General features: G+C 45.3%; 1 protein-coding gene across 1 annotated transcript; it reads right to left on the reverse strand.

The window, feature by feature from the left end:
- Positions 1-2,097: 2,097 nt before the first annotated feature.
- On the reverse strand, positions 2,098-142,812 carry TMEM116 (transmembrane protein 116). The gene is made up of 12 exons (XM_086943075.1): positions 141,908-142,812; positions 141,473-141,824; positions 93,676-93,722; positions 89,927-89,990; positions 59,166-59,297; positions 39,888-39,971; positions 24,198-24,247; positions 23,476-23,559; positions 11,269-11,413; positions 9,575-9,719; positions 5,020-5,096; positions 2,098-4,015 (listed from the first exon to the last, which is right to left on the reverse strand). Exons 2-12 carry the CDS (start codon positions 141,542-141,544, stop codon positions 3,818-3,820), a joined length of 1,098 nt encoding a protein of 365 aa, XP_086799201.1. The 5' UTR covers positions 141,545-141,824; positions 141,908-142,812; the 3' UTR covers positions 2,098-3,817.
- Positions 142,813-288,358: the final 145,546 nt, after the last annotated feature.

Below are 288,358 nucleotides of genomic sequence, written 5' to 3' on the forward strand. Positions count from 1 at the left end.
ACGCTTTACGCTCTTACCGGTGAGTGCAGCAGCTATTCAGACAAAGTATTGAAGAAAAAAATATAGAGGAGCAGAAATATTGTGTTTGAAATATCGTGATGCATAAATATTGTGTGCTAAAATATCATGTACAAGATTATTGATTTTAAAGTAAGTAATATCGATGTTTAAAAAATCAGGAGCCCCATTTCTGATATTTGCAGGTTGCCCATATCCCTCGACTGCTGTATTACCTGTCTCGGTGCAGTCTGTTTATTTTATGGAACTTACAAAGTTTAAGTTTCTGTATAAAATGTTATTTTAATAACTTTTTTATCAAACAGTTGCTCAGATCACTTTTGCGTTTACCATACAAGGGATAAACATATGTCAACACTTTTTCCCACCCTTTCCTGATTACCCTCATTTCTGATTGTACAAAGAACCCAATGGCCACTAATCTGACATGTATATACACTGTCCTCTCCCTATTTCCTCCCTCCTCTCCCTTTCAGTGACTTCTATACTCACTCTACTTACCTCAAACTTTGCTCCATTCCTGTGGACATCCTCTACCTTTATAGATTACTTTTTCTGCCCCGGAACACCAGTCAAAGTCAGACTCCCATTCCCTTAAATCCGGTATCTGGTGCACCCCATTTTTAGCTATGCTACTTTTTGCCACCATTGCTGCTACCTTCAACCATATTAATGTATACTTGGGCCAGTTTACTTCACCGGTGACACATAATATAAGCTATCTCGGTCTGTTGGAACCTCTAAATCGGTCAATTCAGTCATGACTCGTCACCTCTCTCCAGATTACTTTAATACATTTGCATTCCCAAAGGTTGTGAAAGAAGGAACCTATTAACCTGCATCCTCTCACACAGTACCTAGACCCTTCTCGCCCCATTCGGTGCAACAGTGGTCTGGATGCGTAGGATCTGTGAAGTATACGCAATTGTACCAGACAAAACCGGGCCTTATAGCTACCTCGTCTGGGCTCTGTACTGACTCTTCCCAGTCATCGTTCTTCAATAAATGAATGTCTGAAAAATTCATGATATGAGTCCCACTATTGCTGATGATTTCTTGTTCTGTTTGCTGGTTTGCTTGCCACGTTTTAATTCGGAATCTCCTATTCTTCCTTTGCCTCTGTCTCCTCTGGGATTTTTGTCTCGATTTAGGAGTGGCTTGAGTTAGAGAGTACGGTCTCACCATAATAAACACAGCTTGTCTTCCACTGAAGGAAGGAAAACCGGGTCATTCTGACCCGGTTTTCCTTCCTCTGTGTCCGTTTCAACTTCAGAGATGAATTCAGAGCCTGTGTCCTTGTACCTCGCTTGTGCCCCACTCTGTGATCTCGCGGGCATCTTCTGTCTATGGAGATTACCAAATCTCTTAGAAACAGTAAAGATCTGACCCCGCTGATAGTCAAGCTTGTTCCACTTGAACTTAGTAGCTTTTTTATCTTTAATTCATTGTTTATTTTTCGTCAGATGGGTTTTGGTTTCAACTTCTGTCTATTGTTGTTCAGTCAAATTGTTTGCTCAATTCGTAACTGACAGCTTCTACCTCTTTTACTATATATATGTGTATAATATATAGTAAAATTGTGTGTATCCATATATAAATATATATATATACATATATATATATATATACAGATAGATAGATAGATAGATAGATAGATAGATAGATAGATAGATAGATAGATAGATAGATATCCAATAGCAGTCACCAGTTAGGAGAGAATGAAGACACTGTTCCTAAAGTATTTTCAGGTATGTCTCGTAAATAGGTTACAGAAAATAAGTATATAGAATAGTGTAAGAACAGCTGCAAGAGTTATTTACAGATATACATTTACAGATGGATTGTGACTCTATATTTTATAAGATTAAAGTGGTAAGGCAGGGCATTTGTTCCAGGTTACTTACTAATCATCATCCAATTATATTTGACCTTCGCATCGGCATGTGTACAGGTAGACTGATTCCGCACAGACACGAAAGATTCAGTCTACAAACTAAAGGTTAATGAGCAAAAGTGGTGAACTTTCTGTAGAAGATTCTTTGGCATTTAGAGAGATTTTCATAAACAACAAACATATTATTTAATCCGCAAGTATTTTAATTATGTAAAAAGTACACCTTTTACAGGTTGGGGGGCGAACTATTTAACAGTGGCACAAAAAATAGTGTGAACAATGTCCCATTGCAATCCCTTTGCCCTTCTGAAATACGTTCAGTCATGTCCATTAATACCTGCTGTGTGTTGTACTAACACAAAGCTGCCGGTTCAAAAGTTAACAACCAGTTGTCTGCTATCATTCCTGTTCAGCTTTTCATGAAGATGCTTCTCTGGCTTCTGGATACTAATATGAAGGAAGCTGGCAGAAGTTTCCAACCAGTGTCTTGGTGGAATTGCAACATGAAAACATCAGACAGAACCATAAAGTTTACATGTAGCAGCAATATTTAAGTATAGTGCAAACATCTTTTCAAACCCATTGTTGGATAATTATTATAAGACCGGATTCACTGCACTGATAATTAGTATAAATACATCAGAGAAGAAAAAGAAAAACATTTAACAATGTGAGACAAAAAAATAAAACGGTTGAAGCTTTTAGCTCTCAATTTTTCATGATAGAAAGAATTCTGAATATTCAAACTCTGATATATCAATACGCAAGACCATGATGTACTTCCTTTCAATTCATCACCTATGGAAACCAATGCAGGAGTCCTTGATACCAAGTAGAGGGCAGTATCTCTGAACACACTTAAGAGGTTATGAGAACTGCTAGAACATGAAGTAAAGTCGAATGAACATTCACCTCCTTAAAAATGATAACAATTTTACTTTGTAGATTAACTCATGGGGGAACCTTGTGACTGTCATAGGAAAAACATCACAGCTAGTTTATCTCGGGGTAGAAGCACAAGTGCCCTTGGATTCGTTAGGCCGCATTAAGCAAGCAATGCAGACTTAAATTTGATTTCAAGGACTGGAAACAATGCATCCACGGCTATCAACACAGTAATGACCGTGAATGATACAAGCATGACATGAAAAAGCAACAAGACGTGAGGGAATGCTGCATCCGAAAATATAATAATAGGTAGATTCCTCGAAAAACTACCTGAAACGAGCAAGCCTTGTTCTCTGCCCCTCTCAGTAACAGGAACACATGTGCTGCTCTATGGACAACCATGGTGTCCCTTTCTCGTGGTACCTTTGCCTATAAGCGTGCCATCTAACCTTCCTACTAGAGTTGCTTCTATATGTGCTATAAAGATTGCCTTACAGAGGTATCACCAATCACAGAACAAGCCAAAACAAGTTGAGTGCCGACTCATGTGCAGGCAAGCAAGTTCTCACATTTCGGAAGCACATATTCTGTTTTTTGTTGCATTTATGAAAGAACAATTCATACTGCTTCCTTTCTTCATAGTCTTTTTTTGTTTGTTATTCAGAATGAACATTTAAAGTGCTAACCAACAAAGTGGAGTAAAAAACATACGTATTGTACTGCATGGCGTAGAATCAATATGATCCTCTGCAGTAAAGCATTGCACACTTCACCCTTATGACACCAAACTCATCAATGCCGATTACACTGTTCATGTAATACCATCAAATAAATAGTAATTCAAAATACTTTTTCCAACAAGAACTCTACTTCTTTGAGACTTGTCTCAACTTTTCAACTTTCTGTTCAGAAGGTCCTTCTCCTTTCAAAGTAATTAGGTATGAAATTCTTCTTCTAGGAAATCCTTAGTCTTCAGCAGTCCAAAAAACAGTCTTTGCCTTCTGTCATAAGGGATTTTCAAGCAAGTGTGTTTGTTGATCCATCCACTTTGTGTCCTGCAGCTTGCAAACTCTCGTATTTTTTTTTTTGCACACGCAGTAATGGTGTCTGTGTGCTTGCATCTTGGCACATGCTACGCTTTAAAAAGCGGTATAAATTCTGGGTCCACCCATACACCAGACAGTTCAGTAGCCCTTGCGATGTTGCTGTGAATGCCTAGGAGGAAGAAACAAGCATTGAAATAAAGCACAAAACGCCACGCAGAAGCCCTGCAAACTCTCAGAAGATGGAACTGCCACATGTGAATACCACACCCTGCTAACTGGCAACCAAGCTAACAATAAAAGTCAAAATCAAGTACAACAGTCCTAACCAATTTTTAGGTCGAGCCTGGGCAGTGCATGCGCTGCTCTGTGAGACATGCAGTGTTCGGTATCTGGGCTAGCGGGGACTTTAAACATGCCCACTGCTTTTGGTTGGTGAGTTAGTCTGCTTTTTAAAATTTCTTTTCTTTCGTTGGTTAATACTGTGCATCTGTTCCACCTTTCGGTGCTTGGTTTCCTCCCAGCGGACAGCATCAATTGATTCTTTTGGTTGGTCTGCTCTGGCCATCTCTTGACTTCTCGCTTGCACACCCTCCCATCCTCCCTTCACGCAAATCCAGAGTCCATCCATGTCGTTATCTGGGGGGAACATGGAGACCCTTTTCTACAGGCCACTGGCCTGCTGTTGAAAAATGTATCCTGGAAGTAAGATCAAGATTAAACAAGCAAGTGCAATGCACACGTTCTCGCATTACTGAAGGTTTGACCTATTGGCGTTGCAAATAATAATGCAGCGCCAATAGCTCACACTTTCAGTAATGCAAGACCTATTGCATTGCAAATGCTTATTTTAAAAAGGCATCAAAGTATAATATATCATATACAGAGATGAACAATTTTGGTGGGAATTGCTGTGAGCTCTACTTAATGCGAGGGATTATGCCATGGATAAACCACGTTACATCACTGATGACAATATGCTCAAGTATCATACATGACATGACAAACAGTGATAATTAAATCATTGGAAATACATACCAAAACATAAAAGGAACTTATGAGGGCCTGAAAGTATCTTTATACTGTCTATTCTATAAAGAAATTAGCACACAACTTGGATAAACAGGTAATGCAACACAGGGTTAACGGTAACTATTAAAATTAAGAGGAGGTTACCTGCAAAACATAAAGAATAATATAGAGCATCCCATGCTCATCGTAGTAAAACAGCTTCACAAGCCCGAGGATGAAGGCTGTAAGAAAAAAAGTAAGTCTTGTTATTTAAAATGGCACAGTTCCTTTTGTAGGTGGTTCTCTCCCCTGGCAGAATGACACACTTTAGGCCCGATTACGATATTGGTCGGAGTTACCTCCGACGGACATCATTGCGGATTTGGGACTGACAGACCTCCAGTTGGTAGTCCCGGTGCGATCGCATACTCCCATTTCTCTATGGGAGCTTGTGCTGCGGCCGTAAACTGGCCATAGCACAAGCTTCCATAAAGAAATGGGCGTTTGTGAAAATCCCTGCACCGAGTGGCAGGCAACTCCCGGCAAATCCCTGCACCATGAGGTGCCTGCCACATGGTGCAGGGATTTACAGGCCGCTATACCAAGCAGACTCTGGCCACAAGGTCAGGCCCTTGGGTCTTTCACTGATCCCAAAGTAACTTTAGTCATATCATCAATGATGTTAATAGAGACTTTATATATTGTATCATTGAGGATTTATTTGTGTTGTAATGTGTCAGATCATGAGGCATGCATTTCAGGGGTGGGAGGTAAAATAGTGTGGGTTCCTTTAAAGGAGAATTCCAAACGTTTTTGATTTTGTGCCATATATGCTAAGTCAAGACAAGCTGATTGCTTATGTTCTTGGTCTACATTCAACACATCCTTAACCTTAACAATGTTTTTACTTTTTACCGAATGTCTATGGTTTTTGCAGGATATACTCTTTTATGAGCCCACGTAATCCACTGGGCAGGACCTTTGTTCTGAACCTACTGTGTGTATGGCCTTTGGACATGCGCAGCAGGCCCTGGATGTCAGATGTTGCCTTGTTTGAGTGCAGAGGCCATTGCAAAGAGGGCATGATCTACGGCCCCCTTTATTGGTTCACAAAAAAGGAGCTCAGCAAATATACACAAAAGGCATAAAAAATAACTTTCTTTTTTATTTGTTTTTTTACACTGATCAGAGCAAATGTAGGCAGAAGCTAAGTAGGGTAGTTGGGAGAAACTGTAGGAAATAGGTGGACATTTGTTTGGGTGTCTATGTGTACATGTCTGTGTTTATCACAGGACCACCTGTGCAGGCCTACAGCCCTTACACTACATTTGCAAACAGCTCAGATGCGCATTCTCCTACAGCTTTTCAGATTTTGAAGTAACACTCAACACATTTTCGACATTTACAGAGCAGGTGTATAAAAGGGTTACTCTGAAATAGCTGTATGAACTGTCAATATATTTTACAGCTTTACTATGATTAAAGACACTTTGCATGCTGGGCCTCGAGAACTCATATGTAGAAAACTAAAGCTGCAGGACCGATAATTCGTCTGTAACGGGCTTAAAGCTAGGAAAGGCTATGGTGACCCTCATGACAAGGGGATAGGCAGCTACGGCTACCCACGCACTGTGCTGCAACAGTATGCACTGCCAGAAAGAAATAAAAATGGCGTCTTCCTTTTCAGGTAAAAAGACGCTGAAACCTAGATTAAGAGAGAGAATTTTACCGTCTCACCCACAGGAAAGCAAACCCGTGCATGCATTTAGATTGGAGACTAATATTTGTGGGCATGATGGTTTGACATAACAACATAGGATGCTTTCGTAAAGTTTTTTTTGTTCAAAATATTTTATTAAATTTTACAGCAGAGATATACAGTGGTAAACGAAATAAATATACAGCTCTCGTAAAGTTTTGGGTTTTGATTATTCGTAACCGTCTTTGCTCTCATAGATTCCCAATTTAATATTTAAAGTAATAGTTGTCTCTGCACCACAGTCATTCCACTAGGTCCAAGATTGGGTAGAATTTGTTTCAAGCAGTGAGATTCTGAGAATGTTTTTAAAGAATACTGTCGATTTGGAAGGCAGATTAACAGACGGATTATATCTAAATAAGCTTGCCCCCTCAAATTGTGAGATGAGTATTCCTCAGTGATATCTGTACAAACTACAATCGAGAAATTCGTACATGAACATTTCAGCTTCCTAACCTGCAAAGTTACTAGGACTGCTATCTGAAGGATCAGAATGGAAGAGTACGTAACATCTGTAGAAATTGGGTTGAGTCAGTGTAAAGTGTTGAAAGTCTATTCTGCTGGATTACTCTGGCTTGTTAAGCATTAAAAAAGGATATAAAAAAGGATAGCTGTGGGGACTTCATTACTTGGTAGGCTCTTTGCCAGGATGTGGAGAGGGTTCAATAGTTTTTAATGCAGAGCGTTTGCAAGTCATTAGTGTGTAACATGCATAAATGTGCATATGTAGTTTGAGCCCAATCCACATCCCTAGCCATATGCTTGCCGTTTCCCTTTAATTTAAAAAAGAGCCAATCAGTGTTTCTGACAGATGGAACAGGGGATGGCGGGATGTCGTTAATAATGGGAACAAGCCTATGGACTAAGGGGCAGACTCTAAAAGAACCAAACTCCAACTAATCAGCAGAATGCATTGATAACCTTGGTCGTATTTGTAGGACTTCCAATAGACGGAGGAGGTCTGTGAACCAAAACTGCCGCAGAGTTAGAGTTTGGTTCTTTTCAAATGATGGGAACAGGTAACATAAGTGGAAACGTGTGCAGCCTAAGGGCTATGTTTAACATTAGACTTTATTGTAATGATACTGTGGGACTCTAAGCTCGACGATGGGGAAGGTTCAAACATGTGAATCCATGAACGATCCATTACTGGAGAACTGTCTACACAGAAGCATCTGCATCTGGGACCAAAGGCAGAGATGGTACCTGGAATCAGGACAGTTATGCCAATTGAGTCCGCTGCCCTGGGACCAAAGGATGATCTCAGGAGCTGCATGGGTGATTGTGAGAGTTGCACCAGGGAAAGTGGGAGTTACCAGGTGCTGTGACAGTTTATTGTGCCAAGGGGTGTCTCCCAGCCTTTCAAATTTGCATACATAGCATCCAGGAAGAAATCTGTGAAGGATGACGGCATACAGGCAAATCCTACAGCTGGATCAAGGAGAAACAGGGAGTGTTGAAGCAGCAGCTACTTGCGGTCAGAGGGTTAAGATGAATCTGGTTGGTCTGCCATGGAGTCCACTGCCCTTGAAGAAGGGATTGCTGCTGGTGACTGTGTCCTGATGCAACAGGCTGCAAATTCCAGATCAGACTCCTGAGAGGCAAATTATTGTGCAGTGTTGGTGTCTGCTCCTCAAGGAAGTGGAACAATGAAGTAGTTTGTGCGGTCACGTGCACTTTAATGCATTGAGCAGGACTGCAACTGAGTTTTCAGACATGGCAGTGCCTCCAAGGGCTTAGGCGTTGTGCCTTCTGTACCTTGGTTGGGTACTGGGTGTGTCTGAGCACTGCAAGAGGCCTGCCTTCTGCACTGATTGCTGGCTTCGTGGGATGAAGTCTTCTCAACAATCATTTGCCCAGGACAGAAGTTGGGTTAAACCACAGGGCAGAGGAGGCTCAAGAGAAGGGATTATGCTAGACTAGGATTGCAAGAGAGCCTGCATTTATGAGGAGCCAGGCTCAACTGCCCGGCCTTCGGACCATGGAGCACCAGGTCAGTGTGGTCCCAAATACACACTCAGGGAGTGAGAGGGACTCAGTGAGGGATATGGAGTCAGTAACTCAGTGCAGTGTGCCTGGGCAGTGCTCTTGGGAGGGACTGGCTCTATCTTTTAGTGCAGCACTTGCCTATTGCTGAAAGCATAAGAGGCATAGAAAGAGAACATGAGTCTGCAAGGCGCAAGTGAGAGCCACAAGGAAAAGCTAGAAAGGATAGTGATTGTGCCCCTAACCTCCAGTAGAGTAGAGTTGGTGGCCCCCACTGTTTTAGCTTCTAAGCTGGAATGAAGGGGGGCAATGGGAGAAAAGTAAAAAGAGGAGCAGCAGAAATGTATCTATACAGGTTTGTGATGTTGGAGAGAAATATCAGCAAGTGATATTTTGTGTGTGTGGGAATGAATCCATTTGGTTCCCTAATCCAATTGCCAACATTCCGCCTATTTAGAGACCTGGTGTTGCTCTCTCTCTCTCTCTTCTCCCCCCTCTCGCTCTCTCACCCTCTCTTTCTCTCTCTCTCTCTCTCTCTCTCTCTCTCTCTCTCTCTCTCTCTCACTTCCCTCCCTCTCCCCCCCCCCACCTCCCTGCCAGATACCTGGACGTGCATTAAATTGATTTAGTGCATTGAAGCCACGTGGATGCTCCAGTACAGATACCAGTGTGCACTGCGACATGTGCACGCAGACATAACTCCACTGCCATCGCAGCCTGTAATTCGTTCCTGCGAAGTCCCTATGCTGACACATTGACACCCGAATACAACCTCTTCTTAACACAAACATTCATTTCCAAGCCTAATACCGCACCCATGTCTATTTTCAACATACACAACAATGACATCACTACTGCTCAGCCACAGACCTCATTAGTCGTGTCGGCTTAAGCAGCACACCTCAGTGGAGCGTCAACTCTTTGCCCCTGGCCTTCGGGCTATGCTTAAAGTATGTCTCCATTGCATCCACTAACCTGGGCCCCAGCAGCAGAGGAAGGCAGCTGGGTAAAGCACAACCCGCCGCTCGGCCACTCTAATCAGTATCGATTGATGGTTGTCCAATGGTCCTGCTATCTGCACATACCTCCTTTGCACAGCGCAGACTTTAAATATAGGCACCTATGGGAAGAGAAGAGGCACACTCTTGTTACAAATGCACAGTTTAGCGAGGCACTTATCGGGTTAGAGATGACAAACTGCAAGGGTTAGTTCTCTGCAAATGCGAGCACTGTCACCTTTTGAAAGCTGTGGAGAGTGGAGACTGCTCGTGCAACATACTACGACGGAAGTCCTCAAAAAGTGGAATTTAGAAACTTGGAGGCATATTTATAAGCCCTTATCACCACAGGGACGTCACTTAACGTGGCTTAATGCTGCCTTGTAAATAAAGCACCCGTATACACTACACTTAGTGTGAAAGGGTAGGGCAAAAGGTGCTGCAGTGGGCGTTCCACTGCAACACCCATTGAGTTTGATGCTGGCCCTTATTTACAAAGGCAGCGTAAATAGGATGCACGACAAAATTAAGGCCAGGAAAAAGATGGTCTTTAACAGGTGAAACAAGGAGAAATGTCTTATTTCTCCTAGTTTTTGCAAATTTGATGTGTGCTGCACACATAGAAACAGCAAAAGGCCATTGCTTGTTTATGCGCACGAAGGTGACCCTTCCTGCGCATAAACAATCTTTAAAGAAAAATATTTTCTAACTTCTATGTGTGCTACATTAAGTACACCTTCCTGCATAGAAACAATCTTCCCCCTCAACGCAGACACCCTTGCACAATGGTGCGGGGGGGACTGCGTTGCCGCTAGGCTGCTAAATTTAGCGCAAGCACCGGGGGAAACGCAGGGCTGCACCATATTGTTGTAAATGGGGTGCTGCCCTGTGTTTCAGAAGTGGCGGAGCATAGTGTTAAGACAAGGAGGCTAGCGCCATGCACTGCCACTTCATTGTTAATATGCCCCTTGGTTCTTTGGTTTCATAGGCAAAAGGGGGTTTCAGCTCACCACGTTCTTTCAAAGGCAGTCACATACACACTCAAAAAACACATCAACTCAGCATCCAATGTGCAATCCTTCTCAAAAACAGTAGATTTTGTCTCCAAAGTTGGTATTGTATGCACATTTATTATAGGTACACGCAACATGTGCTGCAAGAGACGAAATATTCCAGACCTTAAACTTCTGGAATAATAAATGACTTTCTCGACAGAATTGCATGTACACCATGTAAATATAATTTTCAATAAAAATCTTACTGAAATTAAACAAAAAGAACTAGAAAACTTGGGATTTATAGCCAGGATAACTGAAAAATTATGCTAATGAATATTTTGGCCTCATTTTAAATCTAAAATACATCCTTGTTGGTGTGAGAACCAACTTGAACCTCCTGGTGAGGCTCAATATGGTTACTAATGAAATTTGGGGCTAGTAGTAGGGCTACATCTACTTCCATCTCTGTCACCCACCCCTCAACAATGGGCATGAAAAAGTTCCATCTGAAGCCGGCACTCAAAGTAGCACGTCCTTACTCGCACTTCACCATAACTAATTTTAGAGGCATGCAAAGCGTCCTCATGCTACAGAAAGGAGGCTCCTTCATTCTATCATAATCAAACCACACGCTTATTTTTATGTCTGTACTTATTTGATAAATGCAACGTACTAGAATAATGATGCAGGCGATAATGAACGTGACCAGGAAGGCTACAAGTCCATAAAAATACACTTCGGTGCAGGCAGCGGTTTTGAAGCCCAGATATGCAGTACTGTTAACAGGAGCAGCATTATGCATTAGAAGACACCTATGGCTGTAAAGAGAGGGAGATAATGTTATATATCATAAATTATCCATCTCCTATTCCCCTAATGACCTACCCAAGATCCAATAGAACCTCAGCTCGGCGTACATGAAAAAAATCTACATTTATGATGAAGTAACCACAATGGAGATATCACAATAGAAGAAGTAGGAAAGGCAGTCTGAGTACTACAGGTTTCAGAAAAATCACTGGACTTCTTGAGAGTAGGTGGGTGAGGCCATTGACATGAGAGTGTTTTATACCAGAACCTGAGCTTTCTACTTACACATCGTCCGCTATCGTGTCCCTTTGTTTTTTGATGAGGATACCAGGGAATATTAGTGAAGATGTCTCAAATCTTGTAATGGAAGAGCATGGGTGATCAGATGTCCCAGTGCAAGCTCTCCAACTTTCCAATATGTCACGATTAGAACTAGGGAGACCTCCTAACCTCAACACCTCCTAAGCTCATCAAGTTGAGAAAGGAAGTAAAACATGTTTTGATTCACTGATTGTTCCACCGCTTTCTGTCAGATCTCCTGATGTTTGGTGGTGCTTTGAAACAATGTGCTTTTCTATATATAGGCTACAAAATATTTGCATACATAAAGGGCCTGTATAGCCTTCTAAATAACAAAGTCTTCTTTAAATTCAAGGCAGAGCTCGATCAGCTCACTGGCCAGTAACTGAGAGCAGACGCAATATTTGAGCAATGTTTTATTTGAAGAGGGCCGACTGCTGGTCATCTCAATCTCATTATTACACCCCAAAGCTGATGCCTTATGAGAAAGAAAGAGAAGTTACTTGTCTGTAATCCGAGTTTTTTTTTCCAGGGAAACTCTCATCATAGTCATAAGCACTGAATTGTCCCACCCATGCGTTGGTTTCCCCAGGATCATGTTCAACTTTTGGAAGAGCAGAAAATTCTTAGTTCCATTTCTGAATGCTGCATGTATACTCAACAGGAACAATAAAAAAAAACAGGTAGCAGTATGTTATATACCATGCAGAATTAGTTTGTTTTCTGTACCGGAGGTTAGACTGCAGACACAACGAAAGAACCGCTGAGCCTTTGTTATGACACATAAAAAGTATTCTCTTCCAGAGGATCCTCATCAAAAGTCATAAGCACTGAAAAATCCTACCCATGCATTGGACTCCCAGAGCACTTTAAAAACATATACATTTGTGTATACAACTTTGTACACTTGTACATTCACATATGATTGCAGCATACAAAAAAGGCTAAACATGACCAAATATAATGTAATAATTTTTTTTTCAAGAAGCCAATTGCATATAAACAGTCACCGACCTGAAAAAGTGACCACAGAAAGTCTTTCACAATCCTTATTACGAAACGGAAAAGGAAAGGGAATGAAGGGCAGTGTTAGACAAAAGACTGCAATGCAAAGCATAGGAAACGAAAATGGACACAGTGCCTTCAAGAGCTTCACGATACACCCTCTATCCCATCATGCCCCACAGCTAACAGTTAAATCAGGTAATTATTATGGAAGATCAGAGTATCCTGGGTGAAGTTTGATAATAGCTGTAATCTATTTTGTCTTGGGTGGTGAGAGGGTTGACTGTGGCTACAATGAGGATTCCCCTGGAAGAGAACTAGGATTACAGGTAACATTTCCTTCTCTTCCCGGAGAAACTCATCAATAGTCATAATCACTAAACAGAATAGCAAGCCCATCCTCTAAATGATATGGACACGAAAAAGAAAAGAGATCCAAAATCACCCCAAGATGTTCCACAACGAAGGGTGATCTACTTGAGTATCCACTCTGGAGTCTGAATCTAGATAGTGAGGTCTAGCGAAAGAGTGAACAGACTTCCAGGAGGCAGCTTTACAAACCTATGAAATGGGAAACTTTTAAGAATGGCTATTGTAGCAGCTTTTCCTCAGGTAGAATGCGCTTTATGTCTACCAGGTAGGGGCTTCTTAGTTAACTGGTATGAAAGTAATATACATGATACAATCCATCTAGAAATGGTCTGTTTTGTTAAATATAAGCTTGTTTTTTTCTAGGCTGTAATTTATGAAAAGACCACATCTGAATCTGATTGCCTTTTTTGTTTTATCTAATGGAATTTAAAAACTCTTCACACCTATAACAAATGCAGAGCTCTCTCAGCTGGATTTGTAAAGAAAGTAGGTAAGGAGATTGTCTAGTTAATATGAAAGAAAACTAGGGTGGGTTCTCGTCAGCAGTCTATTACTATGGAATACTTTGTAGGGTTCTGTTATGCATAAAACTTGAATTTCAAAAATTCTGTGCACAGAGGAGATTGCCACTAAGAAGACAGTCTTTCAAGTTATAGGTTGTAAAGAAGTATTGTGAATGGGTTTGAAGGTGGATCCCATTAATTTAGACAGCACAGTGCGAAGTTCCAAAGGAAGTGAAGAAGATTTAATAGGAGAGATACCTTCTTAATATCTTCTAAGAAGTCCTTTATCACAGGCATTCTAAAGAAAGGGGGCTGTGAAGATTTCTCATAGGCAGTTATAGCCTCAACGAGCACTTTAATAGTTGAAAACTGAAGACCAGACCATGCAAATGGAAGTAAGTAAGGGATCGCCACGTTTTCCAGACACATGGAATGGTTGTAGCTGATTTGAATGCACCAAATGCACAACCTTTGCCACTTGAAGGCATAAGATGTTCTTGTGGAAGGACGTTTGGCTTCTACCAAAACGTTCATGTAGTGTTGTTATAGACTTAGCTGAACATATTGTAGGAATTCAGGAGACAGGCCACTATGTTCAAAATAGGAAGACTGAGGTACAGAACATGGCCCCCAATCTTGTACAGTACATCCTGCTGGCAAGAAAGTCTCTTGTGTGGATGCTCGGATAATTGAAGGAGATCCGTGAACCACTGTTGGCAAGGCAATCAGAAAGCTATCAGTATCATTCTTGTTTTAGAGCGGTACAATTTTATCAAAATTGTTGGCATAGAAGGAAATGTGCATAGGAATTTCTTTGGCCTAACTATGAAGCAGCATTACCTTTCAACCCTGACAGGTAAAATGTGAAGGAGTAATCTTGGCATTTGTTGTTTTTTGCATCTCCGAAGAAGTCTATTTGTAGATAAGCCCAATTGTGAAAAATGTATTCCAAAACTTAATCGTGTAGAATCCAGTCGTGGTTTTTTTGAAATGCTTGACTAAGGGATTCTGCTTCTATATTTTGAATGCCTGGAAGGTGGACAACTCTGATTGCCAAATTTATCGCTATGAGCCATTTCCATATGGGTTGAGATTCGAGAGACAGTGGTCTTGAATTAGCTCCTCCATGCTTGTTCAGATAATACATTGTTATTGTATTGTCTGTCTGAACAAGAAGGGAGTTCGTTTTGATGGATGGTAGGAAGGATTTAAAAGCCAGTTCTTAATTCAAGTAGGTCGTTAAGGTAGGTTTTCTCTTTGTCTTACCATATCCCAGAGTCCTTAAGTGGCTCACATGTCCTTGGATAGAACCATTTGTGACTAGAATTTGAACTGGGAGATCCTGATCGAATAATGTCCCTTTTATTATGCTTATTACATGGAAGTGACTGAATTGAAAATGGTAAAACTGTCAATCTTTTCTCCTAGCTGTCTGAGAATTGGTTCCACTGGTCTTCTAGGCATTCTTCTAAAAGACTAATCTCAAGACTAGCATGTGAAACCAGGAAAATACAGGATGCCATCAACCCTCGTAAGGATGATTTCTGTTGTGCTGTTGGGTTAGGCGTTAGCAAGAGATCATGACACTTCAGGCAGATAGGTGACACAGTCTCTCTGCCAAAGGATATACTTTTGTGTATCCAATATGGCACCTCTGTAGTATATTTTCTGTACTGGGTGGCTAGTAGACCATTTGAGATTTACCTGAAGACCCAAACTGGCCAGAGTGTTGAGGCATATTTGAAAATGTTTCAAAGTCTCGTCTGATGATGTATTAGCCAGTTGTCTAGGATAAGTCAGGTGAAAATATTCTGTTTCCTTAGATGTGCTGCAACAGCTATACATTTCACACATTTTCAAGGAGCTCACTTTAGTTGGAATGGTAGAACTTTGTATTGAAAATGCCTTTTATGAATCAAAGAAATATTTGAGGTTTGTTTACAATTGGTATGTGAACATAAGCATCTTGATGGTCAATTGCACACATCCAGTCTCCTTGGTCTAGGATATATCTGGTGTAATTCAAGCATTTTGAAATGTTCTTTTCCTATGTATTTATTCAGTATTGTGAGATAGAGAATAAAATCTTCTTTTTGGCGTCTTTTTTCAAACTAGAAAATTTCGGGAATACATTCCCAATCCTTTTTTGCTGAAAAAGCACACCCTCACTGCATTTTTCTGTAAAAAGATGTGGACCTCGTTCTGCAGCACAAATTGTTGATAAACCAATGTGTTAGCTGGCAGTAAAAAAGGAGAATGGTACTTGAAACAGGTTGCCATCATGTGGCAACAGATCTTCGAGAAGTGCCAATGACCTCTTATTGAAACCACAAAGATACAACAAGAAGAAAACTTACAACCGAGCCTTCTCGGGGGTGGCGCCCAGGATCTGGAATACTTTGCCCCCAGAAACTAGACTTAATCCCTCTACTGCAATTGTTTTTTAAAATTGCGTTTTAAAGGCTTTATTCATGTATTTTTCTCTTTCTTGTTCTTATTGCCTAAATTGCAAAGATTTTAATTAATCATGCAATAAAGATTATTATTATTATTATTATTATTATCCCTCTACTGCATCCTTCAAAAAAGAAGCGAAATTCCTTCACATGGCTAAGTTCACTTGAACACGGGTTACTGTGATTATACGATTCTATTTTTGATCTGTATGGAACTATATATTATATTATTTACTACTCTATGTATCTTCGTTACTGTGATTATACTATGCTTGATTTGTATGGAACTACATATCATTTACCATATGCCTATGTATCTTTGATATGTCGATTCTATTACCCCTGATTTTTATGGAACTATATGTTAGTTAACATATGCCTATGTATCTGCGATATTTACCTTGTAAAGTGCTCTGATACCCGCAAGGGTCTTGTTCGTGCGATATAAAACCTTCAAAATAAAACAAATAAATAAATAGTAATGATGCTGATGTGACCAGTGAGGGAATTTTAACCTCTTAAGGGAAGTGACGCCAATCATAGGGACTGTAGTCTTTTCTTTTCTCCTAGACTACGGCTTTTAAAGTCTTCATCCTTCTTCAAGTAATACATTTTTTCGTCTACATGAGCGCCAATGAGAGTATGTCCTGAAAAAGGCTAGTTCCGAATTCTCTGCTGCGCTTCTGGTTTAAGTCCAGTTAGCCTCAGGCAAGAACTTTACCTAATGCAGATACCATGGTAGATCATATATACCCACTGCTGCACCAATGATTTGGTTGAAGGCAAGAAAGCCTTCCGTAAGGACCTCTTGGAAATCCTGTCTATCTTCCTTAGATAGTTTGTCACAATATTTTTGGTGAGAGTCCCAGAGAGATCTGTCATATCTCCCCAAATGAGCAGTGTCACTGGCAGCTTTCATGTTGAATGCTGGTGTTCCACATATCTTTCTGCCCCCAGAGACCATTCATTTGCTTTCCTTATCAGGTGGAATGAAAAAAGAAGGAGCTATTGCATAAGACGTTTTGCTGCAGCTTCAAAAACTGAGTCTGGAGTAGAGTCTGGTGTAAGAAACAAAGGATCATGTCCACTGGCTTGTATTTTTTTTTAAAGTCGAGATGGTGCTGACTTTACTGATGCAAGTGAAGCAAGTGTCAGGAAGCAGACCAGGAACCAGAAGCGGAAGAGGCTTTGAAGATGTTTTCTGATGCATGGTCTTGAAAATTATGGTAGTAGAACTGGCAATTGCTAACTGCTTACTAACATGTCATTAAGGATTGTGACGTTATCAACTGGAGAGACTCTTGTTGGATGTGTGTCAGTCAGAGTAAGTGAGTCGAATTTCTGATAGATGAACGGTAGGTGGCTATCTAGGATGGAGACAGCCTCTGTCAAGAGGGTGACTCCCAACTAGATCTTTTTATTGGATCACCTGGATAGCGTATGGGACGAAGACTACCCTTCTAGATGTTCTCTGAGATCTAGCTCCTGACTTAGATCATGAACAATGGTGCCTACCTGAACTTCTGGAACATTGCAGTGACCTAGGTGGAGAGGTGGGCAAAGGTGGACTTCTGTCTCTCTGTTATCTTATAGGAGCAGAATGAGCTTGTGTCAGTGACGTCTGAGGGTTGAGCAGCGGAGATGACATGGGATCTGTATTGGGTGGTGTGCCTGGAGAAAAATGGAGAGATGTTGAACCCGTTGGGGATAGAGTACTTGACATGCGCATTTCAGGAGTAACCCCAAAAGGTAAATAATTTCAGGAGTACTCTGACTCTGAAGGTACACTTTCTCTTCTTAGGCCTGGAAGTCATTGTTGTGAACTTCTTTCAATTGATGGTGGAGATCTAGCTCTTGATGCCAAGGGAGGCCTCGACAGAGCGGGGCTACCTTTTAAAATCAACAGTAGTCATGGATGTGTCTTTGACATTGATGGTGACTTCGACGCCAAGGGCTGTTTTGACATTCGCTGTCAGGAACCCTCCAAGGTCAGATGGTGTCTCGAAGGTGTCTTTAATGGTGTACCAAGTGGGGTAAGTCACCAGTCTTTGACATCATGCTCCTCGACTTTGATTGGGTGTATCACCCCTTTCTCTGATGTCTTTTCTCTTTTGATATAGCCCTAGGAAAGTCCATGGAGTTGGAGGTGGGAGCTCTTGTGAAAGAATAACCCAGCAGCTGCTTCCTGTTCTTTTCATTCCTGCATCCCAATCCAGCCTGATATTTACTCTGTCTTTAAGCGCCCTTCTGGAGAACTTCTGACAGTGGCTGCAGTGTTGTGTATCGATTTAAATTCCGTATGAATTCCGTATAAATTTCCCGATTCATGCCCTTATATAGGTACAATTCACATTGCCCTTATTTAGGCATAGAAATCCAGTCCTTATTTAGGCATTGCCCATGCTAACCAAATACAGGCATGGCTACTTACATCTGTTCACAACAAATTCTTGGAAAACCAGACTCTTAAGCCTTTAAGACTTCCCCTTGCCTGGATATTGATTTCTCCAATAACTCATTTACTATGTATGAACACCTATTCCTTAGGGGTTCATTCATGACGTTCTAGGGGTTCATTCATGACGTTCTTATGCCTGACTTTTACGCCAATACCGCCATTCCTAAACACCTTCAAGGTATAAATATGCCTTCACTTGCTATGGCGAGGCACGGTGCGGTTCGACTACCTACTTGCACGACGCGGCTCGCCACAGCAAGTCCCGAAGGAAGTCAAGTCCCCAACTAATGCACTGACCAGACGCTGTCATCCTCCTTGCCGAGAATCAGTCCCGGGAAAGAGATACCAACCTCTCTCATTCTAAGGTATGGAGCTGATTAGAACCTAGAGAAACTTTTGGCAACTCTTGACAGAACTAAACCACACTAAGACAGCACCTACTTCTTCCCTTGTACTAGACTTAGGTTAGGTACACTGGGGTAGGACTATTTTAGAAGCACCAGTTGAGTATTTTAGCCTCTGTTATGTATGTATGTATTTTAATGTCATAGCTACACAACATGCTATTACACAAGTAATTACGTTTAATATACTCAATAGAGACATACTGACCTCAGTAATATGTCAAAACTATAGTGTATATTATTCCAATGCATAGAGCCTATCAGGGATATAGGAACTACACTACATGGCGCCAAACAGTTTGGTAAGGCACTAATTTAACGCTAGATACTGAAGTAACTCAGTCGTGTTTTATCAGAGAGCCCTACTCATAAAACTCCTGGAGTGGGTAGGGATAATATCCGCCATAGCTGAATAGGATGGAAATCCTATGTATTAGCTTTTTGGTTTGTTTAATGTGGAAGGATACAGTGTTCCAAAATATTGTGCACCTTATCTTTGTTCCCTTGAATCTTTCCATGCCCCCTTTCTCCCCTTTTATTTGCTCTTACACTGGAACCTTTCTTATCTGCCCTTAACTCCCAAATATTGATTGCTCCTTTTAGCTCCAGTTCACAGGAACTGAAAATGACAGCTTATGCTGACGACATTGCAGTATACACCACAGATGTAGCCAAGGCATTGAAGGGGATATATATTGAGGCTGAGAAATTTGGGAAGGTGTCAGGCTATAAGCTTAACCAGCAGAAGACGCAAGTTATAGCCAATTACTCTCCTATCGCACCTATTCCTGAGATATGTAAAGAGGCCACTTATTTAGGGGTGAAACTAACAGCTAGAATACAAGACATCAATAAGATAAACTATAATGACCTGACTAAAAAGACTACTCTCATATTGAAAAAATGGAACAAACTGCCTCTGAATATGATTAGCAGGATAAACCTTATAAAAATGAAAATACTCCCTAAATATGTTTATTTATTCCGATCGATTCCACTGGCATTAAATAATAAATTCTTCCAACACTTAGATGGGATTTTTAGTAGCTTTATTTGGGGTTACAAAAAAATCAGAAGGTCACTAAAAATGCTGAAAAACAATATAAATAAGGGAGGGTTGAATGCCCCAGACTTCAAACTATATTTTTGGTCTTCATTTATTACACGCATACGCTCTTTACTGCATGGGGGTAGTACACTTTTCTTTCATTATTTTATGTTAAAACAAGACTCATTATCCTTTTTGTTCAGAATCAACGACCCAAATTATTACAAAAGGGTAAGATTTAAGACTGCTAGAGATATCATTAAAATATGGGAAAACATATTAAAATTCTGTAAAACAACTTTTTTCCACTCAAAATTACCATTGTGGGGCAACCCAGGTCTCCCGGCTATATTTACAGATTCCACCATCAACAGCTGGGCTTCTTCAGGGATTAATATTTTAATGGACTTATATGGCGGCAAGGGTTTCTAGATTTTAACACGCTTAAACAAATATATGATTTACCTGAAACTTCAAGATTTAAATATATGCAAATCCACGATTATTTGATTAATAAAAAAAAGATACTAACTTTGTCTGAATGCGATATATGGGCATGCCTTTATACAAATAGGAACAAATCCACTATCAGTGAAGCTTATCGAATATTCAACACATTCAAAACAAATGATAATGACAAACTGGCTTTGAAATGGAGCATACAATTAAATCTAAATGTTACGCCCAAGCAGATAGAGAATTCTCTTACTAACATTAATAAACTGGTACGCTCATCTAGCCTTAGGCTCCAACAATATCGAACGACTTGTATGCTCTACTACACACCTGAAAGGATCGCTAGATGGTCTCCGAACCCTACGTTTAGTAGCCGTACCAAATGTCCCAAATGTTCGGCTGTAGCAGCTAATCTAGTTCATATCTTGTACTCATGCCCCAAACTTAAGAGCTTTTGGGATGATATACTGAGGGTTTTAAGAATAAAAAATATCCCACTGCCCACCATCACGGCCGCTTCGGTTCTGATAGATTTTAATTTATCTACATCTCCACTATCTCCTTTAACGACTATATTGTTTTCATGTGCTAAATTAACTTTAGCTAGGGCTTGGATAGATCTAGATACTCCGACGGTTTGGAAATGGTGGACATTGGTAACAGAGGTACATGCTATGGAACTGGCTCTAGCTAATCTCAGGGGAGCACGATCTTTAAAAAAATTCGATAGAATCTGGGGTAGCTTCATAGATTAAAATCAGGAATTTGTTTTCATACTGTTGAAATGTGAAACTCTCATGTATTAAAAATGTAACTGCAACTTTAATTAAGATGACCACACACCATAACTAATCTGTTTTTTTTTTTTTTTAAATTATTTAATTTCGCTAGTTTCCTTTCTGTAAACAACTTACGATTGTCTTATGAATGTTTGCTGATTTTTGCTCTCTTGTTTTTTTTTTTTTTCTGTCATCCTGTCAACATCAATAAAAAAAAGTTAAAAAAAAAAAAAAAGAATCTTTCCATGCAATTTTCAGTAAACAAAATGTTCCTAAACGAGGAAAATAACACCGAAACCGGTGGAGCTACAGGCGACAACGCCATACCAGCGACAATACAACGGCAGGTTTCTGGAATAACGTCTTCTGGAAGGCAGACAATGCAGACTCTGTAAGGGTCTGAAAGGGCTTTTTTTTCTACATGAGGGGCACATCACAAAAAGCGAAGGCAGCATTTTCACAGGAAAATAAAGACTTTTGTGTCAGAAAAAGGTTTAAATGCACTCTACGTCTGAAAAGAAGTTGAGTACATCTGAAAATTCAAGATTTTGGAATGATTTCCAATGGTTTTAGTGCCGAAAGGCAGATCTTTGTTCCCCAGAATCCTGTTTCCAGGAGCTAGGAAAGGGAAGAGACCATTCGCCTGTCGGGCATGATGAAATAGAGGGTGTATTGTGAGGCCCTTAAAGGCACAGTGGCAGTTTTTCATTTCTGAGTGCTGGATTGCAGCCTATTGGCAAACACTGCCCTTCACTCCCTTTTACTTTAAAAAAAGGTTTGTGAATGATTTTGGTTTGTGAAAAGGCCACTGTTTCTATTCAGTGACAGTTTTTTTGTAATTGTCTTCTTTTTTTAAATGTAATTTGGTCAATTGTAGCCTTTTTATATGCTGCAAACACTGTACTGTTGTAGATAGCCGTATACACATATGTATTGGTTTTTAAAGTGCTTTGGGATCACCACACGTGGGCATGACTATTCAGTGCTTATGGATATTGATGAGGAGCTCCAAGGAAGAGAAGGCCAGTTGTACTTGTCATCCTCTGCCACTTTTTATGTGTCATAATAGATGTTCTTTCATCGCTTCTGCAGTCTACTCCGAGTATCAGAAAACTCACACTGCTTGGTATATAACAAACTGATACCTGTTTTTATTGTCCCTATTGAGTGTACATTTACATTCTGAAGTGGAACTGAAAGTTTGGCGCTCTGTCAAAAGTTGGATCTGACTGGTTTACTAACCAATCAACAGAGACATTCATGTGTTTTCACTCCCTCTGGATTCTTTTGTACCCTTCGATCACCTTGATGCTAGATGAATGATGTTGCCATAAATGTATATATAATGAACAACTGAGGTCAACTGTTGCTTGTGAAAAGTCGTATATGCTGTCTGAGAGCACAAATGGTGGGTTCTGAATACCTACTGAGTCAGCCAAACAGTTAAGGGACTGTGTCCTCTGTGGTTGGGCTCATGGGTGATATAGTGACAGACATCTGGTTCAGTGCTTTAAATTGGCTAATCAGAGCGGTGCAGTTCTAAGAAGACAAAGGCATCATTTCCCTTGAAGCATGAGGCTGTCCCTGACATTCAGTGAAGATAGCAAAAAGTGGTCAAGCCAAGAAGCTGGTGACCTGAAGACAGTTGTCCAGTCTTGTACTTAACCTTGTGGCACCCAACCTGGAGAGTCAATAGGCACGTTTTGAGACAATGTCACTTACACTCAATTAGGTGTAGTGACCCCAAAATCTGAAAGAGGAGAGATATCCAATAACCCTACAGGGAGGCTGCTGGACATTTTGCAAGTCAGTAAACTGAAACAGGTGAGTAAACTGAAACAGTAGCAAAGACAAGTCCTGTGCACATTTTCCTGACCAGGTAGGATCCAGGTAACACAAGTCAGTGTTACGTTCAATGATGGTAAGTACTGCCAGAGGCAGAGTATTATAAAAGAATGAATGAGTCATGAGTTGTAAAGGAAATTCCAAAGGCAGTTAGTGAAAAATATTAGTAAGAGTCACAGATACCCCTTTAGTGCAATTCATAGAGTTCATAACATTCCCCAAATTGTGTATGGGCTTCTGACATTTCGTACCAAGAGTAAGTTATGAGGATCTGCAGGTGAACCAAGTTTAGAAGATGGCCCAGGTACTGGGTGTGACCTAGGCACCATGCTAATATGAGTTCATGGAATAGTACTAACTTTTGTCAGAAATAAATTTGCTTACACTTAGAAATATATTTTGTAAATGAGACAGAGTGTTGAAGTTCATGCAATGGCAGAATACCTGTGAGGTTGACTGTAGTTCTGGTAGCATTTGTTGGCATTTCCAAAGGAAAAAACAGGAATCATTAAAATCAATGGAAAAAAACTGCAAAGAAATAAAGAAATTTATATTTATGACACTTCTATAGATAAGATATTTCAATATATTTTACATGTAAAATAACGCCATGGTACCAGCATGTTTTTTATTGACCTAATTTTTGTTTTGTGTAAAGTATTTTCTTCAACCTGATTATATAGAATGCACTGGTACTTTGACCAATTGCTCATTCCCTTCAGCTAAACTGTGTTGCACCATCAAATAAAATACTCTATGGGTTATGGCATCCATAGAGTTAAACCAATAAATCCCCCAGTGCGTTCACATGTAACCTACCAAAATGGAGCTATGTGGTTTCCACCGTATCAGTATCAAACATCCCACTGGGGGAAATGTCTCTCTTGCAATATTCACAAGAGTGGTTATCCCAATGAAACTCAACAAAAAGGATGTACAAGACAGCAAGAGCAGTAGAAAACATACACTTTCGCCATACTGTAGGGTAATTCTAAACACCTATCTCCACAAAGGCTGGATACATGCAGAATTTCCGGAGTTCCACTCCCTAAATTATTCTGATTTAAATTACTTGAATGGAAATAGATCATCCTGCGTGGACCAACTTGGCCTACCCCTTACCACAATGATGATGAAGCATATTACTGATTAAAACAAACCCTTACCTTGATAAGATTATTGCCATTCGCCTAAGAAGACTTGATCGTGCTGATGCCTGCATAAATGTAAGTGTTGGTAGTATCAACATTCGCTCTTTTATACAACATGATATTATGAGATTAACTATCAATGTGGCAAATCTGCAAATCAATGTACACGTTAAAAACATACTGTACCCACTTGAGATTCAAACGTTTTTTTTTTTCAATCCCATTCAAATACAATACTGTGTCAGGTCAGCAACGTGACCATTATTCACAAAACGTACAAAGGGAGAGAATCTTTGATAATCTGGACCCCAAGATTTTTCAAGGGGGATTTTTACAGTAAAGTACCCAAACACCTTTACAGGATAACTAGTTACCAACGGGATGAATTGTTAATTAATATTTGACAATGAACCGGTAGACCTAGACTGGATAATGAATGATTCTTAGAAAATGTGTGTAAAATATTACATGAAATTAATAAATACTAATCGGAAACCAGATCTCAAGGAAACAGTCAATTTCGTTTACTAGCAGCTACTTAAAAAAAGAATATGAATTAAATAAATCCCACCCACTCAACGCATTAAAAACAAAGGTATGTTTGCATTAAAAAGGTTCCAACAATTCCTTATTGCATTATGTTAATTATTATAATAAAAACATATTGGAGCATACCTACATTTTCATTCTATGGGTAAGCTAGAAAGTCTCCCTACAAATATTGTCATTCTCATTTATAAACATTTTAATTTAAAGTTATCTCTGCGAAATCTATTTGATTAGCATCTTTTTCGGTCAGTTCATCAAGTTATCCCCTCGATCACTCTTTCTAATATTTTCAGTAACTCAATGAAAGAAAAAGGTAACACAATAACATTATGATTATTTATTTTAAAAGTGACCTTATTTTTCCAAGAGGGAGATTTCCACAAGTTTACAGTTTTATGTGGTTATTTGTTGTAAAAATCTGGTTTTAGGAATATTTTTTAAAAACGTAATATCGCCACAACATATATGATGCCTGTTTATTTACATTATTGCGTTTCTGAAAGATCTTTGTGCTAAGTCTATTGTTGAGTTGGACAGCTTAACCACTAGAACTTACCTTATTTCATAAAAACTGATCAACTAAAATAAAAATTAATAATAAAATATTGTTAATGTTATTTTTAAAGAGTAACAAATATGTTCCAGAATCAAAAAGTGGCCTTCATGCAATTATTCATACTTTTGAAGCTAATTTGTTAGTATTCTCAAAGAATTCCAACAAAATACTCTTGAAAATCTGTGGCAGACGCAAATGTTCAAGAGTCATGAAATGCATAAGCATTTCCACATTTGAAAATGTAGTCAGCCCACATTTCTGTGCGTGTAAATGTAACGCTTAACTGCATTTGCAATATTAATTTTGGCACCTGCTCAGAACCACAGAGAAAGCAGAGATCAGCATTCCTAATCTCACTTCATTTAATTGGTTTAAACAGTGAACACGAATTCCATTATTAGTGTACATGGGCGGGAATTTTCATTATGTATACTGAGTGGAGTGAATTTGGTACTTCAGGAATATGCAAATATACTATATCTAAATCAATGGAACAGCCAATGACTGCTCCTTCGCTACAGAGCTAGCAAGTATGTTTCCTGGATGCATAGAAGAAAAAAAGGAACATCTACTAGAAAACGAGTGAGTTGGAAAAGTGTTGCAAGGTTTGAGCAATGGAGAATGAACAACAATGTTGGGGTATTTTTCAGTATTATTAAAATCCATACACACAATGCACTGCAAGTGTCCCTGGCTAGATCAGACACATCCTATTCTCTATTCAATAAAAATCACCATAAACACTGGAAGAAAGATTCTCTTTACCCAAATACAATGCTTGGGATTCTGCAATCCCTGTATAAAAGCCTGTCTCTAATTACTTTATAATCAGCAACTTGTGAGGCACAGAGTCGCAGATTATGAAGAAATTACATCAGAACTCAACTGTAATAACTTATTACAGCTGAGTTCTTACATCACAATGCCTGCTGCCCAAGCCATCACCTGTGGGGAAAGGCAGCTCAGGTCATGGAGGACACATGAAATGCTTTTGTGTCTTCTGCTCTGTTTTTCTAGTTATATATCGACAACCAGAAAGGATAAAAATTTTGCAACATCTTTCTTTTTTTAAACTCCTAGGTAATTATAGAAAAATTTGAATCTTTCTGCATGTTTCTACACATACCGTGCTATCTCGCCAAAAAATGGCTTGTATTAAATCGATTCTAATACCTTTTTGCAACAGATATCTAACAGCCTTTATATGTGTTTAGTGTTGCTCTACAGAGTCTTTTTATATTCTTCATGTTTGCAAACATTCTCTACATTTCATTTGAAAGATCTATTTACCAAGGATTTAGGTGATTTGTGGGAAAGGTGATGGTGTGACCGTGTATTATATGGTATAAAGTACCCCCTGCCGTAAATGATAAGGATATTGCAAGTCACCTTGGAGTTTCATAACCTTATAAAGGAACTCGGCCTTCAGCCTCGTTCCTGTATATGTCATGGGTTCTACTTGGTGACTTGTAATATCCTTATAATGTACGGAAGGGGATACCCTATCCCGTATTTAAATGACCTTAGACCACATTGATTCCATCAAGGAGAATTGCAGTATCTTAAAAGATGCCCAGACTTTGAAAGCCCTATGAGCTCAAACAAATTGTAGAAATGCTCTAGGAAACTGATGGTAGCCTAACATATTTCTCCGTGCACTAAGCACCAGCTTCAATCATACAATGCTAATTTGTTAAAGCTTCATCCAGTTCTTGTTTTCTTACAAAAAATGAAAAGTGCTGCACTCATTTGGATATTCAAGTGCCTTCTTGTGTTATTTTCATATGAAATGCCACAATTCTACAAATAAACATTAATAGCTTTTTTGTTCAGCTGAATTGCTAGTTTTCTTTTATGAAGTTTCCAATTATTTTATTTGCTTCAGCAATGTAGGAAATGTTGGACCCAGTTCACAAAACAGGCTTTGCAATGGGGACATGGGCGTTCTTAAGATGATATAGTAGGGTTACCATTGGGAATGTGGTGGCTATTCATCTTCGGGCCTTTGTTGGAATACACAACCATTCCCAAAGCATTTTACTCCATCCCAAATGCCCAGATACATTTATGCTCAAACAAATTAGGAGCAGCCATGCAAATGGGTCTGTAAATATTTCCTTTCACCCACATATTTTATAGGAGTATATACAATGGGATTTCTCTACATCTAAAATGGTTTTCTTTATGGATAAAAAGGGAAAAGATTTTACCCTCACAAGTGCACATTTCTGTCCCATTTCATCCCATCCACCGGAAAGCAATATCTTTAATAACATAATTTACAATTTATACGGATTTCAGTGTGCAGTCCTAGAGATTTTTGCAACTTCCCTGTGAAGTTAGAAATTTACGCAAACTCTAGAAGGAAAGTTACAATCTATAGACTTCCTAATGCCTGGGGCCCAATTCACAAACTCCATTAGGGTCCTATCTTTAAAAAAAAGCGCTGGTAGGTTTAGCCCACATTTCGATGCAGGTTTATGATTTTCTAAAATTAACAAAGGTTTCCAAGAGTACTTCTAAAAATCTGTAACTGTTTTGCGAATTCACAAACATGTCTATTCAAAGGTAGTTCTGCATTCATAACTGTAAGCAGGTAAATGCCTTTGCATTTGTACAAATGCACGTTTTTTCTTCAACAGACTGGAGGTATCCCTTCCCATTTTCATTGTAGAAATGGATTTTCTCCTATCTCTGACTGCTTCTAGCATGGGAAAGGATTGTGGATAGGCTTGTAAAAACAAAAAAAATCATGACTTCATGGATATGCATACATATTCCAGGGTGTTGTCACCATGGAAAGCCTGCTCTCTACCGACTAGGAGTGGACTCTCATGCATAAATCATTAAAATCAATAGATTTGTAAAGTGCGTCTTGTCACCATTAAGAGTATCCAGGCGCTAGAAGGGTCCACTTGATTTACAGAATAGTCAGGTTTTAAGGGACTTTTGGAACTCTGAAAGAGATGGGAGGTCCGTAGATGAAAGGGTAGCTCATTCCATGTCTTTGCTGCTAGGTAGCACATGTACTACATCAGATGCGGGAGTGAGGGTTGGAGAAAGAGATGTGTAACAGAGAGGTGTCTGTTGGGCTGCTGGAAGTTCAAGCAGTGGTTTAAGTAGGCGAGACCGCAGTTGTGAAGGCCCTTGTATGCATGGGCCAGGAGCTTGAACTGACATCTTTTCTGCACAGGGAGCCAGTGGAGTTCTCGAAGATAAGGGGTGATGTGAGTATGTCTATGGAGATCCAGGACAAGTCTAGTTGCAGGATTCTGTAGGTGCTTTAGTCGTCGGAGGAGCTGAGCTGCAATCCCTGTGTAGAGAGATTTGCTGAATTCCAGTTGGCTGGAGATATGGCCTTGGGTGATGGTGTGTCTTGAGCAGAGGAGGTGAGCTGGGTAGAAAGCGTTGCCGTAGTCCAGTCTGCTCCAGTTGAGGGCCTGGGTTATGGTGCGTCATAAGCTTTGGGGTAGCCATTTAAATGTCTACGAAGCATGCAAAGGTTGAAGAAGCAGGAGACAGGGTTGACCTGAGTTGTCATGGTTAGAATGTTGTCCAGAATGATGCCTAGGCTCCTAGAGTGATCGGTAGGGGTGGGAGTAGGTCCGAGGTTGAGGGATGTGTCCCATGGGAAGCTTTTGTTTCTGAAAATCAGTATCTTAGTCTTGTTGGAGTTTAGCTTTCGGCAGCAATCCTTCATCCAGTTGGCTAAGTCTTTCATCCAGCTGTCGAGGTTGGTGTTGGTGGTGTCTTCAGAAAGTTAGATGATGAGTTATGTCTCATCGAACAGGATATGATGTTGAGTCCACAGGTTTTGGTGATGCTGGCCAGAGGTGTCATATAAGTGTTAAAGAGGGTGGGACTGAGCAAGGATCCTTGGGGTACTCCACATATGATTTCCTTGGGTTCTGAGGTGAAGGGAGAAGGCAGACTGTTTACGTTCTCCCGGTGAGGAAAGAGGAGATCCATCTGAGATTGGCTCCTTGATGCCTATGTTGTGCAGCCTTGTGATGACTATGTGGTAGGAGACTGTATAAAAGGCTGCCAAGGGGTCTAAGAGGATCACAGCTGAAGTCTCTCCTTGGTCGGATAGCGCTTGGATGTCAGTGGTATCCGCGATGAAGGATGTCTCTGTGCTGTGGTTGCTGCGGAATCTGGATTGGGAGGAGTTGAGAAGGAGGTTCCATTCCATATGTGAGGAGATGTGTGGATTGATGGCTTTTTCTAATACTTTGACTGGGAACAGGAGCAGGAAGACTGGTCTGTAGTTGTTGAGTTCGCTGGGGTCAGCCAATGGTTTCTTTAGTAGGCCATTGACTTCTGCATGTTTCCAGTCGTCGGAGAAGGGGGACATGGTAACTGAGGTGTTGAACAAGGTAGTGAGCATGTGGCTGATTCTGGCTTCGCCTATGTTGAAGATGTGTTGAGTGCATGAGTTGGGTGGGGTAAGTGAGTGGACCGAGTTCACGTTGGAGGCAGCATCCTGTGGGGTGAGCTGGGCCCATTTGGTTATTCGGATGTCTATGGTGGTAGTGGGTTCGTTTTGTTGCTTGAGGAAGTTGTTGGCCTTGGGTTGGTGTTTGAAGTTTCTGTAGATGTAGGCGATCTTGTCATGGAAGAAGTTTGCAAGCTTGTCACAGAGTTCCTGTGAGAGGATAATTTTGTTTGTTGCAGCTGAGGGGTTGGAGAATTCTTTGACTATGTTGAAGAGTTCTTTGTCGCTATTGGAGCCTGATTTGATGCGTGAGGCTAAGGCCTTTTTCTTTGATTCTCTCAACTGTGTGGTAGAGGTTGAGGGCTCTCTTGAAGGCATTCTTGTTGGTCATGTTCTTGCAGGTGTGCATCTCCTGTCCAGCTATTTACAGTGTCGTTTAGCAGTTTAGAGGTCTTCCGTGTACCAGCTAGACTGCTTGGTGGGCCTTTTGAAGGTGTTGTTGCTGATGGGAGCGACGCTGGTGGCGCAGTTGGTGATCCAATTATTGAAGTTTCTGATGTTCTGGTCTAGGTTGTTGGAGGGAGGAGATGGGGTGGGTGGCGTTGAGGGCACTGGTCAATGTGTCCTTTGAGACTTTTCTCTAGCTGCAGTGGGGCGGCATTGGGCTGGCTGGGGTGGAGGTCTGTGAGCTGATGTTGTTGAAGTGGACGATGGAGTGGCTGATCCAGTTGAATTCCATGGTGTGGCTGTACGTAATGTGGTCGATGGAGAAGAAGATGGGTTCTAGCGGGCAGCCTGTGGTGTGCTAGGGATCTTGGGTGAGATGGTTGAGTCAATGTTGTTCATGCTGTCGAGGAGGTTGGTAGTGTTGGGGCGTGGCCAAGGAGCTGATGGAGATGGTCGTGTGAGCTCGGAGCTCCGCGCCGACCCCGGTGTTTCTCCTGTAAAGAAAGCCATTGTGCTGCGGCTGGGGATCCGGATCTCAGCTTTATGAGATCTGGGACCCGCTAGCAGCGAAACTCAACCAAAGTGGATAGGCGCCGAGAAGCGGGGGCAGTGAGGAGCAGGGAGACCGGACTCGATCCCTTCCACATTATGGCCAGACGTGATGCTTGAGAGATTGCACTGGAGCGAGTAGCCCCGTGAACTGGCGACCTGGCTGCCGTCTGGACTACAGGAGAGGAGCAGTGACTTGACTGTGACCCTGGGGGAGCCATCGGTGCCCCGAGAGGAGCAGCAGCTGCTGTCTTGCCCTCATCGTGCAAGGAAAAGAAGCCGGGCTGTGACGCGGGGATATTGCCGCATGAAGCAGGGGACGATCCAGCTGCAGGAGCGTTCTGGGGATCCCTCCTATGCGGTCAGGCAGCGGGTGAGTGCTGGAGTGTTGCCCGCACCGGCCAGTTGGGTGTAGCCCCTGCCTTGGGCGACTCTGGCGGCCATTGCGGGGAACCATTGACAGAGCGCTGCGGGCCGGCCTTTGATGGGAGAACGCGGACCCAGCCGCACCTGCACCTGGGGCCCCCGGAGACACACAGGGTTAGGAAAGAGCGGCAGTGGTGACCTTTGAGTGGACCGGGATCTGGCGGCTGCGGAGGTCGTTGGAGGCAGCGGGATTGACCCGAGAACCAAGATGGCGCTGAGCGAAGTGCGCTGTTGGCAGAGGGGGATCTTCTGAAGTGGCTGCCCTGGGTGCTCCCACGATCTTATGACTGTCTCCATTGCGGAGGGAGCGCAGGTCCTGCCTGGATCTCCGGGTTTGCTGCCATAAGAGGAGAGTGCAGGACTGCTCCCTGTGGGTCAGTGGATGGCGAGACCTGAAGGACAGGTGAGGTACCCTGGCCCCGGTGGGATCTCCACCCAGCGTTGGCAGACGTGGGGTGCGCGACCAGTGCGGGGGACATTGAGAGCTCTGAGGCATGCTCGCAGGGCAATTCTGATTTAGTGGTGAGGTGACCTACTGAACTGAGGTCCCTGGCGGTGCCAGGAACAAGGACTGGGACGCAGGGAAGCGACGCTGGGAGGTGTGACCCAATGAGTGGCGGAATGTAGCGGTTGCATTAACGCCTCATCTACTGGCGCAACTTAAGGAGACGAAGAGGGGTGTCACAATCCCGCCTTCGCTGTTGTAGAGGTGTATAGTTTTGAATAAGGCGCTGCGAGAGGACGCCAGGTGGCGACATATACCTAGGGGGGGCCATTTGTTGCAGGAGGACGGGCTGTGCAGAGATTTGCGGGCCCCTCGGGGCATCAGCGAAACCTGGTCCGTTCCTGGGCGCCGGGGAGTGACGTTGCTCTGATAGGGGGCCCGGACTGGCTCAGAGGGTGTCTAACGTGGTAACATGGTGCCCGTCTCAGCAGCAAAGGACTGCGACCCAATAGAGTACAGAAGTGTGAGCATTTCAGGGACCTTGGGGAACGGGACTACCTACTGCCCTGAGGATCAAGGTGAGCCCTTAGCACTTTGAATAGTACCCCTTCGGCCTCTTCACCGAGGAGGTCAGGAGGTGCTTGCTTGGCTCAAGGGAGAGACCTGTTGTTAACGGCGGCCCCCAATGGCGGCTTTGACCTGAGAAGCGGGCAGCATTATGGGAAAGCCGTGAGGGAAACAGGGGGGCCCATCCCAGGAACCTGAGGAAACAGCAGCGGAACAGGAAAAGCATGTTGTAATGGAATCCCCATCTGAGCCCCTGATGCAGCAGCAAGTTGACCAACTTTTGGCAGCCATAGCAGAAACTCGAAAGGCACTACAGCAGGATATTGCGCAGGTGGCCACGGGGCTGGGCCTCCTCCGCGCGGATCATGCCATCGGACAGAGTAAAGCAAACGGAGGCGACTCTGGGGGTGGTGGAACCGGCACAGAAGATGCTGGAAGCCACAATGTGAGATGCGCTGAGCAGAGTGCGCAGCCTTGAGAAGCGAGCTGATGATGCGGAGGGCCGCAACCGCCGTAATAATATACGAGTGGTGGGGCTGCCGTAGGGGGAGGAGTTGGCCAGCACGGTGGAATACCTGGAGGAGTGGTTGAAAACAGTGGCGGCATTGGAGGGGCTGTCCCCATATTATAAGTTGGAAAGAGCTCATAGGGTCCCGGCGTGGCCTCCAGCACCAGGGCGTCCTCCTAGACCGGTGGTGGCGAGGCTCCTTCACTATAAGGACAGAGACTTACTCTTGCACAAAGCACACTTGGAGGGTCCATACCAGGTGGGCAATGGAAAGGTAACACTGCTCCCGGACTACACTTTTGAAGTGCATCGCCGTTGTGCATCCTACCTAGTCGTCAAAAATGAGTTACGGAAGGAGGGACTGCAGTACTCACTGATATTTCCTGCGTGCCTTAAGATTATGCTGGACGAGAATACACACTTTAGCAATAGCCCTGAGAAGACCTGGAGATGGTTGGAGGATTACCGAAAGGAAAGGGGGATGCAGGTCGTTCCGATCGGATGGCTTCTGGGGAACCTCTCCCCCGCAGGTCACAGCTTACTGGGAGACGCCGTCAGGCTGTGGGGAAACGCACTGTGACGCAGACAGAGACTGCAATCTCACATGAACCACACACGCAGTCAACTGTGGATACGGACTCTGACAAGGAGAAAGACCGGAGGCTTCTGAGACGGGAAGTGCTTCACTACCTCATGTCACACCTGGGACTGCCGACGAACTGGTTGATGCCTGAGGTTTGGGGGTAGTGACCGGGTGAGGTTGCAAGGGGAATTTGTAGCGGCTCTGCCGGGACTGGTACCAGGAGGTCACATATATGACAATGAGTGAGGAGGGTGAGGGGACGGTTGCGAAGCTTTGGGACATTTCTGCAATGGAGGCTCTCAGGAAAGGAAGGGTGCCCTGGGATTCCAGGGCCCCCAATATGTTTGGGGTAGGGCATTGGAGCAGGGTAATACATAGAGTCGAGTCCTATTGGCTCCTGGTCACCTCCATTGCCCTTAAGGTACGTCCTCAGTGGCTACTGGTGGACATAGTTGGGGAGGGTGGGAGTTTTCACTTAGTTTGGATGGGAGCTAAATTCTTAGAGCCTATTCTTGAGGGGGAGGGGCATGGGGAATATTGGGTTATTTGTTGGGGAAGTGGGGCCACCGGTGTGATTGACAGGAGGGAGCGCTTGATCGAAGGGACATTCCGACAATATGGGGACATTACCTGAACTAAAGTGTATTACATGGAATGTACAAGGCTGCATTCAATAGTGCGGCGTCATAGGGTGCACGCTTACCTGGTGCGTAGGGGGGACCATATTGCGTTCCTTCACAAAACGCACATAACGCGAGCGGAAGGTCAAGCATTACAGCGCAGATGGAGGGGGCAGATATTTTACACAACATATTTTGCCTTCGCTAGGGGGGTATTGATACGGATTAAGGCAGGGATCTCCTTCCAGCCCGTGCGTCAGTTGGTGGACTCTGAGGGGAAGTTTGTGGTGGTGGAATGGCGCCTCCATGGGAGAGATATTATACTAAGTAGTGTGTATGCCCCTAATGTAGATCAGGTGGAGTTTTTCACTCAGATATCTGGTAAATTGCTGCAGTTCCTGACTGGCCCGGTCCTTATGGGGGGGGGGGGATTTTAATACAGTAGTGGATGTAGCTGAAGATAGATCGCACCCTCCGCTGCCTGACTCTCCCACTCACAGACTTGCCAAGATTAGACGAGACTGGCAAGAAAGATGGGTCTGATAGACTTGTGGCGTGTGCAACACCCAGGGGAGCGAGACTACTCCTTTTTTTCTGCATTACACGAACTGCATGTACGACTGGATGTCATCTTGTGCTCCCCGGATGTATTTGCGGCAGTAGCCCATAGTGAATATCTGACCAGAACGCTGTCGGATCATAACCTGCTGTTAATTAAGTTCAAATGGACCCCTGAGCAATTCCGACCTGGAAATTGCGGCCGGACGCCTTGGAGGACTCTGTCTTCCAGGAAGTTATCAGAGAGGGCATTGCACAGTATTTCCATGAGAATGAGGGAACGTCGTCGACAAGGGCACTCGAATGGGAGGCTTTTAAGGTTGTGATGAGGGGGCTGTTTATTTCTAAAATGACGGGTGTGCAGAAGACACTGTTGAGAGAGGTTGAATTGGCTGAGCAGCGCTTGACATCAGCCGAACGGGCGCGTCCTGAGAATCGAGCAGGGCAAGGAAGCTATGGCGGTGCAATTAGAGAGGTTGCACTGTTTTGATCACAAGAAATAACTGGCAAAGGCACATGCAGAACGGGATAAAGCGGGCACTTTGCTGGCTTGGTTGGCTAATCCGGCCCCTCGGGTACCCCCATACTAACTTTGTCACCACACACGGGGATCCCGGTTTACACTCAGCGGGGGATTAATGAGCAGTTTCTGTCCTATTATGAGGAATTGTATAGGAGCACACTGGGAGTGGCTGAGGGGGATATAGACACCTTTCTGACAGATGTAATTCTGCCACGTATAGAGGATGCACAGGTAGAACAACTTGGACATGAGATTACGCTGGGTGAGATTAGAAGTATGATCAAACACATGGCGTGCAATAAGACCCAAGGCATAGACGGGCTGCCGATAGAATTCTACTCAACCTATATTGATCTTTGGCCCCTATACTTTTAACGGTGTGTAAGGAAGCAAGAGAAACCGGGCCGTTACCAGCAACTACAAGAGAGGCGATTATACTTCTGTTGAAGCCTGGGAAAGATGATTCTGATCCTACTGCTTATCGCCCGTTATCCATGTTAACATCTGACTATAAGATCTTGAGCCGGATACTTGCGGCTCGGCTCGTCCCATATATGGTCCAGCTGGTTCATCGTGACCAAGCGGGATTTGTACCATATCGGAACACGCCACTAATATGAGACGCTTACTTCGAATAATGGGGGAGGGACAGGGTGCGAACCCATCGGCAACTATCCTATCAGTAGATATAGAGAAGGCGTTTGATAGCTTAGAATGGCCCTACCTGTTCAGAGTGCTGCAACGGTTTGGCCTGGGGGACGCATTTGTGGGGTGGACTAGTGTCTTGTATAATTCGGCTTTGGTCCGGGTGAGGACTGGAACTGTAGTTTCTTCCTCCTGAATGGTAGGGCGAGGGACGCTGCAGGGTTGCCCACTCTCGCCATTATTGTTTGCACTGGCGATTGAACCGCTGGCGATACACGCCAGATTGGGGCAGAGGTACACAGGATTAGACTTCCGCTGTGATGAACAGCATATATCCCTATATGCTGACGACTTACTCATGTTTTTGGCTAATACAGGGGAAGCATTGGAGGGAGCGACGACATTGCTTCATGATTTTGGTAGAGTGTCCCGGCTTAAAGTGAATTGGTCAAAGACTTGTTTGTTTCAGGTGACGCCCACGACGGTCGATGCTCCCCGTGTGCAAGGTATCCGCTGGGAATCTAGTTGTCTACCATACCGACCGGGTAGGAGACGGGTAGCGCTGAAAACAATGATGCCTACGAAGGAAGAGGGAGGGCTGGCGGTACCGGACTTTGAGCTCTACTACTTCGCTGCGCAATTGCAATGGCTTACGCAGGCAGTTGCAGTAGAGTTTCGGGGTCCCGCAGGGTCTGGCGGACGTTGGATACCACGTCATGTTTTATCCTTTATAGTGCTTCAGCAGAGGTTGAGGTTGGCGAGCTTACTACCAAGGAAAAGACGCTGCGGCTATGTTGGAACAGGAGCCAACATAGAATGGGAGTGACTCAAACTTATGCGCCGGAGATACCTTTGGGAATATGCACCGCACTCCCCCATGGAGGGGATTGGACAGCGCTATCGGAATGGGAGGCATTGGGAGTACATGTGCTGGGGGATTTGTATGAAGATGGGGTTTTACTACCCTATCAGGCCTTACAAGACAGGTATGATCTCCCTCGTGGCGATTACCTGTTACATTCAGCCTTGCTAATGGCAGTGCAGAAGCAGGAGGGAGGGACTTACAGAACCACATACAACTTTGGTGTGTCAATATGTGGCGATGGCAACGGGGACCTTGAGGCGGGAACGTGTTTATATCGGCGTATGATGGGGAGGCAACTGAACGGCTCGAGGAATTGCAAAGGAAATGGGAAGCAGACCTGGGGAAAGAGATCCCGGAGGCGGCCTGAGCACAGATCGTTAAGGGAGCATGGAAGAGCACTAGAAACGCTAGATTTCAGTTGGTACATTTTTTCCTGCTGCAAAGGGCATATCTTACCCCTGCTAAGATTAAGAAATATTTCAACGTTCATACTGCCCAATGTCCCAGATGTACATTAGAAGGAGCAGAGTTTGTGCACATGATGTGGAGTTGTCCGCAGCTGGGAACCTACTGGGAGGAGGTGGTTGTAATACATGAGCCACTCTTGTGATTTTGGCACCCTATGATGACCCTCACCACCACCATTTTAATTGATTTTAGTGTGTTCCTTAATGTAGGATGATCCTGCATTTTCCTGCTTCTCTTCTGTTCTGTAATCTTGCTGTCTTTCAGTGGGAGCTGTTACTGAGTGGAACAGTCTTGCCAAAGAGCAGAGCGTGTGGGATGTGCATTTGAAGGCGTGCAGTTGTGTAGGGATGTGTCTTCGGTGAGAATTATGAGTTCTTACTATTGGCTTTGACCATTCTGTTTTCTGACTTTATCTTGCTTAATGGCAGGGCTTGCCTATTGGCTTTGGCATAATCTTATGCCATCTTGCATTAGTGGCCTATGCTTAAGCAACTCCATTTTCTGAGCTGTCTCCATCTTCTGAGACTTTCGAGGTAAGAAGTTATGTTTTGCTTTCACTTATTTTCTGCACTCTGCATGCTAGTAGAAACAGGTTCTTATCAGAGGAATATACAGGCTCATTCTTGAAGTCATAGCAAAGGTCTGATCAACCGATGCTGTGTCCTTGTCATGGAGTGGTATGGAATCTGATGGGAAAAGGAGACGATGCTTGCTAGAAGCTTCGACCAACGTTTTCACTTGCATTAAAAGGGGGAGCCTCCACTGGTCTGGTGGAAGTGGAAGTTTGGGAGTTTGGATTCCGAGTGGGCAGACGTGTCTATCTCGGATTCAACCCTGATTGCTGAGCTCTTATCCCCGGCTGTGTGAAGACTTACCCCGGCCAGAAGTGGGCAGTGTATGCATCAGGTGATGTATTGAGTTTTGTGATTATTGCCATTGTGATGTGAGCCAGCGGCTGTGATCGTTTGAGGTGTTTTCTTTGTAGTGTGGGAGGTACACATCCAGAGTGATCCTCTACTCTGTATATATATCTTTCTGATCTCTTGCAAGACGTCCAGTGTATCTTACCTTATATCAGTTATTGCTTGTTTATTAAGCAGTATAGTTATTGATTCATGCCTTTAGATTATAAGTTTGCTACATATATTTGAATCTAATGCATTTGGCATCTGAGACAGCCTTTGTTTAGAGAGTGAATGAATGAATGAATGTTGGATTTATAGAGCGCGTGGTTACCCGGAAGCGTCCCAGCGCTGTACCACTGGGGAACCCGTCCTGGCTTTCCCTGTGAGATGGTCCCTTTACTGGGCATCCCCAAGGTGCAGCCAGGCATCCCAGGCGGTGATGGGACCGGACTGGAGATTAAGCAAGCTATTGCTCAGAGTTGCAGCGTGGGACCCAATGGTTAGAGTGGCACCGAGGCGAGAGTATTATGTAATAAGCCCCAAGCCTTATTCTAAAAGTGTTAGTCTTTGCATTGTTGTTAAATAAAACTCCTTTTCAAAAGCTGCTGTTTGTTTTGTGTTGCAGTCTTGCTGTGCCAGGGGTGGTAAGACATGCTTAAAAGTGTATATTATTCAAAGGTGTAATAATATATTTGCCTCTCAGGCGGGAGTGTAGTGATTGGGTGTGGCTTATTGGTGAGAAGCCACATTCAAAACAGTGGTGGATCTGCTCTGCGACATTACGGATTGCCAGATAAGAGGCCAATGCGGATGCATGGTTGCTACATTGGTTCCCTCACACTGCTAAAACGAAAGTAACAAGTAAATTCATCGATTTGGGGTTGCTATTGGCGAAGCAGGAAATAACGGCACACTGGAGATCACGGGAGGGACGCAGTTTTAGGAGATGGAAAGCAGACTTAGCTAAATGGGCAGAGAGTAAAGGTATAGTCCGACTTCAACGAACCCGACGACTTCATAAGGATAAAGCTTTGGAGACTGCACAGGCCTGGGAGGCATTGGTTCAGTCACTAAAAGAATCGGAAATTAATGTAGAGGCAACCCCACCATAGGACCGCGGTGACGGATACCAAGGGAGAAGTGGTCACTAGGAGGAAACCACTGCTTTAGCTGTCCTAGATAAATAAGATGATGCAGCACGTACACACTACAGGGATAATAATGTGAGTGTATATTTGATCAGGACCTCTGAGTTGGAGACACCTGATAGAGTGAATAGTTAGATGGAAGACAAACCGGTGGTGGGGGTGGGGGGTGGGAATGGAAGTGGGGTGGGTGCTACGAGTTTGGGATGTTTGGTGGCATTTAGGGGTTGGTTGCACCTGGCTGATTATAACATGCAGAAAATGGTTTGTAAGTTGTGAAATGCACAAGATTTGGAACCGACCAAGGTGTTGCATTGAAGAACTGTATAAGTTGCAGATTGATGGTGCTTGCATAGAACATTAGGCACCACTGTTGACTGTTATCATGGAAGTGTAGGTTTGGAAAATGCAATAAAAATACTTTTAAAAAAAGAAAGAGGAGGTTGGTAGTGTTGATGTCATTGTGGTCACCGAGATGGAAGTTGATGCAAAATGTTATATTATATTGGGCTTCTATTGTGCTTTAGCAAATCCCTTCAAAAGTGCACTTTCTAATTTTGTGAATTTAAAAAGTGCTATTGTAAGTTTCACATATGGGAGCACGTGACTTTGTGAATTACCCCTTTGTGTTTAATTCATGGCTGAGCCAATGGGTTTAAGATCAAATGGTTACATGTCTTCTACATGTGGTAAGGAAATTGTAAGAGTTGAACCTATTAGGTATGTTTACATATCTGTGAAAGAGTGCTTGCTCTGATCCCCTTCACTACCTCCACTACAGACACGAGTCACTGCAAAGTTTTAAGTGACGGTGTTAGAAGCATAGGTTATTGAGGTAAGGTAAGGTCATAAACTGGGGTACATACACTTTCCCTTAACATCCAGCACTGTAAGTAAATCTACATACTTACCACACTGTTTATCTTATCTTTCAGGTCGATATGCAACTGCCAAGTATAATGTGCAGTGTAGAAAAACGATGACATATAAAATATCTGAAACAATAAAGAAGGATTTATTATATTAACATTTTTAAAGTAAACAAACTAGGAATCTGCAATAGAGGCTTATGGTTCAGCACACTTATAGAGGAAAAGCAATTGTTATGTCTATTAACTTTAGCTCTGTTCCATAAATCTTCATGCGTTTTTTAGAGTTTGCCTAATATGGTGCATCTACTTTTGAGCAAATTGGTCAAGAGGGTGAAGGTTATACAAGGTGCCCCATCACACTGAACGCCCTATACAAATCACACAGCAAAACCAATTTTTGTGGTGTCAATCAATCAATCAATCAATCAAGGGTTTATATAGAGTGCGGCTACTCACCTGTGAGGGTCTCAAGGCACCGAGGGAGGGAAGGGGGGAAAAGGCGGGTGCTGATCCGTCGGGCGCTGGGGTTCAGTCAAAGTAAATCTGGAAACTAGTTTTTAAACAGGACAGTTTGGGTGTCGAATCCCTTTGAGAATCAAAAGTTGAATGAAAAAAATCTGAATGGCTACTGCAGGGGTTCAAGAAACACAAAAAAAGAGATTTTCGATCCTCTGTCATGTTAGTTGTCGAAAGAATGTGCTTGACTGAAGGGAGCTCTTTTGAATTAGCACAATGCCAGTTCACAATCCGCCCAAATCATAAGAAGGAGAGATGACCACGTAAACTATGTTGAAGGAAATTACAGAGGCTGGTGAGTCGCGAAACTGATTAGCAGATTAAAAATTAAATTAAAAATAGAGCAGTGGGGTTTTAAACTGTGGAAAGGGGGGTCCTACAAGTTCTTGTGTGGGCCAAGCTCTCCACCATCTGCACCATCTATGGGCATTACAAGTCAATCGCCCACTGACCTTGCTTAAAGTTCATGGGGTAAAAAATGTGCATTTGTCCCTCACCCTAGACCCTTTCAGTGACTGGGCAGCTGAAAGCTGCCACGACTGTTTTGTTTGCATCACTTATGTTAAGGTGGAGTAGACTATGCAGCTCCCAGTCAATACAGTGAAGCTGCTGAGCACCAGGAAAAATGGCAGCTGCCCTATCAGCTTCTCCTATTTGTAGGTGAAGCAAGTGAGGCAACTCCTAGATGCCCAGGCACTGCAGTGTCAGAGCAATGTATGTCAGGACAGTGAATAAATCTTGAGAAGATAGAGCCGTTCATCAAGCATTCGCTGTCCAAGAAGCATCACGCTTCTGCATGCCTCTTGGAGGATGGCTGTAACGGGCCTCTTGAGCTTCTCCAGTTCTCTGCTAGATTAGATGTAGCAGTTGCCAGTGCCTCACTATCCTTTTAACTATGACCCCCAGCTGGGATTGGGGTAGTCATACGTCTTTCTGGATACAGTTTTTGCAGGCACAGCTGGCACTGCCACGGCTTGAGTAAGCCCAAAAGGGGGAAACGAGTACATACGGCCACATGCATCAATGTTGCTGTTTGCGAATCCTTAATTGCGAAAATTAAGGAATCGCAATTAAGAATTCGCAAACGGCAATGCATCAAAATTTCGCAAATATTTTTGCGATTTCTTATTTTTCCTTAATTGCGATTCTCAATTTGCGAATCGCAATTAAGGAATCCCATTTCCATTGATTCCTATGGGCCAAGAGGCCCATAGGAATCAATGGGAAGGCATTCACAATTTGCGATTTTCCATTTGTGAATCGCAAATTGAAAATGCAATTTCAAGGGTGCAGGGGGGGTCCAAAGAACCCCTCCCTGCACCCCTGAAATTAAACATAAGTGCAATTTACACACACACATGTCCCAAGGACATGTGTGTGTGTAAAATGCAACTTTCAAAAATGCAATTTTGTGCACGTTTGTAAGTTTTCGGTAAATTAGCATGAAGTCCAACTTCATGCTAATTTACCTCTTCCAAATTGCGAATTCGCAATTCTGAAATGATCATGCATTGCAGTTAAGAAATCTCAAATTGCGATTTCTTAAATGCAATCGCAATTTTAGAAATTGCAACATAATTGCGATTTCTAAAATTGCGAAAATAGCAAAAAAGCTTAATGCATCCCAAATCAATGAATTGCATTCGCAAACGGCCGAATTTTGCGATTCGCACCGTTTGCGAATGCAATTCAGTTTGATGCATGTGGGCAATAGTTTTCTAGAAATAGCTGCTTGGCTTTCTGGCCAGAATCTAATGCAATATCTTATGTACAACCAGGACCAGACCAGCTATGGATTGTGCAGGGAAAATAGTACTATTTCAGTTTGTAGAACGCTGTCGCGTGACTTTAGAATAAGTATATATATAATAGGCGAAATACCTTCCCAAGCAATCTTAGACATGCCTGGCAGGGTTTAAATTAAAAATCTAGTGGACTAAAAACAAAGTGGGATAATAATGTCTACAATTTCAAACTTATTAAAAAAGTTGCCAACAATCTTATAAAATATGAAGTGCCACTTAATGAACTGGAATGGAGATTTTTTCTGCAATAGATATTAGAAAAAGTTCTAGTTAAATAGCATGACAATTAAACCAATATATCTAATGCTACCTATGTAGCATACTACCCTCCTCAACAAGGATATGCAGTAGGATTAATTATGCAACAGGATCTAACTGTCTATGTGCTGTGCTTGTGTTCCTGTCCAGGAGAATTAGTAAAGACACAACATTCAAATATCTTCCCGACAGATCTCAGGGGCTATTTTCGTGAGTCTTCAGCTGATATCTTCTTTCCTTATAGTTTTGTTATAATAATCTAAAAAAAAACTGAAGGCGCTGCATTCCTCACATCCTGTTAAGTAAGTACTCTATGTGGGATACTCCATCGGTGATGTAAAGGAAGTATCTTACATAACAAAAATTGGAAAAATGTCCACTAGCAAGACCTACAGAACAAAGGCTTAATTATATTGTTGTCTTATATGTGTACCAAAGAGAGAGATGCTACAGTGCTTCATCTAGTCCAGTTGCAATTGGAAGGTCTGTTTCTCTACTTTTCGAAATCTCTAGAGAAAGTAAGTAAAATAAGCACTATTTGGATAAGATGGTTGGGGTCTTGTGAATTCTTCCTTTACGATTGCAAAAGTGTCAGCTGCACGCTCTATCAGGCTTAGAGACACAAGCGTGCATGACTGGTGGGAAATGGAGGTGTGCAGTTTTTATTATGTGAGCATAATCTCTTTGACTTCTTAATTATTGGCTTATTTGTAGTTCATGAAGTGTCCTGCTTTTCCTCGGTCTACCCATTTGTGAGGGTTAGTTGGTGCCAGCAACGCTTCAGCATGTTGTATGCAAGTGCATAACTTACTTAGGTTTTCCTCAGGAGTACTGTGAAACTGTGTTGCACTGGTAGCTCATTAGTATTTTGTCTAACACCTCAGTTGGGCGTTAGAACTTTGCTTAAGTGGGTTACAACAAGTCTATTGCCCTCTTATTATTTTTTGTAGAGCGAAAGTGGAGATGTGTGGCTCAATGGTTAGAGCGGCAGACCCTGATGCAGAGGTCTAGCCCGGGACCAGGGTTCAATTCCCAGCCTCGGCGGGTCTTGGGCTCAACATTCCACGGACCTGATAATTCTCGACTCTGTGCCTATTCCAATCATGGAGTCCCACTCTGCAGCTCTGGGCAATAGCTTGCTTAATCCCCACAACGCTAAGGATGCCTGGCCTCCACCTTGGGGGTGCCCAGGAGTGGACGCCTCACAGGGAAAGCCAGGATGGGTTCCACAGTGGCATTCATACAAGCGCCTTGAGACCCATGCGGGTGAGTAGTGCGCTATACAAGTATCAATTTACATTTACATTTAAATCCAAGCCAATTTTTCCAGAACTAGAATGCATAGGTAGGCAAAAGGTCATAAGTGAGCGAGGCAGCAACAATCCACGTATAACATTCGTAACACGCAAAGACAGAATTTGGTAGAGTACACGAGGGTCGCAACACCTTGCATTAGTAGTTCGGGTAATGAGTTCATTCATCAATGTTCCCAGAAGTAAAAATCCAAAGCTGTGTTCGGTAAGAACCATCACAACTTCATTCACAAATCTACCATTTTGCCTACCTATGCATTCTAGTTCAGGAGAATGTGTCTTGGGACTTCTCTATATTAAGATTCGTGCCCTGATAATGTTTGATTGTAGGCGAAACACATTGGCTATTCTTTTTAGTGTTCATCTATAAAGAAATAATGAATAAAGAGCTTGTACAAAAGAAATTGTTTAGAACAACTTTTGAATTTGATTGCCTGACTTTAAAACGTTGTCTGTAGCCTCTCTGATATGATACAAAATGTTCTAATGTTGGGTTGTTTGGTAGCCAACCTAATGAGGCGGGTAACAAGTAGGCTTATTTAGTGGGACTCAGTCGTTGTGTGGTACAGCGGTCCTTAGCTGCCTTTCCTTTTTTTGTATGTTATTATTTTTTTCAATGGTGTACGACTGAGAGGGTGCAGTAACGTGTATGAGATTGTGTGATCTTCCTTCACACAGCCACAACTGTGACATAACTAATGGAACGTTCTGTCTGGTTTTAGTAGTTCTGAAGAGATCATAAATGGGGATCTTGTGCAAGGACCTGGATAAAGAGGTTGGGATGATATAAATGGCCATCTCAGGAGTCCCAGGAAGAGATCTTGGGATCCTGGGAACCCCCAAGGTTTAGTCTAGGAAGGTTTCTCTGCTCTATGAGTCATGCCCAATGCAAGTAAGCAACTTCCTCCTTGAAGTAGGTGTACTGCATTTACCAGAATGCAATGGGGTTAACTCTGCTGGGATGACAGCAGAGTGCTCCCTTCCGCCTTGAGCACATCATAAAAGAACTGTTCTATCTCTGTCGCCCCGAGCCAGGCCTTTCCTCTCACTTTGTTGAGCAGTGTCCTCCCTATCTCCTGTTTTCTTCAAGAAAGCGCACTGCTCTAATTTCTGTATGGGAGCCTGATGTCTCATGGGTCCATGCTGTCCCATGTTGTTAATCGAAGTGCAAGGTATACGCCACTGCCTATGTTTACTTCTTCAGGAGGAGTAACCTCGCAACAGTAGACACCCATACCCCGACAGACTCAAAAGAGAGCAAGGGAAGGGGTGGCAGTAATGTTTTAATCTAGACACTTATCTAGCTTAAAGGACTGTCGGCACTCAGTGGCACCTTGTCCCTGCCATTACACCAGATCTACTTCAGGCCTTGTGTCATAGGTGTATGTGCGTCTGTTCCCTTACGGACAAACTATTTCGTTTTGTATGTTCATGTGCATGTGTGCGCACGCGGGTATCTGGTGACCACCTCCTGGCATCTGGTTGTCACCACCCTTTCATTGTCTTAGGAAAGCTACTGTGACAAAAAGAGGCCCTCATGAAGTTCTGAACACGGGTTATGATGGCAATAGAACAAAAGACCAAGTTACTTACATTCAGTAATGCCTATTCTAGTAAAGATTCTATTTACCACAGACTTCTCACCTTGTGAATTTCTTCAGGTATCAGAAGTTTCTGAAAACTTTTGCTAGCAATTCCTTCACATATTGGCAGGTGGCATTGTGCGGCGACCCTACGTCGGACTGGTCTATTTTATTTAATTTATTTATTTGGAGTTTTATAGAGCGCGAACCAGAACTGTGAGGGTATCAGAGCGCTTTACAGGATAGATAGGAGGTAAACAAAGGACTTTGGGGCGGGGGATACAGTTAGGATAAAAACAGGAAGATACATTGTACAAAGAGGCAGGCAGTTTCAATCCCAGAATACCTGTGGGATAAAAAAACAGGTGGAAACATTTAAAACAACAGTCTCAGTGTGGGTGAGTATCATCCAGGAAGACCATGGATAATGCCGAGGTAGTGGGTGGAACAGGGACACTGAGTTGCATGTAATGCCAGCGTTAGGGGAGAAATTTGACCATTAGGAAAGTTTTGGCCTCTTTTTTGAAGCGAGCCAGAGAGGGAAGTCTTCAGATGGCGGGCAGGAGTGAGTTCCAGATTCTAGGTGCGGCCCCGAAGAAGGCCCGATTATACGTTTTTTTTTCGCAAGCGTGCCAGTTGAAACAAAAGGTCTCTGGCAGATCGGGAATTTCTAGCTCCTCCGGATATCACGAGTTTCTGGGCCAGATATGCCGGGGAATTGGAGTATAGAGCCTTGTGGGTGATGCAAGCCAGCTTAACCCCTTGGACGCTCATGACGAGCTCAGCTCGTCATGATGTACACCTCCATACACTCATGACGAGCTGAGCTCGTCATGAACAATGGGAATCAAGAAATGTCAGCATTGACGATGAATCTCCTAAGCATTGATGTGGTTAAGTTGGATCCTGGCCTCGAGGGGAAGCCATTTTAGAGCTTTCAAGTGGGGAGAGATGTGGTCGAATTTCTCTGAACCAGTTAGGAGTCTGGTGGCGGCGTTGAGGAAAGCTTTCAGTGAGGTCAACAAGCTCTTGGGTAGACCTGTGAGGGTGGAGCATCCATATTCTAGTCTGGAAATGACTAGCCCGCCCAAGAGGTGACATCAGAGCCTCATTTATGTACCAGCTCTGCGCGCTAAAGTCACTTTCTTTCTGATCTCTGTCCGAGCCAACGGACACAAAGCCATTAAACCCATAGTATGGCATTGTGCGGACTTTCAGATTTTACATCTTATTAATGCATTAAATGGGACCATTCAACAGAACGGGAGGAGGGTGGGTCAATAAGGAATCTGCAGTTAGACAGAGTTTCTACCAGAACAGCATTACCGAAGGTAAGTAACTTGTTCTTCTAATAGAAACTTCTAACTGTAGATTCCTCACCTCGTGAACACATACCAAAGCAGTATCCCCAGGTATTTTGTCTGTGGAAGGGCATCACTCAGGAAATCTTACAGGACAGGTTGGACGAAATTACCATCCTGCCAGACCTGGCTGTGCAGAAAAAACGTTTAGTGATTGCCTGGAGGGATGTTTACATGGCACCCTGGAAGATGCCCAGAACTGTTACAGTAGTAGCAGCCTCTGCTCCGATGGAATGATCATGTAAGCCTTCTAGGCGCAGCTTTTCAGCCTCAGTGAATATTGTACTGTGCTGCACCCTGACCATCCAAAATCAAACGTAATGTTGGTCAAATTTCTTCTGGAACAGCTGGCAAGATGTCCCTCCACCAAATTTTCCCACAACACGTGTGAGTACCCGCCAAGGAGGCAAAATGTATTTATGGACCCGAAGGCAAGGCTGATGGAGGAGGAGGAGAATGTTAGTTTGCTGAATGTCTCCATTTGTTTAGACTCTCTGTCGGGGAATCGTGTGAGATGAATTGGGCTTCAGATGAAAGGTGGATGCCTGTGCTGCCAAGCTTTCTGGAAAAAGAAGAATCATAGAGGAGAAAATCAGGATCTACAGGAATGGGTCTGTGCCACCTCGTCACTTGCCTATTCACTGGGGGCAAGATCATGGTTTCACCCAGGTGCCCACCAATATATCAGTCAGGGCCTTATTAAGGGGTAATAGACGTTTTTGGTTCATTTGTCCAGGATTGAGGAGTTCAATGAGTACATTGGTTTTCACCTCAGTGGTAGGTAAAGTGAGGTCCAAAAACTCTGCTGCCCTTCTGATCACTGTGATGAAGGAGGCAGATTCTTCTGTTGCCATAGCTCGAGTCTGGGATGAGGGACCAATACCCGAGAACGTATCCAGACCACTGGCATCCTGAAGGTCATCAAATATAGTGCTTTTATCATATTGGTCTCGGTCATCTTCATTGTCTCCATAATTATATTGGAGGACACGTGTCAATTTCTAATTAGACATATCATCGAGGTATGGGTGGAAGAGGGTGGGTTTATGAGTCCAATGAGATGATCGTCTCAGTTTCCGGCATACTGGTGTCAATGTCCAAACCATTGGCATCAGCCGTAATGCTGGCAGTGGAAGCGGATATGGCACCATGGCTGACATTGACCGCTGCACCGGGGCTGAAGGCGGCAGAGCTGAACTCGAGGAAGAGGACAGCCCTGAATCCAGGTCCACGGCACATTTGGCATCAGGATGAATGTGCCAGCTGTAACCCAACTGGATGCCCCGTTGGATGCTTGCCATCTGAAGGAATGCCAGGGGGGCTCGGTGGAGCACTAAAAATGGTATTTGAGGGCTCTTTCAGCGCTAATTAGCACTGAGGCAATTATACTTTAAACACAGCAGCCATGAAATCTGACAAACCTTTCCCAAGCCTGACTTATTCATGATCTCTTAGGCTTTGATAACCTGATAACGTGGTCCTGTAATAAAAACCTAAACCATAACCATAGCTCCGTCGTCCGTAACCTGTCTCTATCGTCTCGGTTCACGGAGACACCATGAGGCTTGAGCAAAACATAGAACTCCCAAACTAAATATATTGCCTCTTAGCATTCGGTTTTTGAACCAGGTCTAGGCTGCAGTTTACTTTTTTTGAAAATCCTGTCTTCAAGTCAGTATAAAGAGTGCACATCTTTAAAGTGGCCACAGCTAAACTGTAGGACCACAAATGCCTTGAAGACAAAATAATACTAGAAAGAGGCATAGGTCAGGTTTTAATTTTTTTTTATAATTTAAACTCAAACTTCAATTCCTGGAAACAATCATTTTTTGAAATAGTTCTGCTTTGGGGGGTCATATTGGTGTGTACTCTGTTTTCATGTGGAATTGTGCAGAGCAATTACATTTCGCTTTAAGTTACAGAACACAACGTGTTTGTAGCTTTAAATGTATTTCAAGCTAAATCCAAAACAGAGGAAAAACATGAAAGCGTGTCTTAGTTTTTTTATTGTTTTTCATCCGCTCTAAGCGGACATCTAAGGCCACCTAACTGTCTGCATTCTCTGAGCACATCCGCCTGGCAGCCTCCTCTCCAAAAACAGGCAACATGCACAAAATTCTTTGTGCGTTTTTTATTGTGGCTGTTTTTCATTCGAGTTTTCCCTCCGGGTGCTTCTTGCGCTCACCTCGCTGTAGGTTCAAAGTACAAAAAACAGCACCGAAAATTATCTGCGCTCTCTTTTTGTAAAGGAGGGCCGCTTGCGTTGACGCTTTTAAAGATCATGTAATGAGGCCCAGACACAAAGACCTCATTGTGTGCGACCTCTCAGTCTCATAGCCATCACTCGAGGCCAGCCGTGGGATGTACTTTTGTCGTGCAGAGAAGGCACCGCCACCCACTTTGCCCCCGTTCCAGCCGGACCTCACAACGGAGTTGTTTTGCTCCGTGCATCGAAGTATCTAAATTGCCCCGCTGAGCCGGTTCCAGCACCTGCCGTTCACATGGTCCCGCCTTTCAACACAGGCCACGCGCTGACTCAGACCCATCGCCCGTTAACAGAGTTTGACAGGATCGCGCGCTAATGATGTAACTACCGGCGACGGCACAAACGGAGCTGTCAGGGGAATGTTTCCGCTTCACTGGGGCGCAGGCGAGCCGCACGTGACCCGCAGGGCCGCACATTGTGTTCACAACAGTCACCAGCCGGACCGCCGATGTCGGCCATTGAGTGCCCCACAAGAGGGGCTCCCACCCCGTCCGGCGTCTGTGCTTTTCTTCTCGTCTTTAGATGAGCGTGGTCTGTGTCACGCGCCAGCACTGCTGAACCGCGGTGCTTATTTCAGCTCACGGCGGATTAATCTACAGGTGCTAACTAGGGAAGAAAGTAGGCCGGGCGCCAAAATAAAAGTGGCCCCTATTGAGAATTAGAAAGGTAACCGTTTGCAAATCGGAGCAGGTTTGAGCTTGCTAGAGGCAGTGTCTGTTTTAATGTCGGGGAAATGAAAAGTGAAAACCGACCCAGTAGACGACTATAAAACGGCCGCCAATGGCCCAAAAATTATAGCCCACGCAATAAATAATCTGTGAGATCACCCGTCGGGCACTGCCGGATTGCTCTGCAGGTCAGTCCAACCCTGCAAATAGTCCAATTTCACGCGACTCATTCAGCGAGGTGCTTTTAATGTATGTCTAAAGAAGGACACTGCTTGTCTTCAGGTGATGTAGTCATATAAGACAAAGTAAGGCCACTCTCGTGTTGTGGAAGAAATATCTAGACAATCTCAATTACCCTACTCGTTCCAGCAATCCAACGAGCTGTGGTGTTTGGGACAGGGGAGAATAAGTGGCTGGACCTTGCAAATGATGTATTTGAGTTAGGCCAGTGCTTTAAATGGGCCGGTACTCACTGGTACTGAGTACCGGCACTTTTTCATTTTCACCCCTTGAGTACCGGCACTTTTTTCTAAAACGAAGAGAGTACCGGTACTCATGGGACCTGACTTCTACATAGGCAGCGCTCCTTTCGCCCCTCAACCTTTAACGAGCACTGCAGGGAATTAATCAGGGGAGCACTTGTCACCCAGCGTGAGCTGCTTTGGAATTCATCAGAGCGGGGAGGGGGGGGGGTGTCTGCAGAGAGGTTACCTTTTCATAGATCTTTCACAGTGGGGCTGAGAGGGGGCTTTACAATCAAATGGGTGGCGGTGGGACGCACTATTCTGGATAGAATATTCCGTGGACAGGACAGAACAAAAGAGCCTTTGCTAATGCTTTCACTATCACCACAATTAATTGCCTACCACGCATGTGAATTGCCTACTTGCCTGCTGCTACTTTCTGTGTTTTTCTGTTGTTGTTGAAAATGTTAGTTATCACTGACCAGCAGCGTTTAATTTAAAAGTCGGTTTATTCTCCAACTGACCCACATGTTCAAGCACCGCACACCAAGCTCACTACCTGGTGCACACGTTAAAAGCGGTAACTGTCGCTTTGTATGTGGACAATGAAAGTGACGCTCTTCACAAACTCATGAATGGCGTGGGTGGGGTGAGAGCACTGATGAAAGAGCAGCATAGAAGAGTCTTAAATAGGCATTCATCCCGAGTTTGTTTTCAGCAGCAGCCATTTCAAGAAGCAGGCAATTTCAAAGATTCCCGAATATGTTGCATCATTTTTCCAGTGTTGTCCTTGCAGTGATAAACTAAAAAAATCAAATTAATTCTGTTGTGTCTGTGGTTACTAAATGGAGAGAGTTGCACTCAAAATCGATATAGTGTGGGTTTAAAGCATATTTGAGGAGTGCAGAATGAAGGCTATTTGGAGCACTGCGTTCACGTGGGCATGTTTTCTGCAGAGTGCGTCTTTTCAACAAACTATTTGACTCGAGGAGATAGCTTAGGAAGGGTACATAAATGGCTCTTCTGCGCGTCAATATGAAGCCAAGCCCTCAGATGCTTGAACAGTATCCCCTCTTTTATCTGTCCCTCACAAAGCTCCTGTCCTGCGTACAGTGACATTTAAAAAAAAAGTGTGTATTCCCTTTTCGGAGGTAAAATGTGAAAGACGATGCCACTGACCGACCCAATATTCACTTTAATCGTATCATCAAAAAGAACTTCTTTTAGTTGCCCTGTGGTTTTGTAATTTGGCCCTCGATTTCAGCAGTAATTCCAGCAGCTCAGCCCCTACGGCAATGTCTAGGGCATTTTAAAATCCCAGAGTCACGTCGCAGTGCAGCCAGTCTGTTGGCCTCATTTGACCAGTGGCCCTTGATCAGCAATGTCCGAAGGCACAGCTGCTGCTTCTCCACTCCACCACAAGCACAGCGTGAAGATAACACGGTGCCCAAGCCTCAGTTTTAAGGACGTTGTGGTTCACAAGCCTTTCTAAACCCCTCCCTCTGACTCTTCCCCTCCACATCCCTTTTTTTCATTCCAAGCTTCCTCCTACTGCTATGACCTCCCCTCCAAAAAAGTCTAAATCCTTCCCTCTTCTATCCCTCCACTATTCTTTTCGATCCAAATAATAGACTAACATGTCCACTCATATTTCACTAAACAAATCCATTATAGGTTCAAGAGTAGCGTGCTACTCGCCAAAAAAGCACTTTAACGCCCCATCAGGGGTAACAAGAGCTATATAAATACAAATCTATCTCTCCGCTATCCTTCTCAATCCAAATAACTGACTAACCTATATCTACCACTCAAATTATTTTCATATTTCAATATACTAATTTTACATTAAACCTTTAGGGGTTACGGAGGAGCGTGCTACTCGCTGATAAAGTGATTTGACGCCTCATCAGGGGTAGTATGCAATTACATTACAATACAATACTTGCAAGTGCAAATAAAAAGGATCTTGTTACCAAACTCGCTGATCCTTATTTTATCGACCTTGTCAGTCCGGTGAAAAATGTGAAATGCTCTTTAAACAGGGATGTTTGCAGCCAGTGTTAAACCACCTGGGCCTACATGCCACATGGATGTACATGGCTGCATTTTTATCAGAAGCCAGTAAATGTGTTGCATGGCTAGGTATGTGTGTGTTCTTCACACTTCAGGCTGCAATTTATTGCACACTGTGATCGAATGCCAAAAGCAGGAAAACATACATTTTTTGTACAAGTTATGTGGTACAAGCACAGAAAACATGTTTAATTTGTAATAAGCCCCGTCTCCTAACCAGGACTTCACATAATTGGCCATATTTTGATTCAGAAAGACCATATTGCCATTTATAATGTGATTTGAAAGCATGTTCCTTTTCTTTTTAATATTTGTTTCATTCACAAATGGAAGAATGCATTTGGCATTTAGTATAGTGCGTATATGAGGAATATAATATCAGTTATTAACTGAATTAACACACCTGGGATCATGGTGTGTATTTTTGTTACAAACAGTGCAGCCAGATCAGCCCAGTAGATACTTCATTCTTTCTGATATCCTATCTGTAGCATGTTTACTTCTGCCATCACTCCTTTTCAACCACATAAAATAATTTCTTATTTTAAGGATGCTAAAAAAGGCTGCTATGGGTAGTAATAAACATTTATTAGTAAGTGCCATATATATATAGTTATTAGTGAGATAACTAATGAACAGATATATCCGATATTCTAACAATGCATGTAGATTTCGTGCATACAACCTTGGCAAAGTCAAAAAGCTAACCCCGCCCCTTGTTCCACCTTAGCCCCTCCCAAAACTCCGCCCACTGCACCTTTTGGTGAGTACCTGCACTTATTTTTTTCCATTTAAAGCACTGAGTTAGGCTGAATGAAGGATGCCAAATAGAAGTCCATCAGGGCTTTATAAAGCAAAGTTTGTCTTACTAATACATCCATAAAATACATTTACATACAAAGGGAGCTTATTTCCATGGTGACATTCCTGAAATTCAGACAAGGGCATGGCTCTTGAAACCCATGTAGGACTAGTGCTGACTTTAGGACAGTCCGACGGATGCCACTGCACTGAGTGCCGAGCACGGAGAGGGGTCTGTGGGGGTGGGGGGAGGTGGGGGGGGGGGGGGGTTATTTTGCAATATCTTGTGGGCTTAAAAGCATCTGCCGCAGTGTGCCTTGGGTGCCCAGCAATGTTCAGGCAATAGTAAAAAATGTCAAGATAACTCTGGTGATTTATGTACCTGCTAGTGGACTCGCCATAAAGTAGTGTGGGGTCAAATTTAGAGAACTCACATGCCCCACATATCTACATACCCTTTGCCTCACTGAACTTCCTTAGATTTAACCAAAAGCGAAGGATGGGAGGACTTGGCACTTCACTTCGCAAAGTGACATTTGACTCTCCTTTATGAGTACTGGAGAGGGTGAGAGGAGGGGTTTCTGGGTTAGTTCTCAGTTTGTTACCTTTGTCTTTGAAACTCACATGTCGAGTGCTGTGACGCTCATCGTCTCGATTGGTACAGACGATATGAACAACTAACAAGGTCGCATATTTGATGTACTCTTATTCTCTAGACACATGTGAATAAAAGATTTAGGGGCAGATGTATCAAGCATTTTTGCGTTCGCAAACGGGCAGATTCACAGAATCTGCCTGTTTGCGTACACAAACATTGCTTTTCCGATGCAGCAAACCTAATTTTGCGATTCAGTAACCTGTTACTGAATTGCAAAATGGGTTTGCGATTCGGTATTAGAAAGGGGCGTGTTTAGGGCATCCCTTTAGAATACTGAATCGTATCGGTATGTAGAAATGTTGTGTGACCGCAATTGCCGTTGCAAATCATTCACATTTTACGACCTACTTCAAGTAGATCATAGCCATATATTAAGGGGAAGGAGTCCCCAAGGGACTCCTTCCCCTTTGCAAATGTTTGGAAAACCATTTTTAAGAGCAGGCAGTGGTCCCTGGGACCACTGTCTGCTCTTAAAAATGAAAAGAAAACTTTCTTTTTGTAAAGCATCTTGTTTTCCTTTAAGGAAAACAGGCTGCTTTACAAAAAAAATGTGCTTTATTGAAAAGCAATTACTGACAAGGTGGTCTGCTGATCTGAGCAGGCCACCATCCCCGTGATTTTTGCGATTCCTAAGGGGTCGCAAATTGCGACCTACCTCATTATTATTCATGCAGTAGGTCATTTGCGACCCCATAGGAATCGCAAAAGGTGTACTACACACCTTCATACATTGCATTTTGTGATTCCCTAATTGCAAATCCTTGTGATTCGCAATTAGGGAATCACAATATGCTACATTTATACATCTGGCCCTTAAACCCTAAGGTATTGTGGTGGGTTGATGTGCCTGCTGCAAAGCAGATGTAACGTGCAGATGACAGAATTGTATTTACATACAGATAGCTCAGTGGGTTACTGCTTTTGTCACTGAGATCCTTGCTTTAACTTTCAGTTCAATCCCTTGCATTGATAAAAGAGAATGCCTACCAGTATGGATGACGTGACTCCTACACCTTGTAGTCCTTTTTCTCTTAAGTAACATCTCCTATTCGTTGATTTACACACTTGTATGATTCATTGTCTCTCATTGTATTAAGTTTGTGATGTGGAATACGCTGACATCATACATTGATATGAATAGCACAATAAAATAAATTAAATACAAGTGAGAGAGGGGCTATGAAGAGATGAGAGGCACTGTTGGAGGGTGATAGTGAGGTAATCCGGGGAGAAGGATGTCAGGGTCGAGGGGCAACAAAGATTGTTGCACCAGGCGGCTCCTGTGCAAAAGACAGGCCTGCGCTTGACATCTATGGTTTAACCCCTTCGATGCTGATGACGAGCTCAGCTCGTCATCAGCCACGGGGGGCGTGTGCGGATGACGAGCTCAGCTCGTCATCTAATGCGGCTTTTTGAAAAAAGCCGCGTAGGGGAAAAATTACCGCCGCAGCGATGCGGTTAATGGAATACACAGTAGCAGGTCCAACCAGCGTGTTATGAAGAGGTGTGTAGTTAACCAGATTATTCTTTTCCCTATGAGTGCAAACCCTTCAAAGAGGATTGAGATCAAGGTACCAGGTACACAGTCAAAAGGGGAACCTGTGTGATGAAACTGTTTTACCTCTTTTTCGCAATAAGTATTGACTAATAACCAAAGGAAAACGTCACTTTTTGTCCAAGGTTTTCAATCAGAAACAAGACCAAAATCACAGAGTGCTTGCATAGAAAGCCATATATATTCATGGACAGCAGTCGTAACGTCGGGCATATTGGGGCAGGTTAAGATCCACTCCAGCACACAGACGGCACCCAAGGGCATTGTGTTTAGTTAAGTGGTAATTGGAAAAAATTATTTCTGAATGAAAAGCTAAATCCAAAAAAAACATCTCTTGGGCACTTTCATATTCTGCATGGAAACCCCCTTAAATATGAATATGAAAATTACACCTGTGAATATTATTTACCAATTTCTCCAAATCAAAATCCTGCAAAGTTCGAACTCATACTCCTTGGAATTCCGAATACAGGATTCCATGAAATACTCTCATTTATTGCATTTCCGCCTATCACTTGTGAGGCCCTTAAGATTCGCAGTCTGTTCCCTGCGATGAAACACCTGTTGGCCTATGCAAAGGAACAATAAACAGAAATACTACACCAAGAAAAGAACGTTTCTGTACTGATATATGTCAACTTATGTTTATTCATTCTCGAAGTCTAACATTTCATATTGGTGTGCTCAATTACTTTTACTACTTCTACTGTTACTAATATTACCAAGAATTAACTGTAATTGTATAGTGCAGGGGCTTTGCTGTCTGTTGCAAACTGCACCATGTTGTGTACTAATACATGAAAATACAGCTCAACAGGAAAGTGACAACTTAAAATAATACAGTAAACCATGGGCCTCATTTTCTGTCATCTAAGGTTTTACATTTGTTTCTGAGTGTTTTGTTTCCTTACTACATTTATATAGTGGCTTATAGAAAGTGTTCTTAAATTTAATCAGAGAAAGGTAATTATGTCAACCACTCCTAATCCCTTATATGCCAGAAACTCAGTTCTTGTTTGTTCACACACTTTAAACCTACTTTTTTTTAACATTTTGTACTAAGTATTCACCTTTTAAAATTCCTTGAAGTAAACCCCTCTCTTCCTTACCATTTTCACTTTATCATTTGTCTTCAGTGCAATTTTCTGTGTACATGTATTATCGTGAACAATTCTTTTCTTTACTAAAAAACAAATATTTTTTAATTTCTGGTCTATTTAATCCTTTATATACTCCTGCATCTGATCCTTTCTCCTGAGGATGACCCAGGTGCAATGGGAGCCATCATGAACTCATGACTTGACAGCAATTGCTCACTCTACCTTCACAGACCTACACACTCTGGCCAGGGTGCGTTGGGATCAATACGGCTAAAATGACTGTTGATGGTTACCTGGAGTCATTTCTACCATATTTCCATACCACACCATTATCTGGAGGCCACTTCCACCATATTTAGATACTGCACCGTCACCTAAAGCCTTTTCCGCCATATTTAGAGACCATACCAGCAGTCTCGAGACTAACTGGCTGAAATCCTCTTTCCGTTGGTTATTCTTGAATTTCTTTGCCAGTGGGGAAAGGCAAACAGAGATAGCTCTGTATTACTGGGACGTGAAATGGTAGTACTGAGCACTGGGCAGTATTACTGCTTCATCTCCTACACGTTTCCGGAGATGCTAATGACGTAGAGTGATTTAAAACAAAAGAGCTGGACTGTCTGCCGAAAAGAAAGACTGAGACCTCTTCCTCCCCAACTCTCTAATTACTGCACTAGCTACTTAGAACAAAGGCCTGGGTATGCAGAGATTTTGTTGTTCCCGTGTCAAGATGGCCATTGGGGTTGGTCCCAGGAACCCCGTTATCTTCAGAGAGGCCTCTCCTGTCATAGACAAATGTTAGCAGGCACAGTCCAGGGCCCTTTTATTTGTGCCCCCAGCCAGACAGGCTCCAATCTCAATGGGCCTCTTTTTGGCCTTACACTGGGAAATCATGCTGGAGTGTCAAATCATGCTCCCCCCATGCGCCTTGAGACCCTCCGGGTGAGTAGTGCGCTTTATAAATGTCTTTGATTGATTGATTGATTGATTGCTTAACAGGTCTGCTGGGGTTTACATATAACACTAGTGACACACATGAAACAAAGGGAAACAGGATGCAAAAACAATTCTTGTGTATCCACCCTCTGGTTGCTGAAAAACACTGTTTTGTTCTACCAGACTTCTGTCTCTGGGTTTATTGGGGTGCAGTGCCTGCTCAAAACTGGATTTTAGTGTTAGGAGTGGGAGGACACTAGGATTACCATAGTGCACTCCCCACACCACACACTACAGCCCTTAGATCCCAAGTGTAGTGTGGCCTAAGATTTTTGCCATTTTGAAAACATCCAACGTGGGTAGGGTTGGCCTCAGAAACTTTTACCCCTTTGGTTAGGGCGTGCCCAGGAGTCGTTCTCGCCCAATAGCACACATGCGGCATCTCCAGGCAACCATTTTAGAACACTCCTGGAACTGAGGAAGATCAGAAGAGGTCTGAAAGGACAAGACCTGCTCTCCCGTACCAAGGAAAAAGAAGTGGAAAAAGAAGTGGGCTCCAATGGTCATACTGCTGACCTCCTGTTAAAGCAACAGGGACACAACAAGCTTTTTTTTTTACAGGAGTGTTTTTCCTGTGACTTTCCTGTGACTGCCCAGCTGACCAGTGGCAAGTGGTGCTGGAGTGAACTCTGCTGTTTTTTCTCTGCCTGACAACCTGTCTAAGTGCCTCACCTGAGTTCCGTGTGGGCGGGAGGGGGGGGGGGGGGGGGGTTGCTTAGAAGTGTACTGCTCTGGTGGATTGGGACTTAAAGGACAAAAGTCAGAAGGTAAAATCTTTGACCAGGACATACTTGATTTGTGTATCCGATCCTTGCTCCTTTGAGGTCAGCGGCAAATTGCGCATAGGCCCTAACCTACCGCGATCATTGACTATCATTAGTATTTTGTGGATTTTGATGCTATTTTTCTTACAACTTTAAAAAAAATATATCTCTGGTGCCCCTTATTGGATTTTTGTTGTATTTTATTCATGAGCATTTACTGTATTTTTTTAATCCAGTTTAGGGTTTTTATTGTGTTGCATTTTGGCTTTATTACTGTTTTGGTACTGCATAAATACTTTAAACTTTGCCCTAATTCAGCCTGCCTGCTCTGTGCCATAGTTACCAGATGGTTGAGCTCAGGTTAATTTAATCACTAGAAGGGACAAGTGTTGCAGTGATTACTTGAGATGGCCTGCCCCAAATAAAAATCCAATTTTTACAAGGACGCTGCTCTACCCTGCATTTTCTCTATGCGTTGGTTCTTGTAATTTAACCTGGCCTACTGCCTATGGGAAGAGATATATATATACGTGCAGACAGGATGCTCTGATAGGCTGTCCCATCCATGCTCTTGTGCACGCTCCCAGTCTCTGTATGTGGGAGAGCTAGCATACAGAGTCTTTTAACAGTGGCCAGCAGTGTGAGGACCCCAAATCTAATATCTAAAGGTGAACAGCCCTTATAATGCTGGTAAACACTGCTTAACGTTCAGCCTGCATCTTACTTGTGAGCAAGGTGTAGTGTGTATCTGCTGTACGACTTTGAGGTTCTTATTATTCTTGTGTGAGGAAAGCCTGCTCACAGCCAAACAGGAAGATCTGTCTACCCATTGTAGAGCAATTGTAAAGCAAATCTCACCCTCCAGGGATTGGACGGATGCACAGATTTCTAAATGGGTTATATTTATCAATTGAAAAAACACATAATCTTTTTTTATTCTGATACTTTTGGCTTCATTGACAATGGTGAAAATGTCCAAAAAGTCTTCAAGTTATATCTCAAAAGGACCATCATGTAAAATAACTTTGGGAGTTGTGAGAGATCGAGCCACTACCACATAAAATGTTCAGGACACATTGATTCTATAAATCACATTATTTGAAAATTTGAAAATCTGCATCACAACAGATGCTTACCTGTCCTGTGGTTTGAAGGTTGTAGCAAGCAATGTCATGATTTCTGAATCTTTTTTCATAGAAAGAAGCTCCTATGAGCCAGCAGAAGCCCAGGAGCAGGTCTGATACGCTGAGATAGAAGAGTGGTCGCACCTGGAGGAAAGAAGGTTGGGTTACTAAAGATGTATACAGCCAATTCAACAAGATCTCCAGAGCAAGAAAGAGTCTAATGAATTACAAACGTTAAACCATTAAATTGAGCAGTAGAAACACCTGTTATCTACAGCATGTATAAATGGCAGACATGCAGTATGGAGCACAGAAACACTATAGAAACAAGTTATTGTATTGTACCATGGTGTAACATTTATATAGCATTAACTGCCCAAGGGAGGGTCTCTACAGCAATTGGTACATGGGTAGCATGATACACCAAGTAGATGTGTGGTTGGAAGGGTGTTGTCCTTGTTTCGATCCTGTGTGGTTCCATGTTGTGTGTGCTGACCAGTGGTTATTGTGTTATGGGATGCACCACTTAGCAGTGTGATTGATGAAGAAATATGAGGGCTAGGCAGGCAGTTTACAGTTTTCAGTAAGCTAGCAGCTTAGATCAGCTCCATACAGCTTTATCTCATTTCTTATGGTCACAGTCCACTAAGCTGGTTATTGCACAGGGTTGGCGTGTTTCTATTGATTTTAACCATGTTTTAGATTGTAACCCGTTCGGGAGGAAATAAATTTTATGTTTGGAATTCAAACAATTTTTGTTCAATTACTGTTATTAGTTTATATTCTCTTAGTCCACTTGTCTACTTGTTATTGCCCTGCTATAGTTACTATTAGAGTAACTCTATTGCACAAATCCTTAAGTATTGAATCTTCCTTGTCGACAGATGAGGATATTTTGATTTAGAACCACAAAGACAGGGCCCCTACTCATTTTCTAGTATTGCACAGGGTTGGTCATTCTAAGATTTTTGGTTTATATTTATTGTCCTGATCAGGCATAGGGTGGAGGGGGAGATGGTCAGCAGATCTTATAGCATGGAGTTTGTTACAACCATCCCTTATGATTGTCACAGGATACCCTTCATTTTGTTTTGTTATGCTCATTTTATTCACTACCTAGGCGAAAGTTCTTGGTGGGATTACTGAAACAAGTAAAGTTTAAACACGCCAAGGCAGCACTAATGTTTTTACAGAAGAATAATGATGCATATACCCTGTCCTGTATTATAAGTTTTATTAAGATGGCAGTGAGGCTAAGGAATTCAAGAGAGATGAGCAGAATATAATCCATACTAATATAATAAAGAGAGAGCCCAAACCTTTGATGCATGTAATTTCAGGAACCCCAGCACCAATCACAACACCCAATACAGCGTTGGAAAGGGCAGTTGCAGCAGAAGGACATAGGCTATGCAGACGCCCACCATATACATTTAAAAGGTAAAAGAACCATGCCAGCAAAGTAGTCCCTTGTGGGCGTGTCTGCGTTGTGCTGTGGGCGTGTGCTGGGGGGCGTGGCAAACGCTGGGGGCGTGTGGTACGTTCCGCCCCACATGCCATGTCTCATATCGTGTGCTAATCCCACCCTGCTCCCTTTAAATACCCCTGCACCCCATAATCAAAACCCACCCTTACTCCTTAAAATACCCCAACACCCTTAAACACTAACCCATCTTAACCCTATAAATATACCCTGTACCCCAAAACCCAAATCTATCCCTAAACCCTAAAAATACCCCTGTACCCCAAAACCCAAACCTAGCCCTATAAATACCCCTGTACCTCAAAACCCAAACCTACCCCTGAACCCTAAAAATACCCCTGTACCCCAAAACCCAAACCTAGCCCTGAACCGTAAAAATACCACTGTACCTCAAAACCCAAACCTACCCCTGAACCCTAAAATACCCCTGTACCCCAAAAACCAAACCTAGCCCTGAACCCTTAAAATACCCCTGTACCCCAAAACCAAAACCTACCCCTGATCCCTAAAAATACCCCTGTACCCCAAGACCCAAACCTAGCCCTGAACCCTAAAAATAACCCTGTATCCCAAAACCCAAACCTACCCCTGAACCCTAAAATACCCCTGTACCCCAAAAACCAAACCTAGCCCTGAACCCTTAAAATACCCCTGTACCCCAAAACCAAAACCTACCCCTGAACCCTAAAAATACCCCTGTACCCCAAGACCCAAACCTAGCCCTGAACCCTAAAAATAACCCTGTATCCCAAAACCCAAACCTACCCCTGAACCCTAAAATACCCCTGTACCCCAAAACCCAAACCTAGCCCTGAACCTTAAAAATACCCCTGTACCCCAAAACCCAAACCTAGCCCTGAACCCTTAAAATACCCCTGTTCCTCAAAACCCAAACCTACCCCTGAACCCTAAAAATACCCCTATACCCCAAAACCCAAACCTAGCCCTGAACCCTAAAAATACCCCTGTACCCCAAAACCCATACCTATCCCTAAACCCTAAAACTACCCCTGTACCCCATAACCCAAAACTATATCTGAACCCTTAAAATATCCAAACACCCCAAAACATATACCTCAGTACCCCAAAACATATACCCCGGCCTATACTCATACTTACCTTATATAAACATTAAAAAAACATGCTTTTACCATTCATGCATTTACAACGAATTTTGTTGTAAATGTATGCGTGGTAAAAGCATATAAAATGTAATGCCATTCGTTATAATGGCATTGCGGAGTTATGGTACTTTCGTAATGAAAGTATGCGGAGTGATGGTATGCGGAAAGAAAGTTGTGGAATAATGGATGTTTACCCTCCCCCGGTAAGTACATTGGTGGCACGGCGGCCCACATCTCCAGCAATATACTCATATTTTTTCACCACCCATTTGAAAAATGCACAGGTCTCTCTCATTGATGGCCAGCACCGACATACACTTTTAGACACACCTCCCGCCACAAGTTCTGGAATTGCGAACTTTAGAGCTGGGGAGCTTTGTTCGAATCTCGGCATCAGCTCAACATCCTGTGATTCCAGGCAAATCACTTTGTCTCCCCGTGCCTACCACAAATGAATGTGTTCTTCTGTTATGTAAATTGTGCTCATGCCATGTTGTCGAGTTTGCGCTATATAACATTGTAAGGAAAAATAAAGTAGGGAAACTCGAGTTCACACACTACTGAAGGGGCACTCTTAAGTGCATCAGCAGTGCACTGTGAATCAGAGCGTTTCACAGGCCTGTCACAGATAAGAAATGCTATCAAAACGAAATCCAACAAAACAATATACTACTGGCCGGCAGCAATTCATACCCGGACAACGTCGGGACGGGCTGCTAGTACCTGTATATAGAGACTCTGGACAAAATGGAATGTTAGGAATGAAATGAATTGTTTTTTGAATGTATTTTTAACTGATTTTATGTGCTTTTATGGTATCTTTTCAAGTGCTGAATAAAGATATATTTGATTTGATTTGATTTGATTTGATTGACGACATCAGATCCCTGCTCGACAACGGGGAAACAGCGGCCCTCATCCTCCTGGACCTCTCTGCAGCATTCGACACTGTCTGCCACCGCACACTAGTACAGCGCCTCAGCAACATCGGAATCCGAGAGAAGGCACTGGAGTGGATCATCTCGTTCCTCGCCGGAAGATCCCAGAGAGTCCGCCTCCCCCCGTTCAGATCCGAAGCCACCGAAGTCATCTGCGGCATACCACAAGGGTCATCACTCAGCCCAACCCTCTTCAACGTCTACATGAGCCCTCTCGCAGCCATCGCACGCAAACACAACCTCAACATCATCTCCTACGCCGACGACACCCAGCTAATCCTCTCCCTCACCAACGACCCCGCCACCGCCAGAACCAGCCTACACGAAGGGATGAAAGGCGTCGCCGAATGGATGAAGAACAGCCGCCTGAAACTGAACTCAGACAAGACGGAAGTCCTCATCCTGGGACCATCGCCCTCCGCCTGGGACGACTCCTGGTGGCCCCCTGCCCTGGGCACCACCCCCAAACCAACGGACCATGCTCGCAACCTGGGCTTCATCCTGGACTCCTCCCTATCGATGACCAGACAAGTCAACGCCGTCTCGTCATCATGCTTCAAAATCCTGCGCATGCTCCGTAAGATCTTCCGATGGATCCCCACCGAAACCAGGAAGACGGTCACCCAGGCACTCGTCACCAGCCGACTGGACTACGGAAACACCCTCTACGCCGGAACCACAGTTAAACTTCAGAAAAGACTCCAGCGCATCCAGAACGCCTCCGCACGACTCGTCCTGGACATCCCCCGACACAGCCACATCTCCGGCCATCTGAGAGACCTGCACTGGCTCCCCGTCAGCAAGAGGATCACGTTCAGGCTCCTCACCCACGCACACAAGGCCCTCCACGACCTGGGCCCCAAGTACCTCAACAACCGCCTGACCTTCTACGCACCCACCCGCCAGCTACGATCGACCAGCCTCGCCCTTGCCGCCGTACCACGCATCCTCAAAGCCACTGCCGGGGGAAGATCCTTCTCCTACCTGGCAGCCAAGACATGGAACTCCCTCCCCATCCACCTCCGGCTGACCCAGGATCATCTCTCCTTCAGGAAGCTCCTCAACACCTGGCTCTTCGAGCAGTAGCGTACCCCTCCACCCCAGCGCCTTGAGACCCTTCCGGGTGAGTAGCGCGCTATACAAATGCCCATGATTGATTGATTGATTGACAGTAAGATTTCAAGAAGTGGCCATAGCATTTAGTTTGGTGGGACCTCCAGTGGTGGACTAAACTAGAGTCTTCTGTTGGCCTACAGTATGTGGTCGATTTCTTCTGTTATTCGTATTTAGTGGGTGATGGGAGGTTTGTTGCCGAGAAATGTACAGTACTAGGTGATAGACATCACCTGTAGTGGTTCTGTCTTATGTGAGTATACGAGAGCCAGGCAGTGAAAGGGAATTATTGGCCAGCCTGTTTGGACTACAAACTACAGTACTGCCGCTGAACTTGATAGCATTAGTATTAGTGAGAGCCAGGAGGGTTATATATGATTTTACATTGCTGCATAATACCAGGATATGACCTTAATAAGTTTTATGGACACAGACTGTTGTTAGAGTGTTTGCTGATATTAGGTTAGATTGTGCGGGTCGGGATTTTTCATATCTGTGGGCTGGAGATAGTAATTTAAGGAGCAATTCTTTTTTCGTGATCTATGACAGGGTTAAAGGTTGGTGTAGTTATATCAGACAAAGCATGTTTTTACCTCTCTTGTGACCTGCAAGTGCTCGTGGATGCTCTGAATCATGGCTGGTAGCAGGTTCTAGAATTTGGCAGCTTGTACTGAGAAACTGGTGACTCTTATGAAATTCTTATAGCAAGGCGGTATGATGAATAATGGTACAAGCCTGTAGAGCAATGTCCTATTTTGTTTGTAAATAAGGCACCATGGTGAAAGTTGTTACATGGTATATATTTCCTCAAATGATAAACAAAAAAGAGCTTGAGAGCAGCATCCAAATTACTTAAATAATGTGAGATAAAGTGCAGAGTGCACACATTGTGCTCATGGGGATAACGTGCACAAGTGAAGCTCGTAAAAATGGGAAGCAAAACAGAAAAAATATTTGATGCTTGGTTATGCATATTTTTGACACAATTATGACATAAAAAGGTAATCCGTGAGTTCACTTCTCTGTGTCTTGACCTTAGTTACTTTTAGGTCATCATCAGGACAGAGAGATCACATAAACTGAGATTGCTGCCTGTAAGGATTCCAGGGGCAAGTGGAAGCCAAAGTAGGGTATGTGGATCCGTGTACGGGGAATGAATCCGGGATAATATTGGAAAGAGTACCACAAGTTAATGTGCCAGTCGGTCAGATTAGATGGCAGAAAACTAATCAGCCAGTGAGTTGAGAGGTCCTGATAGCGGGGGTATTGTACATGAATTGCCGGAGCGGCAACGGGACCCAGCATGGATAGCTATGAGAAATGGAGAGCTCGGGCAGTGCGTTTGTTGGTCGTATTCAGCTTGGAATGCCAAAGTCCATTAATGCGGGAAAAATCCAGCCAATTTGGATATGGTTTTGAGTCCACAGGGTTGTGGAGATACTCCTGATATGGCAACAGCCTGAATTAATCAGCGTTTCATTTACCCTCCTTTGGCTTCTACATTAAGATGGCATAGTTCTGGATTAGTAATATTTTGCATATGATGAAATTGGGGGCACTGAGATATAGCCTGTTGATACAGTCCAGCTTGAGGATGGATTGTAGCTTTTGTCGGTATCCAAGGAATGGTGATAAGTTGTGCAGTGTTTCCATTGTGTAGAAGGGGCTCTTTGTCTTTGCAGTGGATGTCATGATCTCTGTTTTTAGGGTATATGTAATCAAGTCTTGACAGGTAGAGGTCTTCTAGCAATTTGTTTTTAGACCAATATATTTGTTTAGTTGTAACATGGTGAGGAGGAATGATTTATTCAGGTCTGCTAAGGGAGTTTGGTTGATGCAGAATAAGAGAGAAGATATGGACCTCTGAGGGAGTCCAAAATGTTGGGTTAGAGAGTCTGATAGGGGAGGTGGTAGGACTACTAATCTTTGGATGTCTTTGAGGTATGAGGCAAACCATTTCAAAGTATTTTCATGTATTCCAAGATGATGGAGTCTTTCTAGTAGCACATGATGGACAGTGTCAGATGTCGGTGATAGGTCCAGAAGTAATAGGGCAGCCACTCCATACTCCACTACTGTGAGTTTTAGGCTCCCCAAATCAATGATTGATTGCTTATATCATACATTTATCTAGAAGTGTTAAAGTAGAGTTTTCATCGGAATGGGGCAGAGAATCAAAGTCCATAATTATCCCACTGCACTCACAGTTATGATCTAAATAATATGGAAGAAAGCGCTACACTTTTGCAAAAAGCACTTTAGCACCTCCTCAGCAGTATGAAGAGCTATATAAATTCAACTGAAAAACAAGGTTTGATGCAAATGGAGAACCGTAGCCACATTTTAAAAGTGTCTTGAAGAAATTATGTGATACAATACAAAATTATTTCAAAAGCGCACAGCTGCCTCCGAAGAGGCATCTCGGTGCTAGCAGCCTAAGTCAAACGAGAACAGAGATAGATTGCAGAGTTGAAGTGGAAGGTTTTTTTTCTTTTCTAAAATTTACTTTCGAGGGAGCATGTCTAAGGCTTAATAGGAAGGGCATTCCAGAGACCAGCAGTAAGGAAGGCGAATGATCTTCCTCCTCTCCTTGCTTTGCGCACTGGAGGAATTTGAAGTAACCTTTGGCAGCTGGATCTCAGGGATCGGGATTGGAGTAGGCTTTAATTCTTCTTAGATATGCAGGTCCTTTACGCTGTAATGCTCTAAAAGCTAAGATGAACGCCTTAAATTAAGCATGCTTCACCACTGGCAGCCAGTGAAGGTGAAGGAGATGGGGTGTTATTGATTGAAAAACGTTAATTTTCAGGATCAATCTGTCCGTCACATTTTGCACAATATGCAGGCCACACAGTAATTAAGCAGGCAAACCCAAGTAAAGACTATTCGCATAGTCCAATTCCAACGTCACTAAGTCATGAACGATGGTCTTACGCGTGTACTTCGGGACAAGGAGAATCATTCTTCTTAAAGACTAAAGGGTGGCAAAGGAATATATGATAATACAACGCTAACATTTTCCACGCATGGCATTACCACGCGAATTTTACTTCGTATGCGTCTTTACCACGCAGCATTTTCCAACGCACGATTATACACCGCAAAATTTACGTTACTTAACCTCTTACGTTCTGTACATAATGATACTGATAGGCTAAAACAAATAATTTCCAAACTGCAGAACAAAGCAAAATATCGATGTTTATAACAAACCAATACTACAGATTACCTTTCTTTTTTAATTTTTTAATTTACAATGCGCTTTAATTATATTTTTTTATGTATAAATATTGGATCCTTATCTCACCTCTCCACGCCTTTCACCAGCTGCCCTTCACGGAAATGAGCGTCAAAACACGTTTTGAAAAATAGAGATAGGACTACTATAATGACGTACACGCCACGTCGCTGGGGAGGCTCTTTTCTTGATCGTCAGAGGCACTTAATATCGGTTTTTTTCTCAGTTTTCTTCTTTTTTTTTTTCAATCCGCTTGTTTTTTTTGGGGGGGGGGGGAGACCCCCCCAGCCCCTTTTTTTTATAGTTCCTTTTTCTTACAGATGAACACGCAGGACGAAAGAACTAAGACTGGAAGGAATGAACGTTGCGTGGTAAAGACGGTTGTGGAATGCACCCGCGTTGAAAAGACGTTTGCGTGGTAAGTGAACCGTAGTAAACGTCACGCGTGGTAAAGACTTCGTAGTAAATGATGTTTCCCGTGGCGGAGCAGCTGGCTGATACACTTTTTACTTGGGGAGCAAAGGAAAGACCTAATAAAAAATGACTCCAAGATTCCTAGCAGTTAGTGCTGGGGAATGGGGAGTCCCCAGTACCGTAGGCCATCGATTGCTTGCGTCAGGAGAGCACTTAGGACCTCGATTTTAGTAGAGTTAAGCCTGAGAAAATTGTTGCTCATCCAATTGCCAACAGACTTTAGTCCCGCTTTAAAAGAGTTAAGGGCCGACATGTCTTTCTCCTGAAAGGATAGAAGTAATTGGGTGTCACCGGCATACAAAATCACCCTGAGATGCAAAATTATCTCCTGGAGCCCAACAAGGCCACTGGGATATTTCAGCTTAGTAAGGAAAGTATCATGATGTAGAGCATAAGGAGGAAGGCCGGCAATTTCCAACTGTGTACGGACTGGCAAAAGTAGCAAATTGAGTTGTTTTAGAGCAGAGGCTATGCATATGAATCTTTGATATACAGGGCATTTCTTATGGTGCATGAAGCAGTGCCCTCAGAATTAAGACAAGGTTTTAAAATCAATCAAGAAACAGTCCAGGTTTAAAACCAAAATGCATTGATTAGAGTGGAAAATACATTTATCTAGGCAGGATAAGAATAAATATTAAAGTGGATTTCATGGTGAGATGAGAATCTATATCTACAAAGGAGGGACGAAGAGCTCAATATTTAAATAGGTTCTACACCCATGCTCTTCCTAGAAAACTGTCTGCCAAACACATTAGGGGGAGTAGTTCCTTGTGAGTGGAAAAGTTCACAGGAAGGTGGAAGAACGAAGCCGACCACTGGGAGCTCAGGGGATCTGCAAGGTCAGATATTAATACCCTCACACACCTGGTAGGGTATCATGCTTCATCATTGGGCGCTCCTTGTCAAGTCGGCGCTGCAATGCCTGACGGGCCTGGGGGCTCTTTATAGGAGCTCTTTTGATCTGTCGCCGTTAAATGAATGCATGAACATGGGGCTCGTGTGAAAGACAGGGTGGTGATAAGGGTGTGTGTAAAATAGTCTAAGGTAACCACAGGAAAGTTTTATGGAGTACAGGTACCGTGACTAAGTAAAAACAGAGGAGCAAGAGTATGGTCGACATGTTTAATGCCTTAAGTTGACAGGAGGATCATATGGCATTTAATCAGAACCAAAAATGGAGTAATCCTACTCTATAAGACACCCTCTAAATATAGGGTGCTCGTTTGTGAAGTACAACACTGTACCTGAATAGATTCAGGGAGCAGATTCCACCTGGAGATATTGAAGTAATTGCTTCTTAGCTAAGACAGAGGGTCCCGGCGTTGCTGCAGGACAGGTGGAAAGCACGGGACATTACCCCTTGACCTACCCTCCTCCGTCTTCCTGTAATAGAATCATGCCATAACCTAACAGATGGGGTAATGACATTAATTTTCAACTCAGGCTTTCATCAACCAAAAGGGTAGGAAAAAATGATTAGATAAGAGAATTTGGCCATGAATACATTTGTTCTCCAGGTGTGGTTTGCCACCCATCTCATAATCTCCTGGAGGCAATGTTTCAGCACTTTGAAACATTCAGTCTGCAACACGTGCATGTGTAGCTTGGTGTCAATCGGATCATGGTGCTCATAGGCTCTAAACATTAGATTTTCAATTGGCTGCCAGTACAAGCTGAAAACGAACGGTGCCAGGTTAGAATCCTGAGTAAAACCTTACACCAACGCGAATTTCCCATCTGAAGCCATTGGGAATCATGGACAATAAGGGCCGGCTGGACTCCTCAACTCAGTTCTTCAAGTTGTGATAAAGAAAGCTATGGTTGACCTTTTCATAAAGTGCTGATAAATTCAGCATCAAAGGGAGCTGAAACATTCAGCACTCAGTCTTCTGATAGAGGTGCTTATTATCTATTACATCCGCGGCAGCTGCCAGCCTGGTGTAAAACACACTAGCTGATATCTAAACTAGTGAAGTGGTAGGGCGCCCAACAGTAAAATAAAGGAGTTCAATAGAATGGAAACAACATGCTCCACAGAATTTACCAAGAATGGGAGTTTAATCATTTACCAACCGAATGAGTTCAGTGACACCTTCTTTAAAAGGTAAGAACCACATACACATCTGGATAACCCATCATCTTCTCTCGTTATATATAACGACATGAAACACGCACCCATGAATATGTATATACTCAGTGAAACATGAAATGCAATGAAATGGTAAAGGATCCAGAGGGCACCAAATGCTACCCAGAATTTGAAAAAGTGCAAGACACCAAGTAATCATTAGAAAAATACCCTACAATGAAAAATAAAAGCTTTTTAGTTCCATATTGACGTCACCTTCCTGACAGTCAAAACCCGCTGTCTTTTCTGTCAGTCAGTCTAGTACAACAAAAACATGACTTAGGGCCTGATTTAGATTTCGTCGGACGGGTTACTTCGTCACAACGGGGACGGTTATCCCGTCCGCTGAAATATAAATCCCATTGGATATTATGGGACTTAAATTTCCGTGCACAGGATATCCGTCACTGCTCTGATGGAATAACGTGTCCACTGAAATTTAAATTAGGCCCTTAGTGTGCCCAAAGGAGGCCCCTTAAAACGAAACCATATTTTAAGGATACGTTCTGTGTTGGTTTTAAAGTTCAAATACTTATGATAAACCCCCGAATGTTTTGTAGACCCTTACCAAGGAGCAATGGGAGCAGGGCCCTTGCTTCTCCAACACCATCCATTGCCTACACACTAGAAGCTCGTGCTCTCGCTCTGCGATGTTATCTTGTGTCTAGATCTGGAACTGGCTGACTAGGGTGGAAGGGAAAAGGTGAGTGGAATGGAGAACTGTTAGGAGGGAAGTAATGGCTGACAGTGATGTGATTTCATTTTCCTCAAAAAGGTATGTGGGTGTTGCACTAAGAGGGATGGGGGTTATCTTGCATTGGTAATGTCATGCGTGAGTGCCCCCAGAATCTCAATCTCATATTTGCAGGGTACTGCACCAACTATGGGATGGCACAGGAACAAAAAGAGAAAGACATGTCCATGGAGTATTGGGAGATGGGCAGTGGCACTGCGTTTGATGCTGTGCTCGACACTGGCAAGGAAGATAAAGCCAAGTGCAAGTTTGGTTGATAGCAGAGAAAATACGTTTTTGCTTCAACACATTTTATTTGCTTTTTTACTGAGATAAGTACATTGCTTGATTAAGAACATGTGGTACAGCAAGAATACACCAACAGAGAGGACCAGGGCGGTACTGTACGGTGCCTTTACTCAGTCTCAATTAAAACCCCTTACTTTCGCTGTTTACCACTTCAGCTGCTGTTTCCAGACACACGTATCTCAGGACTGCAACAATGTACCAGTCAAAGTTCCTGTGCAAAAGCATTGCCTTCAACGCCAATTCAACCCATGTTGCTACATCCCCCTTCCAAGAGTTCAAGCGAAGCAGGCAAGTCTGCTTCCACTCCACTGAAGTTTCTTGTTTAGCTAACAGTGAGGTCAGTGAAAATGTACAAAGCACAGTAGGAAATGTACGGACAACTATGGTAAGCCTAAGTAGACTCAAGGTGTCACTGCAAGTAAACAATTGGGCACAAAAAAGCTGTGTGTCTGTCTCTTTAAGCACTCACTTCCTGAGTTTCAAGGTGACTAGCTCAGATCCCCAACACTTAAGTGGTAATAATCTTGCGATCAGTAATTACAAGACATCATGAAAGTTGACCATTTATTACAGAACCCTCCTGGTACACTTCCAGATTTGAAAATAAAAAGGCTGCCATTTCAATTGTTGTTGACAGAGACACATAACACACTACAGTATCAACTCCTGAGAAGCTCTGTGGCTCACCAACAAAGTTTATCCTGATCACTTGTTCGATCAACAATTGACCTGTCCAACCTTCATTGTGATCTTTAGGGTTTGGGCGTGAATTAGAATAAGTTCACATATAAAAACTGTAGTAGCTAAAAAAAAAAGGTTGATTGCTCATATTGCATAACAGGATAACACCAAAGGCGTGTAAGTGACCCATGTAACATATTATCCGGAAAGAGTTCAGGTGTTTATAATTTTGCCCACTCCCAGTCCTCAGAGGGCAAATTTGTAATTGAAACCATTTTTAAACTCTTTTTTGGCTATTAATTTTCCATGGATTGTTGTGAAGCAATGGCCACGGGTCTGCAAGTCATATTTGTGGCAAAATGCATCATGTGCCACCTAGCTCCATTAAACAAATAGACGAAGGTTTGCCTGTCACTATACACAGCATTATCATCGGTTCCATTGGTAACTCATTAACCAGGCCAGCTATCTGCCTCAGGGAACTGCAATGAAACAGCTAGTAAAATCTACAGTGAAACCCTCTCGCCACAAGAGTCACCCTCATAGTCTAATGCATGATGTATCAGTGTTCCTGTGATTCAGCCCCATATATTTAGAAGGACAAAATGTAATTGGATGACGAAGATTACAATTTGGTGGCACCAGGTTTAGGACTTGATTTACATCTCAGTGGAGAGGAAATTCTCTTACGAAGGAGTCCCCTCCCCACTAAGACTATGGTTCACCCTCCTGATTTAAATGCTTTGATGACAGCGGAGACTACTCTGTCTCTGCAGAGGCCAAACTTCTCCAATAGAGTAAGGGCCTTCAGAGGTTTGGCTATATGGCCGCCCCCTAATTTAGATGGGCGGACATTTAACCCCTTCAACGCTCAGCTCGTCATGAGTTACGGTTCTCGTACGCTCATGACGAGCTGAGCTCATCATGTAACGCAGGCTTTTTAAAAAGTCAGCGCGCAGCGGGAAAAGCCGCTGCCCGCATGGTGTTAACTGTTTTACAATGATCATCACTGCCAGGAAAAAACGGCAGTAAGGGGCAATGAGAAGTGCTCATTGCCCCCTCGACATAGGAGTAACCCACTTTGGGATTTTCTTTTTGAAAATAAAAAAAGTACCTGGTAGGTTTGCCGTAAACCTCCGTCATGTTGACTGAGCTGTAGGGCAACATTACAATGCATTGACAGGAACCGCTGTCACAGTGGTTCCCCGAAGTGCTTGAAATGTCCACTGGGCATTCACTCCAGCGCCCTGTTGGTGAATGGGCCGACTGCCCAAAAATAAATCAGGCCTTTAGAAATTAACCTTGTTTAAATAGCAGACATGCTTCTTGCTTAATAGAATTCAAGGATTTTCTGAAAACTCTTTATACTAAATATTAATTTTCAATCCAAGCAATGTTGTGAACATCGCGTAGACAGATTCTACATAATGCACTCTGTTAACTATGTAATTTGTTCAATCTTTCACCGGCTTTGTGAATTATAATGTTGCTCTAAATTTTGTAAGAGATTGTGTATTGTCTTATGTGTGGTGCTGTATCTCCTTTGCAGGAAAAACTGTTCTTAAAAAGGAATTCTAAATTTAAAAAATTCTTGAAAATGCAAAGGTATTTTCGATGTAAATATCTCACTTTTCTCTAATGTAGGCATTCTTTTTGTAAGAATGTTTTATAATTCAGTATTTTGGGATTTGTTTCGTTTGAACATTTTCTAGTTTTCAACTGTGTAGACACTGCAGTGCAGATCCTCGTGTTGTAAATATGTGTAATGACTGTTCTGGCCTTGAGACACACATGCTGTATTTTAATATTTGATTAATTACGTTTAAGGTTCAATGTCAATATTGTTTTAGAAATCAATAAATACATGGAAAACATGGAACATTTAAGACCTTTGTAAATGAGTCTCTCGTTTTGAAGGTCAGAAGGCTTCTGTTATTACTAATTAATGTTCAGTCCAATGTAGCTTTGAAGCTTTCAAGCGTAGCATGGATATCTATTGGGGTAGCATACATATAGTTCGCTACATGGATGGGCTTCACCTTGACTCACCCGGTCATTACCAATACTGTTGAATCCCTTATCTCGAACAATGTTCTGAAGTGGTTGCAGCAACAATTATTTCGCTCTGCAAAACATTTGCGTTTTCTCAGCTCTGCAGCACACGAGAGTGACGCCTACTGCACAGATGGCAAGCTTTGGACCTGATTCAGATAGGACCTCCACACTCCCGTAGTCATGGGGGAGTCTCAGCAGATTTCTCGTTGCTGAGATTCCGCCCGAGTGCAGAGATTCCCCCACGACTGCGGGGCCTCGGCCACGAAAGCGGAGGCCCTTTGTGGATCAGGTCCTGAATCTTTAATGATAGCCACTCCGTTTCTCTGAAGGAGTTTTGCTCAGATCACATTGAGCCTAGGGTGAAGCTAGGCTAGGCGATAGCCTTGGGTGGGCGCATGACTTCAACTCCAAGAAGCAGAAATTGGATGGGGAGGGAATGGCACATTGTCACTTGGCTCCAAAAATCCTAGCCCTGCTTGGACAAGTGTACTGTAATGATCTTATTTCTCCGCATGCACAACTCACACAACCTTAGTGAGACAAAAAAAGTTTAAGGAATGGCATGACGAGTGGTAGAGTACATGTCTGATTAAGTTGGCAATCAGCAACTCATATCAGTTCAAACTGGGAATCATGGGATAATGCATAAGAAAAAGTTACCTGTCAGTACAGTTCTATAGCATTGGTATGTTTCATAGATTCACATGCTTACATTTCCAGGACATTAGGCTGGGAGCCCTTGCAGTCAATCTTATAGCACAGTTTCAATCCAGCGACTGGCATAAAAAAAAAAGCTGGACAACCCTTCACACATATTAATTAGTACATCCCCTTCACCACTTCGGAAGTCAAGACAATCAGGTGGAGGGGCTCCGGGCTCCAACCCTCCTTGGACTCCCCAACAGCCTGAGTGTCATAGCTTGTTATATTGCATATCAGCCCATCTACCGCATTACACACGAAATGCAGACAATCAGGTGGAGGGGCTCTGGCTCCAACCCTTCTTGGAGTCTATACAGCCTGAGTTTCATAGCTTGTTATAGTGTATACCAGCCCATCTACCTCATTGCACCTGCAGTCCAGACAATCAGGATGAGGGACTCCAACCCTCCTCGGTGGGTCCACACCCAGAGTTTCACAGCTTAAAATAGAGTACTTATAAACACGGAGGAGGGTAGGCACAGGTGAGTCTAAGAAAGATACCAATGCTGTAGAACTGTAGTTACAGGTAACTAGCTTTTTCTTCTGCAACACTGGATCTTTCATAGATTTACATGCTACTCTGTGTAGTTGTAGTTAGGGCCAGGTTTCCATAGGAAACTGTAGCCAGGCATTTCTTGAATAATCTGGGAGCCAATTTGAGGCTGAATGGAAGTTCTCTGAAATGTTGGTATAGTCCATCAACCGCAAAACTGAGGTATTTGCTATCACTGTGATGTATTGGCAAATGTGTTGTGTAGTTCCTAAAAGTACATAGGATCGGCGTGTTTAGACAATTTAGACTGAGGGATTGGTGTCCAGACTGATTCCGGACACTCCCAAAGGATATGTTATCCTTTAGACCAGCTAGCTCAGAGTGCCACCATAAGCCCCCTAACCTTACCAAGGAGAGAATAGTTTCTGGCAACTATCGAACATGATAACCCTTGATCCTTCATGGATCGTGGAAACAGTACAGTACTTTTCGCTCAGTCAACTGTGCTCACTTGGTCTCAAGGAAATACACAGAATAAATGATGGGGACGTTTTCAAGAAGCATTTATTGAACCAGCGCCATTCTAGTATAAAACATGTTTGCTGCGACAATCATTAGACAGAAGCAAATGTATAACATTGCAAGCACCATCAGAGTAAATAAAAGGTAAAATTCTACCATGGTGCTAAAACAGTGAATATATGCAGGCATACATACATGCCAATAATCAAGCGTACTCCTACGATGCAAACCCTACCTATGTGTACCTAGCATGTATGTGGGTGTAAAGCCGAGAATCCCCTAGGAAAGAGCCAACCCCATTAGCTGATGGGAGAGAACGAAGGACCCTGCCTTGGCCTCAAGTTGGAAACCTCGCAAGGGATGTCAGACCACTGTGTGTTGTAGCTTCTCTAGGCCGAGATCTCAGTGTGGAAGCTTCTCCTCTGTCTATCTAGTGTTGGTATGGTTCTTTTTTATCATAAAGATAGCCTCGAGGTTCCTACCACAATGGATATGTTGTGAGTATGATTATGTAAATGAGCCCAAATAAATACCTGCAATTATGCAAATCAGTTCTTTTACCCTAGGATGAAGATGGCCATGACTTTTATACAGAGTATGTTAATCCTGTTACGCACGTCATGTGCAGGAACTTTTCGAAGAATTCTCAAGCATAACAAATGAAGCTAGTTTCAAGGATACCGATCAACAATTACTCAGCACATAACTGGGTAAAAAAAAGGTCAGTGCTAGAACCGGTCTGCAGAACAAGGTAGGACAAATGTAGGAGAAAGGTTGTGTTGCAACTTGGGCCTAGATTGGGGTACATAACAGGTGAAAACATGCATCTTTCAGATCTATTGATGCCATGTAGTTGTGACTGTTTATGGATTGGCAACACATCCAGTATTGTTAACATTCTGAATGTCTGTTTCTTTAATATTTGTTAAGAGCTCTTATATATAAAATGAGCCTACATTCACCATTCTTCTTGTGGATAATACAATATTCTTGAGCTGAAACCCATGATCCTTTCATTATGCTGTACTGGCTCTAGTGCAGCTTTCATGATAATTTTCTTTAGCTTCTGCTTGAAGGCTTCCAGGTGTTGATTTTCTTTTCTTTCTGGGGTGATTTTGGGAGCATATCCATGCTGATCTCCATCTAGGACCCAGCGACCCATGGTTATTCTTTGCCAATCTGGTAAAAAGTTCACCTTTCCTTCCACCGACATGGATGGTGAAGAAGCCAGGGAGCTTGGAAGTCAAGTGTGTAGGCTTCATTCTCTCTTGGCCATTGTTAGTGGAAGGGCGGCTTAGCTTTCACTGTTGACTTCTTCCCTGTTGTTTTTTTTTTGTAAGCTGTAGTTCCCTGTACCTGAGAGTAGTATCCTTCAAAAGGATCTTGATTTCCGTGATTGAAAACAGCTTTAGCCGTACTATTGCCTCTGGTAGTATGAACATGGCTGCCTTCTCTGCAGGATTCCTAATTATTTAGCCATATCAGTGTTGGTTTTGTCACTAAAGCTTTGCTAAGATGTTTCAGATGTTGCCCGTCAAAGGAAATATCCATAATTCTTGACTGTAAATCTGGTGGGAAAGAGGCACACCATCTTAAAATGGCTCCAGTTGCCATCCCTCTCAAAGCAGTATGGTAAGCCTCTAACAACAGATTTTACTTGCCACCTGAAGCCTTCTGGTACATTTTCAACATAACTTCATGACGTTACAGAATGGTCCCTCAGCAGACACTCTTGAAGATGAGGCTGCAAAAACACTGATTATTTTGCCAATCGTCACCTATCTCTTTCTATCTTTATTAGTTGGCTCTACACTTGGCGTTGCCGGGTTGCGCAGTCTTCTTTGCACTGCTGCTGAGATGACAAAGTCATTTTTGACTCTATTGATACAACATGGAGGAGTCGTGCATTGTATTTCTTTTCCATACTGGTGAAAAGAGTTAAAACTGTGACAGGATTTCTCATACAAGAAAGGCCCGCCTCCCACAAATAGTAAAAAAGAGGAATGGTTCAGATGGAGCTTTTATTCTTGTCCATGAAATTAAATATCAAACAACAAGAAAAGAGAGGTCTGGTCAGTCTTAAGGCTGCCAGAAATATGGAGCAAGGAGATAAGTGGGTTTTGTTTGTACACAGTCACTCCGATTGAGTAGGAAAGCCCTCACACACCGACCTGGTCAGTGTCATGCTTCATCATCGGGCCCCATCGAAGAGACCGAGTGCCTCTTCGGTGTGCTACGACGCCAGAAAGACTGCGGAGCTGGTCGTGTGGGGAGGACGTAATGTGAAAATTAGAAAATTAAAAAATTAAAAGTGCCTAACAGGGTATCAGAACATTTTTTTTTAATGAGTGATCCCTAAGACACGTGTGGGTGGTTTTATGTGTCTGAATTTACGTGCCAAGGTTATTACGAGTTGGGATAAATTCAGCTAAATACCACGCGTTTTAAAATTAATCAGTCAACATGTTTCTGCCGTACTTGTGGTATGTATTCACCAAGGCATTCTTCAGGACTATACCCCGGCGGTATGGACACTCTAATAGTCCACCCTGACCTGGGGGCGTGAAAGTGAAAAAGAAAAAGTGAAAAAAGTGCTTAAAAATTAGAAGAGCAATTGCTCATTCTAAAAAAGCCCCAAATTCTGGGGTGTGTCAGCACCTGTAAGAAACAATACACGGACAAACAGATAAAGACATACATACAATTAGTATATGCCAGAATACACTTATCATGGTGCTCCTAAGATGGTGACAAGCTTTTGTGTGCACACAATAGGTGATATTTTATGCACCATCCAAGTAGCCCTTAGGGATATTGTACACGCTAGGAGGTGGAGTGCTAAAGGTGGGTTTTATTTAAAAACTACTGTTGTAGCAGGGGAAGTAAAAACACGATGTGAATTCTCCATGAGCAGGGATCAATTTGACCAAGTTGTCGGTGACCCCCCTAAGCTGGTAGGTATGGAGAAAATCTCACTTTAAAATAGGGCGCTACTAGCACCATGGGTCTCGGGAGGAGGATTGGAGCGCGCCTGGCACATCCTAGGAAATGAGAGAGTTAAATGTCAATATGACCCAAGCATACAGGTACTTAGCTTATGGTGATCGCAAAAAGTCGTTCCGCCGGAGATGCACACTCACGCCCTCAGCGTTCACAATCCGCTTCTAAACCTGCAAGAATCCTCTTTACCGGACCCCGACGATGGAGAGCGGGGCCGGTAAATGCGTTTAAAAGCGCTTTGTTCCTTGTTTGCGCGCCCGTTTCCTGGTTGGGCGTGTCTCGCTCAAAGCGAGGCTTGGAGCGCACACGCCCCTCTGGGCGCGGTGCGCTTCAGATCAGAGTGAGGCTTGGAGTGGCGAGCCTATCCCTGAACACTACATGAAAGGGAATTAGACACGCTGACGGTTGTTATGGCTACCGAAGGCGATCGTTTCTATTCAATAATAGTTTGTGTTTGGATGGATGAATTCCATATATACATGAGTATTAATACTGCTATGATTGAAGGGACAGTTGAGTGGTATTAAAGGAGAAATGCACTGTAGTTGAAATTTCAAAATATTTTTGTTTTTTTGACGGACATAGTTCCACTTTGATGTCTTTATGCTCAGTGTGCACAGATTATGAAAAATGCGGCAATTATTTAGTTTTTGATGGTATATTAGTTCAGATCACCCTATATATCTCGTTAGGAGACACAAGAGGCTAGTAGTCAGGGAGTTCACGAAAGGACTGTATTCCAGGGGATATCGTCGTTGAGGCCGTTGGTATTTGTCCCCAGACGGTATACCCAACGCTGTTCTTTTTCAAACAGTCTGTTTTGTACATTTCTTGTACCTTCGATAGCTTCAATCACAGTCCACCTCATATCGTTGGTGGTGTGATTTTTGTCTAGGAAGTGGCGACTCAGTTTTGTTGTTACTTTTTTGCACCTTATGTTGCTGCGGTGCTCGCAGATCCGTTGTTTCACTTTTCTGGTGGTCATGCCTACGTATCGGAGCTGGCAAGGACAGGTGATCAGGTAGATCACATTGATCGAGTTACAATTGGTATGTCCACGTTGGGTCCACACTTTCCCTTCTTCTAGAGCCAGTGTTTTGGTAGCTTGTGTTAGGTGGTACACACTGCAGTCCGAACAGGGGTAGTGTCCGGTAATTTTAGGGAGACCCCATGTTGTTGTCACTGATGGTGTCATAGTTTGTGGTTTTTCTTTTGGGCGTGTGTGTACCAAGGCATCTCTTAAACTGCGTCCCTTTTTGAAAGAAAACAGGGTTTTTTCCCAGTCCTTTTTAAAGGTTTTTACAATATTCCAATGTTTGTTTACGCTCTTTTTCATGATGTTTGAGAGACTGCTGTATGTGGTGACACATGTGAGTGGGATCTGGTCTGGTTTGTTATTCCTTTCTTCCAGAAGTGCCTCCCTTGGCTGGTTTTTAGCTCTTTTAAATCCTTTATTAAGGGTGGATGTAGGATAGCCTCTACTTTTTAGTTTTTCCGTCAGGTTGGCTTATTGGTCTTTGAAATCTGTGGTCATGCTGCAGTTCCTTCGTAGCCTAAGGTATTGGCCATAAGGGAGGTTTTCCTTTAGCGGACGCGGATGGAAACTGTCAAATTCCAAGAGGTTGTTCTTTGCTGTTGGTTTGTTGTGGGTTTTTGTGGCGAGTGTCGTTCCACTGATTGAGATGACCACATCCAAGAACACAATTTCTCTTCTGCTTTTGGTGTTAGTGAATCTTAAGTTGTGGTCTAGAGTGTTGATCCATGTGAGGAAATTTTCCAGATCATTATCACTGCCGTTCCAGATAAGCAGAATGTCGTCAATGTAGCGTTTCCACAGTAACATTGACGAAAAAAAGGTTGCAGTGGGTGGTAGGATATGTTTAGCTTCAAAGTCTGCCACATACAACCCCGCCACGCTCGGCGCGAAAGTACTGCCCATGGATGTCCCAGAGCATTGTAGGTACAGTTGGTCTTTGAATGAGAAAAAATTCTCTTTCAGTGCTATAGTGGCACACTCAATAATGAATTTTTTGGGGGTCTGGAATTCCCAGTTGGTTGAATCCAGTACCTTAGTGAGGACCTTGATTGTGTCGTAGTAGCGCCCTATTTTAAAGTGAGATTTTCTCCATACCTACCAGCTTAGGGGGGTCACCGACAACTTGGTCAAATTGATCCCTGCTCATGGAGAATTCACATCGTGTTTTTACTTCCCCTGCTACAACAGTAGTTTTTAAATAAAACCCACCTTTAGCACTCCACCTCCTAGCGTGTACAATATCCCTAAGGGCTACTTGGATGGTGCATAAAATATCACCTATTGTGTGCACACAAAAGCTTGTCACCATCTTAGGAGCACCATGATAAGTGTATTCTGGCATATACTAATTGTATGTATGTCTTTATCTGTTTGTCCGTGTATTGTTTCTTACAGGTGCTGACACACCCCTGAATTTGGGGCTTTTTTAGAATGAGCAATTGCTCTTCTAATTTTTAAGCACTTTTTTCACTTTTTCTTTTTCACTTTCACGCCCCCAGGTCAGGGTGGACTATTAGAGTGTCCATACCGCCTGGGTATAGTCCTGAAGAATGCCTTGGTGAATACATACCACAAGTACGGCAGAAACATGTTGACTGATTAATTTTAAAACGCGTGGTATTTAGCTGAATTTATCCCAACTCGTAATAACCTTGGCACGTAAATTCAGACACATAAAACCACCCACACGTGTCTTAGGGATCACTCATTAAAAAAAAATGTTCTGATACCCTGTTAGGCACTTTTAATTTTTTAATTTTCTAATTTTCACATTACGTCCTCCCCACACGACCAGCTCCGCAGTCTTTCTGGCGTCGTAGCACACCGAAGAGGCACTCGGTCTCTTCGGTGGGGCCCGATGATGAAGCATGACACTGACCAGGTCGGTGTGTGAGGGCTTTCCTACTCAATCGGAGTGACTGTGTACAAACAAAACCCACTTATCTCCTTGCTCCATATTTCTGGCAGCCTTAAGACTGACCAGACCTCTCTTTTCTTGTTGTTTGATACTTAACTGGGGACTAAGAGAGTGTCCTTGATTTCCCTACCTCTCTCTTTGTTGACATACATGAAATTAAATAGACACAACTTTTTTCCACAATGGTCTTAGGTAAATTGGTTTTCTTTATATTTCTATATATATATATATACACACACATACACACACATATATATATATATATATATATATATATATATATATATATATATATATATATATATATATATATATAGCTTGTTGCCCTTGTAACGCAGTGGGGACCCTTCCAGAATTGTTCACGGGTTCACTGGCACTTACCCCAAACCGCCACGCTTCACGAAGTAGCTGAGGCTTTGCTGTCAGATGGCAGACCAACACATTTGGGCGGATGCGGTTACTTTAACAGGCACCTCGGAGTCCACGATCATCGAGACTGTGTGGTTGGGAGTGAGGGCACAGGAGCTGTTTATTGCCCTGCACAGCGCTTTGAATTCCAGCCTGAACCGAATCCAGCCAGCCGCCTACTTCAGGCAATCAAGCTGCTTTTTCACATGCAAGTCCTTAGCATGTTCACTATTGTCAAACAATACATGTGTACGGGTTTAATCAATCACATACTTAATGAATCATGTTTTGTGTTCTAGATTCGGATGTAACCCTCAAGAAGATTTTGGATTATGAGAATGTTGATATTATACATGTTTTGTTTATGAATACCCCCTGATGAAGGGTTCTGGATCAACCCAAAATGCATTGGGTTTTTTACTTTCACAATTGGTTTTGTTGTTTTGATTTGCTTTTCAATTTTTTCACATCATTGTTTCAATATAAGGATATTGTTCGAGGGAGTGATTTGTCATACATAGTGTATCCAACACTCAAAAGAATCTCTTGCTTTTTCATAATTCATTTGACATAAGTAAATGCAATGAAGCTATAAGAATTCCGTGAATATTATGCATTACTTGTCAATGAGCTGGCAAAGCTCATCAAGGGCTGAGAGAACCACTAGTTCTGTGCTGTGGCCGGGATGAAAGTCAGCTTGTTCGCCATCTTGTAGGTCATTCAATTCTGCAAAGTCCTGAATCTGACGCAGGACCACTGTGCCAGGTGTTTTGCCCATATAAGAGCCAACACTTGCATCAAAAAGAAATTACAGACAGTGAGTTACAAATTCCTCTTCTTCAAAGTCAAACCCTACTTCCGCAAAGCAGATTTTAGTTCCACCAGGCAAACCATGGTCCTCTCCCAGCTGGATGAAATCAATGCTGTGCTCACAAGGATCAAGATTCAGCACTAGAACCAATGGAAAGCATTCTTCACTCTGCTGCGTGCCTCATTGTGGAACTCAAGAAATGCCACCACTTACCTCCCACCTCCAATGACCTAGTGTGGTCGAGACTTAAGGCCACTTCATTCTCAAGACCTGCTGTAGCACATGCAATGAGAGAGGGTTTTCTGGAATGTTTTGCCTGGCGCTCAAGCACACTCTGTAAACTATGACCTTATATGGGGTATATTTGCATACTCTAGTTAGCAGGTGCACACAATTATTGTCAATGTTGACAAGTTATTTGATGGAGGTTGGGTATTTTAATATACAATATTGTTCTATGCCACTGATGAGCAGCTATGCGCTGGTGAAGCAGTTTCCACAAAACAAATGTTGTTAGTGACTGATGGACTATTGTACATATAAATAAGTGAATAATTAACTCCTTGGCTTTTAAGTATCCCTTCCCATCCCTTCACTTATGAGCTCCGAGTTCCTGCACTCAGAGGACTCCCTTTACAGATCTCTGTTGTGCTCAGCTGGTCACACACACCCACACATACAAACCTGAACACTCAGACACACAAACACATATATACACACGCGCACAACAATCACTTAATACATTTGGAAAGAACCTGGTATATGCATTAGCACAGCTTTCAAAACCACACAGTACCTTTCCTTGTTGTAGCCTTGTTAGTTTACCGCCCTAAACAATGAATCCTTCCCCAGGTTGCTTCGAAGGCTCCATGTCACCAGACACCACTTTTCCCATCTCGATCTTTGCTTTTACAAATGATTGTTTTCATGCCCAGTCCTCAATCGGTTCAACTAAATTGATGCAATACTGCAATTACGAGACTGCACCAGTGCGTTAAATGAAAATCCAGGGTTAAATGGAATTCCAGTGACAAGGGATCATCCCTTCCTTCTTAAGCACTTAAAAAGTAATGTTTTAATGATTTGTTGAAGAAAGGGATCACGGCCCTATATGTTAGTGTGGCATTTCTGCATCATTTCTCAGTTATATTAATTGTTAACACTCCCAGGAAATAACCCTAAATTTAGTCAGAATCCAAAATGTTCTGTTTTCTCATGTTTTGTTAATGAAAGAGGTACCACATTTACAAACACGCAGGAGGTTATTGTGTGCCAACATGCCAGCTACAATTTGAACTACTGCCATTAGAAAAATACCGAAACCCTTAATCCGGCTCTAACCCGTGTTTACGTGTGCTTGGAAGATAAAAGCCCAGTATTTAGTCTGAGCCAGACCCTGCTGTCCCCTAGATTAGGTCTTTGTTCTGTGCTTCGGGGCGGCTGCCTCTGTGAGAAGAACACCAGTTTCATAGTTGTGGAAATGATCTGTGCTCAGACCGGCTGCCACAGCTCTGTGTCCAACTCCGCAGGAGTCGGTTGGGTCCCGCCGGCAGATGCTTGGTGGATCTGTGGGGAAACATACCCAGGGCGACGATTTTATCAATTAAATCGAGTGCTTATGCGTCATATCCAATGAGGTTCTTCTAACCCCATTATCTTCACCGGCTCTACGGCGTCCTCTAGTGCAACAATTTAAGTGCACACATTACAAGGGTGTAGCCAGGATTTCTTTTTAAAATATTTTTAAATTTATTTTGAATTACCTTTATTGAATAGTTTCTTTTAATGTTCTCTCTGTTACAGCTGCCTACTGCTTGTAATACATTAAATCTTGATTTTCTCTGCACAGACTAATGGGCTTGTTATTATGAACCACTATTGTATACATCAGAACTAGGCAAGAGAAGTGCATAAAAGCAATACTCACAGAGGTGAAAATACAGTTAAAAATTCAAAATCTAATTATTTACTGTTGGGTGGTTGAATTTCTTGAGCTCAGATGATAAAAACCTGGTTCAGAATTGATACACTGCCTAGGGGCCTCAAATGTCCAGGCATTGGCCAACATTTCTTGGGAAAAAGTATAGTGAAAAAAAACATGTTCAACTATGAGCACAGGCCTGATCTCTGTTTGCTTTGGGTTCTGTTTTATAGCTCCATTGCTGGGATTGGTTGGCTGCTGATATGACCCTTGGCTCTGTGTTGGATGAGCAGTCCTGGAAGCTAGTGAGGTAGCACAGCAGGTTAGGTGCTCGCAGCAGAGGTCTGTGTTTAACCCGTAGGTCCCAGTCTCAAATCTTGGCAGTTCCAACTAATCTTGATTTTGTTTCAAAGTCGATATATTTAGAATCACGCGAGGCATCTGCATCTTACCTGCCTCACTCTTGAGTCAGATCCTGGGCTGACATCAGACTGTGCATACAACTCATTTCTCATTAAAGCACGGGCATAGAGTGAAAAGGGTGCAACGTTTATGCTACTGTTGTGCACCATTCAAAAATAGTGAAGTCGCTATTATTTTGATTTTTACAGTAAGCATTTACTTTTAAAACAGGTGGCCCTGCTGAAGGCTTTTAGGTGAGATGAAATGTGTAGGGTTGATAGGCAGAGCCTCTTCTGCAAAGGTTAAGATAATCAACATTCACAACTTCTGTGGTTTTTTTCTTCATGAAATATCAGTAGACCCTACAGATTCTAAGGCTTCCCAACGCGATGCCGAAGTCATGTAAGCACAGTCAGGAAAACCTCCTGCGACTGCCATTTCTTTGAACTGACCTCAATCAGTGAAATGCATATCAGATTCCAAAATGTAGCTTCCAGAATTTGAGAATTCTTTAATTGTGAAGTGAAATTATCGATTCAAGGAGAGACAGGAGTACATCATTTCTAATCCCCACTCAAGTTGGACCCACATGCCCTTAAGCACACCCTTACTAAATGAGTTGCTTTGATGTTGTGCAAACACTTGAAGGACTTTACCCCTCTCCTCTCCACAATTGTGAACAGTTTGGAGGTAATTTAGAGTTTAGCAGATGCAGGATATCTCCAGAAATTGGCAGATGCTGGGTCCGCCCTATGTAGAGTGTGTGTCACGTCCCCTATATTTAGCATGTATGGCCATGTGTACACTCTAAATAGCACAGACAGGAATACCACCAATGTTTGGTGGCTGTTCCACACACGCAAAGTCTAAATAACCCCTAGTCTTGAAATATGTTACACTTTTGAGATACAAACAGAGCCCTTACATTTGTGTGACACCGTTACATGTAAAGCCATGTGGCTCAAATATGTCGATACAGTATTGTTACGGTTAGCAGCTAGAACCATTGGCTTACCCATGTTTTTGGGGTTATTAAGGCTAAGGCTGCAACAGAGAGTACACTGAGCAGTAAGAACTCCTTCCCCTAAAATCCCAGCAGCAAACAGGGTGCTGTTCAGGGTCTACGGATGGTAGACGTGCCACACATGTCATATCCTCAGAGGGAGTCATAGGATGTGTGATGTCACTTCCTCTACCCCTGATATTTTGTTGAGTCGACGTCTATGACTTTGCTATCGTATGAAGACACTTTTCTTAGCTTCTAACAATGATGCAAGAAAGTCGGCATTCGTCCATTCCTGAAAATGTGCATAATGGTAGCTTCAGCGTTTGCTTTGCTTCTAGGGTGAAATCCATTGCTGACGGGCCGCAGGAGAGTGCGGTTTGGGGGAGAGGAGCATGCTGGCGTAAGTGTCTTCCTAGCGGCACTAGAGGACAAGAAAAGCAGGCCTCCTTCTTATAACCTTTGTTTATTCAAAAACGCTACTGCTAATCTCATATCCGATTCTGACGAGCATACGCATCAGTTGCAACTGTACATCTTATAACAGGCGTGTGGGAATTCTACAGCTGTGAGTAGAGGACACCTAGCGGGGTCTCTCCCTAGAAGTGTCAGGGGAATGGTTGAAAATAATGTTGTGAACAACCACATTCTTAACGTGCTGGGCTTTTACACAACGTTTTCAATTCCTTTTCCACAACGATTTGCACTTATATAGCTAAGTGAAACACATGTTAACATCGCAGCATATTTTGGAATGTTCCTCACTATGCCCTCTCCCCCAGCTTCCCAGGAGCATTATGGGAAGGAAATATATGACACAGAACATAATTTTTCATTTAGAGGAATGAAATTAATTAATTTTATTTCTCTTACTCAACGCACAATAATCGGGAAATCAGAGAAATTTAAAAAATATATATATATATATATATATATATATATATATATATATATACATTTCTCCTAATTAATGAAAGTAAAATGGGATATTTTGATGCGTAACCTCACACTTCTAACACCAGGTACAGCCATGTTGTTCAGTTGTAATGTACAAAGTATTGGGAATTGGGTGAAAGGACATGAAACATTCCCCACTTTTGCATCGGGTGTGAGGGAAAAGAGCCTTACACAGTGAAATAGTTTTTCTATGTGGAGACCAAAAATAAATATTTGTGACATTTCACAAATACCCTAATCTTACAGCTGAAACTTCCACAATGATGTGCTGACAGTCTGCCCTCGTTGAGTTAGGTAATCCAGGCTCAGAGCAGGTTTGTTCGTAAACTGTGGTGACAAGGCTTTATTGGGTATTCTTTATTCTCTGATTAATTAAAATCATTACAGTACACATACTTACAAATGTTAAAAACCAATATGGGGGAGGCGCAATCCAGTTCAGAACATAAAGTGCTGTGGCGTGCAATATATGCATGTCAGGGTTCTTGCTCCTCGCTCATTCAAGGCAAACCGGGATATTTTGGGTTGAACTCATTTAGTCACTATTGCAGGCATGCTTAAAACAAACAGTAAAGGCCAACAAGCCAAGTCAGGCCTGAAAGTGCTAGTGCTTGAGTGGTGGATGACAACTAGGCCCCCTATCTCCAAGCCGGACCCAAGGGGCCTGACCCCACTTGGCTAATGATGTCAGTGTTCCTCCAGCTGTCTGGATACGTAAGAGAAGAACCTCACTACCGTACAGGACAATTGGACTGAAGGCCCATTTAGAAGAACAGTCACTGCCGGGCGACATGATCTAACTTGTAGGGCGCCTAAAGCTGGCCGCAGCATTATTCGACTTTAGACTAGGAGGGCCGGGCACACAGTAAGCTTTCCTGTTCGTAGCCACATCACCCACAGTCATTGTTAGTCCGGGCTACTTCCTAGTGGGGGCCGAGTCCTTTGATGGATGAACACTGAGACGATTGTGCATCAGGTCATATTTGATAGCCGCAGAAAAATGGGCAGTTAAGTATGGCTGTGGGCCCTTGGTGGCGTATGTTGCGAGAACTGCCAAGGAGCGACATTTGTGCGCAAATTCGGTCTTTGGAAGAATGTGCGATGGGAGCTTGGCAACTCTGTTGGTGAACTGCTTGGAGGCAGCATATTCCATGGGTGTGTCCCAAAAATCCTTGAGTTTTTAAAGCTTTGATCGATTGTTGTAGGGCAGAGAACCAGGAAGCCTCACTATGGGGAAGTCTTCCCATTTCCTGCCAACACATTCGGGACATTGTGCCGGGTTGAGCAGATCTCAGCCTCCAGCTTAATCGAGCCACCGGCAGAAGGTATCACAAAGCAATGTTTGCCTGGAGCTGCAAATGTGTCCTGTTTGCTCAAAATGAAGGATGTGCCATCAAACAAAAATGTCTTTTTGCCTGTGGTATACATAATTCCTGCACATTCCTACACAGAGGTAGCATCAAGCAGAGAAAAAAATTCTGACATATGTCTGGAGTGCACTTCAGGCCTTTGCGACTTAGGTTTGGGGCTGTAAATCTCACAAGTGCAGTCAGAAACGACCCAGCAAATATAGGGAATAGTTTTGATGTTTGTTCACGGAGTCACATGGTCCACTTTAATCCACTCCAGGCTTCAACCTAGACACACCCAGCCAGCACGTCACACAACAGCCACTCTTAACTCCGTCTTATCTCGTATTGACTCACCTCTTTACCTTTGCCAAACACTCACACAGCATACTAATCTGCTAAATTCCTCCCACCACATAATACACCAACTCTCCACAGAACCACCCCACACACCTCTTCCATTCAAAACTGCACCTCCCCTAAAAATCCCATCACTTTGACCATACCACACCCAGAAGAAGCCTCCATTCCACTCCAAGCCTGAGCGCCTACCTCACAATACATACTGGTATTATACACCACTTTACAGAACACACATCAAACACCACACAACCATCTTAACAAACCATCCAGCCACATCACCCAACCAGAATCCCATTCTCTGCAGCTGTACATTTGCCGAATGCTGCTGTGAGGATTTAGGAGAATCATTCATAACATAATGTAGAGGGGTGTATTGTGCACAGGGATCCAAAAACCGTAAGATAATTATCTAATAATATGCATAGACTAACGCGTCGCATATGGCAAACTATCAGAAACAGCTGAGGAAAAGCCTTCTGGATAGATCTGTAGCAGTATGCAGGAATCAAAACCAACACACAATCATTTAAAAAAAAGCATGATGAAGTAAAGAATTATGTCATAGGATCTCAGTCCACCACTTAGGTCTCCCTCGAGAAGCTACGTCCGGTAACCACATCTAAGATTACTCGCAGTCCTGCTGGCTGCTAAAGTGAAGCCAATCAAAAGAATGGTAAAGAACATGTGCTACAGGGGAGGGACAAACACAGGAAGCGGAAGGAAGGCCATCAACCAATGGGGAACAATAGGCAGACCCAAAGCCCACTGTAACAATTGGTACTGCCCACAGTTGAAAGCTGCATGTAAGTGAGAATTTCTGCCTCAACTGAATGCATACAAGTTCACCATAGTAATCCTGCAATGTCTGTGCATCTGTGGAGGTTCTCACTGCATGTATAAGGCGCATTGCTACAGCAAGCACTCCTTTCAGCCATGCTGTGGCTACCCTGCTGATAAATCATACACTAGAATGACCATGTGTACATGTTTCATTTATATACATTTCAGTATTGTAGGGGAAATTCTGTTTGGAAAGCTCCTTTGGCGTCTCATGCAAACTCAATGTTCAAACAGTAATATGTAAAGAGAATCAGATACTTTTATCCACCACTACAGTGTGAGTAATAGCAAGTCCTCTATGCACTGTCTTCCTACCATTTGATTTGCTGCTTTTGAGGGCCCTGTGCCTTATCACTACGTTCTTTCAGATAATCCTTGTGCTTTCTGAAAATGGAATATGAAATAAAATACCAGACTGGCTGACCAAGCAATTAGAACAAGCCACAAGTATTAGGTTACTCATTTTTAGGAAGTCACTGCATTGATTTGATTGCCAGTGAATATCTATGAAATTCGTGACGCATGAGAAACCAGTAGATTTCAGCGACTATTATGGTGGGAGTAAGGCATTCGTTTCTTCTTCTGAGATGAGAATAGATTTTCACGTGCAGACTCTCCTCCAAGAGGTGTAAAGAAGACCACTGGCGGTGTGCCGGGTCTGCGCCACCCTACTTCAGCCATACAAAGAGCTACCGCCGTGCTAGTTAATGCCTGCATTAGTACAACAGTAACAACCACAAACAGACGAAGAGTCATGCATGTCTCTTACCTCTGGGGATCTCACTGAGCGTTGAAGCACTGCATATGCAATTATTGAGCTGGAACCTATAATACTGGAAAAAATATATGTCAACAACAAATCTGTGCATGTGGATGGATCATCATCACTGTCACATATAAATACCAGCTTACTGTGCTTTTGGAAAAATGTAATGACATCCACTCAGAATGAACCCCAGTGTATAACTCTGCCTTCCTCCCCACCCCTTTCCTTTCTTCATAGTAACTTCTTTGTTCCAGTTCTACCTGGAGCACTATTTTGCCCGCGAGGCCAGGTCCACCTACACAAATACTGTAAAAAATGAAAAAAATGTTATGCAAGCCATCTAGGACTGTACGGGCTTAGGAATCTGGAACACAGCAGTTCTGCTTTCCTAGAGAGCATTTTATTGTTAAATGTGATGGCTTTCAGTCGAACCATACTGAAGCCCATTGTGGGAAGAGATCTGAGGGATGCACCTTCATAGACTGATCATAAACTTCAACAATCACACCCTCATACCCATTCTGTGATGCCATATCATCAAATCGGCGTACTTGCATGATCTTATTGCTTTTTTTGTGCAATGAAAAGCACCCACATCCATGGAATCAAAGGCCAGAGGTGGGAAACACCAGCTTCTATAAATATATATAATTTATTTTATTTGTTTATACTACATCCCATATTTGGACTCCCTAAAGTTATGCTACAACTCTTTGGGCCTTTGCTATCACTGCCATCCATAGTGGCATAAACAGTGAGAGAGTGTTCGACCACTCAGTTGGAATCTGCAGTTTCCCAGGTCACGCAAAGAGGTAGCTGCTGAGCAAGTCATAATTGTTTCACAGGCTGAAGGCAGTGAACTGTGCTGACCAGTGACTCATCAAAGTAGATGAATCAAATTCATTCTCTGGCATCAGAGAAGGAATACAGTCACCAAGAAGAGTCCCTGCACTTTCTAGCTCTGCTACGAGGCAGCCTGGCATCACACAAAGCAGCTGGAGCAAGGTGCAAGTGAAAGAGATGCCACTGGTCAGCTTACACCCTGCACAGCATGGAGCATCAGTCTAAATTGCACTCGGCAGATGTCTCCTCATTACCAGGGTCACCAGATCTCAGTTTGGGCATTTTGTAACAACTCAATACATTCGGCGAGTTTAAGTCCTGGTTTACCCCAATTCAAACACTTGAATTTAAGTTTTACATTGCAGTGAATTCAAGAACAAATCTCTAGTGTTCTCAAAGAGTTAAACTTCTAGGGCCAGATGTAGGTAAATATCATTTACAGATTCTAAAATATTTTACCGATTCGGTATTTTAGAATCGGTAAATGATATGTAGCTAATGATTCTGTAAATTTGACCAAATCAGTAAAATTCAGTAAATACCGATTCGGTATTCACCATTCATTCCTATGGGCCTGGAGGCCCATAGGAATGAATGAGAATTACTGATTCGGTAAATACCTAATCTGTAATAGGGGGTAGACTTACAAGGATGGCAGGGTGTCACATTGACACCCTGTTGCACCCCTGTATAGTGCATGGGTGCACATGTGGCACACATACATGCCCTAAGGGCATATATGTCTGCCACACGGCACAGTTGAAAAAAGTACAAAATTGCTTTTTTAAGGTTTTCGATATTTACCACCAACTTGTAGTTGGTGCAGGGCCGGCTCTAGGCATGTGCAAGCTGTGCACCTGCACAGGGCCACCAAACCCCAGGGGCCACCACGCCAATACATATCCTTAATATATTAATCCTCTGAGGATGGATACATATTTGTGTGGTGGCCCCTGGCAAGGATTTGGCGGCCTCCGGCTCAGTTCCACTTCTAAACTCCCTGGCCCCCTCCCCTCTTTACTGGCCTGCGCGCTCCGCCCCGCCTGGACCCCCTCTTCCAGGCCCCCTACCTACGCTTCCTGCCCAGGGCCACCATGAGCCTAGAGCCGGCCCTGGTTGGTGGTAAATAACGAATCCTTACAAGTGAAAAGCACTCACTTGAGTGCTTCCTACATTAAGGATTCGGTAATTTACTGAATCCGTATTTAAGAATTCGGTAATTTACTGATTCCTTAAATCACCGATTCGGTAAATTACCAAATCCTTAAATTAGGCCCCTACATCTCAAATGCCTAATACCGGTCAGTAACTGCCGAAATTCGGTAATTTCAGCCGTTACCGACCGGTATTAGGCTTCCTTCATCTGGCCCCATGTCCCTTAAGAAAAGGGGATTACAGAATGTTTCTTAGATTTTCAACTTTATACATTATGGATTTGCCAGACTAATGTTATTCCCACTTTTCGGACTTCCACATGATTCTCAAACGATCCCATGAGTCCTAAAGAAAATCTGCCCTATCTTAGATGTCATTTACTACCCTCTGCCTAATATTTATGAATGCAAATTTTCAACACGGTGGAATATTATGCATGTAAAAGTTTGACACAAACATGCATTTTCACCCTCAACTTTTATTTTCTATTGGCTAGGGGAAATTGAGGTCAATCCTGGAGAAATCCTTCCTCTGCAACACATGTATACTGGGATATTCCTCTCACTTCCCATCGTAGCAAGGCACGTACACTTGCCTTTGACAGGAATACATACATCGGTGTGCATGTCCTGTCTGAAAAACTATCAGCAGGAGATCTGCAAATATTTAAATTATAGGAGTTTATAAGTGTTCTACTTTTGCAGCTAGGATTTCACTGGAAGGACCATAAACTAGACCTAATCCTAAATGTGTGACTACAGAAATGTTACCACACTGGCGCAATTTCTCCATTTATAAATGTACTTTGTGGGGTTAATTTACTACTAATCCTTTGAATCAGAATTGAAGTGTACCTTCATAAGTGGAGCTTGTTGTGCACCCAAATTGTGTTGCGGTGTATAAAATGCTTTGTGAATCAGGACCTCAGAAAAGTCCTTTCTTTCCGCTTAGAGGAGGATCCGGTAGGATATCATGTATTGGTATTTTACTTCCTAGTGCCTTTTTTAATCTGCCTTAGAATGTCAATTAGGTGTAGTGAGTGGTACCAACTGATGCCTCCTGCTTTCCTTTTGCTACCACTGCAACTGCAAGCTACCTCTGATATCAGGGGCCACGAATGCAGCTACAGCAGCAGAAAAGAAGTATAAATAAGCCATGTTGAATTACAGTAGATTGCACAACTTGCCCTTCCACCAGCTGCAGTAACACTGGAGCTCATAGGGTACACAATCTTGCTTTTCCAAGCCTGGCGTTTCGGTGAATTGATGTCCAGGGTAACCACATTTAAAGATTTTCTTCAACAATCACATTGTCCCCACGTACATGAAACCTTTTACTAAGATATGCAAGCTATAGATCGCTTGGCAGTGAATCACTCGCAAACAGCCTCCTTCCACTGGTCAGATAGCCAGTGAGTTCATTGTTTAATGCTGACATCTAACTGTGACTTGCAGGTTGGAGGTTAGAATCCCTGCAGGGCCCAACCCCCACATTACCCCTCCAAGGTCGATAAAATGCCATTAAATAGGGTCATAGTAAGATTTTCTCAGAGGTACAAAACTGCAGTAGTGAGCTCTGTATGGAAAGATTCATTATATTGACAGGCGTCCACAGCACTTTCCTATGGCTCCCCCGCATTTCATTTTTCAGCCACCACATTTACAGTTATTGAAGTAAAGGTTTTTTTCGAGAATAGTAAACAGTACTGAGGTGGGAGGGTTAGTCATAAATATGAAACAGGATCTTATAATTACCTTAAAGTGGCCATTAAAAACTGGATCCACTGTAGGGCTGTGAATACCTGCAATAAAAGATAAGACACGTTGTTAGGGTTTAGCAGTGGAGTTTTTTTTACAAAGCAAGCACACTCTATGGGTTAAAGGCTCACGCGGTCTTTGATGGCGCGTGCCAGAGCGCGCCTGCGGAGGCAGCGTCACGCACGTGCGTGTTCAGATGTCACGAAGGACCTCTGGCCGACAGGCCATGTGCGTCTGCACTAGCTCAAGGCTCGGGTTTATTGTTTACAAAGTGAATAATTGGGTATTTCAGTTCTTGCCGCAGTTTCGGCGATACCCAGTACACTCTGGCACGGCTCAGCGGGGGCAGTAATTAGAATGCACGCCGCGTTTCTTTTCTAGCCGAGGTGACTATCATTAAGCATGGGGTCTCCTGTCCTGGGCCACTGCTCCGCACCTCCTCTCACCTTCATCTGAGTGGGACAGTGGGAGCCTTGGGGAGCGGGGCACTTTCACTGTCCGTGGGACAGCAGCTAAACAAACGACTGGTGTTTCTCACTCTTTGGATGTGGGACAGATACCCATAGAGCTGTGGTGTTTCTTTCTATGTACTAGTTGTAGTCGCTAACCCGAATGTGCTGCGCTATGTCTCATTCTGTGTGTTTTTAGGATAGGACCGAACCAGATTGCTGTGCTATGGTTCACTCCATGTGTACTGGTACAGTTGCTAACCAGAGTGCAGGGACATCCCTTATTCTAAGTAAACTTGTGACAGCAGCCGCCCAGAATGCTGTTGTATTACTCAACCTAAGTGTACTAGGGACAGTCGCTAACCAGGGTGCTGTGGTATCTCCCACTTGTTATGTACTTAGGACAGTTGTAAAGCGAGTGTGCTGTCCTATCTCTCATCCTCTGTGTACTTGAGACAGTAGCTACCCAGGGCGCTGTGGTATCTTTCATTCTAAGTGTACCTGGAACTGTGGTTACCCAGAGAGCTGTGGTGTCTCCCACTTTCTGTGTACTTAGAATAGTTATACCGAGCATGTGCTGCGCTGTGTCTCTTTCTCTGTGTTTTTGGGGTAGAACCAAACCAGATTTCTATGGTGGGTCTCACCCCATGTGTGCCGGAACAGGAGCTAACCAGAGTTCTGCGGCGTGTCTCATTTTAAGTGTACTTGCGGCAATAGGATACCGCAGGAGGCTGTGGTATCTCTCATTCTGAGTGTTGTGGGACTGTAACCAGAACGCTGTGGTGTCTCCCAATTTCTTTGCATGCAGGTCAGTAACCAATCAGAGGGCTGTGGTGGCCCTGACTACCACCTTCTGTGTCCTTGGAAGAGTGGCTAACCAAAGAGCCTGTTATGTCTCTCCCTTTTTTAGTACTTGAAAAGGTAACTAACCACATCAATGTTTCTCACTCTCTATGTTCATGTGACATTAGCAGACCAGCAAGCTGTGATGTGTCTGTGTATGTTGGACAGGAGCCAACAAGTAAGCACTGGTATTTCTCACCTTCTGTGTACAAATAGGAGTAACTAACTTGAGTGGTGTGGGGTTCTCACTCTCTTTGTATGTGGGCCTGTAGCTATCCAAATACAGCTGATGTTTCTCCCACTTTTGTATACTTGAGACAGTCGTTAAGCATAGCACTGTTGCACCTTCCACTTTCTACAGTCTTGGGGAAGTAGTAGACTAGTTTGCTGTATGTTTCTGACTCTCTCTGTACTGACACTGCAGATAACCAGACAGCGAATCTCATAGCCCACTTTTCCCTGTGGTGGATAACCCAACTAACTGCTGAGCCTTTATTTACTGTATGACTGGGACATTAACTGACGTGAGCGCTGTGGTGTGCTCAGTTTATGAGAATGTGCAGTGCAACCAGAGATCTCTGGGGACAATTTGTACACATTAATGTACTTGAGTTGTGTTACCTTTGGTTCGCCATTTCTTTGATGGAACAGTAAGTTAAATACACAATTACAAAACAATACTGTCAAAGATTCAAATTAGGGTTTCAATTAACAAAAACAAGAGGTTGCAAAAGTAAATAAATCCAGGAGATCGTTACGCACCCGCGAGTAACAATCCTAATCCACTTTTGTGGCAGCAGGAACTTTTTGGAGACATTGAAATTTAGGCAACAGACAGTTAAGGAAAAGCGAAACTTCCAGGTGATGTTTATCTACCAATAATACCTTGATATTGGATGTTAATAACGTTCGAGATGTAAAAAGATTTTCAACAGATTATATTTATTGTTTTTTATGTTTTCGCTTTCTCAAAGATATAACACATCAGGACATTCAATCTAGATCTAATTAGGACGCTACAAAAGAAAAGGAAGTGAGCACAACAATATAACGTAACAAAACAATAGCAAGCCTGGTCGTAGAGTATCTACCGTAGTAATGAGCGTAAAGGTTTATGCCACAGTCAAGGTATACATGTTAGTTCATGCACCGCACAGCAGGGGAGCCAGGCCAGGACCAGGACCGTGCGATGCGCTCTTCAAGGTAGTATCATACACAGTAACAATGCGACAGGGCGTCTGTCTAAGATGGTCTTTTGTCATCCTTGAATTCATCCTTGGCAGATTTTAAATTTGCTTGAAATCTCTGTTTTTTCAGTAAAAAGTCTCTGTGGCATTTAACACCCTTTAACCTATACACTGTGACATGTAGGTGTGTCAGAGTGGAGTCCATTTTGTGCGTCTTCCACCTTTAGGATTGAAACGTACAGTGGACCTTTTGGTGCTAGAAATAATGAAGTCCAATTATTAACATTTCCAGTGTAGAAAGCTGGCTCTGTATATACTATACCAAAATGAGTCATAGTGTGCACAGAGTCCCGTGGATTCCCAGAGGCTTAAGTAGATGGCTCTAATGCTCTAGTGTGTGGTAGTGTGGGCAAGCAGTTAGGCTTATCAGAGGGCCGAGCTAAGCACTGAGCAGAGATGTTTGGGACCAGACATCTTGAAATTCAGAGAAGCCATCATGAAGCTGTGGAGCTCATAATGACAAGCTCCCAGCCCATGTACTCAGTACTGCTTCACTGTGCAATTATAATGTCTAAGAGTGGACTTAGACAATATAGGGCATATCTGCTCATGCAATAATGCCCTTAGATGAGGTATAGTGCCCCCTGTCTTAGGGACGTAAAGGCTGCTTTAGGGGTGACTTACGTATGCCTCCTTCAATGCTGGTAGGCCTGGCGCACAGGGATGTGAGCCAGGTCGACTCCTCACTTTTGTCTGCACCAAAACACGCAGCCTCCAATGGCAGTACGCCTGTGTTTGGTGGGGGATCTCTTAGGGTGGCACAATACATGCTGTAATCCTTAGAGACCCTCTCTGGCCACAAGTACCACTGATAGCTTTTAAAAGGGACTTGTATGTGAGCCAGAGGTGTGCCGATTGTGGAAACAATGGTACAGTTTTGGAAAAGAACACTGGTTCTGGGAACCTGGACAGCAGGGACCCAGCACACCACAGTCAAAGTTACATCGAAAGCCAGGCAAAAAGTATGGGGGGGGGGTACTGCAAGAGAAACCCATCCTCCTAAAACCAGTGATCAAATTCAGTTATTTTACATATTTGTGTGTGTCCCAGTCATCAAAATGGTAGGACAACCAATTGCCTGTGCATACACCAAATGTTTATAACAATAATTGTGACCAACACTGTTACATGCATGGCGCTTGTGGTAGAAGGGCAACTTGAATTTTGCAACAAACAATAAGAAAGAAATGGAGGAGAGATGCAATGCAGGGGAGAACCCTTTAATATTTGATGAACAGAATGAGCTGACCTATCCTGCACTTGTACGTTCAATTTGTTAAATAGACATGCTGTGCTAGTCTATTCATTTCTATATCTTGTTAGCCAATCAATCAATCAATCAATATTTGCTTTATTCAATTCAAGAATTAAATCATAAAAGCACAAGAAGTATCATTCAACATTTAAAAATAAGCATTCATAATTTAAAGTTTATCAAGCTAAAAAAGGATTAAAATCCATTACAATTACCATAGATATGAAATAACAGACAGATTTGAAAGTATTAGCCGCATGCTCACGTAGTAACAAAATCATTATGTGAATGAGTTAGTTTCAACAAGAGTTAGCCATGTATGAATGTCTAAGCACCGGGACATTTCCTTACACTGTAGTAAGATGCTTAGGTGATCTTTGCACCAGATCCAGGTTTTTAGTTTATTAAATTTACAGTTGTTTCTTTTTTCAGAGACATTAGCAAAGAGTTCCACTGAACGACTCCACTGGCCCACAACCACTTGATGTTTTCAGATTGCAGAGATAGTAGTGCATCTGTGTTCCCTTTGTGTAGGTCCTTTTACGTGTCTCCTCCAAACATTGTGTCTCACCCTAGAAAACTTTTACCATTCTGTGGTGGAACTGAGTGCTCATTTCCATTAGGCTGTATTCCTCAGGATCTAAGTTTATCCGTAGTGGATACTTTTTGCAGAAGATCATTCTCTTTCCCAGGGTAGGGAGTTTTCTTGTGCCTAAATTAGTGCGGGTGGAGGGTCCTCCAAATAGTTATCACCTGTCTTGGTTCCTGCTGTTTGGTGATACCATATCCATTATTTCCCATCCAATTGAAGTTCATACTTCACATTGTAATTTTTACATCTGAGTCATTACATTATATGGTATGTTTTCTTGCCTTTACACAAGGAGTCTTTTACATCACAGGTAAGGCATTAAATTAAATTAAATGAATAAAATAAAAGACCTTTCCCCCACTTTCATCCGCATTCATTCATCCCCACTGGCACTTTGTACCAGCACCCATGCCACCCACCTCCTTGGTACCCCAAATCCATTGTGACCACCTCTGGAATGCAATGTAATCAAGGCCACTTTCCATCACTTGTTGGGAGTCTTTGAAAGATATACCTAGCTCAAGGTAATACAGGCACCATCACGCTTGGTGCCTTCTGGAGCATGGAGATGGAAGCAAGCAGATCCACACCATGAAACTGCAGAGTGCTGCTTCAGCATGTCTCTAGTCTGAGCTTCAGTCTGTCCCTGCCTACCTCTCTTTCATGTCACCAAATACTGAGGCAGCAGGGGACACAAGCAGAAGCCTCCACCGCTTCAACAATCCCCACATGTGCAGCAACCTACTGGTTTGCTGGTTGCTGTGATCATGATCAAGTTATCATCCACAAGAAAGGGGAGATGGTCAACTCTATATACAACTCCGCCACCCCGAAACCCCTAAGCTACATATACACACAAGAAGGGGTGAAGAGAATAAAAAAACACAACTAACATAACAAATAATACCACAAAACAGAAAAAAATTAATCCGTTTTGAAAAACTGCCCTCATTCACACACCAAAGTGTGTGACATGCTTCATCATCGGGTCTGCTTACAAAACGCCCTGGTGTAGCCACACTCAGGACGGAGCATAAGGGAAGGGGAAAAAAACAAAAAACCACAAGACACAATACAAGAACAAACACAACATAAATAGTGATTGATCAGTGAATGTCAACCTTACACTATCTATCTATCTATCTATCTATCTATCTATCTATCTATCTATCTATCTATCTATCTATCTATCTATCGCCCCTCACTCTATCTATCGCCCCTCAATCTATCTATCTTTCTATCTATCTATCTATCTATCTATCTATCTATCTATCTATCTATCTATCTATCTATCTATCTATCTATCTCCCTCAATCTATCTATCTATCTATCTATCTATCTATCTATCTATCTATCTATCTATCTATCTATCTATCTATCTATCACCCTCAATCCATCTATCTATCTATCTATCTATCTATCTATCTATCTATCTATCTATCTATCTATCTATCTATCTATCTATCTATCTATCTATCTATCTATCTATCTATCTATCATCCTCACTCTATCTATCACCCTCACTCTATCTATCACCCTCACTCTATCTATCTATCTATCGCCCCTCACTCTATCTATCTATCACCCTCAATCTATCTATCTATCGCCCTCTATCTATCTATCTATCTATCTATCTATCTATCTATCTATCTATCTATCTATCTATCTATCTATCTATCTATCTATCTATCTATCTATCTATCTATCTATCACCCTCACTCTATCTATCACCCTCACTCTATCTATCACCCTCACTCTATCTATCTATCTATCTATCTATCTATCTATCTATCTATCTATCTATCTATCTATCTATCTATCTATCTATCTATCTATCTATCGCCCTCACTCTATCTATCGCCCCTCACTCTATCTATCGCCCCTCACTCTATCTATCACCCTCAATCTATCTATCTATCTATCTATCTATCTATCTATCTATCTATCTATCTATCTATCTATCTATCTATCTATCTATCTATCTATCTATCTATCTATCTATCTATCTATCTATCACCCTCATTCTATCTATATATCTATCTATCTATCACCCTCACTCTATCTATCTAACACCCTCACTCTATCTATCTATCTATCTATCTATCACCCGCACTCTATCTATCACCCTCACTCTATCTCTCTATCACCCTCACTCTATCTATCTATCTATCGCCCTCACTCTATCTATCACCCTCACTCTATCTATCTATCACCCTCACTCTATCTATCTATCTATCTATCTATCTATCTATCTATCTATCTATCTATCTATCTATCTATCTATCTATCTATCTATCTATCTATCTATCTATCTATCACCCTCACTCTATCTATCTATCTATCACCCTCACTCTATCTATCACCCTCACTCTATCTATCACCCTCACTCTATCTCTCTATCTATCACCCTCACTCTATCTATCTATCTATCTATCTATCATCCTCACTCTATCTATCTATCTATCACGCTCAATCTATCTATCACCCTCACTCTATCTATCTATCTATCACCCTCACTCTATCTATCACCCTCACTCTATCTATCACCCTCACTCTATCTATCTATCACCCTCACTATCTGTCACCCTCACTCTATCTATCTATCTATCGTCCTCACTCTATCTATCACACTCACTCTCTCTATCTATCTATCGCCCTCACTCTATCTATCGCCCTCACTCTATCTATCTATCGCCCTCCCTCTATCTATCTATCTATTGCCCTCTCTCTATCTATCTATTGCACTCACTCTATCTATCGCATCACCACAGCATCACTCAGCGCCACCACAGCATCAATCTGTGCAACCATTCAACAACAACTGGTTCAAATATGTTCTCTCAATGTTTCAAGCTTTATTACAAATGTCATAAAAAGATGTTAATATTTCACTTCTGTTCTTGGATTTTCGTTACAATAAAATACACTTAACATAATCTTCACAAAAGTTATTTACAAAAGTTTAAGCTATTGCCATTATAAATTGCAATAACTTTTATTTAGGTATTAATTATTAAAAAAATTAAAAGCCATTGTTATTTGTATTGGCATTGTAAATGACAAAGTTATTAATTTTGCTATTTTCAAAACCAACACATAAATAAAAAATGTGTCATTTACAATACTAATAGCTCAAACGTTCCTAATGCGAGACCTATTGCATTGCGAATGCTTGTTAAAAAAGGGACAGGTCTGACACGAGGTGTTATCGCCCAATCTATTTAATTAATTGTACATATAAATTGATGGGCAGAGTAATTTTAGATCGCCTTGAGACTTGGGTAACGGAAAGTGGGAAGTTCTCTGATATACAGTATGGCTTCAGGGGGGGCCTGGGAACTGTTGAGTCGTGTCTCAATCTCCACCTGGTCATAAGCAAGTACACAATAGCGAAGAACTGTTCTCTCCATCTGAGCTTTATGGACCTTACATCAGCATTTGACTGGGCGGAGAGGGAAACTTTGGAAAAAAATGCTGGATCTGGGCACAGACACAGCTTTAGTCCATTTCTTAGCACAGATGCATCAGGATGTGACTGGAAGGGCCAGGTATGGGGCGGATGGGGGAACTTACCTCTGTTATTAAAATGAACCGTGGGGTACGCCATGGGTGCGTGCTTGCCCCTTTTTCATTCTGTTTTTATATTCATGACTTGGAAATTTATATTAAGCAAAGGAAATGTTGATGTTTCCAAGATAGGCTCCAGAAATCTTCTGGCACTACTCTACGCCAATGATTGTGTATTGATGTGTAGAACTGGTGTGTGTCTGCAAATGCTAGTCACTAGATGCAATGATTTTATGTCTGATTTGGGTCTTAAGACCAATAAGGCCTAGTCTTACACCATGGTGGTAGGCAATTTTAAAATCATGTTTTATTAATAATGAGGGGATGTCTTATGCTCCAACTTTTCCATATTTAGGCAACCCCTTTAACCAGAAAGGTACTTAGCATCACTTAGTCGAAACCAGGGTTAGCAGCTTCAATCAAAATTTGGAGGCTTTATTTAGGTTTACAAAGAAATTAGGATCCAGACCCATTGATTCAATAATTAACATCTATAAGGCTTGCTTGTGTTCTGTACCCTTGTATGGGGCTGGGGCATGAGGCTTTTGCAACCCATCTCATCTTCAGGCTGGTGAGAATACTTTCCTTAGATGCCTATTAACAGTCCCAAGTCATCTCCCAATCAATTTTTTGTCAAGAACTTGGTCTGACTCCTTTAACCCACTGCATACAAATTGCTCCAAGTTTGCTATGGCATTCAGTATCGGCAAAAGATGAGCCGGCCCTACATTGTGCAATAATAATACTGGATTGCTTTAGCCTTGATCATATGCAGAAGATACCATAGCTTAGTTACATAAAACGGTAGCTGGAGACAGTGGGGATGCCGGATTGTTGAATGAATTGCCAAGATTTAAAAAACCCAGTTGTAAGGGGATCTTTATCTCTTTTAAAGACAACCAGTGAACATCTGGACACTAGGAAAAAGAGAGTTTTGGAATATTTGCTTCTAATACGTTCTCCATGTGTAAAACCGTCTGTCTTTTTTCTTTGTCATACGAAAATCTTTTTCCTTTATTAGATTTAGGTTCAGCATTGCATATTACCTGGTCTCTTATCCTCGCAAAGCTTATTGTGATGCTGAACTTAAACCATGCCTCTGTGTTTCTAAATCTACTCAGAACATGTTGCACTTTTTGTTTTTCTTTCGACTCCACACAAACCGAGGAGGGATTTTATTATCCCCCTATTAAGATTTTTAAACATCAGGAAGTGCAGTCCGGCCTTGTATCCTCTCAACCTTTTGAATTATAAATTTACATGTTTAATGGTGTATAGATATATTTTTACAGCAGTCCGTTTACGAAATTTAGTTGGGACATGATTTTATTTATTTGTGAATGGTATTTTTTATGTTATTATTACACCATACTCTGGCCACATGTCTTATGGCTTTTTCGGTTCATTTTGATCCCTAATGAACTTCTTCTGAATATTATGGTTTCTAGGGATTCTGTGTTGTTTTTAGCATTTATATTTGTATTGCTTGTGCACTGACCTATGTTTACTGGTACAAAAGTTTAATTTTTGCCCTCATTTGGAAATTTGTGATTTGCTACTATGTGATGAAATACCATCTTATTTTTTTCTTTACACTGCTGACTATGAATTTTTCACTATGAATTTGATCACATATTGTCTGTTTCATTTTTTAACTTTTGATGTCTTCTTTTATGGTTGCAAAATGAACCGAATAAAGAATATTTGACTGACTAATTTGACTGAGAGAACGTTACTCGAGGTTTTTGGGTCTTATTTAATGACCCCTATAAGTAGGCCGTTCGGGCCAGTGGCCCGGAATTCTCAACTATTCCTTAGTAGGTGATCAACTACTTTTGGTGTATTAATATAGGGCTCAGAATCCTTTTCACTGTAAAAGGCCATTGTCAGGGCTGGTCTTTGACCATATAAAGACACTATTAAGGCTATACATTTGCTGCATGAAATATAGTACTCCACCTTGTAATTATGTTGCTGCAAGCCTGTTAATATTATTGATCAGAATTTATGATTATTGTCCATATTAAGACCTGTCTGAAGAGCTAACTACTTGCCGGACGTCTCCTCCTTTTTATTTTATAAATTCTTCTTTTATACTCATGCTTTAGTGTTCCTGCAGAATCGGATGTTGTCTTCAGCTTTGTCAGTGCTATTTTTTTCCTATATTGCCTTTTTCATTAAGTATCAAATTGTCTGTACAATTATACTTTCGAACCCTTTAATTTGTAGGAGTAGCTACAGTGGATATAAAGGCAAAGATGTTGTACCATAAAGATTGCTATTTAACACGCCAGCTTTCCTTTTGCCTAGATGCCAGTACAATCACTTTGTTTGCTTCCACAACTTTGATTTTCTGCCCAGATATTTGTTAAGAGCACTGAGCAGTCATTGTTCTAAGTTACTGAAAACATTGTGTTTACCTTCTGAGTAGTACTGAGGATAGAAGTCAATTTGGTCGTTAATATTTGGGGCTTCGGTTTTAGGGACTGCCTCTTTAATTGGTTTGAACCCACCATTTTAGTAGGTCTAGTTTTAAACCGTGGTCAATGGATCTATGCTTGATTCTGGTGTTGCATACTTACCATCATCTTTGAGTTAGATTCATGTACCATGCCCAAAGGACCATCTAACACATGGGGCGGTTGTCTTATGTCTTCATTCTTCCCCACCCCCCACTTAAATTGTGGGCGTGGTTTTAGTTGCTGACTATTTCCTTAAAACATTCAACAATTTTGTTGAGTATTACATAGCCGATTAGATCTGACTCTTCTTTGATAGTTGAATGGGACGTTACTTAAGGGTACACTTGATTGGTCAATAGTTAAATCCACATGAATTTCATAAGAAGTTTATAGCACTAGTGTGTTTGGCCCCTTTTCTCAGATACTTAATAGTTCACAGTTCTCTGCTATTTCAGCAGGGCCAACCTCACAGATAATATTTGGTTCGGACAAAAAACCCTGCAGCTAAGGGGCAGGTGTGGCATCAAGGTGAGAGGGCTGACCGGAGGGCATCCAACATACCTGCAGGCTGAGAGCTGCTGTCCACGCCCACAACCTTTTCAGCCACAGGCTATTGTGCCGGGTCTGAATCTAATTCAACTGCTATGGGCCGGGTCAACTCTAGCCGTCGCCCTCGCCACAGCACAGTACTCCTCTTCTCTAACTCCGCCCATAGACGTGAACTGTGCACAAACAGCCGCCACTGAAGCGAACGACTGGCAAACACAGTTATGAATTTCATTTGATACATCTCTTACACAGGAAATAATATTTGTATGTTATGTTATACGGACATGCCCAACACACACACACGCGCGCGCACACCACCCACCCACCCAGTGGATGTTCTATGGAACAGGACCAACCTTCTTCCTCACAGGTTTCAGAGGACATTCTCATTCTTTGACAGTCACCTTCAATTCAGGAAACTAATACAGGTTTAGCTGTTACCAAAACCATGACTTCAAGTATATAAAAAAGATATGAGTTATATTCCATATTACAATCTCGTTGTAGAGAAAATAAACTGGGCTCATGCTGCCTAGGCCTTAATGGAACGTTTTCTCACTAAATAAATGCACCTCTGGTGTTCTGGTAAACACCATAGTCTGTAATTATAATCTTGAAAACCTGTATGGCATAAAGTATACGCGCAGATCTGTGGATCTGCATTAACGGTTTAGGTGGTGTTTTTTTCACCTTATGCAGCAGTAATAAAAACGAGTTTTGAACCAGGACTGTAAAGGTTAAATCCATGCTGTGTGTTAAAATCGTATCAAACAGGTCTCAGACCTATGGACCAAGGGCCAAAAGTACTATAACAATGGTCTCAAAAACTAGTCTCAATTTGGGAGCAGTATTTTTGTGATCAGTGTTGAATGTTGTGATCCAACCAACATGTCGGTTTCCGACCCACCTCATTCATGGAAGTCGATTCACTAAAAATGCCTCAGGTAGTGGAAGTGACATCACATATCATGCGACCCCAATGACATCACAGGAAGTGACGTGAATTTGCCTTTGACCCGTTGTCACCTTCCCTCCATCTGTCTGTTTCTCAATTGTTAGTTTTTTTATTATCTCTTGCTCCTCCCTCTTTCTCGCATGTTGCAGTCTCTTTCCCACCTCTGACTTTCTCACCTGATCTCTTTTTCACTTGTCTTTCACCTGTCTTCCATCTCTCTTACTCACCTACATATATCTCTTGCGTTTCTTTCTTCCCCCACTGCATCAGCTGTTTTTCTAACCTGTCCCTGTCTTATCACCACTTTCTCTCTCTCACTCCCTGAACTATACAACCGTTCTGTCTTCCATTCAGCTCTGTCACTTTAGTACCACTTTCTCAGCTGTTTCCCATCTTTCAGCTGTCACTTTCTCAGCCGTCCACCTCTCCACCTCTTCACTGCTGTCTTTCTAACCTCGCTCTTCATCGAGCCTCTCTCTTACACAAGCATTCCCTTCTCTCTGAGCTGTCTTTGTCATGACTGTCTAATATATCTCTCAATTGCCCTCCACCAACTTGAGCCCCTCGTTATCTCCGAACAGACTATTTCTCACTAGTCTCTCACCTTTTCACCTATCTCCCCATTTGCCTGTCTCTTACCTGTCCATCTCTGAGCTGTATCTTTCTAATTCGTCTCATCATCCTCCCTTTGCCTCTCAAGTGTCTATCACCAGCTGTCTCATTATTACTTTTCTCACACCAGGCTCTCTTAGCTATCTTGTTCAAATCTCTCACATCTCTTATACTGTCATCCCCTCTCACCGGTCCTCCCCTGTCCCTAACTCTCAGCTGTTTGTCACCTATTTAGCTATCACCTATCACATTCACCTGTCTTGCTCTCTTTCACACCTGTCGCTATCACACACACACACACACCTATCTTTCTCTCGATCACTGACCTGTCTTTCTGTAGGGTCCCCTTTCTTATCCTCCCCCCCCGCCCCCCACGCTGTTGCTGCCCTTCTCTTGCTTGTATTTCTTGCTCCCTTCAAATGGCCAGGGGTTGCAGGAGTCAAACCAGGGTTCGCAGCCGCGACCCCTGGCAGCACTTAAATGTCGTCCGTGGCCTCATTAATATTCAAGTGGTAGATCCCAGATTGAGATTCACTGTAATTGGACACAACCACAGAAGTGGTGTCTTGGTTGTTTTTAGCTAGAAAAAATCCTTTTCCTTTTTTTTTTATGCAGCTACCTTTTCTTAAAAAATACGGGACTGAGTTTAAAAAATTGTCTTCTTTTATTTAAAAAAAGTTTTACTGGGGGAGGAGCCAAGCCGGCGTCCACGATGGCCGCCCAGTCCCTCGGCTCCGAGTGCCATCTCCTCCCGAGGGTACCTTCTGCCTGACATCCTGATTCGAAAGGGCACACACGGGTACAGGACCAGCTCCGGTGCTCGATGGCGCGTCCCCGAGGTTCGTACCAGCTCCACACGGGGAGAAACAGCCAGCAGCGTTTGCGGCCCGCGGCAGCTTAAAGACCGGGGACTCGTCTGGATTGCAGGGCCGGTCACCAAGTGAACAACAACGGCCACCAGCTGCAGTGAGGGGCCGGTCGGCTCCGGATCGAATCGGAAGTCTGATTTTTGGATCACCCGCTTGGCTGATTGGGGGCATAAGTTAGAGATCAACCTTTCATGGTTCCCCTGAGTGGATTGTGCCTTTCCAGGAACTTTGCTCGCTTGCCGCCGGGGAACGTGGTGAGACCCGTCCCGCTAACTGCGTGAGAATCCCGAATTTGTGCCTAGCCGCGTTTTAATAGCGCGGACTCCATCGGCGGCTGCGTTTTGGCTAAGCCTTAACTGTATGGGTGACCTGCTGGTGATACCATGACACCTGATGCCCCGCTGCGCGTGCCCCGGCCCCGATCTATGATGGTGCTTCCTCGGAACGTAGCGAGGGGAGCAGAGTGCAGCATCCGTGAGACCGAGTCCCGACCTGATTTACACCATATGGAGAAAGGGAGCTTGACAAAAGGGGGGCACGGAGCAGAACTACACCTTGGCGAGCTCTTTGCTGCCCTAGCTGACCTTCGCGATACCTTGGAGCAGGATGCCCGATCACTGGGGGATAAACTGGATGATGTAGTGTTTGTGGCGGAACTAATGAGACCGGGTGGTTCGTGGGCGCACAGTGCGATGCCTCACTTATTACCCAGATGCAACAATATGGCGTCGGCTACTGACACCGAAAAATCCGGGACACAGACTCTCGAGCCATCTCCAGTTTGTGACATTGGTGATCTAGAACTATCCGTGGGCACTGGCTTGGAACCGAGCGATGGACTTTCTTTCCACGCCATGCTGTTAGTATCTCTGGTTCTGCTCCAGCCGTGCTTTGACAATGTGACGATCTTCCCCTGCTCTGTTTTGTCGATCGAAATGTGGCAGTCATGTTATTGCGCTAGGTTGGGTCCATCACGCTGGCAGGAAACGGGCTCGGATGAGGTCCGGTCACATCGCAGCACTGCAGACTTGCTGCTGTCTGGGTTTGCTCTGGTATTCCGATTCCCTACGATTGCGGATTTGGAGTGCGACAATTTGGTGGGCCATCGCGGTATGCGCAGGACTGGACAAGGATAAATGCTGTTTCCTCCGTCTTGATACTTTCTGTTTACGGGTTTATGAGGGATGTGTGGCATATTGTCTTATTGGTTGACATACTGGGCTGATCCTGTGCCCAGTGCACTGTTCTATTGTACTGATTTTAGCAGAAGTGTTTTACGTTCTGTCCGCATACGTTATTTGCAGAGGGAGAGGCCGGCGGACTGCTGGGGGGCTCCCCTCCGTTTTTCATTTCTTTCTTTTCCTTCCCTCGCTTGGGTTCTTCTTTTAGTCTAGGTGGGTGGTAGTTCCTTTTCTCTCTCTTCTAAATCTCGGGTTTCATACGATGGGCGACAGGCACGCTGCTGAGGGGAAGGCCGTAGCCGGAGGCAGGGGTGCAGGGAGGGGGGTTGGGGGGAGGGGTATTCTCTGTTTTCTTTCCCTTTTTCAGTTTCTAGGGCCTCTTTTTCTCTCTTGTTCTGCTTGGCTTTTTCTTTCCTTTCTTTCTTTTTCTTCTCTTTGGGATTCCGAGTGGTAGGTGGCTTGCCAGATATTCCTATGTCTCAAACCAGAATGGGGGATGTTATAATAGTGCTTTCAGATACGGCGGGCGTGTGCTGCATTGGGGGGGCGTAATGTACTATTTATTGTCTATCCTGTTTAGTGTGCGTTAGTGCCAACGCCCTGCCTGCAGTGGTCCCGAATGTGCATATCCTGTTTTGTGATGTCCCCTAGTTCTGGTATTATTAGATTGTATGACATCGGATTCTGTTCTATCTTTAAACTTTTTTTAAAAAACCTCTCTTATCCTGGTACCACCACGGTGCGACAGTATCCTGGGCGTTGATGTGGAATTGAGGAGGCGGAATGTATATGTTTGGACTTATTGATTTGCATTGACCGTCTCTGTAATAATGGCCGGCTGTGCTTCTTCTGGCCTGATGTTGTATTTGCCTTATGTGACAATAAAGGTTTACCAAAAATTTTAAAAAATTTTTTTACTGAGAGTTCGCACTGTTCCATTAAATGCATAGGATCAAGTTACACTGAGACACGACAAAGCATTTTTTAAAGAGAGCCTTGGTGTACTGCATCGCCTTTTATGTTTTCGTGACATCTTTCTAAGAAATGACTGTGCTAATGACACAACAGTATTAAGAATGTTTTGTGTTCTTTTAAAATACATCTAGTTAAAGGTTAACAGGTATGCTAAAAAAAAGAGGTTGAAAATGTGAAAGATTTGATGTGTACTTTTCAATCAAATCGCTAGTGGGGTTTCAAAATTGAAGTAAAGACTTCACATGTTTGGGGCACAGTGGATGACTACGGACCATGGTGAATATAGCCCACGGCCGAAGCTTGAGGCAACGTGTGGTCAAATAAAAGGATGGAATTTAAAAATAACATGATGGACACCTCTTTCAAGAACAATCTCCTTTGGAAGCGGGCGAGTTTCTGCCTCTATTAAAGGCTGAAGTCTAAACTGACGCCTTGGGACTGAGCTTGTCGCCTGAAGACAGGAACCTGGCTCGCCTCAAAGATATCAGCAACAAACACTGCCAATGGCTAACCTCTTAAAACACAAGAAATGGGTGAAAAGAGGCCAACATTGCTCCAAGTTCAGCTTTTGTCTCTGCAAAAGGATCTGGGAAACGTGTAATTCGTGGGGAGTGAGAAGTCAAATATTGTATCGCAAATCGCTTCCAACATTATTTTAAAAAAGTTTTAAATAAGCAAAATCCTCCAATTGTAAAAAGTCATCAGCTGCCACTAATATTGTTACCTAAGGCTTTAACACCAACCATTGCCATGCAAGAACAATATCTGCAGGGATCCTAGTACTTAGAACTGCCATTTGCATTGGGAAAAGGATCCTTTCTTGAGCCTTCTTTACTAAGCATGGGCGAATTTTGCGAATCTCGCGTTCGCGAATTTTGCGGATTTGCGAACTCGCAATCCGCAAAATCCGCGAATTCTCGCGAATTTGCGGATTTTTTTTTTGTGTGTTTGCGCGGGTTTCTGCCAGTTCGCGAGGGTTTTGTACAATGTCGCAAATTGCGAACTTACCTGTCGGGTCGCAAGTTTCGCGAACTTGTTGTTTCTACGTGTCCAGCCTGTTTGGGACACTCTTCTTCATCACTGCCACTCTCTGTCACCACTGCCACTCTCTGACTACTCATGCCACCCTCTGGCCCACCCATGCCACCCTCTGTTTCATCACAGCACCCTCTGGTTGTCCAGTCAGTGTACATTATTGTGGCAACGCAAGCACACCTTCCCTGCCTCAAGTGACCTGAATTAATTTGGGGCTGATTAATGTGTCACAGAATATTTTTTTAGCTGGCACCTGCTTCCTTAGTGCTTCCTGATTAGTGATCTTTTGAACTTGCTAAGTGCTTTCATTGTTGCAAAATTAGTTACAACACCTGCCCTGCCCCAACTGACAATAATGAATTAGGGGCTGATTAATGGATTTGAACCTCCAGCCTGGCTCCTGCTTGTCTCCCTTAGCTGTAATTCAGGACCTTTGTGGCATATGTGTAACTATTCTGAGGTTCAGAGCAGGGTCACATAATAGTTGCAACTGGCAACTGAACTCTGGAGGGGCCCCTCAGGAAGCACTACAGGAAATGGCTACTAATGATGAGCCTGAACTTTTGAACCTGGTAAGTAGTTTCAGTTTTGCTAAGATCGTATTTCTGCAATTTTGCACTTATTCGCGGGGCGCGAAGTTGTACTGGGAAGCCGCGAACTCACGCGAACAGTGCGAGCAGTGCGAGCAAAATCCGCTGCTCGCGGATTTGCGGATTTTGCGGGAGATTCGCGAATCTCGCGGATTGCGAATTTACCGAAAATCCGCAAAATCCGCGAGCGAAACGGATTTTCCGCCCATGCTTATTCTTTACCAGCCCTTTGGAAGCTCCAGCTGTTTCACAACTGCCATTTCGTCCTGGACCGAGGAGGGTCAATCCTACCTGGAAAAAGCTGGGGACACCTTCACATTTTAATTTTACACATCTTGTTTGGAAGAGGTAACTGCGTTCCAAGAAGTGGCAGAAAATACATGTGGCGAGTCACGTCTCTTCTCCTACTAGATAAAATGTGGGAGATGGGCTGATACTCTTCCCTGTCATAACAGGAAGTCCCACCTCAAGTTCGGAAGAATTTGTACTCTCTGTGGAGAGCTACATGAGGGACAGCAGTGATTTCCTCACGATTATTGTAGACATCCCTTTTCACCCAGGAAGCAAATTCTTTACATGTTTGGACATCGAATTCCTCTACATCAGTATACCCCAAAGGTATTTCAGAATTATTAGACATTCGCACAGCTCCATCTTTGATTCTGACTGAACTCATCGTTTTCGTCTTACATTTGGCACTCAGCATAAAACATTTTGCAATGAACAAGCTGGATCAGCACACATCTATTGTTGTACACAGTTTTGAAAGTACACAATAATAAACAGTAGTCAGTAATTAAACGTTAACACAGGCATCTCCCAAATGAGTCTAGTAAGTCATCAAGTTTTGAAAAATACATATTTTACTCCTTTATTCATACATTTTCTTTAAAAGCATGACACAGAATTCATTGCCGACGCGGCGCGTTTCATCCCAACGGGACTTCTTCAAGGCTGTGATGTATGTATGTAGTCCACATGAACGTTGCCCAACATGGTTGTAGGCTATAACAATTATTTTAGCAAGGAACATCTTTGTATTTAGAGACGTGAAAAAGCGCACAATTGGTATTTATTAATGAATTCCAAGATGTGTCTGATATTATGTAGCCGGACAGTGTGTAGGGCATAGGTCAACAGCATGGAGTAGAGTCGAAATTCAAAAAGCTGTCCCTCTGTACCCAGTTTTGAAAGTACACAATGATAAACAGGAGTCAGTAATTAAACTTTAACAAAGGCGTATCCCAAATGTTTATCATTGTGTAGTTTCAAAACTGTGTACAACAATAAATATGTGCTGAGTCAGCTTATTCATTGTTTCTTTGGGTTTCCCAATTATTGGGGACGTAGGGAGGTCACGTTCCCGGCTCTTTGCACCATTTTCTGGTTTACTTACATTACACTAGACTGACTGGTGCAGGTCTTTAGTACCTTGACCTTCTTCCTTTTGTTGTGATAAAACATTTTGCATTTAACAGTAAATATTACCTGCAAACTAACCTCTATGGGGGCTTCTTTTGCAGCCAATTCTGCCATCATTTTTATTATTTTAAATGCAGGTGTTTCTAAATGCCCAAACAAATCTGTTCCACTAATACATTCAATCTATGGAAGAGATTGAAAGATAATATATACATGAACAGGAACAGTGAACAGTACAAACTCATTGAATTCTTTATCTGGATGAACTCCCTGACTAATGACTTATGTGTCACCTTGATCTATAGCAAGATTTCTAGTGCCTTTCTGGATCTTACTATAGTTCCTGCGGATGATCATCTTGGCAACACCCTTTACCAAAAACCCACACAACGCCAAACACTTCTGCAGCATTCTAGTAACCACCCATGAGCCCTTAGTGGAAGGTGGATTATGCATGTGAAGCAGAGACCTTGAGCAATAGACATTTAGCCAGCGGCTATCCAAGGAAATGTATTAAAAAAAAGAACCATGAAAAGAACATGGTACCACCATGTAAATGCTTACTGACCCCTAAAAAGAAGAAGGAAACAGAATGAATAGTCTGTGTTAGCTTCTTCTGTTCTTATAGCAACACCATGAAGAAAATTATCAAAAAAACACTGGTTGAATTATCTGGTCGATTGGTCTGACTAATGACAACCTGATATTTTTGTTTAGAAAAGGGATCAACTAGTGCATGCTAGCGTTCAAAACAGTAAACCTGCTAACTTGGCAGGATTATAAGGATTAAACCAGATCGATGATCACTGTGACAGCGGCAGCTGTGCAATATGTCTGTAGCTTGTTGGAGAACAACAATGCATTTGCACATGGACCCATTAAACAATACCTTAGATTTTGTTTTAAGTGCAATTCCAGCTAGTGCTTATGCCATCAGGGGTCTTTGAAATGTGATCTATAAAGGTCCAAATCGCACACACCTACTTTTTTGGTGTCTCATTTTATTGGGCAGAATGTTTCAATAAACAACATCCGATGGCAGGTTGAATTGAATGATTTTTTTTATTTTTGCATAATTACTTAAAATCGTTGCAAAATTGCAGTACATTATCCAGAATTACACTAAAATACGTATCTCACGACATTGTAAAGCATTTATCTAAACGTATATACAAATTTAGGACTGTCATTTGGTCAGTAATACCAGACCATATCTAAAATGTGGCCTTGTTCTTGAATTCATTGATTTTAAAATTAAATATTTAGCAAGGTCCATATTCCCTGTGTTTTCATGGGAAGTTAATTCTTAGTTTGTGTGGGGCTTCTGGGTGCCGTGCAATTCTTTCCTGGGAGGGGCTATTCGCCGTACTGCTCCTTCTATTAGTACCAGGGACTCAACAGTTGCCACCACACGTTTTTCCTCTGTGTTGTTTTCGATTAGGGCCCTTCGTGTCATGTTCATATATTTGCCAAATTTGGCCAGGTCTGAAGACTCTATACTTGACTGAAGCAATACCACTGAATTAACGCATCTTCTAGTCCCTTGCCTTAGGAACATTGGTTTTACCAGTATATGTCGATGCTATAGTAATGCAGGGCAGCAGCATACTGATACTGATTCAGCCCTATAAGTACACAGCCTGCAACTGGCTATATTCTTCAATGATTTCCAGGCCGGGTTCAGTTCTTTTATTGGTAGGGGGTCTAGGCGCTCCCATTGAATTTCCTTAAAACACTTCCTTCCCAGAGGATTGTTTATGCATGGCTGGATTTTATGCGACTCGCATGCTTTAATTAGGCCGGCCAGACCTCTGTTTACCTTCAGTCTTGCTATATCTTTGTTCCTTGATATCTGGGCGGTGTGATTATTTAGCACTCTCTTTATTGCATGGTAGTTTGGTTCTTCTTGGGAGCAGGATGCTGTCGATAAGTCCAACTCTGCCACTGTCTCCAGGCAGTATTTACACCATGGGTTAGACAATCCCTCAAATATGGTTCTCAGTGCCTCCTTAAGGGATCCTTTCTGAGCATTTGTCGTCTTGAACCAAAATTTAACCAGGGTGCACCGGCATTCGTATTTTTGTTGTACAAGGCCAAACTCAAGCCGAATCAAGACGTTTCTTGTGTACTTGGGGAGCCTAAAAAGCCTTTTATAACATTGGCACTGGGCATTTTTGGTGTCTCATTTCATTGGGCCGAATGATTCAGTAAACAACATTCGACGGTAGGTTGTCCAACTGGTGGTTCTCAAGTGTGGTAGTGTTACAAATGGACTTAACACCCTGGAAGAGTGTAACACTATTATAGCCACATGATCTGTTCGGTATACATACATTTATCTCCATAATTAGGACTGAGGCAATCTCTTTTTCTGATATTCAGATATTTATGATGATGCCCTGTGTAACCGCCCTTCGTGTGATATTTGCGACTAAGGAGATTATCATTTGTAAGACTATTGTTAATTGTGAATGATGGTCAATGTCCTCGCCAAACAAAGTGTACCTTTCACATTTGACCTACCTTTGTCTATATTATATTTGGTTTCTTATATGAGTAACTGATCATGCTAATCTGCTAGACTGCAGTCATGTTAATCTCCTGTACTGCATTGATTACATATGATCTGAACACGGTTTTACACACTAAAGTAATTCCACGATCACACCTAACTTAGTCAAAATTGTTGATTACATTTGATTAATTCTGTATCATGAATCATGATTAATGTCATACATTATGTATCATACTGCTACCATGCATGTATCACCATTAATATCACACTGTTAACTGCCATTAATGTCATAGATTGTATGTCATACTGTTATCAATATTGCATCCTTATTATTGGCATACTGCTATCAAAGACTACAATGTGTAATGCACTCATTTTCATTGCACGCAGTCGCAGTCATTAGTTTTTTCCTGTCATGTATCATGTCCTCCGGATGGCCCCTTTAAGGGATGGCCTCTGTCAGCGTTTTAGACTGGCAGGTGTCTTAAATAGCGGAACGGCTGGAGCAGCGCGTTTTACCACCTTAGAGAGTGGTAAATGGTTGTTTGGGAATGTAACTTTAAATGAACGTGACGCTTTTGGCAGGAAATGTAGCAGTATTTATTGACATGGTTAAGGTAGTAACAGGACACAACACAATAACGTATCCTGAAGCAAAATAACAACACAACGTAAACATAAACGAGGGCACAAAATAGCAAAACACAACACAGTACGCTACAAGACATCACAACCACAATAAAACCCAAGACACCAAATATGCACAAATAATCCTTGTCACATATTACCAGCTGCACAAATCGGCTGTCGAGATTCGGTGGTAAAACGTGTTCCACCAAGCACTACCTTACTTACCATGCAGGACATGTAACAGTGCAGAATTAATCCTGTTGAGTGTTGACTAAAGCATTGGTTCAAAGTGATATGTTATCCTGTGCTCCTCCTTGTCTCAGGTTTTTTCAGGGTGCCTGTACCAGGCAGGGAGGTTTTTACTCCTAGCCTTTAACTGTAATACATATGTAGGTTGTTGTGACTCCTTTAGGCGTATTGCTGAACTCTGGAGAACGTATTTCAAAAGGGCACTTTAATATTCATATAAATTATTGATCACAGAGGGAAAACAATATATTTGATGACTTTAGCTAAAGTGCATACCATCTGGAAAGATACAGTCTGTTATACATCGCTTTAAGGGATGCCAAAATAAAGCACAAATTACCGTCACTGCAGCCCACCTCACACTGCAAGGACTCTTACAATAACCCAATCTCCGAATATACACCTCATCATGAGTCCAGCAGCAATCTTGATTTGGGTGCAAATAGGAGTTTGCGCCTGAATTCCACTGATGTGCGCTTACCACTTGTATAAAGTCTAACATAGCCCGTGTGGAGAAGAAAACAACAATCAGAGATCTCACACCTCAGGATGGGGAAAGGCATACTGTATTAGGTAGTATCCCTTATTCCAAGGTGTAGAACCCAGGATGATGCAGTACTGCGCACAGTAAATATCGCACCCCGCTGTATCAGCATTTTCTGGGGGCGGTATTGCTGCACCATAAGGACACGTGGCTAATAATGAGACCATAAGTCACACTGCGTAGTTCAGTTAGTTGACGTCTATCGGTTGAGAGGGAATATCTACTTCCATGAAGTGTAGGTGAATGATTTTTGTGTCAGAAGTGTGAAGCTGGAGGACTTTGTTGGTTACTTAGACATACCTTAGACTGGTAACTAACCCTGGGTGTAGTTTGCGTAGTAGAGCTACGCGTAGCTATGCGAAGTGCACTTTGCACTACGCGAGCTATCCGTAGCTACACAAACTGCGTAGTGCGATAGGAAAAATGCAGTTCGCACTGATTGCACAGTGCCGGATGCTTGTCCACACTGTGCCATCATTGCACACGGCATCTTGAACAGTGCAAGCGATCGTTTTCTGCCGCTCATGTAGATTTGTACTCGAGCGCCAGCTTTCTCAGCGCGGACTGGTAGTTTCTCATTGCGAGCAGTCGCGAGCATACGCGACCACTCGCAATGAGAAACCTGACCTCCCCGCGTTGAGAAGCTCGCGATCTGCAACTTGATGTTGCTGATCGCGAACGAGGAAAAAGTCTTGCTGGGATGTTTATTTTGCTCGCTCGCGGTCACCAACTTGACGTTGAGGACCGCAAGCAAGGAAAAAATGGCCGCTATGCTACACGTTTTTGCACAGTGCTATGTGCAATTCGCTTAGCGCGTGGTAGTGCACACTACGCACGCTCCGCGAGCGTAGCGTAGTCCTACACCCAGGGTTACTGGCAACCTGCCTGTTGCCCGGATATCCACTGTATCATGCTTCCGCTGCATTGTGTTCAGATGTGTTTGAGTGATGCACTGTCTGAGGTCTGTTTGTGTTTGGACTTGATGGCTGGTACTGTTGCTTCCTCCGAGGTATGTAGTCAATATGATAAATAAATTCCAAAAATAAGTTTAAAGGTTTGGATGTCACTGATGCACCACACAACGGTGCTGGCTGTACTGTGTGCACAAAGGATGTCATTGGTGCGGAATGAAGAGGCTAGCAGCTGGAAGGTGCGGGAATGTGTGCTTGGCTTTCCATCTTATGTGTTCCCTTAAAAGTTTGTAGTATATCTTTGGGGCAAGTCCCATTTGAGGTCTCTCTTGATAGCCAGCTCTATGACACATCTCTTCTGTGCTGGATGTAGGAGATATGTTCAAATGTGTTCGGTTGTTTGCTTATGCATAGTACGTCTTGAAGGTTAAGTACTGTTTAGAGGTCACTCATAGCCCGTGATATGGTACGTATGAGACGATTTAAATCTTATGTCATCTGTTAAATATTCTTACATGGTATATCTTGGTGATGTAATGTGATTCAATGGCTTTCTCTTGCAGGCAGACAGTTTCATCCCCCATACAGTCTATTCACCTTGAATGAGTGGTGAAGCTGTCGGTGTAAGAGGAGGTCATGAATTAATCATAGTAATGAGTGCACAGTACTGTGGGGGTATAGAGGCATTACAGATGTCACCCTTGTCACCCTGAAGATGGTGTTTCAAACTACTAGGCAATTTGGAAACCAGTCTAGGAAAAGGGTTGTGATATTCAGAATACTGACCTAGTGATGGCGCTTTAGGAATTGTGTATACTCACCTAGGTATAGTGCTTTACATACTTGTGAATTGTATTAAGTGGCTTGATTATAGAGCTATACATGCAATGCCAACACTAACATGGCTATGGCGCTGTTCTACTTTGTAGTCTAGTTCCTATATTCCCAATAGGCTCTGCGCATTGGAATAATATATCCTGTTGATTAGATGTAGGACTGAGGTCGACTAAGTCTCTACCGAATATACTAAACTTAATTGTGTGTGCCAGCTAGCTCAGAGGTCACTAGAAACTTTCTCGAATGAACAAGAAGGGATTGGTCTCTGACAACCGAATAAACATGACAACTTTGTTTCCCCAAGATAAAATGTATCTTCAGAGTCGTGGAAACAATAGATAGATATTTCACTCTGTCAATCGTGTATGCTTCATTTCACTAGAGGTACAGAGAAATAGATAGACGGGCGTTTTCAATAAAAAGATTTATTGAACATTCTTCTTTCTCAAGCATAAGAAATTAACTGCTACAATTGTAACACAGTTTGTAAAATATAATGCGTACAGTATAAATAGTAGAATAAAATAATACTGTAAGAGCATTGCATGGTTCCTAAACCATATAAAAATACATAAATAACAGAGGCTAAACATACTCAACTGGTGCTTCTAAAATACGCCTACCCCGGTGTACCTAACCTAAGCTTAGTATGAGGGAAGAAGTAAGTGAGGTGTAGCATAAATGTAGTATTATTTTGCCAAGAATCTGCCCAAGATTTCTCTAAGAGTCTAATCAGCTCCGTACCTTAGTTTAGAATTGCGAAGGCTGGTCTCGGGACTCGATTTCCCAACAACTCGCAAGGGTAGCTTGGAAACACTGGAGCTGGATTTCTCGGCAGGAAAAAAGACAGCGTCTCTCTCAGTGCGTCTGCTGGAGGGTCGGCTTCCTTCGGCACTTGCTGTAGCAGGCTGCGTCGGGCAAGTAGATAGTCAAACTGCTCCAAACCACAGTGTGTTTGCTTGGGCAACTGTGGGCATATTTATACCTCAGAGTGGCCCTTATTAGACCAGAGCTCTTTCCTTGACTGCTTAGCCCGGCTAAATCAGGCTCTCCCCAAGACCCAATTCCTATTGATATTCTCCGGCAGCTTTCTCCTGACCCCCTTTTGGTTATCCAAGAACTTCTTAATGCCTCACTACGGGAATCTATAAATCCCGAAAGAGTGGAAGAGAGCTAGGGTGGTCCCACTTTTGAAAAAAACCTGGTGCAGACCCATGATGCTTTCTAACTTTCGCCCCATCTCTTTACTACCCATGTTTTCAAAGATCTTAGAGAGACATGTTAATATGCATCTGACCTCGCATGTTGAGACCTCGGGATGTTTACATCAGACCCAATCGGGGTTTCGTACTCATTTTTCTACTGAGACCACTTTATTGGGGGTAACAGAGAACTTGCGTTTCCGCCTGGATCAGGGCGAAGCCACAGCGCTTATTCTTCTAGATTTAAGCACCGCATCCGATACAGTGTCGTACCCTATCCTTTTAAATGCACTTAAGGCTGCTGGGGTGGTCGGATCCGCACTGGCATGGTTAGCCTCTTTTTTGAGATCTCGCTCTTTTCAAATCTTCTCTCCTAACTGTTCTTCTTCTGTCCGACCATCTGCGTATGGGGTTCCTCAGGGGTCCACGTTGAGCCCAGTGCTCTTTAACATCTATGTGAGACCCCTGGCTTCCATTGTGGAGGACGTTGGTCTCTCCCTCTACTCATAAGCAGATGATACCCAAATCATCTTCTCCCTTTCTTCGGATAAGGAGTGCTCTTCCTCCGCCTTTCAGCGGGGTCTTAGTCGAGTGGCGGAGTGAATGCGGACAAACTTTCTGAAGTCGAATGGTGATACAACGGAGGTGGTCATATTGGGCAAGTACAAACATCTTTGGAGCCCCCAACATTGGCCCCCTGAAATGGGCCCATTACCCCAACCTGTTACGCACGTGCGTAACCTTGGCTTTGTTTTAGATGACTTGCTCTCTATGCGGCAACAAGCGGTCAGTGTGGCAGCCACCTGTTTTACCATCTTGAGGTGGCTCCGGAAAATCCTCTGGATGCTTCCTGTCTCTACCAAGCGCACAGTGGTCCAGGCACTGGTCACTTCTCGCCTGGACTATGGTAATGTGCTTTATCTTGGGGGAACTCAGGAGATTCAAAGGAAGCTCCAGCTTGTTCAAAATTCCGCTGCCCGTCTCTTGTGCAAAGTCCCTAGGAGATCTTCCATCTCTCCCTTGCTCCGGGACCTACACTGGCTACGCGTAGATAGCCGCATCAAATTCAAGACCCTCTGCTTCATGTTTAAGACCAAGTAGGGGTTGGCACCCACTTACCTCCAGTCTCTCGTCCACCAATATGTTCCTTCCCGCCCTCTTAGGTCTTCTTCCCAAGTGAACTATCTGATCCCTTGATTTAGACTCACTAGAATGGGCGGACGTTCTTTCTCTTACCTTGCCCTGTGACTCTGGAACTCTCTTCCTGCCCCATTGAAATTCGAACGATCTTTTGTTAAGTTTCGCAGAGATTTGATAACCTGGCTCTTCCCTCAACAGTAGGTCCTGACCAGTTGCTGTTGTACCAGCTGTGGCGCCGGGAGACCCCATTGTGGGTAGTTGTGTGCCTTATAAATGCAATTACAATTACAATTACAATTGAAGGTGCCTGGTTTGACGTATGGTTGGACATAATAACATCATCAAAGAGTCTCAGTTCTTTGAAAACTCCATGAGTTCTTGAATAAATCAGTGCTCAAGCAAGGGGAAGTCCCTGACTGCTGAATGCGGGTTTTTCCAAGAAATCGTAGTGGATTTTCGGAACTAGTAGAAGTAGCCCTGCCGTATTTGGACTGCATGAGCTATGCCTAAATATGGTTATGATTTCTATGCCTATATAAGGATATAGTGATTTATACCTATATAAGGGCATGAATCGGGAAACTTACAATAGGGTCCTAAAATAATACATAACAACTTCAGAACTGCTTATAGAATCCACTGCTTATGAGCTTGCTCAGTGTAATTTAGGGCTGGTGGTATTAAAAAATCCACAGTTCTTTTACTTTCTCAGTCCACCTAGACATGTCTCTTGCTTCCTCACCCTTTATTACAGTATACTGTGTAACCGGTGCCTCTGGAATTATGCAATTTTGCAGCTGCTGCTATTTTCGCATGATCATGGATATGCTGCATTTATCACATATTCTACTGCATACTCTGAACATACTACCAAAAAGGTTGTTTCTAGCTCCCACAGATCAGAATTTACTAAAAACGTGGCAACATTTGTTTGTGCGCAGAGAAAGGCCTTTCACACATGTTAAATGGTCAGTTGCTTATTTATGTATTTGGTTGTTAAACTAGTGCTAATGATGTGAAATATTTGCCCAGACAATATTACCTTGTGTAAAAATGACAAAGTAATGAAGTAAAACTATCAAAAAATGTGACGCACGATGCTGCATAATTTACTTGTTCTTGCCTCATAATTTAGTCAACCCTGCCGCATAATTGGATGCTGCCCAGCTAGATACTTCAAGTGGCCCTGGTTATAACCAGGGGATACTAGATCTATACAGACTGGTCCACTTGATTTAATATACTTGTGGCCTCATGTAGTAATATTCCAAATAAGAAATTGGAAACTGCGAATAATAATGATTCGCCATTTACGATTTCTTATATGGAATTTGCTAAAATGTATTTGGTAGAAGTGGTCGCAATAAGCGCGCCGACTTCTACGGAATGCATTGGTATTTTACAAACCACCCTATGTATTCATAGGTTTGCAGTTTGACCTAATACATTAATATGAATGAGGTAGGTCGCAATTTGTGGCCTGCAACAATTGGCTAGAGTCACAGGCATGGTGGTTTGCATGGTCAGCAGACTACCAAGCCTGTGATTGCTGCTAAGTAAAGCAGTCTTGTGTTTTTTGTTTTAATGCAGCTCGTTTTCTTAAAGGGAATGCGTTTAAAAGAAATATGGACCGACTTACACACACTTTTTGGGAGTAGGCAGTGCTCCCAGGGATCACTGCCTGTTCCTAAAAAAATTTTTTGTTCACATTCACAAAGGGGAAAGGGTCCTTGTGGACCCCTTCCCATTTGTGAATGCTTACCACCTCCTTTGGTGGTAAAATATTAATGTTTTGCGGAAAGATTTTAGTTGCGGAACTTACATAACTTAACACCTTAGCAGCTATGGAACGTCCAGCTCCAGTGCTGGACGTTCCATTGCGCAGGTGCAGTTGGAAGGTTCAACAGCCGACGGCAGCACTCCCGAGGTAGTGGTGCCGTCGGCCGCTGAACGGACGCAGCACTTAAGGAGTTAAAGAACTGATATTTGGAAGGAACGTGCTTAACACGCCCCTTCCAAATACCGATTCGGTATTTACTCACAAACCAAAATTGCAATTTGATTATAATTTAGGGTTTGTACATTTAAAAAAGGCATTTTGCAGTCGCAAAGGCTCCAACTTTGGGAATGTAAAATTGCTTCGTACTTGAGGCCCAGGATTCTCCAACAAACGAGGGAGCATATCATCAAGGGAAGGCGATAAATAACGCAGAGCGCGCTTAGCGCTTTTTCATTTATCGCAGTCTATCTCTGGAATTTATCGCCCTGGTAGCGCGTTATTAACAAGGCGTTTCTCCAGGGCGATAAAAATTCCAGCGATAGCGGGGTAATCGCCGTTTTGCAGGGAACATAGCTGGTTTTCTATCAATATTCCCTGCAAAACCGCGGTAACCTTGCTGATACGAGCGTGTGGTCGTAGCAGCATAATTCACCCCCAATGTTAGGCATAGGTAAGTCTGCATTTCAGCAGACGTTAGTTTTTGGCGAAAACAGCGGTTTTCTCCAAAAACTAACGTCTGCTTAAATGCTGGGGCAGCCTTGTAAATATCACGATGTGCACATCAGCAATATTTGCAAGGTTGCACTGCCCAGTGACGCCCACTTTGCATCTCATTAGAGATGCAAAGGCAGGCGTCGGGTAAAAGGGTGCTAACATGCGCTAATGCATGTTAGCACCCACTTGTAAATAGGGCGAAAAGATTATCTCTGCTTTTTTGGCTTTTATAGCCAAAAAAGCGGAGCTAATGCCCTTGTTAATATGCCCCCTGGTACCCTTAACACTTGACCTCTGGATGCAGCAAAGCTGGCTAGGAGGAACTATGAAAATAAGGAGAAGAATTTCCAGTGTTAGGTAACCATTCCGCGAGGAAAAACGACCTCATTTTGGAGAAGAAAGACAACAAAAAGTTAACCGATGTGTTTAATCAAAAGTCAGACAAGCCCCAAGCGTTCACAACATACCAGACCATTTGTTTTTCATTCTTAACACATGTAAAAACAACCTCTAACAGCATCATATCTCCTACTACTGCTCCTATAAGGTTTATGACAGTGATCGTATTAAAAACATCTTCCTCTTCTCAAAAGTTTTTAAACGCCATAGGAACAGTTATGCCATGGAATATTTTTATTAGGATAGAGGCCAAGACAGAGCAGACAATCCAGACTCTGCGCCTATGGTTCAGCTGCAGTTTCCATTTAAATGGGTTTTTGGTCTGCATACAACTTTAGCACCATTTATTATATCTGCACTAAACATGGCACACCTACAGATTAACTGGCTGAGATTCAATGTCTAAAGTTTTGTGTAGATCTGTGCAGATGAAAAAGTTAAGGTAATAAAGATTAATTTCCCATTTTAGTTCACGCAGGAACCGTTGAACAGGTTTACACTAAACTTGACATGGAAGCAAAACTTCGTTCAAATGTGTTCGTTTTGTGATGTGTTGTAAAAGTGCTCAGCAGATTTTGAGATATTGCGTTTGTAAACGATGTCAGGCAAGGTTTGAGGAGTTAATATTTAGACATTCCTTCCATGCTAAACACATGAGCACAAAACATGGAGAGTTTCCAATGACATTTGTATTTTCTTAAAATGTGACTTGCTGATGTACCACCCAATCAGTACCAAAATACCCTGCCAACACCATCCTATCATAACGACACCACCATACCACCACCAAACACTACTCTACCATTACCACCTTACCACCACCAACACCCCATCCTATCACCACCCCAGCACCCACACCACCCTACTGCAACCCTAAACAACACCAGCACTGTATCTTAACCATCTCCCTACCATAACATCACTACCCTAACCCCCACAACCATCACTACCTTCACACTAACCATCATTACCCTCACTACCACCACCCTAGCCACCACTATCCTGTCCCTCACTACCACTACCACCACCGCTTTAACCACCAACCTAAATACCACCACGTTACTATAACCACTTTACAGACCACTATCTGATCCTAAACACCAGCACTCTGACCACAACCACCATAAACACCACCAACATCATCCTAGTCATCACCTTGCCACCACACACCACCTTACCACCTCTACCCTAAAGGAAAAAGAAAAAAAGCCCCTGCACATTTTTACGGCATGTACATGCATGGTGCACACGCCTACAAAATGGCACGGCGGCTGCATAGTTATTTTGGGGGGGGGGGTTCCTCTTTAACCATGCTGACAAACATTGCTAAAAACAATTGAGAAAGCCAGCACATCCTCTCGCTCACAAAGCAACCAGACTCAGCTTCCGGGAAGGAATGAAAGACGTTGCATCCTGGATGAGCAGCAGCTGTCTGAAGCTCAACTCTGAGAGGACAGAAGTCCTCATACTCTGGCCCACCCCCTTCAGCATGGGACAACACCTGGTGGCCGACCGCCCTCAGCAACCCCCCACTCCCACGGACCACGCCCGGAATCTCAGCATCATACTGGACTCCTCCCTCACCATGACCTGACAGATCAACAACATCTCCTCCACGTGTTTCAACACCCTCCATCCATGGTCCCAAGACCTTCAAGTGGACCCCCCTCCTGAGTTCAGTAAGACCATCACCAGTGCACTCATAACAAGCAGATTGTACTACGAAAACGCCCTCTACGCCGGAATCAACAAATCTCTTGTTCTGAAAACTCCAAACTATTGAGAACACCGCTGCCAGACTCGTCCTTGGCATCCCACTACATAAACTCATTACCCACTCCTACAAGACCTCCACTGGCTCCTCGTCGAGAAAAGAGTAAACTTCAAGCTACTCACTCACTCCTACAAATCCCTCCAAAACACTGGCCCCCAATACCCCAACGAAAGAGTCCTTCCACGTACCCAAGACAAACCTCTGCTCCACCGACCTCACCCTCGCCGAAACCCGCTCGTCCGGAGAGCCAGAGCGGATGGAAGAGCCTACTCCTACATTGCTGCAAAGATGTGGAACAAACTCCCCCTCCGCATCAGACGGACCGCCACACTGCACACTTTGAGGAAGAGCCTTAAGACCTGGCTCTTTGGTTGAATTGGACTTGCACGCCCCCCCTCCCCAGCGCCTTGAGACCCTCACAGGTGAGTATCGGGCTTCACAAATCCCTGATTGATTGATTGAATCATTCTCGAAGGCGAGACCTACTGGCTTTGCCAATGCTAGTTAGTTTTTCAAAAAATTAGCTGTGCTCCTAATTCCATAAATAAGAACGACCCTGAATAGTGGGTTCCTCCATGCAGAAGTTACAAATCATAGATGACTTTATTTCTCATCTCCAGGTTAAAGGTAGAACATAATGAGGCTCCATAACACGCTCTCTCACTAGGAGCTCCTGGCCTCGTCAGCTCAGCACATCTTTGAAGCACTCGAAGTCCCACTTCAAGAACACTCAATAAAATGGAAGACTCAAAGCACACCCATCCCATACATCCCACCCCAAGATACTGAGAGTGGCCTCGCTGCACACTGGGAGACAATCCTTGCTTTATCATTCTGCTGGAGAGGAAGGGACCTGGACATGGTCCTTCGCCCTGGAGAATCACTGTGCTTTGGGACTGCAGTGGTGAAAAAGTGCTGCACGGTTTTATCTTTCTGGGCGGACTAGTGCAAAAGCAGTGGTTACCAAAGTCCGTGCTGGCTACTGTAAATGCCACTGCACTGATCAGTTTATTACCTTGGATTGTTTGCATAGGAAGGCCAGGCCTACCAATAAAAAATGTTGTATTGCTGCTATATAAAGTGCAGTACAAAGTTGGCCACCTATCACAGGCTACTAAAAATATTATCACGCCTTCACACTTATAGACCGACTGAGATTAAAAACACAAAAGATTTGTCTTTATAAATTGATAATCTTTCCTGAATGTTCTCAGGAAGGACTGTGTTTGCCATTTGTTTTCCCTTTCTTGGCTGGGCTGCAAATTAACCTATCGCATCTATGCTCATTTGTTGCAGGGGCATAGGCGGTTCCTGTTTATTTATTTTATGCGGGGTGAGGCTTAGATTTATCAGTTAGGCCCTGGTTATAATCCAGGCTGAGAGTAATGAACGCATTATTCTATGCTTTCATTTTCCACCACCTTTCCTCACACGGTTTTACAGGGTCTGTTAGAAACAAACACGATCTTTCCGGTCCGAGAAAAACAGGCATAAAAATAAGTTGAGGCTTTGGCTGCAGCAGGAGCCGCGTCTCATTCTGATTGTTTTCGTGTCTGGGGGCTGCACGCCAGAGGCGCAACTAGAGCGGGGGGGGGGGGGGCTGAAGCCCGGTGAGTCCAACGGGTGTTGCGCGACTGCTGCACGCAATGCTTTCCTCGTTAGCGAAAGGGAAAAAAAGCTTCCCCGTCCCGCCCCCACATGTTAATTTCCCATTACATGTGATTTAACTCGCATGTGTGCAGTGCGGTAAAATCGCCCCAGCACCGCGCAACTCGAAATTCAAGCCCTGGAGTTTTACAAACAGCATTGTACAAATCCACATATTTGAAAAATATATTGTAGCCAGGGCCACTGGAATTATGCTATTCTGCGGCCGCTGTTTTTCACATAATTAAGGATTTTTGCCATATAATCCTTCATCAACTGCATAATCTGCAGATTTTAACAACAAAAAATGTGTTTTTAACTCAAACTGATCAAAGCATACTAAAAATGTGGTGATATGGGTTCCTACCTTTTGAACGACCCTTTGCTTAACTGGTCATCTTTCAGTTGCCTGCTTATGCATTTGGTAGTTAAATTGGGCTAATGGGGTGAAGGCTGCCCAGACAGTAGTATCAAGTGTACAAATTCATAAATAATGCATTAATACTATAAAAAATATTCTGCATTATGTCACTTTTTACTGCCGCATAATTTATCAAACCTGCTGCATAATTTGGCGCTCCCCTACCGCATAATTTCAGTGGCCCTGCTTATAGCAAACATCGAGAAGACAAGGACTAATGTAAGATTTCATAACAAATATGATATGATACCGGCGATGCTGTAAATAATAACAAAAATGCGATAAAATTACATTCTAAATGCACTGTTACCTCATTTCAAAGACAGCAATATCGTATCACAGTACGAATATAACATGTCTGTTTGCAAATAACAAAAGGCTAGTGGTAATGAGTGGTGTGCCGAATTTACGAAATTTATATTAGCGCAATCACAAGAAATTTCAGAAAAATTACATAATTAAGCAAAAGACAAAACTGGCATTCAGCGCTATATTTTAGTGTGAAATACTTCCTTGTGCCGATTTGGATGTGGGGATGCATTTCGTCCTAAAAAACTAATCATTTTTCTGTTATTCCTCTTTTTTTTAAAGCAAAATCTAATCTAATACTACACATCCTGACTATGAAAACACAATGAGTAGAACAGTTCTATTACTATAAATTTAGCATGAAGTTCTAAATGAAGGCTGGCATTGCACATTACAAGGTATTTAAAAAGACCCTAATCAGCTTAAAGAGCTTTCGTGATTCCAAACATAGCCCCAAAATGTGCTCAGGAGCCCGATGCCTACACTTTTCCAAACCACTGTGATAAAATCAGAAGGAAGGAACAGTACAAAAACCTGACAGAAGTGACTGGGGTGTGTTGTACAACTTTCAAAAACATTTCTGTGGTGTTTCAGAATCCAATTTGTTGTGATAAATAAATCTGTGGAACTAACTGTGTTAATTCTTGAAGCTCCACTTTTCCATTCCAAATCATGGCAAGCAAGTTTGCAGAAGCCTTGCCCCGTTGTGATCAGAACTATGAGGTACTCTCAATATGGGTAAAAAAGAAACGGATTTATTTACGTGTTACTATGATATAAAAATAAAATTAAGCTATTCTGCAGGTCAAAACAAAGCTATTGTACTGCAGTACAAGCTCAGTTTTTTTTAAGAGTGCACTGCAACATTAATGTTATGAGGGCATCAGGAGTCAAGGCGATTTGCCCAGGATCATAAATCTGGCCAAGTGGGAAAGGTGGGGTTAACATTCCTTTCACAAATCATTGATTTGCACTTGTTACATAAATATTCACACATACAAGCGCTAGTATGGGTGTGTGGGGAAATCTCACATAGTTGCTTTATGGGTGGTTCCTGTCGGGGCACCCACAAAAGAAGGACATTTCCCCCAAGGTTTCCCAGGTACTTTCCCATCTTGGAAGGGGTTGTAAATTGACACTTGATGAGGGCAGAAGAAAATCTGTTTACAGTGTGACCAAGGGAGGGAAAACACCCAGAAGTTGAAAGGGTGTGGGAGAAGGCGTTCCTCCACAGAAAACAAAATAAAAAACGTTACCTACTTCACTGATGCAATACATTTATGCATCCTAATAAATACACATGTTACATTTCTGCATGTGTGAATGTTTATGCAGGTGAGATCTCCTGGGAACCCTCCAGAGTTGGTGAAGGGTCTCAGGAGTACTCTTAGAAGTGTTTGTTAATTCCAAGGAAGTCAGAGATTTCTTCCAGAAGAGTAACCCTACAAGAAATGTCCATCTTTCTATGTGAGAACCCCAATGGGAAGCTATTTTATTGAATACAATTGTTGTGGTCCGAAGACTGACTTTCTTTCCTTTTGAATGTCAATTGAAGAGCAAAAAAACTACAAGAGAGATGCGGCTTCATGGGCTTTGTAGAAAACATTAAAAACAAACACGTGTTCTTGTTTATCGTTCGAAAACGGTATTGCAATTTACTTTTATTTGTATGTTGAGGCCTTATCAGTTCAATAAATCAAACTATATTTGCGTGCTTTTGCACAAATTCACAACTCTACAACTGCACAAGTAACACATGTACAACTGCAATTCAGTGAGTTCACAACTATCATAACTACAGGACGCTGCAATGGCACAACTACAATGGTATTACAATTATGAAAAGTTATGCAATCAGTGTCCAGTACACACCAGGACGCTATATCAGTAATGTATTTTGCAAAGCATACAGTATCGAGCTTGAAAAATTGATGGGATGACCAGAAGGTCAAACCATGTGGTGAAACTGACAAAAAACCTTTGGGTGGGAGCCGGCTGCACACCAAATAAATGAACCTAAACTGCAGTTTACTGAATCAGTGTTGGCCACATCAATTCTCATGAGCTCGTGGAATGGTAAGATACCCGGTATGGTCCCCCAAAACAGAAAGGACCACCATCACGGCTCACATGAAGCTTTCCTTATTAACCCCGGCTTATAGATCTTGCCAGAAAGGAGCGCAGTCCCGTCTAATGCAAATTCATCCTCATGATATCAGTTTGAACCCCGTCTCCCTGCTGCTTTATAGCACAGGAGAGTATAATTACTACTTCATCCTCTACCGTGGCCATCGAGAAGTTATTGCCAGGAGGCGGACAGATACACCACGATCCGGTGTGACGCTTTGAAAGTAACCATGTTTTCATGCCCTACCATTGCTACAAAGTATGGAAATGCATTGCACTCATGCTCAGATACATGCCTGCATTTTCATTCACCCTACTTGCCGAGACTACGACAGGGCACCAGAAAAATGCATTTTCTCAAAATAATCCAAGAGTGGAGTTAGAATAGTAAATTATCCTGTTTTCGAATATTTGGAAGTATTTCTGTGTCTCGTCTCCAAATTCCTGGGGAAGCATTAATAGATGGCTATTAATGAGAGGTAAACACGGATCTGAGATCCTCCACCGTTAAACATCAGCACCGAAGATATAGGCACGCACGCACAAAGAAACAACCATTCCCAATATGTGTGCCTGTCCAAATTAGAGCAGGACAGCAAGGATGTGCAGTCCCTGAAACCGAGCAGAGACGAGGACCCATTACAACCAACAATCGACCATTGCAAACAACCGACCATTGCTTCTTCATGAGCATCATCTGCACATGGACGCTCTACATTCGATCGCAAGTCCACCTAGATTGCAACTAACTGAGCAAGCCTAAGGTGAGCTAAAGCTTTGCTGCATCCACGGGCACCGGTGCCACCTTCGAACCTTTAACTGGAAGCACCAGAGGCTCCAGCAAACAAGGCAGAGCTCGGGATGGTGTGAGTCCTGGCACTCATCAACCTCACAACCCTACAACTGCACATCTTCAGTAACCCTTCAAATGCACATCTAAAGTAATACTACAGCTCTGCAGCTGTACATCTACACGACTACAACTTCAAAATTAGATCAACTACCCAACTTTATATCTGCACGTCTACAATAACAGTACAACTACACATCTACAGTAACCCGTCAAAGGCACATCTTAGATAATACTACAGCTCTGAAACTGTACATCTACCCCACTACAACTTCAAAATTAGATCAATTACTCAACTTTATACCTACACGCCCACAACTACACAACTGCACATTTGCTCATCTATAACTGGACAATTTTACCACTTTACAACCTTACAACTGCATCTATCTTTATAACCTCCACAAAAACTCAGCACTACAACAGGACAACCCAAATAACACCACAATGATAGTACTGTGATTGCAACACTTCAATGGTTGAACTACCACAAGACAACTACTATATAAGCAAGTCCACAACAATACTACGACACTACAAGTACAACTACCATAGCACAAGTAGGACTACACAACTATAACATCACAAGTGCAAATACAACACTAACCAAAGCATGCATGGGATTTTCAGGGACTTTTCTTGAAACGGTTCATATCCTACCTCACCTACTGGCGGCACCAGCTCAAGCAAATAGGTTCCCCAAGATCACAAACACCCCTCTTCTGCTGAGGAGTATCCCAGGACTTCATGCTCTCTCCTATCTTTAACCCTTGCATGAAACTCCGCGGATCCATGCTTGCAGACAGCAGCATCAAGATCCACACACAGATGATACAACTTTACCTAACATGACCCTCACCCACTGACATGCAGACACTCAGATCCTTCCTACAACTCATCTGATCTTGCATGATTATCAGCTAGGTTCCTGAAGCTAAACCCCATAAGAACCGAATTCCTCATGTGTGACAACAACACCAAACAACCCCGGATTCAAGCCTGGCTCTCCAACTTAAACCTACTAGGCTTCAATGCCCAGCTGACAGACCACGCAACATCTCTGGGATTCACCCTCGATACAGAACTCTCTTCGCCAGAAAGCCATGACAGCTTGGTTACAACTCTTCTTCTTAAAAAGGTGAAGCTGTTTCTCTCTGAAGATGACCTCAGGACACCCATACAACCCTTCTCCCATGTGGACAGAAGCAGTGCTCTGATCAGCTGTTTCCCCAATACTACCTTTATATCCTTGAAAGATATCCTACACACAGTGGAACAACTTATCAAGAGCTCAAAGAAATTCGATCACATCCCCACCCTCTTGTTAAAAGACTTACATTGGCTCCCCGTTCCAGTCCAGATTTCTTCAAGACCAGGTGCATGACTTATAAAGCCCTCAACGACAAGACCCCAGCTTACATAGCAAACAAACTTACCACACCTGAGGGACAACACCTGGCCAGGTGCTTAGATATCACCAGGCTGAGACACAGCGTTGCAAGAAAGAAAAAACAGAGTTCACGTTTTCTCCTTCGTCCTTCTAGGATTTGGAGCACTATCACTATTGACATCAGGTCCGAACCAACTCTTCTACAATTCAGAAAAAAGCTGATGATTGAATCTTCCTGTGGCCCATGCTCCCTGTTCAGCACTCCCTTGCTCTTGAGCTACGTTGAGCTACATGTGTGTTCTTCAAATGCCAACACCTAACTGCATATTACCAAACTACAAAGTTACAGAACTCAGCCACTACTACACCACTAGACTTCTGAAATTACAATACTGCAATACCAAATGCAACACTAGAATTACAAATATAAAACTAGAACTACGACAAGAACTGCACAATAATATGTTCATCCTGCTTCCCTGCCGATAGTTCTCCCAGACCAAATAGAGGCAATCCGCACTATATCATATCACTTTGAAAGCCACACCTATTGTATTTGTCGATGGGTGTTAGTTCTCAGGATGAAAAAGTAATAGGAAGCTAGAGAGCTCGCACTATGTGGTTCCAATGTTTGTTCACCTGCTATAGTCATAGGTGGGGATGGCAGGCTCTGAGACCACCGTAAAATCCATGTCCCATGTCTGTGGTGTGAAGTCTGGTCTCCTCCTCTGCCTCCCATCTGGGAAAGAAGACTGCTGAGAGGGGAAGTATCTTTCTGAAGGAGGGGGAGCAGATCTAAAAGATAGAAGTGACTTCGGGCCAGATGTATGAAGCATTTTACCGGTCGCAAACGGACCATTGGGCCGTTTGCGACCAGTAAAATGCATTTTGCCATTTACATAAGGCAAAATAACTTTTTACCGACTCACATTTTGCTTTTGCGATTCGGTCTTAGGAAGGGGTGTGTTTAGGGCGTCCCTTCCTAACACTGAATAGCATTGGTATGTATGAAAGTTGCAAAACATTCAAAATTTACCGACTCTGTAGAAGAGGCAGCAAACCATTCACAAACGGCAAGTGGTCCCCAAGGGATCCGTTTCCCTTTCTGAATGTGGGTGAAAAAATTTTTAAGAGCAGGCAGTGGTCCCATGGACCACTACCTACTCTTAAAAAATGAAAAGAAAGCTTTTCATTTTTATTTCTGTAATTTTTGTATTACATAAAAATATATTGTTTTATTTAAAGAAGCAATCACAAACATGATGGTCTGCTGATCCCAGCAGGCCACCAACCCTGTGATTGTAGCTGTTCCCAATGGGTCGTAAATTAAGACCTGCCTCATGCTCATGAACATTGATGAAGCAGGTCCATTTGCGTCCAATTAAGAATTGCAAACTGTCTGAGACATTGTTGTACATAGCTGTTTGTGATTGCCTAAGTGTGAATCGCAAAAATTCACAATTAGTAAATCGCAAACAGAAGTCTATGCACATCTGGCTCTTGGTGTGGGTGAAGCGATAATGCCAGCAAAGGGAAGAGCAGATCCGAGACATAGGTGAGGTCCAGCCCACTACATCTGCAATGCCAAAGAACCAGAGAAGAGGCTTCACTGTCCCTTGATAACATACCCAAGAGACAACTAGGTGCTTTCCATTGTCACCGAAGGAGGGCAAACACCTGGACGGAAATGAAGAGATTCAGGGAGGGCAAGGATGCTGGGAGAGCATAATTCCAGGGAGCGAAGAGATCGGGAAAGAGCAGTACAAACAGGAGAGCAGAGAGGTCTTAAGAGAACATGGCTTTATTAGATTGAAGTGCAGAGAGGAGCAGACACTGGTGTTGTAGGAACAGCGATCAGTAATGCATTTTAAAGCACATTCTTCCCAAAACTGGTTGCACAGCTATGCTTTACAGATAATTCTAAAGGAAAGCTCATGATGTGATCCAAAGTCATACTGTTTCAGAAGTGTCACACCTCACAACAACAGCAAAGTGTTTATGTGCCACGCAGAATACTGTGTAAAGGCACTGGATACACAGCAGAAAAATATGTGAGCTACAGGGGAAAGAGTGCCTATTGGATAGATCCTTGCTGGACAGAGATAGTGCTAAAGCCCCCATATCTACACTCCCTTGGAGATGGTTGGTTTGAAAGTTAACACTCTAAATGAATGCTAAGGCAGGTAGAGGTCCGCCAGGGACCAATAATGACCCTTAAATAACACCGTACATATGAGAGGTTCTGGGTCAAAAGATATCAAGGGACAGTGAAGTTCATGGGAGAGCAGACAGTCCAGAAGAGAAGAGATGCAGGAGAGCAGGGCTTCTGGACGAGCAAATAGAGTGGGACAACTAGGATCCTGGAGTAGCAGAGGTCATTCATAAGAGTGGACAGCAGAGATCCCCCTGGGAGTGTCAAGATGGTGGAAAAAGCGGAGATCTGGGAAGAGTAGCGATCACAGAACAGCAGAACTCTAGATAGTGCAGAGAGTTTGGGAGTGCATAGCCTAGGAGATCCATTGATCCTAGGAGAACTGATACCATAAGCAGGCAAAAATCCTCAGAGAGTAGAGCTATTAGGACAGTAGAGTTCCAGGGAGTGTTTTGCTGTAAGGGAGCAGGGATGCAGCAGCAACTAGTCATAGCAGGCATTTAGAGAGAGCAGTGTTTCAGACACAACATAGCTCCAGGGAGGATTTTGATCACAAGAGAGCAGAAGTCTAGGACGGGGAGAGATCCGTCAAGCACACAGATTGGGGCGAGCAGAAATTCAGTAATATTCTTTAAAAATATACATATATTTATTGTTTTGATTGCTTAAGCTACAAAACAAACATCAAAAATCACAAACACATATACATGGCATTTTAATGAAGAATGTAAGGCGGTCCTATATGACAGATGTAAGTCAAAACTATGCACTCTATATCAAGACAGTGGTAGCATTTCTAACTTTTACATAAACCATCTTTCATCTTGGTATCAAATAAGCTTTCACACCATTGACCATTAACCCTTTAAGTGCGCCCGTCGGCCAACGGCTGTCGCGAGCACTACCTCGGTAGTGCTACTCACGTCCGTTGGCCGAGGCAGCTCTGCCCACTTAATGGAACGTCCCGCACCCGGCGGAATGGCCGCCACCGTTAAGGCGTTAATCACCTTGGTTCATCTCAATCTACGGGGACATTGGAGTCCTTTCATTCAACATGTCTGTTGGTATCACCGGGAGCAAACCCCACAATTCCCACACCATGGTGCACCCTCCAGCATCTCCCAGACCTGCTTGAATTTATTGGGATTGCCCCTACTGACATACAACACTTTTTCAAAGAACATGCATCAGTCCATCCCTGGTAAATATTGGTCCCTGGTCAGCATCAATGAGGATCCCCATAACAGTGCTACATCTTTCTTTGCCGCAGCCAAGCCCAGCTGACAGAATAAAAGATGTTTACATGGAAGATCAATAGAATATGGACATCCAGGAGCACAAATTATAGAGCTGAGGGGGACCTTACAGTCCGCTACGGCGTTCAACTCATTCAAAACCATCACCCAATAGTGCTGGAGTTTAGGATATAACCACAGTGCATAATAAGAAGTCCCCTCCATGGAATCACTCTTCCACCAATCGGTAGTCAAATCTCTCCCTATTCTATGTAGTTTGGACTTAGCAAAGTATGCCTTGAACTAGATCAGATGGAAACTAGCCCTGATGGCCACTTCACTCCGGTGCATCAGGGCTGCCTTCCAATCAGTGTCTTCAAGGGGTCCCAGGTTGTTCTCCCACCCCTGCCGAAGGGACTGGATGGAGATTGCCGGGCATGTTATTGATGAGTGCCTTGTATATAGTGGATATTGCACCTTTTCTGAGCTCACCCTGCAATACGTGGGTCTCAAGCAGAGCACACTCTGGGACCTCTGTCCAATTCACTGGCCCAGCTCGCAGTGCTTACCTAAAGTTGTGCATGTGTGTATAGCTGCGAATATGAGAGTTCAACCTACTTTCATCTGGTAGAAAGTCTTCTCAGTCCCATCCTCAATAACATTCACAACTTTGGAGATCCCAATCAGGCCCCACCATCCTTACCCTTTCAGCCTATTTGCATCCTTGACCACAGCTCCTTCCCAGAGAGGTGTCTCCAGGGTGACCCTTTCCTTCCACCCAAGGCAAGCACTTGCCTTGTCCCAAGGCATCGTGAACACAGGAAGGTCACACCGGCCACCACCCATAAAGATAATGGATTCAGGTAGGAGACACTTTACCATTCCTGTCCAGCCATACCCCAGGGTCATTGGCAGGCGCATACGCCTAGTTATTCACTATGTACATCTGGGCCACTCAGTAGTACGCCTGTCGATTCGTCAGAGCCATCCCACCATTTTATGTGGATTTACAGAGTCTTTAGGGCTATCCTCGTTGCTTCTCCGTCCCAGAGCAGCGAACGTAGGTCTGTGTCCAGACTGAAAAATGCTGATTCTGGTATTGGTAACGGAATGCTGTGCGTTACATATAGGAGCCGCAGGAGACGGGTCGAGTGGGTAACCTTGCAACCAGAGACGTTTTAAGGCATGGGCAAAGAGGGCAATTGCGCAGGGCCCCCAACTTCCAAGGACCCCCTCCCCACCCCTCCCCCTCCAACCCCAACCCCCGGAAAGTGAATTTTGTCCCAGATTAACCTCTGTCGATTCTATTCCTCTATCTAAATCTCTGTGCCTACTTCTAGCTCTGACTCTGTCTTTCTACTCTGTGTCATTTTAAGAATGTGTGGGGTCCCAAGCAAGGCATATTTCAACTGTTTTTGTGCGACCGTGTTAAAGTTTAACATATAACTTAGTCATGTTTGGCATCATGCTGGCTTAAATTAGCAGGAAATGGTTATTACAATTAAAATTTGTTCCGTACAGTGGCTCTCAAATATATCCGGCATGGGGTCCCCAAATTCCTTAAAACGACACTGCTTGCAACGACCCCCTGAAAACCCACCAGCAGGTGCTCCGTATTCCTGCCAAGGAAAGTATCAGGTTGGGTGGTAATGTAGACGCCAAGATAGTTAAATCCATCACGGGTGGCTCCTATGAGATTGTCTATTGTGCTATCCAGCTCCCAGGGGGCAATTTTAGAAAGGACGGGCTACTTCCAACTCTCTGTGTACCCCAAGTGTGCGCCAAAAAAATCAAAGATCAGTGGTAGTTCCAGTAATGTTCTTGTGCAGCACTGAGAGCCAGCGTTAGGGGGTCAAGCCCACCAGGATTAGGCCTACCTTTTTTGCAACCAGTGCTTTATCTCACGTGCTGGAAAGTTATCAGCCACAGAAGGAAGTTCACTCATGATTTATGATTTATTTACAACATGGGAAGCAGTCACTCAATGGGCTTGAGCCTGCTCTGTGAAAGCACCTTCTTTCTTGCGCAGTGACTTCCGGCTCTGCACCTGGCTGTGCGTCTAGAACTCACTTAGATACATGATATATACATAAGAGTGTGTAGGTTTCCCCGGGACAGGGTGAATGGAAAATAACAGCTCACCAGCCCAATGTAAGTAAACACAACAAACAAACGCACAGGCCCAGCAAGCTCACAACCGCATGCAACATTCAATCTAGTGTTGCATACACATTAGAGGTGGGCGAGCCAACAAATGAATAGGGAGAGCCAAGCCCAGGGCTGGTGTGGCTCTAAGAGCCCTTGCACGAGCCGAGCCCTGGAAATGTTTGGCATGTAAATCATGCAACAAACATCAAGTACAATATGAAAAAATTATCTTCATTAAAAAAAAAACGCATTTCCTTAACCTGCGACAGTTTGGGCAATAATAAGCCACATTAAAGGTTGAAGAAAAAGGCGGATTTGTTGAACAATGTATTTGTCTAAAATCACAAAATTGGATTAGCCCGCGAAACTGGCATTAATCCCGGCCATTATTTCCGAGTGTGCGTTCGTCCATCTTGGCTCGAGGTCAGAAAGAGGCTGGGTGTCACCTTTACTGGAACAGAGCCGTGGGCACCCGGTGCCCGACCAGAATAGCTGCTCGAAGGTGCAAAGACGGTATGCCATCTCACACACGCGCACTACTGGAATCTCGGGGTGTTTTGAACCCTCCAGGCCGACACCCCCCGCCCTCCACCGCAGCAGCGCCCTCTTTATCTACCAGCCCAGAAGGTGGATATTTTTGGAGTGGAGGGAATTGGCCACGTTTGACGTTTACATCATTACAAGTTGCTCGAAAAACACACGCAGGAAACAAATGCGTTAACACAAATGTATTATTATTTTTTAAGTACACTTAGTACGTTTTACTTGGCGAGAACGACAGATTGGAATGTATCTATCAGACTATCACGTACCACACGTTTAATATAATCAGATAATTTCTCCATAACCCGTTCACGTTTGGATAAATAAGATATACATGTGATCTATAGACAGTAAAGCTGAAATCAGAAACGTCCTTTGACATTTCTGTGGCTGATTACACTTAATTGGTGTTTTTGTAAATTGGATATGAATGTGGTCAGGGCGCTTCTTCAGAGTCCTGACACATTCATGAAAACAAATTCACGCGCTCTGCCATATTTTTTAATCTATCATAAATAATGCTTTTACCTTTCTGTCATGTTGATATCACTTTGTTGAGTTCTAACGCCTGAGTGGCAATTTTTGAGGTGTGAGGCGTCTTCCGCACTCGCTGCACTCCCTCGTTCGTATTTCTTGGATAAACGCACAGATAATCCTTCAATTGTTGGAATTAAATATTGCCTACAACATCCACTGCTTTGCCTTCACAAAAAAGTAGATGTACCTGTGGTTTCGATATGAATACACACTTATATTTACATCCATGCGTTAGAGTAAGTACTGCATCTCAACCTTGACTATAAAATGGGTCAGTTCCCTGTAAAGAGAGGGATATAATAGTGTTGTGGCATCAATCCCAGCAACCTCCCTCCTTGTGACGTCATTTCGAATTGGCTGTGCTAATAACACTCCCACTACTGTTTGAGGACCTGTACCTTGAATTCATTGCACTATTTATGGCAGTTGCCCATTTGCGGCGGGAAAAGTATGGGATTAATGCCCCATTATATGGTTTTTGACAAACTGCTATGTCAGATTATTAGCCGAAAGCCTGTTTTAGCCAGGCAGCGTTCAGTTATTTCAGTCCTCTGCTCTCCCTGTAAAAGTAGGAATTTACTTTACACAGCACTTAACACTGGTGTTAGCCAGTTTTTAGCATTTTCACTTTGGGTAAACCCGATAACTGGGGAGACAGGAAATTAAGTGGATTGTAGGGGATCAAACATTGCAATCCATGTCTCCTTGTAGACTACATAACCACCAGACAACACCGTTTCTTCTAAAATACCTTGTTCAACATCTCCTTGTAAACCAAATCCCTCGAATAAAACCACATCTCCCCAGCTTTAGCACACCTTTCCTGTAGACCACACCCCTCACACTGAACCAAATCCCTATGATTACATATCTAATCCCCCACCAGAACACATCTCTACCATTAAACTACACCTCTCTCCCACCTGTCTCACTAAATCATCTCTTTACTACTCTATACCCATAGGCCCCATCTCTCCCTCTGGACCACTTCCATACCACTAAGGATGTCCACTAAAACATGCCCACTAAAGCACACCTCTACATCCGAAACATATATCTACCATTAAATAACATCTATACTGCGACACCACATAGCTTCTGCTAGGCCACATCCCTTTGCTGGGCTATATCTCTTCCACTAAACCACATTTTACCTAAAAGATCCCCCATTTTGTGCCAGCCTTCACTTCTCCCACTAAAAAACATTTCTACCACTCAACAATGCCCCTGTCTGCACATCTCCCACTAAAAACACTTCTATGTCTCCCTCTAACCATACAGCAGCCATAGCTGCAAACAATCAACATTCTTATGACTAAGAAGCATGATTCAGTTTTATTGTATTTGGAATCATTACCATTTATCGAAAATGAACACCTCTACCTCTTGCTCACATCTCTGTCAATCCAAGCATTGACCATGCCTCTGGCAGAAGACTACATCCTCGCGCTAGACAGTATTTCTTGCACTAACCCCCAATCCAAGCATTGATAATGCCTCTGGCAGTGGACCACATCCTTGCGCTAGACCGTATCTCTTCCACTAAACTACAATCAATGCATTGGCCATGCCTCTGGCAGTGGCCTACATCCTCACACTAGAACATATTTCTTCCACTAACCCACAATCAATGCATTGACCATGCCTCTGGCAGTGGACCACATCCTGGCGCTAGACGGTATCTCTTCCACTAACACACAATCCAAGCACTGATCATGCCTTATTTGCTCTATCCCGTACAATGTTAGGTGTTTTTAAATACTGCGCCTGAGTTATTTACTTACATATGATTGCACTGGGAGCTGTATACACAACAAAGGAACCTCTGCTCTACATTGGCACCTCGCCTCAAAATCCCACCATTAAGAAAAAACCATAGGTGGCACATCCTTCTCTGTTCAAGCAGCCAAACTATGGAAGTATTTAACCCTAAACATCTTCAGAAGACTACTCAAGAGTAGGCTGTTCCCCACATAAACAGCATACTCAAACATAAATATACAACATATCCCTGTGTATATAAGAATTTATTTGCACTATATATGTGTTCCTATATTTGTGTATTCCTTTGAATAAATGTGTATATTAATTATGTTTATAAATATATAGATATTCATTAGTTCTGCTTAAAAAATGTACATATTACATATGGTGATATTATTCTATGTTTAACATATATATAGGTCACTGCATGAATAAATAAATCTTAATCATAACTATTTATCTACAATTGCTTCACAATTCCATTACAAAAAAATAAATATATTATAAAAAAACAACTTAGCTTAAAGTACAGCAACACTTGAAAGTCTGAGTTTGTTAAATACAACTTAAATCTACATATTTTACCTTCCTTATACATATATACCCTCTATATACTTATGTATATTTTATATTTATTACTTTACTTCTAATTAAGCATCTACAATGGGTTACCCTATACTTCTCTCAATATTTCCTCTACCTCCAGTCTCTGACTCATCCCAAACCCCATTCCACTAATATGACCCCCAAGATAACCATTTCTACACTCCTCCTCTTCTGCCCCTCCTTGCATCATCTCAAACCTATTTTGCTATTCAGATCTCCCAAACAAGCTTTTCTAAACCCTTCCTACTGACTCTCTGCGCTCCACCTCCCCTTTACTCATCACAAACCTCCTCCTACTGCTATGATCTCCAAACAACACTTTACAGACCCTTCCATTTTCTGGCTCTCCACTATCCTTTTCCATCAAACTAACAGACTCACATGTCCACCACTAAAATTAATTTCATTTTTCCCTATACTAATTCCCCACTAATCCTGTTTACATTCCGGATGATGTGCTACCTGCCGAATATTGCTACGACACCTCATCAGGGGTAGCAAGTGATATATAATACAAACCCTTTCCTCTTCTATCCCTCCCCTATCCTTTTTCAATCCAAATAACAAACTAATGTCCACCGCTGAAAATAATTTGATATCTCCCTATACTAATTCACCACTAATCCTTTTTGGGTTCTGGAGTAGCATGCTATTCAGCGAAAAGTGATGTGATGCCTCATCAGGGGTAGTAAGTGCTATATACATATAATTACAATATAACAGGGTGAATAAGTCGTATTACAGGGCAAAGTATTTCTCGTACTCACCGGTTTCCACGGTGCGTCGTCGTCATGATCAAAAGTGGGGGCTACAGGCACGGAGATGCCCCTATAATCCATGCCGAGGTCTATGGTGTGAGCACCCCAGCCTCTTCCTCTGCCTCTAAGAGTGGCGGCACAGATCCAGAGATGAGGGGAGCCTCCCTGGTCGGTAGTAAACCAAAGCTCGGGGAAACCAGCAGTCTTTCTGGGGCAGAGCAGACACTAAAAGTCTAGGGGTGGGACAGTAAATGCCTGCACAAGGTAAGCTGCCTTCTTGGAGGGTGGGAGAGCAGACCCCAGAAAAAGTAGGTGTCTACCTGCAGCCAGAGACCAGATCCCAAAGATATGAGATTTCTAACTGGTATAGGAAAGCAGATCCCAAAGCTATGAGGAGTCTAACTGGTATAGGAAAGCAGATCCCAAAGCTATGAGGTTTCTAACTGGTATAGGAAAGCAGATCCCAGGTAAGTGAGGCGTCTTTCTCTGGTTGGTGACCGAATCCCAGAGTTAAGAACTGCCTTCTCGTAGTAGGAGATCAGATCCCATGGAAACGAGGTGTTCCAGTGGTGTCTTCCTTTGGTGGAACAGCGGATTCCAGGGATATGGAGAGCTTTTCCGCTGTGGAAGACTAGATTCAGCGATATAAGGCGTCTTCCTGGGTTTGAAAGACCCGATGACTATTTGAAGTGAGGAGTCTTCCTGGTGGGTGGGAGAGCAGACCCCAGGGGGTGAACTTTCTTCCTTTTGGTGGAGCAAGGATCCAAGGGAAGGCTGAGATCCGGCGAGTGCAAGGATTCCAGGAGCACACCGTTCCAGATAGTGCTCAGATGCTCAAGAGAAAGTGGAGACCCCCTGGCGGCCAGAGACCCGGTGGGCTCCGTCCCCCCTGAGAGTGGGCGAGTTCAGATGCTGCAGGGATGAGGGGAGCCCTGTGCCATTCATCCGGTGGTGGCCCTTGTGCACGGCCTTGGGAACGGGACCCGGTGCGCTGCACTGCCTCCACCTTACGTTAGTCTGCGCAGCAGTGCCTGGTGGATGAGTCCTCACTGCCTTTTCCTCCCAGCACGGACTCAGCCCCGGGACAGCGGTCGCCGCCTTCACTCGAGCTGCGCTTCTCGCGGAGGCGTGCGCTTTTATGTGTCGGGCAAGGACTGTCCCGAAGGAGGGGCAGCTCTACAGGGGCGTGGAGAGATCCGGACAGTACGCACAGCCCGGGAGTGTGTGGGGGGAGGGGGGGGGAGAGATAGTGTCAAGGTGTCAACCCGGTCCTGTCCACCGCCCCCTCCAGGAACTCTCCTGGGGAACTCCCGGTACTCGCCCGCCGCGGGCGCGGCGACATTGAACTTGACTTTCTCCGGTCAGCAAGAGGAAGGCAGGGCTGTCCTCAGGGCGAGGGTTAAGGAGAGCGCTAAAAGAGAAGGGAGGGAGGGACACGACGAGGGAGGAACGCAAGGAGCCGTCGAGCTGGGGAGAGAGAAAAAGAAAGCGATTAACGGGGAAAGAGAAGAAGGGAAAGCGGAGCGACGGGAGAAAATAAAGAGAAACAAGGAAAGAGGGAAATTGAGATGAAGGTGGGAGAGGAGACAAAACAAACACATGGAAAACAGAACAAAAGAAGCAGAAAAAAGAAAAACGTATTAGAGAAGAGGAAGGGAAGACAAGACGACGAGTTGCCAATAATGAAATAAATGAAATGCTACAAGGCGAGCAAGAAAAAGTGGGGAGAGAGTAAAGGAAAAAAAAATAACAAGAGGGGGAAAGGAGCGATGGAGGATATGACGGAAAAGAGAGAAGGGTAAAGGGAATTAAAATGAACGGGGGGAATAAGTAGTAGTAGAGGATGACGGAAGGAAATGAAACGAGAGAGAAGGAAAGCGAGCAGTTTGAGACCGGAGGGTTCAGAGGCAGGACGAGGGGACAGAAAGAAGGGGTGGTAGAGAAGAGGAAGCGAGCGGAGGGAGTACACGAATAAAAAGCCAAAGTGAAAGACGCCGGATCCGTAGGAGCGATGAAAGGAGAAAAAAGTGACGCATAAATGGTGGATGTAACCAGTGAGGGCTGACAGGTGGAGCAGAGGGACGGGGTGGACGGAGGGATGTGGTCCCGTGTCTGCCTTCAAGGGTCTGTTCGGCATGGAGCACAAGAGTTAAAGAATGGGCGACAGAGGGGGAAGACAGGGAAGCGAGAACAGGAAAGAACCGGAAGATAAAAAGGACCCGCGGCAAAGGGTGTACTTTACTCAGGTGCCGTGTACCACGCGCCATCTCTCCTGTTGCGGCAGCGCATCCTGCAGCGTTCTGCATCCCGGCCACAGCCAGGCCGCGCGCCGCTCTGCGCCCTGCGCGAGCTGCTGCTGCCACAGCAGTACCGAGCTCAGGGGCTGCCCCCCCGCCCCCCAGTCTTCATGGGAACCCCTAGGAGAGTGAATTTTCATTTCACAATCTCACCTCTATTTCTTGATGTTAACCTCGCTCTTTGCTGCCTACCTCTAATCCTGGTTTTGTATCTTTTTGTTCAGTGACTTCTTAAGAATATTGGGCCCCGGGAAATATTTCAAGTTTTTGTACGACCCTTCGAGGTTGTTTGGCATCATTCAGTTTTTAAATTGCAGAAAATAAGTAACAAAACGCAAAGTAGTTACGAACAGGGGCAGGGACGGACTGGGTACCACAAATTGCCCGGTGCCCGCTATGGCCAGTCCGGCCCTGAACAGGGCCCCCAAAATAAGTCTCGCCCAGAGCCTGAAGCTCCTTAAGACGACACTGGCCGTGCAGTGTAAAGCGCCTCTCTGCTTCTCGGGGAGAGACTACGCATTCCCGGGCGTGCCCGTGTAGCAGTCACGTTTCCAGAGATACTCCTGGAAAGGTTTTGTGAAATCTCAGTTACGAGCACACAACTGTCTCATCTGAAAAGGCTTTTCCTTACCATCATTTCCACCTTTATTTTGTTTTGTCAATGAGGGAACAAAATCCTCAGCAAGCTACACCTCTCCCTTCACAAGGACAAATGTCTGGGGTGATCCTTGTCCATTCCCCCTCTGGAAATTGATTTACTCCTTCCCTTGACGAGAGTGAATGTCTAAAATGTTGGAAAGGGGCTGTGGAGAAGTTTGTGAATAGCTACAAACTTTGTGGGTCTTCCCAAATTTTCCAAGTTATTACCTCCCTGGAAATTCCACTTTCCAACGCCAGGAGAAAATGTACACAACTGTAACATTAGGATGGGAAAATCCATTTGTGAGTGCAGCATTTATGTTTTGTGAGTCACAACTTTGAATGTGCACACTTACCTCAAGCAGGCGCCACTTGGAAGTTAATATTACGCATACAAATGACCTTGTGAATTGGGCTTACAGTAGTTACAATTTTCCATTCAGTAATATGTGCACTTTTGCAGGATCGAATTCTGGAGACACCCTCCTGTCGGTCTTCTAATGTCAGTACCATTAGTGCAAATGTCTCATTAGGTAATATTAATCCAGATGTTTCATGCTAATGTGGTATTAAATTGTTAAACATAGGTGGTACAAACATAACTTTTGGAATAATACTGCACCTCTGCTACCAAATAGGGCTATCTCTGTTGCAATCGGAAGTGACTGTGGGGTGAAAATCGGGTGTTCTACAAAAATTACATAACTAGATTCCTCTACGTAATAATGTAGTAAAGTGTTCCAGTACCTGGCTCCTCACCCTTTTCCTTAAACCTGGGCCTCACTAAACGACAGCGTCAAATAAATATTTCACTTTGAAAAATGCGCTTTGTAAATCTGTTAAACCATTATTGACCTTTGCTCAGGGTGTAAAAACTGTTCATTTTCTATTACGCTTGAGAGATAACATGGCGCATGCCTCCTTCAGCATTTCTTCTAAAGCATGTGAGCATGCAACACGCTGTGTCAATCAACGGTCTTGGACTGGAGCATGTGGAGAGCACCTGAGTCTTGTGGGGAACACACCCACAGTCATTGTTGGCATAAGAGAATGTTTGCTTGGTGTGGCTTGTTGTAGGTAATCTGTGTCTGAGGGACTGAACAGGGTTGTTTTGGTGATAGTGACAGATTACACAGAGTTTCAAAAGCAAAGTATTCATGACATTCCAGAAAGTAAGATGGCTTTGAGTCCGGAGACAGGCATTTGAAAGTTGTGTTTATTTGCGCCAAGACAAACTTTGAACTTCTATGCAAGGCTAAGCCTGGAAAGATCACCCCCTTTCAAGGGCAGGGCAAACCGCGGCACTTAAAATGAGCTTGTTGAAGCGTTGCCTCTTGACAGGGATGACATGTCCCCTCTCCAGAAGCCTGTATGACTTCTATCTGGGCAGGGAAATGTTTGAGGCTGGCCCTCAAGACCTGCACGAAACACCACAGGCAGGGGGACCTGATGTCCCGCCTCTATTACATTATTACCAGGCATCTCAAATACGTCATATAGTTGATTGGCTCAGAGGGGAAACAGATAAACAATAGTGCTTCTTAGCCCAGACATTGTAGCTAGGCCGCTGGGTGAGGTTCCAGCAGTCCCAACGAGCGTGAGAGGTCGACTCATGCATGTCTTTCCTATTACTAGAGGGTTGTACGGCTGGTAAATACATCGCATGCCTTTCACTCGTATTTATTGGCACGCATACTTTTACCGCGATTATGCATTTACATCACATGCCAATCACACACAATGTTTTTAGATTTAAAAACAATGTATTTTTGGGGAGGCCCTTCATGCCTCTCCTTAAATATGTGGTGTTTACATGCGTTGTAAATGCATATTCGCAGTAAAAATATGCGTGCTAAGAAGAAATGCGCTGCAAAGGCATGCAATATATTTACCTTGTTGTAAAGGCTGTTTCCCTTTCTAGAGCAGCATTAGCAGTTTGGGACACCATTCAAAGCAAGAAGTGCCTTACCTCTTTTACTTCCCACTTCACACCAATTATATACAACACAGACTTCACACCAGGTTTGACAAGAACGGCCTTCCAGATATGGAGGGAGAGGAATTGCTATCACATTTGGGAGTTATACTCCGAGAACCAAGTAACAACTTTTGAGGAGATCAAGCAAGAATACGGGATCCCCAAATCCAAACCTTTCCATTACCTCCATATCCACCACTATGTCTCACATAGTAGTATCAAAGCATGCACCACTAGAGCACCTAAACTTTTTGAGAAGTTCCTCCAGTGCCTCTCCTTCTTCAAAAACGTTTAAAATTACTTTCTTTATTGTGTTTTATAGTATAACATATATGGCAATCGTGGGTGAGTACCCCACTCAGGCAAAACAATACATACTTTAATTGGGGTACAGACATCCCGGGAAACGCTTTAGCCTCTTTGCAGTACACAACCATGGACAATAGCCATTTGGCATTATTATTTCACAGTTCAGTGGTGTGGAATGTTCATTCCTTAAAGCAGAGGTCTTCAAACTTTTTGATGCCGAGACCCCCTTGTAAAACCTTTTTAGGCGTAAGGACCCCCTTCCGACAAAAGTTTCTAGAAACTGGTACTCCTCATCATCAACACTACCGACAACCATAAATGCTCCTGTTAGACCTCATCACATCCATCCATCCATCATTCGTCCACCCACACTTTCACACATCTATCCATCCATCCTTCATCCATCCACCCTTTCATCCTTCCATCCATACATCCACCCTTCATCTATCCACCCTCTCTTCCTTCCATCAATCTATCCTTCACCCTTTCACCCTTTCACCCTTTCATCTTCCATCCATACATCAATCCTTCATCCATCCACCCTTTCATCCTTCCATCCATACAGCCATCCTTCATCCACCCACCCTTTCATCTATCCATCCATCCACCCATCATTCATCCACCCACCTTTTCACACATCCATCCATCCATCATTCATCCATGCAACCTTTTATCCATCCATACATCCATTCTTCATTCATCTACCCTTTCATCAATCCCTCCATACATACATACTTCATTCATCCACCCTTTCATCCATCCATCCTTCATCCATCCACCCTTTCATCCATCCATCCACTCATCATTCACCCACCCACCTTTTCACACATCCTTCCATCCATCCTTCATACATGCAACCTTTTATCCATCCATACATCTAATCTTCATATATCTACCCTTTCATCCTTCTATCCATACATGCATCCTTCAACCATCCATCCGTCTATCCATCAATCCACCCTTTCATCCATCCATCCACTCATCATTCATCCGCCCACCTTTTCACACATCCATCCATCCATCCTTCATCCATCCACCCTTTCATCCTTCCATCTGTCCATCCATACAGCCATCCACCCTTTCATCCAAACATTCACCCTTCATCCATCCACCCTTTCATCCATCCATCCGTCATTCATTCACCCACCTTTTCTGTGCCTCTCTCATGGGGGTGGGGGGGTCAGTATCTCTCTGTGTCTTCTTCCTTCTTCTTCCTCTCTCATGGGAGGGCATCTCTGTGCCTCCCTGTTGGGGGCGGGGGTTGGGGAGGGGGTGGCAGACAGGCTGTAACAACATCTCACCATGAAGAACAGACTCTCAGGCACATTTCTCCCGCACAGGCACCAGGTATGAGGGCTCGTGGGGCTTGAACCAATGAGGACCTTTCACCGTGCTTTACTGGCGGGACCCACAGCTTCAGGCGTGCAACGCCCATTGAACTCAAAGGGCTACAGCCTCCTCCCCCAGCCACCCCACCCTTCCCCTCCCCTCGTATATGTGAGCTCGGTTGAAACAGCTTCACTGGACACACACAAAGCCACACCAAGTACTTCACAGGTCTTTAAAAGACCTTTTACTTGTTAATGAGGCTTTGATGTTTTTCACCCCTCGGTGTGAATTAGGCCTCCGTGAGCACCCTCAATCAGCCCGAGGCCACTAAGGCAAACTGACAGAATCTGTTCTGCGACCCCCTTCCTAGGACTCCACGACCCCCCTGGGGGTCGCGACCCACAGATTGAAGACCTCTGCCTTAAAGGGAGCTAAGCGTCTGGGGGGTAATTCAGCGCCATTGCCAGGGATTATCAGGAATCTAGGTCTTTTTCTAACTTATCATCAGGGCCGGACTGGCCGTAGTGGGCACCGGGCAATCCCCCGGTACGCCGCACTGGTGGGGGCCGATTTTGGACCCCTGGGGCCGTTTTTGTAACAGGGCCGTTTTTGCAGCATAGCTGCAAACTCGTCCCTGTAACAAAATCGGCAGAAAACCGGCCCTAGCAAAGAGCTCGGCGGCACCCCCAACCCCCGCGGGGCGATGTGGGGGGGCGGCCAAGCACTTTGCCAGGGTCTGTTTTGGTTCCCAGTCCGGCACTGCTTATCATCAGTTCTGGTTAGTGGCATGTTGATTTCTTCTGCTGTCATCCATTCTGCAAAATTTGTACCCTTGGGATTTTTATACTAAACCAATGCATCGCCACGCGTGGTTGCGCTAGGAGTGGTGTCAGCTGCACAAATCTACTCTTCATTTTATACTTAGTTGTTGGACATGGCCCTTTCTGCAGGGTCGCCCCCAAACTTTTTGCCTTCTGATCTCCTGTTTTGCTGATTTTGTTTTTGCTGGCTTTAGGATTCTGGGTACGTCTCCACTGTTAATCAATACTGCAGTGCCCATCACCAGGAAGGTGGGCCTTCCTGAGCTAGATTTGGACGGAGGAGCTGCCACTTGTAATCGAATAGGGCTTTGCCTGTACCCACATAAAGAGCTGCATAACCCCCGTAGTGAGTCTGGAGCCATGGCAGGATAGGCATCCTACCCTGTCAAGAGGTGCCAATCCAGTCCTGGGCCTTTAAAATGAATATATGATGCTGCAAGGCATGCGTTTACATAGGATGCCTTTAAAACGCGATGTTACAACGCGTACCATTACAACGCAAGTCAACACAACAACTTGCTGTAGGGGGCGCTGTAGTTTGGAATAGTATAATTTACTATTCCAACTCCAGTCTGTGCAACAGAAAGGAAGGTGTTGGATTGCAAATCCAACATCTAAAGCCCCCTACAGCAAGTTGTTGTAATGACTTGCGTTGTAATGTTATGCATGGTAACAACGTAGTCGTTGTACTGACAGCGTTGTAATGGCACTGCGTTGTAAATGCTGTTTTCCCTTTAAAAAGGGTTCTGTAGCAGTTTTGTGGCAAAAATTGACCCAATGACGACTTTGCGCCAATCGAAACGAACGCAATGACCTTTGACAGTGACTCAGCACTGCTTTAAAGACATCCCTGCTCGGTTCGACGACGAAGCGGGAACCGATTGCGAGGTTAGCTGCTGATGCAGCGACTGCATCGTAAGGGGTTCGACAACGAGGTGGGACCTAACTGCGAGGCTTAACGACAACGCATCTACCCGACTGCATGGATTGGAATCGACGCATCGAATCTTCGACGCTCGCTTCATCTAAGGTACTTTTTTAGTGGGCCCTGCGAGGGTCCTGTAGCCAGTCTGTCCTCCATGGCCGTCAGCCTTAACTTTGGATTTACCTCGGTCCAGCACAACCTCAGGTAACCCTTAAGCGCTATTGACATTTAAGCACCATATTGCAGTTTATTCTTAAAAAATTAATATCGGAATTTCTACTTATTGGATTTTTGTTGTTTTGGTCTTAAGTCATAAAAATTATCTTTATTTTTCTAAACGGGTATGTAGTCTTTTTGTGATGTTTTTAATGTGTTACTGTAATTAAAGTGTTGCACAAATACTTTACACACTGCCTCTTTAATTAAGTTTGACTGCTCTGTGCCAAGCCCAGAGAGTGAGCACAGGTTAATTTAGGTTGCGTTTCTGATTTACCATAACTAGGATTGTGTGTCCCCACTTGGACAGGGTGCAAACTTTTGCCAAATAGAGACCCAATTTCTAACATTAGTTTTCATAACATCTATGCCTGGCAAACATGTTTGTGGTGTTACTTGTACATCATCCTTTCAACTACACTGGAAGAAAGACCTTAATATTACATTAGATTAGAAACAATTACAAGTGTTCCTTTGCGCTAATAATTTTGCCCGCCACACGCAAGCAAGGTAGATCCTCTACAAAATATAGTTTGGTTGGCACCTTACACCACACAGCCTGCACACTTGTGAACATATATTTTCTGCATTTTTACAGATCCTGGGCCAGATCCTAGACAAGCTCCCTGGGTTTGCTCTCCTTGGTAGACCCTCGACAGGATTCTATCCACTCCACTACGAGTAAAAGAATATCACATTTTGTCCTAGTACCTAAGCGCACCATTCTCTCTCTCTGGGGAAACCAACTACTCCACCCTACGAGCTTTGGCTCCACCTGCTCCACCACCTGTTGATACATAAGAAAATAGCATATGACCTGGTGAACAAATCCCAGATCTTTAATAAACTTGGGGTCTTGTTCTTTCATATTTGAAGCCTGGATTCGGAGGTAAGAATGGTCCACAAACTCTGCGAGCCCTGGGACTGCTCAGTCCTGCACCGCGGCCTCACTTTGGATCTTCTGTAGCTCTAGAAGCCGATGTATCGTATGTATTGTATATTTACTGTGCAACTGGTCTGTTGCAGGGGGTGGAATTTTGGGTTGGGGGAACATAGAGGCTATTGTTTGTGGTTGTCTTTATTGAAGGATGTTTTGATTGTCCTCTTGTTCCTTAAAAAAGCATCAATAAAAAACACTGAATAGTAAAGTTGTGGCTGATCACAAAACTTTATTATCAGTTCCCCAGTCACAACTAGGAATGAGGTAATCCTGTGAGTGCCCCCATAACAGAAACACATAATGAGACTAGGTGCAGCCATCTAAGAAACACAGGGGCCTACAGTATGAGCCCCCTGGCAGATCTACTGTGACTGATAGCCCCTTTCAGGCATTAGCACCACCTCTAGTGCCCTCACCCTTCTGTTTGAACTTTGACTGATCATCAATCAGTGACAACTGGAACCTAGATCCTGGAATACTGAGTTCATACTCATCCTTTGACACTCTAAAACTATCACCATCCTGAGGATGAGAACCCCAGTTTGGTGGGTGGGCTTTTCAGCATTTAAAACTTTTTTGTAGATGAAGTAAACACTAAATTAGAGCGACTTGATAGCCTGCATTTATCTTTATATGGATGCTGTAGCGTCATTAAAATGTTAGTCCTTCCTAAGTTTTTATACCTGTTTAGGACCAACCCTCTTTGTTTTCCCAAACAAGTTTGACAAAGGCAGATAGGGTTTGTTACAGGTTTTTGTGGGGTTATAGGCGCGCACGTCGGGTAGCTAAATGGATGTGTCTTCCCTGTGATCGAGGGGGCTGGTCGGTTCCCAGTCTCGTTGTGTACTATTGGGCTGCAATGTTACAAGCAATGGGAGTGTTGCTATGTGGAGATAAAGCAAATGTATCAATATGTAATCTTCCTACTATTTTTGAGATTGGGCTGGGGTCTGCTACAAAGGGTATTTTACTTGAGGTCCTCGTACCTAGCTATTACAAGAGAACTCGCTTTAAAGTTTTGATCGCTGCATGCACTATTTGGCGGTTGATCAGGAGGAAATTAGCTATTCCAAATATGAATCTATATACGCCTTTTAAAGCCACTCGAATGTTTCCTAGCATCTTTCAGGATTACGTTATGCATAGTTGGCAAAGCAAAGGTGTCTATGGGCTGGGTGATATGGTGGAGGACGGAGTAGTTTTACCCTATAGTGATATTAGGAATAAATTCTAGTTATCTCCACATGACTTTTTTAAGTACTTACAGATTCAAAGCTTTATCCAAAAATACTTGAAGAAAACACCTGGTATGCTGGAGAAAGTACCAATTATTGAATTGATCAAGAAGAGAAGCAGAATAGGAATGCTGTATCAATATATAGTTTCAACTCTTCCGGATGATCTGACAGTTCAAAGTGCTAAGTGGGAATTGAAATTAGGAAGGGCTGGTATTGATTTAACTTCGGTGTTAGAACTTGCCAGTCAGGTTATTGTGTCAGGCTCACTTAAGACTCAAAGTTATATGGCAATGTTAGATTTATATTACACGCCCGCTAAGATTGCAAAGTGGGGTGCCATAAAGGGCAATGCCTGTGCACGATGTGGGCTGCTGGCAGCCGATATAATACGTATGTTTCATTCCTGCCCAACCCTTTGTGGGTTTCTTGATGATATTAAGCGCTTTATTAATGTTACACTTAAGATTAGATGTGTATTGACTCCGGCACTTGTGATATTTGGGGTAGAGGTTGGTAACACACTAGTAGGCAGTAACTCCTTATATGAATCAGCCCTTATATTTATTGCTATGTGGCAGGTCCGTCTGTGCATAACATCTCAGTGGCTTTCTCCGGAAGCTCCAACTTTTGTGCAGTGACGAGCAAGATTGTTAGCTATACATCGACTAGAATTTTCAGTTTTTTCATGTAGAGGGGAGAGGAGGCGGCATTTAGCAACCTGGATGTGGGCGCCGGTGGCGGAATGGGTTGGATAAAGGAATAGCTATTTTTTTTGCCGCATTATCGTTTTCTATTCCTCCTTTGCTGTTCTGCTTTCTTTATTTTCAATCTCTAGGAATGTTTTGCTGTACCGCTTGCCTAACTTGTTTAATGACTTTCCTTTTTATTCTGTATTAATAACCAATTCTGCTGTGTAAGTAGGAATTTGTATTGCTAAATGTTTGGTCTCAATAAATAAAATAAAAAATAAAAAAAATAAAAACATTTTTGTGCTTTACCATATGTTTGCAAATTTCCACTTGTCGGGGCACAAGTACACTGATTTGTACCACTCTGTACACAGGGTCTTCAAGATACTAAAATAAATGGCAAACAGGCCATAGGATACTTCTTACTTTTGTAGCATTCTGATTAGCTCCTTTCCTCTTTACACAAACTCATAGTAACTTAACGGAGACGCTACGTCCCTGAGGACAGCTGGGAACTCACAATCCATCTCATTCTACGAAAACACTGTCCATAGAGGTCCATGTTATCTGAATTACAGTGCCTTATTACAAAAGCGCGCACAGACAAGTTGACATTGTATCACTGCCCTTTCTTTTTGTGTTTATCATTATTTCTATATTTGCTATAGGTGGAAAATATACTTTTTAAATGACATACCTCCAATTGGACACTGGTCTTTAATAAGTCCTATTACCTAGCACCAAAAAGTTTATGTTTGCAATAGATAGGAGTAGCCTTATTACCTCCTAGATGAAGCCATGAGTACTGAACAATACTAATGTTTGGAGAGCTTAATCCTAAATAGGAATACTTGTCCTTCAATCACCGGTGGCTCTCGAGGGGCTGCACCTTCAGCACGTGCTGCACTAGTTCAACATTTACAGTGCTGTTTTCAGGGTGCCACCTAAATCACACAACCCCCAAAAGTGGGCTAAGAAGAGAGGTCGAAAAACATTACTTTTCACTTTATTTGTGTTTCTAGATGCGACTTACTTCTACTGGGAGCTTTCTCTGGTAAACAATGTCATTTGCTGGTTAGCCAAGGAGAGTTAAAGTTTGCTCTATAGCAGGGAGATGCTTGCATAAGCTTCTCAAAGTCTACCTCTGCCCTCTCACCTACTGGGCTGTTTAACCTGTGATTGCTTACAATAAAAAAAGGCAGAAATGCAGGAGCTAAGTTTTATTGTGCATTTCACAAGCCTGCCCAGAGATGCTATGGCATAATGAAACGTTCAGCCATCCGTGGCTTTGCTTTCAGCCAACACCATGCATTGTGGGGCCTGTAGTCTTGATTTTGACAGTTCATAATGGGGTCAAAATCTCAGCATGCAAAGTACTGCTAAAATGCCAAAATTGTCAGGATGTGTTAGACCTGACGTCGAGACACTTTTCAGGTAAGTTTTAAAATTTTACAAAGTCACATACTGTTTCAAAAAGTTTGTTTCGCATGTAAAATGAAAAGTAAATTCTGCTCACATATTTTATGTTCACTCTTCCATTTCATCATGCATTAAAACAACCATTTGTCAACGGTTGTTTATGCCGAGCTTCACAACACCATAAATGTACAATATGGACAGTTGCAGCGCAATCTTCCCTAACACAGTAAGTTAAGGACAGCTGGCAAAAGCAGAAGGAACATCACACATTTCTCTCACACATATAGGATAGGTACAATACAGGTAGCGAACAGACATAAAGTAGGGAGCGAGCGGTGATAAAGGACTGTTCTACGATAACAGGGAGTAGAACACTCCTGGAAGAAATAGTCAAACCTCTTATGGAATGACCATACAGTATTCATGTAGGATGATAAATGCTCACCTATCTAGGGTTGTATGCACCGGGAAGCATCCAAGAACACTATTCTTCATTGGCTATACAGTCTCCTAGATATTTGTTCACTAGTGTGGATGAGTATATGACACTCGTCAACATTTCTGTTTTCCCTTTGTTAAACTGTCAGACCTAAGATAAAATTGCATGTGGGGTAACTACAAATGTTTTTACTGGTGTCTCCCTACCACAAGATTAAAAACAGGAGGGCTAAGCAACGGAACCCTGTGAGCTCTGAAATCTTCCACAAGTATATAGGTATATCACATCAAATATTGTGAGACAATCCCTGCTTCAAGGGGCAAGTTCATTAACCTCAAAAGGGAGCAGGTGATGTGTCAAATTTTCTCAGGCCCCACTCCACTACTGGCGAGGCTATCAGCATCTGCAACATGTTTTACATGGTGAGTCACTGTAATCGTAGCCAGCGCTATGAAACAGGCCAAGCCACACTCACATCTGATTGGATGAGGGCAGCCTGAGAGCAGGACCATGTGACTGTGCACCACGCATCCAAAACGAAAGCGTCTCCTGACTCGCTACTAGCGCCAAACAGTTAGATGTAGAGAGGCATTGACTGCAGGGTCCCCTAATTATCCAAAACCCCATGTGTGTTTTACCCAGTCTGGAAAAGCAGCGTCATGGAGGCAGAGGAGAATAGCTCCTAGCTCATCCAGGACATCTCTCCCCTCTGCAAGTGTCACTTTATCTAAAGCTGAGGTATGAACTTCTGTGTTAATGTATTTTGGATTGTTTCACTTTAGCACCTTGGATTATATTAGTGCATTGAGTGACTTTTATTAAAATTTGTGAACCACAGCCTTTCTGCTGGGACGATTTTATTAACAGCTCAGAGGCAAGTCAGTTGTCTTGTTTTTCCTATAAAAGCCTTTATTTTTATAGAGGGAGAAACATTATAGCCTATTAAACAATACTCAACAGAGATTGTTGTACAGCGTACCTTCTGAACTATTTCAAAAAGCTCACTAATGTGATGATCTTTGAAAAGGAAGCCCAGTGAAGAAAAGTAATGGCCTAGGATCACAATGTTTGGTCAAGCTTGGAAGTTAGGATTGTAACTAGGTTTCCTGATTAGACACTGCACAATTCAGATTCAGGATGGATATTGCATTCTTTCCTCCTTCAGCCCTGACCCAAGCGACCCAAAATGCAAATCAGTTGTCTTGTGCGTCCACTACAAGCCCTATAATGCTGTTATAGATGGAGCCACATTATGGTCTATGAACCCATTTACCAGCGATATTTTTGTATAGTTTACATTATAAACTGAATTATTTCAAGGTGATCTCAAATGTGATGATCACTGAAAATGAGGCAGAAGGTAATGGCCAAGTGTCACACAGTTTGGCAATGCTGTAATGCTGTGATTGAAACCAGGTTCTGCAACAGGGCCACAACTAGTTTTTCCCCGGGTCCAATGAAAGCTTCTGACTGGCCCGGGCATGTTACACAAGTGCATTCAAAATATCCTTTGATTTTTCAATAAGATGGGGAACAGCAATGAAAACACCTTTTTATATAGCACCTACACCAGTGGATCCCCCAACCTGTGGCCTGGGGGGTCAGCGAAGCCTTCTCAGGGGGTCTGCAGCCATAATAATATTAACAGATTAATAAAGTGACTATAAATAAAGAAACTAAATGTACAATTGAAAATGTTAAAAAGTACTGTAAATGTGAAGGACTTTGTAATTGGAGACTAAAAATGATTTTAGTATCCTCAGATTGATTCGTGGAAGCAGTGCAACTGCATCAAATTAGTGCGTCAATTGAATTTAGACAAGCTCCAATCTTCATTTTAAAATTGTAAAACGTTTTTTTTATTATTTATATGTGTTTGCAAATTAAATAAATGGTGTCAACATTTGTGTATTTGAATGTTTTTTCTGCATTTTTTCTGTATTGTTTTGTGGTTCAAATTATTGACAATGCTTAACCGCTTGTGTGCGGCAGGAATTCCAACCCTGTGCTGGACATTCCAATCGCGGGCGTGGTCGTGACGGAACCATTCCGTCACAGCACAGCCCAACCGTGACTCATGATGGAATGGTTCCGTCACGAGCATGGAAGGGGTTAAGGCGGGCCCTTGACTAGCAGTCTTGACTCGTTGGGGGGGTCCCCGGATTCCAATAACGATTGAGGGGTTTACCGGGTTTCAGTGATGATTAATTGGGGTTCCCCAGAAGTCAAAAGTTTAAGAACCACTGACCTACACCTTGGGCAGAAATAGTGCACTTTCACCTCCTTCAGAGGATAGGTACAGCTAGAGTAGCAAAAGCCCAAGATTTTCTCATTACAGAAGAAATACAAATCAAGCAGCAGCAGTGAAAAATGTACTTCCTCGCAGAATAGGGACAATATGGCAGTAGCAAAGCAAGCTCCGTCTCTCACAGAACGCAATGCATGCAATCCATTCCCCACAGAACAGATCCAGGATGGCAGAGTTGTACAAGCTTTCATCGATCACAGAGCATGAACAGATAAGGCATGAGTGACATGTGGGTCGTGGACACATCTGTGGAGTAGGTGCTTAAATCAATGAGTTGCTATAATAGCACCCAGAAAATCCTGCTGCTGCCAATCAGCCGCCAACCTCCCCGAAAAGGTTTTGAAAAGGGTTTGAATGCATTAACAATAAGCTCTGTACTTCACCTGTTCAAAATGTTGTCAGCTATCAGCGCATTCAGTGAGATGAGCAAAAGTGCTCACGGTCCTGGTATAGTAGTAGTAGCAGTAGAAAGCAACAATTACCTTCCACAGAGCTTCCCAGTAGCTACTAACTGACCCATCCGTTGGATAAAAGGCCCAGAAACATACCATCAAGGCATACTCGTGCTTGCCAAGGGTAGCAAGAGCGGTGTGAGTAGTGAAATGGGCTGCAGCTGCATCTAACTGGGATCCTCATGGAATCCAGGCCCTGTGCCTGTAGATGGAGAAAATGCCGCAGCCTCCCCAACAGGTGTCAATTCCATTACCCAACCTACCTAGCTGCCTCGCTGCTGACTATTCTCCAGTGCTGCTTTCCTTTGAGTGTGAGGGGAAGAGTGTGCTTGTGAATGTCAGTGTGTGTTTATGTATGTATGTATCTTTGTGCCTGTCTGTGTGAATAGATTTGTCAGTAGGTGTCCATGTAGACCGGTTTTAGTTACCTTTGCCTGTGCCAGTCCATGCACATGTGCACTCTGTGTGTGCAAATCTCAGTATCTGAGTGTGCACTGTACACCTATCTGTGTGCACATTTGCATGCAACAAGTTCCCCAATGTATTTGTCTATATGTGCGGGTGCTTGTGTCTCTTTGCCTGCCAGTTTGCCTGACTGTGAATAACAATTCATGCTTAAAGGGGACCTGGGGAAGCTGGAAATGTGAGCTTGCGCTGGCACTGTGCAAAATGGAAAAGTGTACCACATGGGGCGGGTTATTCGGAAATTGGGGTTCTATCTACAAGTGGGGCTTGTGAAAACTATCAAAGTGTGTTTACAGATGCATTTTGGAAAGTGCCATTACTGAAACTGGACGCTTTAGTATATGATTGTATAAAGGGGCAGTATGTGTATTTCCAAGGCATACCGAGATATTGATTTTTAATGTGTTTTATGGATCCTTAGTTAGAAAAGTGCCTCCCTGATCGAAGGATGTAGGCCCGCCCTCCATCAAACCATGGTTATGGAGAGAATGGGGTTATCCGATGATGAAGCAAGGCACCTGGCAGGTGTGGGATGAAATCCCGTCAAACTTTGTGTGTTAAAGAGTGAGTAGACAGACATGAAGAAATTAAGAAGAAAGTGTGAAGCTTGGGTAATTCGGGTGGCCTTTTTGTGAGAAGCGTTCCAGAGGCACACTTCTAATTGTTCAGTGTGTTTGCTGTGCCTTCAGTGTGTTTGCTGGGGCAGAGTTTCCACAGCAAATTTGTGTTTAATGAAGCCTCATTGAAGCTGGCAATGTGTAAGTACAATGGTATTAAGCAAAATGGACAGTGTACATTACCAGGGTGATGCCAAAGCAGTCATTGTTGTTTGCTTCGCAATGTGTACCCTTGTAATGTATGTAGATGGGCATTATCCACTCTTGGTAATAATGTCCTTCTATGCAGCACTCTGTTGGTTTGTAACTAGGTTTGCGCTTCATAAATATTTATTCTTGGATCTGTTATGTACTGTCTTGTGTGTTGCCACAGGTTAAGTCAGTTTTATGTTTTTGTGCTGACTTGGTCACTATGCCTGTAAAGCAAAGAGGACTTTATGTGCTGACATGGCCTCAATTTAGGTGCTGTTGACATAGAGTGACCACTATATTAACACATGTTAATCTTAATGTTACCACGTAATTCCTTGCTATGATATAATGGATTTATGTGCCAACATTCGGTACATCAGTTATTGACAAGGGTAATATGCAGACTTTGTGATATTACATTCAGATAACTAACAATGTTGGTCACTGAGGTGTACTGCCTTTGATCTAGGAATTTGCTGGGGTCGGCACTCATTTGTTATTGTAGAGTTTGGAACAAATACTGGACTAGTATTTGATATGAGGTGCACTGTAGGAAGTGTAGATTTATGAATACTGTAGGAAATTGTTTTTTGAGTTGGGGTGAAGACCCTTTTTAAGCAACAACCACAATCCCTGTCAGATTGAACCACAAAAAGTTACAAAATTAACATTTGCTTTACCCTCTGATAGCTTGGCACAAAAACAGTCAGCCCAAACTTAGAGCCAATGTGTTAAGTATTTATGCAGCACAAAAACAGTAATAAAGTAAAAACACAACACAAGAAAATCCCCATACCAATTTAGAAGAATAGAGATATGTTTAACAGATAAAATGATACCAGAACAACAAAATTCCAATCAGTAGAACCAGAGATACTCAATTTCAAAGTTTTAGGTAAGTATAGTGTCTTAAAGCACAAAGTGCCACTACAGTCATTGTGCTGGACTAGGGGGAAATCACATGTTGAGGCTGACAGTGATGGAGCACGGGTCAGATACAGGGATCAGATTAGGCCAGCTGAAACAGTTACCTTCTCAAAGTCTGTTGCAAAGACTCCAGATCGCGGAAGAGGAGACTGCAGGAGAAGGGAGAACCAAGCAAATGGTCGTCGCTGTAGTGTGAACAGCAGGCCTGGCGGGGTGGATGATCATTGCTGGAGTTTCGCGTTGGTGGCTACCACAACTGTCGTTACTGTAGCGTGAGGTGCCTATCTTGTATGTATGTATGTATGTATTTATTGCTTATTAAGCGCAACTGTCACCCCCAAGGGTATCCTGGCGCTGAGACCGAACCGTGCATCTATTAAGACAGCTACATTACTCTGGGGAACAGATAAGTTTTGAGGCTCTTTTTGAAAGTGAGCAGATCAGGGCAGCTCCTTAATGCCAGGGGGAGGGTGTTCCACATCGTGGCAGCCGCAAAACTAAAAGCGCGACCACCCATTCTCGTTCTGTTAATTTTAGGGACTTTTACCAAGAACGCCGAAGATGATCTTAAAGGTCTGGCTGCCTGATACCAGAGGAAGAGGGTCTGAAGAGGTATTGGTCCCAGTCCATGCAGGGCCCTAAAAACAAGGCAGAGAGCCTTAAACGCAATTCTCTGCTGGACTGGAAGCCAATGTAGATCGGCCAAAGCTACCGATGAAGAGGCGGACCGTGGTCGAGACAAGGCCAGTTTGGCGGCCATATTCTGTATCCTTTGGAGCTTTAGGATCAGAATCTTCGGGGCACCCAGAAGTAGTGCGTTACAGTAGTCAATCCTACTGAGAATGGAACTACGCACTACCTCAGCTCTCGAGCCCCGTGGAAGAAGTGGCAGGATTTTCCGTAAAGCACGGAGCAGACCCATGCATGTTGCTACCGTTTTGTTTACGGAGGCATCAAGCTGCAAGTTGGGTTCGAATAGAACTCCCAGGTTGCGAGCTGACTCTGCCGCCTCCACCGATCCCGGGATGGACACTGGCCAGAAATCAGCCGGTAGTGTACGGGGAGTTCGGTCCAAGGAGCAATGGAGTACCTCCGTTTTTGATCCGTTGAATTGCAACGCATTGGCTCGCAGCCATGCCGCTGTGGCTGCCATACAACGGTGAAAGACATCTCTTGAGATAGTCTCTGGGCCCTCAAATGAAAAAATCAACTGAGTGTCATCGGCATAGTTGACAACAGATATGCCGAATGACTTTATCAGTGCTATCAAGGGACGGAGGTATATATTAAATAGGATCGGGCTAATTGCCGATCCTTGAGGGACTCCCTGTTTCACCCGCCTAGTGGCTGATCGGAAAGGTGGTAGTGCCACGGCTTGTTGTCGGTTGTCCAAGTAGGACGTAAGCCAGTCTAGGGCCAGGTCGCACACTCCCGCGCTCCGAAGACGGCCAAGTAAAACTTCATGGTCCACCGTGTCGAACGCGGCCGACATGTCAAGTAGCACCAAAAATGCAGACTTGCCCCTGTCGACTCGCGTTCGCAGATCGTCCAGCACGGTGACCAAGGCTGTCTCGGTGCCGTGCGCTGGCCTAAAGCCATATTGTACAGCATCCAGACACAGATTTGTTTCTAGGAAGTTGGATAAGGCTCTTGTGACCCATCTTTCAAGGACTTTAATCGCAAATGGTAATAGCGAGATTGGCCTGTAATTGGCCGCACAGAGAGGGTCCAGAGAAGGCTTTTTCAACAAAGGTGTTACAATGGCCAACTTCCAGCTATCTGGAACTGACGCTGTGGTCAACGATTGACAGCAGATGGAATGCAGCGGAGGGAAAAGCTCATCTTGAAAGGCCTTCCAGATCTTGTGAGGCATGGGATCCAGCGGTGATCCTGACGATACACTGCTTGCCAGAATAACAAATTCCTCTAACGAGGGGACGGGGAAGCTGGACAGCTGAGGCATCCCTTCCTTGTTAGGTGCCCAATTGGAGTCCATGTTGCCAGACGGGTCTAAAGGAGAGGCTGCGGTTATTACAGATTGTTCGGAATTTTTCAGTCCAGTCAGGATAGTCCTGATTTTCTCCTCAAATGCAAGGGCCAGCGAGTCACATAGTGCCTGTGAGGCCGGGATAGTAGACGCCGTGCAAGGTGGGTCGGACAAAGTCTTGACCAGTCTGAACAGGGTCTGAGATTTGTTAGAGGCCTTCGCCAGAGTATCTTCCAAGAACTTGGCTTTTGCGGCTCTTAACTGGGCCTTGTATTCGTGCAAGGCTGCTTTATAAACTGCCTTATCCTGCTCCCTATATCCTCTCCTCCAAGTGCGCTCCGCCTGTTTACAGCGTAGTTTGGAGTGTCCTAATTCTTCGCTGAACCAGGCGTTTAGGCCCCTGGGCCTGTCTCTTACCTTGCGTAAAGGGGCCAGGTCATCGAGAGATGATACAATATGCTGGCAAAGAGAGGCGTAGCTCTTATCCACATTCTCCTCCATCTGAAATATGCCCGGTAGGAGTGTGGGTCGAGTCGGTTCCCTAAGGAGGCGACTCCATTGCCGATTCAGCTTCCTGCTGGTCGATTTATTAGGTCTCCATGGGGCAGGCATAAGGAGGGACAGGACGATCATAGAATGATCGGTCCAACCCTGGGCCTCAACCTTCTCTACCACAACCAAGTTCTTATCTGCAAATACCAAGTCTAGTATATGTCCCTTATCATGGGTGGGTACCTGAACCAGTTGAGCAAGCTGGACGTTGCTACATGCTTGACACAGTTCTCGGAAGGCCAAGTCATGCGGGCCAGATGGCCAGAGGTTGAAATCACCCAGTACTAGAAAATTGGTATGCGAGTTCGAGAGGTCGTAAATCAAATCAATCAGAGATTGAAGGGCTGTCGTAGGCAGAGAGGGCGGTCGGTAGCATAAAAGACCTGCTACTAATGTACCTCCTTGAGCCGCGATGGAAAAACCCATAAGCTCAAACCCTGTTACCTTCGTAGTCACCAATTCGGTCAGGATATAGAGTCTCTAAAAATGTAACCTACCCCACCACCCCTGCCTGAAATGCGGGGGGTGTGTCTTATCAGATAGCCTGGCGGGCACGCCCAGCCTAATTCCATGTCACAGTCCTTCGTGGCCCACGTTTCTGTCACGAATAGTATGTCTAGCTGTGACGATTCAATTAATAAGGCGGTCTCAGCGTGGTGCTTTACCAAAGAGCGAGCATTCAGCAAGCCGCAAGTCAATGTCCTACGCGGGGTGAGGATGGACTCGGGCTCTGAGTCCTCAGTGGAAGCAGGGCAGGGGTATGTGGGGGCAGGAGCGCCAGAGGCGCCCGGGACGCGAACGGGCGCAAACGGGCTTACCTCTGGCGCACCTCCGGCGCATCTACGGCGCCTCCGCTGCACGCATCCGCTGCGCGTCTGCTTACACATCTTAGTTATAGTATTACGCCGAGCGAACTTCCGGCTGCTCGAGCCTCTAACCCAACCAATATGGCGCCTGAGAATGTCTCAGAGCGTCACTACCTACCCAAGATGGCGGACGCTGGTGGTCGCTGTAGTGCAAAATGTTACTTTCACTAGAGTTTCACGTTGGCGGTAATAGCGGGCAGCAAAGTCTCAGCATGAATGGACCTGTTCGCAGTCACGAAGAGCTCAAAACCTCAGGATTACACCCATTCATGGGCGAGGAGTGCATTATAATGCCAGTCAAAGGTCCAGGACCTGGGGAGGTACCTCTTGGGGATCAGGGATTCACTCTACCAGAGGGCAGCAGGGCTCAGTCAAGCCCAGGTGCACGTTCAGTTGCAGCACGTAGCTGGGCAGTTGCAAGGAGGCTTCTGAAGCCTGTTATGTTCCTGATACTCAGAACAGGAGGCCAGTCAGCTGGCACATGGAGTTACTATGGTGGGCCTGGGTTCAAGAAGCAGGTCTAAACTTCATTACTCAGGCGGCAGGGCAGCGGGTAGTTCTAGGAGCAGGGCAGAAGGGCATTCTATCTCCTGAGTCTTCAACAGATGCAGAAGAGACCTGATCAATGATTCAAGAGGTCCAATATTTATACATGGTACCAGCATTTAAGAAGGGGAAACTCCTAGATCACTCCCACATCTGGTTCTGGTAAGTTCCTTCCTTGCCCTGCTCAGGCTCCAAGTGGTCTGGGGCGACAATAGGCTGGTGTAAAGTTCATGTGTGTGTCTGTGTGTGTGTGTAGGCAGCCCCTTTGAAATGTGATTGGGGCAGGGTACAGCTCCTCTTCCACCATCCTGACCTGACAGCCCATCCTGCCAACACTTAGTCCCCATTTTTTTCACTGTCTGGGAAGAACACACAAAGACACTGTCAGCGTCTTTGAAATTAAGCATTTTTGACTTGCCAGCCGGCCCCAGTGGTCTCTAGGGCGCGGTCCCAGTGGGCCAAGGAAACTTGTTGATGGCTCAGTCTAGAATGTAAATAAAGTTTGTTTGAATTAACATTGTCACTAACAATACTCTCATATAGTTTCCGAAGGGAACACAAACCAGGAACTTACATTTGGATCTTGTTAAACGGGTCGGTAGGGACCTGGTTGTAAGTTTTATGAGCAGCTGGCAAGTCAATAACGCTTAATTTCAAAGATGCTGACAGTGTCTTTGTGTGTTCCTCCCAGACAATGAAACAAATGGGGACAATCTCGAACGCTTTGCGTCCAGGAGATCTACAGGTCTAATCTTTCTAAAAATCCACCATCCTTTCTCTTTAGATAATCCAGTCTACCCCCTGAAGAGAATCCCCTAAATCACTTTTGGAATCGAAACACGTCAGCACTATACAATGCAGGGAACTCTGCATTTAATTAAGTTTGCCTCTGTAGAAATGATGTAAAAATCCTCACCTTCTAGGTGTAACCGCTTTTCCCCGTGTGCAGCAGCACCTTTATTAGTTTAGATAATCTGACTGTTAAAGATTGTCTAGTTGCTGCTATTGTATTACAAATTCAGACTGGTTTTTAATGTACGCAATCATTGCTGTTTGCAATCTTTGTTGCTTTGTCCACCACAATGTTTATTTATGTCTTGTTGTGAAGTTACGTTTTGTCACATGTATTGTCATAACGTGTACTAATTTCCAAATATATCCTTATGTCTGACTCTTGTAACAATGTGGATCTAGTACTAAAATAGAGAATGACATAGCAAATAAATGCTTAAAGTCCAGATAATTGATTCAATGGTCTTTAGTCTGTGAAATAATTTTAACAGTAATTTAACGTGACAGCTAGGACACTCTTCTTCTGTAACTTTCGAAAAGTGGCATTTTCAGAAATATATTATCAAGAGAGAATGAACCACTTGACCTGTTATTAACCAGGGTCTTAGGGTCTATGCGTCTTAAAAAAAACCTCAATCACATAGAAGCCCTTGATGCAGTATATCTTGATTATCCGCAAGCATTATGACATGAAAAGCATCATCATCAGGTCTTTAGTTATGCTTTCCTCCTTCTTTTGATTATAAGATTTCCATAAATACAACATAAAATACAACTTTAGAGAGTTTTAATTTACAATACTTTTGGGACCATACATGATATGTCTACCTGTTCCCAATTATAGGTTAGCATTTATTAAGTGTAATATGGTAACCCTAATGATATCCTACGGGAGAGATAGGTCTTGCATTAGTGAAAAACGGCTTTATGGGTTTTTCACTACCAGAGTTGGTAAAACCACATGTCCTACTTTTTAAATACAAGTCAAACTGCTCTATGGGCCTTAAGGGCCTACCTTAGGGGTGCCATATGTGTATTTAAAAAAAAGGTTTAGGCCTTACAAAAGATTTATTTTGCCAGGTCGAAACGTAAGTTTAAAACTGAACTACAAGCTGCAGTGGCAGGCCTGAAACAGGTTTCAAAAGGCTACCTTAGTGAGTGGCACAATGAGTGCTGTGGGTCCACCAGTAGTATTTAATGTACAGGCCCAGGTACATGTGGTTGTCCTTTAATAGGGACTTAGAAGTAAATTAAATGTGCCAATCAGGTGTAAGCCAATTTTACCATGTTTAAGGGAGAGAGCATGTTAGTACTAGTTAACAGTGGTAAAGAGCACAGAGTCCTAAAGCCACGAAAATTAATCCAGAACACAGGAGTTGATGCCAAAATGATTGGAGGGGATGCTGTGGAGACGGGCAGGTCCAACATGTACCAACTACAAAAATATGTGGAGTTGAAGGATCCTTTCTAACATTTTCAGAACCCTTCCAAATTTCATAGAAGCTCCTGTCACAACTACCTACAAGTTAATCATCTACCACTTAAGATCCTGGCTTAACGACGCATCATCCCCATGCCTCGACCTCTTAATAGTAATAGTAATAGGGGCATTTATATAGCGCTGGGTTTTTACGCGCACCGGCGTGTCCCCGCGCTTCGACCGCTGCGAAACCCTTCCTGGCTTCCCTGAGAGATGGTCCCTTGATGGGTATCTCCAGGGTGAGGCCAGGCATCCCCGGCGGTCTGGTGGGGCCATTAGTGAAGAAGAGGCAAGCTAGTGCCCAGAGTTGCCGAGTGTGATCGCTGATCAGAGTGGGCACCGAGGCGAGAGAATTATCGAGTCCGCTGACCCTGGTCCAGAAACCTGCCGCGTCGGGAATCGAACCCTGGCCCTGGGCCGTCCTCTGCTCTCGGGTCTGCCGCCTCTAACCAGTGAGCCACACTACTTCACTGAATTCACTTAATCCCCCCAACTTTAACATTGCCAGGCTAGACAGACCACATAACAAAAAAGGTGGCGGAATCGCCTGCATCCATCGCTCTAACCTCCTTGTCACAGAACTTTTAACGGATACCACCGATGCATGTGAATATCTAGCCCTCTCAGTCTGCAGTAGCACCACCCTCCTCTGTAACCTACATATATTTTACCACCCCCCAGGCAATAACGAATCCTTCACTGACTACATCATGGAAGTTATCACAGCTAAGAACTCCCCCAACACCAAAGACATTTTCCTCTGTGACTTCAACCTGCACTGGAATGACCTTAAGGACCCCCATGTCAACGCCATTAAAGACCTCATGACTGAGCTTGCCCTGACCCAAGCTTGCCCTCTCCCAACACGCTCAAAAGGGGCCACTCTAGGCTGGATCATCTCCAAGGAGACAACCATCAAGCTCATATCGATTGACCCCTGCGACTGGTCAGACCACCATGCTATCACCTTCCTGCTACCTGGCACACGCAGGTCAAGGACACCACAACCGGTGCTCCCTAAACGCTGGGCCAGAGATACCAAAAACCTTGACCTCAACGAACTTGAGTCTTGCTGCAAATCCGACCCCCCCCCCCACCACATCACCTCAGTCAGTGACCTTAATGATCACTACTCTGTTACTAGGTCAATTATCCTGGATGACCTAGCCCCTCTTAAACTAAAAAGAACTCAAGTCAAAGATAGAAACCCATGGTTCACTGGTTCCCTCAACGACGAGAGGAGATCCCTCCGACAAACCTAAAGAATCTGGAGACAGCACCTCTCGGCTGACCACCTAAAACTTATTCGCCGGGCCAGAAATACTTACAACAAGAATATCGTCAACTCAAAAAAAGAGTTTTTCAGAGCAGAATTAGAAAATGCCCAGAACAGACCACGCAAACTCCTTGAGATGGTCAAACTCCAATCGAACAAACTATCCAAAACAGCGAAAGAAAACCCTAAGTCTCTCATCTCCTCCGAGGACTTCTCCTCGTATTTCGCAACCAAAATCAAAACTTTAGATATCGAACTCAAGGAGGCCTCACTCCCCCCTCTATCCCTTGACCTTCCAACTCCTCTCACCTCGCTGCCATGGTCCTCACCGAAGAATCTAGCACACTGGTCCGAATTCACACCCTACGATGAACCCTAATAACCATTTCAACGACCCGCTCCCTTCAAACTGTCTCGCGGCTGTTGCAAAATCCATCATTCCTAGCTGGACTACGATAATCAACGCCTCTCTCCGGCAGATATCAATTCCGGCCACACTGAAAGCTGGCCAAGTCCTCCCCATTCTGAAAAAACCATCATTGGACCCAGCCTCCCCAGACAACTTTAGATCAATTTCCAACATTCCTCTCTTGGCCAAAGTGTTGGAAAAGTGTGTACATTTACAGCTAAGTCACCACATCAACAACTTCCATCTACTCGACGACTGCCAATCCGGCTTCCGACCAGGACACAGCACTGAAACCACCATGCTCCACATTGTCGATGACGCACTTCAAGCCCTTGACCAAGACAAAACCTGTCTACTAATCCTCCTCGATCTAGCCTCGGCCTTCGGCACGGTCAACCATGAGATGCTACTCGAATGCCTCAAACTGAGGATGGGATTAGATGGCACAGTCCTCGACTGGTTTAGTTCCTACCTTCAAAACCGTTCTCAGAGATTCCTTATCAATGGCGATCTGTCTGCTCCCTCCATGGTCACGGTGGGAGTCCCTCAAGGATCAACGTAGTCCCCCACCCTCTTCAATCTCTATTTAGAACCCCTTGCCGAAGTCCTTCGCACTGCAAACATCTCCTTCCACATGTACGCTGATGACACCCAGATCTATATAAAAATCTCCTCTCTGGAGGAGATCCTCACCTTGAATGAAGCCCTGAAAGTGACCGTCAGATGGCTCTCCTCCAACCAACACAAACTCAAAGCTAAGAAAACCGAGTTCCTTTTAATCTCCCCGCCCAAGAGCAAACCTGAGATCCAGTCTTGGATTAAAGCCATCACAGCCTTAAACTGTACCCCAACCATTGTGTACTCGGCCAAATCTCTGGGAATTACCCTGGATTACAACCTAAACATGCAAGACCACATCAGCGCAATGGCCAAATCTGCCAGATTCCACCTCAGCTATCTATGGAAACTGAAACCCTTCCTTGACGCTCGTGACCTAAAACTAGCAGTCCAATCACTAGTTATCTCTAGACTAGAATATGGTTGCTCAACACTCTCCGGCTTACCCAAGACTTCGCTGGCTCCCTTAAAAGCCTGCCTCAACGCAGCCGCCAGACTACTTACAGGCTCCAGAAAATTTGATCGCATCACTCCTCACCTGAAAGCTTTGAAATGGCTTCCCATTCAAGGCTAGGATCCACCTCAAGCTGACATGCATCACGCACAAGACCTTACACTCTAACTCCCCTGCGTATCTTGCACAGAAGCTTGTGATATCCGGTGGAAGCAGAAACCTACGATCGACCAATGCCCTCCTCCTCTGGCCTGCACGCTTCAGGAAAATAAAAACCCACAATCAGGCTTTCACCGGGACTGCACCAAGAATATGGAACTCCCTCTCTCCTGATATCAGAAGAATCCCTTCCCTAGCACGCTTCAAAAAAGAGGCTAAATCCTTCCTCATGGGTAAATTTCTTGGATAATCCCGCTCCCCAGCCACCTGAGAGACTATTTCTGCGACCCTGTACAGGACTCATGTGATATCCTGCCTATTGTATGACTCTTCTCCTCATAATGCCCTGATGTACAGTTTTCCCCTATCCCTATTGTACTGTACTTGTGTGATATCCTGCCTTTCTTATGGCCCTGCGACCCTCCCTGATGTACTTTTTCTCCTTCGATGACCCTCCTCTGTATTACCCCATGGATATGTAAAGCGCTCTGATACCCTCACAGGTCAAGTTCGCGCTCTATAAAACCTTAAAATAAAAATAAAAAAATACATAAATAAATGACCATTCCACAGTCTGTTGTTTTGTCTTTCAGAACAGATGTGTTTTAGAATGGAAATTATTATGCAAAACATAACTGAAGCCAGACATCTGGGTTCTCCCTGAAGCACGACAATCCCATCTGTTGACTGAGTTTTAGACACAAGGAGGCACATCTCCCTCCCCCAATCTTACAATACGCACAGGCAAAAAAGCAGAGGACCTATGGTATTCAACCATTTTTTAACCTTTGGATTTAGCACCATGGTAAAGAAAGGGTTCTCAAATGTAGAATATATGGGGGATTGGTTAATATCTGCATAGAAGGAGCAGAACCTGCAAACAGTGTTAAGAAGAGAGATGGCACACTTCTCTGAACACAGCTGCATAATTAAACGTTCTAATGCATTATTGTTCCAGCGAATGTCTGCTTTCAGAAAATGCAAAAACAACAATTGATGGACGTAATGTTGCACAATGGCAAAACATTCACCCCCAGTCACAGATCTGGTTTTCATCCATTGTTATTTTGCTCATCACACCACCCCAGTTCAGACATGGCCATATGCAAATCAGTCTTGACCATGTGCCTCATGGGAACAGTCCAGCCCGAACTGCCAAGCCATGTCTTCCCTGGACCGGAATCAAGCATCCTAGGACCGGTTTCTGACTGTAAGCCGTCATCAGCCAGGATAGCTTGATTTCAGTGGCATGGAGAGCACGGGACTCACGTCTGAGAATACCCGTCCCACTAGGGGTGACAAATGCAAAAACAACAATTGATGGATGGAATGTTGCACAATGGCAAAACATTCACCCCCAGTCGCAGATCTGGGTTTAATCCATCGTTATTTTGCTCACCACACCACTCCAGTTCAGACATGGCCATTTGCAAATCAGTCTTGACCCTGTGCCTCATGGGAACAGTCCAGCCCGAACTGCCAAGCCATGTCTTCCCTGGACCGGAATCAAGCATCCTAGGACCGGTTTCTGGCTATCAGCCTTCATCAGCCAGGATAGCTTAATTCCAGTGGCATGGAGAGCACGGGACTCACGTCTGAGCATACCCGTCCCACTCGGGTGACAAATGCAAAAACAACAATAGATGGACGGGATGTTGCACAATGGCAAAACATTGACCCCCAGTCACAGATCTGGGTTTAATCCATTGTTAGTTTGCTCACCACACCATCCCAGTTCAGACATGGCCATATGCAAATCAGTCTTGACCCTGTACCTCAAGGGAACAGTCCACCCCGAACTGCCAAGCCATGTCTTCCCTGGACCTGAATCAAGCATCCTAGGACCGGTTTCTGGCTATTAGCCGTCATCAGCCAGGATTGTTCCCATGAGGCACAGGGCAAGACTGATTTGCATTTGGCCATGTCTGAACTGGGGTGGTGTGGTGAGCAAAATAACGATGGATTAAACCCAGATCTGACTGGTGGTGAATGTTTTCCCATTGTGCAGCATTCCGTCCATCAATTGTTGTTTTTGCATTTGTCACCCTGAGTGGGACAAGTATGCTCAGACGTGAGTCCTGTACTCTCCTTGCCGCTGGAATCAAGCTATCCTGGCTGATGACGGCTGATAGCCAGAAGCCGGTCCTAGGATGCTGGATTCCGGTCCAGGGAAGACATGGCTTGGCAGTTCAGGCTGGACTGTTCCCATGAGGCACAGGGTCAAGACTGATTTGCATATGGCCATGTCTGAACTGGGGTGGTGTGGTGAGCAAAATAACGATCGATTAAATCCAGATCTGTGACTGGGGGTGAATGTTTTGCCATTGTGCAACATTCCGTCCATCAATTGTTGTTTTTGCTTTCAGAAAATAACTGGGAAACAAAGCCAAGGAGTCGGTCTCAAATACATTTGAATGAGGTGTTCCAAGCAAATGATTTAGAAATAGTTTAACAGTAAAAAGTGTAAAACTCAGAAAATGGAGTGATTACTTCATCCACCATTTGACCCATCTGCTTCCATTGTGTATGCGGCAACCCTGTTCATATAATGATTGATTCTGTCAAGAATCCTAAAAATAAAGGTTTCAAAATTGCATTTTCTCCACCATTAAAGTAACGAGATACCCTATTAGTGTAATAAATTAATTAACAAAACCCAAAGCTACTTTATCACCTATTTTGCCATCCCAAGATCATTCTGAGAGGCTGGCAGACTTTTTCACATAAAGTAGGGAAAATTGGACCTGATACTGAGATGCTCACTCAGTCAGTCAGTCAGTCATTAAAACTTTATTTGAGTTATTACAACCATAAAAGTATACACTATACATTTATAAACTTTATAAAAACACGAGTTAAAATTTATAAAATTGCAATTCAGTCATTTCCCGGAGGATAACCCTGGCAACATTATTTCTAACAGTATCCTCCTGAGATGTTAAAAACACATGAGAAAACATATCTGACTAGACCTTCCAAACATAATACATACATTAGAGTACAGTCTCGATAACATATGCCTATAACTCTGTATTCTGGAGGAGCTCCCTAACTCGAATCATGTATTTCCCCAAGGCGCAGGCTATATCCAGGTTTCCCATCCCCACCAGGAGCTCTGCAGCCTGCTTCCTATTCCTAATCCTGTAATTTTTGAATAACGGGCCTAAAATCTCCTTACGGATATCAAGGGTCCTCCTGCAGTCTAATAAAACATGAGTAATGTCACAGGTGGAGCCTAATGTACATGTGCAATTACCATTACTATTAATCATGAGGTTTTTAACCCTGGTATTTACATAACAGGGGTTTACACCCATTCTCAGTTTTAAAACCTCTCTTCTTAATTTCTGATTCGGCAACCTATCCAAGTACGGGTAAGGATGATCTTCTGAATTCCATACTTGGTGCTCACTCAAACCAGCTCCAAGCAATCCGGGTTATCTTCCTTCTATGCCCAACCCTACATTGCATTAAGCCCTTCCAAGCGATTAAATTTAATTTCAATAAGCTGCAGCTCCAGTTCCCGCAATGACATATCCATACAAAAATCTGTAAAATGATGACTAGGGTTCTGTGTGCCACAATAGGACATCTTATATAAGTTGCTCACTGACACAAAGCTTGTTTCTCTGTCTTTGAAATCTGCGGTAGCCATTTCATTATTGAAGAAACATTTCCGGGATCCCACACACCTGGAAAACCTTCGATCAATTTCCTGTTTCCCAAACCGAACCAAGCTGAGGTAGCAGGCAGCAAAGGTACAACTACAACACTTTGGCCAACCACTTGACATTGTTCCGGGCTGGTATTAGGATAGGTATTAGTCCAAAGATAGTTGTTATCTCAGTCCTGGATGTTCTTAGAACAGAAGTAAATGGCTTTTTTGGGATAGTGTCCTATTATATCTGTGCATTGCTTTCAACATCATCAACTCATTACATCTGTTGAAAGGTCAGAAGCAGTGGGCGAGGGAACCGTTTTTCTTTGCTCTGAATCCTTCCTCAGCCATTATTCTCAAGCTGTGGCTTTCTCTCCTTTTGAGTCCTGGCCTAAATCTGTCAATAGGGATGCACCAAAGCTCGGACGTTCCACCCCACTTGTTTAATTTTATGAAAAATCCTTGCACACCATGTTCCGTTGCTGCTGGGAAGGATTCAGTAATTACGCTGATGACACGCAGTTGGTACTATGTCTCAAAAACTAAAAAAAAAAACTCATAGACCTTTAGCTGCTCTGTTCTCATAGTCTTTAAGTGGGTTTCAAAAACTCTGACAACGTAAACCCAACATATTGAAAATTCCGATGATCCACTCGCAATAGCATTGTAGTCTCTAGCTGCTGTCCCTAAAGCATTGGTAAAATAATTGGGCCTTTTGGTTGCCTCTGACCTTTCACGGGGCCCACAGATATAAACAGGGACTACATTCTGCTTATTTCTACTTAGCCAGATAACGCACACTCTTCCTTTTCGTTCTTTTTAGCTTTAGATGGAAGCAGTTGAAATGTCTGTATTGTGCCACTTTAATTATGAAATCGAATTCATCTTGGCTTACCAGTCTGTGCCAATGCCTGCATAAAATTGCAAAGGGCACACAAGCTGGCAGTAAGAACTCTGCGCGGACATAAACAGTTTGACCACAAAATGCCTGGTCTCCGCTCGCGAAACCATTCCTTTCATCATGTTTGGTCCACAGGAGCTTCTAGAACTCTGATCACCTTCATCTTGTAGGTCCACATTTAAAAGTATTGACCTGGCAGGTTCCTGGGATATTCCGCTCCTGCTGGTTCCATCCTTTGGAAGATTATGCCCAATGCGTTGTTTAACTTCGGGATAAATACACAGGGAGCTCTAATTAATGCGGATTACGTTGTGTTTAGTGGCACAGTGAGCAATGCTTCAACATTGTTTAAACAAAAAGAACCACTCAACAGATTAGAGGCTTTGGAGAATGTGCAGTTTGTACAAGGCACAGGATGTGGGGCTATTTTTACGGAGACTTCTTGGAAGCCTGCAACCAGCCACTTCAGACAAAGGCGCCCACTCCCGCTGGACCCTGTCAGTTCCGTGTTCTGAACGGCCCTTCGGTAATGTGTTGAGACAGCAGCGTCATCACCAGAAGCGACGCCGACTTCCAGTTCACTGAATAAAGTGAATCGACGAGAGTGAATGTCCACCAGGCGCCCTGGTCTTATTTCAGGTCAGCGAGTGGAGAGACAGATTGCAATTACTTGTCAACTGCTATCTGACAATTGATTTGTAATGGTCAACATGAACATGTGTTAAAACAACAAGGCCCTTCCGCCCCAGCCCCGACCTGTCCCCGGACTTTAACTGAAAGAATTATGCAAATTCGCACTGTGACGAAGCAAAGATTAAAGGGCTCGATCGAGTCAGTGGCTGGAAAATTCGAATGGACCCGGAGGCCATTGCCAGGGCCCTGATCGCGAGGCAGAGTGGAATTCTGTATGGATCTCTGCTCCGCCTCGGCACGGTGTTCTGGACTCCACTCCAAACAGCCTAACCCCAAGTGTGATACTACCGGCAGGAATCACGGCCAGCAGCATCACGAGAGGCCTTGGCAGCTCCAGCAGCCAAGCCTCGCCCCCGCTCCACTCCAACTATTTTCTCTGGCTAGGGGAAGCAGCATTCGATGCTTCCCTCTGCCAGAACTATTCATTTTCTTTCTTTCTTGTTTGCAGTTTCATATAGTGGGATATTAGCTTCAGAGCACTTTGCAGGAGCACCAGATTACATTGCAACGGTCAGTTTTTAATTGTTTAGTTACTTTAGTCACAGGGAGATTCTGGGCCTGATTTAGATCTTGATGGACGGGTCACTCTGTCAGAGCAGTGAAGGATATCCCATCCGCCAAAATTAAATCCCAATTTATCCTTTGGGAATTATATGTTGGCGGACGGGATATCGTCGCCATTATGACGGAGTAGCCCATCCGCCAAGATCTAAATCGGACCCTAAATAGTTTCTTCAGAATCTCCGCCTTCCCGCTCCCCTCCTTGCATCCTGACGCACAGAGAAGCACCCACACACGTTTGCCATCTGCATAAAGCAAGTGGTATATGTGTGTGTTAATCTGCTTAGAATATGAAATAATGTGCGGGATACCATACAGTAAATCCATGTCCACAGAGCTATTCCCTAATCCGAGGGGTTAAACTCATAACATAGTATTCTCCATTCCAAATGGGACTAAACTCATAATACGAGTAAAGGATCAGAGATACTAGTCAGAAGCGTAATTACTGACACATGGAATCTCTGCACATGTGTACTCCTAACTTTTAATTAGGACCTAGGTAAAGAGTACTCCTTAGATTAAAGACGTCAAAAAGGCATTACTATGTTATTTTATCTGCATTTGTATAGTACCTACTATATGACACCAAAGCACTTTCTTAATCTGGGTACTCGTTTCATACAGTTATATTATGTGGGTATTATCTGTAAAGGACACTATCACCCCCAAGGGTATGTATGTATGTATGTATGTATGTATTATGCACTTATATAGCGCAGACTGTCACCCAAAGGGTATCCTGGCACTCTGACTGAACGTAGCTAAGTACATGCATACACAAATTACGCTGCTCTAGGAAACAAGTAGGTCTTCAGGCTTCTCTTAAAGGCTAGGAATTCACCATGGCTCCTCAATAAAAGTGGGAGAGAATTCCACAGCTTAGCAGCGGCAAAGCTAAAGGAGCGGCCACCCATCCTTACCCTCTGAAACCTGGGAACTCACACCGAGCAGGTATGTGAGCAGGTATGTGTGCCTTCCCCTGCCTAGAGTAGGATGGTGAATTGAAAATCTGCATCTTCAGCTTTTTGCGGAATTTAAGAAGAAATAAGAAGGATCTGGTGAGGAGGAGTCGGAAGCTGTTCCATGCTTTATGAGCGATGGAAGAGAACACCCGTCCTCCTAATCTGGTTTAATGTATGCGTGGTATGTGTGCGAGTAGGAGTCCTTCAGAGTGGCGGTGTGTGGGTGGTTGGTGGGAGGAAATACAACTGATCAGGTAGGTGGGGCCTAGGTTGTGCAGTGCCTTGAAAATGTGTGTTTGTGTGAGAGGAGTTTGAACTGAGCATGTTTGTGTTTCAGGAGCCAGTGAAGCCTTCCTGAGGTATGGTGTGATGAGAATTCTATGTGGGAGTTTGAGGATGAGTCTGGCTGCTGAGCTCTGGATGGTTTGCAGTCTTCTGGTGAGTTGCTTGGTGATCTCTGTGTAGAGGGTGTTCCAGTAGTCCAACAGCTTCAGCACCCATCCGACCCACGCCAAGACCACAGCAACGCCGCCCACCACCACCCTCCGAGCCTGGACCCCGATCAGCACCGAAGACACCGTCCGCATGATGAACTCCGTCCACTCCGGATCTCCGACCGACCCCTGCCCTCACCACGTCTTCAACAAAGCAGACGCTGTCATCGCACCCCACCTGCGGGACATTATCAACACCTCATTCGACATCGCCACCTTCCCCGAGAGCTGGAAGCACGCCGAACTCAGCGCTCTACTCAAGAAACCTACGGCAGACCCCACCGAACTCAAGAATTACCGCCCCATCTCACTACTCCCGTTTCCAGCCAAAGTCATCGAGAAGACCGTCAACAAACAGCTGGCCGCCTTCCTCGAGACAAATGGATCCCTCGACCCCTCGCAGTCCGGCTTCCGTGCCAACCACAGCACCGAGACCGCCCTCATCGCCGCCACCGACGACATCCGAGCCCTGATGGACAACGGAGAAACAGCGGCCCTCATCCTCCTAGACCTCTCCGCGGCTTTCGACACGGTCTGCCACCGCACCCTAGTGCAGCGCCTCAGCAACGTCGGAATCCAGGAGAAGGCACTGGAATGGATCATCTCCTTCCTCGACGGAAGAACACAGAGAGTCCGCCTACCACCGTACAAGTCAGAGGCCACCGAAGTCATCTGCGGCGTCCCTCAAGGATCCTCGCTGAGCCCTACCCTCTTCAACGTCTACATGAGCCCCCTCGCGGCCATCGCACGACAACACAACCTCAACATAATCTCCTACGCCGACGACACCCAGCTGATCCTCTCCCTGACTAACGACCCCGCCGCCGCCAGAGCCAACCTGCACGAAGGGATGAAAGAGGTAGCCGAGTGGATGACGACGAGCCGCCTGAAACTGAACTCAGACAAGACGGAGGTCCTCATCCTGGGCTCCTCGCCCTCCGCCTGGGACGACTCCTGGTGGCCCCCCGCCCTGGGCACCGCACCCAAACCGACGAACCACGCACGCAACCTGGGCTTCATCCTGGACTCCTCCCTCTCCATGACCAGGCAAGTCAACGCCGTCTCCTCGTCGTGCTTCAACATCCTGCGCATGCTTCGGAAGATCTTCTGGTGGATCCCCACGGAGACCAGGAAGACCGTCACCCAGGCCCTCGTCACCAGCCGACTGGACTACGGCAACGCACTCTACGTCGGAACCACCGCCAAGCTCCAGAAGAGACTCCAGCGGATCCAGAACGCCTCAGCCAGACTCATCCTCGACATCCCACGGAACAGCCACATCTCCGGACACCTGAGAGACCTGCACTGGCTCCCCGTCAACAAAAGAATCACCTTCCGGCTCCTCACCCACGCACACAAAGCCCTACACGATCAAGGCCCGAGCTACCTCAACAACCGAATCAACTTCTACGCTCCCAAACGCCACCTCCGATCTGCCAGCCAAGCCCTCGCCGCTGTTCCACGCATCCGTAGAGCCACAACAGGAGGAAGGTCCTTCTCCTACCTGGCCGCCAAGACCTGGAACTCCCTCCCGGCCGACCTGCGCCTGACCCAAGACCACCTCTCCTTCAGGAAGAAGCTCAAGACCTGGCTGTTCGAGCAGTAACGGCACCCCCCTCCCCCTAAGCGCCTTGAGACCCTACGGGTAGGTAGTGCGCTCTATAAATGTCATTGATTGATTGATTGATTGATTGAACATTACTGGTGACTAGGGCATGAGTGACAGTTTTTCTACTGTTGATTAAGAGCCATCTGAAGATCTTCCTCAGCAATTTTGTGGTGTGAAAGCAGGATGCAGCAACGGCGTTGACTAGTGGGCTCATGTTCAGTTTTCTGCTGATGATTATTTCCAAGGTTCATGGCGTGGGTGCTGTGTGTTTGTCCGAGTTCGGGCGACCACCAGTTGAAGTCCCATGCAAGGTTTTCTTGCTGAAGATCACTACTTCTGCATTGTCTGTGTTGAGCTTGAGACAGTTAGCTGTCATCCAGTTAGCGTCTTCGTCATGCAGCTAGTGAACTTGTTTCTTATGTCTGGATCTTGTCGGAGAGGGAGAGTCTGAGTTGCATGTTATCGATGTAAGAGAGAATATTGCTGTTGTGTGCATGGCAAACTCTGGCCAGAGGGATCTGGTATGAACTGAAGAGGATGGGGCTGAGCTATGAACCTTGAGGCACTCCACAGGGGAGTTTGCAGGCTTCTGAAGAGTAAGGTACCAGGCTGACAGCTTGTGTTCTTGGATTTCTATTGATTGGTCGTGTACGGGTGTTTGATTGTGTATGGGTACAATAGATATGTTAATTGTCTAGTTCATTAATGGTTTGTGTTGGTTAATGTGGTAGTAAATGCTCTCTGTAGTGTTAACATGTATCCAAAGATTTGATCGTTTTTCATTGTACTGATTGGTCAGCCAATGCCAGGTCATGATATATCGATTGTTTTCTAAACAGCATCACTGATCAGGTTAGCTTTGATGGTAATGTGTGCAACATCTTATTAGCTTCTAAACAAAGTTTAGCTGTGCAAATTCCTAAATGCGGTAATAGACAAGATTGCTGAAAAAACCCACAAAGTTATATAGGGACTAAAGTACCCTACAATATATGTAAATAGATTGAAAGTCTTACGAGTTTATTGCCCATACAATGGAACAAGCAGAGTTTAATAAGGCCCAGCAAGTTAACGCTTACCGCTGCTGTGATCTACAGGTAACGAGGTTGAATCCCAGCAAGGCTAGCGCAACGTTTCATCCTTCCAGCATTGCCATACTGCACACCGATAAATTGGGTAATCGTAACACATATTAATTGTTGTGTTTAGAAACAGCAGAAGGACATTATGAAGCACTATACAAAAAAGTGATACTATTGTTTGAATTACAAGTGAGCACAGCTACTGCAAATAAACCAGTGGTGCTGGATCAATTTTCAGGGTGTTAGTGGAAGCATCTCAAAAAACCTCCTAGGCTTTTAAAATCTTTTCTGAATGAAGAAGTGTAGTAAATGCATCAACCCCCTTTCCCCATTTCCAGAATAAGAAGGAGAGAGTTTTCCCCTTTTCCTACAACAGTTTTGTAAAAACAGGTTAGGGTGGTGTATTTCAATGCACCTTCCTTAGAATATAGCTAAAATGTAGGATAAATGTATACATATGTTCCACAGAAAATACGTATCTTCCTGGTGCTAATTCCCAGAACCAATGGGACAGCCATCTCTCAGTCTTACTTGGGAAGAAAGGTACCTTAATTGCTTTTACAATTAACAATAGTCTACTTTAAAGAGAACTGCTAATGACCTCATGAGTTAATCTAATACTTCAGAAGTTGCAGTAATGCCAGATGTCGTATTCCTCTCTAGCCACAAAAGTTTGTATTGACCATAACATAATTTTGTGCTTAGCTGTGGCTCTGAATGCACTGAAGAAAAATGTCTGTGTAACTGCAAAACGAGGACAAATGCAACACCGAGACAGCACAGAAATATGTGCCAGCACTGATAAAAGTAAAGGAGAAAAAAAGGCCGCCGCTAATACGATGTCTGTCTAAATTATGGCCATGAGTAGAACAATGCCAGGATAAATATTAGTCCACACAATTAAGAAAGTAACAGAAAACATGAGCAACACAACAAAGAAAGGATACATAATTGCTGTCAAAAATATGACACCAGGAGAAATAGCCACCATCACATATGCAACCCCATGAGTAATAAAGGGTCAGCACTAATAGACTGCTAGGATAAACAACAGACGCACTCATTAGTATTATGTTTGAGAAAAGACCACAAGGAGAACTATTCCATAAAAAGCTGTTATCGAAATACAATGTTGCAATTAAGCATCGGCGAATTTTGCGAATCTCGCGTTCGCGAATTTTGCGGATTTGCGAATTCGCAATCCGCAAAATCCGCGAATTCTCGCGAATTTGCGGATTTTTTTTTGTGTTCGCAAGTGTTTCTGCCAGTTCGCGAGGATTTGGTACTAGTTCGCAATTGCGAACTTACTTGTCGGCTCGCAACAGTCGCGACTATGTTGTTTCTACGTCTGGTTCATCATCACAGCCTCCCAGCACCCTCTGTTTCACCACTGGCACCCTCTCTTTGACCCATGCCACCCTCTGTTACATCAATGCCACCCTCTGGTTCATCATCACTGTAGAAGATGGGGGGGAAAAGCAAGCTCACCTGCCCTGCTTGAACTGACATGAATTAATTTGGGGTTAGTTTATTAACAACACCTGCCCTGCCCCAACTGACAATAATGAATTAGGGGCTAATTAATGTGTCACTGAAAGAATTTCAAGTTCCAGCCTGGCACCTGCTTGTCTGCTCCTTTATCTGTAAATCAGGACCTTTGTGGCATACAGTTAAGGTCAGAGCAGGGTCACACAATAGTTGCAAGCAGGCAACAGACTTCTGGAGGGCCCCCTCAGGAAGCACTACAGAGAATCGTTACAAATCATGAGGTTGACCTTTTGCACCTGCTCATTGCTTTTGCTTTTGCTAAAATCGTTTTTCGGTTTTTTCGCGCTATTCGCGGGGCGCGGCGTCGTGCGAAACCGACCGCGGAAGCCGCCAATTCGTGCGAATGAGCATTTTATTTTTTTGCGGCTTGTTGTTTCGCGAGTTTTTTTGCAGTATTCGCGAGCCGCTTGCAGCGCAACACGCGAATTTACCCCAAGGTCGAGTACGGGCGCGGCCATTTTGTTTGCGTGACGTATTTCCGTTTCCGCCCGCTATGTATAATCTCGCGCAGTAAGCGCATTGCGAGTAGAGGTTCGCACGAGATCGCGCGGGAAATCTAGAGGTTCGCACGAGATCGCGAGTTTTCATTCATTTCCTGTGTCTGGGCATGGTGTTTAATCCTCTTGGTATCTTTGCCATCCTTTGCTTGTTTTCAGTTTTTTTTTTTTACGATTTTGCTTCTTATCTATCCCTCTCTTTTCCTAGCTGTATATTTTTGTCTTTTCTGCTATTTTTCTTTACTTTTAAACTACTTTTTTAAACTCTTTTCTTTTCTTCTTCCCTATCCTATTCTTTCTTAATTTTCTACTTCTTCCTACCTTACCTGCCCAGACCATGGTCAAGCCAGGCGCCGTGAAGCTGCCCAGGCACTTGAGGGCCGCAGCGGCGGCGGGGAGTAGTGCTGGACCCAGTGCCAGGACAGCATGCGGGAGATTGAGGGGGGAGCAGGTGACGCGACGGGAGATATTCAGCCCGGAGGAAGTGGGCGCGCTGGTCTACTTCGTCCAGCGCCGCCTGCCCAGGACCATCGCGGGAGGCGGCAGGATCGCGGCCGGCGGCTACAACATGCGGGAGCGCCGGAAGCGGTGGGAGAAGGTGTGCTGGGCCATATCCCACCTCTACGGGGTCCAGCGCACCTACAGCCAGGTCACCCATCGCTGGACGGACCTCCTGGACCGCGAGCGCGACCTGCTGGACCAGCTCGGCTTGGAGATCCCCGGGCTTGGTGAGTAGTAGTAGCCATTTAATCACTCACTACTATGATGTTTTCTCCTGCTCTGTGTTGTTGTATTGCAAATATTTGTTTTTTACATGGAGCAAGCCAATAATGCCGCTGATGACGATTACATTGTAGTTAAATTATATTTCAAAATCTTCTGTGCATTTCAGGTGCACTGCTCTCCTTCTCAGTGGCGTTGCTACTATGCTTATTTGTTTTCTATTTCGTGGTCTCATTGGCCTGAGTAACTATTATGTATGAGTGTACTTTACAGAACTGCGTAATGCTAGACACTAGGGGGCAGATTACATTTACAAGCCCCTTGCGCCACGTTTACGTTGCCTTGCGTGACGCAACAGCGGAGTAAACGTGCCGCATCCCTGCGAGTCATTTACAGCATGACGCATCTAGGGAGATGCGTCACGTTATAAAGCCATGGGCCTGCACCACAATGGGTGCGTTCCTAGTACGCAGGGTGGGCGGTCCGGCGGCTGTGCGCCTCGCAAAATTGCCTGCGTGAAATCTACAAGATTTAACGCAGGCACTTCTGCGACGCTGCTACGTCAATTCAATTCCTTATGTCTGCTCGAAGCAGGCGAAAGGACTGACACAGCATGTTAAGTATTGGGTGGCCCTGAGCATTACTGGAGTTCCATTGCGTTGGCGACGTGACTCCAGCGATGCGCCGCTCTTACGTGACGAGATGCGTCACGCAAGTGCCTACCCTTGCGCCAGGGCGCGCCGCATTGTAAATGAGGCGCATCTGCCGTGTCGCAAGGGTAGTTTTGCGTGACGCATTTGATCTGGCGCATCTCTGGAGATGCGCCAGAACGCGTAAGTAAGTATGCCCCTAAGGGGCAGAATTGCAATTACCGTCGCATCCCTGCAAAGTAGCAGGGATGCGCCATTAATTGTGCGGCCCGCTACCACCACCAAACATGGTGCGCCGTATTTGCAATTCGGCGCACCATGGGCCCAAAACGTCACCGAAGCTTTACTGCTGGAGTTGCGTCGCAACGATGGCGCAGCTCCAGCAATGCTCTAGGGTACCCTATCTCCCCAATGCTGGGTCAAGCCGTACGTCTGCTTCAAGCAGGTGCAGGGTTTGTGTGACGCATCATTGTCCTAAAGGTGACTGATTGAAATTTTGTAGATTTCCCTCAGCCACTTTTAGGATGTGTTCCAGCGCAGGAATGCCCTCCCTTGCGCCGGAACGCCCCCTGATGGCGCAGGGCTTTATAACGGGATGCATCTCCCAAATGCGTCACGTTGTTATAATATTATACGCCGCACCATGGCGCCCTTTTTTGTTTAGCTGCTGCGTCACAAAAGTCACGCAAGAACGGCGCAAAAGAGCCGCAAGGGGCTTAAATCTGCCCCTTCCTTTGTACCCCTGACAATAAGAAAAATAGTGGCGGTGGATTGATAGTTTGGCTATTTAAATGACTGGTAATGTAGCAGGCAACTGTTAGTGTTGTCACTGATCTGACTGAAATCACAATGGAGTTTGTCTGTCACTTTGCGTCTTGCCTGCGGACTGCTGCCTGCCAGTCCTAGGTGAACGTTTCAGTACTTTGTTTAGTGAGTTACGTGACTTTCGAAGTCACAGGTCCGCAAATAAATGAAAACTAACCCTAATCAATATAATTTCGCGGAAATATTTTGTTATTGTTCTTTTGAAATGTTTGATTTGGTTGACATTGACAAGCAACAATCATCCATGTTTTCTGTTCTTTCTTTCATGTTGTACGTCAGCTCCCCCCAGGGGCGAGAGGAGGACACAGGAGCAGCAGGCGGCGGATGCTGTTCAACAGGGCCAGGATCGGGCAGGCGAGGGCTCCTCTGCTGGCCCCAGTAAGTTTTCATTTTAGACTAGTACCTATTTTTCCTAGCGTTCCTCATTTGACTTTGATCTTCTTGTAGACTGTATCTAAATTCTTATCCTGCCTCTACTATGACTCCCTGTGGTATTACTAGATTATTCTTATTAGTCTGTCTGTGTAGCTAACTAAGATTGCACGGTTGGCAAAACTCCCATGATTCTAGTCAGCAATAGCTCTATCAACTTAGTGCAGTCCTCTGGGATTGTCCATAATGTCTTTTGAAGTGTTCTATCTGGACTCATGCTTGCAAAAATTGCAAAACCTTTCGCTCAGTCACTCTAGTCTGGACCAAAAAACACAGATTGTATTTAAGTTTAAAAGCTTTATTAAAAGTAAACACATTTATTAAAATGAAGTCATAATAAAACTAAACGTTTAACTGATAATGGAAAAGTGGTTAGTGCTGACGATTAATTGAAGACATTTCTTGTGGTCGAGCCGAGCTCTCACCTGGTTTCAACTTGATCTTGTTGTTAGAAGTCCATCTTCTGTCTGTGTGGAGAAAAATGGTGCGTGTTAAAAAAACAGCCTTCATCAGTTGTGCCAAAAAGTGCAGCAAGACAACCTTCCCTGGAAAAAGGGAAATTTTTTTTAACTTTAAAGTAGACAGTCACAAATTACATTGTTTTCACATGTCTTCATTCCTAGACCAAAGACTAGTGAGTGCTTTATTCTAACATTCTTAAATGTACTTTGTAGGTGGAACATCTGGTGGCGGGGCCAGTGTGGAGGTGGTGGTGCTCGACACGGAGGCGGAGGGCGATTCTTCAGGGGAGGAGGCGGCGGCTGTGAGAGTTGAGACGGTGGTGGTGGCGGCCAGAGGTAAGCTCTTATATATTCCTTACTTATTGAGATTGAAGACTAGCTGGGAAGGCAAGAATATGAGATGCATGGCTGGGTGAATGATGAAGCAATGATGGGTGGAAGGACAACAGCCTGGGTGGGTGACACAGAAACTGTATGTGTCCATATACCTGGATCATGCTACTATCTGACTCTTAGATAGCATATGTGTATCTAGAGCAGGGGTACTCATAGTACGGCCCGCGGGCCGGTGGTGGCCCGGCAAGCCTTCCTTGGCGGTGCGCAGACCTTGCAGACAATCACTGCTCCCCCGGCCCCCACAGAGCAGAGGCTTTTTTGTATTTCACCTGTTAGCGCCCCTGCATCTCCACTCTGACAATCACTGCTCCCCCGGCCCCCACAGAGCAGAGTGGAGATGCAAGGCCACAAAGAGGTGAAATAGAACAAAGCCTCTGCTCTGTGGGGCCGGGCAAGCAGTGATTGTCAGGGTGGAGAAGCAGGGGTGCTACAACAAACAAAGCCTCAATAATATGTTAATGGTCTTTTAAAGACCTGTTAAGTACTTTGGTGTTGTTGTCTGTGTGTGCGCGTTGAGGAAGCGGTCTCAACCCGGGCTGAAGGCTGACACAGATAGACACACACACAGTGAGATGACAGAAGTGGAGGGAGAGGGAGGGCAGGAGGGAGAGAGAGATGGAGAGGGAGGGCAGGAGGGAGAGCAGGAGGGAGAGAGATGTATGTAAATGCTGGGTCTGGTGGCTCAGTGGATGAGGGCATCTGCTGCAGGGACCTGTGTGCAACCTCATGGTCACAAGTTATCGTTTTGCTTTAGCCCCGCCCCCTCTGACTCCGCCCCCACCAGTGCGGCCCTCGGCCACAAACTACACTGTAAATTTAGCCCCTGAGAGAAAGTTTGTGAGTACCCATGATCTAGAGAGAGTAGACGGTCAGTGGATGAACTAAGTGTAACTTTGAAGAGCATGTAACACTGCACCCGCACGTCCGTTCCAGTGTAGGAAAGGCAAGGAAAAGAAGTTTTAATTTTGTCCAAATACTACCATCAATAGTAGCAGTAGTTTGTATTGCAAGCACAGCATAGATCCGGTTATTACGGTGGCCACTCCCTACCTCTCTTAATAAGTTTAGTAGTACTCAGTCATTCATGTGTGGATGTATCACTGGTCACTCAATAAAAAGCAAAGCACCTAAAGTCATCCCATATATAAGCAAAAACATCCCATGTGAAGTGATAGATAATCAGATTATTTATCTTCTTCAATTTTCCATTTCTAGTACTCATTTCCACTGTAGGGTGAAAGTTAAATTAATTAAGCAGTAGCCCTTGAGTTGTAACAGAGTATTCTCAGTGCCACCCGTAATAGAAAAGTAAGAGCTTCACCACCTGCATGTACTGGACGGGTACAGTAACGCAACGCAAGTCTAGGTCACTCCTCATGGCGTGCGTCTCTTTTTCTCGGGTGCAAGTTTACTGCGCTGGCATTATGCCGGCTTGCAGAAGATAACGTACCAATTTTCCTAAACAAGAGACAAGAAGAAGAATAAGACTGGTGTACTTTCATAGTCGACTCCAATGGAAGTCCATAGTGCTCGTAGAATTTGTTCCTTAAACTCCCACTAATGTTAGAGCAAGGATGAAGAAGTGTGAGGTTAGATAGATACTGGCCTCAATAGTTATGTAATGCGCTTGCAAGTTGCTAGTTGTAGTGCAACACAAATTTCTGCTGAATGATTGAGTTAATCTTAAAGAGCATTGGTTACAGACAATGTCTTTCTTTCTTCATATAGGTTCTCCTTCCAAACGAACAAGGAGGAAGGAGCTGGCTAGAGCGGCCCGGCAACGGAGGATCGATGCCACTGTGGCCGAATATCGGCGGCTGGTGGCCCTGGAGGACGAAGAAAGTGTGCAGTCGACCACAACAACTACGTCGTCTGCATCGGCCTCCGTTCCCCCACGGGCTGCCAGTGCCACCCAGCACAGTGGTCCACCCAGACTGAGCCGGGCTGCCAAAGCCAAACGCCACCGCCGAGTAGCAAGGACAACAGCTTCCTCTCACAGCCGTTGCACCTACAAGGCATTGAAGGCACGCCTGCGCCGCAGTACCCTGATGGTGTCCCGCCTCCAGCTGGAGCTCCACCACTTTTCAAAGGAGTTGGAGGGGCTCCGCGTAGAGCACGCCTTGCTCCGCCAGGAGCATGATGCCCTGGCCCAAAAAGTTGACAGCATCCACCCATAGTGTCCCTTGCCCCTTTTTTAGAGACTTTTGGGGGGTGGGAATTGGGAGTTGGGTTTTTGGGGACTTTTGAAGGACAATCGTTGGGGTTAGGGAGGGTCTTGCGGGAGATTATTTTGTTAGGGATATAAATATACTTTTTCAAACTTTATCTGAGCATACCCGTTTCTTACTGCTTGCCTGGTGGGTGGGGGTTTAACAGTGACTTTGTTTTCCTGAAAGTTTAGTTCCATTTTCTTCCTTTAAGTGTAAATGCCCAAATGTTTTCAACACTAAGTGCCTCTCACAGACTAAGTGAAGTGAATCCAAGAGTCCTAGGACTTTAGTAGTACTACCTTCAGTCTCTCGTCTCTCCTACTAATACTCCATTATACCCCCAAACCACCAAACGCTTATCTTACCTGTAATTTGTGTTTGAAAGTAGGGCTAGACCCAGGGCTGGCTCCACGGGAAACAGCGAATAAGGTTGGCAATCTTGGTCGGATAAAATTTCCTCATAGCGGTGGTACTAGTGGTGTGACACAGTGGCAGTTGCATGCCTATGAAAAAAAAGAAAATGAAATCTGGTTTGTCCTCCTGAGCTATTCAACGGTACAACTGAGAATATAGCAGGTGACAGAAGTACAGTAGAACAGTGCCACATTGTAGCCTAACAAATGGTAAAGTATAACTACTAATTCGGTTGAAGTTCTTTCACATTAGCAATGGTTCTTTGTCAAGCAGAGTAAGAATATATCCTCGGATTTCTTCACCAGCCTGTTGCTATCACCTTATCCTCCCCAGCAAGTGTGTGGATTTATTGCTGTAATTTAGTCACACATCAATCAAAACCACACAGCCCGGGGGAAGAGGGTTAGGGTTTGAAAAATGGATGGGTACGGGGGTTTTTGGGAAAGGTTTTGGGAGACAAGAAAAAATAGCACAGCATAGACAAACAATTGTGAACATAAACAAATCTTTGGGTACAAACCTATCCATCAATCTTTGAAAGTGCATGCACTACTGCATGCATGTCAGTGAAAAGTAAGTAGTACATTCGACAACTGTGGAAGAAAGAATGCGACAGTACAGGGCCTGTGTGGAATTATTGATAACGATATTCAACATAAGGTCTCTGTAGCCAGATACCCGAGAGCCTTGCTGGTCACTATAAATCCATTCACAACAACACTCAATGGGGTTGGTCTGGAAGGTATAGTAGATAGAAAAGGAGAAATTGCTTTTTTTCTAGGTGTCCCCTCACTAACCAGGGTTGCCCCTTGGTGACATGCTTCATCATTGGGGCCATCCCAGTCCTCTACGGCCTGGGGCGTGCTGCGACTTGCGAATTACGTAGGAGCACTTACAAATGACTATGTGTGGTGCAGATGTGATAGTGGAGTGGACTAAGTGATGTGTTAAGGGATCAATTTAGAAGCAGAGAGAGATCCAAGAAATGCAGTCACAGTCAGAGAAAAAGGCAAGGGATACTGTATCTATGTGGTTGTAGTGGTCCTGTTGGAAGTGGTAAGTAAGTTGCCTGCAGAAAAAAAATCCTCCTATTAGCGGCACTCCTCCATTGCAGCCGACGCTTCGTCCATCGATGTTGGTCACCAGAAGACACCCTGTAAAAAAAAGCACAGCATAGACAAACAATTGAACATAAACAATTCTTTGGGTACAAACCTATCCATCAATCTTTGAAAGTGCATGCACTACTGCATGCATGTCAGTGAAAAGTAAGTAGTACATTCGACAACTGTGGAAGAAAGAATGCGACAGTACAGGGCCTGTGTGGAATTATTGATAACGATATTCAACATAAGGTCTCTGTAGCCAGATACCCGAGAGCCTTGCTGGTCACTATAAATCCATTCACAACAACACTCAATGGGGTTGGTCTGGAAGGTATAGTAGATAGAAAAGGAGAAATTGGTTTTTTTCTAGGTGTCCCCTCACTCACCAGGGTTGCCCCTTGGTGACATGCTTCATCATTGGGGCCATCCCAGTCCTCTACGGCCTGGGGCGTGCTGCGACTTGCGAATTACGTAGGAGCACTTACAAATGACTATGTGTGGTGCAGATGTGATAGTGGAGTGGACTAAGTGAGGTGTTAAGGGATCAATTTAGAAGCAGAGAGAGATCCAAGAAATGCAGTCACAGTCAGAGAAAAAGGCAAGGGATACTGTATCTATGTGGTTGTAGTGGTCCTGTTGGAAGTGGTAAGTAAGTTGCCTGCAGAAAAAAAATCCTCTTATTAGCGGCACTCCTCCATTGCAGCCGACGCTTCGTCCATCGATGTTGGTCACCAGAAGATACCCTGTCCACTGCCTGCCTGATGCTGAATTGTGGCTCGCTACTGTGAAGCCTGACTCCATCCTTTTTTCCCCATTGCAGAGACTGAAACCCGGCCTGTAATTATTCAACGAAAAACAGTGATATAATATTACAACACCACTGATAAATAAATATAAGGTATGTAGGCTGTGGAGTGCAAAAAGTCACAATTTGATTTTCCTAGTAGACAGTACAATATTTTTGAAAGTGCGCACTCTGTCTGAGTCACCTTTTGAAGGATAAATAAGTATGGGCAAATTAATGTAGCGGATCTTTCCCCTCAAGCTAGGTGTACTGTAAACTGTGTTTTAGAACAAAATTAGATCTTCCTAGCAGTGCTCCCACCCAGACCCTTACTAAAGCCAGTTGCAAAAATGTAGAAGACCCCTAATCAAATCTCAAAAAACGAGGCCTAGCAGAAAACTGGTGACAAAACTTACTTTGAAAGTAAAAGTAGGCCGAAGTACCCCCTTCCTAATTACCCCTTACCCACCGTGGATTGCATTCAAACCACTTGCAAGCAACCAAGCAAAATTAGCCATAGCCAGCATCGCTCCAAGACTCGAAATCCCCCCCACTCAAACACATGCAATAGAAATACTGCTAACCCTAACGAACCCTAAGTTAAGAATAGTGGCAAAGGCTTTCTTTAACTATGCCAAATCCCCCCTTTCCCACCATGGATTTTCTTCAAATGACTTGCAACCAAAATTACACATTCTCACGAGTGCTCTAAGACCCCAGAACTCAGTTGCAAAAATCTAGAACACCCCGAAACACATGCAATCCTGCTGCTAGGGCTAACCCTAACGAACCCTAAGTTACAAAAAGTGCCAAAAGGCTTTTCCGCGAGGATTTTGTCCCAACCACTTCTACCCGGTATTAGACCTTCCCAGGAATGCCCCAAGACCCGCCAACCCACCCGCCAAGAAGCATAACACCCCCAAACAGGCCAAAAGCAAAATCTCATACTTGCAATATTTCTCGGCCTTCGGTCCAAACGCGCTGCGTAGCTTGGCCATAAGTCGGGGTTACCACAACGGATTTCCTGAAAAGCAAATGCAATCAAGATTAGAGTGTCCCAGCAGTGCTCCCAGACCACGAAACTCACCCACAAACAGACGGAACCCCCCTAAGAGCACCTCAAAGGCAAGCAAGTCATCAAAAACACAAAAAAAATTCCGCCTGGGATTTGGTCCAAAACACTTTTATCCGGTATTAGAGCTTCCCAGCAATGGCCCCAGAGCCGTCAACCCAGGAGAAAACGAGTAGAAGACCCCCAAACAGCCAAAGAGCAAAAGTACAAAAATGGGGACTTAAGTCAATTTTTCACAAATTTCCCAAATCACTCCGCGCGCGCTCTGCAGCTAGGCCCTAACTCCCCTCTGCCACCATGGATTTGCTTCAAACCTCTTGCAAAGTAAAGTATATATAGCCAGCAGTGCGCCCAGACCCCGAAACCCACCCACAAACACCAGGAAGCCCCCCAAACAGGCCCCCGAAAACGCTACATTGAGCAAAATGTCAGAAATAGCCAAAAAAAAATCGGCCTGGATTTTGTCCCAACCACTTCTACCCGGTATTAGACCTTCCCAGGAATGCCCCAAGACCCGCCAACCCACCCGTCAAGAAGCATAACACCCCCAAACAGGCCAAAAGCAAAATCTCATACTTGCAATATTTCTCGGCCTTCGGTCCAAACGCGCTGCGTAGCTAGGCCATAAGTCGGGGTTGCCACGACGGATTTCCTGAAAAGCAAATGCAATCAAGATTAGAGTGTCCCAGCAGTGCTCCCAGACCCCGAAACTCACCCACAAACACCAGAAAGCCCCCCAAACAGGCCCCCGAAAACGCTACATTGAGCAAAATGTCAGAAAAAGCAAAAAAAAAATCGGCCTGGATTTTGTCCCAACCACTTCTACCCGGTATTAGACCTTCCCAGGAATGCCCCAAGACCCGCCAACCCACCCGCCAAGAAGCATAACACCCCCAAACAGGCCAAAAGCAAAATCTCATACTTGCAATATTTCTCGGCCTTCGGTCCAAACGCACTGCGTAGCTAGGCCATAAGTCGGGGTTGCCACGACGGATTTCCTGAAAAGCAAATGCAATCAAGATTAGAGTGTCCCAGCAATGCTCCCAGACCACGAAACTCACCCACAAACAGACGGAACCTTCCCTAAGAGCACCTAAAAGGCAAGCAAGTCATCAAAAACACAAAAAAATTTCTTCCTGGGATTTGGTCCAAACCACTTTTATCCGGTATTAGAGCTTCCCAACAATGGTCCCAGAGCCGTCAACTCACCTGCAAAGAGGTACAACAACACCCCCACAAGTGCTGAGTCTTTCTTCATTGGGCGTAAACCAGCCCTCTGGTTTGATGGAAATAGGAGTCTGGAGGAGGAGGATAGAGGAGCATGTTCTTCTGAACTTGTGAACCTGAGGAATGCAGACTGCGGCAACTTCAAATCAATTAGCAAACCAGTGAAGACAGTTCTGCTGCAGTTCTGCTGATGGGCTTGATTTTGTGATTATCTGATTAAAGTTTGAAATATATTAACTGTGCACAACAAAGAAAGACAGACAAAAGGAATAAAAGTGAATAGGGACGAAAAAGAAAGTTATTGATTCGTTGTCTCATTTTCAGGGCTCGGTATCACGGTCCAGGAATAAGAATAAGGCTTTGTCATCATACTCTGCGAATTCAGGCAGGGTGAGCTCAGTGTCACCTGACAGAGTAGAAATTCCCTCATCTATGTTGCTGGCCACCTCCTCTTCATCCGGCACGCTCTCTCGTACTCTGAAATCTGGTGGTATGAGGTGCTAATTCATCTTGATCATTGTTAACCTCTCCACATTTTTGGGCGAGAGGCGGCTCCGTTTGGGAGTTACAATGCCACCAGCAGCACTGAAAACCCGTTCAGAAGACACGCTTGCGAGTGGGCAAGACAAGTAGTTTAAAGCCAGGTTGGTGAGCTGTGGCCACAATTCTTTTTTCCCATGCCAATACGCCAATGGGTCAGAATTAACATAGACCTCTGTTGAGTCATTCAGATAGTCCTTCACCATCGACTCAAGGTCCTCATCCAAGGTTCCTCCACTTTGCTTAGCTCTTGCTGTGCCTCTGACCTTTTGAGAACCAAACCCACGCAGAGCTAGCCAATCCTCTTCAGCCTCCAATGTTTCTGTTGTGTTTCGTGCAGATGATCCGGTTGCCGGTGTCTTTAACGGCTGAGAGGTCACTTGTGCCACAGCCACAGGTGCAGAAGTGGATTGTTTTGACTGGGATGGCCTGCTGATGTACTGCCATTTCCTTCAATTTCCAGCCGTTCTCTTTCAAACCTCTTGGCTGACAAGGCTAGCCAACGTTTGTACTTTGGAACATATTCATCATCAAAAGTAAAGAATGCTTGGCCTGCCAGCGCCTTTTTGTAGCGTGGATCCAGAATAGTAGCACAAATGTAATGCTCTTCTGAGTGGATCTTTTTAAGACGTTCATCACCTTGTAGGAGCTCTAATAATTTCTCAGCCAGAAGCAAAGAGTCTTGGTTTTTGTCATCATCTGCAAACACAGAACACACCTCCTTCAGTTGGTCCTCCAGCATGTACAACAATGGGATAGCTTTTCCCAAATTAGAGTCCTCCTTGCTGACTGCACGCGTGAAGAACTCAAAAGGACGAAGCATGCGTGTCAGGCTTTGAACTATGTTCCATTGCGCCGCACCCATCCTCAGCTCCTCTGTACCCTCTGTAAGGAAATATTGATCGAGTTCCGTATACTGCTCATACAGACGCTCAAGCATGTAGAAGGTTGAGTTCCAACGTGTTACCACCTCCTGGATGAGTGCTTTCACTGGCATTTGATGTTGATATAGCAGGCTCCTCAGCTGCTTCCGGGCCTTAAAAGAATGGCTGAAATGCTTGCACATTTTTCGGCAGGTGTCCAATACACTGTACGCTGCACTGCCTTTATTACCCAAGAATTTTTGGACAACCAGGTTTATACAGTGCGCCAAACACGGCACTCTGAAATAGTCACCCAGCCTCATGGCCTTAACTATATTGGCGCCATTGTCCGTGGAAACATAACCAACCTGGCGTTTTAGTGGGGACAGCCACTTAAGGACCTTTGTGTTAAAGACATCCAAAATGTTTTCTGCTGTGTGACGTTTCTCCAAACCAAACATGGCTAGTGTTGCATGTTTCCGAGCAGCTTTAAAAACAATGTCCGTGTCAACACCTGTGTTTAGCTTTGCTTTAGCCCCTGAAAAAGAGACCCAGTGTGCAGTGATGCACATGTAATCAGCGCCTGCGCCACTGGTCCACATGTCTGTTGTCAGATGTATAGTGTGAACAGCACTCTTCTGCAAAGCGGCCCCAATCACCTTCAGAACATCTTCATGTAGTGCTGGAACCGCAACTCGGGCAAAATAGAACCGGCTAGGAACCTTCCATTTAGGGCAGAGCGCTGCCACTAATTCTAGAAAACCAACCCCTTCTACAAAAGAAAAAGGAAGAATGTCCAGAGCAAGCATTTTAGCCAGCTTAGTGTTATACAGACGCGTCAGTGGGTGGTTGCGTTCATATTGCGCTTCTGTAAACAACATCTTTTTAATGTTGCCCTGGACCAAGGATTTACGGGATGATGATGATATCTTCGACCCAGTTACGCTCGCTGATGAACTTTTCCGCATTGATGTCTCACTCTCTCCCACACTCTTAGTGTGCCTCACATGGGGTGTGCTGCTGACAGGGGTACTGGTTGTAAGTGAAGTGTTTGAATCGTCTTCTTCCTCCTCGTCACCATCAGATGAAAAATCAACGTTTTCATTACGTGCAATTCTGGCTTGCTTAGACGCCTCTAGGTGCGGAAACCATTGGACAGCGTGCGCTCTCTCAAGATGACCTCTCTGGCCTCCGGTACCATAGTTAGAACCAAGCTTACCACAACCAACTCGAACCTTACAAATGCTACAAATGGCTACGTTTTCCATTTTTGGGCAAACACTAAAGAAGTCCCAAACTGGAGACTTGAAATGTCTTTGGGGGCCGGAGGAGGCGGCGATACTGGTGGTGGTGGTCGTGCTGCTAATGCCAGATGAAGTGGAGGATGTGGATTGCCGAACTTCAGTACATTTTGCACTTTCACCACCACGAATTGAGGTCGAGGACGAGGTGGGTACCTTCTTGCGAGGAAGAAATATGGAAGCGGTAGGTTTTGGTGTACTACTTAACTCTAAATCTAATGATTCCATTTCCATTGCCTCCTCGCCTACATCATCATCACGCTCAGCAGCTTCTCGGGATAGGGTCAAAATGTCTCTTTGCTGCATGCCCGGTGGGGCTGCAGTGACCTTTGTGATGACTGGCTCGTCGTCATCGTGAGAGGCTCCATCACCAGCAGTATCTGTCACTTCTTGTTGAGCCTCATCACACTCCATAGGTATGAGTTTTTCGACGACCTTCCTTTTACGCTTAGGTACCTGTGTCAGATCATGGTGTGCCTCACTGTCAGACCGCAGTTGTGGTTCCCAAGACAGATCACTTGCATCAGAACGAGGTGGGCTTGAAGAAGATGTAGACACCCCCCTTGATCTTTTCCTTGCTAGGGATGTGGAAGACAATGAATGATCATCAGGAGGAGTGGCTTCCAATGATACCTCGGCTTCATTGTCGATTTCCTGATGTGCCCCTACTTCGGGAGGAACAACTATTGTGGGCACTTGTGAACATCCATGCACCTTTGCTTGCGCATCTCCTTTTGCTGCCTCTCCTTCCACATGTACTTGGGCGTGTACTTGCACATGGTGTTGTTGTTGCGGCTGTGGTTGTTCAACACTTGTCAGATGAGTTACAACAACCTGTGTTGATTCAGGGACATTGCTGCTACTTTCTTGCGATGAGCCAACATCACTGGTCGATGGTGATTGGAGAAGTACACTGACTGCCTCTGAAGCACTCAAGGGCTTTGACTTAAGTTGGCGTGGTGGTGGAGGCACTGAACCCAATGGAGCAGGGGTGCTGCTCCCAGCTTGGTCCCCAGCAGATCCTGCTGCTGCAGGCGTACTTTTTTTTTTTCTCCCAAAAAACGTGGCGGGTGCACACCAGCCTCCTTGGTAACTTGCTTCTTCTGCTCCTTACTAGCAACTTTCTTGCTAGAGGAGCTACGGAGACCTTTTTTTGGGGCCATCTTCTTCAGAGCAGGTCAGACAGCAGGCCGCAGTTGCACGAATTGTAGAGTTGTCTGAGGCCAGACGTGACGTCGCGTGACGTTATGCTGCACACACACACCGCTGCAGGACTTCTTCCTGGCACTGGTGGTTCTCTTGAGTCTTGTGCACCTAAAAACAATGGAAGACAGAGGAACATCAGTTCAGTTATACAGCACAAAAAAATCGAAAAACACTGCAAAATCAGCACAATCCCAATCCATCCATGCCCTCCATAATGTTTAAATTCAAGACAACCCACAGAAAGACTAGGCCCATGCAAGACTCACTACCCCTGGGCATAAATAAAGGTTGAAAAGTAGGCAAAATGGTTGCAGGCCTAACAACAAAGCCTGCATTCAAAATTGCCACTTGCCTGCCAGCACATGGCCAGTGCCTGTAGCTGCACTCAAAATGGCCACCAGCCACATGGCCTCTCCCTCCCCATGAACACCCCCAAAAATCGAAAAACACTGCAAAATCAGCACAATCCCATTCCATCCATGGCCTCCATGATGTTTAAGTTCAAGACAGCCCACAGAAAGACTAGGCCCATGCTAGACTCAAATACCCCTGGTGAAAAGGCCACAAGTACAGGCCCAAAAAACGAAAATCACTGAAAAATCAGCACAATCCCATTCCATCCATGGCCTCCATGATGTTTAAATTCAAGACAACCCACAGAAAGACTAGGCCCATGCAAGACTCACTACCCCTGGGCATAAGTAAAGGTTGCAAAGTAGGCAAAATGGTTGCAGGCCTAACAACAAAGCCTGCATTCAAAATGGCCACTTGCCTGCCAGCACATGGCCAGTGCCTGTAGCTGCACTCAAAATGGCCACCAGCCACATGGCCTGTCCCTCCCCATGAACACGCCCAAAAATCGAAAAACACTGCAAAATCAGCACAATCCCATTCCATCCATGCCCTCCATGATGTTTAAGTTCAAGACAGCCCACAGAAAGACTAGGCCCATGCTAGACTCAAATACCCCTGGTGAAAAGGCCACAAGTACAGGCCCAAAAAACGAAAATCACTGAAAAATCAGCACAATCCCATTCCATCCATGGCCTCCATGATGTTTAAATTCAAGACAACCCACAGAAAGACTAGGCCCATGCAAGACTCACTACCCCTGGGCATAAATAAAGGTTGAAAAGTAGGCAAAATGGTTGCAGGCCTAACAACAAAGCCTGCATTCAAAATGGCCACTTGCCTGCCAGCACATGGCCAGTGCCTGTAGCTGCACTCAAAATGGCCACCAGCCACATGGCCTGTCCCTCCCCATGAACACCCCCAAAAATCGAAAAACACTGCAAAATCAGCACAATCCCATTCCATCCATGGCCTCCATGATGTTTAAGTTCAAGACAGCCCACAGAAAGACTAGGCCCATGCTAGACTCAAATACCCCTGGTGAAAAGGCCACAAGTACAGGCCCAAAAAACGAAAATCACTGAAAAATCAGCACAATCCCATTCCATCCATGGCCTCCATGATGTTTAAATTCAAGACAACCCACAGAAAGACTAGGCCCATGCAAGACTCACTACCCCTGGGCATAAATAAAGGTTGAAAAGTAGGCAAAATGGTTGCAGGCCTAACAACAAAGCCTGCATTCAAAATGGCCACTTGCCTGCCAGCACATGGCCAGTGCCTGTAGCTGCACTCAAAATGGCCACCAGCCACATGGCCTGTCCCTCCCCATGAACACCCCCAAAAATCGAAAAACACTGCAAAATCAGCACAATCCCATTCCATCCATGGCCTCCATGATGTTTAAGTTCAAGACAGCTCACAGAAAGACTAGGCCCATGCTAGACTCAAATACCCCTGGTGAAAAGGCCACAAGTACAGGCCCAAAAAACGAAAATCACTGAAAAATCAGCACAATCCCATTCCATCCATGGCCTCCATGATGTTTAAATTCAAGACAACCCACAGAAAGACTAGGCCCATGCAAGACTCACTACCCCTGGGCATAAATAAAGGTTGAAAAGTAGGCAAAATGGTTGCAGGCCTAACAACAAAGCCTGCATTCAAAATGGCCACTTGCCTGCCAGCACATGGCCAGTGCCTGTAGCTGCACTCAAAATGGCCACCAGCCACATGGCCTGTCCCTCCCCATGAACACCCCCAAAAATCGAAAAACACTGCAAAATCAGCACAATCCCATTCCATCCATGGCCTCCATGATGTTTAAGTTCAAGACAGCCCACAGAAAGACTAGGCCCATGCTAGGCTCAAATACCCCTGGTGAAAAGGCCACAAGTACAGGCCCAAAAAACGAAAATCACTGAAAAATCAGCACAATCCCATTCCATCCATGGCCTCCATGATGTTTAAATTCAAGACAACCCACAGAAAGACTAGGCTCATGCAAGATTCACTATCCCTGGGCATAAATAAAGGTTGAAAAGTAGGCAAAATGGTTGCAGGCCTAACAACAAAGCCTGCATTCAAAATGGCCACTTGCCTGCCAGCACATGGCCAGTGCCTGTAGCTGCACTCAAAATGGCCACCAGCCACATGGCCTGTCCCTCCCCATGAACACCCCCAAAAATCGAAAAACACTGCAAAATCAGCACAATCCCATTCCATCCATGCCATCCATGATGTTTAAGTTCAAACTAGCCCACAGAAAGACTAGGCCCATGCTAGACTCAAATACCCCTGGTGAAAAGGCCACAAGTACAGCCCCAAAAAACGAAAATGACTGAAAAATCAGAACAATCCCAATCCATCCATGCCCTCCATGATGTTTAAATTCAAGACAACCTACAGAAAGACTAGGCCCATGCTAGACTCAAATACCCCTGGTGAAAAGGCCACAAGTACAGCCCCAAAAAACGAAAATCACTGAAAAATCAGCACAATCCCAATCCATCCATGGCCTCCATGATGTTTAAGTTCAAGACAACCCACAGAAAGACTCAGTCCACCCACCACTGAGTACCCCTGGGCAAAAGGCCCCAAAACAGCCCAAAAATCGAAAATTCCAAAATTTTAGTTGCAGCAACTGTAATGCCCCAAACAAACTTACTTGTAAAATTTCTAATCCAACAGTGATCCAAAGAAAGTCAAAAAGGCCTCAAATCCAAATATCCAGCAGCATCCACAAAAAGTAATCCTTCCAGCTCCAGATCCAAATGAAAAGTGACCAGGAGATGGACAAAGCACTGGGAGGAGCCTGCTGAACAGGAACAGGAAGTTGAAGACTGTGGGGCACTTCCTTCCTCCCACCCCCCTCCCCCCCTCCCCAAAATGGACTCCTCGCTAAAAAAGTGCAGGCAAATGTCAACCTAAGGAGTTATTCAGATAAAAATCATCATTTCTAGAAGGTTTATGCTGCTTGCTGGTGGATTTCTTGTGCAGAATTGCAAATTTTATATTTTCGCTCGCCGCATCTCAAATCTCGCAATTGCGAAGTACCGCGAGACGTGATCTCGCCGTACTCGCGTTGACAAACTCTCGCTGGCAATCCGCGATGACGTTGCGCGCTCGCCAATTCCCGCGGGATCACACAGCAAGATCCCAAATGGCGCAGCACTCGCAAACTATCGAGAAAAACAACCCGGCAAACGATGATAAACGCCGCGCGCCGCAAAAATTGTATCACCAACGCCGCGCGCCGCAAAAAAAATCCGCTGCGTGCGAATTTGCGGATTTTGCGGGAAATTCGCAAATCTCGCGGATTGCGAATTTCCCAAAAATCCGCAAAATCCGCGAGCTAAACGGATTTTCCGCCCATGCTTAGTTGCAATTTGTTATTATGCCCTAGAGCAGTACCACGCAATGTGCCTCGGAATATTGTACCATGGAACAATGCTCTATGAAATACTGTACCCAGGCACAGCATGCTCATAGAATAGGAGACCATACAAATCCATCCTTTAATATTGTGTAGTAGTCAAAATCCTCATGACTGCTGTCTACAGAAAGGCAATTTTTATTTCCGTGCTTAAATCATCAGTTTCAACATACATTCCTAAAAGCATTTAGAGTACCACTGATGGCCAGTGTATTCAGTGAAGGAATGAGTATGTTTTTCGATTCTGTTTCTTTGCACACTCTATAGATATGCCAGTCTGTACTCTGTGAATATATGTGTTATTATTATTTTATTTGTTTTGCTAAAATCACGTACAGTTGCCTTATTCTTAATACCAAAGTTATTTGTAGTTATATTCCTGAAAACATAAGGAGTAAATCAAATCTCTGTTCTTGTTCATATTTAAATTCTGAACTTTGCTTTAAAATTCTGTCAGAGATCTGGCCTTGAGAAGCTGCAGTAAGGCAAAACTGTGCTCAATCGATGTAGCCCAGAGTTCTTCAATCTGTGGGGCGCGCCCCCCTGGGGGGGCCCGACACCATCCCAGGGGGGGGCGCGCACTGCACTGTAGAATCTTATCTTTGTTTGTCTTGCACTGTGCTAAAACCGCAAGTCGTGACCCATTTCAAATGGGGATTTTTTAATAGGAGAACTCCGGAGCAGCCTCAGCTAATCAGCAGGTAGGAACGTCACCACTGACGTTCCACCAATGATGGGACAGCAGCAGAGATTGCAGGAAGTGCCGCGAAAATCGCGTTCATAAAGTTCCTGCATTCAACTGCTTGCATGCATAGTTCCCTGAAGACCGTGGGTAGTTTTTTTTAGATGAGCTAGTCTCTTGATTAATCTTTGTGAAAGGGCATACATCCACATATATTTTAATCTAAAGTTTGGTTTTGCACTTACTAAACCCTACTGTCGCCTGGTGTGACCTGTGCCGCCTATGAGGCTTCTGCACTGTCTGCTGGCCCCCTTTCCACCGGACTTATGGCAGACAGCAGCGCTGAAAACCGATCCTCAATTTGGAGGTGCCCGTGGTATGCGGGACCGAGAAAAATGTGTGCTTATTACGATGGCGATTTCCATTGCAGCCCCCATAGTTCACTTGCTGGCTTCTAGTGAGTTTTGTTCATTTTAAGTGGTTAGCTGCGCCTACTCCGCATGGATGTAAATGCAACTCTTAAGCACAACTACAACCACAAAATACGTGTTATTTGTGATGAAAAGCTGCTGCCCGCCTTAGCGATGTGAAAAAGTGCTACGTCATCTAGCTGCTTGAATTTCAATGTGTGCACTGCACACTGATCTAGAGGTCACATGCTCTACAAATCTAGTGCAAAATAACCCCCGAGTCAAAAGCTGGTGGTCCGGCCCGGTTATCTGGTAATGTAGATGCTTTCTTCACGCACACAATACCAGATGCCACAAGCATGCCAGGTTAGTTGGTAGCTTCAACAGAGAGGCCAAGCATCGAAAGGTCCAGCACCCACCTGAGAAGGTTGAATGTGTACTTATATATGGTGTCCATAGTCCCGTGTGGTGCACATCCTGCTTTCACACACCACCCTTTCGCCTTCGTATACTACCTACACAGCCTCGTGCACCTTGCACAGCCTTCAAAGCCCCGTGCACCTTTATACCCTGCTTGCATAAACCTGTTCGCCATCAGACCCTGCCTGCACAGCCCGTCGAACCTTCATACCATGCCTGCACAGAAACAGCCGTGTGCACTTTCCTACAGTCAGAGCCCCTCCCACCTTCATACTCTATCAGTCTGCACGGCACTATCCAGCCTCATACACTGCACAGCCCTGTAGACCTCCATACACTGTCTGCACTACACCGTGCAGGCATGCACCCTCCCTGGCCTCGCCTCAATTTCCACCTTCACACTCTGTCTGCAAAGCCCCACACGCTTTCCGTATCCTCTCTGCTGGAGTCATGCACAGCTGTGCCTGTTCATAGGCCTGTCTACACATCCAGCACAATCCCGGGCCCTGTCTGCACAGACACAGCACACTCCCAGGGGCGGGCCCTTTCTGCACAGACACAGCACACTCCCAGGGGCGGGCCCTTTCTGCACAGACACAGCACACTCCCGGGGCTGGGCCCTGCCTGCACAGACACAGCACTCCTACGGTAGGCATCATAGTAGAATCTTCAACCGTATGCATATTTAAAAATAATAAGCAATAACAATAAGATCCATAAATATTGCTGCCACAGACTAACATGGTGTACGAGTCTTGAAACACATCAAACTTATGCTTCTGCATAGGGCAAGTAAGGTTCGTCATATTCTGTGATTCTCTGTTGTCAGTGGACCTTTCCTGTTGTTGAGGTATGTTGTCTGTATTGATTTTAAACGTGCTTGTGTTTCCCCACCTAAGACTGTGCATTCTGCAACTGCATTTACCTTCCTCGCTGTGAACGAGTATTGGTATTCTAAGAGGTGGCCAGGCTATCACTTTACTTTTAGTACATATCCCCCACAATCGCAGCGGATAGCACAATCCTTTTTTTTCTAAGCTGGGTTTCACTTTTTTTTTAATCTTCTTGTCTGAATTTCCTTTTCAGTACCCACCCCCCGTTTAAAATATGTATGTTTCGCCATCAAGCTGTTTATAAGTGGTTTTGTGTCTCCTTACCAAACGTCGCCCAGTGTTCATGCAGCAGTGCCTTAGCACTGAACTTTTCTTTAAAAATGTGATTGGCTACAGATCTGCTGAAATATGATTTTAGGTAGTTTGATGTCTTTAATTGTGCGAAGACTGGGCAAGGGGAGATCGACATGCCAAACATCGAGTCTTGGGACCTACAGACTGCTACTCACAACAGGTCGTACTCCGCAGCCTTCATCACAAGATGAAGGCCCTGAAGTACGACCTCTCAAGAGGTTTCTTTTCAGCACTCGAGACCTCGTGCACATTTTGTGCCTCATACTGATGAGAACTGTACACTTGGAAACATTTTGGAACGGTTTCCTTAGTTGTTTTTATCAAAGGCTTTGATCTCGGGGGTCTACCTGCATAGTTTTCTGCCAATATTGAAGAGCTGGGCAGCGGGTGGAACCAATGCAGCACGCTTGGCAGAGCCTTTTCCCCATCTCCTTTCAAGCTTTCCTAGAAAGGGTAGGAGAGTCTGTGCGTCAACCTTTCCACGAGAGGGTAGCATCAGGTCCCTGGTTTTTACCTTCCACCCTCCATTCTAAAGTCCACCTCTCCTTCTTTCACGGTCTTCACTTCTATATTAGTCATACTGTCCAGACTAGTCATGCTTCGAGTAATTTTCCTTTCCTGTTTTCTTCTTCCTCTCCCCTTCCTTGTTTTACCATCTCTAATGTGATTGATCCTGTGCTAGCACTGACCAGAGTGGCTGAAAAGCCGGGAAGCCCCAGGGGTTTCCCTTCTGAGTGTCTGATGACAGTCAGGGCTAGCAAGGCTCGCCATTTTGGATTTCAGCTGATGTTTGATGCAGAATCATTTATCACAAGTAACCCTGTCCTGCATTTAACCACTGCTGGCCCCCAACTTTACCCGCTCCCCTGCTTCTGTCTCAGCCGGTGGCCTCCTTCCCTCCTCTAGCACCTTCTGGTTTGCTTGAAAATGCACCATATACCAGATTCCAGAAATTTCTGTCAGGTGGTGGGGGGGCCCGACATCTAAAAAAATTCAGATGGGGGGGCTCAACCTACAAAAGTTTGAAGACCTCTGATGTAGCCTATAGTACTATGATTCATTCAGAATTTTTCTCCTAATGTCCAGGCACACTTTGACCTCTGATACAAATACGAGAATCCTGTGCAGTAGTGCTCTTAATAACAACCGGGCCTTTGTCCAGTGTATAACTCGGGGTTTATCTCCCAGACCAGTACCAGTGCCCTGTACCACTCAGAATTCTCATGGGACTAAATCTTGAGAGTAACAGAAGATTTTGTTATGAATGTGACCTTGGTGAGCCGTGATCATCGAATGTTGAGGGATCAATGTGGATATATGTTTCTCAGTTGTTTCTTGGTTTATGTTATAATAAAACAATTACAAATAAACAAAAAGAATGAATGGAGACCACCTTGTTGTGGCAACATATAAACCGCGCCCATCTTGAAAGCTCTCTTTTGCTTCAATTTGCAAGATGGGCAACGGGCACTCAAACCTCACCTGCGATACTCACCCCAAAAACATTCCTGCAATCCTGCTCTCATCGCTTTCTCATCTTTTGCCGGGTCTAGATAAATCTGAAACTGTTTGCTCATTGATACTGGAGACATCTGGAACTACTGGTTCATCAATCCGAAGGAAAAAATTATTAATAATGTTTAATCTATTTGGTCAAATAAGAGTGCACCACAGACAGATGGGTGCCGTTGTTAATCGAAGACCTGCACATTTACATAATTCTAGACATAATTATAGATACAGCAGACATTATTAACACAAAGAAGTAGAAAACTTATAAACTATCAAAAAAGAGTATCATGGAAGTGAAGGTTCTTTGGGCCATATGCATGAACATATTTTCCCATAGACACAGAATTGTTGTATGGCGTTTTAGGATCCGAGCAAAATTTACTGATTCATGCCCTTATATAGATACAATTCACATTGCCCTTATATAGGCATGTAATGTAATGTAATGTATGTATACTTGTAAAGCGCACTGTTACCTCGTTACGTGGGTCCTGGCACTGTATACCGCTGGGGAACCCGTCCTGGCTTTCCCTGTGAGAGGGCACCCCCAAGGTGAAGCCAGGCATCCCCAGCGCTGCTAGGGCCATTGTGGAGATTAAACAAGCTATTGCCCAGAGTTGCAGAGTGAGACCCATGGTTAGCGTAGGCACCTAGGCAAGAATTATCGAGTCCGCGGACATTGACCCAAGACACTTCCGCGTCGGGAATTGAACCCTGGTCCCGGGCCGACCTCTGCTTCAGGGTCTGCCGCTTCTAACCAGTGAGCCACACTTCTCCACATAGAAATAGAATAGAAATCATAACCATATTTAGACATAGTCCATGCTGTCCAAATACAGTCATGGCTACTTCCACCGTTCCAAAAAGCCACAACGATTTCTTGGAAAAATCGGCTTAAGCAGTCAGGGACAACCCCTTGCTTGAATATTGATTTGTCCAAGAACTCATGGAGTTTTCAAAGAACTACCATTCCCTTGGGGTTCTTTGATGACGTTATTATTCCCGACTTTAAGTCAAACAAGGCACATTCAAGGTATAAATATGCCTACACTTGCTCTAGCAAGGACACAGTGGTTCGGAGCAGCTCGACTATCTACTTGCCCGACGCAGCTCTCTACAGCAAGTGCCGAAGGAAGCCGACCCTCCAGCTGACGCACTGATCGAGAAGCTGTCCTTTCTCTCGCTGAGAATCCAGCTTCAGTGTTTCCAAACTCCCCTTGCGGGGTGTTGGGAAATCAAGTCCCGAGACAGAGATACCAGATCTCTTTCATTCTAAAACCAAGGTACGGAGCTGATTAGACCCTAAGAGAAATCTTGGATAGATTCTTGGCAAAGAAACTAAACCTATGCTACACCACACTTATTTCTTCCCTCGTACAAGACTTAGGTTAGGTAAATTGGGGTAGGCGTATTTTAGAAGCACCAGTTGAGTACTTTTAGCCTTTGTTATTTATGTATGTATTTATCTATGGTTACGAAACAATACAATGCTTTTACAGTATTATTTTATAATACTCTTCTTGCTGTATGCATTATACTTTTCAGCCAGTATTCCGATTGTAGCAGTTCACCTTCTTTGCAAGAGAAAGAAGTCTGTTCAATAAATCCTCATATTGAAAACGCCTGTCTCTCTATTTTCTCTGCACCTCTGATGAAACGAAGCATGCATGATTGACTGAGTAAAATATCTATCTATTGTTATGTTATGTTAATATGAATTTATAAAGCGCATTATCATCCAGCGCTATCAGCGGACGTCCAGCAGTTGAGAACGAAGTAACCTGCTCAGAGCGATCCCCATGCCTCTAAGAACAGCACAGTCTTCAAATTCTTCCTGAATGGAAGGAGATTTGTTTCCTTACGTAGTTTAACAGGAAGGCTGTTCCATGCCTGAGGTACTGTGGTCGAGAAGGCTCTACCACCCAAGGACGAATGATTAAACCGGGGGCAGACCAGGTAACAAGCGTCAGCCGACCAGAGAGTCCTGCTCGGGGTATAGTTAGTCAGTTGGTCCTTAATGTAGCTGGGGGCTAAGCCATGAATGGCCTTATGCGCAATACAGAGGCTTTTAAATTTAGTTCTCTGTATGATCGGGAGCCAGTGTAGGTCCTGCAGTAAGGGCGTGGCATGTGCATGTCTGGGTTTTTTTAAGATTAATCTGGCCGCGTCGTTCATTTCAAATGCATTTTTTATAAATATTTTTTCTCAAAGGACATAATTTGTTAAAAATTATGTCCTTTGAGAAAAAATATTTATAAAAAATGCATTTGAGATAACATGTTTTATATCGAATAAAAGAAAAGAAAAAATATAATAAATGCGAATAAAATAGAAATAAAATGAAAATATGTTTTTCATATTTCTGTCACTTGTTTTAAAGTGATAGGATGTACATTACTTTTTGATAACTAGAGCCATTGCTGGAACAACCTTCCTATAACAAATGTGTTAGTTTTCCCCTCTGTTCCGTGGCCACGACTCAATCTTTTTAGGGGGTCCCATCTTACATGCTGCTCGCGTCGTTCATTACCACCTGGAGCCTGGCCGGAAGATTTTTTGGTAGACTGTAGTATAAGGAGTTACCATAATCGAGACGCAACAGAATCAGGGCTGAAACTGCCAGTCTAGGGGTGGCACAGCACACAGTGGAGACAGTTTCCGAAGCTGACGCATTAGACCAACAGTGATTCCGACCACAGCCGACACCTGTTGTGTCATGGATAGCAAGGCATCAATTTTGATACCAAGGCTTTTTACGGCCACGGCAGATTCGGGAAAGGGCCCCAGTTCTGAAGGCCAGAACAGATCATTCCAGGGGTTAGAGGCTGTGGTGACTGCTAAAACCTCCATTTTATCAGGGTTTATTTTTAACGAATTGGCCGACATCCAGTTGATGGTGAACTTGAGAATATCTTGCATTCTCAGGTGAGCCCTAGGTGAGTGGTCAATCTGGATCAGAATTTGAGTGTCGTCGGCATAGTTATAAACGCTGCTATCCATCTGGTTCAGTGCTGAAATCAGTGGCTGCAGATAGGCATTGAAAAGCAGAGGCGATAAAGCTGAACCCTGAGGCACTCCGCATACCAGCGTGGCTGGGTGGGACACCAAATCTGCTAGTTGGACTCGCTGGGAGCGGTCCCTAAGAAAGGAGGTCAGCCAGGGCAGAGCCGTGCCCTGAATCCCTAGATCCCCAATCCGCGATAGTAATTGGCAATGATTAACAGTATCAAACACCGCGGATAGGTCCAGTAATACCAGAGCACATAGCACTTTTCTGTCAGCCCTAAGTCGCAAATCGTCCAGCACGGAAAGTATATCCAATTCCGTGCTGGGATGGGCTCTGAACCCAGCCTGATTGAACTCGAGAAGATGGTTAGACTCCAGGTTGCGGGTAAGGGAGTGTAATACATGCTGTTCAAGAATTTTTGCCAGAAAAGGTAACTGGGAAATTGGCCTGAAATTCTTTCAATTCTTAGGATCGGCACCTGGTTTCTTTAAGAGCGGAATCACCCAGGCTTCCTTAAAGTTGGAGGGAACAAGCCCTGTTTCCAAGGAGCGATTCAGGAGGGAGAGCACTTTGTCCTCATTACCCGGCCAAGCCATCTTAAAGATTTTAGGGGGGCATGGGTCAGCTGGAGAGCCTGATTTCACACATCCCACTAAGATGGACAGAAGCTCCTTGGTGAGTAAGGGTAAGGTGGTCAATAAATTCATCAGCCTGGGGGAGGGGGAAGGGGGCTCAGTTGAGCAGAGAAGGATCAGGGTGTGATGGATTTCTGTCATCAGATCCTTTATCTTACCCAGAAAAAAGGATTGAAAATCATGGCTGTCCTTTTGACTGAAGGTAGCTTTTTGCACCCTAACCTTCCTTAACTCGTTTAGGATCCTAAAAACCTCTTTCTGAGGGTTAGCAGCCTGTGCGATGGCAGCCTCATAAAATTCGGCCTTCTGTAATTGGATGGCTTTTTTATAGGTGGCAAACTTCAGTACATAGGCGGAGTGGGCACTGGGTTCATGGGATTTGCACCATGCTCTCTCACACTGACAAAGTGCTTGTTTTAATTCCCTGAGTGTGGTGTTGAACCAAGGTGTCCCCTTACCCTTGTCTACCAATCTGATCTTACGGGCCGGTACCACAACCTCAATGGCTTCCCTGAGTTTAGACAATAGGGTGGCGCTCTCAAACCCCAAATTATCCTTCCCGAGTGAAAGGTTATCTGCGTGCAATAAGATGGCTGTCAGGTCGGTCGCGTTTTCATGTTTATGCGGTTGTCAGAAACTAATCCCTTCTTGTTTATTCAAGAAAGTTTCTAGTGACCTCTGAGCTAGCTGGCACTCACAATTAAGTCTAATATATTCGATAGAGACCTAGTCGACCATAGTCCTACGTCAAATCTATAGAATATATCATTCCAATGCACAGAGCCTTTGGGAATATAGGAACTACACTACATGGCGCCCAAAGATTGGTAAGGCACTAATTTAACGCTAGATACTAGAGTAACTCAGTTGTGCTTTTCACAGAGACTCCTTTTTCCCCTTAAAATACTGCAATAGACATCTGGAGTGGGTAAAAGTATAAAATATCCACCATAACGGAGTAGGACGAAAATCCTATGTATTCGTTTTTTGGTTTGTTCAACGTTGAAGGATACAGTGTTCCAAAATATTGTGCACCTTATCTTTGTTTCCTTGAAACTTGCTCTGCAAACTTGCATTAAACAATGTCGCTTAACGGCGACAACAACGCGACCAGTGGAGCTGCAGCAACTGCAACCCAACCGGGCTTAGGTTTTCCAACAAGACGACTAGGATGCTATAATCATCCCGGAAAACTTAAGGAAAGCCATCACTATAAAGCTTATAACAAATGGCCTATCATCGAGAGGTGGTAGGGTAATTTTTGTCATAGAGGCACATGAATATCGTCAGCCAGAGGTATTTTATTCATGGATTGTCTTCCCTGAAGCCAATGCAGTATCACATGTGTTTCACTTCTACAAAGAAGAAGAAACTCCAATGGAATACACTCCTTTCGAGGATATCGAAATTCCACTAACTTACCAAGAGCATGCGCTCTGGTTTAAAGGCGCCCTACAACATCAAAATCATATTACCAGGCTGGGTCCACTAGGTAGACCAGGAGCAACATGGCCGGTATTAGCCAGCTATACACCACATCCCGCCATTGAAGAAATGACAGGTGAGGAATTATTAGTTCAACTAAAACAACTAATCAAAATACATAGACAATTGGTTCAATCAGGGCCGGACTGGCTACCGGGCGTTTTGGTGTGCTGCCGAGTTGGGGGCTGATGTCACTGCGGTGGGGGCTAATTTTGTTGATGGAGACCTGCGTGTGCTTTGAAATAAACAAAGAAAAACGAATTTTGTTCAGCACACGCAGGTCCGCATCAACGAAATAAGCCCCCAGCTCGGAAGCATGCCAAAACGCCCGGTAGCCAGTCCGGCCCTGGGTTCAATATGTCATGCGGACTCTAACAGTCCAAGCCCCCTATAAGGATTCCACAACAAACCCCTCACCAGGGGAACACAAATAAAACCACACCACAGACTATACAATCAGTCATTAGTAAATTGCCCTCAAAAAGGGAACAAATTCCATTCTGGATAGCTCTGTTTACCAATGGGGATTGCACCACACCTGGAGGACTGTGTCACTTGGGGTCAGTCTTTGCTGCAATTTACACAAAAACACATGGTGTTCCGTCTATGGCGGTAATACCAGATGTCCTTAAACAGATTCATATTGAATACGGGGCAGAGCCCGCTTTAAATCTAGGTATGAAACTACTGAAAGATTTCAAACAGGTCTCAACCATAATATTAGCTAATATTAAAGGTGAAGCAGCATCCGCGATCCACCAAAAAATAAGAGAAATTGATGTAACTGAGCAACCATATGAACTGGCTAGAATAATAGAAAAATCCTATGAAGAACTAGGTAGAGATAGTTTGGGTGGGAAACCAATCAAACCCCAACTAACAGAAAGCCCTGAAAATGTCTTTATTAAAAACACTCTCACCACTCTCAAAAAGAAGTGGGAGAACACTAAACAAACTTTTAAAGAGAAGCGTTCTCAGTCCCGAGGTAGGTCTCCTCAAAAGGAGCCCTCTGAAAAGAGGTATAACCTCAGGAACAGGGATAATTTGAAAAAACCTGATAGATTTCAAGATACTGATACACGTTCCTCTTGTACCTTTCAGACTTCCTCACAGAAATCGGAAAGAAGAGGACGGTCAGAACACAAGGAAGAACGCGTGAAGTCCAAAGACGATCAACACGTTCCAAAAAATGAGCAAACCCAATACACCAAAAAGAAGGTAGCAAGTCTAAAAATCAGACATACTGAGGATCTTGAGGACACAACTCAAGAACGGGGAGTGGGCCCAGACAATGCTGGATAGTGCAGCAGAAGTCACCATAGCTCGCAAGATCTTGAAGGATCATCTGGAGACAGTGAACTTGAATGAGTACATCCAAGTTGAAACTGCCGATACCAGGGTTAGTGTACCCCATAAGTTATATGAAGTAACGCTCCAGATAGAGGGGGACATAACGAGGAAAATAAGAGCACTCTTTTGGGAGAAGCTCTGTAAGGGTTATGTCATTCTTCTAGCTGAAAAAGACTGGCCACCAAAATTTGTTAGGGAGTGCCCACATGGCGAAGACATCATTATGCCAGCCTTCTCCAATCATATTCCAATTCATTTAAAATCGATTCACGAGAGGAATGATGGCAATAGGTGACTGGATGGCCACGAATTGTCTGAAACTCAATTCAGAAAAAACTGAAGTGGTCATCTTCGGGCACCTCTCCCCGGGCTGGTCACCTGTCTGGTGGCCACCATCTTTCGGTCCCCCGCCGAGTCCAGCTAGCAAAGTGAGAAATCTAGGCGTCATCTTCGATGCTGGCCTCAATTTTATGGCACATGCGAATAAAACTGCGGCTTCAGCTCATATGAAATTGAGAATGATTAGGAAAATACTACCTTTCCTACCGAACACGGCCGGGAAAACACTGGTCAGCTCACTAGTCCTGTCCTCCTTGGACTATTGTAATGCTCTATTCTTAAATGCCCAAGTCCGAGTGACAAATAAGATGCAGTCAATCCAAAATGCAGCCGCACGAATGCTGGCTGGGATCCCCAAGTTCGCACCAGTTACAAACATCATTAGGGATCTCCATTGGCTCCCGATACGCAGCCGTATCAAATTCAAATCGCTGTGTATTGTTTACAAGTCACTCAATAATCAAGGTCCCCACTTTCTCAAACAGAATCTTCTCCATCATGTCCCAACCCGATCTCTTCGTTCCTCTATTCAGAACTTCTTGGCTGTGCCTTGCACTAGAACAGTCACCTGGGGCGACAGGCGTTTCCTGGTTGCCGCCCCTAGACTCTGGAACACCCTTCCTGCACATATCCGAGCAAGTCCCTCCCTGTTCACATTCCGCAAACAGCTAAAGACGTGGTTATTTGACCAATAGCCTTGTATATCTTCTTTACCCCAGTTGCTGATCCATCCCTTAACTAGCGCCGAGACGCCCACGGGTATTCGCCGCGCTCTACAAATGTCAATAAATAAATAAATAAATAAATAAAATACACCTATGCCAGAAAATGGGCTGTAGCCCAGGAACCAGCATTATATAACAAGCATTTGCAATGCAGTAGGTCTCGCATTAGGAAAGTTTTGGCTATTGGTATTGTAAATGACAAATTTTTTATTTATGTTTTGTTTTTGAAAATAGCGAAATTAATAGCTTTGTCATTTACAATGCCAATAGTTATAACTTTCGCAAATGTGACACATACAGCATTTGTAATGCAATATGTGTTGTATTTACGTGACCTACATACACTGATATTACAAATAACAATAGCTTTTAATTTTTTTTCAATAATTAATACTTTTCTTTTTTTACTTTTATTTATAACATGTAAATTAAATTGGGCATTCGAAATAGCATCTGAGAAGCATAGTTTACAAATAATCAATCCTGGCTTTCAGACAGTAAGTATAGGGGCAGCGTCATACAAATGAGTGTACATCATAGTGAAGCATCGCATGAAGAACTATATGCATATGACAGCAATTAGTACAACATATTTTCAACATATGATTCACATTACATTTCCATAGGAGTCAAAGTGCATCCCAGCATCACAGCTAGTGGCTATATCATCCGGTTCCTATATGGCAACCGGTATCTGACATTATACTGTTAGATTTTCCCTAATCCCCCCCCCCCCAGCCCTGCCATCCGCCTGCCCCTCATCCTCTTCATCAGATATTGTTTGCTGCAATACAGAGGACTGAAGCGGTACCCACATGTCCGCAATCCTAGAGGCCATGAGTTGCGTTTCGGCATATATGCCGTGCTGGTCCTGACAATATATCATATCTTGCAACCATTACTTAAACTTCGGGGCTCTTCCCCTACCCCACCGACAGGCAAGCCTTCGTTTAGCCAGCAAAACAGCAGTGTCTATGAATTTCCTGTTCCCTTTGGGTATTTGTGCCGTGTGCCCAAGAATGAACATCATGGGATCTTTGGCCAAGTGTAGTGTCAACATACCCTCCAATGCGCCATGTATCTGTTCCCAGTACGACCAGACCTCCGGGCATACCCATGCTAGATGAAAAAAATCAGCCCCTGGTTGCCCACATCTTTCACAACAATCTGAATCCGTCAATTTAAATCTATACTTCCTAGCAGGGGTATAATAAATGTCTGTGTAGGAATTGATAGTGGAGGATCTTAAATCTACAGCTTGATGTAATACGCCCCGTCACATCGCAACAGTATTCCCACTGCTCATCAGAAATCTCTGTCCCTAAATCATTGGTCCAGTGACTCCTTGCCGCACTCCCTACCTCAGGGGTATGTGCTTGGATGCTACTGTATAAGCTAGAGACTAGGTGTGTGCCGTCAGTGCTGCTCAGCAGCATAGTCAAAGGAGGGACAACCTCCGGTTCATGGGGGTAGTCAGAGATGAGGCCCTTCATCCCCTCTCTTAGCCGCAAGTAATAAAAAGTTTCAAGGGGGTTAGGGTTGATTTCGCCAAAAAATTGTTCCTTAGTACAGAAATCCCCGTTGAGAAATAGATCCCCCCATGTAGTCTTCTGCAGTCGCTTGCACATGAGCTGGAAGCCAGTTTCATTTAAGACAGTCAGTTGTGGGTGGTATGTCAAAGGCATGCGTGGTGCATACAGCAGAGGAAGTCGCAATCTGCACACTATTCTATGCCATGAATCAATCGTACAAGACACCGTTGTTGGCGGCCTCTCCAGGACATTAGCCGGTCCATGAACAATACCATTCAAGGGTAGGGGTTGTGCGATCCAGTCCTCCACAGCTATCTGTGGCATATATCTTGTGGGTTTAATCCAGAGGTATTAGAAGTGCGCCTGAGCACTGAGGTAGTATGCCTCAAAATCTGGGATGTCAAAGCGGCCTTTATTGTATGGCTGTGCCATGACGCTCCATTTGAGCCTCGGCTGTCGCAGTGGTTCAATTGCAATTGCGAACAGAAGAGGGGACAACGGGCATCCCTGCCTCTGGTGAGAGATATTGCAGGTGAGAGACGATCGTTCACAAGTATCTTTGCAGTAGGTTTATTGTATAACAGTTGGACCCATGATAGAAAGACAGGGCGGAAGCCCATCTTGTGTAGCACCGTAAATAGGTAGCACCATTCTATAGAATCGAATGCCTTGGACGCATCCAAAAATACAGCAGAGAGCGGGAATTCTGGTGCCACTGTTTGTATGAGGGAAAAGAGTGCGGAGGTTATGACTCGTAGCCCTTGATGGGACAAACCCCGATTGATCAGGAAGCACTTTTTGAGTCATAAGTAGTGACAGCCGAGTGGCTAATACTTTGGCCAATATCTTTGCGTCACAGTTGATGAGTGACAGGGGACGATAAGAATCACATGTTGCGGGGTCCTTGCCGGGTTTTAGGAGAGATGTGATCACTACTTTGTGCATGGAATGTGGTAGGAGACCCACCTCTAACGAATCCTCAAAAACTTCTCGTAGCACCGGCGCCATTATATCTATATAGCACTTATAGAATTCCGCCGGTATACTCTCTAATCCTGGCGCTTAATCCATTTTTCAGGGACATGATCGCTTCCCTGATCTCATCCAACTCCAGAGGGGCACTCAGAAATTTCCTGTGAACATCGCTCAGCCAGCATAGAGCCACATCGCCCAAGAAGGCGTCGAAATCCATGGTACCTGAGACTTCGGAAGTGTATAGGTGCTCATAGTATCCAGTGAGGACATCCATGATTCGGGCATTATCCTTACACAATTCGCCATTGCAATCAGCGAGCTCCAGTATAGAGCCTTTCCCGGCCTCTCATCCTCCCCGTATTTCCTAGCAATCCAATAATTGTTCCGAACTTTAGATTCACGATCCGCCTCTTTCTCATACTCTGACAGCTTGATCCTGAACTTTTCTTGCGCTGCCTGTCTCTCTCCCCTCTGCATCCTGCGCATTAAATCTTTCAAATCGCCCTCTAGTCTACGCATCGTGCACTGAATGTCGCGTAATACTCCAAATCCCTTCCCTATACACCAGCCACGAACAGTGACCTTAAAGGCCTCCCAGATGGTTTCAACGTTTTCAACAGTACCCTGGTTGAGTGGAAGAAATCAGTTATGTCTTCTCGCAGTTTCTCTCTAAAGACTGTGTCAAAGAGAGCTGCGGGTTGGAGCCGCCAACTTGATCGTGGGCAATCAAAACCAGGTACCTTCAGTGTAACCAACACAGGACAGTGATCAGAGTACGTACGGGCAAGGTGTTTCGCAGCCGTCACAGTACCCGCAAGTCTTTGCGACAGGAGACAGTAATCTAGGCGTGCCAAAGTACCTGTATGAGATGTGAAGTGCGTACCCTCAAGTGTTCAATAATGAATACTTAAATAATAGTTATTGTAATTTATAATGGCAAAAGCTTAAAGTTTTGGAAATAACTTTTGTGAAGATTATGTTCAGTGTATTTTATTGTGACGAAAATCCAAGAACAGAAGTGAAATATGAACATCTTTTTGTTACATTTGTATTTGAACCAGGTGTTGTTGAATGGTTGCACAGATTGATGCTGTGGTGGCGCTGAGTGATGTTGTGATGGCGAATGAGTGATGATGTGGCGTTCAGTGATCCTGTGGTAGCACATAGTGATGTTGTGGTGCCCCTGAGTGATCCTATGGTGGTGCAGAGTGATGCAGTATGCTATGCTATGTTTTCTTTTGCTACCCTATGTTTTGTTTTGTTATGCTATGATATGTTTTGCTATCCTATGCTTTGATTTGTTATGTTATGCTATGCTGTGTTTAGTTATGCTATGCTATGTTTTGTTATGCTATGCTATGTTTTGCTATGCTATGCTTTGTTATGCTATGCTATGTTTTGTTATGCTATGCTATGTTTTGTTGTGTTTTATTATGCTATGCTTTGTTTTGATATGCTATGTTTTGTTATGCTATGCTATGCTATGTTTTGTTGTGTTTGTTATGCTATGTTTTGCTATGCTATTATATGTTTTGTTTTGCTATGCTATGTTTTGTTGTGTTTTGTAAACTATGCTATGTTTTGTTGTGTTTTGCTATGTTTTGTTATGCTACGTGTTGTTGTGTTTTGTTATGTTATGTTTTGTTATGTCATGCAATGTTTTGTTATGCTATGCTATGTTTTGTTTTGCTATCATATGCTTTGTTTTGTTATGCTACGCTATGTTTAGTTTTGCTATCCCATGCTTTGTTTTGTCATACTATGCTATGTTTTGTTGTGTTTTCTTATGCTATGATGTTTTGTTATGTTTTGCTATGCTATGCTTTGTTATGCTATGCTATGTTTTGTTATTCTATGCTGTTTTGTTGTGTTTTATTATGCTATGCTTTGTTTTGCTATGCTATGTTTTGTTATGTTATGTTTTGTTATGCTATGTTTTGTTATGCTATGCTATGCGTTGTTATGCTATGTTTTGTTATGCTATGCTAAGCTTTGTTTTGTTATGCTATGCTATGTTGTGTTGTGTTTTGTTATGCTGTGCTATGTTTTGTTATGCTATGCTATGTTGTGTTGTGTTTTGTTATGCTGTGCTATGTTTTGTTATGTTTTGTTATGCTATGCTTTGCAATGCTATGTTTTGTTATGTATGCTACGTGTTGTTGTGTTTTGTTATGCGATGTTTTGTTGTGTTTTGCTATGTTTTGTTATGCTATGCTTTGTTTTATGTTATGTTATGCTATGTTTTGTTATGGTATGCTATGTTTTGTGAGGGTGAGAGGGGGTGTGAGGGTGAAAGGGTGTGTGAGGGTGAGAGGGTGGGTGAGGGTGGGTGAGAGGGTGAGTGAGGGTGAGGGGGTGTGAGGGTGAGGGTGAGGGTGAGGGGGTGTGTGAGGGTGAGGGGGTGTGTGAGGGTAAGGGGGTGTGATGCTATGTTTTGTTATGCTATGCTGTTTTGTTGTGTTTTATTATGCTATGCTTTGTTTTGCTATGCTGTTTTGTTATGCTATGCGTTGTTATGCTATGTTTTGTTATGCTATGCTAAGCTTTGTTTTGTTATGCTATGCTATGTTGTGTTGTGTTTTGTTATGCTGTGCTATGTTTTGTTGTGTTTTGTTATGCTATGCTTTGCAATGCTATGTTTTGTTATGTATGCTACGTGTTGTTGTGTTTTGTTATGCTATGTTTTGTTATGCTATGTTTTGTCCTTCTATGTTTTGTTGTGTTTTTTTTATGCTATACTATGGTTTGTTCTACTATGCTATGTTTTGTTTTGCTATGCTTTGTTATGTTATGCTATTCTTTGTTTTGTTATGCTATGTTTTGTTATGCTATGCTTTGTTGTGTTTTGCTATGCTATGTTTTGTTTTGTTATGCTATGTTTTGTTTTGTTTTGCCATCCTATGCTTTGTTTTGTTAGGCTATGCTATGTAGTGTTATGCTATGCTGGTGAGGGTGTGTGAGTGTGTGTGAGGGTGAGTGAGGGGATGTGAGGGGGTTTGAGGGTGAGGGGGTGTGAGAGTGAGGGTGTGTGAGTGAGGGTGTGTGAGGATGAGGGTGTGTGAGGGTGTGGGGGGTGAGGGTGTGTGAGGGTGAGGGGGTGTGAGGGTGAGGGGGTGTGAGGGTGAGGGTATGTGAGGGTGAGTGAGGGTGAGTGAGGGTGTGTGAGGGTGAGGGGGTGTGAGGGTGAGGGGGTTTGAGGGTGACTGGGTGTGAGGGTGTGTGAGGGTGTGAGGGTGAGGGTGTGTGAGGATGAGGGTGAGGGTGTGTGAGGGTGAGGGGTATGAGGGTGAGGGGGTGTGAGTGTGAGGGGGTGTGAGAAGGTGTGAAGGCGAGGGGGTGTGCGGGTGTGTGTGTGTGTGCGGGTGTGTGAGGGTATGAGGGTGAGGGGGTGTGAGGGTGAGGGGGAGTGAGGGGGAGGGGGTGTGAGGGTGAGGGTGTGTGAGGGTGATGGGGTGTGTGAGGGTAAGTGGTGTAAGGGTGTCGTGTGTGAGGGGGAGGGGGTGTGAGGGTATGTGAGGGGGAGGGTGTGGGGTTGTGAGGGTGAGGGTGTGAGGTTGTGAGGGTGAGGGGGTGTGAGGGTGAGGGTGAGGGTGTGAAGGTGCTATGTTTTGTTATGCTATGCTAAGCTTTGTTTTGTTATGCTATGCTATGTTGTGTTGTGTTTTGTTATGCTGTGCTATGTTTTGTTATGCTATGCTTTGCAATGCTATGTTTTGTTATGTATGCTACGTGTTGTTGTGTTTTGTTATGCGATGTTTTGTTGTGTTTTGCTATGTTTTGTTATGCTATGCTTTGTTTTATGTTATGTTATGCTATGTTTTGTTATGGTATGCTATGTTTTGTGAGAGTGAGAGGGGGTGTGAGGGTGAAAGGGTGTGTGAGGGTGAGAGGGTGGGTGAGGGTGGGTGAGAGGGTGAGTGAGGGTGAGGGGGTGTGTGAGGGTGAGGGTGTGTGAGGGTAAGGGGGTGTGAGGTGAGGGGGTGTGAGGGTGAGGGTGAGGGTGGGTGAGAGGGTGTGTGAGGGTGAGAGGGTGTGTGAGGGTGAAAGGGTGTGAGAGGGTGGGTGAGGGTGAGAGGGTGGGTGAGAGTAAGAGGATGGGTGAGGGGGTGAGTGAGGGTGAGGGGGTGTGAGGCTGAGGGTGTGAGGGAGGGTGAGGGGATGTGAGGGTGAGGGGATGTGAGGGTGAGGGGGTGTGAGGTTGAGAGGGGGTGAGAGAGGGTGAGAGGGTGTGTGAGGGTGAGAGGGTGTGTGAGGGTGAGAGAGTGAGTGAGGGTGTGTGAGGGTGTGAGTGTGAGGGTGAGGGGGTGTGAGGGTGAGGGGGTGTGAGGGTGTTAGGGTGTGTGAGGGTGAGAGGGTATGTGAGGGTTAGAAGGTGAGTGAGGGTGAGGGTGTGTGAGGGGGGTGGGGGTGAGGGGGTGTGAGGGTGAGGGTGTGAGGGGGTGTAAGGGTGTGAGGGTGTGTGGGGTGAGGGGGTGTGAGGGTGAGGGTGTGTGAGAGTGAGGGGGTGGGAGGGTGAGGGTGTGTGGGGGTGTGAGGGGGTGAGGGGGAGTGATGGTGAGGGTGTGAGGGTGAGTGAGGGTGTGTGAGGGTGAGGGAGGGTGTGAGGGTGAGTGAGGGTGAGAGGGTGTGAGGGTGTGTGAGGGTGAGGAGGTGTGAGGGTGAGAGTCCGAAGTACATGGTGGCAGGGCAGACATCATAAGACAGAGAGAAGAGACTGCATCCTGACTGCGTTGGTCAGTTTCAGAATCAGGAGGGGCAGAGTCAGCACAGTCTGCGAGGGATCAACGTGTCTAGAGGCAAAGCATAGCGGATGTAACATTGCAGCTAGCAAGTCGAGTGTTTTCAAGCTGAGTGTCCCTAGAGAGATGGCAACACAGCAACAGCATTTGAGGAGCAAGGCTACAGTAAACAAGCACTGTAGGCTTTCACTTTCGTCCAGAAAAAAAACGAGAAAGGTGCAGAGAACGCCGAACAGACACGGTTTCCCCGCGAAATGGATGCAAAAAAAACAAGCTCTCGGCATTGCTGTGGCGGGGGAGCGGGAGTGCATTCCTTTGAAGTCTGATGCCAAGGCTCAGACAAATGGTGGAGTGCGATGTGCAAGTGGGGGGGGCGGGGGAGCGGCAGCCTTTGAAGTCTGATGCACAGACAAATGGTGGTGTGTGAAGTGGCTGGCTCTGTGCACGCGCATAGCTCACATGAACTCTACGCGATTCGCAGGCTAGGTAGACTTTTTTTTTCCCCTTACTATAATCTCGCCTATTTATCCCTGCGAGATATAATAGGCCAGACCTAAAAATCATGTAAAATGGGATGAGGATTCTCCTCACCATAAAATCCAGTTAAAAACACAACCAGCTGCTCAGAGGCAGTACCCAGTAAAGCAAGAAGCTAAAAAACAGGTCAGGGAGATATTAGATCAACTTGAATACCAAGGGGTGATTGAAACATGCACCTCATCAATGAACAATCCTTTGTTTTTTGTCTCCAAACCAGACAATACATATCGTCTAGTTTTGGACTACAGACATTTACACTCTTGTTGCAAAACCTTTGCAGTACAAAACGCACACAGTGCAGCACTAATGAATAACATTGTGCGTAAAAAATATAAAACCACATTAGATATTTCTAACGGTTTCTTCTGTCAAAATATTGCACCTGAAAGCAGGTACTTGACCGCTTTCTCAATTATGAGGATACAGAGTCACTTCTGTCGTCTCTCCCAGGGATTCAAGAGTAGTCCAGGGTTATTTTCAGCCAGAGTAACTGAGTTACTACAAATGTATGATGATGAGGCATTATCTTATGTCGATGACATCTATCTAACAGACGATGACTTGGACAGGCACTTGAACAGAGTGAATACCATTATACTTGGATTTGCCTCTGAAGGGTACAAATTAAACTTTAAAAATCAAGAATTGCCCACCTCAACGTACTTTTTCTGGGATATGAATTATCAAGTGAAGGCAAAAGCCTGGCAGTCAACTTTTTAGAAAAGTGTGCGCTGCTCCAACCTCCAAAACCGCTGAAAAACTTACAGTCAATTTTAGGTTTCCTACATTTCGGAAGAACATACATTCTAAATTACGCAGAAAGGGTTAAACCTCTCTACGAATTAAGCAAACCTGATTTCAAAACAACTAATTGGACTGAAAAACACACAGAAATGTTGCGTTCAGTGCAAACAGACATGTTAGCAACAAAACATTTACAGACACGCGTAAACGTACGCTACCTTGTAATCAGAATAATCCCAGGAAGATGCGGATTCACGTACTTAACCTTAAATGAAGGTGAAAAAGTACCAATTGCTTATAAATCACACTTGTACACACAAGCTGAAATGAAATTCACTTCAACAGAAAAAATTCTGACAGCGGTTCAAACTGCAGTAGCAAAAGAGAGAGCTCTCGCACAGGAAAAACGCATAATGGTCGTTACTCCTGTACTTGCCTTAGAAGCAGTGACAAAAGCAAGCATTTCGAATTCAAAGGCTTTACATCCAAGATGGATACAATTGGTTAACTCTCTTGCTGCAACAGACGTTGAATACGTTTTTGACCCCTATTTGAAAACTCAAGAATTTCTACAATACGAACAAGAATGTCCTCTGCCCACTGAGATTCTGCCTTTAGAACTGTACGAATGTATAATTTATACAGACGGATCAGCACAGCCCGCAATTGGAGGTAAACAAGCTTATAGTGCAGCGTGCGCAATTGTTAAAGGTCGCTGGCGCGATGGTAAATTCGACCTATGGTCACAAAAACACAATCTCTCGGAGACTGTACAGCTCAGCGTGCTGAACTACAGGCATTCAAGATGGCACTTGAAAATACAGATCGCGAATTCCCCACACTCATAGTGTACGATTCTTATTACTGCGTTCAATCTACAATGAATACTTGCAGAACTGGATTCAAAACGGTTTCAAAGATGCAAAAGGTGGCTCAATGAAGCATAAGTTGCTTTGGGAACAAGTTGTTCAATTACAGAGAGAACTACAAAAGACTCATGTTATCCATACACTGAGTCATCAGCATGATGGCGCTCACGTTGAAGGGAATTCATTGGCTTATGAAGCCGCGAAGGCAGCTGTGCAAACGGCTTCCGTAGCTGCAATTACTCGTTCAAAAACAAAAATAGACAGCGAAATAATGCTAGCTGTCAATGCCACAAGCAAAGGCAGCAGTACAGAGTTACCTATAAAATATCCACTCGAATATTCATACATAATTGATGCCAACTCCGTTCCTTTTGCTCGAATTCCTGGAGTGGGGGATAGAGTAATTCTAAACAGGAAACGCTGAGTAGCTTTGATATACGAAGCACATTTGGGAGAGGGTCTGATACATCAAGGGGTCTCTAAATCTATACTAGAATTAAAGGAGACATACTGGTGGCCAGGGATGAATGCTCACATTCACGAATTTGCAATTAATTGCCATACCTGCAACAGAGATCGCAGCAGAGACTGCTGCCAGATACCTGATTACAGTGTAGCCAGCCCAGTATAGACACCGTTGTTAGACAGCATTAGACTATCTACACGCAGACGCCCCTGTTAATTTCAGATAAACCATTAGCTTGCGTTTACCTGGAACACTGCGGTCCCTTACAGAGGGATGGCAACTATAAATATATCATGGTCGCAGTGGATTCATGCTCAAGGTTCATTTGGATGTGGCCTCAGCGCTCGGCTGACGCCCGAACTGTTGTAAAAGATTTGCGAGTCTTTATCGGCACATACCTAGTCGGCACGCTACATTTTGATCAGGGTCCTGCGTTTAGCTCCAAAGCTTACAAGGAGGCCATGGCCAATCTGGGCGTTGCATTGCGGTATTCCAGTCCATTCCATCCTGAGGGAAATTCTGTAGTGGAAGGAAAACACCGTGACATAAAGCAATCTATAACAGCTAGGGTATTAGGCTCGGGTGACGGGTGGGCCAAACATCTAATAAGTGTCCAACGTAGTTTAAATAATCTGCCAAGAAGTTCTCTGGGTGGAATCACTCCATATTATTTTGGTACTAGAATGCTTGTCCAGGACCTTAATCATCACACTTCAGTGGTAGAACAAAAACCCTTTGATATCAAAGACCGTTTGGCTGTTATGCAGGACTTAAATGAAAAAAGGAAAAGTCAAAGCAACACAATCCAGAAGCTAACGACCACTGAAGGGGAACCACCCGTCCCAGCAAGGCCTGCCTGGATTCCAAAGATTGGGGATTTAGTCAGAGAAAAGATCACAGAACAGAAGGAATTTGGGCCTTTTTACAGAGAACCAGTACCTGTGCTAGCAATCCACCGATCAAGAACAGTGTTACTGCCGCCCTTTGCTGGAAGAAAGGAGAACAGGTTCGTATCTATCGACCTGGTAAAACCACATCATGTGGTCAATCATAAGTTGTAGGCCAAGTGGACTCCAAAGATGTAGCAGAAGGCCAAATCTGGCTACTATCCAAGAGGTTTAAACTGAGAGACTCATCACCTTTGAGGAATCTGCAGTGTGAAAAGAAGGACTATGCAACAAAGCCATGGAACTTGTACCTCTTGAAACCCAAATAACAGTTCGTTAAGAAAGGCCTGTCTACAATGAAATAGCATCTGACTATACTAATATGACAAGTGTTCAAGTAGCTCCAGCGATTTCAAGTAATCCTGGTGCAATACCTACCATTGTCAGAATTGCCTCTGGCTATTTCATTAACTTTGATACGTTTTCCGAGGATCCCAGTGAGCCTGAAACGATGGCAGCAAATAAAACTGTTAAAGAACAAGCAACATAACTTTTTCATCACCTGGAAAAGACTTATCTGGTTTCACCATGGGTTGAACTTTGGATTGTGCTAGGCGTACTTTTTCTCCTACTTTGGCTAATTCTTGTATTAACTTTGGGAATGCTGATAAATGGAAGATATAGTAAAATGGACACAGCAAGTAAGAACATCAACTTACTCCTCAAGCCACACAAATCATCTCATCGTGAACAAAGAGAATTGACATCAGTGACCATCACAGCCGTTCCTATACCTGGTGGTATAGCTTGGGACAGAACTGATTATGACATCTTTGGTCCTGCAGAGCTGTTGAAGATTCCACATCAATTCAAGGTTTCCTTGAGTGACTTTGTTATACCCAGCACATTTTCTAATGATTGGAACTTTGAGACTGTTAATTATAAGATGTCAGACTTACAGATGTCTGCAAAATTTACAAAACATGAATACTTAGAAGGCTCATCAGACTATGAACAAATGTACTGTTATAATCACTATGGACATCATTATTTGCACAAATCTGCAAATCCTAGAAATGTTTATACTTACAATCAATGGGAACATTGTCCAACGCCACCAAAGGGTAGCTCAAAAACATTCTATGAAAAATGTCCATACTTCTCAGGTTTTAATGTCTCAAATCCATAAACATTTTAGAAATGTTAAAATAAGACAGGAATGAAAAGTATGTTGACTAATACTAAGCAAATTTATTCTGCGGCCTTTTATGCTCAGTTGTCCTCATTAGGTTTTGACTTTTGGAGAGAAAACATTGAAACAAAATCTGACTGGAGCACAAAAGATTGGCAGGTGCAGGGAATAGAAGCTTTATTTCGAGCCTGCATTATTCCTGAACAAATAATGTTTTTGAACGACACTGTCCAACAGACATCCTGTCTTGGACTAGCCAAGATAAAAGATTTGAACAAACCGTTCATACCTACACCTACATCTGATAGTAGGAACACTACAGAAGGAGGGGTCGACGTAAAAACTATTTTACTTAAAAACAGAACTGATTGGAAGAAATGGTTAATCTGGCCCACAGACACAAACAACTGTCAAGATAGATTCCTGAATAAGACACAAGGGTTTACATTAACTAGGCCAGATCCAAGATATGTCCAGAGACAACATCCAGGGATAGTATCAACATGCAGTGTAGGAAAACTGTGCCTTGAGTGGCTAAACAAATCTGCACTTACAGAGGTAAAACAACACTTATCTTTACTTAAAGATAGCGTTGATTTAAGGGACTTCTTACAAGGTCCTGCGAAACGGCGTCATAAACGTTTTATATACGCTGGTATATATGCCATTTATAATGAAGCTTGGAAAGCGACACAAGCAGAGACTGCAGAACGAATACGAGAAATTGATCGTATTAATTTAGAGAAAGCTCTCTCTGTAGTTGACAATGGGTTAACGACTCTGTCAACCAGAATTTATTCTTTGGACAGCATAGTATCCTCTGCCATTGACATAATGGAACCGGACTTGCTCATGCTACAGCATGGTATGGGAAACAAGTGGTCCTAGATCATAGTTTAAGTTAATCACATTAATGATAAAAAATCAACTACTACATGAGCAAGTGTAGTTACTACTTGCAAAGAAAAAGAAGAAAGCCAAATGCATTCACATATAACAAACGATACCCATGGTCAAGTTTTAGCCAAAACTCTTCAGAAAGGAATTTCGTATTTCAAAACAATTTTTATTTACAAAAATATATATTTAAACACAGTTTTCTACTTTGAACATCTGGTTACAGACATGTGGCGAGATGTAAAGGGTGTAAAGAGGGTGCTCGTGAAAAGAGAATAGAGGTATAGGAAAAATTTTAATCGTTCAATAGATCAAGTCTAAAATTAGACTTATTTTAGGTGGAGGCCTGCCCCTGGCGTTAGTTAGAGCCAAAAACGTTATTTATTTTTTCAACAGAGTTCAGTGAATTCATCATCTGTAGGTTTTTCGCAGGGGATGGCGGGAGAACAGCGGCGGGGTGCAGGCCCACGTTGGGTGGTAAGCGTCGACGTTTCGACCCTGGCGCTATAAGTGTTAGTCTACTCCTCAGCTGCAGGTCTTCCTCAGGACGGGGGGAGCACTCTCCTAGCAAAGAAGTGTTGTGAGCACATGATACAGATTCTGGGCTTGGCTCATTTAAGAGATCTGAATACTACGTAGCTTCTATCATTCTGACCAATCTGGCAAGATTGCATCTTACCTGTTCTACGTTGCCTGATATGTGGAGAAGAATGCATGTTGGACATCTGTCTAACACTTCCATCAGCACTGCCAACGATGTTGCTACTTTGCTTGGTTCGGTAACGGCTCATGCATTATGTTGTCCCCAGCGGCTACCTATCCCGATGACGGCATTCTTTGAGGTCTCACAGACGCAAATTGCTGACGGTGAGACACGTGGATCGACAGGCCCACAGGTACCATCTCCATCTCCTACGAACATTGCTAATGCGGCTAATGCTGACGGCGATGCTTCACATTTTTGTGCAATCAGTCTACTTAACGAAGTGGTCTAACTTTCACCTACTGTGGTAGACAAATTCTTTACCAGCTTAGAAGATTTTATGTTTTCTCGGAGCAACGAGAATGACTTTTGAAGTTAGCACACAGTGTTCTATGGGACTCTGTATTCGACCTTCACTTTTCAAAACAAAACTTCTAACTTTAGAACTCTATTATTTTGCGATTTGACTTTTCCTAAAATCGAACTTTTTTTGGGGCACAAAGTAATCTGTCTAAAGTAGAACTATTCTTAGAGAACAAGAATTCTTTGAAAAGCTTCTAAGAGACAATATTCGCACTTGTCCACAACCTAAACAGTTTATATATTCTGTCATGGAATGGTCTTGATCTTTCTTCTGTATTAAAGAGCCATTTCATAAATGTAATTTCATGACTCATTCTGATAGCATTTCCAATGTCAAACTACATGCTTTGAATGAAGACATTGCTTCTAAATGTGTGCAGCACAAATGCTCATTTTCGTGTACAACCATTTCGAATGCATTTTATGTATTTTGGGTGTTTTTTTATACATCATGCTTTAGATATGTTTTTAAATGCTTAGAATTTAGTAATGTCGAACATAATAAAGTGGAGTGGGTGTTGAATGGCGTTTTAGGATCCGAGCGAAATTTACCGATTCATGCCCTTATATAGATACAATTCACATTGCCCTTATATAGGCATAGAAATCATAACCATGCTGTCCAAATACAGGCATAGCTACTTCTACCCGTTCCAAAAAGCCACAACGATTTCTTGGAAAAATCTGCTTAAGCAGTCAGGGACATCCCCTTCCTTGAATATTGATTTGTCCAAGAACTCATGGAGTTTTCAAAGAACTACCATTCCCTTGGGGTTCTTTTATGACGTTAATATGCTCGACTTTACGTCAAACAAGGCACCTTCAAGATATAAATATGCCTACACTTGCTCTAGCAAGGACACAGTGGTTCAGAGCAGCTCAACTATCTACTTGCCCGACGCAGCTTGCTACAGCAAGTGCCGAAGGAAGCCGACCCCCCAGCTGACACATTGATCGAGAAGCTGTCCTTTCTCTCGCTGAGAATCCAGCTCGTGTTTCCAAGCTCCCCTTGCGGGGTGTTGGGAAATCGAGTCCCGAGGCAGAGATACCAGACGTCCTTTATTCTAAAACCAAGGTACTGAGCTGATTAGACCCTAAGAGAAATCTTGGATAGATTCTTGGCAAAGAAACTAAACCTATGCTACACCATACTTACTTCTTCCCTCGTACAAGACTTAGGTTAGGTACATTGGGGTAGGCGTATTTTAGAAGCACCAGTTGAGTACTTTTAGCCTTTGTTATTTATGTATGTATTTATCTATGGTTTAGAAACCATACAATGCTTTTACAGTATTATTTTATAATGCTCTTCTTGCTGTACACATTATACTTTGCAGCCAGTATTACGATTGAAGCAGTTCACTTTACTTGCAAGAGAAAGAAGACTGTTCAATAAATCCTCTTATTGAAAACGCCTGTCTCTCTATTTTCTCTGCACCTCTGATGAAACGAAGCATGCACGATTGACTGAGTAAAATATCTATCCATTGTTTCCACGACTCTGAAGATACGTTTATTCTTGGGGAAACAAAGTTGTCATGTTTTAGCGGTTGTCAGAAACTAATCCCTTCTTGTTTATTCGAGAAAGTTTCTAGTGACCGATGAGCTAGCTGGCACTCACAATTAAGTCTAATATATTCGATAGAGACCCAGTCAACCTCAGTCCTACGTCAAATCTATAGGATATATTACTCCAATGTGCAGAGCCTATTGGGAATATGGGAACTGCACTACAGAATGGGCAAACCCCTTTGATGCATCTGGCCCTATAAGAGGACTCCCAATAACTAAATACCAAAGAAGAAACGAATCCATTGGAAAAATTTAAATTGTTCATCAGGAGTTGGGGTGGGTACTCATTCAGTAGAGGCGGGGGCTAGTGTTACAGTAACAGGGAAAGAATAACTTGCACCAGTGATGGTCTCCCCTCTAGTACTACTCAAGCCAGGCCCCAAAGAAAAGCCATGAGGCTGTTAGTGTGGCTGCTTTAAGGAGTATCCTGAGAGCCAGTGTCAACACCAAAGACATCCCCATCCATTTTCCCTTTTTCTGCTAATTTCTTCCCTTTCTTCATAATGAAGGTATGAATGGAATAGAAATGTTACAAATTAGGACTCTGCCAGCTACTGTACTTGATAATACAGTAGGCTACTGAGAGCTCTGGTTTGAAACTCAGTCACACAGAACTGTATTGCAGATAATATCATGAGTCTCTGAGAACACACTACAGAACACAGACTCACTCAGACCTGATAATGCTTAGGCTGTTTCAGAGGTTTGCTTCTCACAATACTCACAGTCATCCATGCTGTGTCCTTGAGAATGCTCAAGTTATGTTATGTTATGCTAATTTAATTTGTATCGCGCACAGATACTCGAGAGTGTCCTGGCGCGGAACAGAGAGGGGCAACCATCAGAGATTTATACAAAGAGATATTTTTTCAGGTTCTTCTTGAAGATCAGCGGGTCTTGAATGTTCCGGAGGGCGAAAGGGAGAGCGATCCAGGCAACAGCAGCTTTCCGAGCTACAGAGCTACCTCCAAGCCTCTGACAATGAAAGCGGGGGACCTGGGCAAGGCGCTGGGACAAGGAACGCAGATTTCGTGCTGGAGTGTAAAAGGCAAAGCGTTTTTGCAGGTAGATTGGGCCACAATGTTTTTTTCTGAATGCCCCTTTCAGAGGTTCTCAAATATGCATGTTAACTTGGCACTTCTGATAGTTATACAGTAATATTTCATTTTGACGGCACAAAAAACTAAGTTTAATAGAGGGTTCTTTCCCCTATATTTTTTCGCAGAGCGGGGCCTCCTTCCCTGAGCTGCCTGCCAGGTTGAGGAGAGGATCAATATCCTACTTTTGAGGGTAAGTCCAGCACCATCTATTCTGGACGGTCCTCGCGGGGACCTCTTGCCCTCTGACTGTAGCGAGGTTGCCTACTCTCCGGGCCCCACGTGGTGCCTGACATCATAGGCCTTCCTCCTCAGGCTGCCTATCATTCCCCCTCTGTCATGTTGGGAATCCCTACGCCATACCAGACACATGCTAGTGCACTTTCTGTTAGGTAACGCACCGGGACATCACGCGCATCATTACCTTTTGATACTGATGTTTTGAATGTTGGGACAGTAGTGCTGCGGCCATAGTACTATACTCACCTCTGCCCGCCTGGACTGCCACACCAGCTCACTACCTATTATCCTTCAGTGCGCACATGAATTGCCTCTTAGTTACTCTACCGTTAAGGTGTTTTGTTAGCCGTTATGAACATGAACAATACATTCAAAAACACTGTTCTGCTGCTGCTCATCCTTAACTGCCCTGCAACATCGGCTGTGTTAATATCCTCCATCAGATATATGCTGCGCCGCCGGGCATCAGGGATGCCGGCCACGAGGCTGTGTTATGGTTACCTTATTATGCTGCCGGCCTCCGGGTTGTAGGCGCGAAAAGCTGTGTATTGCGTTTCACCTTGCACAATAAAGCAGATTTGAACTCCCCCCCCAAAAAAAAGTCCAGCACCATCTATGAAATATTCATTAGACTAAAGATTGACAGTTGTTCACGTAAAAAATAGAGCACTGTTATAAAGGATCTGTGTGTATCTTTCTTCTTTTCTCTCATTTTCTCCAGATATCCTCTGTATTACCAGATATCACGCTGCAGGAATACTGGTTTAGTATCATTACTATATTTTGTTTGTGCATCATACACAATATCAGCAGTAGCAAAAATACATCCTTTTATAGGTCCTGAAGAAAGCCACTGATACTAGTTCTAGATCACATGGCTGAAACATGTCGACCTTGAGAGATAAGTTTTTTATTCTATACTACTTGTTTGCCTTGCTATTTAACCCTGTCAATTTGAGCACGTGAATAAAATCGTACTTTGTGCATCAACCTAGACAGTTTTAATACACTTCCCTTTAACATTTTGGTTTATTCACTTTATTATTGCACTGCATCTGTACTACCCCACTGGCTCACATATGGGATTTAGTATCCTCCCTAAGAACATACTGGATAAAACATCTCTGAGCTCCTTCATTAAAGTTTAGAAGTCGTAGCTCCCAGCAAGACTAGGTTTTCCTGCTGGTAAGGAGGAACCCAAATGATGAAGCATGTCACCTGTGGGTGAGTGAGGGTTCTAATCCTTAAGGGATGAATCCCCATTAGGATTAAGCAAACCATGAACCATGAACACATGTGTTTTGGAAATGAGAGTTTTTTTAATACCGATCACACCATTTTGATCCCTTTCAGGCTCCTAGTGCACCGATAAGACCCGAAGAGATAGATTGTTATTTATAGACTCTGAACCCTGACTGGGATGGATGCAGCAGGCCCTCTCTCTGCAGAGTTGTCTGTTCACCACCTTCTCGCACACCTTGGCCAGGCCGGGTAGAAGGGAGATGGGGCAGTAATTCACTGTGCTAAGTGGGTCGAGCAACAGCTTTTTTAAAAGAGGCAAAATCTTGGCCTGCTTCCAGGCCTCTGGAACGCAGGCAGCCTGAAGAGACAAATTGATGATACCATTCACCTAATTTTTAATGGTCTCAGCAACTGCTGCCAACATTCTGACCGGGACAGGGGTCCGATGGAGAGCCAAACTTCAGGCCTGTAAGAATTTTAAGGGACTCAGAAATGTTCACAGGCTTAAAGGCATGCAGAGAATGGTCAGGATCAGCAAGTGGTGACACCATAACTGCCCCAATGCCCCTGTCGCAAGAAGAAAAGGCCGCCTGATTAGAAAGGATTTTATCCCTGAAGAAATTGGAGAGGCTCTCACACCAAGTGTCTGTGGATGGAGACTTCCTAGATAGAGCAGTGGGGGACGAAAAACTCTGTACAATAGAGAAAATTTCTTTGGCGTTGTTTTTAGCCGTTTCAATTCGAGTTACATAGATTTGCCTTTTGGCCTGAGTTACCGCCCCATAGTAGATTTTTTGTTTAAGACAGAGCTTCTGCTTGGCCGCAGGGCAATATTCGCTGCAAAGCCAAGACCACTGAAGAATCTTGCATTCATGTTTGATTGCTTTGAGGTCGGGAGTAAACCAGGGTTTAGATGGAGAATCTCTAGACGGCATTGGACACGGTGACAAGGCAAGCGAATCCACTGCACTGGAGACCTAGTTAGTAAAATCAACAAGCCGGCCTTCGAGATCCCCAGAGAGGGTGAGCCTGGAAACTTTTAAGGCCTGGCTGAGCACAAGAGGGTTAATTTTGCCAAAGGCTGGTTTGCCATACGAACGCACTGATGGCTCGCCATTGATAATTTTCCCAAGAAAAATACGTTAAAAAGTGGTCGGACCATGAGAACGGACGTGAATCTTCCACCCAGATGGGAAAATTGGTGCAAATGGGGTCTAGTATAATGCCTGCCTGTTGGGTAGGAAGATTAACCCACTGAGACAGTTGAGCCAGGTGCAGTGTGTCCAGACAGTCAAGCAAATCCTTGTTATCTGCCTGATCAAAATGAACATTGAGGTCTCCTAACACCATGTAATGGGAGAATTGCAAGGCTTGTGAAATAACAGCATCACACCACGCTTCCAAAAAGGGGCTCACCGGACCAGGGGGCCTGTAAATCAGGTAGCCTCCCAGAGTGAAGGGAGCAGAGAAGCGAATACTAAATTCAAGGGCCTCACAATCACCCCAGGAAGTAACATCGCCCCTGCGAAGGTCCCACTTATTCTTATAAATGATGGCCACTCTGCCCCCCCCCCCCCTCCCCTCTGGGCGATCGGCTCTGGAGAATTTATAGCCCTCGGGCATAGCCAGGGTGATAATGGTTGACTCAGAACTAATTTTAACCGCTTAGATGTGGCACACATTTCGCCGCTGTGCGGGCGAATTCTATGTGTGAGCAATTCGGACGGCCCCCGGCCTTCCGACGCACACGCCCACCGTGACGTCAGACGTCCGGGGGCCGTGTGAAGCACGGAAGATGTTAATAACTACATTCACGCATCGTTTTGCTCCAATAATGAACACAACTCAGGGATCTGCACAGAATTTTCTCAGAGCTCTATTCCTTATAATACCAAAGTTCATTTTAGGCTGTGCTTGTGATAAAGCACAGGCTCCTTTAAGTCTTCAATATTAACATAACTCCTAGGCTTCCTCTGCGTTGGATAATACACAGAGGTGTATTGTTGATATTAATCAGACTCACACCACTCAGGGATCTTGCCTTGATAATATTCAGAGGCACTTAAGTTTTTTTATAAACCAAGACTCTGTGATATTCTTGGTAACTTATAGAGTCTATCATAGCTCTCTTCAGAATAATGCAGATGCCCTCTGCTGTCTACTCCTTAATTTTTAATAAAACATGCAACACCCGGTACATCATGGACAGAGGGAAAACGCCGCCCTCATCATGCTCGGCCTCTCAGCGGCCTTTGACACCATTCCCATGGCACCCTCATTGCTAGGGTCCAGGACACAAGAATTCAAGGACAGCCCTGAGTTGGATCGGATATTTCCTCTCCAACAGTACTCAACTAGTCAGACTCTCCTCATGCACCTCTGAACACAAGAAGCTCGTCTGTGGAGTCCCTCAGGGCTTCTCCCTCAGCCTAACCCTGTTCAACGTGTCCATGGCACCCCTCACATGCATCATAAGAGGCCACAGCTTCAACATTGTTTTCTACGTCAACGACACAGCTCATCCTATTGCTCACCGACATGAACACCACCAGGACCAATTTCACCTCCTGCATATCCAAAGTGGCCAACTGGATGAGACAAAACAGAGATCCTGATCTTCGGAAACAAGAGCTTCCTTTGAGACTCCTTCTGGTAGCCAACAAATTTGGTCCCACGCCCCAACCCACAGACCACACCAGAAACCTTAACATCATCCTAGATGACAAAGGAGTTCATTGTGAGTTTTCCCTCAACCAGGCTAAATCCAGGGATAACTTTCAAGCATTGCAAGTAGGAGGCATTTCATGTCTTATCTGCAAGTATTTTAAACATCAGGAACTATGGAGTTCAAAATCATGTGATTAGTCATTAAAGGAGCACACTGGGGTTAGATGTACCATATCATTGACCTGTGATATGCCAATTGTGTCTCAATGGGAGAAACCCTAAAGTGCTGTCACATGCAGATGCCCAGTGCCAATCAGTAGAGGAGTCTCTCCTATCAACTTATGGCTCCATCCAATTACATAAAGTGTATGTGTCTGAGAAGCTTACCTCCATACAAGTAATGGAAGAGACAAACATCACCCAGAGACTATCTTTCAATTTCCTATGATGGCTGCTTGTATTTCAGTCACTGCCCTACATTGATTGTGATCTTTGGTTGTTTGTTTTCCGATAGTCTGCATGGGAACCCTTCCCTCGACTATGTATTATATTGTTACAGACCACCTTGAGCAAAAAGCGCTTATTTGCTATGGAACATGTTCAAATTAACCCACCATTCTAAAAAATACCCTTAAAAATATCTTCACAAACTAACTCTCCAACTCATTCACCTCGTAAAAATTAGACCTGTGTCCTTATATTCCATAGTTACCAATTTCCACCACCCCAATATGACGCCCGGAACACATCCAGCTTAAATGCCTCATGACACACTCTGGAATGTTGTGACCGCCACGGAGGTTACCGCATCTCCATAGATTCCCGTAATCCGTACATAGATCTGCGAAATACGCAATTATAATACACTACAGGCTAAATTGCCTGCTTACTATCCAGGTCTTCTTCCATGTACATTTCCCCTGTGCCTAAATTGATGAGTACAGAGACCCGACCTTTCCATCATGGCGGCATAGCAAATGATATTCTGTCCTGTCCCGAGCCTGACCGCACCATCATGGCCGTTTATCAACATCCGGGTCATAGACAATATATTCGAATCAAAATGAATATAACCTACAAAATCGCGCAACCAAACCATGTTTATTCCAACTGTTCCCACAGTTATATGAAGGTACTTGTCTGTCCCAGTTTGTAAAAAGACCGAATAAAGTGAACGAAATCGGGAGACCGTCACTTCCGGGTCAGTTACTCTGCCTCCGGTTCAAAAGTGGCAGCAGGCGAGTGTCCAAACGCGAAAGCGGCCGATCACGAGCGGAGGAAGTAGACGAGAAGCGAGGATTATACCCTGTGAAGTAAGTGGCCCCTACCGGCTGTGCACACCCCCGCTAGGTGACACCCGCGCCTAGTCAACGTCCGCCGTTGTCCGCTACTTCTTTTTAACACCGGACTCTCACCATGCCGCATCATGATTTCATGCCGGCTTGCTCGTTCCCGTCTAACGCGATAGTCTTAAACATTCCCTGCTACTTTTTCTTGTACTTAATTACCTAACCGTCTATGTTTGCATTATCCTCCCCATTGCCTTAATTAAGATGCTTGCCTCCAGTCGGTTGGACCCTAGTTTTTGTTTGACTGCTTCCTCTATTTTACCTGTCCGACAAGGCCACTTCCAATCTCATCAGCCCATCTTTTGGCCGGATAGCCACAACTGCCCCCCAATCTCTTTAAATTTAACCCATGACAGTAAGACATATGGCAAAGGCAACGTATTCGGGGGAGTAAAAATAATATGGAAATGAATGTACTTATATGTGATTAATTACCAAAATATGCAATGGAATGAAACATTGGCCTTTTGCATAAATGCCCTGTATAAAATGCTTTCTCATACTATGTTTATGTATTGTTCTGAATGTATACACATTATATTTGTTACAGATTGAAACTTGACATTTAATAAGAGATTTTGGAAAATAAGTTAATTCTTTGACGACCTGTACAACGACTATATGACACTGTAAATAGGTATGATAAGGATTCTCTGACTTTCTCTTTGTTTTACCTCTTACTGGTGGCTTATCCGGATCTCTTATGATCACATCACTTTGGTTATGATTAATTTACTTTCAATCTTTTTGAATCGCACCTCTCACAAATATCCCCATAACATTGTTAGCCATAAACTACGAAATCTTGAAACCATTTCTGGTAACAGAATTAAGACCTTTTGTATCCGATCTTTTTCGTATATCTTATAAAATACCACTGGGTTTTTTTCTCTCCTTTTTTTTTTCTCTCTTCTCTCTCTCTTCCCTTAACACACTCACACTCCTAAATCACGCCGGCTCATGTCCACTCACCTTCCTTCTCGTTTTCGATCACACAGGCACTTTGGGTCAAAGGCGTTCTGTTTTTAACGACTAGTGTTTACAGTTATTATTCTTCTGATTCTTTACAGCCTTGAAAAAGCCCCGGCGCAAATCTCCATAGGGGGCGAAACACGTGTCGGCTGTTCAAGTTTTAAACCATATTTAATAAAAGTATCTCTTCTACATCACTTGGACTCCGGACTCTAATTATAAGAACAAGGATTCAGCCTAAGGATACCTAAAATTTGATCAAACGCACTCATCACCCCCTTCAAAGACACAGTTGCACATCAGAGGTGGGTGATGACTCAGACGTTTAGTGCTTTAGAAATTGAAGGGATTTATCATCAGTTGCAATATCAAGCCTTGGAGTCCATATGTTCACACATGCTTTTGTATACCTCTTGGGGTGCTGCTCGCAGTCGCAAACGTGAGCTTGCTTTCTTGCTTTCTTCCCAGGATCGAAAATCGTGTTGAAGTGCCCCTGCTGCCGTTTCACCCTGTGGACGTGCTAGTGACTCTTGGGGGATTAGACTACCGCCGCTGGATTCCAGAGCCCGGGACTGCGAGGCCCACAGGTCCTTGCGCTCACAAGACCACGCGCACCTGTTGCCTCTTCCAGGACTCCTCCCAACTGATTGAGGCTCCCATATCAGCGACTCACGGCCCCCGCTCCGCGGGAGCCGCTCGCAGTCGCAAACGTGAGCTTGCTTTCTTGCTTTCTTCCCAGGATCGAAAATCGTGTTGAAGTGCCCCTGCTGCCGTTTCACCCTGTGGACGTGCTAGTGACTCTTGGGGGATTAGACTACAGCCGCTGAATTCCAGAGCCCGGGACTGCGAGGCCCACAGGTCCTTGCGCTCACAAGACCACGCGCACCTGTTGCCTCTTCCCGGACTCATCCTCCTCTCTATATTAGTCCCGCGTATACCGCGACCGCGGGACGCGCGCGGGACCAAGCCCGGGGCTAAGCCCGGGCAAAGGCGGGCCGTTTGAGGCCGTGAGAGACTGGACTGGGCCATCTCTCTAACTCCCACCTCCTGTAATCTACTTCGAAACGTATGTACTGTCATCTTACTGACTTTGCACCTGCGACCCTTGAAATATTCTGTTTCACTAATGTTATATGTATGTTAGAACTTATTCCCCTGTATTTGTTCAATTGGAAAAATTGTATTAACTAGAGGAAACAAAACCAAGGCATCAGGGAGCGTGGGTACGCTGTTAGGCCCCATGGACGACTTTATTACTAAGGAAAATTCATTCATTGACCACAGTATTTCTCTGATGGAAGAAAGGGTGTCCTTGGACTTAGCGTTCACTAAGAGATCCTCTATGGGTAACTTAGCTGACGCTAGAACTCCCGCTAGAACTTCCGCACCAGATAATAATGCAGGGCACAGGACACCTTGTGAGGGCAGGCGTAGCCTACCAAACAATGTGGACCTGTCGGCCTCCCAGCTCACTGATTCTCAGATAAGCTTAGACCTAGAAAGAACACCAGAGCTAATACCTCAAACTTCACCCCAAATTACATCAGATGAAAGAAGACAAGCAAGAGGGAGGAGGGAGGGCGCAATAAGGAAACGAAAGAACGGTCCGAAAAATTCCATCCTCAATGAGATCGGCGACATGCCTAGTGTGTTAGAGAATCCACCACTTAGAGCCGAACAGCTAGTAGTTTCTGCGATTATCCATCACCCTGCACATGACACTCCTACCCCTATTAATCTGGAATCCCCTATTCTTCTATCCTGTAGTAAGGAAACAATAGATAGCAATAACTCCCAACTTCTAAACAAGATTGCTGACTTATTAAAATCCTTTCTTGAACCAGTAGAAGCAAAGTTAGCGCAGCTAGAGATTCAGCTATCCAAGCTTACAAATCTTCCACAATTCAAACAAGTGCCGGGGGCCCAAAAAACGGGATGAAACAAACAGATTAAACAAACCCTCCCTAAGCCTGCACCTACCCTCCCTAAGCCTGCAATTACCCAAAAGAACGTACCCATACCCTCAGATGCAACACCTACATTAACACTCCCGGAAACACGGAACAATAACAGCAGAGCGAATCCTCCTACAAATGTCGCAACAACTTTGCCACAGGGAAATGCCCTGTCAATAATAACACCTGCACCTAAGACATTGGCATAAAAAAAAGTGGCAACTAAAACTCCAGTGACTAAAACTCCAGCGTCTAAAACCCCGGCCCGAAAACCTCGGCCCTAGTATCCAACAGAGATGGCCTTAGGGGACTCCCTGAAGTTAGATTTCCCGCTGATATGCCACCGGAAGCATGTCCTTTTGTAGTGGTAATGACAGGTGTGCCCGAGCTAGTGGACCACAATGCAGAACCAATGTGGTCGCTGAAAAACAAGGCCCAACACTGGCTAAATATCAATCGCCCCATTCCGCCAACTTGGCAATGTAGGATCCTGATGGTACGTAGGACCCCATGGGTGGGAACTGGCAGAAAAACAATTCCGGGAGACTGCATTGTAATTACATTCGAAGATCCCCGAGTAGTAGACTACATTTGCTCTTGGGACCACACAAGTGTAAATGGAGGTATAGGCACCAAACCACTCTCTTTTTTCTACCCTTCAAGACAACGTAACGGACCTTTTTACGAACATGACACCCCCTGGGTTGTACCAGCCCCCGTCACTTTGAATATCCCAATACAAGGCAAATAGAGGGCTCGCGTCATCACGACTATGATAGTTCCTGGCACACAGTGGGGCCACGTTATCGGGGAGGAGGATGGGATGATTGGGGTCCACACACGCTGAGGACGGCTCATAGAGAACCACCTCGCTGGGATCCCTGGTTCAGCATCCCGACTAGGAACAGATTTAGCGGCCTCGAAATGGTCGACTGACCATTAACAGAGATCGAACCCATTAATTCTAACTTATCTCAGTTAACCCCTAAAATAAAAACAATTTCTACAGCAAACGAAGCTGCAGTGGCTAATTTAGAGTCACAGCCCATACCTATCCTTTTTTGGAATGTTGCGGGTTTACGCCCTAAGATCGAAGATGGGACTGCCATGTACTTCTTGGAGCCAGGTAAAATAATCTGCCTCCAAGAGACATGGTCTATGACAGAGCTTCACCTCCTGGGCTATAAAACATACTCTATCCCAGCCCTGTGCAGTAGTGTAGGTAGATCTAAGGGAGGGCTAACCACGTACATTGCAAACACTCTGAACCACCTAAAAGTGTCCACAGTTGACTCTGACCCAAATTTCCAATTACTCTCTCTTTCCTTTACGAACAAGGAGTCCATCCTCCTGATTAACGTCTACAATAATTTAGAGGATGGTCAATTCCTGATTCTTTTGTCTAACATTCAGGAGAGATTAATTCAGTTTTACCAGTCGAAGGCAGGACAAGGGGCAATTCATCTTTTATGGGGAGGGTACTTCAATCTACACCCATGCCCACAGGCTGAAACAAATTGCTGCGGGATAGCGGATGAATACGACGCCCCACTTATGCATTTTGCCCATACTAAGGTGGGGAGTGCTATGAACAACCTGCTACCTGACTTGGATCTTGTAATAGCCAATAGGCCAAGTTCGGGCCTAAACTCTCTTCAACCGACATATGTGGGCAGGGGACACCAAACGACAGTCGATTTCATCCTCCTGTCGTCTGGACTGCTACACATAGCTAGATCCTTTCAGGTTATGGCTAACTCACTCAGTGATCATTCCGCTCTGAGGTTGGATCTTCACTTGACTGATTCCAAGCCCCGAAATACAGCTATAGCGAAAACTCTTGCCCAGAATAAATTGGAGTTAGGTAAACACAATGGATACACATTAAAATGGGGAAAAATAAATCTAACTGAAATTACAAAAAAACTGGTAAATGTGGCATACCCTAATATAATTAAATGTCTGGATCTATTAGAAACTGATGAAGAAGTTCTGAATAATTTTACTCAAATATTAGAGAAAATCAAGGGACTTCTCACTGTGAAACCAAGGTCCGCTAACCCAATTAGTAAAGGGTGGTTTAATCATAGTTGTACTGTGGCCCTAACTAACTTAAAGCTGGCCCTGCACAAAAAACCCAGAGACTCGGAGCAGATCCAACTCCTTAGGTAGCACTATGCAAGGGAACGCAAATTAAGAATCCAGGAATTATTAGGGGCGTGGCTTCGAGGGCGACAATGGCGGACGTGGCTTCTTAGAGCTCCCGCCGGCCCGTAATTAATCCTACCAATTATCCTGGCCCCGAACCCACAACTGGCTACACAGCGACAGCGGCGGCTGTTGGGGACAGGGGGCACCCTCCGGTGCTACATTTGAGGCCCCCGGTTCCTGGCTGGTGGAGTTATTGGCGGCGACACCCACCGGGCCTATATGCCGCGTGGAGAGCCGGGGCCTCGATTTAGTGCGGACCCCGACTGACGGCGTTGGACGCCGGCCGGCTTGCTCGCCGGCGGGCCCCGTGTGTCCGGGGACGGTTGGTGTCTGGCTGCCGGAGGGGAGGCGGCGGCGTCTCCTGCCGCCTGGAGGATCACCGACGCCACTGGGGGCTGCGAGGGAGCGGCGTTGGTGGAGGGCTCCACGGGCCTCGGGACCGATCGGGTCCCCCTGGGCTGCCGAAGGCTGTGGCTGAGGCGGGGCTGAATCATCGGCGGAGGAAGGGGCACGTTCTGCCCGATTGCCGGCATATGTGAGCCCCTGCAGTGTGGCCCCTAGAGGCGGAGAGTCCAGTGGATTGGGGAGCAGTGTGGTGCCCTGCACCATCGTTGGGGGCGCCCATCTCCTTGCTCTGCCCACGGAGCAGACTGCAGGGCATTGGAGCCTATCTCGTCCCCCCTGCGCTGGGTCCGGATTTGGGGCTGGTGTGGCCCAGAGAGATGGCGTCGCCTGGCCACCCTAGTCTCGGCGCCTGGCTGTGCCCGCCTTGACCCACGGCTGTGGGTGGATATCTGGACCGGAGAGGACGGTGGTGGCCGGTGCGGGACCGATGAGCCCTGTGAAGGTGAGGGGCTGGGACTGCTGCTGCACTTCCTGTTGGGGTGGGGGTGCCCTGCCTGAGGCCCCGGGATCCGGGGCTTTGCTGTGGCCCTAAGTGACATTCGTGGCCATTGCTCGCTGGGGGCCGGAGCAGTAGACGTGTTCTGGGGTGGCGAACTGGTGTGGCGAAGCGCCCTGCGGACCTCCCGGCTCAGGCATCACCCCGGGTGGTCTTTAGTTTTGAGTGGCAGTGAGTGGAGGGCCTGCCATGGACACGGATCGGCCCGCTTGAACTATCCTGAACATGACCAGAGGCGGGGGTGGCACTGGCTCCGCCAAGCAGGGGCCAATTGACAAATTCACTGGACCCAGCGGGGGATCGGGGGCTGCCGGAGGTGGCCAGAACGCAGGACCTGATAACGCGGCCCTGATGGCAGCCATCACACAGTCAAGGGACATGTTAGATGCCAAAATTGGCGCGGTAGGAGCTGATGTCATGCTATTGCGCCAGGATCTCCGTAACGCTGTCGCCCGCATTGCGGAGACCAAGACCAGAATCACAGGAGTAGAGGGAGACGTCGGCGCCCTGAAACAGAAAGTGGCGGAGATGGATAGGCTCCAGAAAGGGCTGGCTCTTCGCGTGGAGGACGCGGAGGGGCGAGCGCGAAGAAATAACCTACGCTTCGTGGGCTTTCCAGAAGATTGCGAGAAAGGGCTCATGGATGCCTTCCTGACAAGGTGGCTAGAGAGCTGGCTTCCCCCGGACGCTTTGTCACGCTGCTTCGTAGTGGAGCGCGCACATAGAGCCTTAACGCAGAAACCACCGGTGGGAGAACGGCCTCGGCCGGTCATAGCTAAAATCCTAAACTTCCACGACAGGGACACCATACTCCGGGAAGCGAGGGCCAAAGAGACTCTGCTGTTCGACAATCACAAGATTATGGTCTTCCCGGACTATACCAGGCAGGTGCAGCAGCAGCGCCATTCCTTCCTGGCTGCAAAGGCCAAACTGCGTGGCCTAAAGATCCAATATTCACTGCTGTATCCGGCCCGTCTTCGAGTTGTCTTCAACTCCAAAACCCACTTTTTCGACTCCCCGGAAGACGTGTTCAAGTGGACGGATGAGACGGTCAGGATCCGACCAAACGCCCAGCCGGGGCTGGGCTCTGGACCATCGCGTGGATCATCGCAGGAGAGGGGTGACTCCGCCGGCAAGGGTAAACGACATCGGAAATCTTGTTCACGACGACGCTCCCTGTCCCGGGAAGGCCTTCTGGATGGGTCGCAACCCGACACTGATCAATCGGGGAAAGAGAACTAAGCACCGTGTGAATTCAGCCTTCATTACTTAACCCCTGTCCATTGGTGGACTCCACGGAGGGCCTAGTGTGGAGGCTCCAGTGGCTGAGCGGACGGCAGCTGGTGCAGTGTGACCTGGACCTTGGTATGGCTCAGGGGTCTTCAACCGGGTGGAGTTTGACTGCCTCGTTCTCCTTGTGGTCTGGAAATTTTGGTACAATGGGGTTCGGGGTACTAACCTATAGAACGGCCTGATCCTCCCACGGTTGGGGGGTGGCCCTGAGGGAAGGTTCTGTTAGTTGGGGGGAGTAGTTGGGATCCATTGGTATGGTGGGCTTTGGGCGCTCTGTTTTGGGCCTGAGGCTCCCCATGCCGCGACAGGTACTTCAGTGTTTCATGAGGTATAGGGGTGGGGCGTGGGGACTTGGAGTTGGGTTGTTGGGGGGGCAGGGTTGGTGGGTGGAGGCAGGGGGGTGGTGGGTGTTCTAAAGGGGGTGCACGTGATTTCTGCTGCATTGACATATATGGTATTGGGTGCCTGGGCCGGGCCCTGGGGGCCTCAGAGACCTTTCCATCGGGACAATGGTTGACATTTCGGGGCAGGAGCTCGCTGGTGACTCTATGCGAATATTGAGTTGGAATGTCCGGGGGATGTTGGACAAAATCAAACGTGGGGCGGTTTTGCGCTGGGGTAAGAGAGACTCAGCCGATGTGATGCTACTCCAAGAAACACATATGTTGGGTACAAAGGCACTGAGTTTACAGCAATTTGGTTTCCACCAAGTATTCCATGCAGGGTTCTCCAGGGGCTCGAGAGGGGTCGCCATTCTTATCCACCGGAGGCTGTCGTATACCCACGAGCGTCACTGGCTTGATCTTCAGGGTCGGTATGTGTTTGTGAAAGGCAGGATTGGTGCGGAGCCAGTGGTATTTGGCAGTGTGTATGCCCCCCCCCCCCCATTACAGTGGTCCTTGGCGGAGAGACTGTTTGACCTGTGGGCAGAGATCCCGGACTCCTTGGCCGTGATAGGTGGTGACTGGAATGATGTGGTGGATGTGTGCCTGGACCGGCAGAGGTCGCAGGGGGTCGCGGCGGCGACCTCCCCTACACGGCTGAAGGCGATGATTGATGGGTTGGGCTGGGCGGATGCCTGTAGGCACTTGCATGCCAGGACACGTGAGTACACATATGTGTCGGCTGTACATGGCTCCTTCTCAAGACTGGACTGTGTGTTTGTGCCAGGGCCTTCCTCGACAGGGTGAAATGGGCTGCAATTCAGCCTCGGGGGCTGTCTGACCACTCCCCTGTAGCGATACGGATCGAATTGCACAAGACGCGCCGGCCATTTCGGTGGCGGATGTCCTCGTGGCATCTTCAGATGGCAGAATACACACAGCATATGCGCAGCGCGATCGCCCACTATTGACAGGAGAATCTAGCGGAAGGGGTTGATGGTGTGACTATCTGGGAGGCCATGAAGCCCACTCTGAGAAGCATTGACATTGCATGGTGTGCTGCTGCCCGTCGTACTCGACGGGAGGCCATTGTCGCAGCTGCGGAGCGCGTGGAGGTGCTGGAGAGACGGTATAGGGGGGAAGGGGACGAAATGGCGCTACGACTGCTCCTGCAAGCGCAGCAATCCTACGCCTCAGTCTTAATGGACGAGGCTCGACAAGCGTGGCTGGCCACGAGGAGCAGGGTCTACCAGTGGGGCGGTAAGTCCTGCACCATGCTCCATAGGCTGTGTCAACAAACGCTGCAACCGATCACTTTACCAGGCCTCACTGACGGGGAGGGTACCGCAATAACGGATCCTGCGACTCTTGCGGCGAGCTTTGCCAACTACTATGCGGAGCTTATGCTCCTCGGGACAGTCTCCTACCGGAAGCAATTGATAGGTTCCTTGCTGACATTCCCCCTCGTGCAATATCAGACGAGGCAAAGAAAGCCTTGGACCTCCCCTTGACAGAGGAGGAACTGGGTGATGCGCTGGGCCAACTCAACGTGGGTAAAGCGCCGGGACCGAGTGGGTTCCCCAGTGAATTCTACAAGAAATTCCACCTGCAGCTTGGGCCGCACTATAGGCGGGCGTTGGAGGTGGCGCGGGAGCGTGGTAGCCTGCCGTCAGACTGGCGTCATGCGGAAATTGTGGTTTTCCAGAAGCCGGGTAGGCCCCCCGATCGACATGAGTCCTATCGTCCCATATCCTTGCTCAACTTCGAAGCCAAATTACTGGCCAAGGCGCTGGCGAACCGCCTACTCCCATATGTCGTAGACCTGGTCCACCCGGATCAGGCGGGCTTCATGCCGCATCGGGCGACGCGACACAACATCAGGGGTGCACAGGCGGCGGTGGATGCTGTGGGGGCAACTGGGGATCGGGCAGCACTGTTGCTAGCGGACATTGACAGGGAGTTCGACTCGGTCAGCTGGACCTACCTCTACGCCCTCTTGCTGCGCCTCAACCTGGGACCGGTGTTCATCTCATATATTAGGCTGCTGTACACAGACATCACCGCCTCAGTGTGCATCTCCGGGGCGATCTCGGAGAAGTTCCCAATTGCCAGGGGGACCCGACAGGGTTGCCCACTATCCCCCTATCTCTTCGCACTGGCCATGGAACCATTGGCCGCATGGGTGAGCCTGGATGCACAGCATCGCTGCTTTGTATGGGGGGCAGAGCTCTCGGACAGAATCGCATTATATGCGGATGATGTCCTTTTCTTTATGACTGACCTTCACCGCTCTGGCCCTCGAATATTAGAAATGATGCATGTTTTTGGTGAAATTTCGGGACTCTTTCTCAATCCGCGCAAATCAACCCTGTGGGTGCTGGGTGGTGAGTCAGAGACGTACCCCTGGGCTTCGGCCCTACAAGTGGCGGTCGGTGGTCTAAAATACTTGGGAGTCTTCCTGTCTGAGTCTGCCGCAATTGCATGGGAGCGCAACGTGCTGCCGGTGTGGGACAAAGTCCAATCGGACATCAAAACCTGGTCTCGCATGCCCCTTAATATCTATGGTAGGTCTGCCATCTTCAAGATGGTCGCCCTCCCACGGCTTCTATACCAATTACAGAACCACCCGTATAGGATTGACCCACAGTGGTTCTGTCGCGTGAATTCAGTACTGGGCCGCTTTCTGTGGGCCGGGGGCGCTTCCAGGGTGGCGCTGCGGACTTGCTTTTTATCCACGTACTGTGGAGGTCTGGCTACCTCAGACCTCCTGTCCTACTGTCAGGCCTCCCACCTGTTGGTTCTGAATGAGTGGTGGTACGGCGATCATAACGACCCAGCATACGCACTGGAACACTTCTTGATGGGTGATGCCACTATACACACGCTGTTGTTCTCGGCCAGGCGACGGAAGAAATTGCCACGGGTCACTCAGGTGGTCTTCGTGATCTGGAGACAGGCGCTGCGCCACATGGGCTGGTGGGGTAGGTTGAGAGCGGAAACCCCGCTATGGAACAACGGACAGCTTCCCACACTGGCTTCGTTGTCGGGGTTTGGCGGCTGGGACGCCATTGGGATCTCCTCGCTTGGCCATGTTCTTGCGGGGACTACCCTCAAATCCTTTCAGGACCTCAGCTCCGAGTTCAACATGCCCAAGACCCAATTCTTCAAATATTTACAATTCCGTCATGCACTTGCACTGAGTCTGGTGGGGCTGGACCAGCTTCCCGAATTCAGCCCTGTAGAGGCCAAGTTCTTCATGGGAGATCTGGGGGATAAGAAAGTATCCAAAATATACCAAATGCTTGTCACGCACTGCTCCTCTTCTCTTCTGTCGTTGAAGGCCTCCTGGGAAACGGATGTTGGCCCTTTGGATGAGGATGACTGGAGGGAGGCCCTTGAGTCCCCCCGGGGGGCTGCCATAGCTGTGCGACTCCTGTTCATACAGTTCAAATACCTACATAGGGCCTATTACACTAGGGAGAGACTGTGGAGGGCGGGCCTCATTGCTACCCCGGAATGCTTGCGCTGTGGGACTGAGAGAGGAACGCTGTTGCATACTGTGTGGTCCTGTGTGGGTCTGACCCGATTCTGGAATGGGGTGTGGAATTGTTTGTCAGAGGTACTGGGGTGGGACCTTCCTCGTACACCCAGGCTGGGTCTCCTTCATGTCCTAGAGGATGTGGGTGGAAACATCTATAAGCGTCACCTCCTGTTACGGGACTACTCGTGGCCAAACGGGACCTGGCGAGAGCCTGGAAGAGCGACCGTGCTCCCCCACTTAGCGCCTGGAAAGCGGGCTTAGACTTCCTCATGGAGCTAGAATTGCTGGTGTTTGAGGCCAGGGGTTGCCCCCGGAAACATTACAAGATCTGGAAGCGGTGGGCAGATTACAGGGGGTTGACCTTGGAGCCCCCGATTGATTTAGACGACGTACAACCTACGGATGGGGACCTCCGGGCCTTGGAGGGTATTTGATGCCTACTGTGCTTTACCTGTATATAGTGGCAGAATGTGGACACGTGCACTGGGTTAGGGTGGGATAAGGGGTGGGTAGCGGGGGGGGTTGTCTTTTGGGGTAGTTAACAGGGTATGGGGATGTGGGAGGGGGGTGATTTGAGAGTTTAGGCTGTGTATACATCCTGCTACGTGATTACTGTTGTCAGTGTCCTCCTGATTGTGGAGAACTGTACATATGCTATGCCTAAACTTCTAATAAAAGCAGTTGTGAAAAAAGAATCCAGGAATTAAAACAAAAACTTTGGGATGACCTGCATGCGAGCGCCGTATCCAAAAATAGTGAGGCTTTCTGGCGAACCATCAGATCACCCTATTTAACAGACTACAACAGTCCCAAGATAGAAGTGGCTATAGACGAAGATACATGGGTGTCCTACTTTTCTAAAATCTTTAAAAATACTGCAACAGTAGGTGGGGCAGAAAACATACACCCAACAGTCGAATACCCAATATCCCTGCATTTCGACATCCCCGATCTATTAGTGGCACTGGAAACAAGTAAAAATGGTAAAGCTCCAGGTCCAGACGGGGTCCCAGTGGATCTTTTTAAACACAATTTGGATCTCTGGGCCCCCATTCTTACTAGAGTGTGTACAGCAGCTGCAAAAGTGGGACTGATAAAATCTTGGACCAATTCCATCATGGTCCCTATCTTTAAAAAAGGGGACCGTCAGGATGTGAAATGCTACCGCCCCATCTCATTGCTGGACTCTCTGGGTAAGGTTGTTGGCAGGGTAATACTTGAGCGACTCCAGCAATGGGCGGAGGAGAGAGGCATTATTTCCGACCTCCAGTTCGGATTTCGAGAGGGGTTTGGAACGGTAGAGCAGGCCCTCAATCTTAGCCTGATATTGGGCAAATACACCCAAGCAAAGGAGGACACGGTCTACATGGTCTACGTAGACCTGTCCGCCGCTTTTGATTGCGTCTCGCATGTCAAAGTTTGGACGGTCCTAAGTCAAATGGGAGTGGATCCCCCTCTCCTAGATTTTTTGAGGGAGCTTTATTCTAAAGCATCGGCGAGGGTGCGCTTTGGCGCAAATGGAGAGCTGACAGCATCTTTTGGAGTGGAGCGTGGAGTCAGGCAGGGGTGTGTCCTGGCCCCCTTTCTCTTCTCATTGTACACGAACGGCTTGGAGCTAGAGATGTTGAGGGGGGGCCAAGATCTCCCACGGGTAAAGCAGCGCCTGATTCCCGCTCTGCTTTATGCAGACGATGCTGTCATCCTGGCGCGAACTCCGAGAGAATTACTGAAATCCCTGAATAGATACACGGACTTCATGGGTGGATTGGACCTACACGTGAATGTCAAAAAAACGGTTGTCATGATAGCAGGCAGAGGGAAAAAACGAGTAAAGGACATCTATCTTGACAACCAAAAACTCGAGGTAACTGCTCAGTATCCGTATCTAGGAATCATGATTGATGAAAGGCTGACTTGGAGGCCAGCAGTAGAGGCAAGGTACCATCTGTTTAAAAGATCTATAGCTGCCCTGATGAGCTTCTCCCAGAGATTGGGGAGAAGGGCACCAGTGGAGCTTTTAAAAATCTATAGTACCAAGTGTCAGGCTATCGTCCTGTATGGAGCGGGAGTCTGGGGTCACGTAGATGTTAGCGCCCTCCAGGTGGCAGAAAACACCTTCCTCAGATTCTTTTAGCTACACCGAGATGCACTTCAACTTACGCATCCCATTTGGAACTTGGAATTCCTTACCTAGAGGATTTGATAAAGATCCAACCATTGATACTATGGCGGCGCATTTGGACCTCTGATAAAAATGCGCTGACACAGGCAATTGTGGTAGACTCAATGGCTCTAGATCAATCCTCAAAAGTAAAATGGCTTCGGTACATTAGAAACTTCTTTAAAGACCTTGGTTTCGAGAAGTACTATCTCCAACCTGAAGCTATTATTGACCTCCCAAAGAGAGTTTTGAAACAACTGGCTCTGAGACATTTAGAGTCCTTGAGGTTGAATTTTGACTTGACTAAACCCTCGGTCCTTCATGCGAATTTGATTCAGGTTACACATTCTATCCAGCCGTACTTACCACTACAGATTAGTACACACAATAGAATGCTAATGACAAGATTCAGATTGGATCTTTTTTATAGATTGGTAGCATTTCCCGAGTGTAACAGATGGGACCTAATTCCCCTGCCCTGTCACTGTGATGAGGAATCTAAACAGTCCAACATTCGCACAATACTGTTCTGTAAATACCATCATCCACACAGGAAAATCTGGCTACTACCACTACTAAGGCGTTGGGGACTAAGACAGTGTTGTACTGCAATGCTACATCTCCAAATGCTGGAATCTGAACTTGTTTGTTATCTTGTCCTTAATTTTCTAATATGTGTTATGAAGCACAGAAAAAAATCTGTAAAATGTATCCCGGACCTAGCCTTAGATGATGAAATGAAATAATTCGATACTCTGTTTTAAAATACATCAATCCGTCTTTGCTCGAATTTTATTACATTTAATAAATATGTTCACTTGTGTAAATACGTAATTGTATTTTCAAATGCTGCTTTTATGGTTTTCCTTTGTGCAAAGCAGAATAAAGAAGAATTTTATTTATTATACCTCTTGCCAATAGTTCTAATCTTCAGGCAAACTGTGGCCATTTCTATCTCTTTCGCTTGCAGCCATTCATGCACCTCTTTGCGTCAAAGCAGGCTCCTACTCTGCTTCCAGCGTACAGCTCTACGCTGCTTTGCCAGTATCAAGCCCAATGCAGCCGTTCAGTACTGGATGCATCTATTTTTGGGTGCTGGTGCAGTCACAGGAAGCATTGTTTGATATCCTGTACAACCATGCTGCCAACTGAGCCTCCCAGGATTTCAACCACTCCACTCCAAAACCCAAGCACCACCACGCATGACCAACTCTTAAAACTATCTTCAGCTGTCCCATACCTGATATACAAACGATTGGTATGGCAATATCAAAAGGACTTGGTCAGACATTTTCAGAGATAATGACAAATTTCCAAGTAAGCATGACAGAAAGTATCAACTCTAATAAGGACGTGGAGGCGAGGATTATTCTCAACTTTCTTTATTCCTTTTTCAACTTAACAACAAACAAAAAACGAACACTCCCATGGTGCCTTTAGTGGGGGGTCATTCACAATCCACCAATAGGCAGTCCGTATTATCCACGAGGGCGTGTGCTTCCTGTGCAATCTCCTCTTTCTTGAGTGAGACCACCCTATCCTCGAGTCCTGTCAGTCAGTTTTGGAACCCTCGGAACCTGGAAGAAGCCAAAAGACAAGCCCATGACTCTGATCTCAAAGTACAACCTGATAAACATCACTAAACAACCAGATAATCATCACTAAACCATGGTGCAAGTACATCACAATATGAACAGTAATGGACACAGACATCGTTTGTCTCACCCCAAGGGATCTCCAACCAAAGCTAAAATAACCTCATCCATCCATCCATCCTGATGGATGCACTCCTTAACAGTACCGGGTTGGGAACAGGAACCTCGGAGCCCTGGGCGGGAATAACCCTCGCTTCCGCCTCCTTAATAGAATGTAAACTTTCCGTCATGCTTACTAGGAAATTTTTCATTCTATGTCAGGAACGGAGGTGAGGATTATGCTTGTTCAAAGCTTATCCAACACCAACGACGCCATGTCCATGACTGGTTTAAAATAGAACCTCTTGAACATAGAGTCTGATGACCAGTCTGCGGCGTTTATAATATCCTCAAACCTAGCCGCCAAAGAGAAAGCCTTTGAAGCCATAGCTCCCCTCACCAAATGGGCGCCAGACTGGGAGACATTTAGGTTTAAAGTATTTTATTGAAGCAGGGTGGGGCAGGACACAATAGGGCAAGGAACAGATAAACCACAGGAACCGCACAATCAGTGCGCATTATACAGCAAGTACAACAATACAGTTACAACTTTGCAAGAGGCTTCATCCGACTCGGGAGCACAGCTTTCGCACCTGTGGTCACATACAAATAACTAGGGGGGGGGGGAAGGGGGAGGGAAGGAAGGACGGGATGGGGGAAAGGAAGAGAAAATCAGGAGGGGGGGGGACAAAGAAAAAAAATAAAGGAAAAAAGGAAAGAGGGAAGGGGAAAAGAGGGAAAAGAAGAAAAAGGGGGGGGGGTGAAGGGTGGGGAAGCATCCCCGCTCCAAAAACCTACCCAACCAAACAGAACCCCCAACTACCATACCCCAACCCACCCCCTGTACTGTGCCATTATCTACAGCCTCCTCTTCATTCAACTCTCCAATAATCCCCGCTATGCAGTATCGACCCCGCCCGTTCAGACAGGCGGGTCCGGTGGCGGCGGCAGCCTTAACAACCTAAGGTATCTGGGGCAGGTGATCTCCCGAAACTCGGAACATAACAGGCTATGAAAGGGCGCCCACAGTTCTTCAAAGGTATCAGTATCTCCCAGGGCCACTAAGGACATCTTCTCCATTCCAAGGACATGCCATAATCTATGCAGCCAGCCAACTACAGAGGGAAGCGTGGTAGTGCGCCAGTGTACGAGAATATTCTGCACCGCTGACCCCAGAGCAATCGCGATCTGTCTACCCCTCTTAGACCTAAGGGGATACATCAACCCATTTGGTAACCCTAGCAGAACATAGGCAGGGAACCTCGGCAATTCTATCCCAAAGCATTTGTCCACCTCACCCAGGACCTCTTCCCAATAAGGAGCCAGTAGGGGGCATTCCCACAGGATGTGTGTTAGTGTACCAGTGTTGCCACAGTTGCGCCAGCACGTCCCTGGTATTGCCCTGTCCATCTCGTGCAGTTTCTCCGGAGTGCGGTACCAGTAGGTCGAGATTTTAGTGAAGGTCTCCGTAAGACCCGTGTGATAGGCCGAGTGACGTGCGCGGAAGGAGATATGTTCCCATTCCTTGTGACTCAACACTCGCCCGAGCTCCCTTTCCCACCGTTCCCGACAGGGGCTGTGAATGTGAAAGGAGGGGGGCTGCAGCATTTTATACAAGTCTGAGATCAGTTTAGCGTCCGACGTGCGAGTGATTAACCAGCGCTCATACGCCGTGATTTCCCGGTGTGCCGCATCGCGCACCTGGGGTTGTAATGCCCAATGACGCGCCTGCATGTATCGCAGGCGCTCCGCTTCTGGGAGGCCATAATCCCGCCTCAAGTCCTGGAAGGGGACAACTCCTTCAGGGCTGTACAAGTGATACAAAGTGCAGCAGCGGGCCACCTGCCAGCGCTCAAAAGCACCCTGCTCCATCCCGGGGCCGAAGTCCGGGTTGCCAATGAGCGGCGTAAAGGGAGAGGGGAAGGTAGTAAGCTCGTACCTGGCAGCCACCGAGTCCCACGTCCGGAGCGGGACCCGCGTCACCAGAGACGCATAGAGGTTAGGAGGTCGATGGGCCCGCTTCAAGAATGGTATTTCCTGTAGCGTCCTACCCGCCACTGCCTGATCCTGGAACAGCCAGTGCTTATCAGACTCCCACCGGCTCCATTCCACCAGATAGCGGAGTTGGGCGGCCTGGAAATATTTCCGCAAGTCCGGTATCCCCAGCCCCCCAGATTCGGGCGTCAGCATAGCGATGCTCCTCTTGATCCTCGGCCTGCGGCCCTGCCATACGAACCGCGCAATGGCAGTCTGTGTCTCCGCAAGCCACCCCGCGGGGGACTGGAGCGGCAACGCTCTGAAAAGGTAAAGCACCTGAGGCAGGAGGGTCATCTTCACCGCGGCCACCCTACCCAGTAGCGACAACGTACCCTTATCCCACCGGCCTAATTCCTCCCTGATTTTCGTGCCCAAAGCCGCATAATTGGCCGTGACCATCTCCGGGAGGGAGGGCGCCAACAGGATCCCCAAGTACGGGATCCGGTCCTTGGACCAGCTCAGAGGGTAAAGCCTCTGTAATTCCGCTCTAGTGGCGTTAGTAAGCGAGATGTCAAGGGCAGCCGACTTCCCCAGGTTCACCTTGAAGCCCGCCACGGCGGCGAATAAGTCCAGTTCCTCTACGCAAGCCGGCAGCGACCTCCGCGGGTCATCTAGCGTCAGAATGACATCATCCGCGTACAGGCTGATCGCATGATGGAATTCACCCATCTTGACACCGACAATATCGGGGTTCTGCCTAACCCTCTGGGCAAATGGCTCCATGTACAGGGCAAAGAGCAAAGGGGATAGTGGGCACCCCTGTCGCGTGCCCCGTTCAATGGGAAAGGGTCGAGAGCTGCCTCCGTTCACTCGGACTACTGCAGACGGGAACCGGTAACAATTGAAGATCAGATGACGGAACTTCTCCCCAATCCCGAATTTGCTCAGGACCTTCTCTAAGTAGGGCCAGTGCACCCTGTCGAAAGCCTTCTCCGCGTCTATGGACAGGAGCATCCTCTAACAGGGATCCTGGAAGCCTTCTCAAGGATGTGGGTCACCCTCTTTGTGTTGTCTACTGTTTGCCTACCAGGCACAAAGCCCGCTTGGTCCGAATCAACCATGCCCGGGAGGTGCAACGCCAGGCGTGCAGCTAATATACTGGTGAACACCTTCAAATCTGTGTTCAGCAGCGAGATAGGACGGTAGGACCCACAGGCGGTCCTGTCCTTGCCCGGCTTCGGGATCACGGAAACCGCGGCCTGGAGAAATTCGGAGGGGATGGCACCCGGCTCCGCAAAGGAGTTGAAAAGGCGGGTCAGTAGAGGCGCCAGCTCCTGACAGAAGGTTCTGTAAAACAGAGGGATAAAGCCATCCGGACCTGGGGCCTTGCCCAATTTGAGCCGGGATATCGCCGTGATCACCTCCTCGACACGGATATCGCGCTCCAGATACTGAGCCTGATCCAGTGTCAACGACGGGAGCGGTACTGAATCCAGATAGTCCTCCTCAGCCTGGGCCGAGGGGGCCTCCCCGGTGTAGAGGTCAGCATAAAAGCTGCGAAAGACGTCTGCTATCTGCTCGTCAGCCGTGACCATACCTCCGGTTGGGTCTACTAGTTCCTTCACTCGGTGCTGCTGGTGTTGCACCCTGAGTTTGTTGGCCAAGAGCCGCCCGCACCGGTCGCCCCCTGTGTAATATTTGTGTTTCAGGCGGAGCATTGCATACTCCGCCCGGTCCGTATCAAGGGCTGTTAAGAGTTTCCGTGCCGCCTTCAACTGCCTCCAAACCCTGGGTGCCCCTGTCCTGTGATGAACCTGTTCCAGCTCCCTCACCCGCTGGGTGAGCTCATCCCTCTTGAGCTGTCGGTCCCTATTCTCGGCCGAGGAAATCGCTATAAATTCGCCCCGGAGCACCGCCTTCAGGGCTGCCCACTGTGTCGCACGCGAAGTGTCCTCATTATCATTCACGGTCTGAAAATCCAAGATGGCCGCCCGGATCTGGTCCTCCACCGACCGCCTGTGCAATAGCGTGTCTCGGAGCTGCCAGACCCCCCTAGGCCGAACCGCCGGCGGCAGAGTGAAAGCGCCCTCCACCGGAGCGTGGTCGGAAAGAGAGAGGACCCCCATATCTGCATTCGAAGCCAGAAGGAGCATTGGGCCCGACACAAGTAGATGGTCCAGTCGCGCATAGGACCTGTGGGCATGTGAGAAATAGGAGTATGCGCGGGTGGTAGGGTGAAGGTGGCGCCACATGTCATGCAAGTCCAGCTCCTCAAGTCGAGTGCGAATCGAGCCCGTAAGCTCACCCAACTGGTGGCGCCGCTGCACAGACCTGTCCAGTGCCGCATCGAAAACCAAGTTCAAATCACCCCCCAACACTATGTGCCTATCAGAGGTGGATGCCACGTCCTCCAAAGCCCTGTGTAAGAATTGGTCCTGATGATCATTGGGGCAGTAGATGGTGCCAACAGTCAGTGCTAAACCCCCCATCTTGATCTTATATACCAGAAGTCTCCCTTTCTGTTCTGCTACCTTGCACACGACCTCTCCCCTGAACCCCCTAGAGAACAAGATCGCCACCCCTGCCGTCTTGAAGGCGCTAGAGGAGAACAGCTGCGTGGGGAACTTGGGGGTACGCATTCTCGAGCAGTCCTTAGCTAGCAAATGGGTCTCCTGCAACAGGCAGATATCCGCCTGTGAGTTTTCCAACAAGGATAACACCGCCCGCCTCTTAACCGGATTATTCAGCCCTTTTACCTTGAGAGTGAGCACTTTAAGAGCCATCAAGGAGGGGAATCAGTGGGGCACATATCAAGAAGCAAAGCCCAGCAGGCAAACACAGAAGGCACCACTCGAGGCCTCAAAACAGAGCAATTATGAACAGTCCACTGGCACAGTACAGTCCCCAAACCCCAACACCCCACAACTAGAAAGGCCCCCCCTGCCACCCGAAATCCCACACAACCAAATCTACACCACCCCCCGCAACAAGCCCCCCCTCTAGGCCCCGGAATCAAAACATCCACCCGCCAGTCCCGTTCCCACACCCCACTTCTCAAACTTTGCAAAAAAGACATTGTCCCAGTCCGGTCCGTAACGGACAAGGCCGTGGTAAATCAGTCTAGTGGACGTCCAGCCACCACCTCCAGCACTCGCCATTCCTCCCCCCCCCCCCCCGAATCCCCGCACCTGCAAAGGGAACAAGCTAGAGTAGACTCCCCCCGGAGTGAGTTCAGGCCGTCAAGGCCACTTCGCCGTTTGCCGCCACTCTGGAGGCCTCCTGGATGGCGGCCGCCATGTCCGCCCGGATCGTGGGCGAGCCCGGTCGCTCCGACGGAGGAGAGCCTCTCTCTCCCACCTGCTGCCATCCGTCACGAGTGCTTCGCCTCCGCCGCGGAGCCGGGGTATCCGTGTCCGATGCTGTGAGGCCCAGCACCGCGCAGACATCTTGGAGGGACCGGAGCTGGTGCAAAACACCGTTCCATCTAAAAATCAGGCGGAAAGGGTGCCCCCAAGAGTACTGTGTCCCTTGCTCCCGAAGGAAGTCAGTGGCGATTTTGAATGATTTCCTCTTCTGCAGCGTGACCGCGGATAAGTCCTGAAACAGGGTCACAGGGTGGTCCCGGAATCGGAAAGATTGCTGCCCTCGTGCTTCTCGTAGGATCCGCTCCTTCAGGGGAAAGTCTGGGAGGAAAGCCAGAATGTCCGGGGCGGGCGCCGTGGCTCTGCGGGGGCGACCCACCCGATGTGCTCGGTCTATGCGGATCCGAAAGTCTTCCGACTCCCCCAGGATCGCACGAAAGAGGGCCACCAGGTATGCAGTCACGTCTTCACCCTCCTCGCCGGACGGCACTCCGCGGACCCGTATGTTATTCCGCCTGGACCGATTTTCAAGGTCCTCAGCGTGGGCCTGCAATTCAATCTGTTGTTCCCGCAGTCGCAGGACCTCCTGTTGCAGATGGGTGATCTCCTCATCCCTGGAGTGACCCGCTTCCTCCACCGTGTTCACACGTTCCCCCAGGGAGTCCATCTCTCTCCTTACTTCACGGACCTCCCCGGCCACCTCACGCTTGAGCGTTTGAAAGTCCTCCCGTAGGGAGCTGAAGAGCGACTCAAGAAATGATCTCGTCACTGGGGGTTCTCCGCCATCTGCACCCCTGGCCGGGGCTGGGGAGGTCGTGGTGGGTTGGGTTCCCCCACTGCGTAGGGCGCCGCGTCCCAGCATGTCCGGCAAGGTTCGGTCGCCCCTTCTCTGTCCTCTAGCGTTCGACATTTCAGCTGAGTAGAGGACGTTGAGGCTTACTGTCCAGCAAAGAGAACAGCCGTACCGGCGCGGCTATACACCAGCCGGGGGTAGCGCCACACAAAGAGCACTAGGAAGGCCGAGCTGCCAGGCCGGAGTTCACAAAATGGCCGCCCTGCGACATCGAGAGGCCAACGCCCAAGATGGAGGTCCCTTCTCTGTCCCTGGTCCGGGATCTAGAAATCCGGCCGGTGGGCAAACTCGCGGTGCGATGGTCGCCGGGGCCCGCAATTCCAGGGGGAGATCTGCTCCAGAAGCCCAGTTCCACTGCTCCACCGCCGACAGCTGGCCGGAGCGGCCTCTCAATACAAGCCCCCTCAAGCCGCGGGCCGGCGTAGCAAGACAATGCCGGCTCCGCCTCCGCCCTTCACCTCCGCTCAGCTCCGCTCCGTACCACCGAAGTTGGGCAACTCCGTTCCGCTCGCGAAGCCGCTGCCGACTCCCACTCCGACAGTACATGCACTGCTGCGGGCTTCACACACAGGAGGCAGAGTGCTCCGTCAGGCTCCGAGGGTCGGGAGACTCGCGGCGTCCGGCTCACACACAGGCCATTCAGCGGGCTTCGGCCCAGGCTTTACCGGTCAGAATCGCACCCCCGACGGTGCAAACCAGGCTCAGCAGTCGCTCCACACCTCTACCGGGGCACCAGGCTCATTCGCCGCGTGATCCGGGGGGGAATCAGCGGTTACGCGCGGTGCAGGAATTCAGGGGTCCGGGAGCTCTCGGCGAGTGCGACCTCTCAGCCCGCCATCTTGGCCACGCCCCTGGGAGACATTTATACCCGATTCTTGCATCACCCATCTGATCTAACGGGCTATGGTTGGTGGCGTAACCTCTTTAAAGGGCTTCCTTATGGAAATCAACTATTGGCGATCCCCTGGGGGACGAGTTTCTTCCGTTATACTCTCATATTCTTTGAGACGTCTGACAACATACAATTTAGGTGAATTATCGAATGCTGGGTAGGACACCATTCTGGAACCTTGATTTGGTCCTACGAACAATATGGAAGGTGAGCCCCTGCGGGGTGAAAAACCTTCTGGATATGTCCAGCGCTCTAACATTGGATACTCGTCGACATGAAACCAGACACAAGAGCATCGCCAGTTTAGCTGACAAATACTTATTAGGTTGTCAAGATTGGAATAGGTGTAGAACCTTATTGACGTCCCATAGCAACGAATACCTGGGCTCCGGAGTGAGCGTGAGGCAAATTCCCCTCATCAATTTAAAGATCATCTGGTGTTCCCCAATTGGTTGTCCCTGGATAGGCACGTGACCTGCTGAGATTGCCGATCTATAAGAGTTAATAATGCAGTAGGCCAGGCCCTGGGCTGCCAATGACATCAAGAAATTCATAATGCCTACCACTTCGCATCCCATGAGATCCTGGTCGTTCCGAACACGGCAACCAACCCATCTTGTCCAAACTGATCTGTACCGCTTGCTTGTGCTGTCTGTACCAGTGTTGCCACAGTTGCGCCAGCACGTCCCTGGTATTGCCCTGTCCATCTCGTGCAGTTTCTCCGGAGTGCGGTACCAGTAGGTCGAGATTTTAGTGAAGGTCTCCGTAAGACCCGTGTGATAGGCCGAGTGACGTGCGCGGAAGGAGATATGTTCCCATTCCTTGTGACTCAACACTCGCCCGAGCTCCCTTTCCCACCGTTCCCGACAGGGGCTGTGAATGTGAAAGGAGGGGGGCTGCAGCATTTTATACAAGTCTGAGATCAGTTTAGCGTCCGACGTGCGAGTGATTAACCAGCGCTCATACGCCGTGATTTCCCGGTGTGCCGCATCGCGCACCTGGGGTTGTAATGCCCAATGACGCGCCTGCATGTATCGCAGGCGCTCCGCTTCTGGGAGGCCATAATCCCGCCTCAAGTCCTGGAAGGGGACAACTCCTTCAGGGCTGTACAAGTGATACAAAGTGCAGCAGCGGGCCACCTGCCAGCGCTCAAAAGCACCCTGCTCCATCCCGAGCCGAAGTCCGGGTTGCCAATGAGCGGCGTAAAGGGAGAGGGGAAGGTAGTAAGCTCGTACCTGGCAGCCACCGAGTCCCACGTCCGGAGCGGGACCCGCGTCACCAGAGACGCATAGAGGTTAGGAGGTCGATGGGCCCGCTTCAAGAATGGTATTTCCTGTAGCGTCCTACCCGCCACTGCCTGATCCTGGAACAGCCAGTGCTTATCAGACTCCCACCGGCTCCATTCCACCAGATAGCGGAGTTGGGCGGCCTGGAAATATTTCCGCAAGTCCGGTATCCCCAGCCCCCCAGATTCGGGCGTCAGCATAGCGATGCTCCTCTTGATCCTCGGCCTGCGGCCCTGCCATACGAACCGCGCAATGGCAGTCTGTGTCTCCGCAAGCCACCCCGCGGGGGACTGGAGCGGCAACGCTCTGAAAAGGTAAAGCACCTGAGGCAGGAGGGTCATCTTCACCGCGGCCACCCTACCCAGTAGCGACAACGTACCCTTATCCCACCGGCCTAATTCCTCCCTGATTTTCGTGCCCAAAGCCGCATAATTGGCCGTGACCATCTCCGGGAGGGAGGGCGCCAACAGGATCCCCAAGTACGGGATCCGGTCCTTGGACCAGCTCAGAGGGTAAAGCCTCTGTAATTCCGCTCTAGTGGCGTTAGTAAGCGAGATGTCAAGGGCAGCCGACTTCCCCAGGTTCACCTTGAAGCCCGCCACGGCGGCGAATAAGTCCAGTTCCTCTACGCAAGCCGGCAGCGACCTCCGCGGGTCATCTAGCGTCAGAATGACATCATCCGCGTACAGGCTGATCGCATGATGGAATTCACCCATCTTGACACCGACAATATCGGGGTTCTGCCTAACCCTCTGGGCAAATGGCTCCATGTACAGGGCAAAGAGCAAAGGGGATAGTGGGCACCCCTGTCGCGTGCCCCGTTCAATGGGAAAGGGTCGAGAGCTGCCTCCGTTCACTCGGACTACTGCAGACGGGAACCGGTAACAATTGAAGATCAGATGACGGAACTTCTCCCCAATCCCGAATTTGCTCAGGACCTTCTCTAAGTAGGGCCAGTGCACCCTGTCGAAAGCCTTCTCCGCGTCTATGGACAGGAGCATCCTCTAACAGGGATCCTGGAAGCCTTCTCAAGGATGTGGGTCACCCTCTTTGTGTTGTCTACTGTTTGCCTACCAGGCACAAAGCCCGCTTGGTCCGAATCAACCATGCCCGGGAGGTGCAACGCCAGGCGTGCAGCTAATATACTGGTGAACACCTTCAAATCTGTGTTCAGCAGCGAGATAGGACGGTAGGACCCACAGGCGGTCCTGTCCTTGCCCGGCTTCGGGATCACGGAAACCGCGGCCTGGAGAAATTCGGAGGGGATGGCACCCGGCTCCGCAAAGGAGTTGAAAAGGCGGGTCAGTAGAGGCGCCAGCTCCTGACAGAAGGTTCTGTAAAACAGAGGGATAAAGCCATCCGGACCTGGGGCCTTGCCCAATTTGAGCCGGGATATCGCCGTGATCACCTCCTCGACACGGATATCGCGCTCCAGATACTGAGCCTGATCCAGTGTCAACGACGGGAGCGGTACTGAATCCAGATAGTCCTCCTCAGCCTGGGCCGAGGGGGCCTCCCCGGTGTAGAGGTCAGCATAAAAGCTGCGAAAGACGTCTGCTATCTGCTCGTCAGCCGTGACCATACCTCCGGTTGGGTCTACTAGTTCCTTCACTCGGTGCTGCTGGTGTTGCACCCTGAGTTTGTTGGCCAAGAGCCGCCCGCACCGGTCGCCCCCTGTGTAATATTTGTGTTTCAGGCGGAGCATTGCATACTCCGCCCGGTCCGTATCAAGGGCTGTTAAGAGTTTCCGTGCCGCCTTCAACTGCCTCCAAACCCTGGGTGCCCCTGTCCTGTGATGAACCTGTTCCAGCTCCCTCACCCGCTGGGTGAGCTCATCCCTCTTGAGCTGTCGGTCCCTATTCTCGGCCGAGGAAATCGCTATAAATTCGCCCCGGAGCACCGCCTTCAGGGCTGCCCACTGTGTCGCACGCGAAGTGTCCTCATTATCATTCACGGTCTGAAAATCCAAGATGGCCGCCCGGATCTGGTCCTCCACCGACCGCCTGTGCAATAGCGTGTCTCGGAGCTGCCAGACCCCCCTAGGCCGAACCGCCGGCGGCAGAGTGAAAGCGCCCTCCACCGGAGCGTGGTCGGAAAGAGAGAGGACCCCCATATCTGCATTCGAAGCCAGAAGGAGCATTGGGCCCGACACAAGTAGATGGTCCAGTCGCGCATAGGACCTGTGGGCATGTGAGAAATAGGAGTATGCGCGGGTGGTAGGGTGAAGGTGGCGCCACATGTCATGCAAGTCCAGCTCCTCAAGTCGAGTGCGAATCGAGCCCGTAAGCTCACCCAACTGGTGGCGCCGCTGCACAGACCTGTCCAGTGCCGCATCGAAAACCAAGTTCAAATCACCCCCCAACACTATGTGCCTATCAGAGGTGGATGCCACGTCCTCCAAAGCCCTGTGTAAGAATTGGTCCTGATGATCATTGGGGCAGTAGATGGTGCCAACAGTCAGTGCTAAACCCCCCATCTTGATCTTATATACCAGAAGTCTCCCTTTCTGTTCTGCTACCTTGCACACGACCTCTCCCCTGAACCCCCTAGAGAACAAGATCGCCACCCCTGCCGTCTTGAAGGCGCTAGAGGAGAACAGCTGCGTGGGGAACTTGGGGGTACGCATTCTCGAGCAGTCCTTAGCTAGCAAATGGGTCTCCTGCAACAGGCAGATATCCGCCTGTGAGTTTTCCAACAAGGATAACACCGCCCGCCTCTTAACCGGATTATTCAGCCCTTTTACCTTGAGAGTGAGCACTTTAAGAGCCATCAAGGAGGGGAATCAGTGGGGCACATATCAAGAAGCAAAGCCCAGCAGGCAAACACAGAAGGCACCACTCGAGGCCTCAAAACAGAGCAATTATGAACAGTCCACTGGCACAGTACAGTCCCCAAACCCCAACACCCCACAACTAGAAAGGCCCCCCCTGCCACCCGAAATCCCACACAACCAAATCTACACCACCCCCCGCAACAAGCCCCCCCTCTAGGCCCCGGAATCAAAACATCCACCCGCCAGTCCCGTTCCCACACCCCACTTCTCAAACTTTGCAAAAAAGACATTGTCCCAGTCCGGTCCGTAACGGACAAGGCCGTGGTAAATCAGTCTAGTGGACGTCCAGCCACCACCTCCAGCACTCGCCATTCCTCCCCGCCCCCCCCCCCCCGAATCCCCGCACCTGCAAAGGGAACAAGCTAGAGTAGACTCCCCCCGGAGTGAGTTCAGGCCGTCAAGGCCACTTCGCCGTTTGCCGCCACTCTGGAGGCCTCCTGGATGGCGGCCGCCATGTCCGCCCGCGTCGTGGGCGAGCCCGGTCGCTCCGACGGAGGAGAGCCTCTCTCTCCCACCTGCTGCCATCCGTCACGAGTGCTTCGCCTCCGCCGCGGAGCCGGGGTATCCGTGTCCGATGCTGTGAGGCCCAGCACCGCGCAGACATCTTGGAGGGACCGGAGCTGGTGCAAAACACCGTTCCATCTAAAAATCAGGCGGAAAGGGTGCCCCCAAGAGTACTGTGTCCCTTGCTCCCGAAGGAAGTCAGTGGCGATTTTGAATGATTTCCTCTTCTGCAGCGTGACCGCGGATAAGTCCTGAAACAGGGTCACAGGGTGGTCCCGGAATCGGAAAGATTGCTGCCCTCGTGCTTCTCGTAGGATCCGCTCCTTCAGGGGAAAGTCTGGGAAGAAAGCCAGAATGTCCGGGGCGGGCGCCGTGGCTCTGCGGGGGCGACCCACCCGATGTGCTCGGTCTATGCGGATCCGAAAGTCTTCCGACTCCCCCAGGATCGCACGAAAGAGGGCCACCAGGTATGCAGTCACGTCTTCACCCTCCTCGCCGGACGGCACTCCGCGGACCCGTATGTTATTCCGCCTGGACCGATTTTCAAGGTCCTCAGCGTGGGCCTGCAATTCAATCTGTTGTTCCCGCAGTCGCAGGACCTCCTGTTGCAGATGGGTGATCTCCTCATCCCTGGAGTGACCCGCTTCCTCCACCGTGTTCACACGTTCCCCCAGGGAGTCCATCTCTCTCCTTACTTCACGGACCTCCCCGGCCACCTCACGCTTGAGCGTTTGAAAGTCCTCCCGTAGGGAGCTGAAGAGCGACTCAAGAAATGATCTCGTCACTGGGGGTTCTCCGCCATCTGCACCCCTGGCCGGGGCTGGGGAGGTCGTGGTGGGTTGGGTTCCCCCACTGCGTAGGGCGCCGCGTCCTAGCATGTCCGGCAAGGTTCGGTCGCCCCTTCTCTGTCCTCTAGCGTTCGACATTTCAGCTGAGTAGAGGACGTTGAGGCTTACTGTCCAGCAAAGAGAACAGCCGTACCGGCGCGGCTATACACCAGCCGGGGGTAGCGCCACACAAAGAGCACTAGGAAGGCCGAGCTGCCAGGCCGGAGTTCACAAAATGGCCGCCCTGCGACATCGAGAGGCCAACGCCCAAGATGGAGGTCCCTTCTCTGTCCCTGGTCCGGGATCTAGAAATCCGGCCGGTGGGCAAACTCGCGGTGCGATGGTCGCCGGGGCCCGCAATTCCAGGGGGAGATCTGCTCCAGAAGCCCAGTTCCACTGCTCCACCGCCGACAGCTGGCCGGAGCGGCCTCTCAATACAAGCCCCCTCAAGCCGCGGGCCGGCGTAGCAAGACAATGCCGGCTCCGCCTCCGCCCTTCACCTCCGCTCAGCTCCGCTCCGTACCACCGAAGTTGGGCAACTCCGTTCCGCTCGCGAAGCCGCTGCCGACTCCCACTCCGACAGTACATGCACTGCTGTGGGCTTCACACACAGGAGGCAGAGTGCTCCGTCAGGCTCCGAGGGTCGGGAGACTCGCGGCGTCCGGCTCACACACAGGCCATTCAGCGGGCTTCGGCCCAGGCTTTACCGGTCAGAATCGCACCCCCGACGGTGCAAACCAGGCTCAGCAGTCGCTCCACACCTCTACCGGGGCACCAGGCTCATTCGCCGCGTGATCCGGGGGGGAATCAGCGGTTACGCGCGGTGCAGGAATTCAGGGGTCCGGGAGCTCTCGGCGAGTGCGACCTCTCAGCCCGCCATCTTGGCCACGCCCCTGGGAGACATTTATACCCGATTCTTGCATCACCCATCTGATCTAACGGGCTATGGTTGGTGGCGTAACCTCTTTAAAGGGCTTCCTTATGGAAATCAACTATTGGCGATCCCCAGGGGGACGAGTTTCTTCCGTTATACTCTCATATTCTTTGAGACGTCTGACAACATACAATTTAGGTGAATTATCGAATGCTGGGTAGGACACCATTCTGGAACCTTGATTTGGTCCTACGAACAATATGGAAGGTGAGCCCCTGCGGGGTGAAAAACCTTCTGGATATGTCCAGCGCTCTAACATTGGATACTCGTCGACATGAAACCAGACACAAGAGCATCGCCAGTTTAGCTGACAAATACTTATTAGGTTGTCAAGATTGGAATAGGTGTAGAACCTTATTGACGTCCCATAGCAACGAATACCTGGGCTCCGGAGTGAGCGTGAGGCAAATTCCCCTCATCAATTTAAAGATCATCTGGTGTTCCCCAATTGGTTGTCCCTGGATAGGCACGTGACCTGCTGAGATTGCCGATCTATAAGAGTTAATAATGCAGTAGGCCAGGCCCTGGGCTGCCAATGACATCAAGAAATTCATAATGCCTACCACTTCGCATCCCATGAGATCCTGGTCGTTCCGAACACGGCAACCAACCCATCTTGTCCAAACTGATCTGTACCGCTTGCTTGTGCTGTCTGCCCAAGCCGCTCCCAGTAGCCTCTGAGCATCGTTCGATAGGATGAGACAATTCAGCGATGCCTGAAATCCACCAGGCCACTAAGGGCATTCTCTCTTGTTGGACTAGAGGGTGGGGATTGCCTTGGGGATCCCTCAGAAGGTAAGGATCGCAGGGTAGAAGGATTGGAGAATCCCAGGAAAGTGCCAGATGAACTGGAAACCACACTTGAGACCTCCAGTACAGGGTAATCAACACCACCTTTGCCTGTTGTCTGCAGATATGCGCCGTGAGTCTCATTCTCATTGTGAACACAGGAAAGGCTTCCCCCTTCCCCCTGGACCAGTCCTGGAGAAAAGCATCTGTTGCAGCAGCTAGAGGGTCTGGTTTCTAACTGAAGAATCGCGGTAGCTGGTGGTCCAGATGGGACGCAAAGAGGTCTACCGAGAATGGGCCCCACCTGTTGTGGAGTCTCTGAAAGGACAGCGGATGCGGTTGCCACAGGCTCATGTCTGACCAGCTCCCGGAGCACCAATCTGCTATCACATTGTTATGTTAAATCTTTTTATATTGCACGCAGCTGACTCAGCACTTGATCAGAATATTGCAGACCTCTGCGAAGTTGAGAGGCTTTCAGCAATTGTAAAGCTCTGTAGTCGAGCGGCCACTGTGAAGATCACCTGAATTGAAGAGACAAGAAGGCCTACCAACCAAGCTATCTGTCTCAACGAAGTAGAGGAACGTGCTAGCATTCGCCTCAGTTCCCTGCAGATCTTGGCCATCTTCCTCGGTGAGAGACTCATGAGTGCCGGTCACCAAATCTATGATAAACCCTAGGAAGGTCACCTGTATGGATGGACTCAGGAGTGACTTCTTGGCATTTATCACAAACCCCAGGCTCTGATGGAGGTCCACCGTTTCCTGCAATCGCTGTGAAAGGCGAAAGGGGCATTGAACTAGGAGCAGAATGTCGCCCAAGTAAATGATGAGTTGAGAGCCCTTGGCTCTTAGTGTTTCCATCACTGGCTTGAGAACCTTTGTGAAGCACCACGTGGCTGACGAGAGACCAAAAGGAAGAGATGCAAACCTGTACACCTTATCCTTCCTCTGAAACTGTAGGAAAGATTGGCGTGGGGGAAAGATGGGGACCGCCAAGTACGCGTCTTTCAAATCCAGTCGGGCCATCCAATCGTCGGGCTGGAGGAGGTCCCGCAGGAGATGGATACCCTCCATTTTGAAGTGCCGGTAGACTAGCCATTGGTTGAACTCTCGTAGGTTTATCACTGGCCGTTGACCCCCATCTTTATTGTCTACAAGAAAAATATTGCTGAGGGAACCTCTTGGATTTAGACAGATTGGCACAATCTCTCTATTTTGCAGCAGCTCCACCGCCTCCTAATCTAGGAGTGTGGCTTGGTCGTGCTCAAAAACAAGCGGACCGGAGCAAACATCTTGAACTGGAGTGCCGTAGAATTCTATCTGGAAACCTTGAATGGTCTGTAGCACCCACGCGTCGGAGGTGATAGACCTCCAATTGTGTTCGAAAACCGTCAACCTGCTGCCTACCTTTAAATGATGAAGGGGGAAAGGCTCACCTGATGTGGCTAGGGGTTGACCTCTCGCTGCTCCTCTGCCACCGCGGCCTCTGTAGCCTCGTCGTGATTGGAAGAACTCTTGTTTGCCTGAGTCTGGGTTTTTCTTGCCTCCTCTTTGAGGGCCTTGGGTGTAAAAGCTGCCGGCTAAACACTCTCTGCCATGACCGGCCCGACAAAAATTCTAGGGTGGAAAACTTTTTTAATGGAGGATTGTGCCTTATCTAAGGACGTAAAAGTGGTGACAAATTTTATCAGCTCTTTGATGAACAGGTTCCCAAAAAGACTGCCCTGAGCTACTGTGCCCACTTCCGAAGAAGCTAAGTCCCCCAGCTTGGGATCCACTTTTAGTAGAAATTAGATTGCCTCTCTGTAGAGAATACAACATGAAAATTGCCTCAACCACTCTTACTTGAACGAAAAAACGTTTTCAGGTTAGAAAAATATTTATTACATCCCAACCAGGCATGCTTATTCAATGCCCATTATTTTTAAATTTTAGAAATATATTTTAACATCAATAGACAGAAATAAGGACTGTACATTCAATTTATATACAAATGGTTTTGATACACATAGAAACAAACAGTGTCAAAATGATATTTAAACATCCTACAAAAAAATTAATACATAACAGAAAACAAATATCACATACATATAGAATCAAAGAATGAAAAAATCAAAAGAATGGGGAATAGAGAACAACTGAATCACTCAAAATTGATAATATCTGAACTGGCCAAGCCTAATGTTGTTTATTGATAATTCTCTATTCCACCAAAGCTGCTGACGCGTTTCGAGACCAGGACAAGTGTCCCTGGGCTCTCATCAGGGCTTTTATTCTTTGTGTCTGAAAGATGCAAAGAAAAAAGCGTTTCACCATTTTGTTGAAATGAAAGCCTCAACTTTAAAAATGCATTCACTAGTAGTATGTACATAAGGTGAGTCTACATACCAGGTGTAGGAGAGTAGGGTCTGCTATCCTATGGTCACCCCACATTTTTGCTTTTTGCTTCACTGGTTTATGACTTAATGTGGTTGTGGGCCTGCTGTTCTCTCTCTAAATTTATGCCAATGCACTCTAGGTGCATTACGAATTGGATACTGGTTCACCTTATAGGCCCCTGTGACAGTGTACCATAGGTACCCAGGGCATAGGTGCATCCAAGGCCTACCAGGGGCTGCAGCATGTATTGTCCACCCCTGGCCTGGCCTCCATATTTTGACACAACTGGCTGATCACTCAGCTGGGGTAAGTTGGTGTAATCACCTCTTGCTTAGATATAGTATCCCTATATCTAACCTTAACTGGACACATGGTAACCTATAAGCCATTCCTATGGAAGGCCCCTGCAATCCTGGGGGCAGAGTGTGTGGTTTCATGTGAGATGGTGCCCTAGCATGAGCTGAGCCTGTGTGCAGCTGTCGGAAACAACTCCCTTAGCTGTTCCGGGATATTGCCATACCATATACTCTTAAGTGCATTATAATCCTCGTGGTTATATGCTAACTTTGGTTTGGCTTTATCAAAACATGTCGAGTAAGGTGTCATACGATTTGGAATACTATCCCCTCGACAGTTCTGTCGACGGGGATAGCATTCCACCCTTCTAGAGGGACACGACATGTACATAGCCTTAACCCCAGTTAAAGTTAACCAGAGCCTCAGCATCACAAAATGGATGCTGCCACCACAGACACAAGTCTGAACTCCTGCTGCTGGGAGTCCTTCCAGCGAGGGAGGCTTGGACAAAGGGTTTCCTGCCTTGGGAGGTGCGAGCACCACCCCAGACAGGATTTTGTGTATTGGGTAGGACAGGGCTGAATAGAATCAGACATGCCCGGGGCACACAAGGTGTCCTCATGCATAAGCCAGTACAAACCGATCCTGGGACTTTCCAGACCCAGGCCTGGCGAGGAGCTGGACAAAGGAAAGGGGGTGTAACCGCCCCCCTTCCTGGTCCCACCCAGAGGAGGGACCTAGCAGGTGATCCACCCCTCAGATTGGGAATAAGAGTGGGAGCAGTGCCATAGCACCTCAGATCATCCAGAAATCAACTTTAAACTAAGAAGACGCTGGACTTCGACATTCTGCTGCACAGAAGACTGAAGAGCATCTCCCTTGTGGCCAAGGAGTGGCCACCCTGTGAACACAGGCACCATCCAGCAACTCGATGTCTGCTTTGCTGCCGCCTCCCGCCACAGCCCGAGCCCAGAGCCTGAAGAGACCCAGACTCCCAGACTTTTCACCGCCCGATCCACAGTCCTTGCAAAGAAGGGACCAGTGGAGGCATCGAGAGACGTGGGACCGGACATCTCAGAAGACCCCCGAAAAGCTGACTGCGCAGCACCCGAGGCACCCTCGATGCTGTGCTTTGGGGTTTGAGAAGCCCCACAACCGAGCAGCCCTTGCACCGAAGATCAGCCCCCCAGTATCTCCACGATCTGTGTGGGGCCCTTTTGCATCGTGCCACTCGACGCGCCATCCCAGCCACTTGCCACGTGGTCAGCGGCCATCTTGGCAATGAAACCTACAATCTATACTGCGGGTCTGGTTGCTCCAGACTTGCCCTCGCTCCTGCAAAAGGGAGCACCCGCTCTGACCTTGCTTGTCCGGGTGATAAACCTTTTTTGATTCCTGTGTGGCTTGCATTAGCCAAGGCCTGTTTGCTCCAATCAAGTTGCCGACACCGCCAACAGTGAGAAGCCTGCGTGGGACAGCTCGTGATTGACTCCTGGACATCCTAGACCTCTTCGTGTCCACGTGGCTGCAGAGAGAAGCTACACCTCATCACCTGTTGGCACCCGACATCGCCTGGTTCCAATCTGGTTCCACGGTAGTCACTGGCTAGTGACTTTGAACATTGTCCCCTCTGCTTTCAGGTCTTCACCACTTCAGATCCACCCTTGGATCCCCCGGAACTCTTCACATTGAGCCGCCTGCAGCATCTTCAGCTCCAAGCACCATCAACCTGCGTGACGAAACCCGACACTACTTCGCACCTGTGCACCCGCTTCCTGTGGGTGAGGTAACTCATCAACGCCGGTGTTCCCACACTGGTACACACCTCTAGTGCCTGTGTCTTAAGTTTCACTCCTCTAGGTCACTCGGATGGTTCCTAAATAACTAACTTTGTAACTTTTACACACCATAGACAATACATTGGTGAATGAGTGCACTTTAAACACTGCACCCGAGTCCCGCGGGCCCTTCCCGACTTAGTCACTGCTAATCCCGATCAGCTCCAGTGATTCCCAAGGCCCTAGGCCTACTTCCTTTTCGATTGGTATCTCTTATACCACTTTCTTAGTATATAGTTTAGATGGCCCCTAGGGCTCATCCATATTGTGCAACTTTTGTGTATTTTAACTGTGTTTTGTTTTAACGCTTGTGCTTCTGTGCTCATAAAGAGTATAGGGGATATTTGTAGTTAATAAATATATATATATTTTCAATATATATCTGTGTGGTGTCCTTTCATTTGGTACTCAAGGGGGTTGTATATGGTAAAACAGCTTGCTTCACATGCCTTTCAGAGTTTAGCCTAAGACAGCTTTGTCCACGCTACCACTAGGATAGCTGGTCTATAAGATTGACTTACAACCAATCGTCATAAGGGTTGCTTGGCATGGTACAAGGTGATCACTAGAACTAGTGAGCATCATATACCAGGCCAACTTCTCACATTGGTGAGCAGCGGATTGGGATCTGAGCTTGCTGATTGTTTTACCATTACAATCTTTGAGATTATCATTTGAAAGATCATACAGGTACCTGCTAGGTACATATAAAACAAGACTAGTATACTTAAGTTCTACTGAACTTAGTTGTTGTAGAGGATAGGGAGTAGCACACCCTGACTACAACTACTAGATAGGTTTAGTAGGTAAACACCAGTGTAGGTAGATTGCAACATATCCACCCACACTAGAGCAATGTCTGGAGCAGAGGGGTCCACTGGGAATGCCTCTGTTGAGAGTGACCCTCCAAAGGCACCTTCCAAATTTGCTATATTCTCCTTTAAGGAACTAAGGCAGCTTTGTGCCTTAAGAGGTCTTAGGACAGGGCCAAGCCCTACTACAGACCACCTTAGAGAGCTCTTAGACCAGTCTGAGGCTCTAAAGACCTCTAAAGCAGACCCCACAGGGAATGCTGATGGAGGCTCTCCCACTGAAGATGACAATACCGACCCCCCTGTCCCTGTAATCCGGTTAGATGAGGATACCCCAGACACTGGAGTTACTCAGCCTGATGAGGAGGAAGAAGAAGAAGAGACAATAGGGGGGAGCAGTGATTCTGATGATGGCAGAAATAGTCAGGTGCTAATCAGCAGGCTTAACCAGGCTAACTTAAGTGTATTTGGGACTGAAGCAAGGATGACCTTGCCCAGACACCCAGGTGGACTTAACCAGGAGCGTAGGAGGAGGAGGAATCACTCAGGTGAATCCAATACCTCCCAGGCTTCTAGAGGTTCTCATGGTCACTCCAGAAGGGAGATGACTAGCCCTCAGAGAAGTGTGCATGAGGCCAAAATGAGAGAGGCTGAGCTTAGGAATCCAGAGACAAGAATTAGAAGTTGCCCTGGCCCAAGAGAAACTTGCTAGAGCAAGACAGCCTAGAGAGAGTGGGGTAATAGAACCCACTGGTGGCAGCATTATCCACAAGGATAAAGACAGGTCTTTTGATAACAGAAACCTGAGTAAGATTGTGCCCCCCTACAAAGCTGGGGATGATATCCACAAATGGATGACTGCACTTGAGAGAGCCTGCAAAGTACAGCAGATCCCTCAGGAGCAGTGGGCAGCAATCTCGCAAGTCGCTTTTTGGCTTAGGTAAGCGACTTGCTGTCACAATCAATAGAACTTGAAGCCCATTGAGGGCCACCACAAGTGTGGCAACTGTGTAGCATGCCCCAATACCATCGAAGGCAAGGAATTCACACACCAAGGAGTCAGATGGTCACACACAGATTTTTCTAATTGTAGGACCAAAAATGTGGTCTACGTGATACTGTGTCCTTGTTTGAAAATGTACATTGGCAAGACTAGCCAACAGAACAACCACAGGATCAGCCAGCTCCGGTCCAGAATCAAGAAAAAAGTGATGTCAGCTCCCATGGTAGAGCACTTTTTGGATAAGGGTCACGATGATCATGACTTCAAGTGGTCCGTCTTACACATAGTAAAATCTACAAATCAATGCCTTGATGTCGAACAAATTCTGCCTCAAAAGGAAGCATACCTGATTTTGAAATTTAACAGTGCACAAACCGGGCTTAACAATCTCTCGGAGATAGCGCGGCTGTGAGAATTAAAAGTTTTTTCGTGAGTGACTTTTATGTCAGGCTTGACTTGCCAGGCTTGGCCAGTGGGCCCGATTCTTCTATTCTCTGCACAAACAAAACTTCCATGGAGTCCATGGGGACCATGATACTCCACCAGCATTGATTTATTCACACAGTTTGTCAACAGGTTGCTCTTAAAGGGAACTGCATTAGAATGCATATTCCTTGTAATCCATTAAGCATATGCTCTCACCTTGAAATTAACCTTTTAAATAATGTAGCGCCCACATCATAATTTAGCAAAGCGTGGCCTTCCACACTCAGTCTATTTGTTTAGTTTTGAATTTCGATTTTTTTTGAATTTCGATTTCTTGAAACTACTAGACCCATAATGCACTTGGGCCCCTTTCATATAAATCCAGCCCACAAACAAGCTGGCCATTTTGAATCATACCTCGAGGAACCCGGTTGCTGCAGAAGCACTTTTGGAAAAGGTAACCTTTTAATCCCAGGGCCATTCCTCTGAACTAATTTTTCAGATTGAATTGTCTGCACATTGAAAACGATTGATTCCCTTGGTCCCCCCTTTTCCCCTGACTACAAGTCCCACAAGCCTTCTCCTGCCTAGAAAAAGAGCCTGGTATGTAGACTCTCCTTATGTACATACTACTAGTAAATGCATTTTTAAAGTTGAGGCTTTCATTTCAACAAAATGGTGAAACGCTTTTTTCTTTGCATCTTTCAGACACAAAGAATAAAAGCCCTGATGAGAGCCCATGGACACTTGTCCTGGTCTCGAAACGCGTCGGCAGCTTTGGTGGAATAGAGCATTATCAATAAACAACATTAGGCTTGGCCAGTTCAGATATTATCAATTTTGAGTCATTCAGTTGTTCTCTATTCCCCATTCTTTTGATTTTTTCATTCATTGATTCTATATGTATGTGATATTTGTTTTCTGTTATGTATTAATTTTTTTGTAGGATGTTGGATGTTTAAATATAATTTTGACACTGTTTGTTTCTATGTGTATCAAAACCATTTGTATATAAATTGGATGTACAGTCCTTATTTCTGTCTATTGATGTTAAAATATATTTCTAAAATTTAAAAATAATGGGCATTGAATAAGCATGCCTGGTTGGGATGTAATAAATATTTTTCTAACCTGGAAACGTTTTTTCGTTCAAGTAAGAGTGGTTGAGGCAATTTTCATGTTGTATGCTTAATAATGGTCTAGCCTTAACCACGTTTTCATAGACCTATCTCCTTTGGGTTCCAACTCTCTGTAGAGAAGGCGCAATTAGCATTGCCCAAGAAGACTATTGCTTGCTGTGCCCAATTCGAAAGCCTTTCCGGGGAAAGAGGGGTGCCTGTGAGTTTGGCCTCCTCCACCAACTCCAAAATCTTTGTAATGGGGCCTGCTATATCTATATTTCACAAAAGATACTCCAATCACACTATATTGTGACAGGTTGTCAGATAGTGTGTACTATAAGGGTAGATAAACGTCTGTAGTAGTGAGGATTGCGCACTTACCCACTTAAATATGAGGGTCATGCTAGTCATGTCCGTGTTGTTAACGGAAGGAAACTAGTTCTTATTAGTTACCCTCACACACCCTAGTGGTGTCATGCTTCATCATCGAGTCACCCCGACCCCTAAAAGTCGAGGTGGGCTGAACCACAGTGTTGGGTAGCTCTTTAGATAGATGAAGGAAGGGGGACTTAAAGATAAAAAACCTAAATCTGACCCCTGGTTTCCCTTTATTCTTGGGTCAGATCGGGTTGTTAAAAAATTCTAAAAAGCGGGTCTTTTTATGATTTTATTGGTCCTAAGACCCTAATGCCAGTGCTGACATGTTTCAGTCCACGGGGGCCATGATGGTCCAGGCCTTTCTTCAGGGCAGTCGGAGAATCCCCCTCTATGTGTAGGGAATTAAAGGACAGAGGTCCCTATCCTATTCGTATACCGAGGGAAGAGTAGCTTCTCCTCGTGAATGTTAAAATGTCTCTGTATTGCCAGGCTCCATCCAAATTTTGGGGGCTTCGTGCGTCTCACAGGACCGAGATGTGCGGTGTGGTGGTCTCAGTTCGAGGTCTCACCAATCAGTTGCATCTATTGTAGTCCCGGTCCCCGGCTCTGCGAGCCTGCTATATCTAACAACTTACCCTGGCAGGAATCCCATGATCTGTCTAGCCCCTTTTTGGGTCCTGAACGTATTTCTGTAGGAAAGTGGCAATTTTTTGGTCAACCTCTGGCTTCGTCGCCACCTTGCCCGGTAGGGCGGGTGAGGGCATTCTGCTCTGAGGCAAGCTCTTACCTCCCTCTCAAGCTACAAACGCTGAGACCTTGGAGAGGGCATCCATTCCGAGGACCTGGGTTGTATTAGATCCTCAGGAACCAACATGTCGGAGAGCCCCTCCGCTTCCTTGCGGTGACTGAAGAGGGGGGCACTTTAGGGCGCCAGGGTCTAGAGGGACCTGCCTCATTTGCCAATTCCCCTAAGGAGTCCACCCCATCCATATGTAAACTGGGAATCTCTAGGGTGTCTGGGATGGTATGTTAATGTTAATGTTAATGTTATATGTGCTTGTTTAGCGCGTGGCTGCCCCAGCGAAGGGGCGTCCCGGCGCTTTCTGTATGAAAAATGGACAGAGGATAGGGTCAGGGAGGAGAGAAGGGAGAAAACTGTTTAACAGAAGAGGTGTGATTTAATTGCTTTCCTGAAGGTTAACAGATCTTGTATCCCTGGGATCTGGTCTGGGAGGCCATTCCAGAGTTTGGCGGCTAGATATCTGAAAGAACGGCCGCCCATCCTGGCTAGTTTGATGCGAGGTACAGTTGCTAGGTTCTGTCCTTCTGAACGTAGAGCATGTCGAGGGACGTAGGTTGACAGGAGTGGGCAGAGCATGGGGGGGGAGCCGTTTTTAGGATTTTGAACGCTAGGCATAGCGTTTTGAAGTGGATCCTTTTCTCCATTGGGAGCCAGTGGAGTTTGGTAAGGACGCTAGCCACAGACGTGTGGCGGGGGAGTCCTACCAGAGCCCTGGCGGCGGCGTTCTGGACTCGCTGGAGTCTAGTTTTTTCTGCCACATTAGCTCCTAGCAGGAGGGAGCTGGCGTAGTCCAGCCTTGAAAGAATGGCAGCTTGGACTATCATCTGACAGGTTTGGTGGTCAAAAAATCCTAGGATAGGTCTAAGATTCTGTAAAATGCCGAAGCAGGTGGCCGCCACTTTTTTTGTATGGTGGGTAAATCTTAGGGCAGAGTCTACCCAAACTCCTAGGTTTTTAACACAGTCCTTAGGTTCAGGCGGTTGGCCGAGGTTTTCTGGCCACCAGTTGTTCCCCCAAGTGTCTGTCTTTTTTCCTACCAACAGCACCTCCGTTTTTCCCGCGTTGAGCTGGAGGTAGTTCGCCGTCATCCATTCTGTGATGTCAATGAGAGTTTGTTGAAATTTTTGGGCACTGTGGCCGCTTTCATCATTTAATGCCACCACCAGCTGTGTGTCATCAGCGTAGGACACGAGAGACATTCCGTGCCTCCTGGCTACCTCTGCCAGGGGTTGGACGTACACATTGAACAGGGTGGGGCTAAGAGCTGACCCCTGGGGCACGCCCTATTCAATGGGGCATTCCTTGGAGAGATAAGGGGGGGGTGGAGACTCGAAAAAATATGCCTGATAGAAAGTCTCTGAACCAGCCAAGGGCTTGTCCTGATATCCCGACCTCCTTTAGCCTGAACAGCAGAACTTCGTGTGACACCGTGTCGAAGGCAGCACTGAGGTCAAGTAAGATCAGTGCTGCCGTTCCGCCAGCGTCCAGAATGGTACGAAGGTGTTCTGTCACACTTAGTAGGGCTGTCTTGGTGCTGTGTTCAGCCCGGAATCCATGTTGTGACATGTCCAAGATGGAATTAGAAGATAGGTGTTTGGTCAGGATGGTGTTTACGTGGGCTTCTGCTACCTTGGCTGGCCATGGGAGGAGTGATATCGGTCTGAAGGTCTCGGGTATGTTAGGGTCCAGCGTGGGTTTTTTAATGATAGGTGATATCCAGGCTTGTTTCCATTTGGAGGGGATTATGGCAGTAGAGAAGGACATGTTAATAATGTCTCTCAAGGGGCCTAGAACTGTTATGTCAGTTTCTCTGAAGGTTTCGGGTTTGAGAGGGTCTGCCGGTGAGCACGACTTGATTTTATTACAGAGTTTAGTAAAATCTTCTTGGCTCAGAGCCGGGATGCTAGAAAGGTTGGGTCTGTTGGGGTCGTTCGAGGGAATGAGGTGGGGAGTGGAGGGGAAGGTACTGTAGATTTTCTGGATTTTCTCTAAAAAGAATGAGGCCATATTATCGCATAGTGCGGTTGAGGTGTTTGGGTTAGCCACTGTTTTTTTGGCACTAAGCTCTTTGAGAATTTTAAAGATGGTTTTTGAAGCATTGTGGCTGTTCTTAATCTCGGTGGCGTAGTAGGCTGCCCTAGTCCTACAGATACTACGGTGGTAGGCTTTTTGCGATTGTATATACAAGATTTTGAGGGCAGGATCGTAGATTCTTCTCCAGCATCTTTCTGCTTTTTTCACTCTTTTTTCAGTGCGGAGAGTTCAGTATTGTACCAGGGGCTGGATTCGTGGGCGCGTGCCTTGATCCATTTAGTTGGGATCAGGGTGTCTAGGGCTCGATTGATCCAATCGCAGAATTGGTTGTATCCTTGGTCAGGGTCTTCGCTAGGTGGGGGGGGGGGGTTAGTAGTAAGGAGTGCATGGAAGTCCTCTATACAGAGCTTCCTCCAGGGTCTTTTCCGAACCTGCTGAGTGGGTTTAGCAAGCAGGATGTTGTTGCAGGGTATTGACATGACCACTAGACAGTGGTGCAAGCCTGATTCTGGTCTTGCTAAGAAGGCCCTCTTCAAGCGTTCAAAGACTCCCACATCCATGCCCAAGGCGCTTCTACGATTCGGTCCACGTTGGGGCTACTCTGCCTGGCAAGCATATGCTATTTGCATTAGATGGCGCTCAAAAGGGCCCATGGCTGCTGCCATTGCCTGGTGGATGGATGCATCCACTGCATCGCAGAACTCATCACCAAGGGGAAGAACCTTCAGAGATTCCTCCTCTTTAATTCATCCTCCATAATGATAGAGCTAAGATGAATACAGTTAGGGCAAAAGGCAGGCCAATTGAACTTTGAAGCACCATATGCACTAGGAGGAGACCTACTGTAAATCAAGGCTGATATCTGCCTGAATGAATCACTAATTTTTGTGCCCGCTGAGCATTAGAGTAAGATATTTTCATCCCCTACAGGGGCGATTCACCCTCAGGTTGTACTGGTTGACCTACCAGTCTGGGCTCATCCCTAACAGCCACCTCGCATAAAAGTGCTCACTCGCGCCTCACAGCGTTAATACAGACCCGCAATGCGGGCGTCCGGTGAACTCAATTAATACCGACCCACACTCCGGTGAGCGTGAGGGCTTACAGACCTCTCAGGCAGCGCATCAGGTTTTTTGTCGGGCGCCGTGTCTAAGACGCGTCGATACTGCCGGCCAGAGTGGCAATGATCAACGAGACGCAGACACGAGCCGCCTGCTCTCCCGACGTGCACTGCACCACTTGCCTGAGACTCCTTGAGGGCGGCTGTGAGTGGAGCTTACTACATCACTCCTGTGGCCCGATAAGATCTGTAAACAACTAAAACTAATGTGCAAGTTTCCCCAAAGCGGATCGATAGCAAGCCACGCAACTACAAGTCAATATACAAGTCGAATATACATCAATTTCCCTCAACCCTGACAACCAAGAGGGAAAGATTACTTAACTGCTGGAAGCAGGAAAAGAAAGAGGACGTTGCAGAGGAAGCACACACCCTCGTGGATAATATGGACTGCCTATTGGTGGATTGTGGATGACCCTCACTAAAGGCACCATGGGAGTGCTAGTTTTTTGTTTGTTTTTAAGTTAAAGTTGAAGCTGCTGGAAAAAGGAATGAAGAAAGTTGAGCATAATCCTCGCCTCCAGTCCTGACATAGAACTTAGTTGTGAATGATCACTAAAGTTAGTTGTTTTTATATTCAGGCTATAAATATAACGATTATCTATGCACCGGACAAATATGTACTCAATAACAGAAGACAAATCCCTACTATTCCAAGAGAGGCTATCCACTGGGTTTCACTAAAAGTGATCATTCAACTTTGCAACACAGTAAAAATTATTGTGGATTCCGAATATGAGCGCTACCATACTGAGGAAATTAATCCGTAAATAACAATGCTAAACAGCCCTCCGGTAGAGTTGCTATATCCTCACAGGAAGTCTGTGTTTCCTTTCCACCGGGAACCCTGCTGTTAAAAGGAAAGGGAGAATCAAAACACATGGCATCGGGATTAATGACTAATTAACTGTCATTATTAATCACAGGATTTCCTACACTTTGTATATCTATATCATCAGAAGGTGACACTTTTTTGTTACCCTATGGTTTCTCGTTTTCTTGCACCTCAAATAAATAGTACGTTTTGATTGTATAATCTTCTAGTTGGTTGAAGGAGGATTTCAATTTTTTTTTTGAATGAAGGGGATACGCAAGCACCGGACATCCTTGAGGCCACTATGATACGGGCGGACTCCCGTTCAACCGGCGAGAGAAGCCCTTTCGGCACCAAAGCCTGCTGTGTCCGTGGTCGGAGAGGGGGAGGGGCAGAGCCCGCTCCAGACCGTGACGCTCCGGAACGCACACACTGTCGGAACCCCAATGCTGCAGAGCTTCACTGCCCAGGAAACAAGCGGAGAGACCTGAAGGGGGCCCCGTTGCGGAGAATCGGAGCCCCGGGCACCGAGGGGATCGTAACCGCCATCTTGCTAAAGGTTGACGAGTGCTACGACCCGCAGCGATCTTAAGGAGTTACCTCGACCGCAAGGAGCATACACGGCCCTACGGACGGACGAGGTAGGAACCCAGGCACCCCCAGGACAACCCCCACGGCGAACCAGCCTGCTCATAGGGACATAGTGAAGCGCCCGCCATCTTAGTAAAGGTGGTCAGGAAACGCGGCCGCAGGGCATTGCAGGTCCACGAGGAGACCGGGAGTATTCTGGTGAGCCACACCTAAGGGCACTGAACAGGGATAGCAGAGGAGGGACGCATCCAAGGGGCCAGGACTGTGAGATTGCATAAGGCTGTCGGAGGGCCCTTATCACACCAGCGCACAGCCGAGATATGAGAGACGGGGAACACGTGGCAGCTCTGGTAGCTCAGCTGTAGTGGAGGAGGTGGTGCGGCTGGATCGCCGTAGTGAACCCGTACCACAGCCAAAGCTGGGGGAACCCTGGGGGCACGGCGTGGCAATAGGTCCCGACTGGCTCAGGAGGGAGCGGCCGAGCTACGTAGCCCCGCCATTCTGAAGGCCAACTGAACTAATCCAGGTGGGCCGAGTTGTGCTGGAGACATCCCAAGCAGGGCGGGGGCAGCCAGCAGCCACCCGAGAGGCAGCGGTCCAGCCGGAGAGACGTCACGTGAGCAGTTAGGAGGGCGGAAGGCGCCCCGGACCGACAGATTGCACTCAGCACACGCCACGAACCGGGAGACCCCGACAGCAGGTCCACCTACCATGTCGACTGCGAGGGTCCGAAAAGAAAAATCTGTCAAAGACCTGTTTGAAAAAGCCCAGACATCCCAATCACCCAAAAGCATGACCACGTCTTCCACACACCCTGCAGCGGGCCCCACAGATAACGCGGAACCCATCACGAAAGTGTTTCTAGAATCGCTCTTTACTGCGCTAAGGGTAGACATCCACACATTCAACAAAAGAATTTACCGGGGAACTTAAGGAGGTCCACAGAGAGGTGGATGGGATAGGAGAGCGAGTAGCAACAATGGAAACAAAGACTGACAGACAAGACACTGACATTGATGCCCTACAACAAGAGATCCTGAGACTCCACGATCAATAAGTGGACCTACAAACACACATGGAAGACCTGGAGAACAGATCTTGACGCCATAACATACGGGTGCGAGGAGTGAAGATGACAGACGATACCAAGAACCTTTTCTCCTTCACGAAAGAGCTCTTTAATCATATCCTGGGTCGCCCACTAGAGTCAGAGCTGCACCTGGATAGGGCACACAGAGTGGGGCTGCCGAGGAATGCGTCATCCCCCCTCCAGACATTCTGGTCTGTGTTCAGGACTTTCGCACAAAGGAAGACATCCTGCAGAAAGCTCGACAGCAACACCCTCTCACCTTTAAGACCCACACTCCGGTCCTGTTTCAAGATCTGTTGGCGCTCACCTTGCAGAAGAGAGGGTCTTTAAACCAGTAACTGCGCATCTTCAGCAACAACAAATCCCTTACAGCTGGGGCCACCCCTTCCGGATAGTGTTCAGGCTGGATAATAAACTGTACCAAATCCGCTCCCTGCGAGAAGCTTGCAGTGTGTTAGGGATCGATCCACCGGAGGTAGAAGATGACATATCGGCACAAACGGAGGGGCAGCGGGCCCGGGCCCCCAGTGGCGACAACAGGGCAGGAGACGACGGATCAAGAAACCCCCTGCAGACGACATCAAGGATGAGCAGCGGGCTGCAGTGGAAGCAGTGGCCTCGGACCTCTCTTCGAATCATCCTGGCTGACACTAATGGCTTCCTCGAACCCAGTCGCAGTCTGGACTTCCCAGGAGCAAGCCTGATGGCGGGAGGGAGGTTCTCTTCAACGGACAGTAACACCCCGAGAGACTACATTCCCGATCACCCCGGAGGGTGATGGACTATGGACCTCAGGGGGGGATTTGGGGAGTTTTTGGGGGGGAGGAGGGGGGAGGGGGTCTTCGGAGGGAGTGGGGGTTTTTGGAAGGGAGGGGTGGGGGGATGGGAGGAGTTCGGGGGGGGTTTGGGAAGGGAGGGTAAAGTTGTCCAGTGCTCACGTTCGCTCACAAACCACATCTGCCACACGTGCAAGGCTCAGTGCAGACCCCCAGCACCTTGCTAATGGTCTTGCGCTTGCCCTGGCTTGCCGGTCTTTGAATACCAGCTTCTATCACTACACAGTAGGTGATGCCGCCCGCCACCCTTAAGATCCTGACCCTTAACGTGAAGGGTCTAAATAATCCCGTTAAAAGAAGAACGATCTTATCCTTTCTCGAAAATGCAAAAGCGGACATATGTCTGTTACAAGAGACCCACCTGTTAGCCAGAGACTGCCACCAGCTGCGCTCCCACAAATTCCCAACGCAGCTCTTTTCTTCGGACACCGCCAAGACTGCAGGGGTGGCAATACTCGTAGCCCAACATTTCAAAGGGGAGGTCCTCCACAAAAGTGCGGAATTTAAGGGGAGGCTACTAGCTTATCGCTTCTCCTTGAACAGTCTCAAGTTCACTTTAGGGTCCATATACAGCCCTCACAGAAGTCATGACCACACCGGATAGACATGTCATTGTGGGGGGAGACTTAAACCTGGTCTTCGACAATATCCTGGACAGGTCTGCTCAACGCACACACCAGACGGGGGCACTCTCCACCAGTGGCTTAGTTCGACTGAAAGACCTAGTCATGCATGATTTATGGCGCAGGCATCACCCACAGGATAGGGAATATTCATACTACTCTAACGCTCATTAGACACATGCCAGACTGGACCATCTCTTAGTATCCGGCCCGGTGTGTACACTATCTACATCCACCGAGATAGGGGTTATCTAACTTTCAGACCATGCACCAGTCACTGCCACGCTCACCTTACCACCACATCCTATCCCCCTAGAGTTTGGCTCCTTAGAGATGAGTTGTTACTTAGGAAGAACGTGGTGGAACATATTCAAACGACCATACGGGATTACCTTTCACACAATGACAACACAGACAGCGCCATCGCCCGCCTGAAGCTGGGGAAAGCCCCAGGACCATATGGCTTTTCAGCCATCTTCTATAAGAAATTCTGCACTACGCTTGCCCCGATACTAACCCGGCTTTTCAACACATTTGCCGAACCCGGTGCAATACCGGCAGACCTACTCCGGGCCTCCATATCGGTTATACCCAAGTCGGGTAAAGATAGAACTAAATGCGGGGCTTACAGACCGATAATGCTCCTAAACGTGGACCTTAAACTATATACAGGGATTCTAGCAGCCCGACTAGCCCCTCACTTACCAGGGCTTATAGACCCTGACGAGGCGGGCTTTATACCGGAGCCACAAACAGTGGACAATACCAAACGCATAGTTCACTTGATAGAAAAGGCCTCGCGACTGCCAGGAGAAAGCATGATGTTGGTCATCGACGCGGAAAAGGCGTTCGATCGGGTCCACTGGCCATACCTGGAACTGGTATTGGCCAAAGCAGGGATCGGGGAGAAATTCCGCAACTTCGTCTTTAACTGCTACAAATTCCCAACTGCGGTGGTACGGGTAAATGGCTATACCTCGACCAGCTTTGATATAGAGCTGGGCACGAGGCAAGGCTGCCCCCTCTCACCCCTCTTATTTGCCCTGTATATGGAGCCACTGGCCCAGAGAATTCGCCAAAATACGTTGGCTACAGGGATCAAGTTCGGAGGCTATACGCATATCATCAGCCTTTACGCGGATGACGTACTGATCTCCTTAGATAACCTATGCACTGCCCTTCCAGCTTGTCTGGCGGAACTGGACGCCTTCCCTAGAGTGCTGGGTTCAAAATTAACACAGACAAGCCCATTGCATTGGACTTGTCGCTCTCGCCTGTTTCGAGGAGTTACCTGCAGAGTCTTCTCCCCATTCAGTGGGCAATTGACACGGTTCCATACCTGGGGATTCGGCTAGCACCCACACTTCCCGCTATGGTGGCCGCCAACTACAAAATACTGCATGAGAAAGTCAGAGAAGAGCTGGGACGGTGGAGACACTTCCCGCTTTCCTGGCTGGGCAGGATCGCAGCGGTCAAAATGACCATCTTACCCCAGATTCCATACTTCTTTCGGGCCCTGCCGCTGTGTTCACCTGCAGGATGGATCCAGCAAACACAGACCGACATCTCCCACTTTATCTGGCAAGGCCGTAGGCCCAGAATGCGGAGGGTCCTGGTCATGCTCATCCCGGAATCCGGGGGTCTGGGAATGCCAGACCTACACAAGTACTACCAGGCGGCACAGTTGCGTTACTTGGTGAAGTGGAGCAAGTGGTAGTCAGAGAAACACTGGCTCTTTCAGGACCAGGCGGTGGCGGGTCGCCCGCTGCAGGAAATCCAGTTCCTCCGAAAGGCCCACAGACCGGCCAACCTATACGCTTCGTACATCACTAGAATCCCCTTGGAGGTGTGGGACTCATTTTGCGTCACCCAAGAATTCACCACCTTTCCATCCCCACGTAACGCAGCTTGTAGACAATCCGGACTTCACGCCAGGAACGGAAAAGGGGGCCTTCTCCCACTGGCGACCGGCCGGTTGCCGCTTCCTATACCAAGTTTATGGTCCCGAAGGGGTCCTACCCTTCCCCCTTTTTAGGCAGGAATACAGCTTCTCCGAAGCCGAGCGATTACGATATCTCCAAGTCAGGCACTGGACACTTCAACCTCAAGTGCGGACGAGCACAGACAGTCGGCTCCGGCCGTATGAGAGTTGGCTCATAACACGATCCTCGGATGCCAAACTCATATCCGACCTGTATAAGATGCTGCAGACGCCACAGACACACATCTATAACCCCGGTAGGGAATGCTGGGAAAGGGAATTAGGTAGATCCCTCAGCCATAAGGAATGGGACAAGATTTCCTATAGAACCCGTCACTCTGCATACCACACTGGACTTACAGAGACACTGACAAAGGTAACCACATATTGGTACTACACTCCGGAAAGAATACACAAAATGGACCATAGCGAAGGGAATCTGTGTTGGCGGGGCTGTGGGCAGACGGGCAACCTGACACATTTGTTGTGGGACTGTGATCATCTACGACCCTATTGGAATCAGGTCCTTGACGACGTCGACAAACACTTCCAAACTGAGCTTTCTCGTTTCCCGGTATACATCATTTTAGGACTCCCCAACGCACTCACATACCCCCTACGATCCCGCAGAGGACGACAAATAGCCAACGCCTTGGGCTCGGCGTTACAAAATGTCCTAACACATTGGCGCACCACCACCACTCCCACGATTACTGGCTGGTTACATAGAATGTGGCACGTCCTGGGCATGGAAAAATTATTGCTCACCATGGCGGGGGAAGGGGACAAATATGAAGAGCTCTGGCAGCCATTCCGATCACTGCTGGTTACAGAATTTAGAAAAATCACCGGCCCTGGGTACTTACGCTTGTTGAGACTCACAGAGACAAAGGAGACTGCCATTTAAGGCAGCCGCAGACCGGCGGATCATGCGGGCAGGGAGCCGCAGAGCAATGGGGGGGGCTCGAGCACTGGACGGGGGGGGTTGGAGAGGGAGGGAGTTGGGGTTGAGGGGTTCTCATTCTTGTTTACAGTTGGGGAGTGTTACGTTGACACTTTCTCCGTTTGCCTTTTGTCCCTCTTTTGCTCCCGTCCCTGCGCGCGACTCTTGGCATTTGCATGCGTTACGTCAGAGAGCTATCTGACAGTTGTGTTGACAGTTGAGAGGATTGATTGTAAGCCGGTGACCGGAGCGCTCTTACCTACCGGTGTGTCGTATTTACTTGAAATAAAGTGACACTTTCAAAAGCACTGTGTGTCTACTTTACAAACTTGGCGACGAGGACGGCACACCGGAGAACCCACCACTGAAGATTATTTTAAATGATGACATCGTGAAGCGTGTATTTCCACACACGAAGAATTCATGAGTTGAGGAAAAAAGAGCAGCCTCCGCGATCTCCGGCAAATTCTGACATTTGAGTGAATTGAAATGAATTCCCTTGGACTTACAGAGAATTAAAGTGACCAGTGAATTCTGAATAAACCTTGGGCGTTCTCGTTAAACTGAAATATTGAAGAAAAGTAAGACCCAAGTTGAAGAACACTGGAATCTGCAAAGTTCATGAGGTGAGCCATTTGAGATGAGTGAGGAGATGTGAGCGGAGCAGAGAACGAAATTCTGACACCACGTTAATTAAGATGATAAAGGGAGCCTTGGATGCGTAGCATAAGAAGCGTGACTGGTAAATGCTTAATACTGGAATCTGCGTAAAACTTATGTGAAGAGCCTTGGTGACTAATTTAAGGTGAAGTGAGCGAGGCAGGGGGCAAAGTCCCTGTAACCGCATTTTGAATTTGATGTGAAAAAGCGCGCAAACAGCGTTCTAATTGAGATTCTCCTCAGATCTCCAGCGTGCAGCCAAGCATAGACGTCATAACGCTATTGCGTCAAGGGGCTATTTAGAGTGAGGAAGACACCGCGTAGAGAAGTAAATTAAACGCGCGTGTTAATTTTGAAGGGAAGTTAATACCCTCAATGCACCAGTAGTGTGTATAAAAATGAAATGAGATAATATATGAGTGTAAATTGAACTGCGGCGACAAGGTGAATATAACGATAGGAACTTTTGAGCGTGAAAATCTCCTCAGCGTGGGGCGCGAACAGCAGCGCAACGAGTTGATGTGAATGGCGCCACCTAGCGTTGAAGGAATAATGAGCAGAGGCAAACAGTAATTGAACGAAGATAATAAGAAGAATAACTAGTGATTCGAATTGAAGCTTTGCACGATAGCAGGAAAAAAAAAAAGAAGATTATAACATTCTGCAAGTAACCCAGCAAGTGAATTAAAAATTAAGGAAGCGTAGTTATATAAGGTGTAAAGAGTAATACAACCAGTGAAAATATATTGAACACATATAACAGTAAGTAGTAACTGTACGATTTAATAACTAATATATAGGTAGGAATTTATTGAAAAATTAACATGAAAAAAGACAAAATGTGTAAATTACCGCCACTGGAGCCATTTATGGAAGGAGATGGTAATAATATTGCAGAATGGGAGGTGTGGAAGGAATATTTTAACAATTATATATCCATATTTGACGAGGAGGAAGAACCATTAAAACCAGAGGAGAAGGTAGAAATATTGTTACACAGTTTAGGAGCCAGTGGACAAAAAGTGTACTATAACAAAGAAAAGGAAGTCAGTGAGGGTGCAAACAGGAATGCATTTGAAAATGTAATGGATGTTTTAGATGAACATTATAAGCAAGTGATGAAGGTCAATGAAAAAAGGAACATAGTATACAGGGAGGATGAAGATCAGAAAATGGAAGTGAAAAAAATTGAGGAAGAGGAAGAACCATTAAAAACAGAGGAGAAGGTAGAAATATGCTTACACAGTTTAGGAGCCGATGAACAAAGAGTGTACTGCAACATTGAAGTGGAAGTCAATAAGGGAGCAAACAGGAAGGTAATTGAGGATTTTATGGATGAAATAGGTGGTCATTACAAACAAAAAATGAATGTCAATGCAAAAAGGAACAACATTTACGGGGAAGATGGTGATTGCAATATGAAAGAGAACAAAAGTGAGACCAAACCTAAGTGTACCATTGACATAGGTGGAGTAGAAATTGACTTTATCGTTGGTTCAGGGTCACATTGTACAGTGATAAGCAAGAGTATATGGAAGAGTAAATTAGAAGCAACACTTGGAAATGAATTAGAAGAAGCTGACACGACCCTGACGACATACACAGGAGAAAAAATAGACTTGATTGGATGTAGAGCGGTGAAATTGAGTTATTTGAAGAGAAGTACATGGAGTAAAGTATATATTTTAGAAGAAGGGACCTCTGTACTGGGGTGGGAAGAGCAAAAGAAATTAAAAATAACGATGAATCCCAACGGTACAGAACCTGTTAGTAAGCTGGCAATAAACAACAGAAGACAAATTACAAGGTTGGAGATGTCAAGTGAGAGAACACCACCATCGAAGGCAAAAGTTGGATGGACAAGGGCTGCATGGAGTAATGAATGGAAAAATGAAGCAGCAAATGACGGATCCGTACTAAAACAGAATACAATATTGAGAAAAGATGTGGTAGATAATATTAGCAGAGATTACAAGGAAAAGATCAGTGAAGAAGATGTGGTAGAAAAAAGCGAACTTACCTATAAAGGAACATGTAGGGTATCACAATCTATGACGGAAGAGGTGGACTCTTGCAATGCGAACTGCCTAAAGGATGGGGAAGCAGGGCGCTTTGCTGCACTAATTGAATCAAAAACTATGACAAGAAAGAAATATGCTGATGACATAGACCAGGAAGAGGAAGATGGCCAGTGTCTGGTTGAGTTAAAAAATAACATGCAAGGAGAGTACTACGACTGGTTATATAGAGAAGGGTCAGAGAAGGAAAGTAAGGAGGCACTCAAACACGTGCAATGTCCACACCCCAAAGTTCGATTAGGGAAGAACAGGGTGCTTATGGAATGCCGGAGAGTATTTGAGTTAAGAGACACAGATGACTCAACCACATTCTCATGCAGAACTCATTCGATGAAATTGGAAGAAAGACTGGTCTTTGATGAGGCATGTACTGAAGGAGAAGGATTTATTGGAGAGGAGAGTACAAGTGACATTGGTACAGAGTACAACAAGAGAACTGACGCGAGACCTAACACGGATAGTGAAAATGCGAGGGAAACCAGTTGTATGAGTAGGCGTAGACGCAGCGTAATATGGTCCAGGAAATATCCCAAGAAGAAGGATCTTAAGGCTGTTGTCTCTCACCGAGATGGAGAAGTTGGTACGAGGGATAACAGACAGGAGCACAATACCGAAATGGATTGCCGAGGCGGGTTGAACTATGAGGAATCGGAGGAAGAGAATAAGATGGCACACAAACCCGTACCATGCCCACATCAGGTGGAAATTGACTAGATGCATACTGGACTTGTGGGTCGGCACGAGTGCAGTGGATCAGAAGACTCTGCGAGTTTTTATGTGAAGTTCATTCATCCACTTTGGGAAATGAACAGAACCCAGTGTGGGCCTACATGAAACAAAGGAGTGTTATACTATGAAGAGTCAGAGAATGAGGAAAAGGTCACACTCAAACACCTACAACGTTCACACTCAGAAGTGTACTCGGGAGCTAACTGGTTGCACATAGAGTTTTCAGTGTGCATGAGTTCAGCGGATCATAGGACTCTGTCTTGTCCTTTTGTGAAATTCATTCATCCACTTGGAGGATGGACAGGACTTAGTGTGGGCCAGTATGGAATACAGACATTGTTGACAACACCACCACCAGTTGGTCTAGAACTAAGAACAACCAAAAGTCCGCAGTTGGACTCTCCCCAGATGATGCCAACGGGGATGAAACCAGTTACCAGAGGCGACTTGCTACCTTTTTAACTGACCCATAGAGTACTAAGATGTTTTGTTTGACTTTCAGTTATATGTTCTTTTCTTTTCCTTTCCTTTCCTCCCTTCGGAAGGAGATGTGTTACGTTGGCACTTTCTCCGTTTGCCTTTTGTCCCTCTTTTGCTCCCGTCCCTGCGCGCGACTCTTGGCATTTGCATGCGTTACGTCAGAGAGCTATCTGACAGTTGTGTTGACAGTTGAGAGGATTGATTGTAAGCCGGTGACCGGAGCGCTCTTACCTACCGGTGTGTCGTATTTACTTGAAATAAAGTGACACTTTCAAAAGCACTGTGTGTCTACTTTACAGGGAGAAAGTACCTTGTAAGACTACATGATAATAGCCAGTCTTCAATGGGTCGGATAGCACTAGTTGTAATAGGTTCACATGGACCTCGCTTACCATGTGGGAGTCTGCGATACTTGACTGAACTGTGCGTGTGATGATTGTCCTTTCTATGTGCTGACTTTAATAAAAAGAGTTAAACAATAAACTATTTCAGGAGCTACTGAGACTTACAGAACGAGGAGCTGTAAGTGGTTACAGTCGTTTTTTGAATAGTTCAGTTTAATAAAATACAATCTTCTTCTTCTACTAGTTTGTCAGTTCTCCCTTCATGAAATATATTTTTTGATGCTACTTGTGCATTTATTGATTATTTCATAATGGATGTTAAGCTACTCATTGAGTGTTCCTGATAGCTAACTGTTTAGCGAGTACCTTAACCATAGACGAAAAAGGGGATTATGTAGAAAACATCATAGCAAAAATGGGAAGATGAAGTGTGCCAGGCTGACCAACATTATCTTCAGGAATGAGGTACATTCCATTTGACCTAATAAAGAGGCATATTTCATAATAATATTTCAGACTCCGAAGGAATAAGGTACCAGTATCTCATTCCTCTGAATTATTTGTGCGCTAATGTTTGGGTGACAGAGACGGGCATAAAGGGAAAGGAAAGGATATAGGGACACAAAGGCATGATTCAGAAAGTTTAGTTAAAGGAATTGACAATAATTCCAAGGGCAAGTCTTAACAGGGACACTGACTTCAGGGCTGCTGGGATTACATTTTCCATATCAAAATTAGGTGGAGATGCAGTGGAGATGCAGTTTGTACCTTACAGTCGTTCTCCAATGCTGGATATTGATCGGATATGGCAGGCTGTTTTACAGTCAATCCAGCAGTGTAATTTAACTTGTCTTTGCCTATATTTGAACCTTAAATATGTGGGCTTGTGTTGTAGGCTATAGTAGGATTACATAAGGCTTTAGCTTGGACATATTAAACCCCAGTACAGATTAGAGAAAAAAGTAGCACATATTATTTAAAAGTGCAATAATAGAAAGGAACACTGTGTCAATATGGACAACAATAATATAATGTAACAAAAATATGGTGTTCAAAATATAGTTTACAAAAATATCATCTCCCTATACTTATGATGGTAGATATTAAAAAAATGGTTTCACACTAATATTGTTATAAACATACAAAAACATGATATCTATAGTTTGAAATAGTAAATCTTAAATATTTTATTATATGTATAGATACTGGAATTTGGCATGGTTCCGCAGCAGTCTTGAAAGTGGGTCTGCAGTGCGGAGCAACACAGAACTGAAGACTATCTCCATCGAGACATTAAAATTGAAAAAGGCAGACCACTGGAGAGTTCGTAATGTTTAGACTGAATTATGAAAACCACAAATACCATCATGCACTGTAAAATATTATCATGTTGATGCCCACTAGAGGACCGAGAATGGTTAAAGATCTGCACTTGTGGGGACTCACAATCAGTTTCTTATTTGCCAAGGCTCACCTCAGAATAAGTTCCAAGATGGAATGAAACGCGTCAGGATTGCCCAGAATTGCTCGAATAAATGCTTTGAAAGCACCGTGTTGCGTGTGCTGCCCATCGTTTCCTTGAAGGGGGAGAAAGTGTTGTAATATGTAGCGGCTTGGTCCTGCCGCAGAGCTACGCACCGCCAGTAAGTGCGCCGCCATTACCCAGCCTTGGACCACCTTTGTGACTCGTGAATATCGAACTTTGGGTAACGGACGCTGCCAGATACTGGAACCCCCTTGTTGTAAATATTTTTGTCCACCCTAAGCGTGGAAGGGTATTCTCAGATGTGAGACCCTTGCTCATTGCACCATCAGGATTCAAGCAAACCGGGCCGAAGACGGCTGTAATGCCAGAAACCGGTCCCCGGGAGCTTGTTTCCTTCCCAGTGTAAGAATTGGCTTTTGTAGTTTGGTTTGCCCTGTTCCCATCATGCACTGGGACAGGAACAGACTAATTTGCATACAGCCAGGTTCTGAAACTGGGATGGTGCAGTGAGCTAAAAAACGGTGTTGGATCTAGCCCTGATCTCTTGACTGGGTGAGAGCTTTCTGCTTAATTCAGAGACTCTGTCCCTCACCACCCCTTGTTGTAAATATTTTTGTCCACCCTAAGCGTGGAAGGGTATTCTCAGATGTGAGACCCTTGCTCATTGCACCATCAGGATTCAAGCAAACCGGGCCGAAGACGGCTGTAATGCCAGAAACCGGTCCCCGGGAATTGTTTCCTTCCCAGTGTAAGAATTGGCTTTTGTAGTTTGGTTTGCCCTGTTCCCATCATGCACTGGGACAGGAACAGACTAATTTGCATACAGCCAGGTTCTGAAACTGGGATGGTGCAGTGAGCTAAAAAACGGTGTTGGATCTAGCCCTGATCTCTTGACTGGGTGAGAGCTTTCTGCTTAATTCAGAGACTCTGTCCCTCACCACCCCTTGTTGTAAATATTTTTGTCCACCCTAAGCGTGGAAGGGTATTCTCAGATGTGAGACCCTTGCTCATTGCACCATCAGGATTCAAGCAAACCGGGCCGAAGACGGCTGTAATGCCAGAAACCGGTCCCCGGGAGCTTGTTTCCTTCCCAGTGTAAGAATTGGCTTTTGTAGTTTGGTTTGCCCTGTTCCCATCATGCACTGGGACAGGAACAGACTAATTTGCATACAGCCAGGTTCTGAAACTGGGATGGTGCAGTGAGCTAAAAAACGGTGTTGGATCTAGCCCTGATCTCTTGACTGGGTGAGAGCTTTCTGCTTAATTCAGAGACTCTGTCCCTCACCACCCCTTGTTGTAAATATTTTTGTCCACCCTAAGCGTGGAAGGGTATTCTCAGATGTGAGACCCTTGCTCATTGCACCATCAGGATTCAAGCAAACCGGGCCGAAGACGGCTGTAATGCCAGAAACCGGTCCCCGGGAGCTTGTTTCCTTCCCAGTGTAAGAATTGGCTTTTGTAGTTTGGTTTGCCCTGTTCCCATCATGCA

This window comes from Lissotriton vulgaris, chromosome 11 (assembly GCF_964263255.1).
Source record: "Lissotriton vulgaris chromosome 11, aLisVul1.2, whole genome shotgun sequence".
NCBI lineage: Eukaryota > Metazoa > Chordata > Amphibia > Caudata > Salamandridae > Lissotriton > Lissotriton vulgaris.

Excerpts from the sequence above, each read along its gene's own strand:
- TMEM116 (XM_086943075.1), bottom strand. The coding sequence starts at position 141,544 with ATGGATTATAGGGGCATCTCCGTGCCTGTAGCCCCCACTTTTGATCAT. Across the intron at positions 39,972-59,165 it reads ACCTTCAAACCACAGGACAG|ATATTTTATATGTCATCGTT; the intron begins GTAAGCATCTGT and ends TTATTGTTTCAG. Across the intron at positions 4,016-5,019 it reads TTATTCTTTATGTTTTGCAG|GCATTCACAGCAACATCGCA; the intron begins GTAACCTCCTCT and ends TCTTCCTCCTAG.